The sequence below is a fragment of the Heptranchias perlo genome, chromosome 26 (genome assembly GCF_035084215.1).
Source record: "Heptranchias perlo isolate sHepPer1 chromosome 26, sHepPer1.hap1, whole genome shotgun sequence".
In the NCBI taxonomy this organism is placed as follows: domain Eukaryota; kingdom Metazoa; phylum Chordata; class Chondrichthyes; order Hexanchiformes; family Hexanchidae; genus Heptranchias; species Heptranchias perlo.
In genome coordinates, this window is record NC_090350.1 from 25,718,295 (window position 1) to 25,972,327 (window position 254,033).

General features: G+C 40.9%; 1 protein-coding gene and 1 long non-coding RNA gene across 3 annotated transcripts; one reads left to right on the forward strand and one right to left on the reverse strand.

The window, feature by feature from the left end:
• Positions 1–40,863: 40,863 nt before the first annotated feature.
• LOC137342828 (uncharacterized) lies at positions 40,864–199,632 on the reverse strand. 2 transcript variants are annotated; one of them, XR_010967357.1, is made up of 4 exons: positions 199,516–199,632; positions 81,823–81,880; positions 47,477–47,533; positions 40,864–41,025 (listed from the first exon to the last, which is right to left on the reverse strand). It is a non-coding gene; the product is annotated as an uncharacterized lncRNA (long non-coding RNA). The 2 variants fall into 2 exon arrangements; XR_010967356.1 differs by lacking the exon at positions 47,477–47,533.
• Positions 199,633–224,509: 24,877 nt separating this feature from the next.
• On the forward strand, positions 224,510–245,637 carry syf2 (SYF2 pre-mRNA-splicing factor). Its single transcript, XM_068006577.1, has 7 exons — positions 224,510–224,591; positions 227,401–227,511; positions 228,680–228,805; positions 233,707–233,824; positions 238,622–238,712; positions 241,784–241,882; positions 243,067–245,637. Exons 1-7 carry the CDS (start codon positions 224,514–224,516, stop codon positions 243,230–243,232), a joined length of 789 nt encoding a protein of 262 aa, XP_067862678.1. The 5' UTR covers positions 224,510–224,513; the 3' UTR covers positions 243,233–245,637.
• Positions 245,638–254,033: the final 8,396 nt, after the last annotated feature.

Below are 254,033 nucleotides of genomic sequence, written 5' to 3' on the forward strand. Positions count from 1 at the left end.
TCCTCATCTTTAATCCTTTCATGGCCTCAAGCCTCCCTACCTTCTACAGCCAGCATCTCCAACTCCTGCCTCCAGTGGTATCCCCTCTTTTCACCCCACTGTTGGTAGCAAAGCTTTCAGTTGCCTCAGTCCTAGTCCCTGGCACTCCCTCCCTAAACTGCTCCGCATCACTACTTCTCTGCCCTCCTCCTCCTCCTTTAAAAAACTCCTCAAAACCCATTTTTTGACCTTGCTTTCAGCCACCTTGCCTAACCTCTTTCCCGGCATCCATTCCTCTTATTATTCCTTTGCAAAGCACCATGAGATGTTTTGTACATCCAAAGCATTATATAAATGCCAGTTTGTTGATGTCGCCAGCATCAGGAGGCTATTCAACTCGAGGGGCATCACAGCTAACCTCAATCCTATCTTCACCCAACATCCCTGCAGGAGTACATTCTAACAGTGATTACTGAATAGTGGCCTGGAGCAGGAACTCTGGCTGATTTTTTAACTTCCCTAGATCAGGGGCACTGAGGCAAAATGTAGCACCTCTATCACTGCCCAACTGAGATCAGCCAGCTTAGGAAAGAGCAGTGACAGGGGACATTCCTGGCTTATTGCCTCAGTACCACACAATACATTCACTATGTGAGCCACTGAGGTGAACCATATTCTTATTGATTTCTAACCTGGCATCAAATAGGTCGCCTGTACTCTATAGTAACTAAAAGAGAAAATTCTAAGAAAAACTAGAAGACATTTCAACATTCAATGAGCTTCGCCTGTCTAATATTGGACAATTCAGCTCTTGCAATACATCAGACAGAAATACTACAGCATAACTGAACTCTGCAGACGATCCCTGGAGCTACCTCATAATCTATACTGTCCAAAGGGCCTATTCAAATTGACAGCTGTCATATGGGAACTCTTAATGCTCAGTTATAGGAACGTTCAGTCCACTCACTTATAGGAAATAACATTTACCTATGTGTCAGTAATGATAGCCTGTCTCAGAAAGAAGAACCAGTCAATCAATCATGTAAAGTCTATTAAAACACAACGAACGGCACAATCTCTGCGCAAGTCTGATATATACAGAATATACAATAAATAAGATTCTGTGCAGTAAGTATGCAATAAACAGGACTTTATGCAATAACAAGGATGTGATAAATTTTCTCCTGCATTAAGGAAATATTCATTAGTGAACCCAGATCTCCCATATGCAGTTCCATTTTCACACATTTTTTGCCCGCAATATCCTAGATTTTTCACTCTTGTACCACACCCATACACATTCTTTGATATCCACTAACTGATTGTGCAGTTTAGACCTTTTCTGGGTCCGCTGGGTGTCTGACACACGATTAAGCAACGTGATTAAGGCTCGCCATATCAAGGTACAAAGAAATCCAGACAAATACAGTTGCTGTTTGTCTGATATGGAGTGCACACTCTCTCTGCATATGGACACTTCACACTTACCCAAGTCCAGAAATCTTAATTGCATGTTGGTAAGAGCCAAGGCTCAGGGACCTTCAAATGTGTGCAGAGGTATTGCTGGAACTTAACCAGTTAAAACCACGCAGCCTACCAGCACAGAATATTTCTGAGCTTCCCACTGCTTACTAGACTGGGCCCATCATATATACGTAATGGCTTGCAGGGTTATTTGGAGGTGTGTAGGAAGAATCCCAGCTCTTAGTGACTGGTCTGCTTCTCCATATCCCATTAATAATTATGGCTAGGAGGTCGATCATCCAGCATATCCTGGAATATACAAACTGTTTCAAGCGGGCGCCTTGCACACTTAGAAGTCGCACTTCCGGAGGAGATTAGCTTGGGCGATATGTCCCTCCAAACTTAATTTTTCTCCCAAAAAGTGGGCAAAATTAGGTTGAATTTCTCCCCCTATATATCCTGTTGGTTTGATATTATATACCCTATTGGTTTATATTGTATACCCATTGGTTTGATCTGGTATGTCCTACTGGTTTGATATAGTATACTCTACTGGTTTGATATTGTATACCCTACTGGTTTGATAATGTATACCCTACTGGTTTGATATTGTATCCCTGCCCTTTCTCACTGATTCCCCAACCCAGTATACACAAAATATCCACCAGTAGATAAGGAAGTGTAAACAGTTCAATGATCATTTAACTATTTTGTTGTCTAATTGAAAAGACACATAAGCTTTCAGGTAAATTCACTGATCATACACTCCAGAGGGGACCTGCTTTCAAAGGTAGCATGGGTTGGAGAATTGGTGCTCCGGTGTTGTAGACCTATCTTCAATTCACACTTCCATCAAGCACAACTTCCCACTTATGGACCTGGTTGAATTTTTTCTTTGAAAAATTCTTGATAAATTGCATCTGTTCCACTTTTCATTCACAGAACACCAAGCAGGTATGAAATGTTGTTGATTAGACAAAAGTAAAAACATCAGTGAAATCTAGGTTAATTTGCTTGAGCGAGTTGTTCATTCAAATTAAAAATTCATATGAACCTGAAATTTGAACCCATCTGGATTTTAGAGGTGGGTTAGCTGAAACCAATCTAAACCTTTACTTAAACCATTTACACCTTTAAAACATTGTCTATTTCACTTAAGTGTATAAGTTCAGACCTTTGCTTAAGTGGAACTACATTTCTGAAAAAATCTAAAGAGCCAATTCCGCAATCTTGGCATCACCACATGGGTGCAATGTCTTGAACATGTGGAATAGAGAACTGACCTCACCAGATTTGGCGGGGCCAGCTCATTTTAATAATAAGGGTGTGCTGCATCTGCGTTTTTCACCAGTGCATGAAGGGCAATGAATGAAAGGGGGCACAGAATCAGGTGAATTGAGATTTGGGTAGTATGGCGACCAGGGTCCAAATTGTAAAAAACCTTGAATTTTGGCTGGCACATTTCTACCAGTGAAAGTGTTAGGAACCAAGATCTTTGATGCTGATATTTTGGATTGGATGTACTCTCTTGTATTGCATTGCATTGGTTTATGGAGTCCAGGGGAGTGATTTTAAACCCCAAGAACAGGCGGGTTGGGAGCGGGTGGGAGTTGAAAATAGTTGTTTTTTTGGGTCGCAACCGCAAAATTTCCAGACTTTGCATTCCTAGTGGGAAGCCTGTAATTTTCCATGCTGACGTTAAACCCTGAAATAAAGCTGGGTTGCAGTCGCGACTCAAAAACAACTATTTTCAACTCCCACCTTCCCCCAACCCACCCGTTCTTGGGGTTTAAAATCACCTCCCATTTATCTCTAACACATGGAACAGAATCAATCTGATAGTTTTAAAACATCCCTAAATCATAATTGTAATATAGCTCAAATTATAAAGTAAATTAAACTTAAAGAACCACACAACAAGTTAAAAGAAGTGTGTATTCCTAGAATGTTCACTACATAAATATAAGAAAGGGTCATTAATATCTGCTCCTCAAATGCTTTCAATACATTCTACAATCATTAAAGAATTGATTTTATTTTCTTACCAATATTTGAGGACTACTAATGAACTGCCATGGTTTTGATGTTGGTATTACATTCACAAAATGGTAACACTTCACATATATTTTCTTTACCAATGATGTATATCAAGCTTTCTGTCTTAATGGGTGTGTATTACAAGCCTCAAGGGCTCACATATAAAGTACAAATCCATGTTCCAATTATCTGAAGGAGCTGATACTATCAGATCTTGGTGTTCTGATTTACGATTTAATCACCAATGAGGCAACAATACTATGCTCAGCCGTTTCCAAACCTCCCTATAAAATTCAAACAGGACAGACCAACAAATACGAACATCAAGCGCAAACAGGACTAAATTGATTGCCTGGGTTTCAACGGCCAGATTGCCAGTGCTTGGAGGCCACAGATTGGGCATTCTTGATGTACATCATTAAAATAATCTTGGTTTCAGTGTTTTGAGCATCGCAAAAACATCAAAATATCAACACTCACTGCAAATATAGACTTAAGGGGGGTGATTTTAAACCCCAAGAACGGGTGGGTTGGGGAGGTGGGAGTTGAAAATAGTTCATTTTTGGGTCGCGACCGCAACCTGGCTTTATTTCTGGGTTTAACGTTGGTGCGGAAAAGTGCAGGCTTCCCACTGGGAATGCAAAGTCTGAAAATTTTGTGGTCGCAACCCAAAAAAACTATTATTTTCAACTCCCACTCACCCCCACCCCACCCGTTCTTGGGGTTTAAAATCACCTCCCAGAGCTATTATAGGCATAATACAGACTTTGATACCAGATAGTTATTTGTTATTAATTATATCTCTCATTTTTCATTTATTTGCTTTTTTAGCCCATTGTTCCAAGTATTGTTCCTCCCTTTGTAGGTCCTAAATCATGGTCTGACCTCTGGCAAATAGAGTGGAAACCACCTTGGTCCTAAGTCCCAACAGTGGCACTTTTAACTTTCAACCTCCATAGAGAAAATGCTTTGCCTCTACTCAGGCAGGTCTGGCTCAGAATGAATAGGTGGCAGATGGGAAATCTCAAGATCAACCCAAAGTCCAACTCCTTTGTGGTTTCATGCACAGAATATTTGTGCACCGACTCACTACACTTACCCTCGTTGAGGTGCAGTTTTGCAGTTTATGTTTCACAGTGATGGAAAAGTGACAGTCTAATTCTGAAGTCAATCTGACTGCAGAATGCAACAGTGGCAATCCTACAGTGAGACGATCTCACACCATTTGGTGCAGGGCATGGTGTATAACTTCATTGTGGTGTCAAGCAGGATTATAAAAGCTCTCAGGGAGTTCGTTGCACCTCTTGGGATCTTTACAAAATTAAGCAGAGCGGTTTGTAAAAGTATTTTAAGATAGTGAATGCTCCCACTTCACTCTCAAAACATTAAAAATCTATCAAGCAAGAATGGAGCTACTCACATAGTTACAAGTAGAGCTTTCTCCTAGTGCCCAAAGTATGATTCACTCAACTCGCAGTATAACATGGGTGTAACCTGCTGAAAGGTGTACTCTGCAGCTACAGTCTCAGTATAAGTGTTGCCTTAATGTAAGTTAGCCAAGTTTTGAATGATTGAATAATTGAGAATGGGAGGAGATGATTGCAAATTTATTTTTAAGTTTCATAAGACGAATGCAATAAAACTAAGTGTCCTTTGTATATATGTTATACTATTCATGACTGAAACGTCACTAAAGTATAAGCACCTGTTCGTGCACATCATGTTCCTTGGTGACAAAACACGATCTTAGAACAAAGAGATCTTAGGATACTCCTAGATGTGTAGCAGAAACATCTCCAACGAAGACCCACTCCACAGACAATCTCGGCACTGGCTTCTAATCATTAAAGAGCAACTGCAAAAAGCAGTGGAATCCTTAACCTCGCTAAACCACACTCCCAGCTGTGCAAAGACAAGAAGCTAGGAAAAGCCAAAGAGAAAATGCACAGAATATGAAAATGAGCAATAGTAAAATTGGCGTTATGTTCTAAATAAAGTGGTTGGATGCTTTCTCTGGAATACTGAGATGTGCTAATTTGAATTAGTAATGAAAACTCCCACAGAACAAGATAAATTACAATGGGTGTCACAAAATGTATTTACAAACTTATTCCAGATCATGCATTTTCACTAGTTTTTAATGTTTAATGAATTATGGTGGAAGAAATGTTCTGTCTCTTAAGATGTGGAATCAGTTAGTGTCACACAGCTTCGAGTATAAAAGAAATGCACATTGTTCCATCGTGGAGCAGCAACTGACAGATTCACTCCACAAGAACATTGTAAGATGTAGGCTATAGTACAATCATTTTTCTGCTACTACCCCATAAGCTTTACAAATCTCTGTTTTCATGAAATGCTGAAGATTAGCCATTCAGCACAATGGTCACTACACTGTTAAGTACTCTCCCTATGGCTATAACATTCTGAACACAAATCAACTCCATCCTATCTCGCGTTTTCTAAATTGTATGTTTAATAGATATTCAGGTAAATGTATCTAATGACTTATTATTGTCTGGCAATCTCTAATCGACTGTTTTTATCTATTATTCATTTCTTTGTTGGCAGCGATAGATGCAATCTACAGGCCGTCTTTCATAACTTGCTATAAAAGCACTTTCCGTGTTACTAAATTGTTGGAATATAAAGTTGTGTCTCTCACTTCTCATAATACATTAATGACCCATTATAGACTCCCAGTGTGATGTGTCTCTCTCTGCCATATATGTTTGTCTTTAGAGACCCTGCAGTTTTATATCAATTGTTAACCAAGTGCTGTTGACTCCAAATAAATTCATATCTCCTGATCCAAGCATAAAGCTAGCACTGTATATACAATACTGGGCAGAGATTTAAAAAATTCCCTCCAACTGTTGCCACTCATATTAGCAATAGCAGTGCAAAAAACAAATGCAACCAACGACAGAAAGACATGTACCTGATTAAGCATAATTTACATGTATAGACATATATATACTTTTAATGTATCAATTTACTTCCTATTATCACACATTATACATCTTTTCTTGCTTTCACACAACTTCTAATCACCAGTGCATTAAATATTGTCAATCAATCATCTAATTTTACCTAAAGTATCTCTAATATTTCTAATTAGCATCTCATAAAATATCTTTTAAGTTTCCTGATGCTGGCAAAGCTGCACTGGAAAGATTCACAGTAACTCAACATAATAAAATAAACACTTAAATGTCAGGCAAAATGTTCACCCTCTTTCAGCAATCACAGTGTTTTCCTGTATTGTTTTTGTGCAACATAAAAATTATTTTTTTAATGGCAGCCACGGACAATAACAAAATGTACATTATCTTGCTATCATTAATGAAAGTCTTTATAAAATTTGCAAAGATGACATTAGAAGATTATACAATATCAAGCATTTTAAAGTATCCGTGCATATTACTGCATCGAGCATGTAACAGAAACAAGCATGTTATAGCACCTTGCCAAAACTTATGGTGACTATTTTTATCGTGCATTACTTTGGAACATTATTGTTACTGTGGAAATCTGGTGTTTTTGTTTAGAAGCAGTTATTTTGTCAATGGTTTACACAGATTAAAAATGAACTTGCATTTATATAGCGCCTTTCACGACTTCAGGACGTCCCAAACTGCTTTACAGCCAATGAAGTACTTTTTGAAGTGTAGTCACTGTTGTAATGTAGGAAATGTGGCAGACAATTTGCGCACAGCGAGGTCCCACAAACAGCAATGATATAAAGACCAGATAATGTAGTAGATCCTTGCACCTGTGGAACCCTCAAAACCAAGAAAGAGTTTACAGAATGGTTAAGGGTGTATTTACATTGCAATCTGGGTTCCAACCAGGCAAGACACTGTTTACACTGGTTGGTTCCTGCCTGCCTGGAACTTTAAATGTCTTGTTTAAGAGAAGATTTTGCAAGCTTACAAAATACCAGGATACATGCATGTGCAGAGCTGTCTCTCAAAAGTTAGAAACTTAAATATTTAGAGAATGGGAAGGGGGAATCTTCATTCTCTACACATTTAAATTAAGATCAGGAAGAATTACAAATTGTCCAAGGGGTCTGTACTTTGCAGACCAGGTTTAATACTGCAGTAGGTCTACACTCAATGTGATGTCAAACTGAAGAGGTGTGAGACCCCTTCAGCTTCACTCTGGAGTTGGGTTGGGCCCCCATACCAGTGTAGTGTTGGTAAGGAGCTGAAATTGTATACCTCATACATATGTCTCATTATTTACTTCCAGTTATAGCCAATAACACAAGGCTCCAGGTTTCAGGTGCATTTTCAACTAAGACTAATTTAGTGCCAGAAACATTCAACTTTCAGATATTCTTGAAACACCTATTAGAAGAACTTTGTATTAGTGGTGCACTAAGAGACTTTGGCCCCGATTTTAAATGGCGGGCATGTACGGTGCATGTGAACCCCAAAGCGGGCGATGACCTTGGGCAGTTCGAGGACCTGGAAACCTGGTCGATATCAACAACTTAGCCTCATTGCAAAAAATTTTCCAGAGTCCCGCCTGAACCCCGGCCAGATCACTACCAGGTCCGCAGGCGGGAGCAGGAATTTGGTGGAGGCCGCAGGCAGGGAACTGTGGGAACGGACCTCTGCAGTCAGTTAAGAGCAGGGGGCTCCGTAGGCTATTGAGGATAAGGGAGCGGAAAGGACGGGGGCGGAAAGCGAGGGGGGGGGAGGGAAGTTTGGGGGGGCGAGCCCGAGGCAAGGGAAACCCATGGCTTCCTTGTGAGGTACTCCTGCTCCTCCTGGTCCACAAGAAAATATTAAATTAAAATCTTGAACATATCTTCCTAGGTCTCCTCTGGCCCACAATCCTCCTCCTGGCAGGTCTGGCCTAATGGGGAAGCAGTCACTGCTCCACCCACTCAGGCCTCCAACTAATATTGCAGTCAGATCCCAATGACATCATCGGGACCCGGTCTGCATATTTAAAGAAGGACCCCACTTCTTTCCTGAGGGTGTCCCACTCCTCTAGTCAAAAGAGCAGGTTATGGGGACACGGCGGGAAGGCAGCAGGAGTAAGTGATGGCCTTCCTTTTAACTGCCCCTACCCCCCACCCCTGGCCTGGCAGAAACCAGTTAAAATCAGGGCCTTTGATTTTGTACTATGGCATTGCTGCTATTACTAAGCCCTCCTTCAAAGCCAATATACTTACACTGATTTTGAACGAGTGGATTCTGCTGTACTCTAGAGGGCTAATTTTCTGGCTTTGAAATGCCAGTGGGGAGCCTCACCTGCCCACAGCACATATCGGAGATTTGGGCACATGCTGAGCCAGATATTCCCACAAGTTACATTAATGGAAAATGATCCCTTGAAGTGTCATTTTTTGGCATCAGGTGGTAGCACTCTCACTTCTAAATGGGTTCATGCCCCATTCCAAGAATTAAGCGCATAACTGGGCAAATATTATAGGCTGGGTTCCATGGCTAAATAAGTTTACCTGAGGAGGATGTGGAAAAGCCACTACAGGAGATAACTGTTCAAAAGGAAATCATATTAAAAATGTTAATGGGACTAAAAATCGGCAGTTACCAGATCCAGGTGGTATATATTCCAAAATACAGAAGGAAACTGGAGAAGAGATAACAGAGGCACCAACCATAAATTTCAAAAAAATCTTTGGAAATGAGAATTGTGCCCAAGGGCATCAATTGTTAAAGCCCTGTTCAAAAATGAGGGAAGTGATAAGCCAGGAAATTATAGGCCAACTTTTTACGATAATTGTTTTCGCTATGTGGGCAATGTTTTCTTTGAAATTATGTTTAAGTTTCTGTAAAGTTATTTTTAAAGTATTTAAATCTTCTTTAAGTTTCATTAAATATTTATAATTTTTAAATTATTTTGAAGTATTTTTAAAGACCTTTTTGAATTTTTAATAAAGTTTTATGGTTGTAGATTGGGTCTTGGAACCAATGGGGTCTCCCTTAGGCCTTTCCCCATTAATCTGTTTTGAGAAGGAAGCAGAGGAGGATCAGAAGGACAACCAGAGGAATGCCAGGCTGAACAGGCACCCTAGGCAGTTTCCAACCCCCTCCCACTGGTACCCATGCCTTCCCATCTGGAGATTCAATGTGGGCTACTTTACTGTGATCTTCAGAAATGTTTTACAAGGCTGAGCTTCCCTCACAAAACAATAACTGTTGTTATTGGGCAAACCCAACTGACTTGCGTGCTGACATTGAGATCTATCTACCCCAACAATTTCCAAAGGTCCCATTTGGAAATTATTCTGCTACTGCTTCATGCAGGCATTTCCCCGCATTGCCCCAAATCATTCTGCACATATCCCTCCACCTCCTTCCACAGGCCTGGATCATCCTTTTCGTGGGCCTCCTTTCCTCGGACAATGGATTCGTCTATTGAAATTGAAGACTATTAATGTAGGAGAAATGCTGTACGAATTGGCCTAAATGTGTCCTCAAAATGGAGTTAGACTGAATGCTGGAAAATGAAAGGCCTGATGCTAATTAAATCCTGAAGGCTTATACAAACAAAAGATTCCTTATCAGAGACAGAAAACAAGCCATCAGGACCCACACACAGCTCATTGAAGGGGACATAAAGATGTCTTGTCTTATCTGGACCGGTATGCAACCCCTTTATTAGCAAGGGAGTAAACAAGCAACCTTGCATACCTAGGTGCCAGTTCTTAATTGATTTGGAGGTCACCAAGGGTACCAATAAGACTGTATGAAGTGATTGTATCAAAAAGGTCTGAGCTATTCTAACATATGTGTCACTCACATTGGTCAATAGAATTGAGGAGGTTTCTTTGGAAATTAAGAATTTACCCAGGAGCTTAATGATCCAGGCAAAATGGATAGCACTTCTACAGACTTAGGTTAATCACTGATATCTCAGAAGGCTAACTCCATCCTCCCAGAGGAAGGCAAGGCAACCAGTTCATTCACATCAGCTCGCAACGATGAGCTAGTGTTTTTGACACTAAAGTTCAGTCCTCAGTTCTCAGTGTTCAGTTCTTCAGTAGTTCTTAGTTTATTTCTAATTCTTTTAGTAGTTCTTGTGGTTGTCTTTGTAGTGGAGGATGTAGGAGTTTGTTGTCTAATATAAGTAGAAGAGGGCCTTTGTAAAATCAGAAAGTACATCTACAATATAGTAGTGTGCTTAAACTGTTGGTCCAATTCAAGTAACTGGGACCCCAATATCTTATAGAATAGAATCATAGAATTTTTACAGCACAGAAAAAATTAACCCATCGTGCCTGTGCTGGCTTTCAGAAAGAGTTAACAGCTTAGTCCCATTCTCCCACCCTTTCTCCATACCATTTTATATTTCTCTTTTTAAAATATTTATCCACTTCCCTTTTCAAAGTTATTATGGATTCTGTTTCCATCACAGATTATGGTAGGGCATTCTACGTTCTAACATCACCTCGGTCTAAAAAAGCTCTCCGAACCTCTCCCTTTGTTCTTTTGGCGATAATCTTAACTTTATGCCCCCTAGTTATCAACTCACCAACCAAATAGTTTTCCCACATAACTTTGAAGACTCCTATCAGATTTCCTGAAACCTTCTTTGTTCTAATGAAAAGAACCTCGGTTACTTGAACGTTTTTTCATGCCTTCTATTCCTGGTAGCATCTAAATGAATCTCTTCTGCACCCTTTCCATGGCCTAGACATCCTTCCTAAAGAGTCCTAATTAGACACCATGGGTGTAAGTTTGACTTTGGACGATAGTGTAAAATAGAAATGGAAATCGGGAGAGATATATAACGGGCTGCTGATCCGATATCACCTGTTTTACACATCTTATGGGATCCTTTATATAATGTTTTTCTTTAGCAGCCCTGATCCAAACCTGAAATATTTTGGTGAACTAGTTTTGCATTGATCAGGATTACTTTTCACCACCATATTCCTTCAGTTCAATACGTGAATAGATTTTAATAAAGTGAGGACAGAGCATTGCAGGTGTTCTTCCACTCAAGCGAAAAGCTGTTGTAATTCATTTGTGTGTGTAGTACTTGTGAAGGGACTTTCACACCAGGAAAGAATGCTAACAAGTGAATGTTGCTACTCATGAGATATGGTGTTTATTCTGGGAGAGTTAATGATCCCTTGTATCTCAGTGTAGCCTTTAAATTAATTCTAAATTGCTGCTTATGGTTTGCCAGCCGTTGAGCGATAATTCAAACGCGTGTTACCAGTTTAGTTTTCACTCGTGTGATTTATCACTTCACTGGACAGCAAAAATATTACTTACTCTCGTAAAATAAACACATATCTACATTTAAAATGAATAATTATTCTTGTTAACAATCCATTGTGACTGATAGTTAACAGGAAGCCTACTTAACCTTTAACCCTTAACACCTGCAAAATGGTTTTCAGTAAATTTTCTAAAATAGGATCACAGAATATCAAAGAAACAAAGACTTTTTCTTAATGTATTCTCAGATTAAAGAATGTAAGGAATCTTACAACACCAGGTTATAGTCCAACAATTTTATTTTAAAATCACAAGCTTTCGGAGATTATCCCCTTCGTCGGGTCACCTGACGAAGGGGATAATCTCCGAAAGCTTGTGATTTTAAAATAAAATTGTTGGACTATAACCTGGTGTTGTAAAATTCCTTACATTTGTCCACCCTAGTCCATCACCGGCATCTCCACATCAGATTAAAGAAAACCATTCATATTGTGTTAACATATTTTATTTAGTGTCGAATTTTCCCTCAGTACACAAAGCAACAAGAGGCAACATTGCTCCTATTTTAAATATGGACTAGCTCAAAGGTCAAGTCCCATTATATTGAGCCATAGCAAAGCTGCTGCTTATATAAGACACAGTCAACCCATAGACTTTATGTCACTAAGCTAACGCTATGCTGTATTGCTCCTATGCTCATAAAGCTTATTAAAACTAAAGGTAAATTGCGTACAGAAGCATTTATATTTTAAATCCATGAATCCTGTCCTGCTGATCATGTTAACAAAATAGCTTCTGTGTTTAAACAGACAGCTCTCACAACCAAAAGGTTTATAATTTAATTAAATGAGACCCAAACTTGGATTAAGCAGCCACCTACTGACATTACCACAGCCATGAGAACATAAATTACAGGTTAGACATTCAAGTACAGTCAAATCCACGTCTGCACAAATTCCTGGCAGCATCTTGATGTATGCAAGCTGGTTTGAAGGGCAGCTCATGCTCTTTATGTGGTTGGTAATGATGTAGTAAGTCATAGACAGGCTTGGCTGTAAACAATTTTTTTTCATCGCAACCAATTGTTTCTTACCGGATCCCATTGTAAATGAATTTTCCCGTCAGCAGTCATGGGGGGGGCGGGGGTGCTGTAATATCACTTGCAGTAATCATAAAGGGTATTTTCAGCCCACTGGCATGGTAAGGGTAGGACACTGGCAGATTTCTGACATTCCCCTATCTCTAAGTACCCGCTGTAGGGCACCATTGCCAGGGCTCGAGTTACTGAGGTGATTGGGAGTGGTGGGGTTGATACGACAACCAGGCTGCTACCCAATTGTCCATTTTTTGGAATTTGAGTCCTTCCTAGCACAGGTGACACCAAATAGAAGCTGGAATATCTCTGCCATCACCCAAAGCCTCTGCTCTCAGCAGTACTCAACAATTATTATCTGGACTTCCATCATTAGCAAGATATAGTTGTGCATTCTTTTGATCAATTTTTTCTCCTCCTCTCCTGAAGTCAAGCCAGGATATCGTTCCATGGGTGCTAGAAGCCCTCTATTATCTTGTCACGTAGACATTCGTAATTCATGAGCTTTAACTGAGACAGTCAGCAGGTTACTTGATTACAAGGTGGCAGAGCAGTCAGTCATTCAGCAGGAAATGCTAGATAACGATTCAGAGTGGGAATACCAGCAAACCTGCTCTCTTTCTAGTTCAAAGATACTAAAGCCAATTAAGGTTCCCTTGCACCGCCCCAGCTGACATCAGCTAGCTCAGCAGACCAGAGATTAAACCTGGGACCTTCCTGATCCATAGGCTTCAGAATCATCCCAGGCAATGTATTTACACACCGGTCTTTTTAAGCAATTCTCTTACCTGACGGATGAAAATTTATGTGCAGCTCTCTTGCATTCTCCCTAGTACATCAATCCTGACTCACACCAAGTCCCATTCACCCGTCACCCCTGTGCTCGCTGACCTACATTGGCTCCTGGTCCAACAATGCCTTGATTTTAAAATTCTCATCCTTGTGTTCAAATTGCTCCACGGCCTCGCCCCTCTTTATCTTTGTAACCTCATCCAGCCCTACAACCCTCCTGGATCTCTGCGTTCCTCCAACTCTGGCCTCTTGTGCATCCTCAATTTCCTTCACCCCTCCATTGGCAGCTGTGCCTTCAGATGTCTAGGCCCTATGCTTTGGAATTCCCTCCCTAAACCTCTCTGCCTCACTACTTCTTTCTCCTCCTTTAAGATTCTCCTTAAAACATACCTCACCTGTTCTAACATCTTATGCGGCTCGGTGTCAAATTTTGTCGGATGACACTCCTGTGAAGTGCCTTGGGACATTTTACTACGTTAAAGGCGCTATATAAATGCAAGCTGTTGTTGTAGTAGGAGACTCAGAAAACATTTATTGACATCAGAAATATCAGATGTATTGATTGTTATTGCTGAATTTGACACATACTACTAAATGGAAAATCAGATATTGCTTTTGACAAAATCCGGAAGAACGGTGCTGCTATACACATAGGGAACAATCACAGGCAAAGATGTAACAGAGAGATAAGCGGCCTTCAACCTTTACAGAAATAAAGGTAGTTTCTGTTTTTGCAGAAGTTTTATTATATTTACAAATATAATTCTAAAGGATACTCAATGGCAAGCTATCAGATATGGAATTTATCCTACAAGTAAGGGACCAAATAAGTCATGAGCATAACAGGATAAATTCCACTTCCAGTGATTTACCAATGAGGCTTCTGCTTATATCACAAATATGATATAAATATAGTAATACTCTACATATTGGTTTAATTTTATTACCACATAAATTGCATTTCACAGACCATTATAACTATAATGTTTAATGTCTCCAACATCTTTATGTGAATCAGTTTTTGCTTCTCTTTAATTGACTGTCCGCCATTTTGAAAATCAAGAAATTAGAAATTAGGGGTAGATACAGTCATAAGTATATGTTTCATTACTGTCATGGAGCAATTTTAAAGTTCTTGTTCCCTTATTTTGGTTATGGTATAATACCATGTTCATGCAGTTAAATTTCATTTGCTATGAGTGTCAATTGCATTTCATACTGTTTCAGGCCTTTCTGGGTAAGGTTCAAAAAGTTAGGGCAATGCTTACAATGGGCTCATCCTTAGCTGAGTACTGCTTATACTTCAACAAGCAGAGAAACATGCTCTTGCTACTGTAACCTGAACACAAATAGAACTGGAGGTAAATGGGAAATCATTTTGACACAATTCCCTTCCCTTGTGGAATAAACTTCAATTTAAGGAGCGAAACACAGATTACTCACTATTTATCTTTTAGAACACCACTCACTTCATTCATTGGCACTTATAGCTTACAAATTCACTCAGAAAATTACATTAAGCTTTTATATCACTCAGCAGTTTGGACATTTCAAGCAAAGCTCCATTCATCAGTATGTAATGTATTTGTCAGAAGCTGAACAGTTCTGGGATTTCATTTTGTGTGAAAGAATTAACTCTTTACAGAAGGACATCTCGACACATTACTTCTCATGCAGTACATTGGGGGCTGAATGTGTTGTATGATGAAGTGGTAGAATTCAGATTCTCACTTGTGATTCACGACATAAATGATTTGTGGTGTACCATTGATGGAGGATGTGAAGTGGAAACAGATAATGCCCCAGAGATGTTGGAGGGAGGGGGAAATCAGAGCATCTTTCCCTGAGTTACTCTGATGCTCTTCCGAGTAGCCAGTTAATATAGCAGCATTAGCAGAGACCTGTGGCTGGTGTGCCTATCCACCGCCCACTCTCAACCTGGTATGGGTGTGCTGCACGGCATGGAGAGACCTAAAAAGAAAGGGCAGGGAGAAAATATAAAGTATTTTTTAAGAAAAATTAACCTATTGAAAGCTTGCCATCATTTCAATAGAAACATTTTTTTTGATGCCAGTTGGAAAGTGTTACTCTGAACTTTATTTTAGCAACCACATGATGTTGCAGGAAAATGAAGCATTTTTTTAAAAGTGCAATTACGATTTCACTGAACTTAGGGACTCTATGCTGTTGCTGCCCAAAGTGATCAGAGGCAATCTTACCACTGATGGTGTCGAGTCAGAAATATTCCCAGAAATGCATAACCGGTTTGTCATGAAATTAAGTGTGTGGAAAATATTTTTCACAAGCTGCTTATGAAAATAACTGAAATTGTAATATTTGTATTTCAAACATGCTGTAATTTAATTTAAATTAAAACATTCTATTGTGCAACTGTGTTTTTTATGTCAGTAGCTTATGAAAGCGGATATGGATACTAGACAGAGAATATTCAGCGTGTTAAACAATTACAATTAATAAATGGTGGGCAAATTTTCTAGCTTGGGTTAGGAATCCTATCATAAAAGTAAATGGTTTGGTACGTCAGGCTTCTACACATAGTAGACAAGAAGAAATGTGTTCCATTGGGAATCCACATAAGGGAATGAATAGAAAATGGCATCTTACATAATTCACCAAAGCATTTTTCACTACAACACCAAAAAGGTGCTATATTGCTAGCTGAAGGAAAGCAAACTCCGTCAGGAAGGACAGTATCTGAGGTACAACAATCTTAAACAGTGTCTAAAGGTGTCAGGTGCTCTCACTGATTTCATGGGAAAATACTGCCAAAAATAGAAGTGAGTAACATAGTGAAATATGGCACGGCACTTGTAAATCCAAAGCAATCTGCATCCAGCTAGCTGGGAGAAAGAGAAAACGCAGAAAGGCAGAAGAACACAACATGTGCCAGGGCAGTCAGCTTACATAGGCAATTGCTGGGCATTGGCTGGGGTCAAGACTGTCATTTGTGAATTTGCTTTACCTGCCATTTTATGCCCATGAAAGATGCAAAGCAGAATAATTGTGAAAGATGATATGGTCACCATCAAAATAATATGATTACCATTATCCTGTTATTATTTTGTCATATTATATAATGGCACTATGTGTTTTAAATATATTTGTGTCAGCTCTCTGTTTATACCAAGTCAACTAAATGACTTCATGCATCCTCATTTGGATTTATACCACAGAAGTAACTTTGGACACCTTTTTAACATGTCCTTTCAAGCCTCTCTTGACAGCCAAGTTGGGTGGGGAATATTGTTGACACATGGTTCCTTTTATGATCTTTATGACAAAAACACACTTCAATACAAAATACCTTTCGGGTTAAGATGAAAGAGAGCTGAGTTTAATTATATTGAGACAGCTGAATGATTGTCTAGCTAATCGGTCCCATTCAGCAAATTGATTAAAGACCTGCATCATATTAAAACAATGGAATTAAGGAAGAATTCTTGATGAAAATGATGCAACCTAATATGGAATGTGATTACTGCAAAAATTTTCTAACTGCTTTGCCCTCATTCGGAAATATTAGTTTACTTACTTGGCTTTGAATTTCTCTAAAACATTCTTTATGGTACAAACAGGGGTGGATTTATATTTCTGCAGCAATTATCTTTCACATCAGTGAGCAGACACCTTTGATATAGCAACACTGTTCCAAGCTCTTATCATAATCATGGCATTTTCCCAACCTAACAGGAAGTGGCACAGCCATTAAAGATGCAAGCCAGAAATTCCTGGATATAAATAAATAACCTTCTTGGTAGTATCTTCAGTCTTTTCAGCAATGTTGTTTATGAAGAATTTTAGCCACCTGAATTTTATATATGTAAGTAATACAGATCTTCCATTTAAATATGTTCTTAGAAAAGGAAAAGTTCTAATTTGGTGTTATTTTTCAATTTGGTGCAATCAGGGTGGCCAAGATACCTTAGTTCCCAAGATGGTTAAAATCAAAATGGGCTTCAGGCTCTCCATGTTCTAACATTTACCACTGCTGGGACCTTTGCATTGCTTGAAAAGTAGTACACAGTAAATTACAGTCTGACGCCCTCTTTGATACACTTAACAATATATCTATGTGGCAATAACAGCTTAGCGTGTTCATACTTGTTACTATAAAATGGCTCCTGGATGGTATACAAATATACTTTAGCTGGCTACTTTCATTTATTTTGATGCAGACTAAAATATTTTTCTTTGCGGCTTGCGTCTTGCCCTACCTTTCTCTCCCACTCCCTTTAGCCTGAGGTAAGTGGTGCTCAAGATGCTTATCAGTAATATTATACTATAATCAACCAACAAAAGACATGTGTACAGGAAAGCAAATTACCTTGATTTCCCATGTCTTCCCCTCTCAACTCACATGCAGTCTGACAAAACACTACAAGGGGTGAAAATTACTCTTTTTATTTGAAAAAATACAAAACTTTTTGCAGTAGCGTTTTAACCACATGTTCAGGAACACATGTTTTTTTAACGACAGAACGTTTTGCAAGATATGATGGTGTAATGGAGGCACAATGAATAAGACAATAAAAACACACCTGCAGTAATACTACTGAGTCACTTATAAATGAGCTAATATGGCTGAACATACATTTCCTTTAATCCAGCTGTGGCCAGGCAATACTGTGCAGAATTGAGTGGAGAAGACAGCATTGGAAGTTCTCCAAGGAAGCCCCCAGGCTTTGGTAGGAGATATATACCAAGTCATACTACCCACACACAGAAGGAAAGCAAGCCTGGGAGGAGATAGTAGAGAGTGTCAACAGTGTGTCCTGCATTTCCTGCAGTTGCAATCCAGTTTGAAAGAAGGTGTCTGATCTGAAGTTAGGGTAAGAAAGGATTATCACTTATTTTTTGCTACTATCTCCTATGTGAACAGAACAGAAAGCAGTATCTGACATTGATCTCTGCATAGATATCAGTACCATGGCAATACTTCACAGCAACTTACCAACTGATGTATTCCTTGTAAAAATGCAAGGGAAACAAAAGACATTAATGATAATTTTTCTCCTCTTGTCTCTCTCTTTCAGTCACTACATAGAGACCATAGGAACATGGCCTGCAAGATGCAAGATTTCAGATGTGTGCCAATAGCTGTCAGCATGAGAAGAGCTGACTAAAAGAAATTGGACATGTATGTGATATTAGTTCAGTTAGCAAGTTAATGAAAAAGGTATGGCAGCATCTATCATGGACAGACTATGTGACTACACTTGCCTGCTCATATTGTCACTGGACAATGTAATCACAGTTAATGCTTACTTTTGTCATCCCTGCAGGAGACGCAGGTCTTTGACAACCAGGAGAGGATTTGGACTGGAGATGGTGCTCAGCGACTCAGCAACCTAGCATGAGAAGATAATGCTGCACATCATTGGTAGAAAGTCACAGAGGCCATGGGGAAGGAGAAGCTACAGATCAGTGCTGAATTGCTGGTTAGTACAGTTATGTTAGCACAGCATGTCACTGTGAGCAATGCTTTCCATCATTTGGGGAGACTAGGGGGGCGACACAACATATATGTGTACTACAGCTTATTTTGCCTGCACTGCAGCTTTAAACTTTCCCCACTGGCAATACTAATAATGTGTCATCTGTTTGCTTCTCAGAAAAAATTGAAAACATGAAAGGCTGCATCTTTCATGAAGAGACAGCTCCCTCAGCAACAGGATATCTGCTCCCTCACAGTCACAAGATGAAAACAGAACAAACCGTCACAAGAAGATGCAGCTGCAGAGCATTTTCTGTCTTCCCTTCACCTTAAGCAAACACCAGCCCCAAAATGTGCACCCCTGGAAGATAATCGTGATTGTAAGAAGAGGGTCACAGTGTGAGTATTGGAGCATGGATGAATAAGAGTTGTTGGACAGGGATGGATGAGCTAATACCAATTGGAGGCCCAGCATGGCCACAGATCTGTAGCATTGCTTTCAAAAGGAAGATGCTGAATGAGCATCAAAATCTGTGCAACATGTTGCAAGGTGGTAAGGCTGCACTCAGGGACTCCATTTCAGCAGCCATCATCAATACAGTTGGTGACATGATTGAGCAGGTGTCTACATCACCCTCTACCACTGGCTGCTCGGCAACCTCACTGGCACAGAGCAAAGGAGCACTGTATACCAATAACCTAATGACAGTAACCAATATGGTTCTGGAAGAGGAAGGTCATACTTGACAAACTTGAGTGCATTAACATAACTTCCGTGTGTGGTAGCTGTAAATCAATGAGTAATTTAAACCCCAAAACTATTTCACATTGGTCGAATACCAAACAAAAGTAAATTGTAAATGTATCTTTACAAGAGCTGGAATGAGGCTAATTAGTGACCTCTAACCTTTGGTTGCTGGTTATATAAACTGATATCAGCTTAATTCCTATTTTCTGAGTTGTCATTTTTTTTCAATTCATATTTGTTTGCAGTTCAGTCTTTTTTTTAAATTTGATTTTCTAAACTTTCTCATTCTTGGTTATTCTACTCTCTAGTGTTCGTATATATTTGTATCTGTTTCAAATGTTTTCTATTATTGTTTTCCTTTTATACTTTGTAGCCAATTATGCACAGATGAGTAGCTCATCCCAACCCAAATCTCAAAAGTTATATTCCAGTGTTTTACATTAATGGGAATCCTGCTTATCAGAAGTAGATTGATTGTGTTATTATACATATTTATTAAGCTGGTGCTGTGTTAAGAACTTGCATGTTTTTAGCATGTTGGATCAATTGCAGATTTGGTTATATGAGTTTAAAACATACAAAATCCATGCTGCAGAAGTATTTATCTCTTTCCCTTGAGCTAAAAGCTGTATGTCTTGATATCTTAAGGTAATCATTGACATCAATGATGCGCAGCACAGTAACCCAAGTAATTATGAAAGGAACCATGCTACTCTTTGTAGCTGCTTTCTAGGATTCAAGTGTGAATTGACTAGAAGTTAGAGATACTGCTAAACCTTCGAATTCAATCTGCACCTGAGCAGTGAGTGAAAGTAAAGTTGCATGTAGACACATATATGAAAGCCCAATGATTACTGAAGTATATTGCGCGGATGGCAAATTACCAGTTTTCATACTCTCACTGACCTAATTAAAGTTGTTGATGACTGGGATGGATAGAGGTTTTCTTAAAGCATTGAACTGCAATGGTGTAGAAGCTGAAGATTTCAGCATCATCAATGCTGTAAATTAGGTTTGAATTTAAAATTAAGATAAAATTATTAAACAGGACTGGAGACTTTAATTCCTTATTTTATTGCACATCAACACTAAGCCACCTATAAAGATGTAAGAATAACTACTCTGGCTGAGATAGCTCTGTAAATGAGCTGAGGATTAGTGACTGAAACCAAAGAACTGCCCACAGGACAAAAGATTTGGGGAGTCAGGATTAGTTGTTGTGCCACAAATAAACACCCTTCACAATTGATTTTTTTATAAACTATTTAGACTCAGGCCACAGATTCAAAATAAATATGATTAAACAGCTATTTTGGACCAGCCAAGACTGTAAACCAACAGGAGTTAATCAGTAGTCCAAGAACAATGCACCAGCTGTGTGGTGTCTGATTCTGGAATAAATTCAGAATGGCCCTTCAAAAATGCTGAATATTAATAGATTTTGTCTTTCTGGAATTAATTTACAGATGACAAACATACAGTTTTTTGGGAACTTTGGTTAAGTAAAGGTTATCAGTTTATTGTTATTCTCTTTTTGCTGGTGCAAAAAATGTTATGTATAGGAATGCATAGACAACCTATAGGAATGTAGAATTCTTACAAAGATTAGCCACCATACCTGAAATAGTAAGACATTATCAGAATGGAGGAAGAGAGATCTAGTGGTGCAGAAACGTATATTTTTACAGGTGCGAATCTAGGTAAAAAAGGCTACAAAATGGGATTCTGGGTTTTATGCAGAGGGACACCAAATATAAAAGTAAGGAAGAGATGTTGAGCCTGAAATTCTGAGACTTATTTGGTTCAAAAATGGTGTAGTTCTGGCACAGGGGACTGGAATTTGGCATGCAAGTCAGATACACCATGGTTATACCCATTCTAAAATGCATGCTAAAATCTGGTCGAATTAGCTGCTGGCAGAAGATGTGCACATATGTAAATGACAGGAAAATAAGAGCCACAGCTGCAGTCCCTGAAATTTCAGCATTTACATTAGAATTGCACCTGCCTTTAGAAAAAAGGATGGGAATGTTACCTGCATTACTTCAAAACAGGAAGTAGGCTTTGAACATCTACAAATTTTCTCTGAAATATTGGCTTTGATTTTAGTGCTTGGAATTTTTTTTTCAGCTGTGCAACTAAGAATTGATTCTACAAATCAGACTCAACCTTTTGTTGTGGAGCCCTTACCATGGAGTTCACTATAAAAATTCCCATATATGTCCTTATGATGGAGGCAGAACAGGAGGAATAAGAAATAAGAGTCACAAGGATAAGACTACACAAAAGCAGAAGACCAAATAGAACCCACTTTCATCTGTGTAGGCAGCTTACCTTGGCTGCTCTGGTGAGATCATTAAACTTCTTAGCTGTGGGTTTCAAGGAGGTGATAATCACAGCCATCTCCCGCTACAAAGTCCACATCATATTCTTGGTGGGTCTCAGGCCTCCCGACCCCAACAGAGCATTCCTCCTACTCTGTAACTCTGTTAGGAGGATATGCAGGTCAGGGTCCTTTAAGTTTGCTGCTCGTTTCTTTGATCGGCTGCCACCTTTGTTGCCAGGTTGGCTGCTTCCTCCAGTGCCAGTATTGCCCCTTTAAGCAGCAGCAGATTTTACATCCTGCTGATGTACCAGCTCTCTGCCTCTCCTCCAGTTATTTTCCAGCCCTCATCCCCCCTCCCACCTACCCCACCCGGCAGAGACTATTATATAATTTAAAAGAGAATTGGATAATTATTTGAAAGGCAGAATATAAAAGGATATGGAGAAAGAGCAGGGTTGACAGCTCCCATTGAAGAACTAGCACTGGTGTGATGATCCTATGAACATCACGTTTTTTGCATCAGCAAAAAGAGAATAACAATAAACTGATAACCTTTACTTAACCAAAGTTCCCATCTGTAATGGGATTAAGGTACAAGAGTAATGCAGAGTAATGATGCAGAGTAATGATGTTTTATTCTGTATCTGTTCCACGATATACCTGATCTATAAAATGCTTGATTGATGACACTACGTACACAAAATTTGGAACAAGTACCATTCCCAAATATTGACCTGATTTAGCTTGACGAGTGCACAATAAGGGGAAAACTAACCCTTAAGTACCCATGTGAAATAGGCAAATGTCTTCCAAAGAGTTGGTCCATGTCATGTTTCTAGAATTTTGGACTTTTTTGTCACAGCAAGGATTCTCAAACTGCCATGGTGGAATTTGAATTCACGTTCTCTGGGTTAGTCCAGGTCTCTGGATTACTCATCCAGTAACATAACCACTACACTATATCGTACCATCCTAAGGATTATAACTGTTGCTCTGTATATTCACTTGCTGAACTGCTTAATGATTCATATTTGGCCTCATCTTACGAATTATTTTCTCAGTCCATGCTCAAAGATATTGAAGAAACAGACATACGAAAGACACGAATATCCAGTTCAGATCAGATTGTTATACCTCTGGGTTATGATATTATACGGTTAGATATCAGGCAGAACGGGCACACTCCTAAACGCAGGACGCTCAGATTACTTATGGGAGTGACTGGCATTGTTGTACCGGAGGGAATATCTAAAACAATGCCCTAAACTTGTAACAGCCCACAAAGGTGGAATTGGTGTCTTCTTGCTGCATTATGGGCAACCACTAGGTTTATACAATGCCAAAAGTGACCAGTACATACAGGTTTTTTTTTTCTGAACAATCAATACTGCGGGATCTTGGGTGTGTTGATCAGTGCGAGTTTACAGGAAATGAGTAACCAATTGCTCTGTGATCCAAAGTGAACAGTCAAAGACTTTGACCCCCATAATGGATGCAGTCAGTTCCAGTTAGGGAATGCTTGATCAATGCAAATATTTATAGTAAGTGGATAGAAGTAAGATGTATGTCAGGGAGCTATGGTTTACAAAATATATCCCATAGAGTAATGTAGGACCTCCTAAACAGTAAGGATCATAACTGGAATATAATTTTGCTGTTCATTAATTTATCAAAATTTCCCCAAAATATTCTTCATCAAGGTACAACTTTACAACTACTTATTTGGGAGCTTTTAGCTTTTATCATCATTCATGTCCTCATTAATATTATCTGAATGGATTTGTTTTTCTTTATGAGAGAAATCAATGCTAATGAATGGAATATTTTTCCCTTCTTTGCACCCAGTATTAGCATCAAGGCCTCTCAGGTTGGGTGTAGCATGGATCAGATGCAGCACAATGTTTCCTCCACTCTGCATCTTCCACATGCTTACCCTTAACCTCAGAAAAACACCTTCACATCTGTGTGACGTTTAACATTTCCCATATCAATCACCTTAATGCTCGCAATGATTGAAATTCTAATGTAATAGTAATTGTTGTTGAATTGTGGCCAGTTTTATCTGTGGACTCATGCCCATTAGGAACTCAGTTGTGACGGCCAAACTAATTTCACTTAGGCCTCTTACATCTGTCAAAGGAAACAGATTTTCATCCCATCTGCCTGAGCTGAATTCAAACCGAGATTCCAGAACTGAAAGAACAATTTTCCAACCAGCTCAAGCCCCCATGAATGGGTTTCTTGTGCATTAATTAGTTTTCCATCCAACATGGCGGGTGCAAATTTGCTGAGTTTAATTATATTTGGCAGCTTTGAGAAGGTCATGTTGAAATGGAAATAAATTGATACTTAGAAAATTCCCTTGGAGAAGGTTGGCAAAATGATTTTGGAAATCTCCACATTAATAAGGATCATTCAGAATGTAACAGGTTCCTCTCTCCTATTAATCTTTGTTGAAGTTCTTCTGGGAAAATCAAATATGAGACACTTGTGGATGGCATTTGAGAGAATATACAGTTCTATATTTTCAAAATCTAAATCTGGAATCCAGTGAAACAAATCCAATTCAAATGGCTAAATAAGTTTATTATATCCTGGAAATTATGAATAAAAGTCTCTAATCAAAATGAAATGCAAGTGTAACTGTATGTTTAGTCTGGTGATATCCATATATTGTTCATGAACAACAAAGCCGTTTAATAGGGGAATCAAGGGATATGGGGGTCGGGCAGGAAAGTGGAGTTGAGGTCGAAAATCAGCCATGATCTTATTGAATGGCAGAACAGGTTCGAGGGGCCTAATGGCCTCCTTCTGCCCCTTTTCTTATGTTCTTATGAAACTTTGGTCAATGAATTTTGACTTAATGGTGCTTTCCCAATTATATGTCTGTGTGTTTACAACTGGATTTCAATAAAACCAGAGAGAAAACTTTTACAAGGTCACTGATCCTGTGTTTATTCTTTCGGCAGCCATATTCTTTCCCATTTATCCTCCACATCTCAGCCAGGAATTTATCCAAGGGAATGGCAGCCACGATTAGGCTCCCTCTATTGGATTCTTATGTAACTACATAAGATAGTCTTAAACACAATTCCAATGGTCCTCTCGTAGGTTATCACACACTTTAGTGAACTGATTATAGCTGACAAGAAATATCTGGTGACCGATTGGTAATGTGTAGACAACGTGATTCAGTAGATTAAGAACATAGTTGAAGGCATAAAGCAGTGAATAAATCACTGGATTGATTGAAGGTTTAGGGCCCCTTTCCATGATAATCGTGAGAAAAAAAGAGATGAGAAAAAAATAAAAAGAAAAATTGTGAATTGCTGGAAATCTGGAATGAAGAAAATGATAAACACAAATAGGTCAGTCAGCATGTGAATGAGCAAAGATCAGTTAACATTTTGGGTAGGACCCTTTTTCAGAACTGGGACAAGATAATTGGTCTCCTTTAATTTATTGGTGGCTCAGATAGTCCCTTTCAGCAACTGTGAGTGTCTAGGGGCAAATAATTAACTTTTGGAGCAATTTAACCTACATATTAACTGTTACTTTTCTAATAACTGACTGATGAATTAGCTACTACATTCTCTGTATTAATGTCTGCCTGCAAAGCATATATTGTTTGATACTGAAGGATATTACTGGCAATTTAGTCCAGATTAATATTTGTCACCATTTACTTCCATGTATTCCTTATCTACATTATTTCAACATGCAGTGTACATTCTGTAAGAATGATTGAATTACTTTTTTAAAAAAAGCAACAAAAATGAATTAGTGCTAGAAACTAGATACTGCAGGAGTGTTCTGCGTATTGAATAAGTTGTGTTGGAGTCTTGCTTTACCTTTAAGTGTATTTCTGATAAGTTAATAAAATTTTATTGTGAACAGGTTAGCCACTTAACAGTACATTTCAGTGTGAATTATTGTTGAGTTCATATTCTCTGATAAGTAAATATTATTTCTGTAGCAAACTGGATGTAATCCCCTGAATGTAAGAGAATACGTGAGTTTGTTTCTGAGTGCTCTGTGTCAGCGATTCCAGCAGATATATGGTAGTCCTGCAGTTAGGGTAATGTTGCGAACAGGTAGTAAAAGCATGAGTGTCTGATCATTAGCAGTTATTTGAGCTGTCATTGAGAAATCTATTCCTCTCTCCTCTGGAAACCTTGCTACACTCCAGGCAGTTAGTTCACTCACTTGCACTTTAATGATCTCAAATGCTAATGAAGAGGTGATTCAATTGGTTTATAATTTTGAAATCCGATAGTGCTGAAACCTGTTTAGCCCAGCAGCAAAGATTACTCTGTCAACAGGTATATTTATTAGTCTGTAAGAGTAGACTAAAGACATTAACATTTTAACCCATTCACTTCCAATTTCAATTCCAGTAATTCACTAGAAGTAAAATTTAGACCAATGATTTGCTTCCTCTCTCTCACTCTCAGCTAAAATTATTCTAATGTGTTTGGGGCTAACCCCAACTTTTCTCATCTCAATTTTAATTTTTAAGCACAGCAAATTTATATTGAGTTTTTCTGGCAACCCAAGACACCTATAAAATGTATTGACGTTATTCTCATATGCCCTCAGTCAAATCTCCTTTTCACATTGCAAATTGTCCCTAATGTCTCTTAGGCCTGGGAATAAAACAGCAGTTTGACCCCAGAATGTTGTTAGTAAAATAAATGTAATGCAAATGAGCCTTAAGACTCTGGTTGATAAATTGAATAATAATGCTACAGTATTTACAGATTGTCTGTGGTAGGTGTTCCTGAAGTTTAACATCTGATTTGAAATGCTTTTAACATCAAACCCTATCCCCTCCAGGGAGTTAATTCTGCTGCAGTTTCAGTGTTAATGCAATTTGGCCATTGAAGAAGAAAAGGTTATGAGGAATGTTATTTTTTGCAAATCCTAATCTATTTATTTATGTCCAATCATAGATGCCCCGATGCAAAGATACAAAAAGAATCCGTATTATCATACGTCTAAAGCAAATATTCCAGATGTGTGAGGTTTTTAAACTGTGACCCAACTTTTGACCTTGGGCTTCAGCGAACATTAAATTAAATCCTTTGGATGCTGGCGCTAGTGTATGGTTTTCAAGTGACCTGCAGTTAGTGTGGTGGACCTTCAATTCACTCATGAAATGACTGCCCTTGCCAATAAAAGCCACTAATTGGGCCTCTCTCTTTCTTTCTCTCTCTGTAATAGGACATGCAAACCTAGAAATTACTTTTGGCGATAATAGCAGATGAACACTTAACGCGTTTGAAAGATGTTCCTGTCTGCAATTTTGACAAAGATGTTAACCCATCTATTTTAAATGGGTTAATGCCTCAATTAAAACAGCAGACAATGGAACAACAACTTGCATTTATATAGAGCCTTTAATGTAGGAAAACATCCCAGGACGCTTCACAGAAGCATAATCGGACAAAAATTGATATCGAGCCAAAGGAGGAGATATTAGGAGGGGCGACTAAAAACTTGATCAAAGAGTTAGGTTTTAAGGATTGTCTTAAAGGAGAGAGAGATGGAAAGGTTTTTTTCAAAAAAAGGAGGAATTCCAGAACTTAGGGCCGAGACAGCTGATGCCATAGCTGCCAATTGTGGGAAGGAGGGTGTGGGGTATGCACGAGGCCAGAGTTGGAGGAATACAGAGATCTTGGAGGATTGTAGAGCTGGAGTAGGTTACAGAGATAGGGAGGGGTGAGGCCATGAAGAGGTTTGAACATGAGGATGAGAATTTTAAATTGGAGGTGAATACAGGGGTAATGGGCAAGCAGGACGGTGCAGGTCAGGATACGTGCAGCAAAGCTATGGATGAGCTGAAATTTATGGAAGGTGGAGGATAGGAAGCCAGCCAGGAGAATATTGGATTAGTTGAGTCTGAAGGTGACAAAGGCATGGATGTGGGTTTCATCATCATATAGGCTGAGGCAGAAGTGTAGGCAGTCTTTGTGATGGGGAGGATATGGGATCAGAAGCTCAGCTCAGGGCTTCAACCTGAGACAGTGGCCAGGGAGGGGGATGGAATCGGTGGCAAGGGCTGGAGATGATGGCTTCGGTGGGTTAAGGGGGAAGCTTGGGGGAAGTTTGGCTTGGTGGACAAGCGAAGGTGGGTGGGGGGGATGCAACAAAGGCTGCTGAACGGATGGTCTCAATCTTAGTGACAAAGAAGTCCAAAAGCTCCTCACATTTGTTGGGGGTAAGGATGGAAGGGGGCAAGGGGGAGGGGTTTAAGGAAATGGTTGGTATTGGAGAAAAGAAGCTATGATATAAATCCGTTAAGTGTTAATCCATTATTATTGCCAACAGTAATTTCTGGCTTGTAGTTTCCTGGATCGCTTCTATTTATAAAATGTGCTTCAGGTGGTTTGTAATACTGATAACTTACAAAATATAAGCAGTGCTTAGTGTTTGTGCAATTCAGCAAGACTTGTGGATCTATGACTAGTTGGAATATTGGATCTTCTGCATTGTGTAGTCCAGAAACAGAACTGGCAGTGATTACACATGCCCACAGTTAAGTTTTCTAATACTTATTTTTCTTCCAAACAATCTTTTAATTTATCTTTTCCTCATTATTCCTTTACACTTTCTTCTTCACCTTTAAGCTTTGCTTTCACTTTTTCTTTCTTACCATTTTTTCTCTTTTCTTATTCCTCTTGCTTCTGTATTTCCATTGCTCCATAAATCCTTTTGTCTATTGGGCTATAATTGTCCAACTCAACCATTTCTTTCTCATTTTTTCCTGCTCCTCTTTCATTCCGACTTCTCTAATCAGCACAAGAAACATGCTGAAGGTAAATGGAGACGGAGCACTCAGTAAATCTCATTAATAGCCACAGCCGTCAACTGCAGTGATATCCTACATTATAGTTGCTAGTTAAAAAGTGTAATTACATAATCTTAGCCCTGGAATTAGCCAGGCTTATACAATGAGTTACAAACAGTGTAGGAATTTTACTTTGGATTTATGCAATTTAAGAGAGAGGAAAGTAAATGTAAATGGTTATCAATTCTGAAATTCAAATGTGATTATATTCCTTTTCTTTTTTAAAATTCTGGAACTTCTAAAATACTGATGCAGCAGCCAATCCATTTTCTTTCATGTAGATCTTCAATTTTTGTCTAGGTCCATAATATGGAATAATGTTACATCCTGGGCAATTTTGGGCTCTATTTTTTCTTTGTTTGATAAAAATGGTTAATAACTTTTCTGTAGTTATTTACAACCCACTAACTTTTTGTGAAATGGCTGAGTGGCAAGATTGGAAAGCCCATTTCCCAGATTGGCACTGACTGTACTAGTAGACTTGTTAATGGATAACAACAGATCGTTTCGGGTGTGTGAGAACGGCATCCCAACATGGATGCAGGATGGATGAAAATACTTAGAAAAGTCCAGCATTCTGTGTACCCAATAGAACATCTGGAAGACATGACAGAACTTGAAACAGAACACAAAACGCTAAGATAAGAATATTGCTGTAAAATAACAATGAACATATATGTGATGCGAAATATATAGCTGTTAGATATATGCAAACAGCTCTGCACTGTGCTGACACAGGAAATGTTAACAAAGGTAGCAATGAAGGTAATACTAATGAGAATAGCAGATTTATGTAAATTACATTACACCTGCCATGATGACAAAGAGAAGGTACTGCAGGAAGGAATTTCCATAGGCCGAAATCATCCTGTCTTAATCTGCACTGCTCGTGTTTAAAGATCAAACTCACACATAACATGAGAGCACAAAGTGGACCCGACCATCAGAAATTTAAGAGAAATATGAAGACAGAATTGTTGACCTACACAATGGGGGGGGGGGGGTTCTCAAAGACAGCTGGGGGTGTGCAAAACATACCAGGATGTACCATATTCATCATATATTCTATGATTTACACAATAGATGGCATCATACATAATAATGTAAGTAATGACAATACACTACACTGGATAAGTGTACTTATGTACTCATAATATTCCTTTTGCTCTCTTCAAAGGGAAAGGAGAACACAAGTGGTCTTAAAGATATACTTAAACAGGAATGTACTTGAACAGCAACAGTCACCACAGGTACCACCCACACTTATATTAAGAACCAGGACAGACATAGACACTTCAAGAGAATTACATGGCAATATGGCTAAGTGCTGAAGAGGATGAGGGGCCAGCAGGTACAGGGCAGAGGTCTGACATGCTAACTGCTCTTCCTAATTTGTCTGAGGATACAAACATTAATGGACCTGTTTTCCAACGGAGTGCCTTAGGGTACATGGTCAATGTTGGGCAGTCACTCGCCTCCATACACATGGCAATTGAAAGTGGTTGTGTTGGTTGGATGAATGGTTGCCTTCACTGCAGTCTGCTATTCAGATGACACCACCAGTGGTAATGATAGTAGGAATATCTCTCATGAATATTTCCACTGCAGTATGGATGCTTTGGGATCCAAACTCCCAAGAAGTAGTCATAGTCAGCTTCTACTAAAATTAGAGTTAGTTACATCTACGGTTAGTGGGTTATGCAACCATCCATTACTGCTGTTCACTCAACTAGAACATCATTTAGGAATAGCGTACATAAACAAGACATAAGCTGAAATTGCAATTATCAGAAAAACACATACATCACATGCCCTCAAACACTGAATAAAAGTGATTTCACTTTTAATATATTTAACAGCATTTCAAATTTTTATTGTGCAGAAAACAAAGTGGCAGCTGTCCAAAAGTAAAGCTAACAAAACATATGCAGTTCCGAAAGCAGGAAAAATAAGTAAATGTAACAAAGTTGTTGCCTTTCAACAAACTCAAGCAGAGAGTTATTAAAAATAGTTTCTGTAGAAAAAAAGTCAAATGTCATCATCTGTCTATTTTGGAATTATTTTGCTTTCTGCCATTACAGGAGGATGTTAAAGAAAGAACAAACAAACTTGCATTTGTATAGCACCTTCTCACATCTTCAGGATATCCCAAAGTGCTTTACAGCCAATTAATTACTTTTGAAGTGTAGCCACTGTTGTTAGGTAGGAACGTGTATAGTTATAAGATGGACTATTAGAGATTTCAGACACTATAATGGAAAAGGTAAAAGAATAAAATGGTTTCAGATTCTGTTTGATGTTTTCAGTGGAGGGTAATATTGGAGGTAGTATTTATGCCAACAGAGTCGTGAAGGTACATAACTGCAAGTCTCATCTCCAAAGCTTCAGTCAAAAGATTCTGTCATGAGCTACAGTGAGTTTCGACATTTTCTGTAACTTTAGTTAAATCAATACTCTAGTACAAAAACAATGGAGCACTTGCTTTCTAACCACGTTATGAGATGTGGGCTCCGGGCTCAAGTTCCTGAGCTCGTTCCACTCATTCTCACTCACTTTATGCAGTGTCTCTCACACTATAACCAGTAGTGCTCCTTTTGACCAATCATGAACTTTGATTATCTAAAGTCCCCAATATGGAAATTCTGTTCTGCTAGCTGAAAGGAGCTATAAGAAACAGGAGGTCTTGTGGTGGGAAGGAGAATAAAATCTTTGTTCATGGCCTTTTAGCAGCTGAGAGCAATGGGAAGGCTGTTTTTTTTTGGTAATTTAGTACCTGCATGGTATTCTGTACATCTGTATTCTGATGTGCTGTATATCCAATTTGTCCAGGTCCTGTGATGACTCAATAGTTATGCATCAGAAAAGATTCCTTCTCTAGAGTCCAGGGAGGCTATTTCTTCTCATTCTCCCTTAAGTACCACTAGTGATGTTTTTCAGAGATTGGATTAAGGCAATCTATACTTAGACTTCAAAACAGACTGAAACACTTAACTTACCAGCAAGGAAACCTTTTCTTATTTTCAAAATAACATTCATCTTTGACACTATTGAGTTTTCGTTTGTTGTATATTTACTCCCATTTCTGTTGTAGTTCTTAGCAACTTCATCATCAATGATGGCTCCACTTCTCTTCTATTGATTCGGCTGTACTGAATATCTTTTAACAATCTGTCAGTCAGTCTACATGTTTCCTTGATTTATCACAGTAATTCAGCTAATCTACTACAACTTTTCCTCAGCACCAGTTCTAGCTCTTACAGTATATCTGTTTCCTCATCATTGTGCTCTTTTGATCACTGTCACTCTTACAGAATACCCTACATTTTTTTTTTATTCGTTCACGGGATGTGGGCGTCGCTGGCAAGGCCGGCATTTGTTGCCCATCCCTAATTGCCCTCGAGAAGGTGGTGGTGAGCCGCCTTCTTGAACCGCTGCAGTCCGTGTGGTGACGGTTCTCCCACTGTGCTGTTAGGAAGGGAGTTCCAGGATTTTGACCCAGCGACAATGAAGGAACGGCGATATATTTCCAAGTCGGAAATATATTACAAGAGTGACTACACTTCAGAAGTACTTCATTGGTTGTAAAGCACTTTGGGACATCTTGAAGTTGTGAAAGGTGCTATATAAATGCAGATCTTTCTTTTCTTTTACCCTGCAACAAATCACACTCTGTAAATTAACCTTGTTTTGTTAGCCACTATAAGTCAGCCAACTAGGCTAGTCTACAAGAATTGTTTCCCTACCTTTTGTTAGTCCATCTGCTGCTTTCATTCTTCTGCAACTTCTATCTGTGTCAATGCAGTAGTTGGTTGTTGTTTCCGCTGACGTAGAAGCCTTCAAAGCTCATTCTTTCCTTCCATCAGATCTAGTACTATATCTTTAGTCAGTCTGTTTTTCAACTGTGAATCACAACTGACATCTTGATTAGTCTGAAACATCCCAAACCAATTTTATTCCTGCACATAACTTCTGTATGTCCATTATCAGATCTGCTAAATGCAACTTTATTCAAAAGAAGTGCCAACTGCTGTTTTCCTACCCCTCCATTAGCTGCTCCTTCTTATCCACAGCCAAAGCTGTTTCTTGTAACTATCACCTCTCTTCTGTCCTGATGGCACAGTTGGTTCCTCTCAAAAATAATGCTGATCTGTTTGGCTCACTTTTCTTCTCCAACTCTAAACTCAATAATCTTGCTTTGGAACCTCCCTCCGTTGTGTCCAACCATTATGACCAACAAGTTTTATCCTGACCAGTTTTGTTGGATCCTCTACTTTCTACATTCCAATAAGATGTGTGCTCCCGATGGTATCTATCCCATTGTCCTCAAGATCTGTGGATCAGATCTGAGGAAAAGACCCCTGTCCAATACCTCCACATACATCTTTGAAACTCTGCTCTTCAACACATGGACATTAAAGCTTTCCTTCCAAGTTCCAAAGGCTCCTTCTCCTCCTTAGACCCCATTGTGTTAAAATTAAGGTTTATCACACAATGTTCGTCCTACTCTAACTCATTCCTTCCCAGGACCTTAAAATAGAAAGATTCCTTACTTAGCTCAGTCCGTCTGTCCTTCCTACAATTCCCAGGCTTTTAACATCCAAAATTGACATCATCTAGTGACTACTTCTTGGTTTACCTCATACTCTCTTTTACCCTTTCCAACCTCAGTGGTGTCCTGCACTGTGAGACTTGGCCCTTCACTTTGCTTTGTCAATTAAAAAAGTTAGAATTATTCTACTAATTTTCTGAAGACTAGTGCAATATTTCATCATTAAAACAAGAGTCAGCTAGTAGTCGAGTTGCACTCACAATGTATTTGTATTCAAGCACCAGTAAAGAAACATGATTGGTACAGACTGGATAACTCCTTCAGGCAACAGCTCCAATGCTATTTTCTTATGCATGATTTATAATTTCAGGTGTATCCTCTCTAAGATCAGAAACTACCTTAAGCTATCACTTTCTTGCGTCTTAAAATATACATACATCATGCATCATTGCAAATTAGCTATGAGAGTAAAAGTACTTTTTGTAACATTTCCTATTAGTCTGTTCAGATCTTAACATTCTAACAGGGACTCACACAATAATAACGCTGTTATACAAGATTTAAAAATAGAATAAAGTTAAAATGTTTTGCTTTCTTCTAAGATTTTACATTTCAAATGATTTGTAGTTCTGTATATTTTTGAATTCTGCAGATGTTTTAAAGAAAAGAGAAGTTCATGTTTGAAAACGGAAGATTTTTTTAGTGCACAAATGGTTAAATATCTTTACTGGTGAGAGTAAAAGGCGTCTAGTGCCTCTGGAGACAGTGCGACCACATGCTAGTCAACCTTCTACCTCTAACAGGCTTTGACTCTTCTCCAGAAATATTTAAAAGACATTTTAATGATCTGAAGTGCCAGTGTTCTAAAAGCACTTAGAAGTCTGTGTGTGGAATTACCTCCTTCTTAATTTTACTTCCTTTGCAATTGTTTATGATTGTTGCTGATTCTGAGTTAAGTAGTTGTTTCAATCTGAAGACATCGGAGGCTACATGTTCACTGTGCACAGGAGAAAATGTTTTCATTGTAACTCCAGCAAGAAACAATGAGGAGTAAAATGCAGTATTGAAGATATCCATTAAAAAGCTACTCATCACAAGATAATTAATTTTTTTTTTCAATTTGCCTAAATGAACTTTTCATATTCCCCAAACTGCTTGGTAAATAGATGCATTGCCTGAAGTTATACTGAGCCATTCAGACAAGGCAGGCCCAGATCTAATCCCTCCCCCATGTTCACATAGCTAATCTTACCTGGAATGCTGGTAGGTGTGCTAGGAGAAGTGGGAAAAAATATCACCTCCTGATTACTATCCGCTTACCCCTACTGGAAAATGTCTTTGTGTGAATGTTGAGTGTGAAAACAGAATCGGACTTAGCTTCAATGTCCTTCAGTGTCAAATAGCCTGCCAACATTCACTGATAGGCATATTTGGGTAAAGTATACTGGCACCCATGGGCCTGGTATCTTAGCATGAGCCAGCTCTTTCAGATTAAGCTTTGCAATTACCGAAGACCTTTACTCAGCCTTTAACCCAAGGAAGTTAATCCTTAAAAGCAATAAAATCTTTGGCAGAAATAGATAGACAATGGATTAGAAAAGTGCTGCAAGAGGCTACAAAGGATCAAATACAAGAGAGAAACAATTGAGGATTGGAGACTGAATATCGAGCATTAACACAGGCTAATGTATGAAAGCTAGTGAAATGCTTTGTTTTTCAGCTCGTCAAAGTTGGAAAGTAATTCATCCCTAACAATTTAGTGAATGAAATTTTCAATTCCTGAATGAAAACCAGACATAGAGGTGCCTATTTTATTTTGTTGTTCATTGTTAAGTTTTCTGTATAGCACAGAATTTTCAGGAACTTTATTTAGTCTGTTTTTTTCTGATTGATTCAATAGAGGATCTTCACTGCAGAGCAACTACAGCGACAATTAAAAGCAACTAAAAATGACGGTGAAGTGATACTAGCAAATATATAGGGCTCTAATCTTTTAAGTAAGTATAACTGTGACATACCTAAAGAAAACAGCATGGCTTCCCAAGATGTCTGAACTGGGTATTATACGACCATCTTGTCCAATTGCAGTTTTCATAGAATGATACAGCACTTCACAGTGTAAAATTTCACCTGCCATGTGTCTGCCCATTTCACCAATTGGTCTATGTCCTCCTGAAGTCTATTACTATCCTCCTCATTGTTTACTACATTTGAGTTTTGTACCATCTGTAAACTTCGAAATTATGCCCTATAGAACCAAGTACAGGTCATTAATATCAAAAAGACCAGTGGTCCCAATACCGACCCCTGGGGAACACCACTTTACACCTCCCTCCAGTCTGCAAAAGAACCGTTCACCACTACTCTCTGCTTTCTCTCCCTTAGCCAATTTCATATCCACGCTACCACTCTCCCTTTAATCCCATGGGCTTCAATTTTGCCAACACGTCTATTATGTGATACTTTATCAAATGCCTTTTGAGTCCATATTAATAGAAACATAGAAACATAGTAAATAGGAGCAAGAGTAGGCCATTCAGCCCTTCGGGCCCGCTCTGCCATTCAAAACGATCATGGCTGATCGTCTAACTCAGTACCCTGTTCCCGCTTTTTTCCCATATCCCTTGATCCCTTTAGCATTAAGTAATATATCTACCTCCTTCTTGAATACATCTAATGACTTGGCCTCCACTGCCTTCTGTGGTAGAGAATTCCACAGGTTCACCACCCTCTGAGTGAAGAAATTTCTCCTCATCTCGGTTCTAAATGGCATAACCCGTATCCAGCCATCGGGAACATCCTCCCTGCATCTAGTCTGTCTAGTCCTGTTAGAATTTTATATGTTTCGATGAGATCACCTCTCATTCTTCTAAACTCTAGTGAATATAGGCCTAGTTGACCCAATCTCTCCTCATACGTCAGTCCTGACATCCCAGGAATCAGTCTGGTAAACCTTCATTGCACTCCCTCCATGGCAAGGACATCCTTCCTCAGATAAGGAGACCAAAACTGCACACAATACTCCAGATGTGGTCTCACCAAGGCCCTGTACAACTGCAGTAAGACATCCCTGCTTCTGTACTCAAATCCTCTTGCAATGAACGCCAACATACCATTCGCCTTCCTAACTGCTTGCTGCACCTGAATGCTCGCTTTCAGTGACTGGTGTACAAGGACACCCAGGTCTCGTTGCACCTCCCCTTTTCCCAATCTATCACCATTCAGATAATAATGTCTTTCTGTTTTTACAACCAAAGTGGATAACCTCACATTTATCCACGTTATACTGCATCTGCCATGTTCTTGCTCACTCACCCAATTTGCCTAAATCACATTGGAGCCTCTTTGCATCCTCCTCACAGCTCACATTCTACCCCAGCTTTGTGTCGTCTGCAAACTTGGAAATGTTACATTTAGTTCCCTCATCCAAATCATTGATATATATTGTGAATAGCTGGGGCCCAAGCACTGATCCCTACGGTACCCCACTAGTCACTGCCTGCTACCCAGAAAAAGACTCGTTTATTCCTATTCTCTGTTTCCTGTCTGTCGACCAATTCTCAATCCATTCCAGTATATTCCCCCCAATCCCATGTGCTTTAATTTTGCACACTAACCTCTTGTGTGGGACCTTATCAAAAGCCTTCTGAAAATCCAAATACACCACATCCACTGGTTCTCCCCTATCTATTCTACTAGTTACCTCCTCAAAAAACCCCAGTAGATTTCTTAAGCATGATTTCCCTTTCGTAAACCTATGCTGACTTTGTCCAATCCCGTTAATGCCTTCCAAGTGTTCTGTTATCACATCCTTTATAACAGACTCTAGCATTTTCCCCACTACTGATGTTAGGCTAACTGGTCTGTAATTCCCTGCTTTTTCTCTCCCTCCTTTTTTAAATAGTGGGGTTACATTTGCCACCCTCCAATCTGTAGGAACTGTTCCAAAGTCTATAGAATTTTGGAAGATGATCACCAATACATCCACTATTTCCAGGGCCACTTCCTTTTGTACTCTGGGATGTAAATTATCGGGCCCTGGGGATTTGTCAGCCTTTAGCCCCATTAATTTCCCTAGCACTATTTTTTTTTTACTAATACTGATTTCCTTCAGTTCCTCCCTCTCACTAGACCCTTGGTTCCCTAACATTTCTGGGAGGTTATTTGTGTCCTCCTTTGTGAAGACAGAACCAAGGTATGTGTTTAATTGTTCTGCCATTTCTTTGTTCCCCGTTATAATTTCCTCCATTTCTGACTCTAGGGGACCTACATTTGTCTTCACTAATCTTTTTCTCTTGACATATTTATAGAAGCTTTTACAGTCAGTTTTTATGTTCCCTGCTAGTTTACCCTCATACTCTATTTTCCCCCTCTTGATCAATCTCTTTGTTCTCCTTTGCTGAATTCTAAACTGTTCCCAATCCTCAGGCTTGCTGCTTTTTCTGGCAATTTTATATGTCTCTTCTTTGGATCTAATACTAACCCTAATTTCTTTTGTAAGCCACGGTTGAGCCACCTTTCCTGTTTTATTTTTTCTCCAGACAGGAATGAATAATTGTTGTAATTCCTGCACACTTTCTTTAAATATTAGCCATTGCCTATCCACCGTCATCCCTTTTAGTAAAGTTCCTCAATCTATCATAGCCAACTCGTACCTCATACTTTCGTAATTTCCTTAATTTAGATTCAGGACCCTAGTTTCGGATTCGACTACTTCACTCTCCATCTTAATGAGGAATTCTATCATGTTATGGTCGCTCTTCCCAAAGGGATCCCACACAAGATTGTTAATTAATCCTTTCTCATTGCACAGTGCCCAGTCTAGGATCACCTGTTTTCTAGTTGGTTCCTCAACGTATTGGTCTAGAAAACCATCACGTACACACTCCAGGAATTCCTCCCCCATGGTATTATTGCTAATTTGGTTTGACCAATCTATATGTAAATTAAAGTCACCCATGATTATAGTTGTACCCTTCTTGCATGCGTTTCTAATTTCCTGTTTAATGCCCTCCCCTACATCTCCACTACTATTTGGGGGCCTATAGACAACCCCCACCAATGTTTTCTGCCCCTTGGTGTTTCTTAGCTCCACCCATACAGATTCCACATCGTGATTTTCCGAGCCAATATCCTTCCTCGCTATTGCATTGATTTCCTCCTTTACTAGCAATGCTACCCCACCTCCTTTCCCTTTTTGCCTGTCCTTCCTAAATATTGAATACTCCTGGATGTTCAGTTGCCATCCTTGGTCACCCTGTAGCCATGTCTCCGTAATCGCAACTATATCATACCTGTTAATATCTATCTGCGCTGTTAATTCATCTACCTTGTTGCGAATGCTCCGCGCATTAAGACACAATGCCTTTAGACTTGTCTTTTTAAGATTGCTAGTCATCTTAGTAGTATTTTGCACTATGGCCCTATTTGTTTTTTGCCTTTGTTTTCTCTGCCTTCCACTATTGCTTCTTCCCTTTCTGTCTTTTGTTTCTATCCTTGTTTCCCCGCTCAGGTTCCCATCCCCCTGCCATTCTAGTTTAAACCTTCCCCAACAGCACTAGCAAACACCCCCGCGAGGACATTGGTCTCAGTCCTGCTCAGGTGTAACCCGTCCTGCTTGTACAGGTCCCACCTTCCCCAGAACCTGTCCCAATGTCCCAGAAATCTAAATCCCTCCCTCCTACACCATCCCTGCAGCCACGCATTCATCTGGTCTATTCTCCTGTTCCTATACTCACTAGCACGTGGCACTGGTAGTAATCCTGAGATCACTTCCTTTGAGGTCCTGCTTTTTAATTTATCTCCTAACTCCCTAAATTTACCTTGCAGGACCTCATCCCTTTTTTTAAACCTATGTCGTTGGTATCGATATGGACCACGACTACTGGCTGTTAACCCTCCCCCTCCAGAATGCCCTGCAGCTGCTCCGTGACATCCTTGACCCTTGCAACATCACAACATCACTGCACTATCCTCATCAACCACCTCCGTTATTTCATAAAAGAACAGTTTGAAACAGCAAGAGTCAAAATGACTTCCGTCACCCAATTTCAAAAAGGTCATTACTGAGTTGTCTATGGACTAGGGCAGGTTGATTGATGGATCTAGAAATTAGTCAGGATACAGTGGCTTTGTTCTAGGTTCTGATTGTATTGCACATAGTGAAGGCTTTTAACAGGCCCTTGGAACCTAGACAATATGTAAGCACCTTATCATAACATAAGAAATAGGAGCAGTTGGCCATATGGCCCCTCGAGCTTGTTCCGCCATTCAATAAGATCATGCCTGATCTTCTACCTCAAATCCACTTTCCTGCCCTATCCCCATATCCCTTGATTACAATTTTGTGCAGTAATTTTACTATTGTAGCTTTAATCATGGTTAATGACAGCTCTGACTTCAGAGACTTTTGAACTGGATTAGTACTGTGGAATTTTCCCATAGTCTTTAGTTCTGGCAGGAATTTTGAAATCCGTGGAAGAATTTGACGTTTGAATGGCAGACCACAAAATCAAATCTGGAAGATCTACCAGGACGTAAACCTAAGAGTTTCAACTCAAAAGTCTCCTCACTCAGCAGACTTTGTAAGAAATATTTTAACCCCTTGGGCTGATTGTAATTTCATGGTTTTTAAGTATTGTGCTGATTCAATATCTTATTGTATAATTTGGCTGCTGCATAGGCATTAACATAAATAAATCTGATAGTTTTATCCTGTAAGCTATGGTCTGATGGTGTGGTATTCTCTATCTTTTGGGGGAAATTGGAGAACATAGTTGGCATCCCACATTATCTCCAGTAAACTATAACACAATTAGGGGCTAATTGTTAAACGTAGACAAGGCTGCCCATAAACAGGATGCAAGTCTTGATTCTCAGGAACTCTATCTGCATTAACAAAACTGTCTTCAAACTATGAAGATAAAATGAAAGTTGGAGACAAGGCCAAACTCTAACGTTATAAATCATTGGTCATTGTCCTGCATCTAAAATATGTGGAATATCTAATGTGTGTACGCTAAACTCAATAAAACGTTAATCTCAAGGAAACTAAAACTTAGATATGACTTAAGGCCCAATTCTTCCTCCATTAAAAGTTTTAAATTATATGGAATAAAATGTCACCCAGGACAGTGAATGCAGAATCTGTTAAATCGCTTAGGAAGGAAATAGGCAAGTTCCTGATAAGGGAGCAAGTGGGAGGATATTGCAACAGAATCTGGAATACAGATCTAGAATATAGATCTTGCAATCAGGATAAAGAGAAATGATTCTGCGGGTCTCCATTCTCCTGTTCTCAAAAGATTCATGCATCCCATCTTGAATTATTTAAAAGAAAGACACAGAAGCCATAATGCATGATTAAGGCTTGAGCTGATCCTTTATTAGTTGCAAAAGGACAATAATATACATGACTTTTCTCTGGTACACTCTGTATAAAGCATTGATACAGTTGACGTTTAACTGTTGTAATTCAGTTTAACCTTGATTTGTAATTTGCAGTTACTGTTTTCTCCTTCTGAAAAACACAATGAGAGTATATAATTATTTTAAAAATCCTTAATATTAAATAAAAGTTACTTTAGCTGGTACAAAAGGTTAGTCAAAGTCTAGTAAACAAAGTCACGTCTGTTAATACTGCAAAAGGGGAAGGGAAAAAAGTGTGCTTAGGAGGAAGCTACGACGCAGCCTGTAAAAAAAATGTTGATATCGGTCAGCACTTGCTCTCACAATTAAGTACTCAATTAACTAAACTTTTTTCTTTTTCTGTCTATCTGTGCCTCGGTTATTTCTCTGTATTAGGAATCTTTCCCTAGGACCAATAGCTAGTGTTAGGACAAGTCTCTTGTGTGCTGGTTCACAAAACATGCTCTCATTAGCTTATTCCACATATAATTTGCCTAATTCTGATCAATCTACACTTTTTTTTCGTAGTAGTGCTTCATTTTTAAAAATTTCAACAGGAATATCACTCATGATCATTTGTGATACAAATTGTGAAATCATGCAAAGACGGGAAAAAATGATGAACAATAGAAAAAAAACATTAAAGAGATTGTGGGGTGAACAGGAAATGGGAGCGCCATCACATTAAATGAAGAAAATGGGTAGATTTACTACCGTTTGACTTTTGATAGTCTGGAACTACACACTATTAAAAAGAATCCATTGACAAGTACGGCAGGGCATCTAACGGTGTCGGCCATTAGTTAGACTTGCCCATTTAGATTTTTTAATTTTTTGTATGGTAAGTTGTTATCAGCTCGCACTTTCAGCATCGCAGTGAGGGAAACAGGGCATCTGGGACCTGAGTGAACAGGGCAAGCAACTGAACCAGATTGAAGGATTGTGAAATTAACAGTGCAAGGACTGAGGAGGAAGTGTAAATTAGAGTGGGTGAATTCAATGTCAGATCAGGTACAGATAGAGAAATAAGAGAGAGAAAGAAAGATTGGATTGAGAGAGAGAGAGAAAAGACAAAAAAGTAAAAAAAACAAATTTTTTTAATGACATTTTTAAAATCTCCAACAACAATTAAAACCTGAAAGAATGAGACTCCACTCTTGTAATAGTTAATTTCCAGTACCAGAGGGGTTGACATGGAGTAAGTAACACTTGTGTCATTAAAAGGGTACTTAAACTGAAATGGACAAGACTTAACTTTCTGTGGAGAGTTTAGTTTGTATCTACTGTGCAAATTCAGGAACTTCACGCCATTCAAGGCAATCAGCGAGATGCCAATTTCCGAAGCTAATGTTAGAGTGGCACATCTCGGTCAACAACCTTTGGATATCCGCGATTAACCGTGCATCTGCCCCTCGCCTGAAGTTGCTGTACCATTTGCGCATTGTGGTGAAAAAGATATTAAAACATTAAAGTTAGAAAGGATGGGGGGGGGGGGGGGGGGCGGGGAAAAGATAATCAAACTTAGGGAGGATAAGACTCCTGGTGGATTGCATCTGTGAATATTAAAAGAAGCTAGGGAGGAGATAGCAGAGGCACTATTACGTACATATAAAAATTCACTAGAAAAAAGGAAATAGTGCTAGAGGACTGGCAGATGGCTAATGTTATTCCTCTATTTAAAAAGGGAGCTAGAACGAGTCCAGGGAACTATGGACCAGTTAGCTTAACGTCAGTGGTAGGAAAGATAATGGAATCTTTACTCAAAGATGTAATAGAAAGACAGCTGGAGAACGAAAATATAATAAAGAATAATCAGCACGGATCTCAGAAGGGCAAGTCATGCTTGACCAACTTTATTGAATTCTTTGAAGAAGTAACAGAAAGAGGAGACGGGGTAATATTGTAGATGTAATATATTTGGATTTTCAAAAGGCCTTTGATAAGGTACCGCATTGTAGACTCATGACTAAGGTCAGAGCATGTGGAGTCAGGGGACAGGTAGTAGAATGAATAGCAAGTTGGCTACAAAATAGAAAACAGAGAGTAGGGGTTAAGAGTAACTACTCAGACTGGCAAAATGTGGGAAGTGGTATTCCACAGGGATCGGTGCTGGGACCTCTGTTGTTCACAATTTAGATTAACAATTTGGATTCGGGAATCGAAGTACAATTTCAAAATTTGCAGACGTCAGCAAATTGCGGGGGCTGGGTTAATACAAAAGGAAGAATGCGGCAAAATGCAAGGAGGACATTAATAAACATTCAGAATGGCCATGTAATTGGCAAATCAATTTCAATATAGATAAGTGTGAGGAGGTGCATTTTGATAGGAAGAATAAGGAAGGCCACATACTTCTTGAAAAGCAAAGAAGTTATGTTAAACTTGTATAGGACCTTGGTTAAACCGTACCTGGAATATTGTGCACAGTTCTGGTCTCCAGATTATAGAAAGGATATACAGGCATTGGAGAGGGTGCAAAAAAGATTTGCAAGGATGATACCAGAACTGAGAGGATAGCCTCATCAGGAAAAGCTGAACAGGCTGGGGCTCTTTTCTCTAGAAAAAAGGCTGAGGGGCGACCTGATAAGGTAGACGTAGAGAAAATGTTTCCATTTGTGGGGGAGTCCAAACTAGAGGACATAAATATAAAATAGTCGCTAATAAATTCAATAGGGAATTCAAGAGAAACTTCTTTACCCAAAAAGAGTGGTAAGAATGTGAAACGTGCTACCACAAGGAGTAGTTGAGGTAAATAGCACAGATTCGTTTAAAGGAAAGCTAGATAAGCACATGCGGGAGAAAGGAATAGAAGGGTATCCTGATAGGGTTCAATGAAGTAGGGAGGGAGGAGGCTCGTGTGGAGCATAAACGCCTGAATAGACCAGTTGGGCCGAATGGCCTGTTTCTGTGCTGTAATTTCGATGTAACACGATGTAAAATAATGGCGACGCCATTAGCCTCACCGTTATTTTGACAGCAAATTCTGGCTCATTATTTTTGCAATTCTGCTTGGACATTCAGGATTAGATAGGAACAGAAAATTGGGTTATAAATGCTGCCTAACAGAGCATGATCAGTTTGAATTCAACAAATGAAATCCATGTTGAAAGAGTTAAGTTCAGCAAAATAATTTTTAAACAAGAGAATAGAGAGCAGATATCCCAGACATGGTAGGTGATCAATCTGCTATGTGAGGCCACTGTGCAAAATACTGAGGCTGTCTGAAAATGTATTTTGAACTGTTATGCACAGTAATGCATCGACCAACAGCACACTGAGTCTGCTGTCATGTCAGTTTAACTGGCATATGTTCAGCTTCCCATGAAACCTGGTTTTCAAAACAATTGCACCAAAGCAAAAAGTACTTTATGCACATTTTTGGGCAAACTTCTTGTAAATGCTTTGTTTGTGCTAGCTGGATAGTTTCAAAACTCCAGCTTCTGTCAGTGATGTGTTTATACTTGTATTAAATGGGGCAAAAATGAAAATAGTATAAACAAAACTGATATTTATTCAATTTTTATATTTGAATTATTTGACAGTTGATTGGAAACTTGAGGAATAAATCCAGAAATCTGTTTCTAATTCCTTTCTCTCCTCCCCTCCCTCCAATACTTTTATGCTTTACTCTTTGGGTGCAATTGCAAACTCACAAATGGACACATTTGTCCTGAAATAGTGAATGGAAGAGGTTGCATGTGATTCAATGAAGAGTGACAATGCCAAAAATAATGGTTTGCCAGAATAGAAACCCACTGCTCAAAGCACTGATGCTCAAACTGTGCTGTATTTTATAGATTGAAAAAAATGCTGCTATGACATTTATTTCAATTGACCTGTAGTGCAGTGGTTAATCCCACACTTTAGCTCCAGGCATGACAATCTCAAGTGGGAGGCTTCGTTGGAGTCCCGGCAGATTTTAGCTGCCACACCTCATTTGAATGTTACCGGTCAGCTACTCGTCCATTTGGAGATTTGGACTGTGGACTTGTGTCCATCAAGAACCAAATTGAGATATGCTTCCATTTAATTTGGCTCTTACCAGCCAGCAGGGAGGGGAGAGCCTTGTAATTTTTTTTTCTAGGTTCGATTTTAAACCGGGTAGAAGTGACTGGAGGGTGTACTAACACAACTCCATGCCCTCAATTCCAAAGACCAGACTTTCCTCCAAATGTCGCCCAAGATGAAAGATATTGTGCAGACTGGTTTCCACTAGCTCAATTGTAACATGATATGGAAGTTGACTATGCATCAGAAGCTCCAACCTCAGAGGAAACAATAGCACGCGAAATCTGATATCAGTAATATATGCCATTGGGGATTTTAAAAAAGCAACTGGAAAAACAATGTATACAGCACACGAAAGTTATGACAGTTGGAAGGTCTGATTCACAGTCAAAATATTGTATAATGTATTTGTAAAGTCCAAGCAGATCTTCTTACCAGGGGATTGTATTACAAAGATTCTTAACAGACTTTCCTCAACTTTACTCATCAACCACAATCTCCTAGAAAATATACTGTTCCACCTCAGTTGTCATTGTTGCACTAATGCTGGAACTTAATCCAGCAAATGCTGATGACTATTAATTCCTGTGCATGCTAAAACTGTAAAGTTCTGCAGTTTGCCGTAACATGGCTAACAGTCATTATAGATGGGATTTGCTGGTTATTAGGAGTGAGGATTGATTATAATTAACTTTGTCTTAGAAGAGATTGAATTCCAAAAGCTCCAATGGATGTCAGAACGGACCAGGAAGAATACCAGTTATATTCCGAACAGTTTATAAGCTGAATATATATGTTTTCTTACAATAAAATTGTCCCTTATTTTCAGATGATGATTTTAAGCATTCTCTTTTCTTGTGAAACTCCTCTGTTCCTGTTACATGATGGCAAAACACAGGTTGAAATGTATCAGCTATAACAACAGACATTTACACAGGCAAACTCATCGGTAGGAGAAGCTACTAGCTTGAATGGTTAAGGATATGCAGAAAACCCCCCCAGAAAATATGAGCACAAATGGCAAAATTAGCCTAACCCCAGTAACTAGCATCCATTGCAGAAGGTACGGATAGTTCAAATGTCAAAAGCTGGCAGTGATAGATAAGTATCCATGCTGTATTACTGGGCAGCATTAGTCAAATATACCAATTCAAAAACGCTTAAGCCAAAAGAGGCAGAAGTCTGTACACAAGGATAAATTGTGTGAAGCACTATGCTGCCAGCAGGACCTTGCATGCAGCCTGCACTTGTTGGATAATTGATGGAAAATCATGAGCAGCACACCCAGCAATTATCTAATATGTACTGGCTGTATGCAAAGGAGGGGAAGAGAATAAGGCCTTGTAAAGTTTACCCTGCAGTCTAAAGCTGATTAAATGGCATTAGATGATAACACAAATTTTATATGAGCAATTTTAAAAGTTGTTTTATTCCCCGGTGCTCCTGCTACAGCAGACAGATAAAAGCAATACGGCAGAAATAATAATTTAAAAATTGTGAATGACAGAAATTTGAAACAAAAATGAAAATTCTGGAAATGTGCAGCAGGTTGGTCGATATCTAAAAGATAGGTAGGTTAACATTTAACATGGGACCTTTCATCAAAAATTCTTGGTGAAAAGTCATACCCAAAATGTTATTGTCTTCTCCCTTTCATATGCTTACATGGCTGAACGATGCTGATTCAGATGTATTTCCAGCATTTTCTAATTTCAAAATAACATACGATCAGTCATTTTAAATGATGGTTCCTTCGTCTCTCATCAACGAGCTTTCTCTGCCAATTTTCTCCCCTTCTCTCTTTGATACAGTAACTTATTCTGGGTTGTGGATCCACAGGTGGCAGCAGCCCTCCCGTACCTTGTACAAGTGACCATTTCCTATGGTGAACCTAGAGTACTAATAGAGGCTCTTGTCCATAGCAAGCCATCGCAGCCAAACCTAGCCGTGTCCTCACCTGACATGCATACAGGTATGCTTTCCAGCAACAGTTACTGAATAATATTCCCCCCTCCCAAACCTGGAGATATAAAGGCCATTTGTAGCACCACTGCCCCAGCGGAGGCCAATTACCTCAGTACAGACCAGGGATCAAACTAGCGGCACTGCAGATGATCTGCGTGGCTCAGGGCCACACACCTTGTGAGGTACATATCCTCTCAGCCATCAGAGGAGCCCTAACAATGCAATTATTGCTGGTTTTTACTATAAAAATGAAAGGAGTTTGGGAGTAAATTGTGTTATCGCAGGCTTCTGTTGGCTGCATTAAATGGTTGAGCTTCATGTTTGCGGCCTACAACATCACCAGATCCCTCCTTGCAACACTTTTACTTTTCTGTAAAGTGAGAAGTTTATACTAACTTTATTAGAATCAATTCAGTTATCAATAATATTTACAAACATTATTTTCTGTACATTTTATTACTTAATATGTTGAATTAGAGCCACAATACAATTCCAAATGCAAAGTACTGTTTGAAGGCATCTGAAGTTTGATTTTTCACAGAAAAATTTGCATAGATCAGTGGTACTCATAACACCTTTAACCAACCTACCTCCCGTATGTGGTCCCTAGAAAACCTAATCGTCTGTGTCTTGGCTCTGAGATTTTGCTAGAGACATGATTCACGGTTGGTGATGGAAGAATCACAAGAGACAGAATGGGGTGGGGGGGGGGGGGGGGAAGAGAAGAAAGAGGAAAGAAAATATGTTAAGGTTGCTTTATGTTAGTCTGTGAGGGGGCTCTCAAGCAAATCATTTCTTCGGATTCTGGCCCTTGACAAAACGATTGTGAGCACCCCTGGCTATAGACCATGAAGAGTTAAGGGGATCTGACTGTGCACTGACCTACATCTGATAATCACTCTCTTGCAAAGCCCCTTTCTCAATGCCCACCTCGATGCAGAAAGATTCCCTTTGTTTTTTTTACTGCATCATGTAACTGTAAAAACTTTGCAAAAGGTCGTGGTGACACGGGAAGGGCTTGATTGTAATTTCTTTTTTCTCTTAACTGCATTATTAAATGTCCAGAATTAGGTTACTCTGACCAGATTGTCCCGGCTTTAATCTTTGACTGGCATCAAAAAAGCAGTCGCGCTCAGGAAATCACAACGTTCAGTTAACCAGTTCTTCAGTGTCAGCGGTTTCTACAACATCCTGTTTCACAGATTTATTTTTCTATTAGAGAAAACAACAAGCTCTCTGTTTATTTATTAACACTTTTAACCCTTCCAGCGCCAGCTCCCCTGGGGGTAACATTCCCGCGTTAACCTAAATGTAATGAATTGTGCCATTAGTAAATGGATTTATAAAAGTTACTCATTCGTAAGGATTTCTAACACTTCACTCCCAATGCCTTCAAGTATTTATTGTGGTTATTGCAGTTTTCAGAACACTATAGGAACTAAAGTAGAACAGAATCAGTTGCACTTGTTAGGCCAAGGCACACACAAATGGTTGCTTAAAGTCAGTACTGTGTGGCCAGCTGAATCAGCCTCAAACAAAGCTGAACTGAGTAAAGACTTGTTGCAACATACTGGTCTTTTAGTTATATCAGATCTCCACACATACGCATATGAAGTTGACTTTAAAAGATATCACAACTCAAACTTTGCTATAATATGACTGTGCCTCCATTCCTTGCACTGGCTGAACTCCAGTGGTTAGTGAATAATGAGGTGCTAAATTGACTTGTTTAGTTGAACAATGAATGGATCAGCATTTGCAAAAGGTGAGAATAAGGTTATTAATCTTTTGATAAAATGTACATTGTGTGTATGGACTGCAGAACTATAAATTTAAACAGAAATTACCCATGAACAAGCTTTTATGCAATGCAATAAACATCTCAGCTTTTAGAACACATTGTATTGGTAAGCGATGATGAGCATACTATGGAAAGTAAAATGCAAAAAAACAGCAGATTCTGGAAACCTGAAATAAAAACAGAAAATGCTGGAAGCACTCAAGACAAAAGGTCACCGACCTGAAACGTTAACCCGACCTTCCTCACTCCAAAGATGCTGCCTGACCTGCTGATTGTCTCCAGAATGTTCCTGGTTTTATTGCGCTACAGAGGTTGTGTACTGGTGTTTTATCAGCAACCTTAAAAACTGCTTAGTTTACAACATAGAAAAAAAAAATCAACCTTCTCCCAACGTACAGCTGCAAGCAAATCTCGAATTACTTTTCTATAACCCGTAAAGTAATAGTCACTACCATTGTTCCCTAATTGGCACTAAATTTAATGAGCACACAAGACATCCTTCCTGTAGCCCAGCTTCAAGGAAAGGTATCTATGATGGTGCTGGCAGTCAGTTGCCAATTTTGTCATTTTACCATCTACCAATTAAAATTTATAATTGAAAAAGGTTTTTAGTGTATTAATGTCACGGCAGGAGATGGGACTCATACTTTCCACTATGAAGTGAGTCAGTTCCACACAGACATTCTGTGTTGTGTTCATCACCCTTTTTTATTTATTTATTTTTAAGTACACCAGCACCTCTTGCTCTCTCTCGCCTGAACTTTCCAACCCCCTCTTGTTGGTTTGTCGATGGATCTAAAGGGAGGAGGGCTGAAAATCACTTGGAGAAATGTAGTAGTTTTAAACGGGCCTAGATGTACAGATGAAGCCAAAGGAGACTGTGTTTTATTTGGCAATGGTATTGTGCATGTATACAGATGACTACCGTTCTTTGAATGTTTCAGGCACTTGACTAAATGTGTCCTCAGTTTGCTGCAAGACTCTTGCCGAGTGACCAATTTCTTATGGAAAAAAGTCTTCTGTGCCCTGGTAAGGCTATCTTCTGCCTCTGATTGCTACTGCCTGCCTTCTCCTGTCCACTTCATGGCAAGGCCCCTTTGCAGGGAAAAGTTTCTTTCATTTTGTTCTGGGGGTTTTGGCGACATTGGCAAAGCTGGTGGTTGGCCTTCTACTTGACCCGCTGCAGTCCTTAAAGTTGTAAATTATAAAGTTGCGTAAGACACAGCAGGCAACACTAATTTTGGACACCGTGGCTGGTGTAAGATGTAAACACACCGCTCTGACAGTCCCCCTTCTCTTCTAAAACCTGCAAATAGAGGGATATAGGCAGCGCACAATGGAATATATAAACTATAGTTCAGTCCTCATTAGTATTTAGACGTATCTGTCATTCGGATGAAACATTAAACTGAGGCACCGTCTGCGCCCCCAGGTGGACGCGAGAGGCCCCACAGCACTATTTCGAAGAAGAGCAGGTGAGTTCTCTCTGGTGTCCTGGTCAATATTTCTCCCTCAGCCAACACCACTAAAAAAATGAACAGATTATCTGGTCATTATGACATTGCAGTTTGTGGGAGCTTGCTGTGTGCAAATTGGCTGTCGCATTTCCTAATTTACGACAGTGAAAACATTTCAAAAGTACTTCATTGGCTGTAAAGTGCTTTGGGATGCCCTGAGGTCATGATAGGCGCTCTATAAATGTGAGTTCTTTCTTCACACTGAGCACAAATAACGTGCTTAGAAGACATATTAATAACTGTAGCCGTGACAACAGCTGCAATTGGCTTTATTTCACTGACAACACACTGAACTACTGTGAAAGAAGATATGATTCAGTTGGACAGTGGCCTTTGGTAGAGGAGGACAAAGAGAAATAGCAAAAAGCAGTCCATAAGATAAGACACCATAAAAGACATATGTCTAAGTTCTACTGGTATTTCATGCACCAGGTGTACTGGCACAGGCAGAGTAATCTAGGAACACTCACAAAGAACCAATGGCTCAGAAAGCTACGCAGAGACCATGTCAAATTTGTGTCATTTGCTGCAAGACCTTCAAATACACTCGTATTCATACAACACTATTAATTGACATGAAAATCACCACAATTTCTATGTAAAAGGTCACTCCAGTCAACCATTGGTGTGATATATACCATAGAACCATAGACATTTACAGCACAGAAGGAGGCATCCATCCCATCATATCTGTGCCAGTTATATGCTAAAGCAATCCAAAACAAATCCCATTGCTTCTTCCTCTCCTCATGGATCAAATATTTATCCAATTTTCCCTTAAAAAAAAGGTACAATGGTCTCTGCCTCAACCATTCCCTGTGGCAAAACATTCCATGCTCCACCAACACTATGTGTCAAGAAATTTCTCCTAACCTCTTTCCTTTCTCAGAGACAATTTTCAATTGGTCAGACACCCCAACCAGAGGAAACGGTTTTTCCCTATTCAATTTTTATTGCATTACTGCCTTCTCAAGAGTGCAGGGAATCATGTTGCTATTCATGCCCCTTGTACAATGCCATACCGTTCATGAATAGAAAAGAACTTTACTCAATGTCTAGTTGGAATGCAACCTCCAGCATTGAAGAATACAGGCCATTGCCTCATTTACTGAGAGCTTACACAATGCCTTTATTAGAATATAATCTACAGTGGCTTCATTGCTCAAAGGGGAAAGAAGATTAGAAGGTTAAATGTTCAGAGAATTTGGATACACATTGCAACCTTAGCTAATGACACCCTTACACAACCCAAGTAAAGCAGAAGTATAACAAGGGGCATGTGAGCCCAAAGTTTCACATTGAGCACATGATTGGGATCCTGAAGTAGCATTTTCTGGACCAATTGGGAGGGGCACAACCTATATTATGCAGATGACAAGCATTACCTGTGGGGTCATTCCATCAGGGAGAAAGAATCTCCGCAACAGTCGCAGTGTTGCTTTAATCTATGGCCATTATTGAATTGAATCAGAAAACCAGTCAGCGCTTTTGAATCCTACTTTGATTGACAGTTTTGGCTTATTATGAACCATACCTTTGATGTTCATGTGTCATATCCTGTACTTCAAAAGGTTCAAGAAGCATTTAGTCCAGGCTAGTAGTTTGGATTTTTTTTTTAAATTGTGTTTCTACTTCACCAGACTGCTAATGAGTTGGAGCTATTAGAGTATTCCATGACCATCATGTAAAAACTCTCAATCACGGGCGCCTGGCTCAAACCTCCAAAATACACCACAGCTTTCAGGTGATTTTTTTTTAAAAAAACAGCCACTGTACAGAGTATTTCCTCTGTTACACCAATGCTCCAGCATAATTCGGTCAGTCATTTGGACAATTGAGCAATGATCCATTTGCCTATTTACTGGCTTGTATCAATCTTTTGGCATCCCTTCAATCTGGTTTCTAAAGAGCCTGCACAAATAAGGGGCCAGCATAGATAAGATGGTAATGATGAAATGATGTTATGTCATATTTTTGTCATTACCACCATAGCAGTGCTGGAGGCAAGGGCTGTCATCATACAACAGGCACCAGAATTGCGTGGGCCAGCAGTTTGCACTCTCCTATGGGTGCTTCTAGTGAAATTTGTTAGAGACCAGACACCTTTACCTCCTCTGGAGGACGATGGCTACTTTAAGTTGCTGCAAGTGCCAGAGTATTGCAACAGCAGGAATTTTCCCCTCTCCTCTCCGCACCCCACCCTACCCTTACGGTCTTCCCAGGACAGGCAGAAACCCTCCCATATAAAAAAATTGAAATTAGTTTGATCCTGGCCCAGAAAATTCTGAGGTCAGCAGCACAACCATTATTAAGTGGGCAGAAATGCAGCCCTCACCCCACATACTGCAGCGTAGTTAAGTAAAGTATTACAATCTAATGAAATCTCCTACTTTCCATGCTTCTGTTTAACTTTACTGCTTCATAGTTGTAATCCAAGCTATATGGATCCGTCAGAATGTATTTGTCAGTCAGAGTTGAAGAGTGTGCAATAATAACCTCTACCAGTCCCAGTGTGCATCTCATTAAAGGGTTCATAGTTCATCCTGCAGCCCGCTATCCCAAGGTCACGTTTTAGTTCATAGGGGGTGTCAGGTTGCAGGTGGGAGTAGATTTTTGTACTGCGCATAAGAAAGTATTGGGAGAATGCCCAAATCATAATGCAAGCCCCATAGGGTCTCCAGAATGGTGGTTGTCTGCTGCATGTTACACAACCTCACTTTCAAAAAGAGCTTTTGTCACGAAAGATGTTGAAGAGCATTTAGAAACCCTGAGACGCCAGCAGACCTGAGTAAGATGATAAATTGGTATAGACAGTCCTTACTACTGATATTTTCCATTAATTCCCACAGATGGTTTTAACAAAGCCATGATTGCAGAAGTGCTTATTTCCTTATGACATCGTAACGTTATTTTCATTGCTCTGCCATGTTCCTTCTCCCATAGCTAGTGGTCCAGTCTGGATTTGATGAGCAAAACAAAATAATTACTCGTTCCAATGAATAATTGAAGTATAATGGTTTTGTGCAATAATGCATCATCGCTGTTTATGGAAGGCTGTGTCATTCACTTAAATTTGTGGATTTCATCAGGTCCAACATCTTGCACAAATTCTCGCACACCCGATGGGTTTGCAACACAGTGTTCACTCTCTCAGCTATTTCCATTCATACCCAACTTATGAGGGGTTTAATGTGAGACAAGGCGGGGGTGAGGGTCCCCTCTGCTCCACAAATTGTGTCTCAACATTTCTTCAATTGCTCCACCAGAGCCTCAAAGCTCTAGCCATCAAAATTTGGCATTGTCTTTGTTTCCTGTACTCAATTGCTACTCTGAGTGCTCTCAAAACAATTTTGATTCTGGTGACATGGAAAGTTTAAAAGGTTTATGTGGTAAGCTTGTGCACTAAACAATTGTTGGCCAGGAGGTGCAATCTCATTGGCTATCCTATTGTGTAATTGTTAGACTGCACAAAATTCTATGTTCATGAGAGAATTTTATTACCCAAAGAACAAGTTATGTTGATTTAGTAGTTTGTTATCCACAATTTTAAGCTGTGGAATTTTAGATTACATTCCTTATGAAAGAATAAGTAGTTAATTGTTAAATTTGTCAATAGTCCTGATTTCCCCTTTGAGGGAATCCACACTAAAAAAGGACAATTTTCAATTAGTGTAGTAAAAATTCTGATTTTTACCAGTCCTTTTTTTGGCTGTACACAAAAGTCATAATGAACAAGTGAGGCTTATGGAAATTTTGAAATAAAGGATAGTACTAATGCAGCAGATGGGGGGGGGGGGGGTGAGCCTTAGAGGCTAATGCCATGTACTAGCCCATATAGTCAACGCTTTGCCCAAATTCTAATGCCATGTAGGACGCAATTGTCGTAATCGAAGCAATCCATTAACACATGGATCAGCAAGCAATTTATTTTAAAAATCACATTACAACCTAACTATTGATGCACAGTCTCAGGCTCAGAGCTTCTTTATATTCGGTTCATATCACGTGTGTGTTGGCTTTCCATAGATTCAGAGATTGATCACAAGCTTATGTCCATTTTAATTCTCTGTCCCACCCAAACCTTTCAACAGCCACAGGCCAAACCTCCTCTTTGAAATCTGAAAATCAACGTCACCCAAGTAAATTAATTTCACTTTTACATGTTACTACCTACCCCTATTCTTTTAGTTTATGGCTGTTTAGCATAGCCACATGAAAAACACCTCTGCGGTACTTCCTAGGTCAATGGAAAACAACATTCATTTTCTACCACATATTAAGTGATATTTACAACGTAACAGTAACTGAGCAGGAGACTTGCAGAAACATCACAAATTCAGCCATAACGTTACAAGTTAACATTTGATTTTCAGAAACACGACGGAATGGATTTTCAACTTGCCACTCGGGCATGGAACTGAAATTAATGGAAAATGAAATCAGGTGGCATCTACAATGGGCAGCTGATTGGCAATGCCTGAGCAGCAAGTTAAAAATCTTCATTTCCTGCAAGGAAAGCTCTCAGTAGGTGTAGGTTCTACTGGGGCCATCAGGGGCGAGCTGGGCAGAATTCCCACGGGTAGCCCAGGATGCCTCCAGATGGAAATCTGGTAGATTCAGGTTCTGGCCCACACTAGGGCCTGGTCACTGGGATGCCACCAAATTCATACCCCCTTCCCACTCCTACTGACCAGCATTTCTTCCCTCTTCTTATTTCTGTCAGGGCTTCCACTACCCAAATAAAAAGAAAGTGCAAAAACTAGAAATCTGAAACAAAAAAAAAGAGAATGCTGAAACTACACGGCAGGCCCATCAGCAGGTTAATGTTTTGGATACAACCTCATTGGAACTGAAAACAGAAAGCAATTTAGTGGGGTTGCAAAAAAAAAAGAGGGAAAGGAAAAAGCAGATATTCCAATCACAAAGAGGAAGTTAATTGGTTGAATTAATAGATTGCTTAACAGAAAAAGGAAACTATTAAATGGCAAATTATATTAATGCGACCATGAAAAGACATTAAAAAAAGGCAAATAGTTAGGGTGATGAAAAGGGATGGGAAGAGCCCAGAAAAGAATATGGAAATGAAGAAAATTGAAGGGAAAAAAAGAGTCTGCAAGATAGTCCAGTATTTTAGATCTGGCCACAGTTGCACCAAGAGATCACAGTTAACCATTGTTGCCCGATGTACTCCACTGTTTAAATGGGACAGATTCCGCAGCAAGGGAACCAGCACAAGCTACGGACTTGTGCCCAGTGGACACAGCTCTGTATATAAACAGGGTATCAGGTATTGCTACTCTTGGGTTGTCACATCAACAGCTGCTGCTCTCACAACAACAGTGCTGTATTACAATGAAAAAAGTAAAAAAAATTTCTATGTACTATTGAGTGAGAATGGTCAAATTAAATGCCACACTTTTGTTTAATACGTCAATTAAGAATATTAAGGTAATAATGGATGGGCAATGTTAGCTTAGTCGTGAGGCTTTCTCACTGAAAATGACAATAATTAATACCTGTGAGTAGTTTCTCTATTGTACACCCAAATTTCAGACAACTCAGTTTATTGTTGGAAAATTGAATTTTAGAGGAGACAATCCTGGAGTTGATCTTCCCTGTCTTGAATAAAATGTAATGCTACGTTTATCACGCAACACTACATCCTCAACTTCAGCTGCAACACTGTAAAGTCAAAGAGATAGCTCTCCTTGTCTGGGAAGGCTGTGAGACCCACTTAAAAAGATCGTTTTTGTCGGCACCGCCGGAGGCAGCAGCACTGGCTGCAAATATAAAGTTTACGGTCAGAGAAGCAGCCAGCAATCTATTTGGGCTGCTGGCAAACAAGTGACTCACTGAAGTGCTTTTGCATTTGCTGGACTGTGTTTACCGTCCTAGCCATCAGATAAGAAATGGCAGCCAGAAGGAAAATCGCTGCATCCGCACAGTTTCTTGCATTTTCTTTCAGTGCTGTTGCAGTGTATTAGAAATGGGGCATATTCTGCAGCACTGGGATCCTAGGACACTTCTGCCATATGAATTGAACCTCTTTCATGTCCTTCTCAACTGCGGTTTCATATTTTCCAGTCTTGTCTCAGCCATAGTTTACGGTGTTGTGGCTCACTGCTGTGGATCATTATTAATCCAATTAACTCAACCAGCCCTCTTACTTGTGACAACACAGAAAACCAGCATAGAATGACAGCAAGAGAAACCCAGGTTACCACAACTCTAAATGAAGCCTCTGAGCTTTCTGTTGCTAAGTTATTGTAGAGCTTTGGCAACACTAAATAATTCTTGTTTTATTTCTTACGCACCTAATAGAACTGTCACAATCAAGATGCTTTTTTACAGTGTTAGAAACACGAGATAATGCTCTGATGAAGACTCAGGTCAAACCAAATGAATCAACTGTCTCCTGTCTGTCAGTTGTTTACAGTAAAGAAGAATGCACACAAAGTCAGAAATAACTTCTGCACATCAATGTTCTGAAATAAGCATGGGGATAGAATACTCTGACTCACTGCGCGATCAAGATACGATGCTCTTAATGGATATAAAATGGAAAGAGGTTTCATTCCCCAGCTCTGTCACTTTGGACATTAGTGGACGCAAGATTAAAACTTTTTGCATACAAGAGTTCTATTTTTTTTTAAAATAAAATATCTATACCGTTGTATCATTTTGAGCTCTTGGGTGTTATTTTTTGAGGTCATAATCTATGGTTTAAATGCTATATTAATTACAGACAATAATGCATTGAAGAATGAGTGCTAAAACAATCTTTGATGTGTGGAAAACCTAGATAGATGCACCTTTCAATTCCTTGTCATCATATTATGGGATATATGAAAACTGAATAAGATCATAACATTTCTGAATTTATTTTTGATGGATGTTGGTGATTTTCAACTTCATAGCGGGGGGGCAGGGGCGGAGGTGGTGAGGAAAGAGATGAAAAGCACGGTCAAACAGAAGGGTTTTCATAGGCTTGTGATGCAGGGATCAAATCTATACTGTGTTTTTAAGGAGAATGTCAGTGGCCAGGAGCATAGTGACACTGTATGATTAGTGTCCAGAGGTGGACTGGAGGAATAGGAGGGAGCTGTGAACCAGCAACATAAACAACTTACATTTTTATAGAGACATCTGTGAATAACGCTAGAGTGTTTTACAAGGTGATGGACAATGACTGGACACACAGCAGAAGGGAGAAAGAGAAGTGAGGCTTGGCAAAACAGTAATTCAGACCCAAAGGAGGTGTAGAGAACAAAATATTGCTGGAGAAGATCGCTCAAATAGGGTGGAACAAGGTCATGAATGGATTTGAAAATGAAGATAAAGATTTTGCAATTGAGTCGCTGGAGCATAGAGAGCAAGTGAAATGTGGCATGATTGGAGGTGATAGTTCCCACACTAGGTGGGAGAGTATATGTGCCACAGAGGTTTGAATTAGCATGGGTTTGTGAGGAATGGTGGTCGATAACGAGAGTATTGGAGAAGTCAATCCTCAAGGTGAAGTCATGAATTAGGCTGTCAGCAGTGGGGAAAAGTAGAGTAGTACAGAGTCAATGCTTCAGAGGTGGAAGAATATGGCCTTGGCAAAGGTCCAGATTGGGATGGAAAGCTCAACTAATGGGCAAATAAAATGCCATGGTTACACACAACTGGATTTAGCCTTGTCAGTTGATGGATTTGGGGCCAAGTTCTTGTAGGTGCTGGCAGGAGCCAAAAAGGATGGCTTCAATTTTGCTAAAATTAAACTGAAGGAAATTTCAACCAGCTGAGCTTTTAAAATGGCATCTTTAAATATAGAATTTTGACAGACTTTGGGAAGCTTTCAGTTTCTGCTGATTTTTTAAAAATATTTTTCTGTTGAGTACCCAGTACTGATTATATCACTGAGGAAACTTGCTAGGAGTTACAGAACATGTGCGAGGGCACTGTATCAACATCAGTGGGTAGCCATTAAAAGAATACTCCAGGTGTGTATTGAACCAAACAAGTCCTACAAATTTTCACTCTTTATTTCTCTCCACTGGCTGTAAAATTTGTTTTAGCAGTGGCTCTGTGTAGAACACCTGTACACAATTATTGCTGTTAGATCTACTGCACCCAGGTTCCCAGACTCAAGATGGCAGTCAGACAATATCCCAGCACTGTGCACTGTTTTTCTCTGACATTCTCGAACATTTGTTTCAGCAACTCTAGGAGGAAAATAAACAGGTTTGTTTTATTTAATGCCAAGTCTTATTTTTAATTTTTTTTATATATAAACACAGTCTGAAGTATTCCATTAAATCAAGAATGCTTCAGCAATCCGGTCATTTCCACAGTGTATGTTAATTTCCCACACATTGTTGGTCTCAGTTACCATCTGTACTGAGGTAAATACATGAGAAGGAGAGAGCTACACTAAAGTATTTAACTCCAAACGTTCCTGACTATTGTTGATATGTTTTTGGGCTTGATGTTACTGCAACTCACAACTAGCCATATAAAGGAGTTTAGATGCTGCCTGCATGTTAAACTCATGTTAGCTGTGGTTTACCAAGTTACTTCAATATAGAAAAAAGTGGGCCAATTTTCCTGACATTTTCCCCTCAGAGCACACATTCTTCAGGTGCAAAGGTTAGGGGAAAAAAGGGTGGTGAGCAATTATGCTGGATCTCTGTTCTCTTTATGACAGACTGGAATTTTCAGGGCTTCCCCAGGAAGGTCAGGTGGGGGAGGTAGGGGGGGGGGGGGGAGGAAAGGAGGAGGGGCAGAACTCAGCACCACACCTTCAATAAGCAAAGACCTATCACTTTCATGGCAATGAGGCAGAAGGAGGCATTCCAGGCCTTCCACCTTTCTCTAATAGTTGAAGTTCTGAAGGGCCTAGACACAGGGGTGCCTCATGTTGATAGCAGTAGGCTTGCACGTGGTGGTGGGGGTTGAGGACACCTGGTAGAAAGCTGAAGAGGACCCCAAAGTTAAGCTGCAAGGCTTTTAAAACTTACCCAGAAGATCTTCTGGCTGCTGCTGGAGAGATTTTGAGGCCCAATCTGTAGCTGCAGGCCTCTGAGACCTGCAACTGCATTCAACTTTCCTCCTTTTTGTCAGCACAAAATTTCAGGTTTATCAGTAGAGAAGTCCAATACTTCGGAAATGTCAAAGTGTTTCAATTGTAGAAAAAGTAATAATTCAAAAGAAAGAAGGAGGAATAAGCAAAAAAAACAAACTTGATCTAAAAAAGAACAACAATTTGTCTCATTCCAGACATTTTACACAACATAGCAGGTCTTATTAAAGTCCAGACTGAGGATTGTTTCTGTGTCCAAGCGAAACACAAATTGATTTACTATTTATTCGACTGACAGCATTGAGCAAAAAAAAGTCGTAGTTGCCTGTGCCACAGGAGATTGGGTTCCTATATCACTGTCAGCTACATTAACTGACTTCCTGGATTTCAATTCAATTAGAGCAGCATTCTCCAGCATTAATAAATCAATATTGATGCTATTTCGATATATTTTGAACGTATTTCATTAGATGTTTCAGTTTGAAGATTGATGGTGGATTAGAACTTGACAAGACATGACAGCGTCTACTACATTATTTAGTGCTACTCTGATGACAATAATCTAAGTGTAATTGCATTATACTACACAATAATGCTTTTTTAAAAAGACATGATGGAATGTTTATAGTTTTCACTGTACTATAACTTTTAACACCCCCTCACCACCTTTGAGAATGCTTCCTAAAGCTTCTTCAATCATATTTTCTCCCCCCTTATATGTCTCTTCTACATTAACATTTTACAAAGCAATTTCAAATCTGTTAGAAGGGGGTATCTTTGTCATTTTTATGAAGTTGTCAGATGGACTTAGTTCCTTAATGAGCTGCTCTGAAAACTCTGGTTTGGAGCCATTGTATTCCACTGGGGAGGTTTACACTTCATCAGATGCAACATCGACTCCAGCACAAACTTTTGCCATGCGGCTTTTGGAAAGCAGCGTTGCTTTTCAAAAATATTTGTGTCATGGGATGACAACATATTGCACATATGCAAAGACCACTGAAAATGTGCACAGTAAGTTTTCAGTAGTGACATTGCTTTTTTTAAAGTCACTAATTGATGTCTCCATTCAAGGCTCATTAGTCAATTAATGCATATGAAATGAATGAGCTGTTCAGGCCACATGTGTGGTCTCAACACTGAGGTAACACCCAATGATTATTATCTCGCCCACAATGGTTTCAATCCTGTTGGAGCGAGCTCCCAAGAGGTATGTAACACAGATTATGGTCCCTGAATGTGCATGCACAGTATAGTTGAGATGTGAAATAAACACCAATATAGTTGAGGTATGGTTGGAAGGATACCAGTATAAAGTCTAAGTACCATTAACACAAATGCAATAGTGATTTCAAAGGAGTTTCGAGCCACATATTGAGGGATACATCACTTCTCACATTTCAAATCTCATTGAATGAGTTATATACATGGACTTGATACTACTGTCACAGAACAACTGTTTTTTTTGCCATGCATTATTCATAATTGTTGGTTAGCCAGTGACGTTTCACGATGCACAATTCTAATACAAAAAGAGATTCATTCGAAATTTTACACACTATTTTGGTTTTCTTCAAAAATATACTACATCACACAAACAAATATGAAAAGGGTTCCAGCATAGGTTTAATTACAGTACCTTTTTAAGGTCAGATTTTAAACAGCACTAACATCAGAATTCTGTGGCATTATATCCGAACCTGCATCTTTTTAATGGACCGAATTTTTACAATAACAGTGCAAATACCTTCATTTAGGTGTGCCCATTTCTTGTGTACTCTTAATCACAGCACATTTTATTCATCTTAAAATCAAGAGAATTAGCAAATATATAAAAGGAGATGTCAAAAGAACAAAGAAAATATGAATGAGAACATCTCATTCAGCCCATTCCCTCCACAGATTACGTCAGTTTTTCTCAGTGGCTGTACTCTTGCCACTAAAATAGTGGGTTTAAGCCACACTTAGTTTGACCGAAGATTAAAATGTATACTGTAGAAATTTCATGTATTGGATAACAATGGATCAAATATAGATAATGGAGGCATCTTTTTGTAACTACACTTTTGTTTTGATAGTTAATATTCTCTTATCCATAAACTAAACTCTGATTCTACTGGGTCTCACACCCAGGACTTTCCACACCAAGGAAAACCTGATATCCACTACAGAATGGAACCATTTAATTCAATATTGAAGCCAGGATAAGTTACCAGCAGTACATCAATCCCTGTATAATGCCACACTGTGAACTAGCAGTGAAAGAAAGCCTGCAAGGAGCACTTGTGAACTGATGCCATAAACATCCCCATCTATTATAGAGAACGAATGACAAGCTCAAAATTTGGTATTCAACCTGTATCTAATTGTGCACATCTTGATCACTGTTAATCTTTTCAGTAGATAGACAGTTGAAACATGAACAATTGCAAAATCTACTTCCTATGCATGGCCTTTATACTCAAAGGCCCATCTGATTAGTAAAAGATCCTCTAGGTTAGCTAATGGTTATTCACATATGTATAGAAGATATGATCTGTAATAAAGACAAGGGAGACGCAAAACAAAAATGGAGAAATCGCAGTGAGCAGGACTTGGCAGCAAAAAGACATCAGCTGGGATACAACAGCTGAATTTGAAAAGAACAGAGAAGTGTGGTGTGGTTTTGTACAGGAGTCTCACAAACAGACAGGAGACCTAGAAACAGATAGCAGTGGCTTGGAGTAGGAGTCAAGAGATTTTTTTTTTTAGGTATTTTAATTCTGCCATATTATAAATAATTAGTTTTCTTTGCACAAGTAATTTTTTTTTACAGGTAGTTATCCAGGTGGTTAACTAAGTTATGCACTTATAAGCTTGCAGTAATAGCATTACCATAATTAATCTTTCAGTGGAAACTCTGGCATGTACCAATAGCAACAGTCAGTGCTAATGGGCACTGTTAGAATAGAAAGAGCCAAAACTACAAAAAAATTTAGAAAAATTACCGATATTCTGGAGTGATTTCAAGGCTGTAATTCAATCTTGGGGTTCAAATAATGGGCCAGAAAGTCACTTGAACTTCACTCTTATGGTTTATGATATCAACCAAGTCCCTCATTAAAATGCAGTTGTTAATCATTCTCAGGTGCCCATTGCTGTCTGTAGCACTTACCTTTGTTCTTTTCTTTGTGAGGGTGCAAAATTTATTGATTACTGTAACATTTCAAAAATATTTCAGTCGGCCAGTCTTTTTAATAAGACACAGACTCATACGTATACTTTATACAGGGACAGCACACACTTAAGTCTTTTCAACTTTCTAACTGGGCATTTTATTCAGCAGCTCAATGTTAATACCTTCCTCAGATTAAGTAAACCTATCTCTACATCATCTACCCATTAATTGATCTATCCAAAATAGACAACTCTTACCATAATCCATCTTAATCTATTTAAATGTTACCATTGATTTAGATGAACAAATTTCACATTTAACCTTTAGATAACCACATTGCACCCACTACTGATAAATCCCCAAAACACATTGCACCCATTACCTTGATTCTAGATTAAGCATGTGACACTTGTTGCCCTTAAATCCAATGTGTCCATTAGTTTCAATTAGTGTTCAGCACCACCATAAGGTGCTTCTTGCTAATCAGTCCCTCAAAGGCTGCATGGTATGCTTCCCTGTTCTTTGAAACAGTCTGATACAGCCATAACTGTTGTCATGGTAATACTGTCTTCATGATACCATCATTGTAGTTCTACAGAAGCTTAAAGGAATATTCACAGCTAGCAGCTGAATACATTGGTATTATAGATAATGGGCGGTGCGTGCTTTCCTGATCACTTTCTCTCCTTGTGGCTGGGAACATCATTGTTGATTTCTCATCTCTTGTAGACCACTGAAGTCTATAAATGATTGCTTTTACCTCAGGAATTAGTGGTTTGGGGAACATTTGGCTCAAACTCGCTACAGCACACTTTAGTTAATACCACTTACAGCAACTCATTTTTACCTTAAATACCATGATCTAATTGGCACTTAGTGACGACACCTTCTCATTGGACTGGTTGCCAGTTGCACCCTGTTGCTTGCAAGAAAATAGTCAACAAGATTGCCTTACAGGTAAATTAATTCTCTCAATCAGTTCATTTATAAATCTTTAAATTGCCACCTTTGTTGTTAACTCAATTTGGCTGTTTAATTCAAACATACTTCTTATTTATATGACAGGAGCCTTCAAATATACTAGAAGGTTAAAAGCTGGTTTCAATTTCCATTATTTTCATTGCAGTTATGTGCATTTCTTATAAAGAAATTTGAATTTTACTTCAAACAAATTCCCATAAAATATAAATTTCCATTTCAAGTGTTAATATTAACAAATTTTGAAATGAAAATACTGAACTCAGGAATCTTTAACAGCTGCAAAAGTCAAGTAGCTGAAAATGAGTCAGATTCCAAGCTCAAAGTTTAAGCAAACCAACTCCCTTGGGTTGATCTACAAACTTAAAAGGTTTATTACTAGGCTTACTCTATTCTAATTTTTAACTGGACTTCTTACTATGTTTGTTGCCCTGCTTGCATGATCGCCAATGTTTTTGCTGAATTTACTAAACATGATTCTCTACGCCACTCATTGAGCAGTAACAGAGCTCCATAGATTGCAGTACCTGATGCCAGATTGGTTCCTACACTGCAGTTAGTGGTTTGATGAGAGCAACTTCTTCCGCTTACACTACAAGCACATCAGAGTTGCTCTGAACTGTTCCAAGAGACCACTAAAGAGGACAACAGGAGAGCAGAAGGTTTCTGTGATGTAACAAATGTAGCTAGGATTTGAAGTGTTCACACCAGTGACAATGAGATCAAAGCTTTTACAATTTGTCTTGTTCTCAGGTGCACAGATCAGCGGTGCAGAGACCATCCGGGTTATAGCAAGTCACACACCAATGCCAATGCATAGTGAATGAATTAAGTACAAAATAACAATGCAGCTCTTTCACAAGGTCTGCAACTGACCTCAATGATCCTGAAAGAACTGATTGTTGGTTGGCAGAAGCTTTCATTTTGTGCTGGAGTTACATAGCATGTGGGTGTGGAAAGAGCTCAAAATCAATGTGGCTTTGCTATCAGTGTCATAACATACATTTCACCAAATTACTTTTATTTACAACCAGATTTTTAATCTTTAAAATCTCAATGCTTAATAAACCCCAAAACCAGCCATTATAAAGGTGAAACCACACTTAATAAAGCTGCAGGAGAATCTCTTGGTCTTACACCACTTACCCAAATCACAAACCACATTCACTAAACTTTTTAAACCACATTTACTTAACACAAATTTAATATCTAAATACAAGTTCGTACACCTGAAGTGTCAGAAACTGAGCAAGCACAATGGATTGTGGCTGGCACCTGAGTTAGGGTTAGGCTCTTTTCCAGCAGCACCTTTCAGTAGCCAACAGCAAGGATAAGAGACCCATCATCACAATCCAAAAATTCCCAGCATCTATTCTACTAGCTGCTTAGCAGGAGAGGCTAAAGATGTCTGGGGTTAAGGGATGCACAATGCTGTATCATAAAGTGGATAAAAATCTTAGACTTTGAACATCAGGTTATTAGAATATTGTGACTTTGGAGGCAAAGGGCCTCAGTGTTCTCTGGTCCACAGTTAGTAACTATAGTGTATATCGACCTGGCTCAAAACGAGTTTTGCTTACCCACATCCAATAGTGCTTGTCCAGTATCAGCAACACAGTGTTGATAATAACAAATGGAGGATAGATGCAGGTCAAAACATTGACCTATTTTACCACTATAAATTAGCCAAGTTGTGCCTCCTGAATTCAAACATAATAGGGACATATTTCTTGCTGGTGCTAATCTGAACACATTTAATATGAGGCAATTTTATATCCTAGGCATAACTCATGGGCATGTCATTCTATACAACTCTAATTTCATATGGGCATTTCTTTTTTAATATTAGAAGACCTGAGAACAAATCCTAGTTGAATCTGGTATTCACACAAAAACTTTCCTCGAGAGGAATTTACCAGTTTCAACCAGGTCATCTGCGAGGTGGAAATAAAGCTGTACATGGAGGGATTCCTTCGATCTTGGATTAAATGTATCCCTAGCAGGTGACTCACTAGTAATTATTAATTTTCTTGATCTGACAATCCATGGAGATGTTTGAGAACTTTACCTTCCAACTCAGGACGGTGATGTGGATGTGGAGAACTATCTTGCAAGGAGGACATATTAGAGGAAGTAGAGAGTAACACACAAAGGAAAAAAGAGAGCAGTCCTCTCAAGGTTCAATCCGAGTACAATATTTTCTTTTTTCAAGGTGCTTTGATTCTGGGGAGAATCCAGAGCGGAGGCTTTCAGTCATTCCAAACTCCCTATTGTTGTCCTCAGAGGATGACTGAAAGTAAAGACTTCTTGGTTTGATTCCAGAATTATTCTGGGACAGGTGCCTTGGAAATATATCAATGAACCAGAGCAAGTTTAGAGTCTGCTTGTTGGAATCAGATTAACTGGGTATTCACTATACAGTGAAAGCCTCTTGTTCTGAAGGTACTTTGATTCCAGAGTGAGTCCAAATCACCTTGGAGTGCACTGCTGAAGTACACCATCAGCACCAGCTGATAAGAGGTAGGGACATAGAAATAATCTATCTAAGCAAAGATACCTCTCTGTTAAGTCTGCGACTTAGAGTGAGGATATGTGCTCCTTTTGCAAGCCCATTCGAACAGAACTGCCACCCTGTAGAAGCAAAGAGATGTAGAATGGCTCCATTTCACTTGTATGAACACGCCTTTGTCTGCATTTTGTTCAGTGAAGCATTGATCTGAATGAGCCTGATTGCTGATTAAGTAGTTGTATTTATTGATTTTGAAATTCAGCTTCAGCTTCTTGTTTTATATTCAGGATACTTTATAGCATTAGAGAACTCATTCATCAATTCAGCTTTGCCAATGATAAAAACACCACCTTGCTCTGTTTCACATTCAGCTCTTAAAGATCTTAAAAGCATTTCTCTAGACTATCATGCAGAGTGAGAACAGGTCTAAGGGGACTCATTCTTGTCTTGATGGGAATGGCTACAGCTCTGAAAAATATTAATCTATCAGTATTTCTGCAGTTGTATTGCTTTATTAATACTTTCAAGACTGAAAGACTTTTTAGTGGAGCTGAGCGAATAGCCTCTCATCAAATCTGAGCTGAATCCAAACCACTAAAATCGCTATTCCCTCCTGCAGCTCAGTGCCAAAGTGAAAATCTGGCACAACTCAAAGTTTCCATTTCACAATTGGGGGGAAAACAGAGCCAACTGATTCTGACCTGAACCCAGCAAAACTGGCTTAGGCTCTCTTCCATCAAACTGCCCCAGTTCACATAAGGTCATGGATTTTTCTAATTTCTATTACTGTTCAGTTTTTCAGAAAGAAGATAATCTTTTTCTGTCAGATGTATAATTTAAACTGTTACCAGTAATGTAAAATATATTGTGCGCAATCCTCATACATTTGTTCTCTGTTTATTTCTATTATAACCTTGTCTTAATATTTTCCATCTTGTATTTATATCTTATTTGTTCACTCATTTTTGTGTTTGTATTTTATTTCTCCTCTCTCCTTAATGTTAATTCTACCATTTGCTAATCACTAATCGTTAAATATGCTGCTGGCAGACATTTGGCTATTTTTGTGAATTAAACATTGTGACAAACAGGCCACTCGGGTAAGTAATGGCACTGGAGATTTACAGTGAGATCAGCAGGCAGAAAACCAGGTCTGCAAACATTTCAGTATCACTGAGTATAAGTATTGCACAATGTTAGGTATGTGCGCATGCTAGTGTCATACTGGTTTAAATATAATAACCATTTAAAAATATTACAGTGGATATTTCACTATACAGAATAATGCCACTGCAGGGATCTCTCTACAATGTCACAATTTTAAATCTAATTTGTTCCATTAACAAATTATGGATAAGATATGACTTTTGTCTAAAATGTGTAACTCATTGGATAACTCAGGAGCACTGGGACCAAGTGTCAGCTTGGTTCAGCGGTAGCAGTCTCACCTCCGAGTCAGAAGGTTGTGATTTCAAATACCATTCCAGAACTGAAGGAATGCTGAATTGCCATCTTTCAGATGAGTGCCTAGAAGTTTGTTGGTGCTGCACGGGTGCCTAAGTATCCAATATGGCATGCAGCGTGTGCACGCTCTTTCCACGCTAGAAGTGTGCCACCCGCCCTATTGGTAAAGGCTCCTATATAGGAATCCAGAACCCACGCCTGAAACAAGCACTAGACTCTTTGCATATTCTAATTAAAGGGACAGCTGGAGGTTGCCATCGGAAAGGAATGTTTTAATTCTTTTACTTACGTTATTTTGGAGCCGTGAGAGGCAGGTGTGCCTCCCCCACCGCCCCCACCTCCCGGCTCCACATTAAATTCGCAAGACGCAACCAGCCACCACTAGTCCTCCCTTTCAATTGCCACAATTTTCTGTGCACCTGCCAGCGGCGTCATTAAGCGCGTGTAACGTGTGCAGACCCGATTTGGGCGCGATCCAATTTGTAGGCCGAGATTTTAAAACTATTCAGGACATAAAAGATCCCATGGCACTTTTCTGAAGGAGAACAGGGAGTTCTCATGGTGTCTGAGCCAACATTCATCTCTCAACCAACAACAGGAAAATATACTAGTCATTCATCTCATTGTTGTTTGTGGGATCTTGCTATATGCAAATTGGCTGCTGTGTTGCCTACAAATACAACAGTTCAAAAAGTAATTCATTGGTTGTGAGTTGCTTTGGGACATCCTGAGAACATGCAAGTTGCTATATAAATGAAAATTCTTTCTATTCTTCTGCCCTCAGAGCACATGAAATCATTTATTTCTCTCTAGTCAAACTTTAAGACATAAAGTTTAGATAGAGTACAGAAATATTGCAGAGGTTATTAGAGACTGAATAATAGGAGCCCAAATGGCATGTTGTCAACATTGGAGGAATACAAGAGGGTGGTGCCATTTTGGTAACACCGTAGAACACTGTAACCATGGTGATGTTACCTGTACAAGTGTGTCCTAAATGGCAAGCTTAGATGGCTCTGTATCACCAAAGGTAACTGCAGAAAATGGAAGTCCATCACCACTTTTTGCAGGTATTTTGGAGAGGTTTCAAATATGCAATAATCATAATTGCACTACAGTCACACTTTTAAATTGCTAAAAAATATATTGTTACTGTAATAAAAAGTACTACATGGAGAACTGTTGCCCACTTTGATTAAACAATCACCTGTTTTTAACAGTCAGTTAACTGTACACTGACTGAACCAATTTAATTTAATAGGACCTCTGATTGCAATAAGCAAATTCAATAAACTCTGCCATGGTAATTCTACCTGATACAATAATAAAGGTCTGGGGCGTGTGTTCCATTGTTATACTAAATAACAAGCGTATTAAGACTGGAGAAAAATGTGTAAAGTGGAAGCAAAACAAAGTTAGTGGGCCAAATACTTTTTCTTGCAGGGAGGATGTTTCCCCTGGCTGGGGGGGTCCAGAACAAGGGGTCACAGTCTCAGGATACAGGGTTGGACATTTAGAACTGAGATGAGGAGAAATTTCTGCACTCAGAGGGTGGTGAACCTGTGGAATTCTCTACCACAGAAGGCTGTGGAGGCCAAGTCACTGAATATATTTAAGAAGGAGCTAGATAGATTTCTAAACACAAAAGGCATCAAGGGGTATGGGGAGAGTGCGGGAATATGGTATTGAGATAGAGGATCAGCCATGATCATATTGAATGGCAGAGCAAGCTCAAAGGGCCGAATGGCCTACTCCTGCTCCTATTTTCTATGTTTCTGTGTTTCTTGAAGATAGAATGCCTTTAAGTACATGTTGGCAAAGCATGCACAGCACACATTTGCCATATTTTTCTCCATTCTGTGCATGTGTAATGCCATGTTCTGCACCTGCATACAACCGTATTGGTGATGAATGCACCCAGTTTATGTGTACACTTGGTGTAGGGTTCTTGTAATAGAATGACAAATGTGCAGCTTTGAAATTAATTTGAAAACAAATTTCTATTCTGTGTCCAAACACCTTGGTCCAGTCAGTATAAATGCTCCCTTTCAGCAGCTGTATTACAGGGTGTGAATGTCTGGTCTCCCCACAATATATAGTGGGGGTTGTTAATTAATTGGAAGTTTGCAGTGGTTGCACTGCTCAAACTTACAGCTGTGTTGTGTTAATCATGAAATTCAACATTGAATTATCTGATTAGCTATTATCTAAATCTGATTACAAAGCTTACATCTTTGTGCACATTAAGTCTGTACAACTCGACCTCTTTTTGTAATGTTTTATCACACTTTGTGTGTCACTTTTTTCCCATTATAAATTCCTATGTCCACATTTATAATGGGTTTTGCCTATGTAAACTGAACACCCTGATCATACAGTCTGGCCAACAAGTTCCCACAATTCGCTTATTCAGCCCCAGTTGTGGCAAACCCCAACCCAGTCTTCCACAGTTCTGCCAAGCCCCAGGTTCTCTCTCCACGGTGATGCCAGAACAACTAACCACCAAATTCCACCAGCCTCACTTACAGTACTGTCAAACTCCAGGACCAATCTCCCACTTCTACCAAACCCCACCACCATTCCCCCAGGACTGCCCCAAAACCTCTCCTGAGTACTGCTACAAACACCAGATATTTACCTCTAATTGGTGTATTCTCAGCATTAAAAATGGTAAGGAATAAATACGTAGATAAAGGAATATGTATATATAAGGATCACTCATTTCCAGTTTTCACAGAATTTACAACATTGTAAAATTCAATCCCCATAGCACCAATAAAAGTCCCAGAATACATGTTAATAAAAATGAAATTTGACTTGTTCAGTCACTGTAAATCAGTGGCCTAGATATTATCTCCTCCGTGGTATAAACAACCCTATTGTTTTAAAGCCCTGAATCTTCTGATTCACCATGAACAACATCATAGGAGATCTAGCAATATATTAAAAATCTTTTATCTGCACACACTTTTTGTCAACTTTTTCCATAAAAAATTACTATGTCTAGATTCATAATGGAAAGTGGCTATGTAAACTTAATTATGCACCCTGGTCCAATTATATCCAACCCTCGAACCCCGTCACCTGAAAACTACACTTGATTCCCCATGTGCAATATCACAGGAGATCGATTAGTGGCATATAAATTGTAAAATAACATTGTCATGTAATAAGGTGAAATAATTTGCAGAACTGAAGCATGTACATGTTATACTGTTATGTTCACCACTGTGCATAATATCATGGTTACCTTTGTCCATGGAAAAATGTAACTAATGCTGAAATTGAATCCCTTGTATATGAACACATAAGCTTGGAAATTCTACATGGGGAAGGGAGGGAGGGAGGGAGGGGGCAGAATTCTGGCAGAGCTATGGCAGGGGGAGGGAGGGTCAGTATTTGGGTCAGAACCCAGATTCACCAGATTTCCCACCCCCTTCAAGGAGAGGAAGAACATTCCAATCTGATGGGCCAGTTGCTCCTTCTGCCTGCCCCACTAACAGCAATTTGATGGCATGTCTGGAGTTATTCCTGAGCTATCCTGGGAATCCCACTAGATGAGCCCCAGTAGGCCCAGTGGTACCTATATCTGCTGCGAGCAGGTGGAGGTGGCTTTCTGGACCGCAAGTAGGCCTGACCACCAAGGAATGAAACCAAGATCAATCCCAGAGTGATAGATTTCCATTCGATTTGGGGCCTGCCAGTATTGGATCATCCTTCAAAACTTATCCCACGGCCTGAAGCCTTCGCCTCAACAAACCTTTGGTGTTCAATGTCTGAGTAGCACAGTGTTGCTCCGATGTTCCAACTGACAGGTGGAATGGGTGCCCCTGTTGTACCACTACAGGTCTGGTGCCCACCCCTATTATTTAATTGATCCTGGCCCCAGGACTGGGTTTCCGCCAGGTGAAAGTGACAAGTGGAAGTTCTGCCCTGCTGCACTTCTGGTGGCTCAGGAGCACTGAGGAATTTCTCCCTCTTGTACTTCTTGATATGATGATTGATTGACATGTTGCTTTATGTGAAAGAGGCACAGGGATTCATTGTTTAATAATGGGTATAGATAGTGCCCAAAAACAATACACTTCTTCATTTTCAGCGAAAGCAGCTATTGTATCAAACCACTTTTAGGAATGCTTAAAATTTACCTGCAAGCAAAATATACCCGTTGTATTTTCCATAAATTGACAACTGAATGGCTTAAGCAATAATTACTGACTCACTCTGCTTTGGTGATCATTCACTAAATTTTTTAATGTCTTACAGCTGTACCTACTTTGGGTATTTTTAAGTAAAGAATTACTATCATAGCAAAGGGGTATTGTTATGTATTTGGTATGTAGTTATGGTTGGCCAGCAAATGGACAACCATACTTGTACCCCAAATGCACAACAATACCTTTGTTACCACAGTAACTCTTTCTCCCTTGTCAGCAAAATTGAAGTCCATGGAATAAAAGGGGCAGTGGCAGCATGGATACGAAATTGGCTAAGTGACAGAAAACAGAGGGTAGTGGTAAACGGTTGTTTTTCGGACTGGACGAAGGTATACAGTGGTGTTCCCCATGGTCAGCACTAGGACCAATGCTTTTTTTGATATATATTAATGACTTGGACTTGATTGTACAGGGCACAATTTCATTATTTGCAGGTGACACAAAACTTGGAAGTGTAGTAAACAGTGAGGAGGATATAAATGGACTTCAAGAGGACGTAGACTGGCTGGTGAAATGAGCGGACACATGGCAGATGAAATTTAACGCAGAGAGGTGCAAAGTGATACATTTTGGCAGGAAGAATGAGGAAAAGCAATATAAACTAAATGATACAATTCTAAAAGGGGTGCAGGAACAGAGAGACCTGAGGGTATATGTGCACAAATCTTTGAAGGTGATAGGACAGGTTGAGAAAGAGGTTAAAAAAGCATACAGGATCCTGAGCTTTATAAATAGAGGCATAAGGTACAAAGGCAAGGAAGTTTTGTTGAACCTTTTATAAAACTCTGGTTCGGCCACAACTGGAGTATTGTGTCCAATTCTGGGCATCGCACTTTAGGAAGGATGTGAAGGCCTTAGAGACGGTGCAGAAAAGATTTACTAGAATGATTCCAGGGATGAGGGACTTCAGTTATGTGGATAGACTGGAGAGGCTAGGGTTGTTCTCCTTAAAGCAGATAAGGTTGAGAGGAGATTTGATAGAAGTGTTCAAAATCATGAAGGGTTTAGATAAAGTAAATGAAAATAAACTGTTCCCATTGGCAGAAGGGCCGATAACCAGAGGACACAGATTTAAAGTGATTGGCAAAAGAACCAAAGGTGACATGAGGAAAAACTGTTTTATGCAGCGAGCAGTGATGATCTGGAATGCGTTGCCTGAAAGGGTGGTGGAAGCAGATTCAATCGTGGCTTTCAAACGGAACTGGATAAATACTTGAAGGGAAAAAATTTGCAGGGCTATGGGGAAAGAACAGGAGAGTGGGACTAACTGGATTGTTCTTACAAAGAGCTGGCATGGGTTTGATGGGCTGAATGGCCTCCTTCTATGCTGTTACCATTCTATGATTGTAGGATGATTTAATGAAAGAACACATGAATGGATACCACTGAAATTAAAGGCCAGGAAAGTAGGTTTGTCCTTTTGTTTCCTAGCTTCAGGCTGTTTCATCCAATCCAGTTCAAATCCAATTACAAGAATGTAAAGGAATATAAAGGAAGTATGGCACCAGCTTGTTTCTTTCAAATTGTATCTTGTATCATTTTCATTGTCATGGACTGTTCTCAATTTAGTTAATCTCCTGAGGGAAGTGAAGATTCACAGAGCAAAATTACCAAATTAAAAGATCTGTGAAATTTCTCCTATGATAGTTGAAAATAATCAAGCAAAGCTTTATGCTATCAATCTGACATTACAATCTACAATCTAATCCTGACTGGCTACATTCACAGGTAGCATAACGTTAATGGTTGTGTTCACAGACGGCATTACACGCTTTCTATCCAATGTTTGATCACTTATATCAATATTTGTCCTTCTAATCTTCAATCCTGATCTGAAACAAATATTTATCTAGCTTTTTTAAAAAAAGAGATTCAACAATGTTTTTAATGGGCATCTATTCAATGTATCTATGACTTTGTGGGGGAAAGCCATTCTCTTAATTTCCAGTCTTGCTTCAAGCTTCTTAACTTTGTACTTGTGTCTTCTTTTTCTCTAATTGCAATTTATGTTAAATAAACTATACACATCTGTGTCCTCCATGCTTTCCTCTATTTTAAAGACCTGGATCATATCTCCTCTCAATTTTCTTTAATCAATAAAAACAAGTTCAACTCTGTGAGCCACACCTGTGAGCTTAGAGTTTTAAATTTTCCTTCACTATGAACAAGTTATCTCATCAGAGTATAGATCAAACTATCGATGCCACAGAAGAGATAAGTTGCTCTGCAATAGCAGGTCTCCATTTGACATTTGAAAATTAGGTCAATGGTTGATTTAATTGTTTCCATGACATTAATCTTCAGTCTTTGGAATCAGTTTAAAAACCAATGGAGACCATTCTATCACTTCTATCATTCATCCACCGACCTTCGGGTAAGCGTACTCCAAGGCGGCCTTCGAGACACACGACAACGCAAAATCGTCGAGCAGAAATTGATAGCCAAGTTCCGCACCCATGAGGACGGCCTCAACCGGGATCTTGGGTTCATGTCACGCTACACGTTACCCCACCAGCGAACAAATGTTATCTGTTTTTAATATAATGGGTCATTTGCTGGCTCTCTCTGCCTTCCGGATGTTTCTGCCTCTCTCTGTGTTTTTTTTCTCTGTTTTTTTTCCCTGTTTGTTTTTTTGTTGAATGTGTATTCGGAGGTTCTGCAGGTAACACCTCTCTGTCTGAACACGGTGATTGCCTTGGCAACGGGCAGTTGCAGGGGCAGTCTGTAAACACCATGTATTATTGTTCAATATGTATAAATGCGTAGGCTTCAAGGAGATCTTGAAACATTTGCCTGAGGAAGGAGAAAATCTCCGAAAGCTTGTGAATTTAAAATAAAATTGCTGGACTATAACTTGGTGTTGTAAAATTGTTTACAATTCTATCACTCAACAGGGGAGGGAAAATAGATGGGGAGGGAAAATAGATGGGGAAAGAAAAGCCTTGGCCAATATCTGTTACCAGCTGACAGTCAGCTGCAGGGGACATTTCTGGCAGTCTGGGATCAGGCATGCACCTGTCTTCTTGGCTTCAGGTTGCTGTTCTTTAGGCCATCTACTTAATTTGTCAAGAATACTTTGAATGCTAGCAAAATCTCCTGCACTGGTCATTAGCAACATTGAGGTCTGAACACAAAAGCAGCAGGCCATCAAAGTAGGCACAGCATATAAAAAGGAATGACAAAAGCCAGAGACATAGGTGCCTGGTTTTACTGACATATCTCAATCGAACAGGAAGCAAGCTACCTTAATTTAGTGAAACCAAAGGTAATCTTTTTGTTTATAATACAAAACTGATGTAAGTGCATTTTCAACAAAAGTCAATTACAGTTCATCTGATCTTGTGTTTCAGAGTCAATTGAATCGTAAGGTAATAACACAAGCTTAGAGAGTTGTTAAGAAATGAAATGCCCTACCAAAGCCAGTAGTGGAAGCAAAATCTATAATAGACAGAAACTATGATGGAAGTAGAATCCATACTAGCTTTTAAAAGGAAGTTGATAAATATTTGGAAAAGAAAAGTTTAAAAGGGATGGAAAGGACAAGAAATGGTACTAAGTAAATAGCTCTTTCAGAGAGCCAGTGCAGGTACGATGGGCCAAATGGCCCTCTGTTCTGTAAAATTCTATGATTCTATGAATGGCCAGGTAATCTGTTTTTGGTTGATAGACACCAGTGGAACGCCCTGCTCTTCTCTGGATATTTGAAGTAAGCAACTTGCCCACCTGTCTTAAGCTCCATTCCGACTATTTTTAATGCTGCAGGTGTTTCATGGGATAGCCATATTATTTAAATATCTTATTTCACTGAAAAATTCCATTGTAGGACAGAATCTGCAAGTTTGGCACATGTCCACTTAAATAATTGGCTAGCAGCAAATTGCAAATTTAATGCAATATAACAAAAGTTGCAACAAATTTGTGAGTGAAATAATGAACTGATGAGAAATTGGGCCTGGTGCTTAAAGCTGAAAACTTTTACTGTAGCATATCTGAAGAAACAGAAAAGGGATCAAGTTACATTTCCAAAACACATCTTCTAAAATTGGATCCAGATTATTGCTAGCAGATTTAAATCTGATCTCCTCAACATGACGCAGAAAGATCAGAGGCTTTCATTGCTGGAAGATGCATGCAAACAATTAAGATTCACAGTAAAATAAAGGCTTGGGAAAATGCAAGATTAAAGAGACAACATCTCATTCTGTTGGCTTACTGAGTCTGCAATTAAAACCATTTAAAACATCAAATCTTCATTTGTCTGCAGCATTTGATATATATTTTACAATTAACACAAGCCAAGAAAAATGTGCCAACTAAAAAGTGCCCTTACCCTTTGATTTGAAGAGACCAGTGGCTTTAAAACTGATTTTTTTTCCACTTTTTAAAAGTTCCAACTTTGTTCTCTTTTCCCTTCTCTATTGTAATTTCTTGTCCTCTCCGGACAAGAGGGGGGCAGGTGAGAGCAGGACATTCTGGCGCACAGAACTCTTGATGGTCACCATTAGCTTTTCTCTCTGGAACTGGCAGGGGTAAATTTCTGCAGCTAAGATTGTTTCTGTCACTTTTTCCCGTGTGGACTCTGAAATGGCTGTGCTCTTGCTGCCAGGTGTTGCCCAGTTAGGGCAGCAAGCTTAAACTGTCATTCCAAACAGGGACTTCAACTTGTCGTTAAGTGATAATGAAAACAGCACTGTAACTTCCACTCTATTTGATCTTTTGACTGTTTGGATTTTTAAAAATATTTACAGCTCCATATTTGGATTCTTGGGTGTTACGATACATTTCACAATGAATGAGTTGTGACGCAGATACCACCAGTGTGCATTTTGCAACAAATCACGTTAGTTTGCCACTGATAATAAATTCATCCATCCAATAGATGTTTATTGAAATTATACAATTTTACCATTTTATCAGAAATGAGTTAACTTCGCCTTTGCAAATAATGTCTAGCTTACAGTACTTGGAAAATAAAGTGGTGGTGACTCCAAACAATCTCACAAAAAGCACACATATATGAACATGAACTATTAAATTCCTGTGAAAGAAGTTTTTAAATGAAAAGGTGGAATTCTTGTTCATAATACCGACAAGTGCAAAATGCTTACAAAAATAAACATTTTAAAACCCTAAAGGGATCACTAGTACTGCTGCAAACAGATGAATGTCATTCTCTCAAAGAAATGGTCCAGGATAACAGCGATCAATGACAAAATTCTGCCACAAGCGCAAATAGCAGCAATGTATCAATAATTAAGAGACTAACCCGGGCAGAGAAAGAAGGCCCACATCTTTTACCTGCTGGGCAAGAAAGACAATGGGTCAGAAGTTTACCTTGAGTGGTACTGCAAAATGAGCGGTTGCGTGTCGTTTGCCTGTTATACACTCCATCGGAAATAAATATTGGGTGGGGCGGCTGATGTGAGACCACCTGTTTTGTGCTACTGTGCAAGATCAATTTCTACCCCAATAGTTCCTCAGCATCTGCTGGTTCCAGTTAGTAATAGGTTTTAATCTCCACTTTTTTTTGACCATTGATAAATGGATTAAAAAAAATCTACTCAGGTAGATTTTCAGTGTTAACATCTAGGCGTTAAGTGTCACTTGGGCGGAGTGCAGAAATTTCCAGGGCTTTCCTGTGGAGGGGTGAAGCCTAGCCTGTGCCTTCTGCATGCCAGACAGAACAATGGAAATGAGGCGGAAGAGAGTGTTCCTGCCTCATTTTCCTGGTGTACTGCTTACTGGACACCCCCCAAACTCTCACCAATCACAGGGCTCACAGAGATTCTGAGGGGAGACTGAAGAATTGCAGGTAGGCCTCATATTAAATCTTAAGGAGATGTTGAGATCAAATCGGGATCTCAAAAGACCTACAGCTGACTTGGATTTTTCTGGTCCTACTACCAGTGCTAGGCCCTATCAGGGGATGAGACTGTGCCAGGGCTACCCCTGGGCCATATAAATGACTTGGGACAGGAAATCCAGGTCATCTTCGGGCTGGATTGGAGCAGCGCAGGAGGTGGGGGGTAAGGGCCAAGAAAATCAGTTCTATTTGTCTGGCTACTTGATTGTCTGGACAAACTGTGTCTACTGTAAGTGGAATCCATTGGACCCACTTCATACATTGGAACATCTGAATTGGCCCAACTTTACACCAAGGTCCCACTCCAGTATTCCACACCCCATGCGAAAACCATTTCTAAATGGATAAGATCTCTATTTGCTGATACTCTAGTAGGTTGACTCCAACAACATCACTTTTAAGAGCTATCAAACACTGAAAATTCTCAATTTCCAATCAATTACAATACAGTTTATTGTAGGGTGTTAATTTCACTGCTGATTCAATTGATAAGTCAATTGAATGAAAATAAAAACAAAAGCCTTGTAATAAAGGTTTCAAATGTCCACATTGTGCATTTGATCAGAACTCTCTAACATTTCAAATTTACATGTTAGCTCCTTTTTTAATAAAAGGTCTAGAGCATAGATTTGGAGCAAACAATTTGTTTTCTTCTAGTGGACCTCCAATGGCATTGCTCATGGTGAGTCAGAGGACCTGTTGTTTTATATAGTAGGTCCACTCAGCCCCAAAAGCAGCCAGCCATCCTTCTCCCAGCAAAGGCAGAGATGATACCCCCACACAAGCGATTTTCTCTCCTTCTCCCTCCGATCCCCAATTCAATAGATATTTCTCTCTCTCTCGCCTTGCCCCAGTAATTACTTTCTCTCCATCCTTCACAACAGTGTATCTCTTCCGTTTTACTACCTACTTTACAATTCCCATTTTCAGCCAGGTCCCAAAGGGCCTTTCTCCCTCAGAAAGGTCTCTCTTCCTTTCACTCCTCAAAAAGGCCCATCACTCCCCCAACCCACTATGTCTGTCTCTCTGTTTCTCTTCACTTCCCTGTTTCCCAAGCCACTGCTCTGCCGAAATCAATGTGGTCAGGTTTTCAGGATAAGGCTAACCCAATGGTCATTAAAAAACAGCCCAAAAGTATTCATATTATTAATTGAAATAGAACATACGACATAAACATATGCCATTTTATGTAACCAAACTTTATCTAATACTGTTCTGGTCCAATCACAGTAAATGATTTCTATAATTTCTCTCTCTCTACTCTCTCTAGTTTTTGTAATGTTTTTCCTCAGATTTCTGTATTCTATCATTGGCTTCTGCATTTTCGCTTCCTCGCTGTTTCTGTAATATATTCCCTTCTTTCTCTGAGGGATTGTTTCTCTGTCTGACTCTCTACAGCTTCTATAATACTTCTTTCACTTTCCCTAAAGGGCCAATTTCAACCCTGCCCGCCCAACTGAAACCAGGCGGGCAGCTAGTTAAAATGGTGATAGGGCGCTGCCCGCTGCGTTCCCGATGCAATTGCGCCCGCCACCATTTTAACTGCCAGGTTTTTGGCAGCGTCGAGGTCACCCGCAGGCAGGCTGGGGCTTCATTAATGTTTCAATGTTGTGGTCCAGTGATGTAATTTGGACCCCGATGCAACCTTAACTGCCAATTACAGCCAGTGCTGTCCAGTGCCGGAGCAGTCAGTGAAAGTTGGTAGCAAACAGGTCCTGGTCAGGTGAGGCCAACAAAAATAATTCATCTTTTATAAATTTAGGTGTCCTTCTGGGCAGGAGAAGCAGGAGTGCTCCTCTGGCCCCAAAAAGAAACTTTGGGTGTCACCTGCCACAGCTTCCCTCCACCTCCCTCTACCCCTGCCGCAAATGCCTCAGGACCCCACCCCATCCCCGACCGCTTACTTATGCCAGGGACCATTCCCTCAGATCTGCCACCTGCCAGCCAGATAGAGATTCCCGCTGGGTTTGGACGGGAGTCCAAGTCCCATCATACAATTGAGGCCTGGGAGTTAGACGGTTTGCCACCCGTCTCCAGTTAAGCCTCTTTTTCCATCACTGTATCTCTGGGTCGATTTTTATTCCTGGGCGGGAACACGGTCTAATGAGCTTCCGGCCTGTCCAGGAGCGGGAGCAGGGAGGCTCGACTGATTTTAATGGTCGGGCCTCATTAGCATGCCACTTGCCAACTTCCTGACCAAGATAACCTGGTAGTCAGCGGGAAGTGTCTGCCCGGCACTTAAAATCAGACGGCTCGAAGGCTGCCACCAGGGACATGTGGGAACAGTCCTGAGCTCACAGTGAGTGGATCGGAGGGCTCATGGATGGGGAATCACAGTCAGTGCGGGGGTGAGGGGAAGCCTGGGGCAGGGAAGGACTGAGGTTTCCTTGTGGAGCCTGAAGGAGCATTCACGTTCCTCCTGGCCCATAAGGAGACTTGTAAAAAATTTATAAAATTACACTTGCCTGGGCCTCTTCTGGCCCAGGATCCAGATCGCAACATATTTGGCCTGGTAGGGAAGCCACCACTGCTCCTCCACTCAGGCCTCAGGTAAAAATGGCAGTCGGGCCCTGATGACAGCATCGGAGCCCAATCTGCATATTTAAAGAAGGATTCTGCAGGCTTCTGGCGGGTGTTCTTGCCGCCTGCAATTTAAATTGTACTCAGCCAGATCAGGGCAGGAATGGTTGAGTAAGTCCCCCACTCCCTGGGTGGGGAAGTTAAAATTGACCCCTCTATCTCTGTCTCTCTCTCTCTCATTCCGTAAGTTCTCCAATATTTTCTCTCCCTAGCTAGTGCTATGCTCCGGGGATCAATGTTAGGTCCATTTTGCAGAAAAGGAAAATGAGAATACAGGCTAGGAAAATGAAGAGTTAAGTGGCAGAGGTGGTATAATATGAATAAATGTACGTTTTGGGAAAAAGATCAAAAAATGGAAATTTACCTTAACTAGCATATTTCTTAATGCATCGCAGGAATAAAGGGATCTTTGTGTACAGATGCAGAAATGCTTAAAAGTGGATGGATAGAATAAGAAAAAACCTTGTAGAAAGGCAAATGGGATTTCGGAGTTTATATTGAAGGGGATTGAATACAAAAGCAAAGAGATCTGCAAGATGATTGTTAAGCCACATCTGGAAAACCATATGTAGTTTTGGGTCCTCACTATGGGAGAGATACAGTAACCCTGGAGATAGTGCAATACAGATTTAGCAGAGTGATATCAGCTATTAGGAGTCTGAATTACAGGGAAAGCCTACAATTACTGGGGCTGTCTTCTCTTCAAGATGGAGGAAGGAGTCGGTAGAAGTGTTCAAAATGATGATAGGAATATGCCAGGTAAATGTAGATCATTTATTTCCACTAATAAATAAATCTCTAGATAAGCACTAGATATATGAAGGCAGGGATCAAAAGAAACTATTTCATGCAGTGTTATCGGAATGTGGATTGTTTTGTCACAAGCGGTGAACGAAGCTAAATCCATTACAGCGTTCAAAATGGTAATGGATAATTACTTAAATAAAAACATAAAAGGGTATAGGGAGAAAGCAAGAAGATGGACTAAGTAAAATAAAGCCCTCACAGTGCAGGCAAGAAGGGCTGAAATGTCTCCTCCTGTGCTAAAAATGTCTTTTTCTAATTCAGCATCTGTGATGGAACTTTCATACACATGAAAGGACAAAAAGATAAGACAGTCAGTTACCTCCTGTACCTTCAGCCTCATTTCTGAAAGAGTACTGAAGTTAAGAAATCGCTGCTAAAATATAACTTTTAAAACCTAAGTAATAATCATCAAACACAAAAAAAACAAACGGGATCATTTGTATTTACTCAGCCAACATGCATTTTGCATCCAATGCATTTTGGGAAGCAATGGATGCAAAATATATCCAACCATATAGACAGCAACTTCCTATTTTGATGCATTCCTGCATATTTTGCTGTGTCAGCTTTGCTTAGCTTTATAGGATATCTCAATGATTGCAAGATGAATTCTGATTATATTCTCGTACAATATACAATGTGGCATCACATTGCACAGATGTTACACTTATGACAGAAATGGTCTCTGTCACCCCTACTAATATCTCCTTTGGTTCTATGGGACGTTTTTCTACGTTAAAGGCGCTGCATGAATGCAAAGTGTTGTTGTAATAATTTTAAATAATTAATTTGATTAATATGCTTCACTTCATTACTAAACAAAAATCCTCAGTGTAGTAAATAAAATGGAGAGAGGCCATGATGGTGAAAATTGTACTTGGCCTGTTGGAAGATTCTGGCTCAATTGACTGAATCTAGTTTTCTCCTTTCATATTTATATTTCAGATTAATAGAAAGACAGTTCTTTACGCCTTAAATGTACCTGCAATTGCTTCTCTTCTCTTTCATTCTGACTCTTAATTCTCTTCTCATCTCATTTCCTAAGGGGATTGGGAAAAAATGAAATTAAAATATATTGTTACTGTCAATTTGTGTTTTCCAAGACAAAAACAGAGTTAACTAAAGGAATTGTCCAGCAGTGGCTGCCATATATAATCTTTAAAATTGCTGCGTTTTAAATATGTTTCCATACCTATCATCATGCTAGATACTGCCTTCTGTTTACAAATATCGGTTTATGTATGGCAAAATAGAAATTAATAATAACAACAGCCCTTTAAAGCTCAGAAACTTGGACAGTTGCACAACAAAACTTGTAATCTTTGAAACGACACAATATATCATAATGAAAAAGAAGCCATTTGAAAGGTGACCTTAACCTGATCCCCCTCAAAATGGCCAAAATCGGCCATCATACAATTCCCCATGGCGGATGTAGATTGTATCCAGCAGTTCAATGGATTTTATTTTCAAATTCCTTAACCAATTATATAGCAATTTCAACTTTAAATCTTTTTGAAATATGACTTTGTTACTGATTATGCAGAATAGTCATTTGGGGAGTTTTTAGTTATTTGATTTATTTGGCAGTGATATAGGACTGCACCAAGCATGTTGCACATTCTGTAAACCAGGGAAACCATTAGTGGAAAATTGCTAGGTGGAAGATATTTAAAAGGTCAGTATTCTATGATTTGTGAATTATTATTTTCATTAAAATAGCTCATTAAATAGAGTACCCTGGTCTTCAATGTGGGATGAATCTAATACCAAAGAATGTGGGGTAGGTTTAATTTTCATAAATTACATAATGCACATTCCTACTGAAACTAAAATTGGTAAGATTTACTTAACCAAGAATCTGGTAGATGGCAAAGCTGGCAAACAAGCATATTATTTTCTTGGGAATATCCATTATCATGAAATCCAGACAATAAGGATTGACACATCAACCATCCTATTATTTTATCTCATACATATGGTCAAACCAGCAGTGGTTTATAGCAGTGTGATCTGAGCCCTGCCAGTTACATACTTCGAATGAACCTAATGTTGGCCACAATGCATGTTGGAATTTAAGAACAAGAAGGGTAAGAATTTCCTCCTGATTTTCGCCCAGATACACTCTGAGGAGGGGAGTGGGGGTATCTCATTACATTGCGCCCAAATTCTCAGGTGCACAGGCACATGTGATCACCTGATTCCAGTGCAAATCAGCTGACCAGCAGTGAATTGAAGCCCCAGGCCTGCCCTGCCGTTGCAGAAATCATCCACCTTGAAATAACCTGAAGGATGGCTCATTTTCTGGCTATTCCACTGCTCTTTTCTAATGCTGGAGGAGGAGGGGGGAGAGGGGAGAGAGTTCCAGAGACTCAAGATCCAAAGTGTTAAGCGCAACGAGAAAAGGCTGCACATTACTCGCAGGTACCCTGCCCACAGAATGTACAGGGCTCAAATGAGTTATGAGGAGGTGTCTGAGGAGCTGACCGTGTGCCGCCAATGATTCACTAAAAGTGCTATCGGCCGACTATGTGAATTGCTGCGAAATGATCTTAAGCCTCGGTACACAAGCTGAACAGTGGAGATGAAGGTCACTACGGCCGTAAGCTTCTATGAGTGTGGATCATTCCAGGCACCCACAGCAGACCGGTGCCAGATCAGTCAAGGGGCAGTGAGGGACAGCATTCGGCAACTGACGCCCTGTCCTGTAGGGCTGGAGCGTTCATACAATTTGAGATGTCGCTGATGGAGCAAAGGTGGAGGGCACTGACCTTCTATTGGATCGCTATCTTCCCCAAGCTGCTTGGAGCAATTGACGGGACGCATGTGGCGAACCAGTCAATCGATGGTTTATTGGCGACAAGGCATAATCCCTGCTGCTATGGCTTATGACACCATTTTGGGTTGCACAGACCGAGGCCAAAGAGAGGTACAGTGAGGCGCATCTGTCCACCAGTCAGGTCATCGAGCAAACAATTGCGGTGCTGAAGAACCGTTTCAGATGCCTGGACAGGTCAGGGGGCGAACGTCAGTATTCCCCAGAGAGGGTGGCTAGGATTGTGGTGGTGTACTGCACTCTGCACAACTTCGCATCGTCAGAAGTTCTGGACCTCGACGTCTCAGGAGAGGAGCTGATACAGACAGAAGATGCAACTCTGCGGGACTCAGAGCAGAGGGACGTGGTACCTGAGTGACGATCCGGATTCTTTCCCCTCAGTCTGGTTCAGTAATAACTGAAGTCGAATACATTTTAAAGTTCAGCACAACTTCAACAGCAGGGTTCTTAGTCTGCAGCATTGATTTGGACTCCTGATAGAGTCCCTCTATGCTGGCAGAGCAAGAACAACAACATACAGAAATCCACTCGTTTTTATACAGATGAATAGGGGTTGGAACATACTTAACGAGGGTCAACACCAATCATAAGCCGGGCATAGGTTGCCATGTGAGGTTACATTATTGCCGGCCAATCATAGATCGTCCATGTGCTGATCATGCTGCTGTTAGACATCAAAGGGGATAACTTCCTCACTTTCCAACTTGGAATGTTCTTCCCTGTTCCTTCTGTTCCTTATCTCCCAACCTGGAATGTCTTTCAACTTTGGCTAAGCTCGTTCCCTATATTGATCTGCCATAAACATGGAGACATTCAGACCAGTCCTTGAATCACATCAAAGACCTATCATTGATAAGACAATGCAGACCTGCTGACTACGCAAACATATGGCCCAGCAGGAGGCCAGGCCATCTGTACCAATCTCAGTTACTAACTAATTAACCCTTTCTAACCATTTTGCATTCTGCTTCTTTGCCACGTAGACATTTTAATATTTTACTGGATTCTCATGAGCAGGAGGCAAGCACTTGACCGGGCAGTGCTGTCAAAGCACGGCTTGTGGCGCAGGCTTTCACACAATGCGCCCTCCCCCTGAAGCCTTTGACACAGTTGACCACACCATCCTCCTCCATTGTCCAGCTGAGTGGGATTGCCCTCGTCTGGTTCCTCTATTGCCTATTGCTTTGTAGCCAGAGAATCACCTGCAATGGCTTCTCTTCCTGCTCCCGCACCGTCACCCTCTGGAGCCCCCCAAGGATCTATCCTTGGCCCCCTCCTATTTCTCATCTACATGCTGCCCCTCGACGACATCATCCGAAGACACGTCAGGTTCCACATGTACACTGATGACACCCAGCTCTACCTCAACACCTCTCAATTCCTCCACTGCCTCTGCGTTGTCAGACTGCTTGCCCGACATCCAGTCCTGGATGAGCCAAAATTTCCTCCAGTCAAACACTGGAAAGACCGAAGCCACAGACTTTGGCCCCCACCACAAACTCTGTTCACTAACCAGTTTCCATTCTCCCCCTTGACCACTGTCTCAGGCTGAACCAGACAGATCGCAAACTCTGCATCAATTTTTGGCTGATTATGCTCCTGTGAAATGCCTTGGGATGTTTTGCTACATTGAAGTCGTTAAATAAATGCAAGTTATTGTTGTCAGATTTCTAAGCTTACGGCCAACTTATATTGTGTATTCATCACAGATGGCACAGATTAAGTTGGAAGAAAATATACAATGTAAACAAACCATTACACTTGGGTTCAGAGGCAACCCAAAGTTGTCAACTTCCGCTCATAGCTCTGAAACCAAATACAACGGTATGTTTAAGTGGTGCGTTGATATTCTGTGTTAGCCACCATCTCTGCCTGCTGTATAAACGCTGCTGATGCTGCAAGTGAAGCAGAGATGGCAAAGAAATACGCACACTGCCAGCTGAACAGCTGAAGTTCTGCCTGCCTGCCTTCAGATAGTCAGCATCATTCCTGGTGTAAAACTTCCACAGCTATTGGGAACATTATAGAGCCAAAGTAAATAGAACTTCTGGCTTTTTCAAAACAATTGCATATGAACAAGCCACTGCTACTTGCACACGCAAAACAGTTTTGAAATCTTTCCTAAAAGCTATATATCTTGGCACCTGTAACTTCCCCAATGACTGGAAAAGCTCTATACATGTGAGTGATACTGAAACCATTTTGTTATCTGTTCAGTAGGGAGTACATCAGCCACTCAATCTAGTTCTGGCCACGTTTTCTTTTTGCTGTCTCTTCCACCTTAACTGCTCTTAATGACTTAAACAGGGTTGTTTTAACAGCAGTGGAGCTGGCAACCAGATCAGCAGAACTACTTCCTGAAGTGCTTTTGCAATATAAGTGAGATATAAAGCAAAACGAACATTTGACAGCCCAGAATTCCCACCAGGAATGAAGTGACATTTAATTTGAAAAAAAACACAATATTCCAAATTTTTCACGATGAAGAATCAAAGGGAAAGTAGACGTCTGAACAGATGCTCTGGCTGAAAAAAGGGGAATTTTCTAAGCACTTTTAATGGGATATGTTCTAATTAGTAACGTGGTCTTTTCTGGAAAGGCACAAATCAATGCTAGAGTCAAACATTTTATTTGCCATAGTCTAAAGGGGCAAATCCATTTTTGCTTATTTAATGCACTCCCAACATCATTTGTGCCATTAAATATTCATTTCTGCGCCATTGATATGTTGCGTTTGATTTGCTAGCAAAATCATATATGTTTCAGTGCACAGATATAATATAGAATATAATTTAGACCATGATGGTATAATAACTTAATACCACTTTACTTTCCTTTTGCTACTCTTTTTGTAAAACTAAAACCGATAAAAATAAACATAAAATAAATACTGTTCTAAAGCATTTAGAATTAGAGGTAGCAGGGTGCCAGAAATAATTGCTGTTGAAACATGTTGCATCATGGAATCATGGTAAGCCTTTTATGGAGAGTTCCTACTCTTTGTGGAAGCAATCCAGTGATGAGGGGCTTTAGTAATGTGGATAGATTGGAGAAGCTGGGGTTGTTCTCCTTGGAACAGAGAAGATTGAGAGGAGATTTGATAGAGGTATTCAAAATCATGAAGGGTCTCGACAGAGTAGATAGAGAGAAACTGTTCCCATTGGCGGAAGGGTCAAGCACCAGAGGACATAGATTTAAAGTGATTGGCAAAAGAACCAAAGGTGACATGAGGAAAAACTTTTTCACACAGCGAGTGGTTAGGATCTGGAATGCACTGTCCGAGGGGGTGGTGGAGGCAGATTCAATCATGGCTTTCAAAAAGGAACTGAATTGAATGGAAAAAAAATTGCAGGGCAATGGGGATAGGGCGGGGGAGCGGGATGAGCTTGATTGCTCTTACATAGAGCCGGCACAGACTCGATCTGCCTTGTGTGCTGTAGCCTTTCTATGATTCTATAATTCTATAATGGGAGAGGAGGCACTGACTCACAGGGATGGGGTAAAATTGTTGAGTTCCATCCTGGGCTGCTCACCCACATGTGTTTGGAGTTTAGCTCCTCTACATATGTAGACTAAGTCCTGGCTACTATTTATCCCCCAACTGACATCACTAAAACAGATTATCTGATCATTTATCTCATTGCTGTTTATGTGGTCTTGCTGTGCACAAATTGGCTGCTGTGATTCCCTGCATTACAGCAGTGACTACACTTCAAAGTACTGAATTTGCTGTAAAGCACTTTGGGGTATCATGAGGATGTGAAAGGTGCTATATAGATGCAAGTTCTTTCTTCCTTACTTAAAAGCAGAAAGTGTTGGGAATGCACAGCATCTGAAAGAGAAAATATTTCAGGTTAATATTTCAAGATGGGGGACCCTTCATCAGAAGTAACCAGAAACATTTAACTATTTTTCTCTTTTTCAGATGCTGACAGACATTTAGAGCTACAAAGAAAAATACAAACAGTGAAAATCTGAAATAAAACAGAAATTGCTGCAAATGAACAGCAAGTTCATCAACACATGAAAAAGAAAACCTTTCAGATGGGGAACCTTCATCAGAACTGACCAAAATGCTTTGTAGTAAAAATTAGTCATAATATTAAGTCAGCCTGAATGTGCATTTATAGTGTAATCCAGCCTGAATCTGGAGTCATGGCCTAACCTGACACTAGAACAAAGCAGAGCTAGAATCCCTGGAGGAAGCACTCATTCCACTTCACTTCAGAGTCAGTTCAGGCCTTCACACTCGATTTACGATCCACAAGGCTGAAAATCCACAGGGAGCACAACCTGGTCTAAGTTACGGGACATGCCCACACCACTGACCCCGCCAAGTTTCACGAAGTCAGGGGGAGGTCCCTTGATTGACACACCCCAACCCGCTCCAGAAGCCTGATGTCGGCTTGCTTTGTGGGGGAATGATGTTGCCAGGTAACATTAATTATGCTGGTCATTGCCCCACTTTGTAAGGGGGCTGAAAAAATCTCCACGATGTAATAGATCTTCAGCAATCCAGGCCAGGTCAGGGGCCTTGACCCCCACATGAGCCCAACATATGCCAATCAGCAGCCTGGTATACTTTCAGGTGTACTAGCACCAATGAAATGCCCATCCCTCATAGACGCTTAACTGGTCCCCACTCCCCAGTCCTGTGCTCTCCTACACTGCTGGACTAGTAAAGGGGCAGACCAATGCTCTGCTTCTTCCAAGGCCCGCAGAATTCCCAACGTAAGGCTAATGGAATGCTGGCAGTTATATCTAGAGGACTAGAGTACAAGGGGCAGAAGTTATGCTGCAGCTATACAAAACCCTGGTTAGACCGCATCTGGAGTACTGTGAGCAGTTCTGGGCACCGCACCTTCGGAAGGACATATTGGCCTTGGAGGGAGTGCAGCGTAGGTTTACTAGAACGATACCCGGACTTCAAGGATTAAGTTACGAGGAGAGATTACACAAATTTGGGTTGTATTCTCTAGAGTTTAGAAGGTTAAGGGGTGACCTGATTGAAGTTTATAAGATATTAAGGGGAACAGATAGGGTGGGTGGGGAGAAACAATTTCCACTGGTTGGGGATTCTAGGAGTAGGGTGCACAGTCTAAAAATTAGAGCCAGACCTTTCAGGAGTGAGATTAGAAAACATTTCTACACACAAAGGGTGGTAAAAGTTTGGAACTCTCTTCCGCAAACGGCAATTGATGCTAGCTCAATTGCTAAATTTAAATCTGAGATAGATAGCTTTTGGCATTCAAAGGTATTAAAGGATATGGGCCAAAGGCAGGTATATGGAGTTAGATCACCGATCAGCCATGATTTTATCAAATGGCGGAGCAGGCACGAGGGGCTGAATGGCCTACTCCTGTTCCTATATTCCTATGTTCCTATGTAAGGCTAGGGCTCAGCGTATCCTGGTCTCAGCCTAATTTTGGCCCTTCCGGTACACTCCTGCCAAAGTTACAGCGGGAGTGCACCAGAAGGGCTGCAAATTTTTGGTCCCCACAATTTCAATGTCGTTACAAAGATGAAACTGTTTGTGTGATGAAAGCAGAACGGGATTGGACCAGTCAATCAAATAGAAGCAGAAAAACAGTGAAAAATGGGAAATGCAGCAGGCATGAATCAGTGAAGTTTACTGGTGATATATTCTAGGAAACTCTTCTACTTGAATAAACCCTTATGGATCACACCCAAAGGTAACATATTATATATCACTTTTAGCCTGTAGTCGAATTTTACTAAACTGACCACATTGTCACCATTATCCCGCTAGGCCGATTGTATAACCAACTTCTTGTGTCAACTGAATAACTAATAGAGGATTTATATGCAACTGCAGGCTACGTTCCCTAAGAACCACTTACATAATTCTGATTTTTGTTTTTAAATTATGTTCTTGCTACTCCAATTGTTCCAATTTGATTTCAAATAGACTCTATTATGTATAAAGTTACAAATCAATTTGTAATTTACTAAATAAATCTAGGACCTGTGTGTTTACATAATGTCCATGTATAATAGGTGCCCTGGGGTAGTGACAAGGCTATAACACAAAAAGTAGTGCCCATAAAAGCATAATTCCTGAGCGTAATCTTAATCCTTTCATAACATTTTGTGACTGATACAGATTTTTTTGTGTGGACTCAGAGCCAAAGATAACAACTGCAGATGTCTCACAAAATTGACACAAAAACAGACAATGTTGGAAACACTCAACAGGTCAGTCAGCGTCTGTGGAAAAAACAGACGAGTTAACCATTCAGGTGTGGAGCCTTTATTAAAACTCAGTTCTCTGGTGTCTGTAATGGAATCCTCTGTGGCACAGGTCATAGACAGAGCAGAAGCATCACTCGTGAATGTTCGCACTGCTGTTATAGAGGTCCAGGTTCTAATATGAAAAGATGGATTCTTAGTTGGCTTCAACATATTTGAAGATTGATTTCAGATACTTTAGTCTGAGATTCACAGACTTTGTAGCTGCTCTCAGACAGGGAATGCCAGCACTAGTAGCGTGCCCGTAGCAGTCTTGGACGAGATAGCTGTCTCTCAAAAGCTGACAGCACATCCGGACCATCAGGCATGACCATAGAAGTAGCAGCAAGCAATAAAGACCAGTCAACCACAGCAGCACCAGATATGGCTGACTGAGATGCAGAACCACCACAACGCATACGACATGGAAATCGAGGGCCACCAGAATCTCAGCAGGCTGCCAGTGAGATCCTACAGCCACCCAGCATACTTACTCCTCCCAAAAAGGAATCACTTAACAGAAGTACTGGATTAGGTGTCACAAGGCTCACACAATACATAAATCCAAAGAGAAAGCACCATCAATAATCACACTAGCAGCATTCACATTGAATTGAGTAAATGTACCACATTTGATTTCAACATTGTGCTTAGCAAAGCAGGAACCCAGCAAAAAACAGGAATCGCTGATATTTGAGGAACTGCATAGGAAAGTGTAAGAAAACGTGATTTGGATTAATTCTTAGTCATTTTCACCGTCCTATTCTACCATGGCTTTGGCATCCTGTTTTTCATCCTCCACAGTCTGGTCTCTTTGCAGGGTCAAGTTATGGAACATGCAGTAGATGACTGTTATTCTTGATCCTGGGAGGGGGGCTGTACTGCAATACACTCACTGAGCAGTGAAGACATTTGAAGTGCAGCTGATTTTTTTGATAGTCATTCTGATTGTACCATAATCCTCACTGTACCTGTGCTCTACTTCTGTCTGGTTGATGCAGTTGTACCATGATTGCACAACCTACATCTTCCATATTCTTCAAATAAGGGTGGCACAGATGATTGCCTTAAAATAAAGTAATTGTGAGAGCTTCTAGGGAAGCACTTGTTCTTTATTATTCTGTGCTGTTGGTTTCATACCACCTGGACCATGACAGAATAAAACTCCTTATGATTAATACAGCACTGTGCATAGGGGATCGCATGACAGCGTGATTGCAATCAATGACTCCAGGAGTCTTCAAAAGCCAACAGACCTGTAGAAATAAAATGTTGCTAGTCCTGGTCATGGAAGTCCCAATACATCAAAATCAAAGGCCATGGTGATATTTAGCTGTGCCATTGGAACATTTGAACTTGTCTATAGGTCTTCACCAAGAAGATGACAGCGCTCTGTCACAGCCTTCCTACTTAGTCTCAGTCTCCTAAATCACTGCTCTTCATGCACAGGTAGCTGTGCCTGGTACAGCAGGTCTGATATGTTGTGTACTGGTGGGACTTCCAAGTATACTTTTTGTGCCAAATTACACCTTAGGTAGCCTTTCCTGCTCTTGTTGGTTCTCCTCAGCCAACTACAATACTAGTGGAGTGCTGAATCCAATGCTTATTTTATTCAAGGTTGTGGCCTCCGCTATGTAGCAGCTCACTTGTCAGTACAGGTAAACAGTCTGCAGCCTCCGCCTCAATGCCAATTTCATATGCGAGTTAGGAGCACACCTCACATACAAAGTGTGAGCCTTCAAAGAAAGGATTTGGAACATAGGAACAGGGGTAGGCCATTCAACCCCTCGAGTCTGTTCGCCATTCAATTAGATCCTGGCTGATCTGTATCTTAACTCCATCTACCTGCTTTGGTTCTGTAACCCTTAGTACCCTTGCCTAACAAAAATCTATCAATCTCAATTTGGTTTTAAATACTTATTAAACTGTCAATACATACCGAAACAAGCCTAATGTGCATCTTCATGTTGTAGCATTCCAACAAACCATTTCCTCCAAACATCTATTTGGCACAATGTGAAGGAGGAAGGAGATACTGAGAGACCAAGCACCATAGAGTTCAGTGTGGCCATGGTTCCAAAGATAGGCAACCCCATCTCATCATAATAAACAGAAGCAGCGTGAAGAGATGGCTTCACAACAAACTGAACTTTGTGCCATTCAGAGTACTTTCAGTTCGAGACTGACTGATGAAAGGGTTAAGTGATTGGTGAATGTCATTGAGCCCCATGTTTGTACTACAGCCTTGAACATCCTCCGACATAGAAAGTATATACAAAGCTTGTTTTATAGTTGATAATTCTTTGAAAGAAATGAAAAAATGGCATAACTTAGACAGTATGGCAGCTGGCAAAGCTTTTTATTGTCTGGCTGTGAGTAATACTGCAGGGGCTGATGTAGCATTGCAGAAATGAACAATGACTTCAATTTTATTCTTTGTCTGTACGCCGACATAATCTCACCGTCGGTCATGATGACATTGCACACACTCCCGGATTTATATCATTGCTCAGAACCATAACTGCACAATATGTGCATTTTATTAAAAAGAGGCTTCTGTTGCCCATATTGCCATGGCTGCCTTTGTTTGTTGTGCCTGGTGGGTTCTGGAGTAAGGTGAGAGATTATCGGCACTGGGGAATCAAATGCTTCCATCTTGAGCAGCCAGTTTCAGCATCAAGCACTACCAGGGATAGCATGAGCTAGATGCAAAGTATAAATCACACTGCCTCGACAGCATGTCTTAACCCCAACATCAGAAGTGAAACCTCTGCCTCTTCACTGTGAAAGTTACATTTCCCATGCCAGCTAACCTTATGGGCTTTCAAAACAAGGTTAACATTAAATATGTACTGTGCACAATTCATTCTGTGGACACATAAACACTGGGAATAGAGCCCATACTACCCAAAAAACATATTAGATAGCACTTTACAGGAAGAGCAGATTTTCATCCCATCAGCCTGGACTGGATTCAAACCGAGGTCCTAGAAGCAAAAAAGCCACGTGTTAGTCCTTTGTGTCATCCAGTCCTCCCTCAGTTGGCCAATTTATTTAAAAATAATAATGTCTTACTCCTGTCTATATATGGGACTCCACTCCTCAAATATGTCATAAATCCAAAATTACATTTGTACTTTCTCCAGATTTGTAAAAATCATAGAATTTTACTGCACAGAAGGAGACCATTCGGCCCATCATGCCTGTGCCAGCTCTTTGAAAGAGCAATCCAATTAGTCCCACTCCGCTGCTCTTTCCCCACAGCACTGCATTTTTTTCCTTTTCAAGTATTTATCCAATTCCCTTTTGAAAGTTACCATTGAATCTGCTTCCACCACCCATTCAGGCAGTGCATTCCAAATCAGAACAACTCACTGCATAAAAAAAATTCTCCTCATATTTTTGAGCACAGAACGTGATTGAAATTTTTTTTTTGAGATTTTGAAAAAATAATTGCCAAATCTGAATCAAAATTTAAAAAAAAACAAACCTTGGAATAGCTCAGATTCGTTCCCCTTCCCCACCTCAGTCAATGGGGGGAAAATTCACCTGTGCTTGGATTTCCCAACTCATTATACTATATCCAATGGGTCAGAACAGGTAAAAACATCGCTCCGAACCAGAACTTGAGGATTAAATCATGAGCAAACTAGTAGTTTGATCATCCCTGCTGCTTTGAGAAATCCACTACAATTACACACAACCTGATGCTTGTTTATCCTGCAATCTTCACATTCCACCCATATTTTTCCTTAGCAAGTACGGTTAGAAAATAAAGCCTTCGCTGTATTCTGCATGGGACAAATGGAAATGTTTCATTGCAAGCAGGCTCAGTCTATGTCTCAGTGGGCGTGAGGCTAACAGCACAAACCTGCCCTCTAGTGCACTGCACAAACTCCACCCATCCGAAAACTGGAATGAACTTTTACTTTCTCAAGCTGACAGAGCTGGAGCTTGGAGAATAGGGGCTTCATTTTAACTCTCAGTGGGTTTCGGGCGGAAGGGGAGAAACGAGGGGAGTGCAAAATGCATATTTTAGCTCCCGGGCCTCATTAACATTTGATTAGCAGGTTTCCTACCCAATCGCGTCAGTAATGGGAAGCCAGCCTACTTTCTTGTTGCAATTTCCAGCAGGCCAACAGTGGCCCACTTAAAGTGGAAATGGATCTTTTAAAGGGAGGTAACATTCTCTTCTGGAAGATTGCTGCAAGGAGATTTATTAATACAGAGATGAGTCAAAAGTAAGTCCCAGGTTCTCTGAGGTCGAAGAGCTGAGGGCAAGGAGGGAAGTTCTCTTTCCAACAAATGGGAGGAAGGTTCTGCAGGCCTGGAGAGAGATGTCTGGGATCGTGAGCTCCAGGAACATCACCCTCAGGACCTGGATCCAGTGCAGGAAATGCTCACAAGAGTAGCAAGGGTGAGAACAGCTCTTCATTTCTTCATCTCTCTCAATGACGTCTGACAACAGTCCTTCCCAACCTTTCCCCCAGCACACTGAACAAATCCCTTCCCTGCATCACATCCTTCATCACCCACATAAGGGCATGCTTAACCACCTCTCATTCTCATTTTAAATACATATTCACCTCTTCCTTGTTCCTATCACAGGCAGCCGCTAGCAGCATTCTCTTCTCACATATTAGCCTTTGCAGAATCAGGAACTTCTCTCACGACTCCTTCCTCACTTCTCACTAAATCCACTTACTTTCCATTCAATACCTCCCTGTCCTGCTTGCATCTTGCTTCATCTCACTCTCAGTGTATACACTACCAACAGAAGCCCCACACATGTGCACTCTCCTTTTTCAGTAGACACTTACTAACCATCGCCCTCTTTCTGCAGGGGAAGATGGTACACAACACCAGGAAGAGGATCAAGACCAGTGGAGGAACAGCCAACTTGATGATCTTCTCTGAACTGAAGCAGCAAGCTCTGGAGATCAGTGGTCCCTCCAGAGCTGTGCGAATTGGAGATTTCAAGGCTAGGGGCTTATCTGAACAGTGTCACTATTACTTGTAGCCCTTCATGTACTTCAGAAAAATGCATTCAGCCAGCTAGGCAACATCAACCTGCATTGTGAGGTCTGTCATCTGCTACTGCCCAGCCTGCCATTGCCAACCTAACTCTTGTCCCTTTTCTCTTTCCTCCAGGTCCTTCTCAGCAGCAAGAGTCTGAAGACGACACCTCGGAGGAGGAACAATCCTCCTGAGGATACACCATCACGTGCTGAGCCCTCCCAAGCACCAGCTCAGAGATTGGTACCTTGGGTGCAATAGAGAGTGAGGGGGTCTGCGCATGGTGATGCATCCAGCATGAGTGAGCAGGAGCAGGTCGTGGTGGCAGGGATAACCCAGGAGACGCCTCGCCAGAAGGGAAGGTCATCTCCCAGCTCTGCCGAGGAGAACGTAGATATGGACTTCAGGGGGTCAAACTGCTTGCTTCATATAAGTAGTTATACAAGATATTGGAAGCCCTGCCAAGGAGTTTCATCACCACGGCTAAAAGTATGGAGGAGTCTGCTTCCAGCTTGTGTGGTGTCATCTCACGTGGCATCGCCATTCTGCAGTCTACCTTGGAGACTGGGGTCATCCCAAGGAACACTGCAGCCGGACCCTCACAACAGGAGTCGATGTTACCAGTCTTTGCAGCTTTGGTGGAAGGTCAAACATCTGCCATCTAGACCCTGGGCTCCACCTTGGTGAGACTGGTGGACCCAGTAGATAGGGGCTTTCATGGTGTCACTCATCTCCTGCAGTCTGTTCTCTGATCAGTGGGACGGGAGCAATGGGAGCGCTACATGTTGCCTCTCTCAGGATGTCAGCACGTCTGCTCCTTTGACATCCCCTCAATAAAATACCCACCATGTTGCCAGAAAGCCTGCTGGGCCAAGCTGCCCAGGCAGTAGCCAATGCAGCAGTCTGTGACCAAGCCGCACAGGCTCGAGTACCCAGAGGTCACCAGCCACGAGCATCTCAAGGGTCTCAACATGAGCAACAACAGCCTTCCACCAGTCTTGCTGAAGCCATTGGGGGAGCACCTTGTAGGAGTAGTAGAGTTAGTAATTCTTCTTTTAAGGCAGGCACTATGGATTGACACTTGGGTGAGTGATTAATTCAAGGCAATTATTACGTCTAGCATTAAATTAATCATCTTTATCACACTTGGCACTTCGGTCTGCAGTGTCTTTTCATAGCAGCTTCTGAATCTGCATTGTCAGTAGATCATTGATATATAAGTTGGCTCAATGGTTTCAATGTTCTTTGATGTAGGATTAAGGGAGAGGTGAATGGGGTAACAAGGATTATTAAAACAGAGGGGTTCTGTGTAACTTTTCAGGGGAAGGGAATGAGATCACCGGAAGTGCTGTTCTATTAACTGATTACTGGTCTCTGGCTGCAATACATTGTGCTGGTCCTCCTTCTTCTGCTGCACCCTGACCTTCACCCAATTCTTCCTCGTCATATGATGACTCTTCCTGTTGCTCTGCCTCCTCCAACTGCAATTCTCTCTGCATTGCTGTGACGTGCAACATGCAGCACACTACAATGATGCGACAGACTTTATGTAGGACAAATTATAGGGAGCCCCCAAACCTATTCAGTCACCTGAAACTTTGCTACAATCGCCCAATAGTGTGCTCAACGATGTTGATGAAGGTACCACGGCTGTGATTGAACCTGAGCTGTTCAGGCATGGTGGGCGAGTGGTGTCATCAACCATGTGTGGAGGAGGAGCTCTTGTCCCGAAGCAGCCATCCTGTTACTGGAAGGGTGGAATAGTGGGGTGATGGATGAGTGTCGCAGAATGAAGACGTTGCGACAGGTACCTGCAAAATGCAAACGTGCGTGATCCCTCTGCGGTGATCACAGACCAGCTGGGCATTAATGGAGTGAAAGCTCTTCCTGTTGACGAAAGCTGCTAGCTCGTCTTCTAGTGCCTTGATGGCTACATGAATGCAGTCTATAAAACCTGGGACACGAGGAAAGCTGGCCACTGCTGCAAATCCCAGAACTCCCTCACTTTGAATGTTGGCATCCGCAGGCAAGGTGATGTATTGGTTGGCCTAGCAAATAAGAACGTAAGGACATAAGAAATAGGAGCAGAAGTAGGCCATCCGGCCCCTCGAGCCTGCTCCACCATTCAACAAGGTCATGGCTGATCTTCTTCCTCAACGCCATTTTCCTGCATCATCCCCATATTCCTTGATGCCTGTGATATCTAGAAATCTATCAATCTCTGTTTTGAATGTACTCAATGATTGAGCCTCCACAGCCCTGTGGGGTGGAAAATTCCAAAGATTCACTACCCCCCTCTGAGCGAAGAAATTTCTCATCTCAGTCCTAAATGGCCTACCCTTTATTCTGAGACTGTGACCCCTGGTTCTAGATTCCACAGCCAGGGGAAACATCCTCCTTGAACCTATCCTGTCAAGCCCTGTAAGAATTTTGTATGTTTCAATGAGATCACCTCGCATTCCTCTAAGCTCTAGAGAATATAGGCCTAGCCTACTCAATCTCTCCTCATACGACAATCCCGCCATCCCAGGAATCAGTCTGGTGAACCTTCGTTGCACTCCCTCTATGGCAAGTATATCCTTTCTTAGGTAAGGAGACCAAAATTGTACACAATGCTCCAGGTGCGGTCTCACCAAGGCCCTATATTTAAATCATTGCATTGGTGTCTTGCTCGATGCAGCTGTGCGCTGCAGAGTGGGAGATGTGGGTGATGTCCCCTATAACAGCCCAAAAGGAGCCTGAGGCAAAGAAGTTGAGGGCAGCGGTGACTTTGACTGGCAAGGTATGGCCACCTGGGCCAGCAGGCAGCAGGTCCTGTTACTGGAGGATGCATGAATCAGCGACAGCCTGCCTGGTGAAACACAGCCTCCTGTTGCAGTACTCCTCAGTCATATCCAGGAAAATGGGCCTTGGCCTATAGACCCTGTTGGCTGGGTGAGGTTTTCGTCATGAACCCCCCATCACCTACTATCTTCTAAAAGGCCGACCTGCTCCTTGTCCTGGCTGTTGAGGCTGCTGCTGTTCCTCTTCCTCCAACTTTTCCTCCATCCAAAGCAATGAAGCAAAAATGGCATCCACAATAAGTTGTGAGTGCTTAATCAGAGTGAGTAAGTTTTAAAAAAACAGAAGCAACAAGCAATATCCATGCTGCAAAATACCTTGAGCATCTATTAAGCAAAATAGCAAACAGATCTCTATGATCTGAGTCCTCCTTTTAGTGCTTGCAATCAGTAAAGCCAATCCCGCAATTTTTACTGAGCGGTTTGGACGTTGGATGGGAATTCCATCCAGTTATAATCATAATGATATCATAGGCCCCTGATATGCATGCATTCATGAGGCATCCGCCTGCTTCTGGTGGGCATGTCAACCACCTAAACGAACTTCAGAGTTAAAATAGCAGTCAGTGGGATTACAGCAGGAATGGGGCGGTAAATCGAGTTGATAACTATTAATGGCCTCCCTCGCTCATTCCCACCAGGTAGGTGGGTTAAAATCAACCCCTAGATTTTGCTTTCTTTTTTATTAAAGTCAGAGGACTAGACCAGTAATTAAATGAATTGAACAAAAAGTATAATAACTTCCATTGTTTTCCCAGACTTGGTGTGCTGCAATATTACATGTGCTCCTTTCCCATTACACCTGTCAGTGGCACTAGACCAACCCTAATGCTGATGGTTACGGTCGACTTTATTCCCACAACCAAGCCTCTATGATTCTCTCATTGAACCTTGTCCTTATTCTTGCATTGAACCACCTGTACTACATTCCTCCAAGTTAATTTTTTGTTCAGTTTAAAGGAAATGGTGGATTACTTGCAGAAGGTTTTGAAGAATTACGATACTTGCTGCCTCTCTAGCACATCTTGGATAGAAGTCATAGTAAAATATGGCACCAAATCATGGGGTTTAAACAGTTTTGCTTTTGAGCAAATATAGCATCTGAACTGCTAAAATATTCAGCCTTTTTATAATCTCACCCTCCTCCCCTAAATTGAGGCAATAACCTCCAATGTTACTTGGATAATAAAGCAACAAAACAAGAAATAAATGAAAACCCAGCAGTACAGAGGTAAAATAGCATTTGCTCTGTAATGCAGAAGCCACAGATTTGAAACCCAAAGTTGCCCACTACCCTACTCAACCAGATTTACAAAGAGTTTTGTCAATCCTGACCACTACCTGAAGCAAAATGGATATCGGCCAATTCATTGTTTTGAATATGCATATCTTTCCCTGATGGGGCTTTAAATCCTTACTAGCTTTAGTGTGTGCAAGGTTTCCCTGGCAGAATTGGGGAGGGAAATGTAATCCTGTTGATGCACAGCATTTGTCTATTATCTCTGGAAACACTGGTGGGTCAAATGAATTGGGGGAAGGAACATCTACATTCAATCCATAAACACAGACATTTCAGACAGAATTGAGAGGCAATACACCAGCCGCTCCCAGAATTCCTATTCGTATATTGCCTCTGTGAGGAGCAATGATAGATCCTATACATCCTATATATGCCAGCATGCATGCACCACTGTTGACCTGAACTTTCCGATGGATATTGGAAAAATATGACAACGTTGGCACCATCTTGCACATTTTATGGTCATGTCCATGGATCCAAAAATAATGGCCATGATTTTGAACGAGCTTATGGTGATTAGAGGCCTTACATGCAGTTGAGCCTGGCCCACTTCACTGTGTTCATGGGCTCCTGATAGAATTCCCATTGGATTCCAACATGGAGCACTTAATTGGCCTCCTTATTGCTGTGCATCAACATAGTTAGTCCAATTAGAGGGGATTGTGTATTGTTCTCCATTTCAGCTTTGTAAAGTCCATTCAGAGGTGGTACCCTTTTCTTGGTTATGCCATGGAGATCATTCTAGTTCACTGTAGATATGAATCCTTCGGGTGCCCTTTGGCAGAAGTGTGGGTTTCCCATTTTTTGTTACCTCTCCTCTGCAGCCTTTCAATTCCTTGTGTTCTCAAATTGCTGTATAGGCCTACCCTGCCTCTCTCACTCCTCCTCCCTTTATTCTCCTAAAGTGCTCCAGAGATATCCTAGGGGTATCTTGGTAATTGATACTAAAATGTTTGTACTCTGGCTGCTAATTGGTAAATGTTTGACAGTTTCCTGTTTTGGGTTTGCAATTTATTTATTTGTAATGACAGGCCTTTTACCATCTGCATTTGTTAGTGTTTTACACCTGAAAACCTCTTGGAATTTTTTTTAGAGTGTGAATTCATTAGTGGATAGACAAAGTCTACTTCTTCTTCAACACTTATGTTAACACCACAGAAGAGTATATAGACCACATACTAGCATATCCTACCAGAGTAAAGGACCTGACACTTTGCTACGATACTGAAGTGTACATCGTTGAACTTAGTGGGGTAGATCGTGACTTTGTGCGATAGTGTAAAACAGGTGATAGTGAGTCGGCAGCCTGTATTACATCTCCTGATTGTTATTTTCATTGGTTATACAATTTTTAGGCTATATGTACACTGTAACTGCAGCTTCAGTGTGAAGTGGTTTGGCATTAAGTTGTAATGTAAATTGGGAATTATCATTGTGTAATTACTGGGATATACACTACAACTACACTACAGTTATAATGTGAATGCAGCCTTAAAATTGATTGAGTTTCTGTATAAATAGTCTCACTTCCAATAAACGTATTAGAAAAATGACTCCAAGATACATATTCAAACAAAGCTTCCCTTGCAATATATTGGGTGCAAATATGGATAAAAGTCTGATTTACAGAAACAATTTTGCACAAATGTTGTTACAACATTCTATAACCTTTCTCTTCTGTTACTAAGACATATTTGAAAACACCATTATGAGAGCTCAGGTGTCCAATTAATTGGCAAGCAAAACTGGAGCAAAGTAAGATGTTACACAACTGAAAGGGAATCAGACGGTAATAGTTGTATTCTCACCAACTCCACCTTAGCAAAGTATTTATTTGCAACTTGTGTATCTCGTTAATTACAGTATGATAACCACATTAATCACTAAAGAATTTCATAATTCAGAAGCACATCATCTTAAAAAAATTAAGATTACTGCAAAAAAATATGTACTTGCTGCATGCAGTGCTCATGCAAACATATTATTAAAGTGAGCTCTCCTAAGTATGTAGACAAGAGTTCATATTTTCCAGGCACAAAGTCTACCTGATGATTATGTTGCTCATGCTGCATGTGATTCATTATGGGATTAAACCAGAGGTAATCATGATGTAAACTGATGGAGGTTGAAACACCACTCAAAAGTACTAGGAAGCAGAGGCAAACTGGCCTAAGTTTGGTACTTGTGATAAGAAAGAAGACGACTTGCATTTATATAATGCCTTTCATGACCTCAGGTCATCCTAAAGCACTTTTTACAGCCAATGGAGTACTTTTTGAAATGTAGTCACTATTGTAATGTAGGAAACGCAGCAGCCAATTTGGACGCAGCAAGGTCTCACAAACAGCAATGTGATAATGAAAAGATAATCTATTTTTGGTGATGTTGGTTGAGGGATCAATATTGACCAAGAAATCAGGGAGAATTCCCCTGCTTTTCTTCAAAATAGTACCATAGGATCTTTTACGTCCCCGAGAGGGCAGATGAGGCCTCAGTTTACATATCATCCAAGAGACATTCACCTCCGACAGTGCAGCACTCTCGCAGTGCTGCACTGGAGTGTTAGCCAAGATTTTTGTGCTCAAGTCTTTGGAGTGGGACTTGAGCCCTCAACCTTCTGACTCAGAGGCGAGAGTACTACCTTCCCAGGACAAATTGGGATTCAATGGGTCAGAAGACTTAAGTACACATTTTCATAAATACAACAAAATCCTCATATCAATTCTACAATGCCCATAACGCTGGAATGGTTACTTTTACCTGGGCTTGTAAGGATCTTCCTGTGAATATTAAACTACATGGACAACTGAGGTTGAATTCAAATTGATTTTTTATTATTATTGGGGACCTACAGGTTCTCTTAACTCACATGCTTCCTACCACGTGCTTAGACCTCAGACAGATATTGGAATTTATCATAACTTATTATCTCCCAGGTTCTAAACATTCCCTAGGTATGTGACATATAATAATTACAGATCAAGTAAAACATTGCAGCCTCCTTAAGCAACAATTAGTAAATTGTTTCTAATGAATAAAACATCAAGCATTCACTTGGATATCATTGTAACAATAGGTAGTGTTGTCCACAGGGGTTGATGCAGAGTCTGGCCAAATGATTCTGGTATAAGGAGATTGTTGACGATATTAGAACTCAGATCAGTGACGATTCTGCATCTGGACTATCTTTTTGATGGACTGCAGCTCAACTTCTCAGTAAACTTGACTGGTTGAGTGAATTTTCCATCAGGCGGGAATCACGTGGGGAGATGAGGATCCTTTATGCGGGATCACTGCCCAATTCACACAGTGTACAATCTTCCAGCTGGCCTAAAAGTATGTTTTCCAGAACATTTAGAGTTGAATCATACTGTGTGCTCTGGAGTGGGTGTAAAGGAAACAGCGCGTGTGATGGAGCTCTTAAAAAGGCAGACACTTCTTGAATAATCTTTTTTTATTTTCATTTTTTAAGCACCTTTTCAGTACCCTTTTATGTTTTTTTTTAGTTCCTGTCCCACCTCTGCCACCCCAATTTTCTTTTTCTCAATGGTGCACTGTGACTCCTTAAGCTCACTAACTGCTTCCTCCAGGAATAAATGTACCTGTGCTACTTCTTGCAAACACTAGAGGAGAAACATAGGGTGCTGCGTTGTTCAGGGCCACTGGCAGTGCTGGCAGAATGACACATTAAAAGTAAATGTTAGAAGAGTAGCTTCAGGATATATGTTCAAATAGAACTTGCCTTGCAATATTTTGTGTGTGAAGTTTCTGTAGTTGTGTGAAATTTTGTGAGTGAGTGAATGAGTGAAGGACTGATGGAAGAGCTGAATGCTACTTGAGTTTGAAGGAGGCCTGTGGTTTCACTTTCCCCTAGTCTCTCCATGTTTTTACATGCAAGAATGCCCGAGAGAGTCAAGGGCTTGTAATTTCTCAGCCTTCCTCCAGTTCTGGTCTGTTCCCTTGTATTATTTGACGTTTTATCTTGCAAGCTCAGAAGTAGCGTTGACATGTTGATGGAGCATGTACATTATTAAACATGTGCAGCCCATCCTCTGTAGCAGCAAGTAACCATGCATCATACAGCTATGATTTAATATGTGAAGCCCTTTGAAGATGTCTGTGTGCCAAGGTTTTGCATTGTAAATTGTAGCTGGAATGTGTGCCTTGCTAGAGTGTTGATATGCATGGTAAACAATGCAAGAGCTGCTGGGCTGCATGAAAGCACAGCATGGGCAAGCAGCATATGCGGAACAGGTTGACAGGCAACACTTTTTGGCATGTACATTTGGCTATCTATCTTCTAAAAGGTGGTGTTGAGCTTGTATAAGATGTATCAGCTTCTTCCGCATCTGTTCCTTGGTACACTATACAGCACTGACCCACGCTGCCACCTCCTGTCAGACATGCGGCACTGCTGCCCTCTGGGGGGAGTGCCCTGGAGTGCCAAACAAGGTAACCCTCCTTACACCCATCGCATACAGCAGCACCTCCTCATTGCCAACATCAAGCAGGCATTTGGGCATTGCACTGCTCTAATACCATCCTGTAGACTCCATTTCCTGCCTCCTAAATTGTTTTGCCATCCATTGTTTTTTTACCAGCCACTTTTTTCTTGCTCAATAAAGCCTTTGGGAAGGCTAAAAGTCACTGAAGCCTTTATTAAGGCTGAAAAAGAATTTTGCCCCCCACTTGCTGCAATTTACCTTCAAGTGGGCACACCCCTTTAATTCTGGCATGCAGACATTTAATGGCTGATGACATACAAGATTTCTCTGTCCCCTCCTTTAGTGAGCTTCCACCTATAGGCCCAATCCAATTAATGAGGGCTGATTCCAAAAAATCTAGCAGGGTTAGCCCTTCCAGGTCCAAACGAGCAAAGAGCTCACAGCACTCCAGTCCTACTGTGCCAGTACCAGCATCGGAAATTAGACCCCATAGCCCCTAATTCTGTACTAACTTTCACTGACTCTCCTTCACTTTGTAATTCTCAATTTCCCTTTGATTTTCCTGCGCACTTCTCTCCACAGTGTGGAAATTGTTGTTGGTGCGCTATTCTGAGGTAAAGTGTGGTCTACTAAAATTTTCTAGGAGAAGTTATTCCTGCAGGTTTATTCCTGATTTAGCTGTGAGTTATATCTTCCTTACAGTAGACCACCCAATTAAAAAAAGAGAAGCACTAATCCCCTTAATCAGTTTTAAACTGCAATTAGGAGGCAGTCAAGCACCTCAAATAGCACTGAAAAAGAAAAGCCAGCTCTTTGTTTGATAAAATTGTTGAAGAATTGGGTGTTAGAGGGCAGGAAGCTAGTTTTACACCCAGACAGCACAACCCCTACTGCAAGTATTCAGGGAGAAAGGGCAACAACCTTATGGAACCGATGCCACCTCTGCTTGGTGGACCAGCCATGAGAGAACATGATTGAACATAGACAGCGTCAGTCAGCCACCACAGTCCCCGATTTTGCTGATTCATATGTAGCAGCTCGCAATGCACAGCCCACGGATGTTCAGAGCCACTAAAGTCTCATCAGGCAATCGATGAAACCCTGTAGCGATCTGACACATGTACTCCTTCCACAAGGGAATTAGTTAAGAGTAGTAAGTTTGGTGTCACACCCTTGAAACAAACCAAAAGCATCAAGGGGCAGCACTCTGCCAACTCAGGCTGCCAACATTCACACACTACCAGAAGAAATTAATACACTGCATTTGATTTGAACACTGCGCTGAGTATTTATTTGTTAATTGATTACAATATAGCGGAATCCCAGCATGAAATGGTAATGGATGGTATTTGAAGAACAAGACATGGAAAGTGAAGGACAAGGTGGTTTGGACACGATTACTTGGCAGATGTGGTTGGCCCTGCATGCTTTGGCTTCTTTTCAGGATGAAGTTCTGGAGGATACAGCAGATGACAATTATTCAGGAAACTCTGGAGAGGAAGTATTGTAAGGCTGCCCCTGATTAGTCCAGACATGTGAAGTACTGCTTCAAGATAGCAATGGTATTTTGATAATTCTGTTTTTGCACCTGTGTTCTGTTTTAGTCTGTGTTTGGTTCATATAGGGCACAGTGTAATACAGTGTAATAATGACAACATGGGTCCAATCAATGATCCCCTAGGCTCTGGCTAAACCAGCAGTTTTGTAGAATGTTATTGCCCCTCCACATTACAGCTCAGTCAGTAGCAAAAATGATGAAGCAATTGGTATTTCTGGCTTCTTTCATACATCTGTGGGCTGAAACTGCAAATGTCCCCAATGCTAGCCTGGAATAAGCCCAATATTTTAAAAATTGAGGACTATGCTGAGTTTAACAGTCACTGGCAGTGCCGTGTGGATGTTACCTTATTGTCGAGAGTTCTTCCTGAAGGAGATGGTGTAGGTCTATCAATGCCTTCTTGCTAAACCTCTGCCTCCTTAGGCACATCTCTACTGTTACTGCCAGATGCCTGGCACAGGAGACCTACTGTGTAGCACAGCAGCAGGACATGACAGTACACCATGCATGCCACCTGAGGTCACGGTCAGGCATTTCTGCTCTTGCTGTTCATCCTCTGGCAAGTCCAGTGTAAGTGTAGCACTAAATACAGTTCCTTTAGTGGCCAAAAACCTTGATCTTCAAATGAAGACTCCAGCGGCCTCCATGCACTCTGTCCATTAAAGTCTGTTCCATTTGGGCAAGATTAATATGTCGCATCAGTGATGTGCAACTGCGGCAATATGAGGCATGTCCCCCTTAAATACCCAATCTGCCATGTCCTTTGCTGTTCCGCAAAATTTGAGAGCATCAGCACTCACACTTCATTTTCTCTCTAAAGCAAATTCCTCCGTGTTGGGAAATGGGCTTTATACCATACTTTCAACATTGCTGATCCCATTGCACAATTGCTGCTGGTGCAAAACCTTTCGCCAACAGCAATTTCTAAACTCTAGTCCATTAGTTGCCTCTCTTTCCTTCTGTTCTTGCTTTCTGCTTTAATTATTGTTGCTTTCCCCTTCCTGCAATCAACTCCTCTCTGTCTGTCTCTCCCTCTTTCTGTCTACCCCCAAATTTTGTTTTTTGTTTTTATACACCAAGTTTCAGTCCCTTCTCTTTCCTCTTGTCATACCCATTTTGAATTCATATGTGCTTACGGTTTTTGTTCCTAGTGTGGAATGTGCTATCCTACTCATTTCCAGCTTGTAGGGGTCTGCTACAGCCATGGCTGCCATTTTCTGAACTCCACATGTTACCTAAAGAAGCTTCCATTACCCTGACACTTTGGTGAGTACACTCTGCTGATTATTATTTTTCTTTTGGCAGGTGAGGCATTCTCACACATGATACACGGCGTAATTATATCTTGGTTTATTTGCACACCTCAGCAAGTCTAACCCAGCTGTGTGTTAGTGTGACTCTGTGCAATGTTACATATACATGAGACAATAGAAAACAATGTGACAAAATATGCATAAATATCAATTATATTTTCCAATTTTATGGTTACCGTCTACTGAACTTAAGTGCCTGTTAAATGTACAGATTGTTTTAGAGCCAAACTACTCTCCATCAATTTCTATGAAAGGCTGTTCTGTTAAGTGTGCCATTTTGTAGCCTGTATGCACAATGCACCTTTATTCTGCAGATTAATGATTAATTCTCACCTTTTCAAATGCTAATCCTTTCATTGATCCTCTAAATCCATCAACTTAACACTTCACAGTTCATTAAACATAAGAGTCTAGTCAGAGTAGTGTACATATCAAGCTTTGTACCATTTCCTTATGCTGCCCCGAAGTGTCTCATTGTAAATAAAATGGCTTATCTCTAATTGATTTAACTAGTATTGATTAAATAAATAAGGAATCATATTGTGATTAAATTGTGTGACAGAGCTGTAAAATATATCTCTTTAAAATGAGTTTGCAGCAAAAATTGTTAAGAAATCATCTAATGAGGAAGAGGAGAAGGGATGGAGCCATCACTATAATCACATCTCAGAGAGTCAAGCCCATACATCACATTTTTATGGAAATATCATGCATATGTTAATGCAAAATATCAAACTACTGTGCAGGTTATATTTGCAAGTAGAATATAGTGATGATTGCAGAAGTACTCAAAACTGAATTGAATTACCTTCTGCAATTTACAACCACCATATTTGATCAGAAGCCGGGGGTTGGTGCTGGTGGTTTGTGTAGACACATCTTGCCAAACCCAAAAGTGAACAAGGACGGGTTACAAGTGAAAGCAAAGTTTGAGATCTGAATCTAGAAATTTGTGTTTCTGAACACAGTTTTTATGTTATTCCTGTCTCGGCATTCATATGACAATGTGGCAAACAGTAACTTCTAGGCACTGATGCTTTCCACAATAAAGCAAATTCATTGAAAAAATTCAGTTTATCTTATTAACTAATGACTTGGCATCATAAATCACACATGCCGGAAATCCAAAGAAAACTAATATTGAATCGGGGATGGGGACTCAATAAAATTAACATAAGTAAAACAACAGTAATGAAGAAAATAATAGCACTAAAGAGTGACAAATCCCCAGGAACAGATGGTTTCCATCCCAGGGTTTTAAAGGAAATAGGTGAGCATATTGCAGATGCCCTAACTATAATCTTTCAAAGTTCTCTAGATACAGGAACTGTCCCTCTAGATTGGAAAATTGCTCATGTCACTCCGCTTTTTAAGAAAGGAGAGAGAGGGAAACCAGGGAATTATAGACCAGTTAGCCTAGCATCTGTTGTGGGGAAAATGCTGGATTCCATAATTAAGGCTAGGGTGACTGAACACCTCGAGAATTTTCAGTTAATCAGAGAGAGCCAGCATAGATTTGTGAAAGATCGTGCCTGACAAACCTGATTGAATTTTTTGAAGAGGTGACTTAAGTAGTGGACAGAGGAATGTCAATGGATGTTATTTATATGGACTTCCAGAAGGCATTTGATAAGGTCCCACATAAGAGACTGTTAGCTAAGATAGAAGCCCATGGAATCGAGGGAAAAGTACAAACTTGGTTAGGAAGTTGGCTGAGCAAAAGGCGACAGAGAGTAGGGATAATGGGTAGGTACTCACATTGGCAGGATGTGACTAGTGGATTCCCACAGGGATGTGTCTTGGGGCTTCAATTATTCACAATATTTATTAACGACTTAGATGAAGGCATAGAAAGTCTCATATCTAAGTTTGCTGATGACACAAAGATTGGTGGCATTGTAAGCAGTGTAGATGAAAACATAAAATTACAAAGTGATATTGATAGATTAGGTGAATGGGCAAAACTGTGGCAAATGGAATTCAATGTAGGCAAGTGTGAGGTCATCCAATTTGGATCAAAAAAAGATAGAACAGGGTACTTTCTAAATGGTAAAAAGTTAAAAACAATGGATGTCCATAGGGACTTAGGGGTTCAGGTACATCGATCATTGAAGTGTCATGAACAGGTGCAGAACATAATCAATAAGGCTAATGGAATGCTGGCCTTTATATCTAGAGGACTGGAGTACAAGGGGGCAGAAGTTATGCTGCAGCTATACAAAACCCTGGTTAGACCACACCTGGAGTACTGTGAGCAGTTCTGGGCACCGCACCTTCGGAAGGACATATTGGCCTTGGAGGGAGTGCAGCGTAGGTTTACTAGAATGATACCCGGACTTCAAGGGTTAAGTTATGAGGAGAGATTACACAAATTGAGGTTGTATTCTCTAGAGTTTCGAAGGTTAAGGGGTGATCTGATCGAAGTTTATAAGATATTAAGGGGAACGGATAGGGTGGATAGAGAGAAACTATTTCCGCTGGTTGGGGATTCTAGGAGTCGGGGGCACAATCTAAAAATTAGAGCCAGACTTTTCAGGGGTGAGATTAGAAAACATTTCTACATAAAAAGGTGGTAGAAGTTTGGCACTCTCTTCCGCAAACAGCAATTGATATTAGCTCAATTGCTAAATTTAAATCTGAGATAGATAGCTTTTTGGCAACCAAAGGTATTAAGAGATATGGGCCAAAGGCAGGTATATGGAGTTAGATCATCGATCAGCCATGATCTTATCAAATGGCGGAGCAGGCACGAGGGGCTGAATGGCCTACTCCTGTTCCTATGTAAGTGGGAAAAATCGATTTACTATTTTAAAACCACACTTTAGAACGTTAGATCTTCCACTCAGCCGTAGTCAAAAGAAATGTGTTTCATGCGGCAAGGTTCTGCCCCTGTCCTCAGCCGATTTTCCGCGGCCAGGGTTATTGAATCATCGAATGATAGAGCACAGAAGGAGGCCATTTGGCCCACCATGCCTGTGCCGCCTCTTTGAAAGAGCTATCCAATTAGGCCCACTCCCCTGTTCTTTCCCCATAGCCCTGAACATTTTTCCACTTCAAGTATTTATCCAATCATGAGGGACTTTAATCTTCATATAGACTGGACAAACCAAATTGGCAAAAGTAGTTTGGAGGATGAGTTCATGGAATGCATCAGAGAAAGTTTTCTAGAACAATATGTCGAGGAACCAACTGGGGAACAGGTTATTTTAAATCTAGTATTGTATAAAGAGACATAATTAATTAGTAATCTTATAATAAAGGATCCTCTGGGGAAGAGTGATCATAATCTGATAGAATTTCATTTTGAGTTTGCGAGTAATGTAGTTAAGTCTGAAACTAGGGTCTTAAATTTAAACAAGGCCTATTATGTAGGTATGAGGGACGAGTTGGCTAAGGTAGATTGGGAAATTAGATTAAAAGATATGATGGTAGATCAGCAATGGTGAACATTTAAAGAAATAATTCATAATTCCCAATGAATATAAATACCCTTGAGGAATAAAAACTCCACAGGAAAAGTGATCCAACCATGGCTAACTAGAGGAGTTAAGGATAGTGGTGAATTAAAAGAAGAGACTTACAATGTTGCCAAAAAGAGTAGTAGGCCTGAGCATAGGGAGGGTTTTAGAAATCAGCAAAGGATAACCAAGAAATTGATAAAGAGGGAGAAAATTGAATATGAGAGTAAACTGGCAAGAAATATAAAAACAGATTGTAAGAGCTTCTACAAGTATGTAAAAAGGAAGACATTGGCAAAAGTAAATGTGGGTCCCTTAGAGGCAGAGAAAGGAGAAATTATAATGGGGAATAAGGAAATGGCAGAGACATTAAACAAATATTTTACATCTGTCTTCACAGTAGAAGACACAAAAAACATAACGGAAATAGTGGGAAACCAAGGGTCTAATGAGAGGGAGGAACTTAAAATAATTAAGATTAGTAAAGAAAAAGTTTTAGAAAAATTAGTGGGACTAAAAGCCGACAAATCCCTGGACCTGATGGCCTACATCCTAAGGTTTTAACAGAGATGGCTGCAGAGAAAGTGGATGCATTGGTTTTGATCTTCCAGAATTCCCTGGATTCTAGAACAGTCCCCGTGGATTGGAAGGTAGCAAATGTAACCCTGCTATTCAAGAAAGGAGGGACAGAGAAAACAGGGAACTATAAGCCAGTTAGCCTGACATCAATATTAGGGAAAATGTGAGAATCTATTATTAAGGACGTAGCAACAGGGCACTTAGAAAATCATAATATGATTAGGCAGATTCAACATAGTTTTATGAAGGGGAAATCATGTTTGACAAATCTAGTAGAGTTTTTTGAGGGTGTAACTAGCAGGGTAGATAAGGGGGAACCAGTGGATGTAGTATATTTGGATTTTGAAAAGGCATTCGATAAGGTGCCACATAAGAGGTTGTTACAAAAGATTAGGGCTCATGGGAATGGGGGTAATATATTAGCATGGATTGAGGATTGGTTAACGGACAGAAAACTGAGAGTAGGAATAAACGGGTCATTTTTGGGCTGGCAGGTTGTAACTAGTGGGGTGCAGCAGGGATCGGTGCTTGGGCCTCAGCTATTTACAATCTATATTAATGGCTTGGATGGAGGAACCAAGTGTAATTTATCCAGGTTTGCTGATGATACAAAGCTAGGTGGGAAAGTAAGCTGTGAGGAGGACGCAAAGAGATATCAACAGGTTAAGTGAGTGGGCAAGGTGGCAGATGGGCTACAATATGGGGAAATGTGGGGTTATTCACTTTGGTAGGAAAAATAGAAAAATGGAACATTTTTTAAATGGCGAGAAACTATTAAATGTTGGTGTTCAGAGAGATTTGAGTGTCCTTGTACATGAAACACAGAAAGCTAACATGCAGGTGCAGCAAGCAATTAGGAAGGCAAATGACATGTTGGCCTTTATTGCAAGGGGGTTGGAGCACAAGAGCAAGGAAGTCTTGCTGCAATTGTACAGGGCTTTGGTGAGACCACACCTGGAGTACTCTGTACAGTTTTGGTCTCCTTACCTAAGGAAGGATATACTTGCCTTAGAGGCAGTGCAACAAAGGCTCACTAGATTGATTCCTGTGATGAAAGGGTTGTCCGATGAGAAAAGATTGAGGAGAATGGGCCTATACTGTTTGGAGTTTAGAAGAATGAGAGGTGATCTCATTGAAACATATGAAATTTTGAGAGTGCTTGACAGGATAGATGCTGTGAGGCTGTTTCCCCTGGCTGGAGAGTCTAGAACTAGGGGCATAGTCTCAGGATAAGGGGTTGGACATTTAGAACTGAGATGAGGAGGAATTTCTTCACTCAGAGGGTCTTGAATATTTTGAATTCTTTACCCCAGAGATCTGTGAATGCTCAGTCATTGAATATACTCAAGACTGAGATCGATAGATTTTTGGATTGTAAGGGAATCAAGGGATATGGGGATCAGGCGAGAAAGTGAAGTTGAAGTCAAAGATCAGCCATGATCTTATTGAATGGCGGAGCAGGCTCAAGGGGCCGTATGGCCTATTCCTATTTCTAAAACAATTCAGCCAATTACCGCCCCATCAGTATACTCTCAATCATCAGCAAAGTGATGGAAGGTGTCGTCGACAGTGCTATCAAGCGGCACTTACTCAACAATAACCTGCTCACCGATGCTCAGCTTGGGTTCCGCCAGGACCACTCAGCTCCAGCCTTGGTCCAAACACCAGACCTCATTACAGCCTTGGTCCAAACATGGAAAAAAAGAGCTGAATTCCAGAGGTGAGAGTGACTGCCCTTGACATCAAGGCAGCATTTGACCGAGTGTGGCATCAAGGATCCCTAGTAAAATTGAAGTCAATGGGAATCAGGGGGAAAACTCTCCAGTGGCTGGAGTCATACCTAGCACAAAGGAAGATGGTAGTGGTTGTTGGAGGCCAATCTTCTCAGCTGCAGGATATTGCTGCAGGAGTTCCTCAGGGCAGTGTCCTAGGCCCAACCATCTTCAGCTGTTTCATCAATGACCTTCCCTCCATCATAAGGTCAGAAATTAGGATGTTCGCTGATGATTGCAACCCCTCAGATAATGAAGCAGTCCGTGCCCGCGTGCAGCAAGACCTGGACAACATCCAGGCTTGGGCTGATAAGTGGCAAGTAACATTCGCACCAGACAAGTGCCAGGCAATGACCATCTCCAACAAGAGAGAGTCTAACCACCTCCCCTTGACATTCAACGGCATTACCATCACCGAATCCCCCACCATCAACATCTTCGGGGTCCACCATTGACCAGAAACTTAACTGGACCAGCCATATAAATACTGTGGCTACAAGAGCAGGTCAGAGGCTGGGTATTCTGTGGTGAGTGACTCACCTCCTGACTCCACAAAGCCTTTCCACCATCTACAAGACACAAGTCAGGAGTGTGATGGAATACTCTCCACTTGCCTGGATCAGTGCAGATCCAACAACACTCAAGAAGCTTGACACCATCCAGGACAAAGCAGCCCGCTTGATTGGCACCCCATCCACCACCCTAAACATTCACTCCCTTCACCACCAGCGCACCGTGGCTGCAGTGTGTACCATCCACAGGATGCACTGCAGCAACTCGCCAAGGCTTCTTCGAAAACACCTCCCAAACCCACGACCTCTACCACCTCGAAGGACAAGAGCAGCAGGCACATGGGAACACCACCACCTGCACATTCCCCTCCAAGTCACACACCATTCCGACTTGGAAATATATCGCCGTTGCTTCATCGTCGCTGGGTCAAACTCCTGGAACTCCCTTCCTAACAGCACTGTGGAAGAACCTTCACCACACAGACTGCAGCGGTTCAAGAAGGCGGCTCACCACCACCTTCTCAAGGGCAATTAGGGATGGGCAATAAATGCTGGTCTCGCCAGCGACGCCCACATCCCATGACCGAATAAAAAAAACTTGTCCTGCCACCTTCAAAGACTTGTGTACATATACCCCCAGGTCTCTCATTTCCTGCACCACCTTTAAAATTGTACCATTTAATTTATCTTGCCTCTCCTCGTTCTTCCTACCAAAACGAATCACTTCACACATCTCTGCATTAAATGTCATCAGCCATGCATCTGCCCATTTCTGCAGTCTGTCGATGTCCTCCTGAAGTCTGTTACTATCCTCCTCACTGTTTACTATATTTTCAAGTTTCGTGTCATCTGCAAACTTTGAAATTATATTGTGTATACCCAAGTCCGGGTCATTAATATACATCAAAAAGAGGAATGATCCCAACACCCACCCCTGGGGGACAAAACTGCACACTTACCGCCAGTCTGAAAAACAACCATTCATCACGGCTCTCTGCTTTCTGTCCCTTAGCCAATATCGTATGCACGCAGCAACTGCCCCTTTAATCCCATGGGATTCAATTTTGCTAACAAGTCTATTATGTGGTACTTTATCAAACGTCTTTTGAAAATCCATATACATAACATCAGCCGCACTACCCTTATCAACCTTCTCCATTACTTCATCAAAGAACTCAATTGAGTTAGTCAAACACGATTTGCCTTTAACAAATCTGTGCCGGCTTTCATTTATTAACCCATATCTTTCCAAGTGTCAATTAATTTTGTCCCAGATTAATGTCTCTAAAAGTTTCCCCACCACTGACGTTAGGCTGACTGGCCTGTAATTGCCCGGTTTATCTCTCTCCCCTTTTTTGAACAGGGGTATAACATTTGCAATCCTCCAGTCCTCTGGCACCAGCCCCATATCTAAGGAGCATTGGAAGGTTGTGGCCAGGTTATTTAGGTTATCTTGGCAGGCTTTCTGGCAGCCACCCAGGGGCCCACTGGAGAGCAGCAGGCCTCAAAGGCTGGTGACCTTAGTGCTCTAGGCTGAATAACAAAACATTTGCAAATTTTCAAAAAATAGTACCCTAAACCTTTTAGCCACTTAAGTTTTAAAAGATCCCTTCACTGTCCATAGCAACCCTGGGCATCAGAGACAAACAAGGCATCCTTGCACTTGGCATTGCTAAGGCGTAAATGAGATCCAATGTCACTTTTGGTGGAAGGCGTCAGAAGTGGTAGGGGGCAAGCTGAGAAATTCCCAGGAACTGGTGACACCTGAGCAGAAAGTCTAGACCTACATTTTTTAAATTTACCACCTGTTTGGAAGGGTGGCTGTGCTACAAAACTGTGCTTAATTAATGTCTAATTCAGGAAAATCTCTACCTCTGTCATCACCCTATCTCAGATATAGATATACTGTACTACCATAGTAACTGCAAGAGAGAACTGATATTAGACATCTTTACATATAATCTGTGCCAGCACTACAAAACAAAAAAGTACAGTTAGTTTGAAGTTACCATTGGCAACACTCCTAACAGAAGCACCCGTGAGTGCCCACAAACAATTAATACCGTCCCTCACCTGGCGGGAATTACCAATTAGGTTGTCTGTGCTGATGAGAAATGTCTGAAATGTAAGTGTGAATGAGCCAAGTGTAGCCTGTGGTGCTAATAAAAAGCTTCTACATGTCTCGTCTATCTACAACAGCGTTGCAAAGACATCCTTTAAAGTGCAGACAGACCTGCTATAATAGACTTTAGCTACACACACATGAAAGGTTGAAAACAAAATGTATTTTGTTTTTACTTAAAGCTATATTGTCATTATTTAGTATTTTTAATTGTTTCTTTTTTTTTCTAAGTGGTTTTCTTTGAGTTTAATGAGTTATTTGCAAAATGTTGGGGCCAGAAAGTTCCAAGGAACGTGTCTTTTGATTGTCCAAGTGGATGAGATGCACAGAAATAAAAACAATTACAATTCTGTACCATGGTGGAAATGTTATAAAACTGTTTTCTTGAACCGCTGCAGTCCATGTGGTTTAAAGAAGGCGGCTCACCACCACCTTCTCAAGGGCAATTAGGGATGGGCAATAAATGCTGGCCTCGCCAGCGACGCCCACATCCCATGAACGAATATTTTTTTAAAAATAGCGTTGCCTTACTTTCCTTAAAAGTCTCCATAGGGGCTCATCAGAGGTGACAGTGGCCATTGCGTAAATAATACAATTAGTTAAATAGTACTGGAGTTTGACTACTAGTACAAATTACAAAGAAATTCTCTGAAATCCAGTTGTGTTTGAAACAGGATTTTGGCAAGTACCATATTTTACCAACAATGATCTTTAAGAATATAGTATTTAGTAGTGGGGCGCTGTGACTTTAAATAAGCTAACCTTGTGACAAAATTATAGCTTTACACAAAGTGCCATTGCCATTGAAACACACAATTATAGGCTTAACATGAGTACATGTCCAAAGCTGCTAGCCCACAATGTTAGAATGGGGCTGAATGTAGAAAATTCATAAATTATATTAATTTTGCAAAACAAAATCACATCAGATTAAATGTAACCAATATGCCGCTAAACATTCATCAGTGGGCAGCTTGTATTGCACAGAAGTTAATTTTGAATTCGGAAACCTTTTGAAATTTAGAATAATACACATGCTCAGAGGAATATAATTTGTAACTTTGTCTGTAGCTTTTCACCGATTTTTCTTCAATGTTGAGACTGTATTATTTAATCTTAACCTTCATTTTGAATAATTCCAAAAAATGGGAAATATTTTTGATAAGCTGTCACTATCAGACTGGTTAGGCATTGCTCAATGCCAAACCTGATGACCAGACTATGCCAGGCTTCTGTCACATGGCAAGCTATCAGGGTGTGAATGTTAGTTAATGCTGGGGCTGAATCCCTAGTCTCCTCCTTGAGCAACCAACATGCTGTATCATCAAAAGTTATGTTTCCCTTGAAAATCATATTAGCTCATACAGGTCACTCCCATCCTTGATACTGGTTGCACTTTTGATAAGTTACCATGGTTGAATTTTGGTAAGCAGGTACTTTTATTCACCTTTACTTCATTTTTCAATGTACTTTTTCGACCCCTCTTCAACTTGCCTGGCACATACCATAAGGGCAGACACAGAGATGCCAACTTGTCACATTTAACAAGGGAACTCCATTTGTCAGTCATTTCTAGCTGTCGAAATTGCTGCTGTCTCTCACAGTTTTCAAAACTCGGCAATTGGGAGGTATGTAAGAGGCGGCTGTATGTGACGTCCCTGCTGATTTTCCTTCTGCCTGAAGGCAGAGGAGAACTCGGAGTCTGCAACAATGCCCCACCAAACAGAAACTGGCAGGTCAGAAGTACTGAACGTAACCACTCCTTCGATGAGGTAGATACTACATTTTAATTCCAGTACATGGACGAGACCTTAAACCAAAGTCCTGCTTGCCTGTTCAGGTGGAGATTGAAAACTGTAATGGGGAAACAGGATACTGGGAGAACAGATCAAATAAGCTGAATAGCCTTCTTCATCCAAATCTATGTTGAATGATATTATAAGTACATTCAGTGCAATGTACAGAATCTGCTGAGATTTCGGAAACTAAGATCTGTCTTATTCCAGATATGTTTCCTTTTAGTGCCACTTACCACTTGAGTGTTAAGCCTGCACGTTGGTGACGGATAATCATCGAGGTAGTGTTTGTAGATCTGCATCATTTGGCAATTGACTGCTCAAAATGTGTCACTTGGTGTATTCTATGTATTTAGTCAGATTGATTTTGTTTACTAAAAAGCTGTAAATATGGCACCAAGATTACGGTACCATGAGGTTATTTAAACAATTAATTTGTTCATAGATCAAAGCTTAAATAAACTAATTAATTTGTTTCATATATTTCCTCTTCTGTCTGTGATTTTGCACGAAATGTTATGATTCCAGTTGACATTTTTCTCATTTTCACCAGCATTCTTCCATGTTACTCCAAATAAACTGACCTGACATTAAACACACTCTGGATAGAAACTGCTTTTTCTTCCCTTCCACTACCTGCAACATTGAGAGGTGGCTTCGGCATGGAGTTACCACTTATAGTAACTGGACTTTTCTTTAGATGATGCACATTTCCCCTAAATCTAGCATGTTAATGTCATTTAGGATACATGGCTTACTCTTTCCACTTGCTTTGAAACCGATAGTTAGGCCTAGAATTTATGTCAGATTTAATGAATGACTTGCTGGCTCTGGCATTAAGTTGGAGTAGGGGGAACATTTAAGTGTATTCTCTCCAAGTAGTATAGTCGTTCCATTATTGGCTCTGGCTCAAATTAAACAGATAGGCGAGTGTTGTTCCCTGTAGCTAATTAGTAGCATAACTCTTGCACAGTACAAGGGAACACATTATTCACTCTAGGTAATGTAGTCAAGTGAATTGTTCCCTTCCCTTTTCATAATTTTCTCCAACTAACCTCAAGAGGCTGAAGGAAAATGAATTATCTCCAGTGTACCTTTAATTAGTGGCCCCATCTCAGATTAAGCAAAGTAGAAAGGGACAATTACTCCTTCCAGATAAAGTTCACATGAAGGTCCAAAATATTACCAAGATCCCTGTCATTTATAGGGCAAATCCAGCTGCATTCAAAAGGATCACGAGCCAGTGTCAGGACTACAACACTGTAATGCCAGTTCATAGTAGTATGGTACAGCACAGAAGGAGGCCATTTGGCCCATCATGCCTCTATGACCTGCATTCCTTTCTGTTCCTTGCTCGGTTTGTACTATCTCTGAATTCACCCTTATATTAATGGCTGAGTCAATCATGACGTTTAAGATGAACACTTGAAAAAGATAAATATTAAAGGGACAGAGAAAGAGCAAAGAAATGCAATCAGGGCAGATAGCTCAAATGTAGAGCTAGCATTAGCACAGACATGATGGGCTGAATGGTCTGTGCTGAAATTTCTACACTAGCACAGGTACCATCATATCCCATGGATTATTTGATCACCAGAATCCTTTGTTATCCCTATGACCCATAGTTCCATTCCCAAACAGATATATATTCAGCTCTTTTTTGAATGAGTGAATCAAAGTAGAGTCAACTGCTTTAGCGAAGAATCTGTTCCACATATTAATTTCTCTGTGGGGATAATTCTAATTTCTAGTTTTATTGGCGATCTCTTAATTTGGAACCCGCGTCCTCCAGCTCCGAGTTCATAATCCAAGTCAAATGACCTGCTTATATTTATATCATTGGTGCTTCTCAGGACTTTAAAGGCCCAGTTCATGACCCCACTAAATCTTCAGCAACCCTTACTAGGAAGTCTGAAAAGGGTAACTTATTTGTAGATTATGAATATTAATTATTACAATACAGAATTAGAAATTCTAAGAAGCTATGCTACATTTCTTAACGAACCGAATCTTTGAATAAATGAAGTTGTTCTGTGTTACAGATTACCAAAGTAAATACAGTTCCATTTTCAAATAACTATATTTGCCTCAAGAATGAACTTCACAAAAGACAATGCATTGCATAGTACCTGGATGATTACCTGCATTTGCAAAAGTAGCCTAATATACAATGAACCCTGATAAATGTATGGCTAAATTGCTATGAAATATGGGTCAGAATCATCCTATGTACAATAATATTATTGTGCGCTTACTGCACATGGCGATGTGATACGACTGGCAGGAACCCCACACTTAGAGTAATTACTCCAAGGCCATGTTTCTCAGATGCAATTAAATCCAGCTGCAGTGGATTATCACAGTCTAACTAAAACACAAATTAAGCCAATTAATAGAGGACAGTGGTGTCTAAAATAAGCCAAACTGCTATTTCCCATACTTCCCATGTTCCACGTTAGAGTTGAAGTAGATGTTAATACTGCTCCAAGGACTCAATATTCTGACCACATTAATGAGTACAACCATGTCTGTTGTGAGTGGACTGTTCACTTTGGATGTCTTCCAGCTGCAGGGACAGAACTGGAGGGGAATCTGGAAGAGAAGAGATTATTCATTCCAGAGGATTTGCAGGCCAGTACCAACTACTTGGCCTTCGCAGAACAGGAGTGGCTGTATCAGCTCCGTCTCACCAGAGATGTTATTACAGGCATAACTGAGTTAACAGCAACTGTATTATCTTTGGCTATAAAGGTAGCTGCAGGTATGAATATTTATGCTGTAGGGTTGTTCCAGGGACCAGCAAGCCATTCTTCTGACATCTCACAGACAACAAAGTCTAATTACACCCAAGGTATCATTGATGCTCTCTTCTTCTGGGCTTCCTGCAAAACCTGAGCTGCAGTTAGCCACACGGCAAGTTCTACTAAACCATGGGGCATGATTTTAGCCTGGAAAAAAGGGTGGGTTGAGGACGTGGTGGGGGGGGTGGGGGGGGGCAGTAACAATTGCAAAAATCTAAACCCTGCCCCAAACCCGCCCATTTCCAGTTTTCACGGGGGCAGGACGAGGGGCGGGCAACCAACCCGCTCTCACAAAGTGGGTCGGGCATTAAAAACTCTTAAGGAAGCTGCGGGCCTCCATTTTCAAAGCTTTTTTGATTTTAGCCTCTGGGGGCCGGAATTCCCGGGCCTTCTCCTTCACGCCAGGTGAGAGGAGGCAAGAAGGTCCGAAACTGCAGGTAATTTCCTTTATAGCACGGCTTGTGGGCCTAGAGGAGCAGGAGTCCTTCCCCCAGGCCAAACAAGCCTACCTGCAGTGACCTCCCATCCCCATGATCTCCGACACCCCCCACGATCTCTGACCCCCCCGATGACTGACAGCCCCCCAGCTCCGGCCCCCCACACCATGACTGACCCCCCCCACCCCACCGATGGTCCCGACCCTCCCGTGACCCCTGACCCCTCTGCCTCCCCCCGCCGCCAATGTAACACTGACCTGAACATGTCCTCTTCCTGGTACTTCTCCCATCCGACTGAGAGCCAGCCTGTCAATCAGGCTGGCCTGTCAGGCGGGAACCGGCAAAAAACAAAAAAACAACGCCCTTACATCAAAATCATAAGGACGTCCAGGAAACCCGTACTTCCAGGTTTCCCATCAAGAATTCCAACCCCCCCCCCCCCCCCCACAACTATAGAGATAGATCCTTAACCATAGTACCATGGTAGGCATTGATACAAGAGCCATCCTTTCACTGTAAAATACAAAACCAAGAAAACCACCTGAAATTATTTAAAGCTGAACCAAGAAATTGACCAAGCCCATCGTAAGATGTTATAAGACAACAAGAAATGTAATACTTCAAAAGGTCACGGTTTACAAATTGTTTGAAGTTAATTTGCTGGGAAAAGAGAATTAATTTCTTTCTGAAGGAATGGCATAAATAGTAGAAGTGGAAAGACGGAAGAAAAAAGATTTGCTGCCAACAGTGGCTGGTGGGAAGTCTAGTGGCTCCAACCTGTCTTGGCAATTCCCAGATGGAATTTCTGGAATGCTAACAATAGGGATAGTAACTTCTGATAATGATTTTTCCAGGAACTTATTTGCATGTTATGGTATGAGAGAGCTGGGGCTCCTTTCTCTAGAAAAGAGAAGACTGAGGGGTAACCTGATAGAGGTCTTTAGGATTATGAAAGCTTTTGATAGAGTAGACGTAGAGAAGATATTTCCACTTGCAGAGGAGATCATAAATATAAGATAGTCACTAACAAATCCAATAGAGAATTCAGGAGAAACTTCTTTACCCAGAGAGTGGGTAGAATATGGAACTCGCTACCACAAGGAGTAGTTGAGGCGAATAGCATAGATCTGTCATAAACACATGAGGGAGAAAGGAATAGAAGGATATGCTGATAGGGTTAGATGAAGTAGGGAGGGAGGAGGCTTGTGTGGTGCATAAACACCGGCATGGACCTGTTGGGCCAAATGGCCTGTTTCTGTGCTATACATTCTATGTAAGAGAAATTTCCCTGCCTTCTGTGTAATGTGTCAGGTTTATCCATGATTAAACACCTAAGAAGACTCTGCTTAGATTATATCTACATGTTATGGCCAGTTTGTCAAGTTTTGTGATACCTTATGTCATCTGTAACCAAACAAGAATTGTTTCTCTCCAACTTGGGCCAAAATTGAAAACATGCATAAATATGTAAACATGTGCAAAAAGACCAATGACGTGCTTATAATTATGGGTTTCTTTTGAAGAGCAATGAATTGCTAAACATGTGTTTCTTCAATCTCTTCATTTTCCACAAATGTGGCCTGTTTATGTTGCTGCACGGTAAGTTATATGGATGAAGAACCTCATTTTTCATTAAATCAACTATTGAAAACATGTTTCCCTTTGGTTGTTTAGCTTGCCATTGGTGGTAAACTGCAGGGGAGCTTACAGAAAACATCATTCTCATAGTACAGTGGTAAATGTGCACAATTTGCACTTACTTCCTGTGATAAGAGCTTCCATACCCATGAAGAAGATGATTCTGCTCATTATGTTCGTTTCAGAACTTTATTCGGATCAGAATTTTACAAGATAGGATTGAATTGGGATGGTATGTTTAGTACTCCATTCTACAGCTCCTATGATGTTTTCTTATCAGAGATATGCTGCAGAAATTTTTTCATCCTACTCAAGGCTAACAATTCTTTGCAACAGGGATTTATAATCTATGTGCAGGCATTTTTTTCTGTAAATAGGAATTAGTAGTAATGAAGGCTAAAATGCTTTGTATTTTCACTTCATATATTTAAGTACTTCTGTGCAATTTCCCCAGCAAAGGGACTGGTTAATTATTAAACTCATTGCATGGTTAATTATTGATGTTATTATATATTTAATAACAATGCTGTTAGATGAGTGGCCTGATCAAAGTTAAGAGCTTTTGTTACATTAAAACTCTGGGCAGTTAGAAATCTCTTTCCATTTCTTTGATGGGTCATACTTCTTACCAATTACGTAAATCACATTAAAAACTATTTGATCCTATGCTTGAAGTTTCTTAAAAATTTGAAGAGTTTAATGCAAAGCAGGGTACTGCAGCAATCTGTTGGCTACAAACAGGAACAAAGGTGGTTCTCGGGTCAGTCTGATAAAGGACACACACAAGGCAACATTTTAGAAGTTGGGCTTCCCTCAGGGAGGAGTTGTAGGAAAAGTTTCTCCTCAAGCTCAACGAAATGGAGTGGTGAATGAAGGCAATGATATCTTAAACATTGCAGGTAATGAGCAAACTTTTATTTACACTACAACAACTTGCATTTATGAAGCACCTTTAATGTAGTAAACCTCCAAAGACACTTTTATATGGGGAAGTTAGGGGGATGACCGAAGGCATGGTGAGGAAACAGATAGCAAGGCAGAGGGGTTTAGGGAAAGAGTTCCAGAGGTTATGGTTGAGACAGCTGAAGACTCTACCAGAAAAGATGGAACAGAGGGAGGGGGGATACCCTGGAAGCCAAAGTTGGAAGATCAGATGGCACGAGTTGACACGTGTTGAGATGGGCATTTTTTGCCCATCCCTAATTGCTCACCTTCTCAAGGGCAATTAGGGATGGGCAATAAATGCTGGCCTCGCCAACGACGCCCACATCCCATGAACAAATAAAAAAAAGGACTGAAGGAGGGTGGAGAGGTTGGATGGAGTGAGGCAATGGATTTGTAAACAAAGACAAGGATTTTGAATTCAATGTGTTGGAGGATAGGGAGCAAGTGGAGGTCAGCAAGGTCTTGGATGGTGGACAAGCAGATAGAATGTGGACAGCATCAGCATCACTGAATAGTTCTAACCATGTGATGTGCAGCACTTGAACATATAAAACATCACTTTAAAATCATCAGGATTTTAATGCTATGCTGCTGGACAGCAGACTTCCTGGGATGCAGCATAGCCACCAGAACCAATAAAACTTCAACATTTGGGGCACTGCCAGTAACAGCTCATTGGGAAAGAGTTTCAAACATTATTTTCTTTTTTCAGATGTTTTATCACTTCATCCAATGAAGGGAGAAATGGCTGCTTTTCATTCCAGATCTATCATAGCAGGAACATTTGGTGGTGGTGTTGAGAGTGTGGGAAGGCACTTTAGAAGTACCTTTAAATGATGATTTAAATATTTATCTTGCTGACACAAAATACCACATTTCATTGCCGAATAAATTTTTAGCATCTCACAAATATAGTCATACTGAAAAGGGATAAACAACATCTCTAATGATTCTGTGGATTATATTTGCAGTACACTTTTTGATCCTCTAATCATTATGTCCACGACAACCACCAAGAGTGTCTCTTCATCTGCATAAAAGTCATGCATAACAGGTCAGAAAACATGTTGATAGCAGATGCATGCACAGCCACAACCAATGAACATGTGTGATTGCAACGTGTACCCTCGCCCCTCACCCAACATCTGTTAAGTCATAATTATCACCCCGGTATGTACTAATTGCAGTTTGATGTGTTAAAGGATTAGTGTAGGTGCTCATCTTTTCCACGGGCCCAAACAAATGTTGGAATGCATTAGTCACCATTTTGTTTTTCCAACTCCATAATCATTACCTAATTAATTGTAATGCCTGTATAATTCCCTTGGTCTAGGACACGTTTAGCCCAGTATCATTCCAAACTGTTAGAAATTCTCAATCCATCCCGTCACGATTCAACTTTACAAAATAGGTGTTAACTAAATCTAAATATATGTATAATCAGTTAAATGATATTTTTTGGCCCAGACTAAATGGAAATATTGTAAGAGTAACAATATATGCATGTATTCAACATTTACTGTGATCTGCATTTAATAATTCTTTAGTAATTTTAACATTTAAAGAACGCCAAGGACGTGATTTTAGTCCAGGGGCAGGGGGGGTGGAATTCCTGTTGGGAAACCTGGAAGTACGGGCTTTCTGGACCTCCTTACGATTTTGACGTAAGGATGTCATTTTTTTCTTTTTTGCCGGTTTCCTGCCAACAGGCCCAGATTTTTTTTTAGGGGGTGGCGGGGGTGGGGGGGGGAGGTCAGGGGTCAGGGATCACAGGGGGTCGGCGGTCACCGGGGGGGCTGTCAGTCATCCGGGATGGGGTGGGAGAGGTCAGTGTCGGGGTCAGAGATCGTAGGGAGTGTGGAGATCGTAGGGAGGGTCGGAGATCATGGGGGCTGGTTGGAGATCGTGGAGGCGGGTCGTTGCATTTAGGCTTGTTGGGCCTGGAGGAAGCGCTCCTGCTCCTCCGGGCCCACAAGCAGCGCTATAAAGGCATTTACCTGCATTTTTGGGCCTTCTTGCCTCCTCTCACGTGGCGTGAGGAGCAGGCCCGGGAATCCCAGCCCCAAGGGGCTAAAATCAAAAAAACTTTGAAAATGGAGGCCCGCAGCCACCTTAAAAACTTTTAGTGACTGACCCGCCTCCTAAGAGTTGACCGACCGCCCCCCGTCCTGCCCCTGTGAAAACCAGAAATGGGCGGGTTGGAGGCAGGTTTTAGATTTTTGCGATTGTTACTGCCCCTCCCCCACCCACCTCCGTCCCAACCCACCTGTTTTTCCCTGCTAAAATCAAGCACCAAATGTTAGTATAAGGCTGAACCCTTTCCTGAAAAAAAATCCTAGATTTCAATTTAAGCAAATAACTTCCGATATGGAAAGACTTCATATATTCTGAGTGCTAAGAATATAATTATAGTCCTGATCACAACATCTAACAATCTATATAATATATTAAAAATCTAAGATGGCTGGAAGTCCTTGGGATGCAATCCCCGGGGGAGATGCTGAAATTACACCCATCAGTGCCCTCCAGCACTGACCATACAAATGGCATAAGGTGAGTAAGAGAAAGTGCTTTTAGAGAACATAAGAGATCTTTCTAGGCACCACCCAGGTCATCCACCTTTAGTATAGGCCTACTATCATTTCTCTCTGCCATGTTTCGCAGAATGCAACAGGTAACAGACCATGTTTCCATGATTGCATTCTGACCTGTCTCTTTTCAAAATGCCAAAAGAATACTTTATAGTGAACCATGTAGTGACATGTGTCCCAATGCAGAAAGAATAGTATGCAAACCAGCACTGTCCCATCCGAATGCCAGATCTGGGGCGCTAGGCGTGAGATTGGCATAGATTGTGATCCTCTTATAAACTAAAGGGCACAATTCTAAAAGGGGTAAAGGAGAGATCTGGGGGTATATGTACACAAATCGTTGAAGGTGGCAGGGCAGGTTGAGAAAGTGGTTAAAAAAGCATACGGGATCTTGGGCTTTATAGATAGAGGCATAGAGTACAAAAGTAAGGCAGTCATGATGAACCTTTATAAAACACTGGTTCGGCCACAACTGGAGTATTGTGTCCAGTTCTGGGCGCTGCACTTTAGGAAAGGTGTGAAGGCTTTAGAGAGGGTGCAGAAAAGATTTACTAGAATGATTTCAGGGATGAGGGACTTTAGTTACATGGATAGATGGGAGAAGCTGCGGATGTTTTCCTTGGAACAGAAACGGTTGTGAGGAGATTTGATAGAGATATTCAAAGTCATGAAGGGTCTAGACAGAGTAGATAGAGATAAACTGTTCCCTCTGGCAGAAGGATCAAGAACCAGAGGGCATAGATTTAAGGTGATTGGCAAAAGAACCAAAGGTGACATGAGGAAAAACTTTTTTACACAGCGGATGGTTATGATCTGGAATGCACTGCCCGAGGGGCTGGTGGAGGCAGATTCAATCATGGCCTTCAAAAGGGAACTGGATAAGTACTTGAAAGGAAAGAATTTGCAGGGCTACGGGGATAGGACGGGGGAGTGGGACTAGCTAGATTGTTCTTGCATAGAGCTAGCGTGGACTCGATGGGCCGAATGGCCTCCTTCCATGCTGTAACCTTTCTATCATTCTTTTCTGCCCTTTTGCAAATCAGAGGGTACTTTCTCATCCACTCTTCTTAAGCCGCCCAAATTATGAACTCCTGCCATATTTGTCACAATCTTGTATGGGTAAAGCTATCTGTAATCTTTGGTTGCAGCAGCTTCAATTTTGACTGACTGCTTCCCCCCCCCCCCCCCCCGTGGACTTATGGATCCTATAATTTACAGATGCTTCAGGAGGAAATCCTTAGACTGAGATTGATCTTTCTTGAACGTTGCATGGTTCTCTGATATGATAATGTGGATAGTGAAACAGCTAGTAACTTCTCACATCAGATTAGCCATTAATATTCTACAGCTAGCAGAATCTAAAAACTATCTTTCTATATTAAAAAATCTTACAGCAAGTGTGCACTAGATGCAGGTGTCACACTTTCAATAATCATACTTCACACATCACTTTATCCTCTAATTCACCATAAGCAACACCATGGGAGATCCAATAAGGTATAATTAAAAGTTTTGCATCTAGCACACGCCAATAACATCACACCTCTTAAAGACATCATACCTGAAAAGTATTACATATCCATGGGGTAAAAAACCATAATTGGCTCAAATAATTACTATTTATCATGCTAATCGTCAGATACCCCATTGACTAAATCAAAACAATCTAAAGCAGTTTTACTCACTAAGCTGGTAGGAAAGTTCCCAAGCAGCAATGAGCATGTACCACAAAACCGTCTAATGACATTACTCAATTTTTTTCCTGCATTGTCGATGGGACCACCTTTCGGCTGAGATATTAAGCTGACGCCCCATCTGCCTGTTCCAATGAATGTAAAAGATCCGATGGCACTATTCCAAGGAGGGTAGAAAGCTCTCCTGGTGTCTTGGCCAACATTTCTGGTCATTCATCTCATTGCTGTTTATGGGACCTTGCTGTGTACAAATTGGCTGCCACTTTTGCCTACATAACAACAGTGACTGGGACATTCTGAGGATGTGAAAGGTGCAATATAAATGCAAGTTCTTTCTTTTATAAAGGAACAAAAAGATCCTCGATCATGGATATTGGCAAATATTAGACTTTCAGTGTGACTTAGAGTCATCAATGGGCCTGAGTTAATCTGAACCTAACAGCAAAACTTAAAATAAAAATATCAATGGTATAGTCCATCAATCTTTACGAGAACAAATTGTGAGAGTCCCTCCGTGAACCATGATAAAAGTCTGTGACTTCAACTGGGTTTACTCTTTCCCCAATAATTAGCAACAGAACACTTAATCACCCTCAGAGTGTGTACTTTATCCCAGCACATTTGAAAGTCTAATAGCATAACATTGTTCAAGAGGTCCAGCTTTGTGCTCCAAAAAGGTTATGAACAAGAAAAATCATTATAGATGCAGAACCTAAATTATTTTTTGTCTTCCCTGCCACTTGCACCATCTGTCGCTATGCTTCAGAAGACAATTAATAAATAAACTTATGCGCATAGGTTATTTACTTAACACAATAGTATAACTCACACAGAAGTATATACGTTTTTGCCTATGGGAGTATTTGAAACAACTTAAGATTTATGTTTATTCACAACAGTAAATGAATTGAATTTCTGCATTGAAAGAGAGTAATTGACAGCACATCAGCATGGATTTAAAAAAGTGTTTTACAACAGTTAAGGAAGGAATAATCAATAATGTAAAAGGTACTTCATGGACCTTTAGTGATCAGTTAAGATTGCTTACTGCTGTCATAAACTTGAGTGAAACTGGACAAGGCATTTTATCGTTACATTGTATCTGTTGATCACAAGACGTTTCTTCACAGGATGAGGGAATTGTTCGAATACGATTTTCACCTTTAAATTAATTAATGAGGAAAACTTTATGACATTTTTTATCCAGTTTCTTCAAGCATTTTTAGAGGTCATGTGTGTTATCCCATTTGCTGTACTGATGAATGGAGTTGAACAGCTCAGTTTATAGTGAAACGAACTACATCTCAATGCTTCTATCCAAATAACAATGCTCAGCAGCATGCTGGATGGGGCAGCCAAACTGTGAGTGGTATGCTCACCTGTAAGAAGAGCCCCAAGTGTGAACATTAGTTGAACCGAAGAGTTGTAATCAGTTCTTGTAATCAAAATAATTTAGTTTGAAACTGCTGACCTGCCCATTCTCTCACGATATTGCCAATGGTTCAGTCATAAGAACAAAAATCTTAATTTAAGTATTCACCGCTTGATATTAAAGCTATAGCTCTGTGTAGTTTCACCTGTTTACTTTCCTCCCCATGATCCTAAGATGAGATACTTCTCCACAATGTACCATTACTCAAAGCCGAATGTTATGTCATTGTGGGGATGGGGAATGCTGTATCCATTTCATTTCATTGACTGCAGATTGTTAAGGGGTTATTGGGGCAGGTATATGTGGTGCCTAAAAGGGTTTAATCAGGGACAATGTATTCACCATATAGGAAGATGGGTAAGGTTGATTTTAGCCTGTCATTAGTATGTCCGATTCGGTGCTTAAATCCCAGATACATCTCAAAATGAAAGAGAAAACAAGGTTGCAGATAATCCAAATACTGTTATTGTTTGAAAAGCTGACACACCTTTCCGCATACTACAAGGTATTTTTTATAATACTGTTAGGAAACTGAAAATGGTGTCTGATCACCAAACATTAGGACTGCAATATGAATATAAGCTGAGCAGTCTTAATGTTTGGTGATCAGACACCATTTTCAGTTTCCTAACAGTATTATAATTCTTATCTTGGATATATACTGGGTCTGGAGGTATCATTCTTACTATAGCGATGATCTCATCCACCAGACTTTGGATATTCACAACACACACAAGGCTGTCTTTATAGCAGACCTAGACGCTGATAACATATCCCTTTTCCCATGAAAGCAACAAGTTTGCAATTTTCTAAAAGCTTCGTTTGCAGTTTTAAGTTATAAACACACCCATGAGCCTTTGCTGCCCTCAGTTAGCCTATTTCCCAAAGCATGCTGGATAACGCTACAAGATTCCTTTCTCACACCTACAGATCCAAAATGTTTGGGATTGATTATAAAAATAGCAGAGAAGCATATGAGTTGAAGATTTCTTCTGTTCTGTGGGAGATTGTCCATAAATGTAGCACAGCTGACAATGATTTAAGGGTAGGAACACAAAACAGTAAGATTGAGGGCAGACTAAAAAATAGCTACTATCCCTCCTGAAACTCTTGGTGTGGACATTTGCTGAATAACGGCCCATTGCGTAAGGTACTGGAGGACAATTAACAAGGAGTCACTGTCTTCAGGAGAGAAGGGGAAAAAATTAGTGAGGAAAGAAGGAAAAAAGGTTTCAAATGGTATTTGTTTTACAAATCCAGAAGCAGGATTATTGCTTTACCAATCAAACCATTGTGTATTCCTCTTGTGTACAGAATTTGTCAGATTCTGTGCAGGATACTTTACACAGCGATAATGCACTGGTGAGGTTGTTAAAAGGTACAACCATAAATCAGCGAGATAAGTAACCAGCAGTTTTTGCCTCATTAATAGAAGTCTGCATAATGTATTCCCTTGTGTTTCTCTAAAAGGAATAAAATACAGACAGCCCCATCGTTTTGTTTTATTTTATGTTCATAGAATCATAGAAAGTTACGGCACAGAAGGAGGCCATTCGGCCCATTGTGTCCGTGCCAGCCGATAAAGAGCTATCCAGCTTAATCCCACTTTCCAGCACTTGGTCCGTAGCCCCGTAGGTTACACCACTTCAAGTGTACATCCAAGTACTTTTTAAATGAGTTGAGGGTTTCTGCCTCTACCACACCCTATCAGGCAGTGAGTTCCAGACTTTCACCACCCTCTGGGTGAAAAAATTTCTCTTCAGCTCCCCTCTAATCCTTCTACCAATTACTTTGAATCTATGCCTCCTGGTCATTGACCCCTTTGCTAAGGGAAATAGGTCCACCCTATCCACTCTATCTAGTCCCATCATAATTTTATATACCTCAATTAAATCTCCCCTCAGCCTCTTTTGTTCCAAAGAAAACAACCCCTGCCTATCCAATCTTTTCTCAAAATTCTCCAGCCCTGGCAACATCCCCGTAAATCTCCTCTGTACCCTCTCTAGTGTAATCACATCTTTCCTGTAATGTGATGACCGGAACTGTACACTGTACTCAAGCTGTGGCCTAACCAATGTTTTATACTGTTCTAGCATAATCTCCCTGCTCTTATATTCTATGCCTCGGCTAATAAAGGAAAATATCCCGTATGCCTTTTTAACCACCTTATCTACCTGTCCTGCTACCTTCAGGGATCTGTGGACATGCACTTCAAGGTCCCTTTGTTCCTCTACACCTCTCAGTATCCTCCCATTTATTGTGTACTCCCTTGCCTTGTTTGCCCTCCCCAAATACATTACCTCACACTTCTCTGGATTGAATTCCATTTGTCACTTTTCTGCCCACCTGACCAGTCCATTGATATCTTCCTGCAGTCTACAGCTTTCTTCCTCACTATCAACCACACAGCCAATTTTTGTATCATCTGAAAACTTCTTGATCAAGCCTCCCACATTCAAGTCCAAATCATTAATATATACCCCCAAAAGCAAGGAACCTAGTACTGAGCCTTGCGGGACCCCACTGGAAACAGCCTTCCAGACACAAAAACACCCGTCAACCATTACCCTTTGCTTCTTGCCACTGAGCTTATTTTGGATCCAACTAGCCACTCTCCCTTGGATTCCATGGGCTTTTACTTTTTTTGACCAGTCTGCCATGTGGGACCTTGTCAAAAGCCGTGCTAAAATCCATGTACACTGCATCAAACATGTTACCCTCATCGACCCTCCTTGTTACCTGTTCTTGTCTGATCGGCTCAAACTACTTTAGTCGTGGCCAAATTCACTTGTTTTCTTTCTTTCCTGACTCTCGATTTTTTTTTTGTGGCACTCAGAGTTTACCGACAATGTTTTGAGTAGAAGCAGCCAGCATTTCTTGCTATGTTGCTGGAGTGAATGATACTGGCACACATCCATTCCCCTGGGCCCATATTATTCTCCCCTGGAGAGCTGATTAGATGGATATTACTTCCTCTCACAGAGCTTTTCAAAAACTGCATGGTGTATCAGGTGATCAATAGAGGTGTTGTTTAGGTCAAAGAAGCAAATAAATGCTTTGCTTTTTCACCCTCGCAAGTGCCTAACTCCACAAATACATTCAGTGTTCCCTTCCATGCAAATTAGCATAGTTCAGGTTTACATTTTTGCAGTGAGATTTTTGTATTTTCAAAGCACTAAGTTATATAGGCCGGTCTAAAAGGCCTGTCAGAAGATTAGTCTCAGCACTAAAAGTGGCATGGATCCAGCTAGGTGGACTTGTGCCAGATTTCTCAGTCCCTCAGCACCTGTTACATTCCTGCACCACTGGACTTAGTAACCAGAAAATCTTCCTTGTTCAGTTTTATTTCTTGTAGGGCCTAGAGCTCACTGCCGTAATGCTTCTACCTTTGCACGTGACCTATTGCACTGATATTTTCCCTTCGCGAGACTTTGTGATGTGCCGAGATCAATGGAAACGAAAAAGGGTCATTTAAATTCAGAGAATGCATCATTTTCTTGTCTCCCTAGCTTTTTAAAAAAAAATCTTTCCCCTTCCTAAGATAGCCCCCTCCCCAAAACTGTTTGGTCAAGAAGGTGAGATGGTTGAGTCCTGAATACTTCTCCCACCACAGTTAATGACATTGATCAACACAACAAAGAGGTTCACGTGAGCAGTGTTTCAGTGTCCCTCTCCTCATCTCCCATAACATACATTAAATTGATTGAAAACTTTGAATGACTACAATTTATACTTTGCCTATAAACCTGTATATGTTGCAAATTAGGAAGTAACTTTTATGCATATTTCATTTCCAAGTAGAATCTCCTATCGTTTAAACTTGGAGGTGACTGGGGCTGAGAGACAGGGGACTCACATCAAACTGGTATAAATATCTGATGCGCAATTCGTAGTGATTTGAGTTGTAAATCAAAACTCAGCACATGCATGAGGAAAGTAATTTAATGCAATACCTATCAATCCATGAACTGACTCAGGGCAGCCCACAGGATAGACCCAGGGGGTTTGAATTCAATTCAGGTCATCCTGACCCGAACTCGGTACGGGGCCATAGGTACAAATACGGTTGGGGTACAATTCCTTTTGATATTGCAGGTGCAAAGGCCACAAGCTCATAAAGGGGTCTATGGTATGACTGGTATTTCAATTAGTCTATTTCTGCAATTGAAAAATTAACTGCTTTTAGGAAAACCAAAAATGAAAATGTTGAAAAATATACTAAAAGCTGTTGAACCTCAGATTTTAAAAAAAGATCAAAGGACTTGCCCTGTAAAGTACAGATTGGTAACCAAGGTCACCAGATTTTTATTTGTCTATCAACAGATTTCAGTCATTTTCTGTATTTGTTGATTCACTTGCGTGCTCTCTCTCTTCCTCCCTCCCTACCCCCACCCCCCCAACATTTTCTGCAATGAAATCAGTGTTTGCCTTTGGGTAGCTGACACTGTTTTTTGCAAATTAGGACAGGGGGTAACCTGGGAGTGGGTCAATATTTACTGGGGCTCCCCGAAACAGAAAATTTGAAAACCACTGCCTTAAAAGGACAGTCGCATTCACCCATTTCTCTCATAGTTAAAATTATTTTTGTATTTTTATTATAATTGTGAGCACTTTGTATCCTTTATGAATTTGTTCTGCTTTGTGAAATTAAGTTCAAAATTGATGCAAGTTTATGGTTTTTATAAGAAAAGTTATTTTTTTAACATGCTGTCCAAATTAGGAAATGTTATGCCAGGTGAAGCCAGGACTGAGTGAATTCATTTACACAGAGACACAGAGCAGCCAGTTTTATTAGTTAGGAAAGACTGTGTACAGCACATGTGCTGATGGTTTATTTTCTTTTCCCAAATTTAAACAGTAAATACCTCTTGGAGAGCTGGATGTGCTGTGTCAGATAAGCTCAGCCACTGAACGGCCCTTTTGTTCCTATTGCCTCGTTCCCAATAGCTTTGCCCCTCCTTATTAGGGCCAGGAAGGAAATTTTTGTTGTCTTATGCCTGCGCTGCTTCCCCTTGCACATCCGCAAGCTGTAAACCTTCCAAGAAATCAGCCCAGTGTTTGTGGTTTCATGCTCTATAATTACGCTGTCCTCTCGCTTACTGTTTCATCCAGACTGTCAACCTTAAAAGATCACCCGAAACTGTTTAGACAAAGAAACTGCCGAATCTGTCACAGCTGCTGGCTTTCAGAGCTACCCCAGGTAAAACATGAGAATAAATGAATATGGCCCTTTATCAAAGCATAGTGCAATCTTACCAGTCAGTGCTTGCGGATTATATTGCAATTAGGTTCATTTGCAAGATTTTGTTACAGACACAATTATTTAACTAATAGCCTGTGAAACTGTAGTAGAAAGGGCACGGATTATGTCCACTTATGTTTGTGCGTCCCTTGTGCAGGAATGTGCGTCTGCAAATATGTGTACGTGTGTGTCTGGAGGGGGGAGACAACTGCAAGAGTCTTGCCAGTTCAGCTCTGCCACAGAGCCCACCTGCCTATGAGCCTTGCTCTAGCACCGTCCTGATGTATTTATTGTAATGACTGGTCTATAGAAACCATCAGTTTGTAATCAGTCCCTTGGGTTGTCGCAGCAGAAAGGTTTTACTGTATTTTTTTTTAAATTGTGGAATTCGTGTAGGAAGACTTAACAGTTTTAAAGGGGCCCTTGAAAGGATTTTGTTTTTAAACACTTGGACAAGCCTATGCTAGCAAAACTGATGCTCGCTTCTTTAAAACAAACACAATTCACACATTTGAAAGTTGGTTTATTCTACAGTTGTTGATTGAAGGTCATTAATCAAATTTGTTTTGTGTTAGTCCAAGTTATGGGATTTTGTGGGGGTTTTTTGGTTCGACAAACAGAGCAGCATCTGCATCCTTCCATCGGCAGATCTTTTGACGCAAGGATTGGTAGAATTCCATTAAAAGGAGCTCCACAGTTGAATTCTTTCCATAAAATTTCGACTCACTTCCTTTCCTCTAGACAGTTTTTTTTTTCCTCAAATCATTTTACATTTTTTTTAAGAACGGTTTGCCCTCCATTTTTCTCATCCCAGCTGCCTTCATGATCAGACTCAGTTATAGTGGCAGACACAATAGTTAGGTTATTTTATGGGGGAGGGAGAGGATCTGTCCCTTTACCACAGCCTGTCATACATACAGGGTCAGGCAGCAGGGAGTAGGAAGGCTTAACACAACAACCGGATCCAGAAAAACACGTCTGCCAAGAGTGCCATTGAAAAAGCCAGTACTCCTCATCTCGGATTAGCTATTTTTAAGATGCATTTTTCTCAAATAAAAATACAATTTATTTTTACAGGCTGTTAGTGTCTATACCACTGACAGTTCAATCTTGGCAGCATAAATCCTCAAACTATTATTTTGCTTTTTAAAGCACGATTGTTGCCTGGTAAAGTATTTTGGAAGGTACTTCTCTATAATCAGAGTACGTTATAATGTGACTGATGATGTGTTAATGTTATATTACCAATCATATCTCTCAGAAGTACAAAATTTAAAACTTTACGAGAAATGAGACAAAAAGAACTAGGGGAAAAGAAACACTGGAAAGTTTGTGTTGCAGCAGAGGTGGGGCCTTCCACGGTATAAGCCCACCTTAGCAACCAACATGGTGGTATTGGCACTGAATGTTCACAGCAGGACCTTCCTGGCTATTGTACTTCCAGGAACTTAACATGCTCAAAACTTTCTAGCGTTTTTCTTTAATTTTGTTTTTGGTGGAAGGAAGGAGGATAAAGTTTTCAAATAGTTCAAACAGCAATTTGTTCATTGCCTTGATATGAAAACTAGAAATCCCCAAAATACATGTTTACATGTCAGCTCTTTTTAAATGTTATTTACCAAAGCACATCATAAAACGTTAAGGAAATTAAAGGAACTAATGTATCCCTTGATTTCATACTTTTGTTAGTCAGTTGTCTCTGGAAAACATAATTGTTTTGGGGGTAAGGTTGATATAGAAATATCCTGTTTCAGAGAGTGGATTCATACAGAGTCTCCCACACAGGAAAAACACACAACTTCAGCCAATCAATTAATTCTACTCTGCTCCTCCATCAGCAGACTTCTCGTCACCCCTCTATCTCTCAGCTCCACTACTGACGGCCATTAATTCAATCCTTACGCATCCACCCCTGGAATTCTCAAACCAGTTTCCTCCTACCTTTCCACTTCCCTTCTTTTTTCAAAATCCTCCATTTCAACGATATCTTTAGTTCCCTGTCCCAGCCTCTCCATTCCCCACCCCTCTCCCCATGCTAAATGTCCACCCTTATCCCTTGTTGTGAAGTGCTCTGAAACAGCTTTCTACACATGAGCAGCACTACGTGAATGCAAATTGTTGTTGGTAAAGGTAAAGGTGAGATGCTTTACAATAGCCTTATGCACCACATAACAGATGGGTATAGAGCGACATCAGCAGGAGCCCTGGAGAACATCGAAGAGTCACTTTTTGGGGACTAGGGAATGAAACAGGAGGACCTAAAGAGCGGAAGAATATTTTTAAAGTGGGTGTAAAAGAATGAATTCAGTAAAAAAAAACAGCGGGCGCGTTGGTGTCAATGCGATTTGCCCGCTATACGCTGTGGATGCTGTAACCAAGAAAGCCACGGATGTCATGGAGGTTTTCCAGATTATGCTACCAATATGTTCCATTTATCAACCTCATTATTCTTCAACACTAAATGTTCACCTCAAATGTGGGGGGAAAAACAAGAACTCAGATAATCTGAAGCACTCATAACATTTTTGAGAAGGACAAGAAAAAGAAAGTACAATGAAAAGGAGTTCTAGTTTAAATAATTGGAAGAAAAACCATCCAAAATACCTGATGCCTGAATAGCATCATATTACGAGTAATTTGCTTCACTATGTTTTGCAGCTTTCAGTAATCAACATCTACAAAGTAACTCCTGTGAAGTTGTGCAATTGAGCTGCAAATAAATGCCGAAACAGCACATTTGGAAACCCACCAGTGATTTTGTGGTTCTAGGGCAGATGTTTCCAAACATTTGTGCCTGGGGACTCCCCTACCAATACTGCTACCTTCTCAGAGACCACCCACCCCCCCACCCCGCCCGCCTCCCAGCCAGCTTCTAAAAGCCAGTGTCGCCTACGGAATCAGAAATTTACGGAATCAGTAATAATTTGCAAGTATGTACCAAATACAGAAATCTGATGACAGATGAACAGAAATCTGGTGATCTAATGGGTTTCCTGGGATCCCTTGTCAGACAATTTGAAAACCTATGCAACAGGGGGTGATCTTTTTAGTGATGTTCAAGTTCCCTGCCATTCTAGTGGGCCAATGCATCAGTGGTCATTGGCCACCTAAGGAGGTTCTCCCCAACTGTGCACCACTGTTTACTAATGGATTTCGGATTCAGATAATATCAAACGAAAAACAACTGGCAGAGAGCTGAATTCAAAATGTAACTTTTATCCAAACATTCAATTCTAAACTAATTGTTCTGTACTAATAATGGGTTGAAGATTTTCTATATTTTGTACAGTTCCAACTCCAATTTTCAGATATCCTTTTGGTCACATCATTGGGGTGACTTTGTGATCTCGTGCCTCCGAGCAGGAAAACAGCACTCTCGGAGTGCAGCTCCCCGCTGGGGGTGAGGGATCACAGAATCACCCCTTACATGCAAAGATATGCTCCCCCACCATCTTTCCCCTTTAAGGGATATCAAACTGACCAGGTACTGCCTGGTTGCTTCTATGAGACTTCAAACTGCTTCCTCCCATTGGATTTTCCAATTGCCCCCGCTTTAAACAGGACTGAATCAATTTTGGTCTCTCTACTGACCCATTTTGTGGCTGGGAATGGAGACAATAGCGAGACCAAAATCAATGTGAAGCGCCTACCGCTCTGATGTTCAGCCAGCCATGAGCCCCACCCACTGGGACTGTACTTACAGTGGCTAAACCTATCGTCCTAAAAGGAACCACTGGAGGCCACCCCTAAAACTACTACAGTTGAGTGTTGAATGCTATTCCTGAGACTTCTCAAAAATCTTCCCACCCGCTGCCAGACCTTTGGCGCTACATTGCACCCTCTGCCCCCCCAACCCCCACACACCCCCACCATCGCCTGGCCCTCTTCTTTAAATCACAACTCCTGGCTCAGCTCCACAGAGGATCTGCCGGATTTCCCGATTGGCAAGCTGCCCATCAGCGCTCGCTTAGCGGTGGCAGTTCGCCAATTTTATTTTAATGAGGCCCGACCTTGAAAATGGTTTTTCCCTCTGGGGAACTTAATCGGGTGGACAGTGGTCTGGCTCTGCCCAAAGCCAACCTGATGAAAGAGGTCCCATGAAAATCGACCCCAACAGTCTGTTTTGAGTTATTGGGCCTTCTATGATTTTGAATATCTGACCTCTCAAATTGAAAAACGAACTATCCGTCAAATACAAAATAAACCAATCACAACACAACATTATTTAAGTTTGAATTATTTTTCTCCAGCCTATAACGAATGAAATGTTCAATATGGAATGAGTTGGATATTAACGTCTGAACAGCAGTCATTTTGTTTTAAACTTGCTAATCTGGTGTGAGTGGATTTAAAGGGACAGCTACCAACCAAAATGAAACAAAAGTTCCTTAGGGGTGAATTCCCACGGGGCCTCTCCCACTCATCTTCCATTTACGCTATTTTTCCAGGGTTTCCGCAGCTCTTCTGCCGAAGTTATGGTGGACAAGCTGGAGAATCCCCATGAAAATTCAACCCCCTTATCTTTATCACAGAGAGCTTAGATTACATAGGCCGACAGCAGAGAGCAAGGCATGACAAGGAGAAGTCGTAGAGTAGAGGCTAAAACGAGAAAGGTAACCAGCCCAATATCTGAAGACCAGTCATTAGACAGGACAGAAAAGGAGGAAATTTAGCTTATTTTTTTTCTATTTTGACCAAATCAACAGCATTAAGGACTCTTAAACAGAGCAGAGTTATTTTTTGTTAGATTTAAAAATAACTCAAATTTAGGCTGTATTCTATTCTGCTTTATCTTACTTATGAATAACGGAATTTTTAAAAGTTAAACTCATAAAAATCAGAAAGTTGCCCGTTGAAATATTGGTGCAGAGTGCAACAAAATATCAAGTGACATAGGTATACAGCTTTCAGCAATCTATCCTGAAGTTTATTCTGGTGATGACTTGACATAAAAAGGATGAGGGCCGAGTATTTCTGTTTCTTCTTGTATGGCTGTCAATTAATGAGCAAGAACTGGATGTCCAAAGATTTTATTTCTTGCACCATGATGCAATAAGACCCGCAGAAAATAAACATTTTAGTACTGTAAGTTTTTCCTCTTGGACTGTACTATTTTCTCCTTAAACATAAAAATGGGATAGGTTTATTCCTCACCTCCACCCTGGCACCAATCTCTCTCACATTGCTGGTGTACAATGCGGGTGCATAGTGTTAACCTGAGAGACCCAGATTTAAACTGTGAGTATCTGAATTTTCTAAAGAGATAGAGTTGTTGACAATTGTGGCATTGTTCTGTAATCATTGTTATAGGAGCTCCTAAACACTTACCTTACTAATGGTTTCCTGGGAGCTGCTCTTTAACCTCGCATGCATTCACTACTGGAATTACTCTGTATTGTACCACTGCTGCACTTCACTGAAGAGAAAAAGATAGCAACATTACTTAGGTAATGTGTCCTTAACAGAGGATTTAAGCTCTCATGGAAATCTTGCATCCATTGTGTGAGTGAAAAGTGAGTTGGTGCAATGTTTTGTCATGATTAAAATTTTAAAAGTCCATCTTGATTATCTGTCTCTTGGTCACAGAAGATGCCACTCCTAATCCACCTTGGCTGAATGAAGACAGACTTCTGGAGCCAGCTGTTCTTCATTACAGTCCTAAAATAAATAGCAATTTCAAGGCTCAGCATAGGAAATAATTTTTAGCCTAAGCAGATTTTGTGTGTTTTGACATTGAAGGGTTTTCTAGTGCTGGATCATCAACACGTCAGCAGTTCCTTAGGTAACAAGACACATCTGCCATAAAGTATGAAGAAAAGAAGGAAGAACTTGCAGTTATTTTGTGATGTATCACATCCTTTAGGATGTCTCCAAGCATTTCATGTCCAAATAATTACTTTTGATGTGCAGTCAATCTTGTTATGTAGGCAAACTTGGCTGAATGACCAATTAAATGTTTTTTGGTGGTGTTGGTTGAGGGATGAATGTTGACCAGGACACAAGGAGAACTCTTGCTCTTCTTTGAATAGTGTCATGGGATCATTTACACCCGTCTGAACTGGCAGACAGGGCTTCAGTTTAACATCTCATCCAAAAGACAGCGAGGGTGAATTTCAACTACGGGTGCGCAAAATAGGCAGTACTGGATCGGCTGCGGGTTATATATCCTGCCTGGAAAATCGGCCGATCCATTACCTCCTGTTTTGCGCCTCCCCCAATGTTGAATTTCACCCCCAGCACCTCCAGTGGTGCAGCACGTCCTCAGTACTGCTCTGAAGTGACAGCCTAGACTCTGTGCTCAAGTCCAAGAGTGAGGCTTTGACTTACAAGCTTCTGAGTCAGAGGTGAGATTGCTACCAACTGAGCCAAGCTGACACAGAACAACTGATCCTAATCAGACCAGGGCTGTATTATGTTCTAAAAGAAGAAGATAATGTTTCAGGCCTTCTTTTTTCTTTTCAGATGCTGATGGCCCTGATGTGTAATTTCAGCACAAGTTCAGCTGTATTGTCCAAACTTGAATCCTTTTGCCTGTTTGTCCACTGACGTTGACTACATTACACATCAGTGCCTAGAAATTTTAGGTGTGCCCATTTTTGGGCGTAGGGTAAATACCATGCTGCAGAATGGTGAGATTCAAGATGCCTCTGATATTGGTGCTCGGACATCATTATAATGGAGCCAGCGAAAGCTAGAGAGAAGTGGTAAGAAATCGGGCCACTACTAGTCTCGCAGCGGCCCTCAGGTAAGCGGGTCTTCATCCGGGTCGGGGGGCCTGTAGTTGCAGGGGCAGAGTTGGGAACAGGTTGGGGGGCCTGTAGTCTTGGGGATCAGGAATGGGTTGGGGGAGTCTCTAGTCCTCTAGTCATAGGGACAGGTCGGGGGTGGGGGGGGGTTCTGTAGTCACGGGGGAGGATCGAGTTGGAGGCCTGTAGCCGCATGAACGGGGTCGGGATTGGGTTGGGAGGCCTGTTGTTGCAGGGTCCGGGATCATGACTGGGATGGGGGGGGTGGTGGTGCCACGATCGAGGTCGGGAGTGGAGGCAGGATTGGGGGTTGGAAGCGCCAGTGGTCGGGAGGGTGGCCAAATGTGGGGTCAGCTCGTCTTGTTTGTCCTTACACAGTATGGCGGGCGGCACACTTCCTACCTGCCATTTTGGAGCCTTGGTTGTCTGCAGAGAGCCCGTTGCATAATGCAATGTCTAGGCCCAGATGTTAATATATAAACAACCATGTATTGGACTTTTTTTAGCACAGTAGTTTTGGTTGGAGGCAAAGTTTCATCCTATACAAAGCTTTGGTGTGGTAAAAGTGATGATTAACACAGCTTTTGGTCTGGTTACTTGTGCTCAATTACATTTTTCACTTTCTTTTATACTGATAATATGACCTGATGAGATGTACTTAACTTTAATCCGAATGTGCCTTATGCTCTTTTGGAAGAAAGCAAACCCAAGAACGGAGACAAGCTCGCCTGAACTAAAACCTAGATAAACAGACGCCTGCGAGGTCATTATTGTCATTTGATTATGGGTTTTGTATGTCTATTGTGCTATTTCCATGTTGGTTTTTCTTTTTTTTTCTCTGTGGTCTGAGGCACAAGTAAAAGGTTCTGAGGTGTAACCAAACTGTAATTTAGAATACATTACACTGCACTATTCAATAACTGGAGCAACATGCCCTTGTTGTCAGTTAAACTATATTAAGGAGGTCAGAGGTCGAAAACAGGGATATTGTGTCAGGAGACTTTTCCTCTGCATAATTGCATCATCAAATTTAAGAGGAAAATGTGGAATGCTACAAATCATGCATAAAATAAAAAGGCTTATGAATAAAATTCTCATAGAACACTATTTATTATGTCACGAGATCTTATTTATTACACTCTGTGTCGCACCAGTAAGTTAAATCCTGATTACAGCAATATCCAGTATCTAGATATAGGAATGTACAGAAATTAGTGGGCTAGAAAGTGCAATGCACATTTTTTGCGTGTAAAACAAGTGCAAAGCATTCTACTTTAGCAGTGGGACAGTCTGCACCCAAGCTGCTTAGGCGTTGGTCCCATTGCTAAATTCATGGTGCCCTTTTTTTTAAGGCATCCTGGGTGTTAGGTCCCTATATTAGGGGCCCAATGCCAGTTGAAGGACCCCATGGCAGAAATAAGTCAACGATGAGCAGGGCAGGTGTTAGGTCTGCCCAGCTCAGGATTCTTCAGCGGCCCATGCAGCTGCCAATGAACAGTAAGTTCAGGATCTTTTCTTTAATAACCCGTTACAATCCCCCTCTCCCAGGACTTACCTGAGGGCCACTGCCAGTGAGGCAGGTGGCTCGACATTGATCTCTTCACTCGGGTGAGCTGCCTGTGAAGGCGGAACCAGCACCGACCAGCTGCTTGCGCCAAGTTCACCGATGAGGCCCGAGGACCAATTGCCATCGATCCTTGGGCCACTCGGTGCAGCTTAAAAGATATGTTTAGAATGACCGTAGAGCTGGAAATATCTTCAACATGTTGGGCATTTTTCTTCAATATATATTTATTGGATTATATAATCTGTGCAGCTGTGAAGAGTCAATAAACATATTGGGCCGGAAATTGCTCGTAAAATAACGCCGAGCCTAACAGCACTCATCGTTATTAATGGACAAATCGAAGACCAAGTTCCGGCCACCGCACATGCGCAGTCAAACCTGGAACTTGCTCTTTCTGATTCTCTGCTGATCTGACAGCTTCGCATCAGAGATATCGCAGACTGGAATCAATGGACCAGTGCGAACTTGCTCTCCTGCCCAGGTGAAAACTTCTTTGCCAAAATAAAGGTAGGTTGAGTTATATCAGATCTAAACTAACTTTTAATGGCGTGGCAAGTCTGAATGAGTGCCAAACAAATTCTCTGGCACTGAAAATTAACTTTTAAAAATGTGGTGCCCAGAAGCCCACGAAAAGTTTGTGAGTAAGTTAATTACTTACGAGCAGTGGGCGACGTCTGTTCACCGCTCATGGCAATTTCCCGCCTGATATTTTAAAAAAAGTAATAATCAATAAAAGTTGAAGTTCTGAGTTGAAGCAATTTTGTAAATGGATTTAAAGAGGATTCATTGCTAAGGTGCCCTGTCTATCTTTATGTGTGATGTGGAGATGCCGGTGATGGACTGGGGTTGACAAATGTAAAGAATCTTACAACACCAGGTTATAGTCCAACAATTTTATTTGAAAATCACAAGCTTTCGGAGATTATCTCCTTCGTCAGGTGAGCGTGGGACGCCTTGAACGTTTCACATTTATGGTCAGAGAACAATACCTAATGATTACAGATAATCTTTCCAACTGCCCGTTATCTTTATCTTTATGTGTATCATTGCATCCATGGATGGTGGGGGAGGGTCTTCTCAAATGTCCTCCCTCCCATTGAGGGCTTTGGTACACTGTAGCTACCTATCTCAGATCAGCAGCCGCCTTGTTTTTGTTGTCTGGCTGCAAATCCAAATCTCAGGTCTAAGAGAGAGCAGGTAAACTTCAAAATGTCTTGAGAGCTGGGCAGGAGCAACCACATTCTCATATCATTTCGGTAAGATCCGCTTCAGTTTATAAAGTATCTGGGATGGCCGCCAGAATTCTTGAGCATTTTTTAAACTAGACTTGACGTTCTAGGTGATGTCAAGCCGAAATAGTGCGAGACAGCCTCCTCCAGGATGATGAGGAAACTTAGATTCAGGACAACAGCTTGGAGGCTGTGTGTGAGAACATGCGCTCATAAATCGAGAATCAGTGCCTAACACAATTAAGCCACAGAGAAGCAAATGGATGTTGCTCCATACCTCCAACTGGTACCATCATCATTTGATGGATTATCATATCTGTCAAAGCTGTGATCAGGAGTATGGTGACAATGCGCTCACACATCTAATGTTTTGGGTTCACCTTGCTACTATGGGTATGGTAACATAGTGGTTATGTTACTGGACTAGTAATCTAGAGGCCTGGACTAATAATCTGGAGTCATAAGTTCAAATCCTGCCACGGCAGCTGGGGAATTTAAATTCAATTAATTAAATAAATAAATAAAAACCTGGCATTAAAAAAACTAACATTAGTAATGGTGGCCATGAAACTACCGGATTATCGTAAAAACCCACCTGGTTCACTAATGCCCTTTAGGGAAGGAAACCTTCCATCCTTACCCAGTCTGGCCTATATGTGACTCCAGACCCATAGCAAGGTGGTTGATTCTTAATGGCATAGCAAGCCACTCAGTTGTAAAATCTTGCTTAAAAAAAGTCATAAAAATAAAATCGGACGGATCACTAGGCACCAGATATGACAAAGGCAAACCAAGCCCAGTCAACCCAGCAAAGTCCTCCTCACAAACATCTGGGGACTTATGCCAAAATTGGGAGAGCTGTCCCACAGACCAGTCAAGCAAGAGCCTAACATAACCATACTCACAGAATCATAGCTTTCAGCCAACATCCCAGACTCTTCCATCACCATCCCTGGGCATGTCCTGTCACACCGGCAGGACAGACCCACCAGAGGTGGCGGTACAGTGATATACAGTCAGGAGGGAGTGGCCCTGGGAGTCCTCAACATTGACTCCGGAGCCCATGAAATCTCATGGCATCAGGTCAAACATGGGCAAGGAAACCTCCTGCTGATTACCACCGACTGCCCTCCCTCAGCTGGTGAATCAATCCTCCTCCATGTTGAGAAGCACTGAGGGTTGCAAGGGCACAGAATGTACTCTGGGAGGGGGACTTCAATGTCCATCACCAAGAGTGGCTCGGTAGCACCACTACTGACCGAGTTGGTCGGGTCCTGAAGGACATTGCTGCCAGACTGGGCCTGCGGCAGGTGGTGAGCGAACCAACACGAGGGAAAAACCTACTTGGCCTCATCCTCGCCAATCTACCTGTCGCAGATGCATCTGTCCATGACAGTATTGGTAGGAGTGACCACCGCACAGTCCTCGTGGAGACAGAGTCCCATCTTCGTCAACGATTATAGGTGGCACTATCACCGTGCTAAATGGGATAGATTCAGAACTGATCTAGTAGCTCAAAACTGGGCATCCATGAGGCGCTGTGGGCCATCATCATCAGCAGCAGAACTGTATTACAGCACAATCGTTTAACCCCATGGCCCAGCATATTCCTCACTCTACCATTACCAACAAGCCAGGGGATCAACCCTGGTTCAATGAGGAGCGTAGAAGAACATGCCAGGAGCAGCACCAGGCATACCCAAAAATGAGGTGCCAGCCTGGTGAAGCTAAAACTCAGGACTACATGCATGTTAAACAGCAGAAGCAACATGCTATGGACAGAGCTAAGCAATTCCACAACCAACGGATCAGATCAAAGCTCTGCAGTCCTGCCACATCCAGTCGTGAATGGTGGTGGACAATTAAACAACTAACGGGAGGAGGAGGCTCTGTAAACATCCCCATCCTCAATGATGGCGGTGTCCGGCACGTGAGTGCAAAAGACAAGGCTGAAGCGTTTGCAGCCAGAAGTGCCGAGTGGAAGATCCATCTCGGCCTCCTCCCGATATCCCCACCATCACAGAAGACAGTCTTCAGCCAATTCGATTCACTCCACGTGATATCAAGAAATAGCTGAATGCACTGGATACAGCAAAGGCTATGGGCCCCGACAACATCCCAGCTGTAGTGCTGAAGACTTGTGCTCCAAAACTAGCTGCACCTCTAGCCAAGCTGTTCCAGTACAGCTACAACACTGGAATCTACCCGACAATGTGGAAAATTGCCCAGGTATGTCCTGTCCACAAAAAGCAGGACAAATCCAATCCGGCCAATTACCGCCCCATCAGTCTACTCTCAATCATCAGCAAAGTGATGGAAGGTGTCATCGATAGTGCTATCAAGCGGCACTTACTCACCAATAACCTGCTCACCGATGCTCAGTTTGGGTTCCGCCAGGACCACTCGGCTCCAGACCTCATTACAGCCTTGGTCCAAACATGGACAAAAGAGCCGAATTCCAGAGGTGACGTGAGAGTGACTGCCCTTGATGTCAAGGCAGCATTTAACCGAGTGTGGCACCAAGGAGCCCTAGTAAAATTAAAGTCAATGGGAATCAGGGGGGAAACTCTCCAGTGGCTGGAGTCATACCTAGCACAAAGGAAGATGGTGGTGGTTGTTGGAGGCCAATCATCTCAGCCCCAGGACATTGCTGCAGGAGTTCCTCAGAGCAGTGTCCTAGGCCCCACCATCTTCAGCTGCTTCATCAATGACCTTCCCTCCATCATAAGGTCAGAAATGGGGATGTTCGCTGATGATTGCACAGTGTTCGGTTCCATTCGCAACCCCTCAAATAATGAGGCAGTCCGTGCCCGCGTGCAGCAAGACCTGAACAACATCCAGGTTTGGGCTGAAAAGTGGCAAGTAACATTCGCACCAGACAAGTGCCAGGCAATGACCATCTCCAACAAGAGATTCTAATCACCTCCCGTTGACATTCAACGGCATTACCATCGTCGAATCCCCCACCATCAACATCCTGGGCGTCACCATTGACCAGAAACTTAACTGGACCAGCCATCTAAAAATGTGGCTACAAAAGCAGGTCAGAGGCTGGGTATTCTGCGATGAGTGACTCACCTCCTGACTCCCCAAAGCCTTTCCAAGGCACAAGTCAGGAGTGTGATGGAAACTCTACACTTGCCTGGATGAGTGCAGCTTCAACAACACTCAAGAAGCTCGACACCATCCAGGACAAAGCAGCCCCTTTGATTGGTACCCCATCCACCACCCTAAACATTCACCCCCTCCACCACCAGCGCACCGTGGCTGCAGTGTGTACCCTCTACAGAATGCACTGCAGCAACTCACCAAGGCTTCTTTGACAGCACCTCCCAAACCCGCGACCTCTACCACCTAGAAGGACAAGGGCAGCAAGCACATGGGAACAACACCATCTGCACGTTCCCCTCCAAGTCACACACCATCCTGACTTGGAAATATATCGTCGTTCCTTCATCGTCGCTGGGTCAAAATCCTGGAACCTCCCTTCCTAACAGCACTGTGGGAGAACCTTCACCACACGGACTGCAGCGGTTCAGGAAGGCGGCTCACCACCACCTTCTCAAGGGCAATTAGGGATGGGCAATAAATGCTGGCCTCGCCAGCGACGCCCACATCCCATGAATGAATAAAAAACAAATACCTGCTACCCAGTAAGCAAAACTCCTTCAGGGAGAGAGGTAAGTGGGTCTTTTTGGGGTCAAGGTGGCTCCAGGAACAAGTCAACACTTTGTGGCAGAGCTGGTTATCTGATACTTAGGCCAGGCAGTTCTGCAGTACGACAGGACATTGCTGACAATTGACAGCCAATCTGGCTTACTAATGGAACCTGGAGGGATGGACCTGCCATTGGGACTGGGATTCTTTCCACTCAGACCCAGATAACACTACATGTTAATGCCCAAATAGGTAAAGTGGTCTTAGCTGGACAAGCAGCAAGAAGCTTGCCATTGATCCAAGCTGATAGGTTACATGGTTTTAACTAGTTAACTCCAGCAAGTACCTTTGTGCACACTTAGAGATCCCTCAACTTTGCCAACCTGAAGGAGTTGCCTTATGGAGCAAATGTGCACTCCAAGTTTAGGAAATATAAACTCTCCCAATGTGGTTTCCTCAGTATCTTAGTTTGTAGACTTCTAAACATGGTGAAGGGTTTGTGTGTGTGTCAGCCATTCAGCTGATCAAACAAAAGGTGGATATTATTTGCGTGCTGTGGCATTTTATATGAAACAAAACATCCCTTGAAATTTTCAATAAAGAAGCAGAATCCTATCCATGATCAGGGCAGGAGTCCAGCAAGTCAGTGATACAATCTTGGAAAAACAGCACCCAGATTAGGATGTTGCACAAAACAGTAATAAAGTGAGCCCTAAAGGTTTACTTGAATGAACCATGTGGAAATCACTGATTAGAATAAGGTTCATGGGGCCTCACAGCCCATTCTCTCGGAGTCTACCCTGATTTCCCCTCCCACCTCCAATTTTTACAATCAAGTTTGGAAGGAGTGCTGGATACAGTTGGGAAGAACAAAACCAGTTTATTTTGACATAGAAAGTAGTTTATCAATCAATATCGCAAGCAACATGCCATGCTGGAATCATAATACAGAAAATCTGGCCTGGCCTCTACTCTGCATTCAGCAGAACAAAGCAATTTAGAATCAATTAAATACTTCTGTTATTAGTAGTAGGTATAAATATCAATGAAAATGTAAAATTCTTGAGCCAATTTAATAGTAAGTGCGATGTGTAATTTTTGTCTTGTGATTTGGAACAGTGTTAATGCTTTTAAATACATTTAGTTTCCATCACGGTCTCACCATTCGCTGTCTGAGCAACTTACTCGAAATTAATGTCTCAGCATTCCTCCATCACTGAACTATTGCTTCATTCTTGCTTTCTCTTTCTGCACCCTCAGTAACTACTCCTCTGCTCTTTGGAACTCTCTCCCAAAACCATTTTGCCTCACTTGCTCTCTCACCTACTTCAAAAGCCTCTTAGAAACTTATTTCTTCAACCGTCCTTTCAGTCCCAACTTTTCCCATTGCTTGCTTGGCTTCCTCCTCATCCTATTGTAAAATGCTCTGTCTCATTCTCCTAGATGAAGATTGCTATTAAAATAAAAATTATTGTTGCTTCTCAATGAAGGGACTAATGTTTGCACAAAACTGAAGCATGTTAGTGCTTTTGCAATGTTAAGGGCTGTTTGTCATACAATGACACTAACATTCACCGCCCAAAGCAAAGTTTAGGAATCTGAATGAATGTTCACAATTACATTTTGTTTTGGCGATGATATTGTACAATTGCTAAAGATCCAAGAAAAATTGGGTGTGCACAGTAGAAGAAGCTAAGTATCCATTTGCTCCCAACATGTGATGTGCCTCCCTCCAAATAAATAAACTTACAGTACAAAGGCAGTCTGGATGTCAAGGCAACAGCACAAAAGCACACAGTTTCAGAATCCTACAGCAAGTTTAGACAGATGACAGGCACTTCTATACACAGATGATTAACATTTGGCATGCATTGTTTGAGGCCTGGACTTTACCTATTTAAGAAACAGCTACAGGCTATAGCAGGAAGATGGCAAAGTTAATCTAGGATTAAAAACAGAAAATGCTAGAAATACTCAGCAAGTCAGACAGCATCCATGGAGAAAGAAAGAGAGTTAACATTTCAGATCGATGAACTTTCATCAGAACTGCTGACTTGTTGAGTATTTCCAGCATTTTCTATTTTTATTTCAGATTTCCAGCATCCACGGTATTTTGATTTTAATAATCTAGGAGGCTAGAATCAAATAGGCTGAAGAGCCTTCTCCACCTGAACCAATGGTACGGTCTTGTTAGTGTCAGCGTCAGCTTTGTTGGAGTTAGAGGCTGAGCCCACATACTTTTTACAATACCAGCTGATCCACCATGGTGTTTTTCACAGTGAGTCAAAGGTTACACTGTTGCAAGAGGGATGTGCTGTAGAGTGAAAGCATTCCTCCACTGAAATAAGTTTGTAAGAGATCTCCCCGGAGGCCGCAAAGTAAATGTTTTTGTTTAGTTCTTAGAAAATAAATAGTATTCCCCTTGCACACTGCAGGAAAATAAATTAGTTCCTTCATGTAGCAGACTTAATAAATAAATACATTTCTGCATTCAATATGGAAGACCAGCTCTTTACTTTCATTGTCCATCTGTTTAGGATGTTGCTTTTCATAGTAATGGACAAAAAAAAGTATAAAACTTTAAAAATTAATTTGCATCTTCTTTACCTAATATCTCTGCAATGGTATTTTGCATCACCAAAATAAACTGAAGCAAATGTTTAAAATTGAGGACTTTTACTCAGAACCTCCCTCCAATCTTAAATAATATACAATCCTTCTAGAACTTTATCAGAACTTAAGAACTTAAAAACAACTGTTATTCATATAAACATAAATAAAAGAAAATGCAACTGCTGTAAATATTTAGAATATATTACAAAATATACTGATCCACTCCAAGTAGTTCCCACCTGAGTCCTGTCCCACTCAGTTTTCTCTTCAGCTGTAACTGTGTTAGGCTCTCTTACCATGCCTGCTGACTGTAGTCACAGGACATTATATAGTATACACAATTCAAATTTTCCTCAGAAAAAGTTGAAGGTTTGCATTGTTCTGATGTTTTATACAAAAAAGTCCAATTATTCCTAAACATGGTTTCTCTGCAGAGTCTTGCTGTCACTCGCAAAGTTTGTCATAAGTTGTGGGCACAAGGGTATGCTCACAATTGTAGCTTGATGTCCTGTTTACCCTCTGAACCTGCATGGGCTCAAGGCTGAGACTTCTCACATAGGTCCCCAATGGAAAATATTGTTACAGTCATTTAAAACATAGAAAATGTTGCTGCATAGGTGTGTTTAATCAATTTCTTCCAAGTTGTGTTAATTTTAATGCCTTTATTATGTTATAAACCATATTTTCACTGGCAAGTGCCCCTAATTAATGAAGAATCCAAAATGGCAGCCAAAAAGATTTTTTAAAAATCATTTGGAACAATGAGTTGTTTGGTTTGCCTTTTTTTATTATTATTGTTGCAGAGTGCTCATTTTTGATTTGTAGCTTTTTTGAACTTCATAACTGATGTTTTCATTCCTGCTTGGTACTTCTCAACCTGTTCAGTTGTGATTTGATGCTGTTTTATCAATATAACATTTGTGCCAAGTCTGATTCTAAATCTGCATACAGCCAGATGTGGTACCCAAATGTGAAAGACAAAACATGCACATGTTATTAAATGTATTAATTAGTGCATATTCCGTAACATTACTGATCACGAGGTAGATTTTCAACTTGTCACCTGGGTGCTAAACTGGCATGTGAAACTTTACCCCAAAAAAAATCGTTTTAACAACTCACTAAAACATACCCTTTATGTGTTAGAAATCCCTGCACCAACTTTACCTCATATATGCCTGTCCCTCTCTCTGCTGCACGAAGTTTGAGTTCTGCTCTGTTTCTAGGGCTAGCAATTCTCGTCTCCATCTTCTAGCCAGTATTTCCCAGGCTCTGTGCATGTGTGAATTCATCGAGTTACATTGAGTCTACAGCACAGAAACAGGCCATTCGACCCAACTGGTCTGTGCTGGCATTTATGCTACACACGAGCCTCCGCCCTCCCAACTTCATCTAACCCTATCAGCAGCCTGTTCCTGATAAGTATATCTTCTCAATTTTGATATCATAGAAATAGAATCATAGAAAGGTTACAGCATGGAAGGAGGCCATTCGAGTCCACGCCGGCTCTTTGCAAGAGCAATCCAGCTAGTCCCACTCCCCCTCCCTATCCCCATAGCCCTGCAAATTTTTTCCTTTCAAGTATTTATCCAGTTCCCTTTTGAAGGCCATGATTGAATCTGCCTCCACCACCCCCTTGGGCAGTGCATTCCAGATCATAACCACTCACTGTGTAAAAAAAAGTTTATCCTCATCTCGCCTTTGGTTCTTTTGCCAATCACCTTAAATCTATGTCCTCTGATTCTTGACCCTTCTACCAATGGGAATAGTTTCTCTCTATCTACTCTGTCTGGACCCTTCATGATTTCAAATCTCCTCGCAACCGTCTCTGTTCCAAGGAGAACAACTCCAGCTTCTCCAGTCTATCTATGTAACTAAAGTCCCTCATCCCTGGAATCATTCTAGTAAATCTCTTCTGCACCCTCTCTAAAGCCTTCACATCTTTCCTAAAGTGCAGTGCCCAGAAATAGACAATACTCCAGTTGTGGCCGAACCAGTGTTTTATAAAGGTTCATCATGACTTCCTTACTTTTGTACTCTATGCCTCTATTTATAAAGCCCAGGATCCTGTATGCTTTTTTAACTGCTTTCTCAACGTATCCTGCCACCTTCAACGATTTTTGCACATATACCCCCAGATCTCTCTGTTCCTGTACCCCCTTTAGAATTGTGCCCTCTGGTTTATATTGCCAATCCTATCATCCTTGTGAATCTTTTTTGCACCTTTTCCAATGCCTCTATTTCCTTTTTATAATATGGAGACTGGAACTGTGCACAGTACTCCAAGTGTGGTCTAACCAAGGTTCTATCCAAGTTTAACATAACTTCTCTGCTTTTCAATTCTATCCCTTTAGAAATTAACTCCAGTGCTTGGTTTGACTTTTTTATGGCCTTACTGACCTACGTCGCTACTTTTAGTGATCTGTGTATCTGTACCCCTAGATCCATTTGCTCCTCTACCCCATTTAGACTCTTATTATCCAAACAGTGTGTGGCCTCCTTATTCTTCCTACCAAAATGCACCACCTCACACTTATCTATATTGAAATTCATTTGCCAATTACAGGCCCATTCTGCAAGTTTATTAATGTCTTCTCGGATTTTGACGCATTATTCCTTTGTTTTAACTACACCCCCAATTTTGTGTCATCCACAAATTTTGAAATTGTACTTCCGATTCCCGAGTCCAAATCGTTAACGTGAATTGTGAACAACAGTGATCCCTGCACCGATCCCTGTGGAACACCACTTCCCACTTTTTGCCAGTCTGAGTAGCTACCCTTAACCCCTACTCTCTGTTTTCTATTTTGTAGCCAGCTTGCTATCCATTCTGCTACTCGCCCTCTGATTCCACTTGCTCTGACCTTAGTCATGAGTCTACAATTCTTTGCCCTTCAAAGCCTCTTTTGGGGCCTCTGCAAGTGTGTGGGCCATCAGTAACCCTCACTGTATGTGTAATTCTCATCCTGGGCATTTCTACTCCTTTAAGGCCTGCCTTTTGTTATGTTTTATTTCCCCTCTCGCCCTCCTGCTCTGTAGTCAGCCTGCCCATTCTTTGCAAGCCTCCCAACCTCTCTCCTAGTCAACCTTAGACTTGCCTCTTGCCAGAGGTAGCCCCCTGCTCCTCAGTCTTCCTAAACAGAAGCAGCCTCTTCAATCCACATCCCCACACCCGATTCCAGCTTCACTACACCTGCACGCACTGGGTTTCCCACATTCAGGGCCTCAACATCAGGTCTCCCACTCTCCCTGCTCACTCTCTACTGGGGGAGTGATTTTACATCTAGAAGTGATTCAGACCAATGCATAACAGCCCCTTTCCTCAGCCTGTACTCCACATTCTTGTGGCATTGCTCACGTGCAATGTTTTATAAGAAATATGCAGGGTAGCGTAGCTCGATTGCTATACTGTCTCAAATGTGTCACTATTGGCACTATCCAACCAAGTCCTAAGCAATGATGATTCTTTTATCAACTGGAAGTGATGAAGGTATGCATGATACAGTCAGCGGCAGACTGGTTGAGCTGGGGTGAATGAAGGCAGCGTTGTGGAGCTGCACAGGATGTGGGGCTTAAAGCTCAGCTCATGGTCGAACAGGATGCCAGGGCTATGAACCATCTGGTTCACCTTTAGAGAGTGGCTGGGGAAGGGAATGGAATCAGTAGTAAGGGGACAGACTTTGTGGCAGGGCCCGAAGGTGATAGCTTCAGTGTTGTTGATGTTGGGCCGGGAGAAGTTGTGACTTATCCGAGGCCGGATGTCAGAGAAGCAGCCTGACACCAGAGAGGTAGTCAAGGGGTTGAGCAAAGCAGTAGAGTTGGGTATCATTAACATACATGTGTAAGCTGACTAATATCTGTGGATGATTTTGCCAAGGGATAGCATGTAAAGAAGGCAAAGGAGGGGGTAGAGGCTTGCTCCCTGGGGACCTCTACTAATGGGAAGCTGAAAATACGGGACTTTTTTGCATTCGACTAAATAGCCTTAAAATCACATACAAAGGAGCCAATTTTGGTCTAAACGCCCCATTTTTTTGGTGGGAACAGGCTGATAATGAGACCAAAGTTATTGTGCAGTACTCATTACCCCATCCTTGCCAACGTCCAGCTCGCCGCGATTTTGGAACCGTTCAGGAAATAGTCACTGATATCTTATTGAAGAATAAGTGTTTGTCATTCCTATTGTTTCTCTCCAAAACAAAGTTTTCACTTAAATTCTGGGCATTAATAAGATCATTGGAGAAGTGGCTGCGCAGATGTTAGAATGAGATGGAATGAATACCTTCAGATATAGTCATTAAGCCAGGCTTTTTTTTAGGCATCTTCCCATTTTAACTGCTAATTCAGCTTCTTCCGACTGTTAGAATCTCATCTGAGCCAATTCTCTCAAATATGTCATCAAGCTTCCCATTTGCAGGATTTCCACAAAGTACCACTATGGAGGGGGAGGAGAGGGAGAGGGGACAAGGATGGGGACAGGTGATTTCTCATTAATGGGCACAAGTAGCAGCAATGAGATTCCTTTTTAACTGTTTAACTGGAGAGCATATGACTAAATTCCATCCAAGATTTGCCCACAGTCCAGTGTGCAATCATAACATCTTAGAAATGGTTGTTGGCTTCAGAAAAACATAACATTTAATATTAAGCTTCTTTTTAAGTAATTCAACATTCTTCCAGGTTTCATCGATACGTGAAATTACAGCGGTAGTTGATTTTAATTATAGGGCAAAAGGTTATCAAAAAAAAAGCATGAGGTACTGAGGCCTCACTCTGTAGATAAGTGGGCAGTTACGTACATAGCTGTACGGAATTCAGGTACAGAGTATAACACGAGTGGGTGTAGGTGACTGGAAGAGACTTGTGAGTAGTTCAAGAGCAGTGTCAGATGGCAGTGGTCAAAGTAAACAGATCCTGGGCTGCATTTTCCAGGCTATTCAACATAAAACTGGGGCCACGATAATCGTTATATAAGGCTTTGGTGAGACCTCATCTGGAGTATTCTGTACCTTTTTGATCCTCCACTTCAAAAAGGAGATTTTGGCTTCGGAGAAGGTACAGAGAAGGAAAATGGAAACGATTCCTGGCCTAAGTGCATTAAACTCTGGATGTAAACTTCATGCCTTGAGTTTGGATCCGCTGGAGAGGCATGGACTTGGAGGGAATCTAATTGTTTAAAATTATTAAGGGCATCGATAACATACAGTGTGGATAGATTGTTTGAGGTGTTGGGGCTGGGTCAAACTAGGGGTCATCCATTTTAAATTAGGAAGCAGGTAGTTTTATTTTTCTCAGAGGGTGATTGACTGTGGAACGGCATTCTGAAAGTGATAGTGAGGAATGAGGCATCTTTAAAGGTGGCATTAGACACATTTTTGGAAAACCATGAGATCACATGGAGAAAAGTTATGAAGTTATGCAGTGGGTTAGGGCCTCGTGATTCCTTTTGTGGAGTCAGTGGCCAAGGTATCCTGACTTAGCTGTGAGTCTCTATGTTTTTTTTGCCTCTCCCAGGCGGTGGTGGGGGAGGAAGGGGGGTGTGGAAAGGAAGGGTGGGGCACAGGGATGAGCCAAGTAAGGGATGAGCCAAGTAAGGGATGAGCCTCACCCTCTATTCTTTTCCTGAGTACATAACATAATATAAAAAAAGTGTACACAAAAGTAGATTTGAAATATTCTTAATTACCAAAACAAACTACCATTATAGGAATCTTTTTTGTAAACATGATGAGTGAGTAACGGGTACATTTTCCATGGTACAGAAATTTTCCAAACACTGTACAAGAAGAGTGTTGTGTGCTCGAAGCACACTTTTACTTAAAATAGTGTAGGTGATGACGGTCTGGCTGTCATAACATGTTTGCATACAAAAATAAGAAACACTCAACCCATTATATTGAGACTGTCTGTCTGGTATGGTAATTTTCTCTGTTTTATTTTTGATTGAGCCACAGTCCTCGAGTCATGTCGACCCAGTGCCTCGGCTAGGCCATCAATGCCACCTATTGTTTCCAGTTTGTTAAAAAAAAAACTTCATTTTCTCAGTACAGTGTCTCTTGGAGCTACACATTAGCCCCTGTGCAAATATTATGAAACAGAAATCCACCCAGTGCTTTCACCAACATGAACAAATACATTAACTGTGTACAAGAAAGGTCACCCATGCAGCAGGAAGTGGTCTCCTCCCTGGTGACCTCCTCCTCCATCTGCTGCGTACACAAAACATCATTTCTTCATCAGCTTCCAGAAAGGGAGAGCTATTGCTTGAATCCATGCGGCATGACAAGGGCCGATTGCCTGATCCAGGCACTTTTTAATATAGTTTTAGCTCACACAAGACTCTGAGCTGCTGTTATTCCCAGTCACTCCACAAATAGCAATAGGGAATTGTTTATTTACTGCAGGTTTGAATTTTATTGAAATTAAGAACCCTTTGTGTAGATTTTTGATGTCAGCTTGAACTAAAATCTCTTTGCTTCTGGTCCTGGTGTAAAATAGCAATCCTGCATGTATCCCAATTGATTACCAACAGGCAGAAAGGCAAATACTAATAATCACCACTAAAAACTACCAGCCTCACTTAAAAATGAGTTCATAAATTAACAAAAACTCAACAGTAAGTATGAGGGACAGAATACTGTACTGCTCTCTGTCTGGGCCATCATTTTGGAACCACATCAGCTCAATTAGGTAGAGTTCCAGATTGTCATCCATCTGCCCTTTGACCCGTTACTTCTAACTGTACCTGGCCATGGCCAATTGTGGATGCCAGTGAGATTGGTCAAACTGTGGTTGTACTGTGCTATTTAAAATACTTTTTTTTTAAATACCCTCTAGAGTGAAATTTAAAAAATGACTAAAATCTGAAATAAAAACTGGAAATACTAGAAACTTACAGCATGTCAGTCGGCACCTACAAAGAGAAAAGATCGGGTATGATGTTTCAGGAGTGTAAGCCTCATCAGGGAGTCAAATCACTCTTTTCTCTTTACAGATGCTGACTGGCCCTCTAAAGTTATGACTGTTAACAATTTCATATTCAAAGAAAAAATTACTTATGAACTTCTTTAAAATTTGTTTTGAAATCATTTGCATATAATGCAACTAAACAAATTCATTATTTACAGTATACACATTAAATTATAAAGATACACTACATGACCATTTGTATGTACAGTGACTAACTGGTATCATTCATTATCTCTCACAGATTCACTCATCATCACCAGCTCATATACACAGTTATAGCCAAACACAACTACAGTTACACTCAGGTACAGACATGAACACAGATACAGATACAGGAGTCGATTTGAATCTTACTCAACCGGCAGAAACCAGGAGATTGGGCAGCTAAGAACAAACAGGTTACTTAACCGCTCGGTGGCAGGGAGGAGGTTTTGGGAGGATCTTGCAGAAGGGAAATGAAGGAGGTCCGGGATAGGGGAGGCCATGTCTTTCCTTCCGGGTCTCGGAGGTGCACTCCTGTTCCTCCTGGCCCCACTAAAGAAAGTTTCAGACTTATCAGAAGGGCCTGTTCTGTCATCAGACCGGCTACAAACCTACTTCTGCCTGGTAAGAAGCTGCGGCAGTTCACCACTTAGCCCTGGGTTAAAATTCTGTTGGGGTCCTATTGATGCATTAGGACCACGATTTGCATAAAGTTACAAGGCTCCCACTTGCTTTAGGCGCCTGAGACGCCTAAAAAAAGGGCCCACGATCTTAGCAGTGGGACCAACGTCTGCGCAGATTGGGTGCAGACTCTCCTGCTGCTAAATTGGTATGCGTTGTGCCCGTTTTAGGCCCGAAAATCAGGCGCAATGCATACCAATTTCTACCCCGGTGTGTGCAAGAGTTCTTTTGTACCAGCTTTTGTGTGGTAATATAAAATCAATAATAAAAAAGGACGTAGGCCAACCTTCCCTGCGAAATATTTCACCCCAGTCAATTCCTCACTCTAATATCTTTGCATGCCCGTGTCTTATCATTGCATAACACCACACATTCACAAGTAACATGATGAATCTGTGGCCCACTGATTCTAAAATGATTTCTGTTAGGCAGGATGGAGGTGGGTGGAGGGTGAAATCTGGGTCTGCCTCCCTTCAGTCACTTTTAATTTGCTCTTTTTGTGCATTTATCAGCAATCAGAACGATGAATTTTAATTTCCTGGACCTAACAAGTCATTATCCAATCAACTTCACGGTGTTCCTTCTTGGTGCTTCTGGATGAGGTTTGACAAGTGTTGCAGAAGTGACATTTCCTATGGATTTTTTGTGCAAAACATAGGCTTTCATAATCCACATTTTAAATTGTTCCTGCATAATAATTGTAAAGCTTACAGTCTGAATCATCTCCATTCTCAGGGAGGCTTACCCATTAATTGTAGGGAAAAGGTCACTCACATTAACCTCTCACCAGAGTCCTCTTCATATTTGGCTAATCCAGTCTTTAACTACAGTTTGTACCTCAGTGACGATCCCCCTCATTTGAGTGTATCTGGCTCGTAACTGATTACTGTGATTGGAATGGCTGCCAGTCGCCAGTGCAGGCGCAACCTTTCAGTCAAGCTAACCATTTAGGTTATCGCTTCATCCTCTTTGCTTATGGCACAGGAGGGACTTATCCCTCCCACAGGCTGAGACAGTCCATCACACTATTCCGCAAGGAGGCTGCAAAGATATTTCTAAAGGGGAACAGGGCACCATTATGTTCTGCATCTCCATCATCTTTATAGTTCTGCTCATCGATAAGAACACATTAACATCTCCTAAAGGTTTCACCTAACTGGTGATTCACTTTTGCTATTTAAGTGTTTCAATTAACACTATACGTTGATAAACCAAACTAAATTTCACAATAAAGAATAAATGTAATTATTTAAATGCCCCAATGTTTCACAATGACTGTTCCCAACATTAATGAAGAATTAGGTAGAAATAAATGTAATAAATTCAGAGTGGAACAGTCTGGGATCTTGATTGGTTGGTAATAGGTTTTATTGTGCTTTTTTTTTGTTTTCATTTTTGATTTCCTTTAGGTTCCACCCTTGCCCCACTCCAATTCCAAACTTTATTCTCCAGCCAGGGAGTCAGTCCATACATGCAGCAAGTCATTGGGTTTCATTTTTTAAAGAATGATAGAAAAGGATTAGACAATGTAAAATGACAGTTTCTCCATCTGATTGGAGCTGGATATATAGGAACATAGGAACAGGAGTAGGCCATTCAGCCCCTTGTGCCTGCTCTGCCATTTGATAAGATCATGGCTGATCTGTGATCTAACTCCATATACCTGCCTTTAGCCCATATCCCTTAATACCTTTGGTTGCCAAAAAGCTATCTATCTCAGATTTAAATTTAGCAATTGAGCTAGTATCAATTGCCATTTGCGGAAGAGAGTTCCAAACTTCTACAACCCTTTGTGTGTAGAAATGTTTTCTAATCTCGCTCCTGAAAGGTCTGGCTCTAATTTTTAGACTGTGCCCCCTACTCCTAAAATCCCCACAACAAAATGATGGTGACCAGCTTGTGCCGCGCAAGCTCCGCCTAGTTGTATCAGTTCTTGAGCGGCCTAACCAGTGTTGCTTAAAAAACGGTCACTAAACTTTTTCAAAGTTATATTTCCGTGGAGCCAGAAGGAGCACTCGTTCTTTTTTTTCACAATTAGAATTTTAAAAATTGTATTCTATTAAAAATGTATTTGTAATCCAATTTATTGTGTGGATTCATTTGATTATCTTTCATTTGATGTGGGTTTCTATGCAGTTTATTGCACTGTATTTTATATTAACATTCTCTAAGCCATACTGTGATATATATTGGATAGTTCTGAGCAGCAGTATTTAAAAATAATAAAAATGCCCAGTTATTAACAAATTCTTTCCATTGTTCAATGGAATCTTGCCTTGTGATGCTTCACTGAGAACAAGGAGTAAGATTCTACTTCCTATGTGATGCTGAATGAAATTATTCAATGTTAAAATGATGTATCCTATTTTTCCTTTCTTTCCCCCTTCACCATTAGCGGTGGCATGATATTTATAGCAGGCCATTGTGGGAGAAGGATGTGTATTAATGCCGCATCTGATGCCTGGTCACCATCATTTTGTTGCAATTTAAGGAGGTACCTGTCCTTCCACCTTATAATCACACACAAAGTAATTACATCATCTCAGAGCTACCTATTAGGTGGTGTATTACCAAAATTTAGAGGCAAAATATTAAATCTTGGCCACTCACAGACCTTGATCATGAAAGAGTTAGTAAAATTTCTAATTGTAGCCTATCAGTGATCAGGGGAGGAAATAATCTCTTTAGCTTTCTTGAAGTCGTAGAAGACACAATTTTCACTCGCAGTCAGATGGAGATTGTACTAGAAACTTAATTTAAATAAGACAACGAGTGATGCAAGATGATGTTTCATGCCACAAAGGTGCACAATACGCCAACACCGTACCGAAACCAAAAATAGAGCTCAGTCTGGACTATGTATTCCTTTGCTTAATTTTGCTTCCTTGCCCTCAGCAATGATCTGATTTTTCAAATGAAAGTCTAATTATGCTCATGGGTATAGAGCAGCACATTACAGTATTTTTATACATTTTATTTCAATTGTTCAAAAGGGTGATAAACCTTCACACAAAGCAATAAAAAATCTGGCAAATGAATCAAAATGCTTCTCAGTAGAAAAATAGCTCAACATTAGAAATTCAACAAAAGATCAAAGTATTCACATCAGACAAAAGGGTAAATTAGAATTGAGATCTCTCCTGGTCATTCTCTGATTTATTTAAAATCGGCTGAGATTCTTGGAGTTGAAAGGGTTCAATGCTAATTAGTTAAACTATGCCACTCTTGCTATTTTTCAAGACTTGTTTGCTTGTTAAATGTTAAACCAGACTCATTAAGGTCAGGATGTTTAGGACATGTGTAGGTGGAAAGGAATGCAAGCCGATGGCTTCTTAAATTAATAAAAACTATCAACGCATTTAAGCTTTCTCAACCATTTTATATCCTTTGTAAAAGATAAAGCACTTGTCTACAACCTCATCTAACATATAATTATGAGCCGGTTTTAAAGTGACAGTGTCCCTCTTGAAATAAATATAGGCTGCAAATAGAACACTTTCAGGTTTCACTAGCATTTCATACTCTAATAGGATATATAACAAGATTCAAACATTTCAATATCAGTTTTTTTAAATCATCTTTGTCTTCCAAATACCATCTCTTCCCCCCACATCATTTCTTTATTTCTTGACTTACAAGCCTCTTCCCAGAACTCTGATTACTAGGAGCATGCAATAGAGCCCTGGGGTGTCTTATTATCCTGTTTCTCCATTCCTGTGCAAAGTTGCCCAGTGTCTACTCAGCATCACTAGGCTAAGCTAGGCTAAGATCAGAACCTGCCAAATGGAGTTCCAGTGGAGGAGAAAACTCTGGAAGCATTTAGATGCTGAAATTCGGGGACTGTAGGATTTTTCTCAATGGATGGATTAAGTTCAGCAAATGATCTTCCTTATCCATAATTATCTTGTGAATTATAGGCTCAATTTTGGGCCCTACAATGGCTGCAGAAAAGGAGCTATATTAAACAGTACACCCTGGATGAATTTCCCCCCACCTCCCGCCTCAAGACCTCTGGGTGAATAATAATTCACCTGAAATCATCAATCTGAATTTCAATAATGCAGCAAGTACCAATGCACTGGGGGAATCCACACTGTTGCTGGAAGATCCTATTTGAAATCCAATGGGCATATTTACCCCATTTTACACTCAACTTCTTTACTCACACTAGAGACTGGAGTATTTCCTGCTCGATTAGACCATGTATCAGAAAGCAGATGCTAGTGTATTACAATTCAATTAAGGTTAAGAACCAGTAGTTTAATGCTTTTCCACATCCCCCACTGTATAATTCACACCCCTGTTTTCCTCTATATTTGTACTCTGAATCTGTACTTGTGAATTTGTTACAATAAGATGAAAATCCAATAAAAAGTTGTTTTAAAAATTAATGCCGAAATATTTCACAAATATGGGATGTGCAAACCAAAATCGGTGTTTGAGGTTTACCCAACGCGTGACTCAAGCTGAAAAGTTCAAGTTTGTAAGTGCACTGTTAGCAATGTTGCTAATATCTTATACAAAGGGAATGTAATTGCCTTGTAACATTTAATGAAATGACAGCGAGCATCACTGCATTTCAAATGGCACGATACGTACCACTTCAGTTCAAATTATATATCAGCCATGGGTTATGGCGTGATCTGAGCCTCTCAAACCGTTACCTGTTGCTTCCATCCTGCATGTGATTCTACACTCTTCCAAATCGCAATTTTATAGAATATGTTTAATAAGTATTTGATTTGACTGAAATGTTACGTGGTGAGCTGTATTGCATGCTGTACCTCCAGAAGGCTAATAGTGAGAAGACTGTAGTTTGTACACATTCTGACTAAATGTTTCCCTTTCAGATGCTGACTGACCTGCTGTGTATTTCCAGCATTTTCTGTATCAGGAGGGAATTTCCCATGCTTTTTCCTGAAACTCGCTACAGGTTCTTTTCTCTTTTATTGCCTCCCCCAGGAATTAGCATTGCTAACAGTTGGAGAGGGTGGAGCACAAGGCTGCGCCATCTAGTGGATAGAGTGAAAACTGATGGGCCCAACAGTCTTTCCTCTCCCTTCTTTTCATATGTATGGACAATCTGTTTTCACCAGTTACATTACTTCAACTCTTCAAAAAAAGTGGCAGCTTACTCAAACTAGCCATTCTTTTGCACCAGATCAGAAAGGATGTGGGGCCATGTTCAGTTCCTTACAACTCAGACTAACTGATTGTCATGTGAATGCCATGTCTAACCTAATAGCTGTAAACAATTTTACAACACCAAGTTATAGTCCAGCAATTTTATTTTAAATTCACAAGCTTTCGGAGGCTTCCTCCTTCGTCAGGTGAACGATGTAGCTCAGTGGTAGAGCGTGCGCTTTGCATGTGTGAGGTCCTGGTTTCAATCCCCGGCATCTCCAACAAGTCAGCTTTTATTTATGTTGTAATGGAGTTTAAACGCGTTTCGCTTGCATTCTTCACAGGTACTTTCCGTCAATGTAGTAATTCACCTGACGAAGGAGGAAGCCTCCGAAAGCTTGTGAATTTAAAATAAAATTGCTGGACTATAACTTGGTGTTGTAAAACCTAATAGCAGAATTTATAAATATAGGAAACTAATAAATTCTTTATTAAAACCAGAATTTTCAAAAGAGATTGTGTCTTGAAGATACATCTTAAGTTTCACACTAATGTTCTATTGTGCCTCAATATTATTTTACTTATGACATCATATAACATGCAGGTTGTTGGAGGGAACATGACTGACACAGTTATAGGCTGAAAGTGACAGCATTTCAAAGAGAAACAATAACAGGCTAGACAGGATAATGGGACTGAAAAAGGCCTCCAGTGCATCAGCTGTAGCTCTTTTGTGGAGGTTTTAATGGATGACTTAATGAGCGTTGCTATTGCTGTGTGAAAAGGTGTGAATCCCCAAAGTAGCATTTCATGTTTCATTTATAAAACTGTACGGAAGAGAAAAGCAAAACTGTATCAGTTTAGTAAAACAAGGATTATGAACCAATGGTCAGTAATAGTTATATTAAACATTACAGGGTAGGTAGTGAGCATGAAACAAAGATATGAGCAGGATTTTTGCACTGCATTCACATTTGCAACTGCTCAAAATCCTAGTATAAAGCAATGATATTCTGCAAGAGGCGATATACATTCTTTACTACTGTGTATCTTTTGAAGACAGAGCCAAGGGAAATGCTTTGAATAGATTGTGCTCCCTGTGGACTTTATTTGCATCCCCCCCCCACATACACTAGGATTTTAAAGTTCTGAAGTAGTTGTTAGCTCTGGCAACTTAGGTTGATGAATCGGGCATAAAAACTTGTTATTCCATTCTCCCAACCCCCCCCCCCCCCCCCCCACCAGAAAATGGTGGTATTCTTGTCTACTGTTATAATGCTGAGAAAGACTGAGGAGAATCATAGAATCATAGAATAATACAGCACAGAAGGAGGCCATTTGGCCAATCGTGCCGGGGCCAGCTCTTTGAAAGAGCTATCCAATTAATCCCATTCCCCTGCCCTTTCTTCATAGCCCTGCAATTTTTTTCCTCATCAAGTATCTATCCAATTCCCTTTTCAAAGTTATTGTTCAATCTGCTTCCACCAACTTTTCAGGCAGTGCATTCCAGATCATAACAACTCGCTGCGGAAAAAAATTTCTCCTCATTTTGCTTCTGGTTCTTTTGCCAATTACCTTAAATCTGTGTCCTTTGGTTACTGACCCTTCTGCCACTGGAAAGAGTTTCTCCTTATTTACTCTATCAAAACCCTTCATGATTTTGAACACCTCTATTAAATTTCCCCATAACCTTCACTGGTCTAAGGAGAAAAACCTTATCTTCTCCAGTCTCTCCACGTAACTAAAGTCCCGCATCCCTGGTACCATTCTTGTAAATCTCCTCTGCACCCTCTCTAAGGCCTTGACATCCTTCCTAATGTATGGCGCCCAGAATTGGACACAATACTCCAACTGTGGCCTCACGAATAATTTTTCTAAAAGGTTTAGCATCTTTGAAAGTAGATAAATCGCCAGGCCCGGATGAAACGTATCCCAGGCTGTTAAGAGAAGCAAGGGAGGAAATAGCAGAGGCTCTGACCATCATTTTCAATTCCTCCCTGGCTACAGGCATGGTGTCTGAGGATTGGAGGACTGCTAACGTTGTACCATTGTTTAAAAAGGGAGGAAGAGATAGACTGAGTAATTATAGGCCAGTCAGTCTAACCTCGGTGGTGGGCAAATTATTGGAATCGATTCTGAAGAACAGCATAAATCGTCATTTAGAAAGGCACAGGTTAATCAAGGACAGTCAGCATGGATTTATTAAGGGAATGTCATGTCTGACTAACTTGATTAAATTTTTTGAGGAGGCAACAAGGAGGGTCGATGAGGTTAGCGCATTTGATGCAGTGTACATGGATTTTAGTAAGGCTTTTGACAAGGTCCCATATGGCAGACTGGTCAAAAAAGTAAAAGCCCATGGAATTCAAGGGAAAGTGGCTAGTTGGATCCAAAATTGGCTCGGTGGCAGGAAGCAAAAGGTAATTGATGATGGATGTTTTTGCAACTAGAGGCTGTTTCCAGTGGGGTCCCGCAAGGCTCAGTACTAGGTTCCTTGCTTTTTGTGGTATATATTAATGATTTGGACTTGAATGTGGGGTGCTTGATCAAGAACTTTGCAGATGAGTCAAAAATTGGCCATGTGGTTGATAGTGAGGAGGAAAGCTGTAGACTGCAGTAAGACATCAATGGATGGTCAGGTGGGCAGAAAAGTGGAAAATGGAATTCAATCCAGAGAAGGGTAAGGTAATATATTTGGGGAGGGCAAACAAGGCAAGGGAGTACACAACAAATGGCAGGATACTGAAAGGTGTAGAGGAACAAAGGGACCTTGGAGAGCATGTCCACAGATCCGTGAAGGTAGCAGGACAGGTTGATAAGGTGGTTAAAAAGGCAGACAGAATACTTTCCTTTATTAGCCGAGGCATAGAATATAAGAGCAGGAAGGTTATGCTAGAACTGTATAAAACATTGGTTAGGCCACAGCTTGAGTACTGCACACAGTTCTGGTCACCACATAACAGGAAAGATGTGATTGCACCAGAAAATGGTACAGAGGAGATTTACATGGATATTGCCAGGGCTAGAGAATTTTAGCTATGAGAAAAGATTGGATAGGCTGGGGTTGTTTTCTTTGGAACAAAGGAGGCTGAGGGGAGATTTAATTGAGGTATATAAAATTATAATGGGATTAGATAGAGTGGATAGGGAGGGCTTATTTCCCTTAGTAGAGGGGTCAGTGACCAGGGGGCATAGATTTAAAGTAATTGGTAGAAGGATTAGAGGGGAGCTGAGGAGTAATTTTTTCACCCAGAGGGTAGTGGGGGTCTGGAACTCACTGCTTGAAAGGGTGGTCGAGGCAGAAACCCTCAACTCATTTAAAAAGTATTTGTACGAGCACTTGAAGTGCCTTAACCTACAGGGCTATGAACCAAGTGCTGGAAAGTGGGATTAAGCTGGATAGCTCTTTTTCAGCCAGCACAGACACAATGGGCCGAATGGCCTCCTTCTGTGCCGTTGCTTTCCATGATTCTATGATAAAACTCTGCAACTATGTAGTTTTGTTAAAAAAAAGTAGCATTTTTATAATATCTTAATGTGATAAAATACGATAGTGTGGGGATGTTGTCACTAATTTTTATTTAAAGTATAAAAGGCTTGAAAAATCTACTCTATTGCAAGAAAGCCGAATTAACCAATCCAAAAATATTATGCAAATAAATGCTCATGAGGTACACCTTCCATTTCCAGTTATAAAGAAATCCAAGGAACAAGGAAAGTATACAAAGTGGACTTCAAAAGAAATTGCAAAATATACTGCTGACAATGAGCAAAGCCGTACCTGGTCATATAATGACCCTAGTTTCTAATGACGTTATTCAGCAGTAGGGTAATCATCACTCTCCTGTTGGTGGTGCACATCCAAGCAAACAGTATCTGTGGGGAGGGCAACCTTATGTCAATTTAGCTTCAACCTCTCCAAGCAATCTCATGTTTTTTAGCTGAATTTATATTGCTGTCTCCAAACAATAAATTCATCACTGCGGACAAGAATTACAATGCTGTTATACTTGGTAGCTGTTTCTGAATTGATCCCCTATTTCCGCTGTAGAGCTGTTGGCTCTAATCGGACCACCAGTCTCATCTGCTGTTCTGCCATTTGCAATTCTGACTTATCATGGGGCACATTATTGTGTGGACTAAGACTCTGTACTTCCACCAGTCACTACATTGTGTTGGCATTTTCTCCTGTTTCTTGGTATTACTGTCATATACACAGACACCAGATCATAGGGGAAGCATGATTGTGTATTCGGGGAGCAGATAGACTCCTTCTGAATAACAAGTGCAGTGTAAATTGTATTACAGTAATATTGCAGGAGAAATTCTTACTATCAATGAAAGTATGATAAATCTGTGATTGCTATCACACACTGGAAAGACTAGAGTAAATAATTTTGTCTGATCTCTGCAAGTTGCCAATTAAATTTGTTTTCATAACATATGGCAGTGAAAAAGCTCCAGATTTGCAAGTGCACACCCTCTCCCCATCCCCAGGAGATCTGAAAATAATGTTTGCACCAATTTACTTGTTACTGCACAACAATTGCATTCATGTCATTGCAGCTGTTTTGAAGCAAGAGAGTCGTGGTTTTGGAACAATAATAGAGGTGAAACAGGGTGTAAACTGCACAGTTCCTCGGCGATGCTGTGCATGTGTTAATTGATATTATCGTAGAAAGATCTTCAAACTCTGCCAGTGTTGTTTATGCCTGTTAGATTGATCGCAATCTAATCAAACCAAATCAGTCAAGTTAGAAGAAGTCAGATTGCCTTTTTTTCGCTGAAAGAAATGGCAATTTGTACAGCCTCTCTGGGTGACCTACAAACAATGTTGTCAATACTCAAGACTGTTCCAGTTTGGGGTTAACCATCAGCATCCCTAAAAACCAAATGCCTTTTACCGGCTAAACCACAACCTCCCGAGAGAGATGGGGTTGTTATTCTCAGAGGTCAACCTATCAAATTTTTTTTTAGGTTTTTGGACAACCTCATATTTAAAGGTTTCCCTCCTGAAGAAGGCATTTTGAACAGAATGCATCCTAAAACTGTGTTCGTGCTAAATTCCAGAACTGTACAATTTCCATCTATCAGAATGATTTTTTTTTACATCAGGTCTAGCCTGCCACCTGTACAGCTATGGAACACAATGATCTGTATGGATTTGGACACTTTCACAGTTCATATTTTAGGAGATAATACAGTTTCTGCTCCTTATAGACAACATTCTTTCTTTGCACCTCATGGAACTTTGTAAATTGGACCCAGTCAGTAGCATTGGTTAAATCACTTTGGCTATGGAAACTAGCTAACGCAGCTCAGATTGATGATAGTAGACTGCCAAAGAAAATATTATTTTAGTGAAGGTTGGTCATCTTAAGGCTTCCAAAGTTTAGATAGCCTGACTGAGAGGCCTGAGCTGCAGCTATTTCACCTCAGGAATTAGTTCCCAATTGTCCAAGATCGACAGCAGTGGAAAAGAACAATCCACTGTTTTGTGTCTAAACGTCCAGGGGCCGAAAACAGAATGTGGTTTAGGGCAGTAGTAAAAGTAGTAGTAGTAGCAGGATTTCAAATAACACAGAGAGCCACCAAGCAGTTCTTCAATTGCAGCATTCCCAAAATAAGCTGGAAAACATAACCTTAGAGTTTTTATTTTGGTAAAAAAATACTGCTTAAGTATTCAACAAGTTACCATCACCCACTAACTCTGTTAAAAATTAAAGAAACTTCTTTACTAATTTTACAGATTACAGCAGTTCATGGTAGAAGCTCTTGTTGTGGTGTCCTTCCTTAGTTCACATTCTGTCTGATTCAATGATTACAGAGATTTGCTACTCACTGTAATACGGATATTGCTTTCAGGTCTAAAGTTCTTCATAAATATTTAATGGCAATAAAAATGTATTTTCAAAGTATAAGGTAACAGTGTGAGCATGAAAATGGTTCGGATATTGCAGGGACTGGGCAGAAATGGCAAACGCTGTGGTATTTAAAATGCTTAATTTTGGATACTTTATCCTTTTTTGCTTTCAGACAAAACCAAAGGTGCATCCTGAGCAACAGTAAATCATGTGACCATTTCCTTGCACATTCCCATTGAAAGAGGAGCTGCCGTATTTCTTGCACTGTGAGGAATCTGAAGGATTAGAGGGGGGGGGTAACCTGAGTATAAGGCAATAAGAATTTGGACCAGGAAGTTTGCCCATAATGCCGAGTACTTGTGACTTCGATGGGCTATTACTGTCACATCTTGTCACACCAAATTGTTTTGATGCTTATCAAGGTGAAGGATGACAGTGGCGGAGAAATGAACATTCTCTTTTGTTTTTCATTCTTCTTCCTAAAGCGTCCTCTTTATTGCTCCCTTAAGGCCTCCTCTTATTTTTCTTCATCCAAGACAACCAACTGGGTGTGGTGGATGAGATCACAGATTTCTCCATAACCACTGTCACCATGTTTATCCCACAGTCTGAAATAGGAAAGATCAGTCTTTTTCTGCTTCAAGGTAAAATGCTTTACTGAATCTACTCTTTAAATGCCCCCAAAATCTAACAAAGCACACTAATTGGAGGCAAACAATGCCCAGCAGCACTGAATCCAAACCCCCCCCCCCGACCATAGGCCCGTGTAGGTTATTATATAACTGGTGCACTAGAAAGCTGTTAGCTTATGAATCTGGAAATTCCCATTGGCAATATTAGTGAATGGATAATTAATGCTATTATTTATTTATTTCAAATGGGTTCATGCTCTATAAAAATATCAAAGGAATATCATACCAATGCACTGAGAGTTGGTCCAAAAATATCACCGCCTGTATTTTAGAGGCTTATATAATCATCCAATATACCTCCTTCTCATTCAGTCCTGTTCTCAGCCCAACAGCAAACTGAAACACAGTGTAGTTTATTTAAAATTAATTTAGAAATGATCTATTTCTGCATTCCTTATGATCCATGCAGGATTGTTTTACCAATAAGGATCTGTTGTACTTTTTGCAGAATGATGCTTTGTTGTAGCCATTATCCTCAGGTTTTCTTATTTCGTACCTTTTACTCTGCTTTGTGTACATCTTTTACCCTATGTTTATCTACCTTTCTATATTTATGTACTTTCGTTCATCCATGTTTTTAATATCTTTCTCTCTTCCTTACTCTTCTTTTTTTTCTATCCACCGCCACCTCCCTGATCTCCACTTTGAAGTTTACAAGTTATATTCCATTTCTGAGGAGGGGGAAAGTGTGTTTGGTTCGCTTTGTGTGAACGACACTACTTGGGAACATCAACCATTTTAGACTACAGTATTGATCCTGGTTTGTTCAGTATTGCTGGCTGTATTTGAACGAGTGTTGATACTGGGAACATAATCAGGATATGCCACAAACTTTTTTTAAAAATTCATTCTCGGGATGTGGGCGTCACTGGCAAAGCCGGCATTTATTGTCCATCCCTAGCTGCCTTTTGAGACTGTCACAACTTGGTCTGCAGCATTGCTTCCTTAACCATCTGACACAGCTGCAACATTAAACTATGATGAAAAAGAATGGCATTGAAAGTCTGTAAAATAATCAGCAATGCCAGTGAGTTGTTAATTTTACAGAAAGAGGGCCACATAACTACATTTTTAAATAATCAATTGTCGTTTTTATGTAATAAAGATGAATCATTCTCATTTAAGAGTGCACTAGCAGGGCTCACAAAATTAGACTCATGTACTATCTTGTTAAAACGATAAAAAGCGTGGATTATTTAAGGTCATTAGCAAAGGCAAACTCAGTCGCACTCCTGAAAGGACATCAAAAACTGAGACATCTTCGATGTGACTAGGATTGTTTCTACTTTGATGCAGGCTGTCAGGCTTTTTAAAAAGCACGTAATGTAATGGTATGATACATTACAAGGGAGAAAGAATGTCAGTGGTAAAGTCATTCCTTTCATTATGCACTCCTGCAACCATTTAATTACCGTTTTTATTCTGTGCTTACTTATTTAGAACCCCGGGTTACCATGACATTTTTCTGACTAAGAACTATGGGTAAGTCATATAACCGATGATGCCTGTTTTTATGTAACACCTACAGCAAGCCCTGCAGCATCCACTTTACTATGGAGATAAAAACAATGTCATAGTGGGTCAACTTTAAACACTGACATCGCTTACCTTAAGAACATAAATTTTTAGGAAACGAAAAAGCTTATTAGGACCAACAAGTCTGTCCCTTTATCACAGATTAATATTGCCTTCCCACCTTCTCACCATGTTCCTCAGTCCCTTCTCTCTCAAGAAATGCATTAGATTGTCTCTTGAGCCTATTTATACTGCCTGCTCCAGTGGCTTTCCCTCGTAACTTATTCCATGATTTTATTGCACCTTGAGTTTAAAGGTTCTAACCTCTCCTCTTGCTCATAGCCTCTTTGATTTTTTAACTTGGAGGGCTGCTACAATTTTCTCTTTACAAAAGAAAACTTACTTAGAATCCTTAGCTAGAAAGCTATGCTCTGGTCAACTAACCAGCCTCAATAAGTGAGTACAGAGTGCTCTGGCCAAAGGAATAAGAAACAGTTAAATAGGAAAATGCAGTGATGAAAGGAAGTGAAGCTTATTTTTTTAATAGAGGCTTTTGTAATTAAGCATCTGGAGCACTAAACAGCTGTCATCGCCCACAGAATTGCCTTGGCTTCAAACTAGAATGAGTGCCCCAATTCTGTTTTCAGAATTTTACCTTTGTATTAGCAAGAATGGGAAAATCAGTTCCATGGTCAAATTAATCGATCTAATTTATTTGTAATGTCCAACATACTGGTAATGTTGCTTTAAATATGTTTAGATCATTGCATCCTATCTCGCTGCTACATAGGTAATCGACAAGCTTTACTTAAATGCATAACCAAAGTGACTAGGTTAAAATCCGTTCTACAGAGAGAGTAAAAAAGCAAAGACTGAAAGATCCACTCTCCACAACTTAAAAAAAAAATCAGATATTTCTTGGTTAATATATCTCCATAAAAGATAGACATACATCATCCTGTTTGGATATGATGTCACACTAACTGTTACAGTTTCTGTCTTAACTATGCCTGCCAACTCTGGTTGGAGACATTCCTGGAGGTCTGATCACGTGACGTCTACAAATGTTATTGCATTTACCTTATAAAGGCTCGGTCCCCTGTAGTCGAGTACCTTTGCTGGTGGTTTTGCACCAGCAGCTGTTGTGCGAGAAATTCCAAGAACCAGGAGGCTATCCGTGAGAAGGCGCAGAAAGGAAACCGAGGGGAGGGAAGAGGGAAGAGGGAAATCTAATGGTGGGGAGTGATTCGCAGAGAGGAAACCAGAGGTGGGAAGAACTTTGATTCCACCAATAGTTAATAGTAACTCACTGAAATTGCACTTATAACTGATAACACTCGGATTTCCTGCATAACCAATAGTAATACACTAACTCACTGATAAGTCTATATCCTACCTGTAATTAGTAGCAATCCTATAACCCGCTGATATTCCCCCTGTAACTACAGCCAGAATCCCTCTGCGTTGCACAAGATGTAGTCAGGCTCCCCAGTTGATGCCACTTTTAATAGGCCCCAACTCTCTCCCCATCTCCTTGGGCTCTGCTTTGAACTCATGTTCTGTGTGAAGTTAACAACTCTGAACTGGGAGCCTCAGTCAGAGATGATCTGCACTTGGACTTCACATGTCAAAACCGGCTGGCATTGACAATATCTTGTGTCCTCAATTAATCATCAGTATGAATGACACATGTTAGAAGAGTTCAGGCCTTCTGATATCAATCACCTCACACAGTCTTGTTGTTCCCCTTGATGACTTCCAAATCAATGAAGCACCAGCACCAAGACATGCCAGGTCACTCATTTACTCCCTAGCCTCTCAGGTCTTTGCTAAAAAAAAGGTCACACACAGGTCCAGATAACTCAGCACATCTGTATAGACCCCTTAACAAGCCATCTGTGGGTTTGTGGTTTGTTTCCCATCCCTGGTAGAGAATGTTTTGTTTATATATGCCATCATGTTTAATTAGCAGTAGCCCTTACCTAGCAATCAGTCTGACTAATGGCTCCATTTTGAGGTGTACATGGTTATCCTACCTTGCCAAAGGGTACCATTGGATTGCTTTATTTTCTAATTTTCCTTAAGGAAGTCTGTCAAATCTGAACCTTTTAGTTCAACTCTAATTGATAAAATACTCTTTAAGCAAGAGTAAGGAGCCCTGCAGTATAACAGACTGTCTAACTTGCTGATCCAATTTACTTCTTCAACTTAATGATGTCCTCCATCAAAGGTACAGCCTTAGCTGGTCATTCTTTGCTATCATTCCTAATCCTGAGCCTTGAGGTACGGCCAGTTATTCAGGAGAGTTGTGTATACAGAGACATTCCTGGCTCCACTTCTTATGTTTTGAAGTTTTAAAAATAAATTTTATGTCTCTTGATTGTAGGGATCACAAATGTGGCTCTTCATGAAAAATAGATGATGACATTTGGTTTCTAACAATTCCTTTCTAAATTCAACACTGAAAAGGTTTTAGAAGGTAACCCATTGTTGTAATATTTGGCATGAAGGCTTTGTTATCAATTTATGGTGTGGGATCTCTGTAGTAACTCTGCCTGCAGTAGTGGCTACACACAAACCAGAAGAGGATCAGCAGATCTATAAAAGGTTAAGACTGAGAAAACCCCAACACGCTAGACTGCTTTCCTATATTTTTAATACTTTAGGCTCTTTGACATTACATAATCTCCAGTAGAATTGATGCTCGAATTTAAGCTTGTGAATGTGGTATAAAAGGCTGATTACTAAATTTGCCAACATAATAACTTATTTATCTCTGCCAAGAAATAAGCAGCTGAAATAGACTACAAATGCAAGATTTCAGACTGGAGGTCCAAAGAATTTCTATTCTGAGCCAGAAGGAGCGAAAAGGTGTAAACATTAAAAAAAATCTTAATATCTCAGAGAAGAGTCCTTTTTTAGTTCTAAATGTAAATATTCTTTGAAGAAGAAAATACTGGAGGAGCTCAGTTTTATATGGATTTAATTCATTCATGTTTTATTTTGAGCTAATGTTAGGAGAAAAAGAAAAAATCAGGATGAGACCTTCTAACTTGTCCCAACATATACCAGCCCATCCACACAAGCCCCAGAGGTGGTTGCCACTAAATAGCAGTCAGAAGGGGAAAATCCCATGCCTGGCATTAGCACCTTCTGTACTTTAATGTAGGTAGAATCCCTCTTTTCCCCTATTTATGCTACCACATCAAGGGAAAAAATGGATCCAGTATAGACAGGTAGCACAGCAACAGTTGAACATGGCTCCACGCAATACGACTGGAGGCAGGCTTTGTATTCTGCAGGTCTTTTGTGCATCTATAGTAATGCAGCCCCTTGTTATTTAACACACATCATTGATTGGTCCCTCTTTTAAAGGAGGGATTGTATATGCTATAATTTAATTTTAAAGTGATATTGCAATTAGAAAGTAGCATAATGTTTTAACCACTAGTTTATTATTTTACTATCTAGCAACATAGAAGTAGTAAAACAATTTGGAGAGCTCACATAAATGCTTGTCACATTTACCATTTTTAATTTGGAGATCAATGGCTGGGGGGGGGGCGGTGTGGTCTGACTTATGAGAATGTATCACCCACCGCTCCTGACAAGCAGCTTGAAGTATCCTAAACAAGGTAAACTACAGAGCCGAAAACGTATTTAATGGAACTGGGCGAACCTGCTATACAGCTAAAAAAATGACTTTCTACAGTTTCCATGCTGCTAAAGAAAACCAGGGTGCAATTTGTCTTTGGTGGTAGCATAAGAACATGAGGCTATAAGAACATAAGAAATAGGAGCAGGAGTAGGCCATTCGGTCCCTTGAGCCTGCTCCGCCATTCAATAAGATCATGGCTGATCTTCGACCTCAACTTCACTTTTCTGCCCGATCCCCATATCCCTTGATTCCCCTAGAGACCAACAATCTATCCATCTCAGCCTTGAACATATTAAACGACTCAGCATCCACAGCCTTCTGGGGTAGAGAATTACAAAGATTCACCACCCTCTGAGTGAAGAAATTCCTCCTCATCTCAGTCTTAAATGGCCAACCCCTTATCCTGAGACGATGCCCTCTCATTCTAGACTCTCCAGCCAGGGGAAACAATGTCTCAACATCTATCCTGTCAAGCCCCCTCAGAATCTTCTATGTTTCAATCAGATCACCTCTCATTCTCCTAAACTCCAGACAACATAGGCCCATTTCTACTCAATCTCTCCCCATAGGACAACCCTCTCATCCCAGGAATCAATCTAGTGAACCTTCATTGCACCGCCTCTAAGGCAAGTATATCCTTAGAGGATATACTCTTTAAGGAGACAAAATTGTACACAGTACTCCAGGTGTGGTCTCACCAAAGGCTTGCATAATTGCAGCAAGACAGCGTAAAACAGGCGATGGCGAATTGACAGCTTACTTTACACTCCGCTCGATTTTCTTTTTCCAATATCGGGTGAAGTGTAAAATGGGCGGCCGATTCGTTATCGCCCGCTTTGCGATACCGCCCACAGCGAATTTCACCCCAAGATTTTCTACTAATCCTAACCTGTGAAAATATTTTCTCCATCTCTGCTCAAGAACATACACTTTCAGGTTATCCTAATACAATTCTCTCAGCAACTTCAGGTCTGCAAGTTCAAATCATGCTAATGTCATGCAAGTCTGGAAGGGTGCCAACTTCAAGGAGCCTACCTACCCAGCATGAAAGGTGCCGTAATGTTGCGGCTTTAAAAGAAAAATAAAAGGACTATGATGATTAAAATTGGAACCTGCTGCTGCAAACACCTACGATTGTCTACTCCGGCTCCCATTACTTTGGCTAAGATACCTTATTAATGCCAAATTTCTTGCATTTAGCTCTTTTAATAGAGAAACCAAACAAAACGCAAGTCCTACGAACAAGGCTATTCCATAGAACATACTTTCTGTGCCGTTTCCAGATATAGTGCTATGCGGAGGGATCTAATACCCCAGGATTTCCAGGTTGAAGATATTCTCCCTTCCCCTTCCCCTTCCCCCACCCCCCCCCCCCCCCCACCGGTGCTTCAGTAAACAGCTGGGAGGAAAGTCCCAGACACGAAAAAGGAATATGAAAGTAGTCAACTTACAATTCGGGGCAATGTCACCGTATCAGAGACACTGGAACATAATAACCATCCTAAAAAAATAATTTAACCAGAAAAAAGCCTTGTTATGTTGACTTTTACAAATGTGCTTTGTTCAAATAAAGATATTTTAAAAGCTTATACACGGTTCTTCATCATCTGAAAAACTGACAGCGGCATATAACAATATTAATCCTATTTTTGTGTTATTTATTTGAGGCACATTTCCCAAGGGGGTGATTTTAGGAAGTAAATGCGGGTGCATTGGGGTGGGGGGGCTCTGAAAATTGCACAAATCCTGTTTGGGTTCGGAAGCCGGCTCCAGTGCGATCCACAAGTCCCACCGACAATTAAAGCTGGTGGGATGACAGTTAAAGAGCCAAATGTACCTCATTGAGGTACTTAAGGCATTTTACCTGTGACAGATGAAGGGATTAGAAAGATTTTTTAAACTTACCTGGGCGGCTTGCCCACCGCTTCTGATTCACACCTGGTCAAACCAGGTGTGAAGGGCTGGATCAGGGAAAAAGAAACTAAATAAATTAAATGAAAAACCATGCAATGAAGTGAAAACTCTAAATGGACCTACCTTTGAAACCTTCTCCGATGTCCGATGTCTTCCGTTCCCGCGCCGGATGACGTCTCGCTCTCTCTCTTTCCCGCCCCTCCCACCCCCCTCACGTTGCAGCTCCTGATGGCAGCCAGCCTGTCAATCAGGCTAGCTGCCGGGCACGAAACCCGGAGAGATCAATCAACGTGCGATCGCGTCGGAAATGGTAAGTTTGGTTCATGCGGGTTTGCCACCCGCCCAATCGCCCCCCCACCCGCCTAATCGCCTCGCCCCCCCCCCCCAGCCATCCCGCCTCCCCGCTAATATCGGGGCCCAAATGTTCCTGCAGGTTATTCATATTACAGATGCAAGGGCCTGTTGTACCTTTAAGGATACAATTATACTATAACTGCAAAAACAGAATGAAGTGGTTTTGCTTCACACTGACACTATTTGTAGTGTGAGTTCGGAGTCAGGGCCCAACCTGGAGGAGGGAACCTCACACCATTTTGCTCTGGAGTTAGGTTGGGCTTCACTCCAGATTTATACTATAACTTCTTAACTTCTATACCAACACCAGTGATACAGTTGGACTGTGAATACAGTCTTGGAGTGTCAAGAGCAATTTTTATGTTCATTTGTAAAGAATATTTTGGCTATCACAATATTAAAGAGAAACATTAATTTTTATTTTTCACACACACATGCAGAGCTTCCTGCTGAGATCGTAGATCAGGAACTCGAGCACACGTCTGATTGACAGGCCTACTATTTTCTGTCCATTAACATTATGCAATCCCAGTGTACGAAACATTGCACCGAGAGTGTTAAAGACAAAACTTGAACCCATAATTTTATAAATCACAATATCAACTTTAAATTGTTATTAGAACCCTTCATCCTCAGTTTTTCAGACTCTATCATCCAGTTCCTTTCATAGAGCTGAGAGGTCAAGAATCACAGTTACTCCCAAACATTCAACAAAATTATTCTTGAGCCAGCTGCAGGAAGCAGGCTTCACCACCCCGGTGATGAGCCGCCTAATAATTTTCTCTCACCCAGGGGTGCTCCTGGCCTCAATTCCTTGTTTCTCCACAAAACACAGCTAAGGTCAAGAGCCCAGTAGTGTCGGGGACTCCAATCTGTATGCCATTATACATCAATCCTCTAACACACTACATTAGCGTATCGTCAATCCTGGTGCAATATTCAGATTAATGGTGGCTCTTGAAAAACTTTTCTTCACGAAGTGTTTTTAAATGTGTTCCCTCAATTTGCATTCCTATTTAAAATGAATGGAATTTTGCCTGTGTTGCCTCACATACTGAGTAACAGGAACATCGCTGTGTTTATTTTAATGTCCTAGAGTTTCCATTGAACAGACTGTTGCCACATGTCTTCTATATATCTTTTAAGTAATAATGGCAGAGCTGTAATTGAGGACAGGCAGGACAAGACCACAAAGTTCTTCAACCAACTTGCAGCTCTGAATTACAACCAACTGCTGTAAGCTCATCACTTGATTATACGCTTTTTGGATGATATATTTAAATAAATGTTTTGTCACCTTTTTTCCCCTTTAAATGTTTCCCAACAACTATGGGCTCCAGTGGGGTCTGAAATAGTTTAGTGGGAGTCCAAGCTAACTCATCAGGAAGTCAGAGACAGCCCAGCAGGAACTCAAGGCAGCTCCGCGAGGAGTTGGAGCCAGCTCAGCAGGCTCCAAAGTGACAGTGTATAACTGGCATTCTTTTAATGCTGCCTATAACTATGTATTTACATTGGCCCAGAAATTGCTCGGAGCGGCAAGCCAACAGTGCTCGCCGCTCCATAGATTTATACTAACCCACTAACTTACCACATTTTTTACTGGGCGCAACTCCTCTAATAGGAAGCAGAGGAGAGTCCAGCGTTAGCTCCAGTGAAGCTAGGACCCATGGGAGAAGCGAGAGGATCGATCTCTCCCCTCAACCAACCAGATTGCAGCACTTTTGACAAGCTGCGAAGATTTTTTGCAAGCTTGGAATGGAAAATCCAAGAAGTGAAAGGCACAACATTAAAATCATTTGTAAAAACAGTTATAGACAGTTCTTGAGCTCACCATTCTTTATTAAGCAATTTCTAGGCCATTATTTTAATGCAACTGGCTGTTGGAATAAAACAAACAGCAATGTCTCTGGTGGCATGTGAAAGCTTACTGTTTCACATTGTTGTCTCAGACTCCGCTCTGTGATAGATTGTCCATTGGAGATCAATGCATCACAAATTTCTTCAGTCAGAAATGGAGGACAATTGTTTGACTAATCAAGGACATGTGCCTCTGTGTAACCAAGCAAATAAAAAAGGACAATCTCCTGTAATGTACCAGGGAACTGATGATAGGCAGGTCGATCTAAAAGTCAAGACCACAGGTCACATTCCTCAGCTAACCAGATGTCTTCAGGTGCTGGTACAAAATTGGCACTCATTCTTAGTGCTTGATCATAGTTTTTCTATAGTTTGAGTCAAATCCTTGGTCTAACATCCTGTAACAAGTGAGAGCATCTGGTGAACATGAGAACGTAAGAAATAGGAGCATGAGTAGGCCATATGGCCCCTCGAGCCTGCTCCGCCATTCAATCAGATCACGGCTGATCTTCGACCTCAACTCCACTTTCTCACCCGATTCCCATATCCCTTGATTCCCCTAGGGTCCAAAAATCTATCCATCTCAGCCTTGAAGGTACCCTCAGTCAGATCTGACTGTCCTCGCTCAAGTTTGAATCCATAGCATTTAGTCAGCTGATCAGAATACTACTTTCAAACACTATGATCAAACTCTCAACATTTTATCACCTCAGAGTTGGAGAGATACTGGCTTGGAAATTCCTGTGGCGTCGTTCTGCCAGCATAGAGTGGAACTTATGAAATGAGAGGAGCTTATCCAGTCAGAAATTCCGGGTCCACTAATTTAAATATTGCAGGCAGGACAAGGGTGGGAAACACCCTTGTCCTGCGCAGAAGAGCCCCATAGAATTTAAGAAGGGAATGGAACGGAACAAGGGCATAACTTCTGCATTTAAAGGGCTGCATGTAGTTCAATGGCTGAGCAAGCTCTTGGAAGAAGGATTGAAATGGCTGGTGCTAAAGAAGGAACAAGGTGAGCTTTTAACTTCTGAGGCTGAGGTGGAAATGCTGCTGGCACAAATTAGAAAAAGGAGGGATGCAATAGTTGGTGTACCAAGAAAGAAGCCATCACGTGCAGCAGCATAGGTCATGTGGAAGGAGGTGGCTGTGGCTGAGTGGGATCTCCATAACCCCAAGGACCTACTTGCAATGTCAGAAAAAGTTTAACAACCTCACGACAACAGTGTTTTCAGATGAATATCAGGGCTGATAACTGCATCACAGAGGAGCGCGTGGGTATTCCCTAGAACAACCTTTAGGGTAGCACATGGCACCAAGTTCCTTGTCCCAGAAGCAAAGTCACATGACAGCATTTATGGCAAGTGTCTCACGTCCTGTGATGCAAGCTAGCACATTAAAGTCTCATCCTAGGAGCTTGTTCCTTTACACCTACCATTACTACCACCCATTCCTCAAATCCTGACTGATTGAGACTGCGACACCGGGGGATAGAAATTCGTCTGGGCGATAGTGCAAAACTGGTGATAGTGAATCGGCAGCCCATTATACACCTCGCCTGACTTCCTTCTCCATTAAAGTCAATGGATGAGAAAATTGGGCGGAGTTTTAAACAGGCTGCCTATTCAATATTGCCCGTTATGCGCTATCTGCCAAGTTGAATTTCTACTCCTTGGAGACTACAGCAACTAATTAACACCATGCATTCCTCCTGCAGGAGACGACAACACACAATGTGAGGGATTGCCAGGCCATTGAGGGAGCATGTGCCCACATCTGGCATATACTAGCACATGAAGAGGAAGTAATGGAAATAACTGGCAGTTGGGGGATGGAGATTTGAGAGTCTATGTGCCCTTAGCGGGTTTGTGAGAATGTCTACCTATTCTTATTTAATGTTTCTATGTATTCTTCAATCTCTTCACCAGCTACCAGTTTTCTAAGAGGTTCACTAAATTCCTGATTAAAGTGAAATGTTGCTTAAGCAAAGCACGGTAAAGTTTTTTGCTCCAGAGGCTGCAAGCCAGGATATGTTACGAGGCATGGGCAAAAAATATTAACATGCAGAATGCTGACTCCAGTATTCTAAACAAACAGCACATGAATGTAGACAGAATATTCAAGACACTGTCTAATCATCCACCTGCATTCTCTGGACCTTGAAAATACTAAACTTAATTTAAAAAGAGGGTCTGGAGACCTGGGAGCGTAAATATAAGAGGAATTTCTTTACTTTAGTTTGCAGTAGGATGGATAACAGGACAATTGAAGATTAAGTCAGTTTCACCCATATCAAAGAACTCAGAATGTTAAGTTGCACGTGAACCAGGCATGATTAGGTCATGCTGGACAAGTCACATTAGGGCATTTTGATAAGAAACTTGCAAGAAATTGTGATATATAAATCAAGCGTATCGTAACAGTACTTTGAATTCGGCCCAGGAAGAATGAACTCAAAAACTGTAACTTGAAAGACATCATTTCCCCAACTATATTTGTTTGGTTGTAAGTACTTAACTTTATTTGAGGTATTAACGCTTTGAATAAATGAACTTTGCTTATGAGCATATTGTCTTACAGTCTTTGATTGAACTTGCATAAGAGCTAGCTAGTTAACTGATCAGCAATCTTCTGCGCTGTAAGAGCATGGCTTTATAGTCCCCTTTACTTTTGGCAACACTGGCCCATCCTGCCATTCACCCTCTTCCTTGCACTCAACATTCCAGAGACACTTACTTGAGGGGGTACAGATCATGTAGATGAAGATTTGGCACATGGTGAAACAGAGCATAAGGAAGCCAGAGGATGCAGTCGTAGATGTAGAAGAGGAGCCTAATTTATTGATTAGAGGCCTAAGACATGTCAGCTCTTGGCTGCAGAGAAAATGGATCATGATCTGAGGGGTTCTGCCACATGGAGAACGATGCTAGCAAAGCACCAAACACATATGGAGTTTCTGTGCGGCCTCATCCACGATGTATGGCAAATGGCTGGGGTAGTGGTGGAGTACACTGTCTTGTTGTACGCTAACATCCAAGAGGAGTTCAACAGGGCAGTCTGGAGAAAGTGGCAGCTGTAGGAGCATCTGCTAACCTTCCCCTTGCTTCATGAGAGATTCAGGCAAGTCAGTTCATTCAATGTAGAGGCACTGAATGAAGAGCTGCATGCCTGGGGTTACTGGCTTTAAAGGGCTTCAGTCTTTATGATACTTACCATACAGCATGAAATCAAGTTGCAACTTACAGACTACAATATCATGTCCAAAATAGTCATTGTGACATACAAGACACGGTTCCTTTCTATTGAGCAACCTACAAGTGGCGTGACCCAAATTCCCCAAGCACATCCTAACCATGGCAGAAAGACTTGAGTGACAGGCAGTCTCCGAGTCACAGCGACTACCACTTTTAGTAAAATACAGCGAGCCGAGATAAACTGAAACAGAATGTCGACAGGATGTGGAAGTTATGAAGTGCTTCATGATGATATCTTGGATGTTTTGCAAGTGGTGCTCATACCTTATGGGATCATACTTTTACACACAGCAGTCATCTTTGCTTTTCAAAAAGAGATAATATAATTAACTAAAAAATTATTTCAGCTGTGTGATGAATAATCTGATTTAACAGGATTAGTATCTGTATTTTTCGGTTTTCCCATTTAGTTGAAATCCAAACCCATCCAAGAACTAATTTTTTGTCCTAACGAGATTGATTTTTGCTATCAGCAGTTTCTCATTTTCTACAGAGCAAGGCGGTAACCAGGTTAATTTTTCTTTAAGTACATTACTCTGCCTTCTTTCCCTTTCCTTTGCAATGATTATGTGTCTAAACTGAAGGATTGTAATTGCTAGTAAATAAGACAATCATATCCAGTGATTTAAGCAGGTACTAAAGACTCCACTTTGCAGGCTTTCACAAATGGAGCAATTGTCAACCATTATTTTTTTTAAAACCCTACCCTTAAGTTTCTTTGAATGCTAACCCTTTCCAGACCAACAATTCACCCAGCATCAGGTATAATCACAGCGTACACTGCTTTTTGATCATGCAGCCCCTTTAAAGTGTGTGTGTGTGTGTGTGTGTCTGTCACATTTCTACTCAGAAATTTGAATTCTGCTGGCAACCATTTGAAGGAACAATGGTGCAAGGTTCTGTTGTAGGTGTTTTAAAAAAGACTTGCATTTATATAGTGCCTTTCATGACCTCAGGATGTCCCAAAGCGCTTTACATCCAATGAAGTCCTTTTGAAGTGTAGTCATTGTTGTAAGGTAGGATTATCAAAACTACAGCCTGAGTTTTGTTGTAACTTAGCATGTGACCAGATAAACCACCATATTTTTCCAATCTCAAGAGTTGACATGGCACTTCTGGTCACCACAGATGCCCTGGACTGGAACAAACCTGGATGATCCAGTGGAGAAATGAAGCCTACCCTTATCAATGGTCCTTTAGAAAGTTCCGCTCAACTCTGTTGAACACTTTTGCATGATGCAAGCACAGTACCAAAGGAGGATCAGGATCTTTAATTGTATTTTAATATGACTGTGAATTGCGATAGTTTCATCTGTATACTCATCATAACAGGAGCAATGGACAAAATATAGGATGGGCTCGCCATGTCTGAACGCTAACTGTGGTCATTCTTTCATTTCTTTAAAAGAGAATTTTCTGTTAAAGCTAACTGATTCCATGCTCATGAGATTTACAAGAATGTGTAAATTCAGGAATGTTGGGTTGGCTGCATTTGTAGCACTTTGTCTACTCACCAGCAATTACTGTACCAACCCAGTGACCATGTCATAGATAGACTCTCGGAAAGGATGTACAGTTTATTATTGCATACACTGACTCTGCTTATCCCACTTTAACCAGGAGATTTAATTACTGGGGAGCACATCCACACAGACAGCTCCAAGCTGCTTTTAATTGTGGGTACACTGAATGCTCACTGACCATCAGCAAGAACTTTTGTTGCCTCCAACTGGTGAAAGTGCTGGTCTCATTATCTGGCGGTCAGCTCGAAGCCACATCAGTCCATTTCAAAGACCAAAATCTAGAAAATAACAATGGCTTTGAAATGATGGCCTGGGATACGAACATCTGAAATTCTTCTCTCCGCTATTTCAACAGACATTAACCCATTCAAGAAATAATTGGGTTAATGCCTTCACTAAAATAGCTGAGAGGAATTTCAGACAAACACTCATAGGGATCATACATTAGTATCCTATGGTGTAATTTCAGGAATAATGTGAATCGCGTGACAAAATAAAGAACCTTCTAGATTAAATGGGATCGTACATGTCACAGATCACATAATGGGCCCATTTTTTCCCTCAATAATAATGTTCACATCTACACAAGAATATACATCAAAAATAAGTAATTCATACATTAAATACTCCGAAAATAAATTCAGTGCCTGTTAACACGGGCATATGCTGTATGATGTTTACTTCAATATAGACCAGTTTAATTTGATCCTTCCGCAATTCTTAAAAGGCTGATTCATTACCTGGTTAGATATTCTTTTGATTTAAAATATGTTTTGAAATGTCAATTTTTAATTAAATGTTGTTTACACAGTTTAACCTTTGGTTGAGAGATACAGGAAGTGGAGTGTCCTCTACATCATAAATACCACAATTTCCAGGCAGACGTCTGTGCTGCCATGGGTGTGCAGAAAGATTTTGAAGCTTCAGACAACTCAAATATGAGAAATTTGAAAAGAGATCAGTTTTATGGATACAGAAGCGACTTTGGCAAACTCTTTCAAATTGAAGTAGTGTTGTCACAAGCAGATTGGAAACGAAAAAGTCCCATCTATGAAGATTTTTAAGTGCCAATCTCATCCATAAAAGATGGAGTTACATTTTTCTTCAGGTGCACTATTGTAATTAACCCAACCCACGGCGCCAACACTCTTTAACAATGTGAAAGGAAGAAAAAAGTTTGCCTTCAGCTGCCTAGGCCATAAGCTCTGGAATTCCCTCCCTAAACCTCCCTTCCTCTCTCTCCTCCTTTAAGACGCTCCTTAAAACCTACCTCTTTGACCAAGCTTTTGCTCACCTGTCCTGATATCTCCTTATGTTTCTTGGTGTCAAATTTTGTTCGATAACGCTCCTGTGAAGTGCCTTTGGGACATTTTACTATGTTAAAGAAAGATGATAGTGATTGTTGGAGGCCAATCATCTCAGCCCCAGGACATTGCTGCGGGAGTTCCTCAGGGCAGTGCCCTAGGCCCCACCATCTTCAGCTGCTTCATCAATGACCTTCCCTCCATCATAAGGTCAGAAATGGGGATGTTCGCTGATGATTGCACAGTGTTCAGTTCCATTTGCAACCCCTCAGATAATGAAGCAGTCCTAGCCTGCATGCAGCAAGACCTGGACAACATCCAGGCTTGGGCTCATAAGTGGCAAGTAACATTCACACCAGACAAGTGCCAGGCAATGACCATCTCCAACAAGAGAGAGTCTAACCACCTCCCCTTGATATTCAACTGCACTACCATCACCGAATCCCCCACCATCTACATCCTGGGGGTCACCATTGACCAGAAACTTAACTGGACCAGCCATATGAATACTGTGGCTGCAAGAGCAGGTCAGAGGCTGGGTATCCTGCTGCAAGTGACTCACCTCCTGACTCCTCAAAGCCTTTCCACCATCTAGAAGGCACAAGTCAGGAGTGTGATGGAATACTCTCCACTTGCCTGGATGAGTGCAGCTTCAACAACACTCAAGAAGCTCGACACCATCCAGGACAAGGCAGCCCGCTTGATTGACACCCCACCCACCACCCTAAACATTTACTCCCTTCATCACCGGTGCACCATGGTTGCAGTGTGTACCATCCACAGGATGCACTGCAGCAACTCGCCAAGGCTTCTTCGACAGCACCTCCCAAACCCGCAACCTCTACCACCTAGAAGGACAAGGACTGCAGGCACATGGGAACAACACCACCTGCATGTTCCCCTCCAAAACACCCCATCCCGACTTGGAAATATATCGCTGTTCCTTCATTGTCACTGAGTCAAAATCCTGGAACTCCCTACCCTTGGGAGAACCTTCACACGACTGCAGCGGTTCAAAAAGATGGCTCACCACCTTCTTCTCAGGGGCAATTAGGGATGGGCAATAAATGCTAGCCTTGCCAGCGACGCCCACATCCCATGAACGAATAATACAAAAAAAATTACAGCCAATTAAGTCTTTTTGAAGTGTCCCCTATGCTTCTTCTCCAGTACAAAGGAACATTGGTAAATAGGATTAGTGAAGAAAGAAATAAAGAAAGAACTTGCATTTATACAGTGCCTTTCATGACCTCAGGACATCCCCCACAAGTCAGGAGTGTGATGGAATATTCTCCACTTGCCTGGATGAGTGCAGCTCCAACAACACTCAAGAAGCTCGACACCATCCAGGACAAAGCACCCTGCTTGATTGGCACCCCACCCACCACCGGTGCACCATGGCTGCAGCGTGTACCATCCACAGGATGCTCTGCAGCAACTCGCCAAGGCTTCTTCAACAGCACCTCCCAAACCCGTGACCTCTACCACCTAGAAGGACAAGGGCAGCAGGCACATGGGAACAACACCACCTGCATGTTCCCCTCCAAGTCACACCCCATCCCGACTTGGAAATATATCGCCGTTCCTTCATTGTCGCTGGGTCAAAATCCTGGAACTCCCTTCCTAAAAGCACTGTGGGAGAACCTTCACCTCACGGACTGCAGCGGTTCAAGAAGGCGGCTCACCACCAACTTCTCAAGGGCAATTAGGGATGGGCAATAAATGCCGGCCTCGCCAGCGATACCCACATCCCATGAGCGAATAATAAAAAAAATGCAATTTGTTGATTAACTGCTTTAAAAAGGAGCTGGATAATTATTTGATGAAGAATGGATTGAAAGTTCTAAGGACAAATACAAGCACAGATAATCAAACGCTCCATGGAACATTGCGGTTCTTTTGTTTCTTTCAGTAGTTGATGTTGGTCTTTGTAATTGTTTTACTGTCAGCTTCACAACTTTATGACTCATCAGGTTAAACCATTACACCTTTCTCTTACATGAGGATATTGCTTCTGGGAAAACAATATTTCTTAATAGTATAAAGGGTGGCAATAAGCACATTGGGGTCGATTTTCGCTGCCTTATCCTGGGTATTAATGAGGTGGTTAAGTCTCAAAATGGGGTCGGCAGTCTTACCACCCTGTTAATACCTGCGATGCGGCCGGCTCCGTTTTAAAAAGGAGCCTACTGCAAGGTGTCCAAAGCGCCTGCCTATTTTAGGTGATAGGGCCCTGATTTCCATATTAAAAGGGGCCTAAGACGTAAATAGGACCCTGATTGCCATTTTTGGTCAGAACTGTCTGTGCCGTGCAGGCTTCAATCAGTTCCACAGGCAATGGAACTGAAGAAGCCCGCCAAAGCTAAGTGTCAAATTATTATTGTGGGTCCCTGAGGAGCAGGTGTGCTCCTCTGGGGCCCACAAAAATATTCTGGGCCATTGCCACCCTGGGTCCTCCACCCTCCACGATCGTGTCCCCGCCCCCCCCGCCCTGCAATTTACCTTGCTGGCGCCTGATCTTGAGGCCTCAATCCGGCAAGCTGCATCGGGACTACATTACAACAGTGACTACACTTCAAAAATAATTCTTAGGCTGTGAAGCACTTTGGGACGTCCTGAGGATGCGAAAGAAGTTATACAAGTGCAAATTATTTTTCTTATCAGATAGTAACAGTGAGAGGTTGAAAAGAGGGGTTGACAATGTCATCCAAACCCTGAACATCTTTGAATGCATTCCAACCTCTATACAGATACAGTTGGAGTTCTTTGGGGAGAAGCATTTTGGTGTTTTCTTTTAGATGGTGGTGAAAATATAGTGGACAGAGACAGGCAGTAGCTAATGGGTAGCAGATGCAGTTTACTTGAAAACGAAGGAATAATTTTTCATGCTGTTGGGAAATTTAAATTTAGAGGACTTGGAAAATGGCAATTTGATCAAATCCAGAACATTTTATGTCAGTTGCTTGGGGACCGATTATTAAAGTGCGTAATCACTTTAAATCTGTCTAAGCACTTCCAAATGATTTTAGATCACTGAGCATGGTAACAATGATCTCAAATGCCCACATCTGGTAACATCAATCTGGGAATATTTTCATGTGTGCATGATATGACGTGCATTCTCACACATGCTAGGTATCACACTTGGGACTCTGAAAATAATATTAGTGTATGTACTTGAAAGGTTGATTTCAGCTTTGACTTCTTCCACTTTTCATTTTTCCCCTCTAAACGAAATATGCAGATGTGTTTTATTGAACTGGAAAATGTAAATGAATATTAGGACAGCATAATGTACTGATGTTTTTACTGATAATATCTATTATTGCAAATAAAGAACAAAGTTAGACTAATAATACTTGAAAGGTTGATTTCATCTGACAAAATACTTTTATTTTCATATAAAACCAGTTTTAACAGAGTTTACAAATGAGTTTTTACAATATAAACTGAAGTATCCCATGTAATCCAGGTTACCGTAATTCATAGGTAAAAGAATAAGGATGAGGGAAGGCCATTCAGCCCATCAACCTGATTCCTATTAATGGGTAAGTGCTACGGTTGGCCTCCATTCACTATTATGTAAAGTTTTGAACATTCTCCATCATATCTTTCAGTATTTTCAGGAGGTGTCATTCTTGATTTATGTAGCATGATTGAAACATAATCAACTTCAATCATTTCAACTTACTGACTCAGGTCTCCCCCAATTAAACCTCTTTCTTTTCAACTTTAAGTCTTTCTATATTTGTGCTATTATCTCTTGCACTGTGATGGATATATATGTACATGTCACAGCAGGTTTTGTTGTCTTTTCTCAGACCAGAAGCTAAATCCTCAATTCTATTATCCTCTGATTTGGAACATTTTGGCTCATAGAGCTTTGAGTTGTAAATAATTATGTTGAGAAAGTGAAAAATATAGGTATTAGGGATTCCAAATGTAATCCTGGATGCAAATGGAAAAGGTACCAGTCATTTACTTTCTCAACATCTAGTACCACAGAGGTATAGGAACAAAGAAGTTTATAGCACAGAAGGAGGCCATTCAGACCATTGTGTCCGTACCAGCTCTTTGTTAAACCAATCCAAAACTATACTTTCCTCCCTGCTATCTCCTCATAGCCTGGATCATCTTCTGCTTCAAATGTTTACCTATTTACTTACAAATAATATTCTTTGGTGCTTTCCACTATCAAAGTATTGAGACTGTCTCACAATGTAGTTAGTTTCTGTTGAATTCTTAGCTGATGTACAATCTGTTGTGTAGGTTAACATGTGTGAAGCAAGATTATATTATTTGTGCATTTACAAAAAAATGATATAATCCTATACCTCCTATTTACTAGAATGGTGCTCAGGGATGAGGGACTTCAGTTATGTGAAGAAGCTGGGGTTGTTCTCCTTAGAACCGGCGCAGACTCGATGGGTCAAATGGCCTCCTTCCATGCTGCAACCTTTCTATGATTTCTAGAAGAGGTTACGGGGAGATTTGATAGAGATGTTCAAAATCATGAACTGTTTTGACGGAGTAAACAAGGAGAAACTGTTTCCAGTAGCAGAAGGGTCGGTTACCAGAGGACACAGATTTAAAGTGATCAGCAAAAGAGCCAGAGGCGACATGAGGAAACATTTTTTTTTACGCAGCAAGTTGTAATGATCTGGAATGCACTGCCTGAACGGGTGGTGGAAGCTGATTCAATAGTAACTTTCAAAAGGGAATTGGAAAAATACTTGAAGGGAAAAAATTTACAGGGCTATGGGGAAAGAGCAGGGAAATGGGACTAATTGGATAGCTCTTTCAAAGAGCCGGCACAGGCACGATGGACCAAATGGCCTCCTCCTGTGCTGTACCTATTATGATTGGTTTGATGTTTACTTAGTTAATATATATCCTTTTTTACTTTTATTTCATTATGGTTTGAAGTGTTGCTTATTATCCATTTATAACCTGCTTAAATGTGAAGCAAAAAAAAAGCCAACCTCTGTTTGGGTAGCAGCTTAATCCCCAAGTTAACTTAATTCTCGGTTTCCTAATTTTAAAATCATTCCCTCTAATCTTTAAACCTGGATTCAGTTCGAAGAATCTGATGTTAATTATGTTTCATTAACCTGTATTAAAACAAATGCCAATTGTTTAAAAGAGCTGGGAAAGAACAGTTGATCCTAGTCAGGCCAGGTAGTAGAATCTCTCACTTTATCCCTTCATTTCCCCCACTGAGCAACAGCTTTTGTTCCCTCTTATGTTGACCTCCATTATCAGGAACAAGGTTTCCTCCACAACAGATCTTTAGTGGTAGGTGTGCCTCACCAAATACAATTCATATATGCACGTATATAGATATACAAATCATCTTTTCCTCCACCATCTTACTTTATCATGTTTCTTTAATGTATTTGTCTTTCAATTTTTCCACCTGATTTTGTCTTCCACCCCTTTTAGATATCTAACTTTCATTCCATTATTTCTTTGTTCATCCTTAATACTCAGGTAGATGTAAAAGATCTCACGGCATGTTTCGAAGAAGAGCAATGGAGTTCTCCCTCGTGCCCCGGCCAATATTTATCCCTCAACCAACATCAATAAAAAAAAAATCTGGTTATTGTCTCATTGCTGTTTATGGGACCTTGTTGAACACAAATTGGATGCCACATTTTCCTACATTACCATAATGATTACACTTCAAAAAGACTTCATTGGTTGTAATTTTTTTTATTATTCGTTCATGGGATGTGGGCGTCGCTGGCAAGGCCAGCATTTATTGCCCATCCCTAATTGCCGTGGTGAGCCGCCTTCTTGAACCACTGCAGTCGTGTGATGAAGGTTCTCCCACAGGTAGGGAGTTCCAGGATTTTGACCCAGCGACAATGAAGGAACGGCGATATATTTCCAAGTCGGGATGGTGTGAGACTTGGAGGGGAACATGCAGGTGGTGTTGTTTCCATGTACCTGCTGCCCTTGTCCTTCTAGGTGGTAGAGGTCGCGGGTTTGGGAGGTGCTGTCGAAGAAGCCTTGGCGAGTTGCTGCAGTGCATCCTCTGGATGGTACACACTGTAGCCACGGTGCACCGGTGATGAAGGGAGTGAATGTTTAGGGTGGTGGGTGGGATGCCAATCAAGCAGGCTGCTTTATCTTGGATGGTGTCGAGCTTCTTGACTGTTGTTGGAGCTGCACTCATCCAGGCAAATGGAGAGTATTCCATCACACTCCTGACTTGTGTGGGATGTCCTGAGGTCATGAAAGGCACTATATAAATGCAAGTTCTTCCTTTCTTCACTGATCCTATTTACCAATGTTCCTTTGTACTGGAGAAGAAGCATAGGGAGCACTATGTTGCTTGTTCATATACACCCAATACTACCTATGATCCCCAACAACAGGGGCACAATGCAAGTGGTAGCAACCCCCACTATCAATATTAAAGACATCCAAAATCAGCAGCTGCTCCGTTGAAGTAGCTGATGATTTTTCAGCATACAAATAGTGAACCTCCATTAGCCAGTTATATATCTCAATCAAAATTTTACTATTAAATCCTTGTCACGGATATTTCAGTTCCCCTTCTTCTGAACTCTAATCTTCCATACCACATGTGCTAGCATCGGAAAATAATTAGTATCTTAATGGCATCTGTGTGTTACAAGAAAATCTAGTAAGACAATCTGAATAGTTGTTTCCCAGACAACCTTGGTTGTGTCATAATTCCTTACTAAAGCAAATACATAAAATGCCATAAAGGTGAAAGAGCAAGAAAAAAGGAATTCCCACAAAAATAGTAAGAAAAATATAAAATATTAAAATAACCACATGGTGCAGTATTATGCATGTATTGTGTACAATTTAGTTCAGATCGTGAAACCTGATAATCTGAGTTATGTTGGATCTTGTTTATTCCCATAGAGTGTGGCAGAAATTGGCAGAAGAAGAAACAGTCTGGGAATCTGAAGCAACGCTGAATCTTGCTCACCCACTGGCCCTCTGCCAGCAACTTCAAATATACCCACTTGATCGTCAGAAATGAAATCCCAACTTTCATCAACATCTGGGCTGGGGCTTTAACAATACCGTCTAATATTTCACAGAGACAGATTTCCTTTCATTTCACTTGTTTTGCACATCTGTTCATCCAGGTGCAGAAGGATGACAGAACCGAGGAACAGAATGTTTCTGTCGTACATAGTGACAGTTTGGCAAAACAATACATATCCATTGTTGCTTAGTTGCGTAACTGATGTTTACCTGCATGTTATTATCCATGAAAGGTAATTTTATGAAGCTCTGCTGCCAGCACAGAGCCTCACTAGCAATGAGCATAGGTCGGAGAACCGGGGCTACCATGTTATTGCTCTATCTCCGACCCAAGCTCACGTCCAACATGTAGTGTACAGAGGAAATCTTTCCCCCTCCATCCTATAAATTATTCTCCAAGTCCATCTTCCAAATAGATTATACAATATGGATGGACTTTTCAAACACATTTGTTAAGTAAACTCAACCTACCTGCATTTAAGAAGGTGAAAAATTAGTATCTACCAATTTCTTGGCTGATGAAAAAATTACCAAACACTGTATATCTCTTTGATCTTTCCAAAATTCATATCAAGAAAAGCCTTAATTTAAATCATAATTCATTGAGAGAATGAATCTCCTTTGGTGTTTTGTTTTTAAAATTGTTGAGATAGAGAAATCTGAGTGAAGGGAAATCTACGTGAAGGGTTAAGGCTCAAAATGGAGGACACAACCAAGCTTGAAAAGAATCAATGAGAAGACAAAGTAATTAGATAGTACAAGTAGTAATTAGATGACACCAAGCTTGGATTTTAAAAGTTTCTGTTACAAATGAGACAAAGCAGGTAGAGAGGGAGTAAAAATTGCTCTGTTCACTATCTCAGGACTTGTCGGTATCCATGGAAAACAATCCAAGAAAGATTTGCCATCCATTGTAAAAGATCAAAGCTTTACCTCAAGTGGGGTTTTCTCTTTGTGCTTCAGGAGCTCTGGTACATGTCCCATCTTATCAGAGGAGCCAACCATGTGATCTACAAATAGGTCAGTCAACTAATAATACAGCAAAAACTTTCCTTCACCTTCTCCAGGGCAGCTTAAGTAGTTCTCCAATCCATGGCTGTCCTAACAAAGTATTCATGAATATATAACAGTGTGAGTGACATACAGGTCAGTAGAACACATTAGTTTGATACAGATACCCTACTGATCTGTTTGCTAATGACACCACCCTGTACTTATTGCTTGGATAGAAAAACAGCTTCAAAAAGGAAAAAGTGAGGAAATGGAAAAAAACTCTTAGCTCAAAAAAAGAAGATAAAAGTAATATTTGTTTGGACTCAAGAATGGTTGGATGAAGTTTCCTATAGCAGCTCTGATTTAGAATTTTAGACTTAGGGGGAGTTTTAACCCCCCAGGACAGGTGGGACGGTGGCCGGGGGTGGGGGGCGGTGGAGGGATAAATTGTACAAAATGGGAAGCCCAGCCCCGACCTGCCACGAACACTCCTATTTCTGGTTTAACCGGGGCAGGTTGGGGGTTGGGCGAGTAACCTGCTCTCAAGAACCGGGTCGGTAATTATGAAGTTAAATCAGTCTACGTGCCTCAGATTTTGTCAGCCATTTGGATTTAACGGCTGTGGGCTAAGTTTCCCAGGGCTCGGGAAACCCGACAGCTAAAGGGAGGCGAAGTCCAGCAGGTAAGTGCTTTTCTAGCACTGCTTGTGAGCCAGGAGGAGCGGGAGTGCTTCCTCCTCCTAAGCTAAATTGCCGTGATCGGCCTCCCTGCTCATGATCGGCCGACCCCCCAAATTCAATCTCCACCCGGCCCCCCCACCACACGATCTGATCTCCTCCCCCCGCGATCTCTCCCTAATTCTAAATGTCCTGCCATTAAATTTGGCAGGGCCTCCGCCTTTCTGGGTTTCCCAGCCTCTGACAATCATCCCTGCTCCCTCCCCGCGTATATCGGGGCCTTACTCTCTATACTTTCATCGAAGTACTCTCAACCTACAAAAACAGTGTGGATGGAGTTTGCTTCCAGAATCTGAGCCTAGGAACCAAAATCAAACTGCTGAATTACATTTCACTCAGGGCCGTTACAACCAGAAGAGATTATTTGCATTTTTCTAGTTTAGCTGGATTTGAGCTTTTAGAGGTGAAAAGGGAATGCTTTAACTCAGTGGAGTCACTGGATGGGGATCAGGAGCGGGATCCCTGCTCAGTTTACTTCCTTTCTATCCAGGGAATGATGTCCCTCCAACTGAAATCAGTGAATTGAGTATAGACTGGGGAATCCAACCTTGGATCTTCCTAGTCTGTATTCCCTGTTTATTTTAAGATCAAATGGGAATTAAGAGATAGCTAGTTACCTTTCATTGTACCTCCTGTAGTCATAGTTCACTGGCTCAAAGTCGATCTACTTGTATCTAATTTCTATGGTACTTTACCATTGGACCTTTGTCCATAGCCATGACCAACAGGAAAATTGCACTTTCAAGCTTAAAAAAAAGTGCTTGAATTTGGACTTCCTACAAAATATTATTTTCACATTAATCACAATCTTACTTTTCTGGATTTCAATTTTATTTTACTGTAAAGCTAAAGAATTGAGATAGATGATTTTTGGTTTGCTATGTGTATTGAAATCATGAACACATTCTTAAAACTCACATTTACAATTTTGCAACAAAAACAGAGGAAATCTTTCCACTTTGTCTCTTATTTAAAAATGTTGATTTTTTTTTTATATAAATTGTTAGCAGATGAGTTGGAGTAGAAAATCTCCAGATTACAAGTACTGAGCCCAGAGCAGAAGGCTTGGATTCAAAGAAACATAAAGCTGTTCATTTAAACTGTACATGCACGTGTTTGAATAAGTGAGTCAGCCCAGAATTTCCTCAATACTTGTGCCGAAACAATGGTGTGAGTACGGTGCAATTCCAATTTTCAGTGCAAATGATCAAGGAAATTTGCGTGTAAGTGACTTACACCGGTTTTTGCGCTATGCCTGAGTTTCCTCGATCTTTTGCACCAATTCAGTGAAACCCGAGCTGGATCCTTCTGCAGTTCATTACCATAGCTCCGCCTCCCCATGCAAAAGATCAGAGAATGCGAGTTTCCTGCATATATGCCAGCTCAGAATAGGCTACACGCAGCAGGACCCAAAGTCATACTTCTGGTGTTTCATGCCGATTATTAAAAGTTTATTTTTTATTATTTCTCCTCACTGAGACCTACACTGTATTTTCTGTATCTCAAATGCATTTTTATAGCATCAGAATTCTTTAGACTAAAAATTGAAAAGCTTCCACAATTGTATTTTCTTAAACATGCTGTGCCTGATGTACATAAATTATGGTTTGATGGCTTCAAACTTTAATTTTCATACATAAAGACGGGCTTAAAGAAGGAAAACAGCACAAGTTCCACACTTTTCTCGGGCTGATTGTTTCCGTTCGTTTATGCTGGTTTTTATGTTCTGGAGTACGCTAACAAGGTTGGCAGCGAATTTTGGTGAAAGTACCAGTTGGCAAAATTGGCATAGAAACCAAATACATTTTGGTGTCATTTGCCTGTTATGCCATTGCAGGAAATTCCAGTCCTTTGTGTAAAGTCCCAGATATCTCATTGCAGTGAAGATCTCAGAAGCATTGCATTCAATTTTTAAAACAGTTATGTTTTCCATAAATCATTATTCTGTATTTGTTAACAATCCTGTCATGAGGGCAAAACGCCTTCATAGGTTCCAGGTCAAGGGAGCAAGCACAGGGAAAATGATTCCCTCAGCCCATCAAATCACAGGTTTCCTTAAAACCTATTTTTGGTGCTGTAGCAAATGCCTATGGTTTTCTTAACTTCAAAAATATTCCACTTGCCTTCTTTTTTTGCTCCTAACCATTTTTTAAATTTTAAAAAGTAGAAAGTGGTACCTCTGACTACCGGATAATTACCTCGATCCCCAGTGCTACTGGAAATTAAATAAAGGTTTGGACCTGCAATTGTTCTACAGGAATGCTAAAGATTGAAGCTTTTCATCAGTAGGCTGATAATATCTCACTTAGTGTTCCGCAGCAAGTAGGGCTATGGGGAAAGAGCGGGGGAGTGGGACCAATTGGATAGTGTTAGGCACATTGAGCACAATAGAATGGTGTGATATAGGCGATAGGGTACTAAAGATGATACAAGAACAGAAGAGATGTGACATCACTAGATTAGCACAAAGTTAAGTGCTAAGGCAGTAGCAGAGTACTAAGAATCAAAGTAGACACTGAAGGGTCAATTTTATAAAACTGCACTCCCAGCACAGAAATCCTGGGCGTGCTTGCAATTTCCACTGTATGCACTTCCAGTACAACAGGAGCACGCATTCAAATAATTGTTCCTTACATCTACACATGTAATGAAAGTCTTGGATCTGGCTCTGAAAGCATCACGCACCTGATTCCTTCAATTAACATTTGCACAAAACAGCAACAAATCATAACTAAACAAAATATTGCGCTGGCGCAAAGCCAGCGAGCAGGAGCGGGATGCCCGCTTGGTGCCCACAATAAGGCACCGCCCTCAAAATGGACTGGGCCACCTGCCAGCACTATAACAAACACATAGTTAAAATCCACCCCAGTATCTCCAAACTAATTTGAGGGAAATTAAGGGTTGAATTAATACTTATTCTATCAAACACTTTTGGGAAGAAACTGTTTGCACAGCATATAATTAACACATTTATTATATACTTTGCCTATGTGTAATTTTAATGATATAAATTACAGCACAGCAAAAGCCCAGTCATTGTATTTATGCAGTGCTAACTCTTTAATTGGAGCTAATCCCATTCCGGTGTTCTTTTCTCCTATATAATTCTTTTCAAATATTTATGCAATTCCATTTTAAATGATGTTCTAGTGTCTGCCTCAAAGCTGCTTGTGGTAAAATATTTCATGTTCTAAAAACTGTGAAAAAATATGATAAATAAGCCAATTTGTTTGATGTAACCCTGCTGAGTCAAACTTGCTTTGTTAACATTTACGTAGTGCCTGATTTGTGGGATGTTCAGTACTTGACTGGTTAATGGGGATGGGTCCCAATGATCAAACCCATATTTGAAGGATATAGTTCTTTCAGTTCAAAGTTGTCCAATCAGACAACAGCTGTGCAGGTGTTGTACAGATAAGACCTGCAGAGTTAGCCTGGCATTGATCTGCACCCAGGGCATTTTGTTCAACATCATTACACTCTGGGCAGATCAGACATTATTGGTTTTAAAAATATTCCATGTTAAATAAAATGAATCAAAACCAATGTGTTGGAGCAATAGCAGGAGACAAAAAAAGACAGCGATGGAAAACAAGAGAAAAAGATTATTTGAAGTGATCAGACTCACATATATTTCCTTGTGTTTCCAGTCAAATTGAATTTGAATGTAAATTTAAATATACAGGCCTAGAAATTCGGGAGCACTCCTCCCATGCAGGGTACTTACACTGCGCACAAGTGGAGAGGTCCAACGAGCCGCAGATATTGGGCTTCAGATCTCATTCGAATAGGAATGGCACTGCGGGAGCAGTCCAAGATCGGGCAGGCCACTGCTAACTAAACTGACAGATTCAGTCATGAATCCTAATGTTTCCTGGATTTATTAAACATCAGGGAAGTGAAAATGAGTTGATATTTCCAGATCTGTCAACAAATATATTAATGATAAAAAAAATTTAAAACAATGGACTAAAATATTGATTCAATCTGGTCAACAAAAAAATTCAACATCAGTTTCATGTCAATAGAGCGAATGTGATCATATCTTAATAAACCAACAGCACTAATTTCCAACCGTGACAGCTCCAAGACAATAATACACAACCATATCCTTTATATTTGGGGACTGGTGCAACTTTGGGTCTAGCCATCATTGAGAGTCATGAGCAGTCTGCACCTGCTGAAATGTTAAATACCAGTTGTGCCAATAAAACCTTGCTTCTTTTGTGGTTTCTCTGCTGAAGCTAGAACCAGAAAGAGCATTATGTCAAAGGTCATGCTTCAGCAGTATTAGGGTGATGGGGTTTGCTGATGTTTCTGCACTAGCGTAAGGCTCATGTTTCGTTTGTTTCTCGATGACTCAAAATGCCATTAACAACACCTGCTCTGTCAGAGTATTTAACATGAAGGGTGTGTTAAAGGTATTGATTTATAGTTTGTCCATTATTAAGGGCATCAGTGCATGTTGTTTTGAGGATGCGGTCGTTCAGAAACCATTGTACTAAGGAACCAGTAGCTTTTCTGAAGTTTCCATTTAATCCCATGCATGCAAATTTCCTTCTCGGGAAGAAATTAAACGTTGTACAAAAACACTAAGTGGTGCTATCTGTTATTTTCATCATTAAATTTACAGGAAATAAGCAGTGGAAGAACAAAACTATCAGTAACTAAATTTGAAAGGAGTTTGGTCTTCCTAAGTGTCTGTTTACCCCCAAGACCTTTGAAGTCACCAGAGGCAGTTGTCGGAAATACCCCCAGGTGTTTTCCCATTTAGGCATGTACTTTTTTTTAAAAAAAGAACCAAATTTCCCCCATTCATTTCAACTGAAGCTTGTTTGGCTCTCAAGGTGATCTTTAATGTAATATCTTCAATCAAGTGTACAGTTTCATAGTCCAGTCACACAATCCACATTAAAATTAGATTAATCAGCTCAACCTCCTTTTGCAAAGGTTAATTTAGGAACACGAGTAGGGTATTCAGCCCCTCGAGCCGGTCCCACCATTGAATTAGATCATGGCTGATCTGTACCTCAACTCCATTTACCCTGATTTCACTCCTGAATGTCCCTGGCTCTAATTTTAAGATTGTTGTCCTTCTCTGTATCTACCCTAGCGAATCCTTTTATCATTTTAAACACATCAATTAAATCACCCCTCAGATATATTCATTTGATCAGTTCAACACCAGAATTTTGATAAATATAACTAGTCTGCCAAAACCGGCTTCAAACTTATATTTAAACTTTAAAACATAAATTTTGATGGGTAACTGGGTAGCACAGTTGATTGGAACATTGTCCTTTCGCTTCAGGACCACAGTTTGAATTTTGTCAATAGCGATTGGAATGAGGATCTCTCTGCTGACTGCCAGGGTCCCAAATGAAGTGTCCCAGCTTTTTCAAACCAGTTCCTATTAGGATTGAAGCAACTTCAAGTTGTGCAAAGCTCTATGAACAACTTGTATGGTGCCATTAACTTAAGGTGCTTCACAGATGAGTGTAGGAAATGGAAACAGGTGACAAGCCAGGAAGAGACAGGTTGGAAAACTTGGTTGAACAGATCAGTGTTGAGAAGGTTTTTTTAAAGATGCTGGCAGAGGTGAAGATGTCTAGGAAGGGAGTTCCAGAGAGTAGGACCATGGAGGCTGAAAGCTGTGCCACTAGTGGTGGGGTGAAGGGAAGGGGGAATGATTACAAGGCTGGAATCTGAGGAACTGAGTGTTCAGTGGAGGTTATAGGGCTGGAGGAGTTTGCAGCGGTCGGGTGGGGAGGGGTCACGGAGGGATTTATAGATAAGGCTGAGGATTTTAAATTTAATGTACTGGAAGCCAACTAAAGGAGCAGAGTTGGAATAGCAGCAGCAAAGCAATGAGGGACAGCGAAGAGCATCTGAGGCTGTGACAGCTGTTCATGCCACAGGGACCCACAGAATAGATGACAGTCAATTCACGGTCATCCAGCAATTGCTATGGAAGACAGCCAGATAGCTGAAAAAAGAAATCTCACTGAGCCAATCTTTGGCAGGTGGGCATTTGGATTTGAATTTGGCTGGTGGAGGTCTAGGACCAGGGCCTGACTACAAAAGAGGTCCATGGGCTTGGTTGGAGATCCACATCCAGACCTAGCTGACTTGAGGCAGAGTGCACAAGTGAAACTACTCTAGTTTCTTTAAAAAAATAACTTCCACTTCCGTTTAACCCCTTTAAACAGAACCTTTCTCCCACTGTCTTTCTCTCTCACTGTATGCAGACAGTGACTTGGTGTTGAGTGAGGGGAGCACACAGTCAAGAAAACAGCTGGAGTGAAAATATTCACTTTGGGGGGGGGGGGGGGAAGAATGGGGCCAGGCCATTAATAGGCCCAGAGATTCAGCTGCAGGAGAAAAAAATATCTAACTTCAACCCCCAACACAACCTGATGGAGAATGAGATTCTTCCAAATCCCAAAACTCTCCAAATTTCTGTGTGGGAGAGTAAGCAGACCACCGATTAACTAGCAACAGACAACAGTCATGGGGCAGTGAAGATGGCAGCAACAGAGGTGAAATGGGAAACCCCTTTCCATCACGATTTTCAACAGCAGAGCAGTGATACAGTGAAATTGAAAGACCAACGGCAACAGTACCAAAGCCTCAGTGGTCCACCGACTTAAACAGCACAAGCAGCAAGGCGGTAAGGATTCAAATCTACAATGAGACCCTCCCAAGAGAGGATGCTAATGAGAGGCCATCTTTGTCCACCTTCCCAAATGACATGGAGTGGTACTCCAGTACATGATTTTAGTACCAGTGAATGAGTACATAGAGTGAGCAAAAAAAGTGTACAAGTTTAGTACAAACCGTCAAATGGGACCAGACTTCTCCATCCCCTGCTCCTTCAAGGATCTCCTGGGCTGACTCCTCAAAGCAGGTAAGAGGATGGAGGGCCCTCCTCCTGTGTGGGTTATCTCCTTCTTGTTTTCTCTGCAAGCAGATCAGAAAAGGGATATTGAAATTACCAGGAAGAAATATAGAGATAATCATGTGCCAGGGTGCAGTCCATAGTGGGTGTGATTACATGACCGTGCATCATGCAGAGACAGTAGAGGGAAAATTTGTCATGGGGAAAAGCATTAATGATGCCAGGGAAGGAGCAATTACTGTTGCTGCATAATGAACGTTCATGGGAAGTAAAGTACTGTTGGACTATGTGAGGGACAGGTAATTCTAGTTGCCATACAACCTTAGCACATAGAGTTAGTATAAGGTTATGGTTGTATCTCCTACATCGGTGCACTAGGTGAGGTTTGTAAAACTTCTTCAGGCACTAGACAGGCCTGCTGAATTGTGCAGTGGGCATTCACATTTGTAACAGCCACGCACTCTGAGCAGAACTACTGACCAGCTGTCCAAAAAAGGACATCCTCCTTCTGTACATTTGATTCAGATAAGATCTCTACTATTCCTTCAGAAAATCAGAGCTTCCTGTTGTTGGAACAACTGGTTGAAGACATCCCTGTAATTTCCTATACTTCAATGATTCTCTATCGCCATCAGAAGAATCTTTACCTGTAGCAGCACCGTTCCCTTTGCCCCTACCCCCTACTAATGAGTGAGCTCCCAAGACGAGCATTGCTGATGCAGGAACTTGCCGACAGAATGTAAATGAAGGTCCCCTAGAAATAGAGGTAGGTCAGCATACTAAAGGTCAGGCATGTTCTAATGATACACTGAACGAACTTATGCACTAGCAAAGGCCCCAGTTCAAAATCGGGGCTCGTATCTCATTGGCTGTTAAAGCGTAGCATACTGTTCCCAAAAGTAGATTCATTTAAATAGAGGTCCTTTTAGCTTACAGCAAAGAATCAAAAGATGTTGTATCAATCATCTCAAACAAATTCCACTCACATTTAATCAGTTACATTGGGATACATGTTCCCAAGCAAAAAGGCACCAAAATATTAGTCTGAAAGAAAATGTTTCAGTTTTTTTTCTCCAATAAATGCTATTTTGCAACCATCCAATAGCTTTATAAAACTATTTTATTGCACACTGGGGTAAATTCACCAGCCCATTCTCAAAGACAGCATAGGTTACAGACTCAGTGCTACAGTGTTGTAGCCCTGTTCCAGCCCGCAGTCCTGACACAGCTCCCTGCTCAGAAAACTATTATCAGTGAACTTACCCTATTGTTCCTGACAGTGTAGTGAGTAAATTCCACAGCACTGGAACTAGGGGCCATACTTTCAGTCAGATCTTTTAAGGTACAGTCATATTGCAATGTAGTGATATCTGAATATTGATTCATTTAACGTGGCATATTGCTTGGTCATGAGGTTTACAAATAGTATAAAAGATTAGCTTATAATTCATATACCTCAATCCATTAAATGATCCATTCCACAACTGAATATAAATTAAAACAAAAATGGTTCAACATCATAAACATATAAAACATTTTTCACAAAGAAAGGAACATTAAAAACATTAACATTTGAAATAAATTTATCACCTGATATTTTATTCTGGGATCTGTATTGTACATGATGTGTTATATCTAGTTCAGAAATTCCATATATTGAGTGATCTTGAGTTGGATTAGAATGATGTATGAACGTTTCACTGCAAAGGATTGTACTTAAAACCTGAGATGATGATGCCCTCTGCTGGATAAAAATGAAACCTACAGCTATGCAGACAAAACAAAATCTAAACAGGAAATAGTTACAATGAGACCTATTAAAAGCACCTGGGCCATTTGTCTTAAAAATGATTTTTACAACTTGTTTTTATTCTCTTATCAAAATGAGGGAAGTTAGTGCTGGGGAATTGAGAACTTTCCATTTCAGGTACCCAGTGTTAGTCTCCCTCTACATGGTGCACCTCAGACAAGTACCTCTCTGCACCATGGTGCCACTTTTTTCCATTCCTCACAGTAACTATCCTTTGGCCTGCCAATTAATACCAGTTTTATACTTTAGGTCCAAGTCCACAAGGAACTGGATTGAAACAGCCAAAACACACAGGACCCTCAGAGGAGAATTTAATCACATCCATCTGGTTTGGAATTGAACCCAGGTGCCTAATCCACTACACCACCCAGTTCTCCTGTAACTTGTTTTTAACTAATGTTATCATTTGAGGATATCACAGTTAAACAGCACCAATTAAAATAATGGGGTAAACAGTGTAAATTGGGATTCATTTTTGCTAAGTGAAGGACATTATATACCTAACAAGTGCTCTTTGTATACGATCTATTTTCTTCCTTGATGTGTTGCACAATGCAATGTGATACCACAACTTATCACTTACATTAACTTGTTTGCTTTGGTCCACCCTTCACCCCATGCACCACTCCATGTATCCGACTTCCAGGTTTCTACTAATGGCACTCTGGAGCCAGTGGTTAAGTATTCAAGTATAGCCTCAAGCCTGTTGATTTCACCTCTCATTCTGTGTGCAAGTGAATTCTCCATGGTAAATGACCTCGCCCTTCTTTGTAACTGTGATCAACAGCTGGCCGTGTGATGTTGTAACTTTTTTTTGTTTGTTCGCATCCACACTCTAACATATTAAATGTATGTGTCTTAAATGACAGAGAAACCCATGAGAGAATGAAGTGTGTAATGGAAATGGATAAAAATCAGAAAGAAATATCTTCAGTTAGTCGATTTTAAAAATGAGTTCACCTTAAACTTTGAAATTTATTTAAGTTATATTTAAATTTAAGAATCTCTTCAAATAAGAGTCCAAAGTAACATGCTATGCTATTTTTCACTTTTAAAATAGTTTTGCTACAACTTCAGCATACTACTGAATCATGATAAAATGCAACTACTTTGCCCTAAAATTCAGACTGATCAGGATTTCCATGGGCTGATTTTCTGAAAAAGAAACTAATGGGACAACATGAACGAACAGCACATTGAAGCTTCAATAGCTTCACCACTGCAGGTCTGTGCTAGGAATCCCTTACACATAAAGTTGACAGTATTGTCCATGCCAACATAATGAAGGTACCGAGTAGGAGGGCACATTCCTCTAGGAGGGACAAGTTGCCTCACCCCCATGTCATACATCTCCTACTGGCATTAGTGGAGCCCTGGAAGCAGATCAGCAGAAAGTGAATTCCTCTTTTAGAAGATCAGATACCTACATCCCAAAAACTAAAAAAAAAATGATTTGGCCTATCCTAACGTATCCATCCAGAAGCACCATGCATTCTCCCCACCATAACATCCAACTAGTTCTTATATGATTCCAGGATTTTCACTCCATTACCCTACCTGGAAGTCCATTCAATGTGTTGATCACTCTTTGAGTAAAGAACTTCCTGGCATCAGTCCAAATTTTGCCTTTTATAGTTTGAATTGGTGATCCCTTTTCCTATAGTCACAGCTTGGTTTGAAGTAGTGTCCCAGATTTTCTTTTTCTACACCACTTAACATCTTGTCTGCCTCTATAAGGTCATCTTTCAGTTACCTCCTGCCAAGGCTGAATAGCCCAAAATTCTCCAGTCTTTCATCTGATGATAGAGATCTGCCTTATGGTTCATCTCTGAATCCCTTGGGCTTGAATATGTCTCAATTACCTGAACTGGACACAGTATTCAAATGTGCAGTCTGATTCGAGCACTATGCAGTTTCAGCATGTCTCCCTCTGAATTGTACTCTACTTTTTCAGCTTTATAATTCAGTATCCTATTTGATCTGTTGATGCTACACCACAGTGATTGGCCATGTTGAGCCTACTTAGGCTCCTAGATCGCTTTTAACTTCACCCTACACTATTTATTTTCCTTTCTATTGCTTAATCATATTAAATTGCATTTGTTCCACCAACTTGCCTATTTTGTAGTTGTAGCACCAATCAGCCTCCTCAGATTTAACTACCTCCTAGTTTAGTATGCTGACCAGTTTACATTGAGCTTTAAATCCAAGTTGTCAATTTAAATTAGAATCGGTAGTGGTCCCAACACCAATCTGAGGGACACTGGTGGGCACCGGAGGAATTAGAGTGCATCCTGGATTCTTACAATAAAATTATTATTTGACACTTATTTTGTTTTTTTTTATTTGTTTTAAATAAAACACACCCTAACCCCCTCCCCCACTTCTTATAAAAGGGGGGCCTAAAACACACACAAAAGAAAATCTGAGGGTACACCACTCCATCCACTTTAACATCACTCCCTTAACAACTGCCCACTCTTTCCTACCCTTCCACTAACTTCTTATCATTCCCAGGTTTTATCCTTAATCTCCGTAGCTTTCAGCTTAAATCGGAGGCATTCATGCAGAACTTTGTCAAATGCTTTTCGGAAGTCACAATACACTATTATATTAGGGCTTTCCTTAATCCATTCAGGAGATCACTTCTTCAAAGAGGTTGGTCAGGCAGGATCTTCCCTTTCTGAATTCATGTTGTATTTTTATAGTGCCTTTCATGTTCTCAGGACACCCCAAAGCTTTTTACAGTCAATAAATTACTTTTGAAGTGTAGTCACTGTTGTTTTCTAAGCAAACATGTTGATAATTTGCACTCAGCAATGAGATAAATGACCAGTTAAACTGTTTTTGATGATTTTGGTTGAGGGATAAATATTGGCCAAGACAACAGGAAAACTCCCCTGCCCTTCTTCAAATAGTGCCATGAGATCTTTTATGTCCACCTGATATCTCATCTGAAAGACAGCACATCCAACAATGCAGCACTCTCTCAGTACTGCACAGTCAGCCTAGATTATATGCTCAAATCCTGGAGTGGGGCTTGAACCCATGATCAAGAGGGAAGAGTGGTACCACTGAATCAAGGCTGACATGTATTAAGCAATAAAAAGCATGGATAACTGGTGTACATGCTTTGATAAGGAATTTTATAGCAAAATTGAAGAGGAAATTTGGCAATTTAGAAAATGTGCAGACATAAGATTCATTTTTTTAATAAATATATATATAAATATAAATATAGAAAATGCTGGAAATCTGCAGCAGGTCCATCAGCATCTGAAAAGAGAAAAGTCACATTATGGTTTGGCTCAGTCCAATTCATCAGAACTGCTGGTGAAGGATCCTGACCCAACAACATTGTCCTTCCTGTCAGATACAGACATGCCTATTGTGCACTCTCAGCAATTTATGTTTTCAATTCAGTTTTTCTTTTCACCTCAACTCAATTTAATCATTCGTTAAATGTTGGCCTACTCGAGAAAATAGGAGCAAAAACTAATTTCTGCATAAGGTGTTAGACATTCAATTTCTAGGGTTCCAGTGCCCAAGTAAAAATAAGCAATGAACTGCTAGCACCCAGTGTTGTGACCATTACAAATCTCTTGTGACTGATTAGTGGGTGTGAACGGGAAGTGATTTACTGCGTTGCAATTCTATCCAATGATGAGTTATGCATTCTGGCTTTATTTGTATTAACCATTGAGGCACTAGGTGAAGCACTGTTATGCTAACCACAAAGACCCTGTTTACTGACCAGGCTAATGGTTAAGTACCAATAATGCTCAGCTAACTATTAGTGGACAGAAAATTTATACAAATGCTCCACATATGTAGACTTTTTTTTTGCCTTGACGGGAGAGGGAAAGAGATAAGATTGTGAATTCAGCTCTGGTGGCTTTAACCTGATATATTATGGGGAGGAAGAGGTCATGATTCGTTATAATTCATAATGTTGCCTACATATCAATCAGTTGCACGTCAGAAAAATAGTAATTTTGTGAAGTTCAGACAGTTTTATGTAAAAGGCACTATATAAATATTTATGTACGATTTTAGTGGCTCCCACAAAGTTTATACCTATGATGTCCCATAATAACATCATTCAGCTGTATTATCCTGTCGTGACAGAAATGCATATACAGAGTTGAGAACAACATTACTGTCACTCTTTACAGCAAATAGTTTAGAACCTTTCCATTACCACAAGTCTATATAAGGGTTTGCACTTTATACCACTGATGTGGCCCATAACACATGGAATGAGTTCCTATAGTTCTGAGGGTGTAATATTATCAGCGACAACTTATACAGCTCCTTTCACATAACAAAATGTCCCAAGGATCTTTTGAGGAGGAGCAACGGACACCAAGTAAGCAGTAAGAAAGACAAAACTTGGATTTATATAGCGTCTCATCACGTCCTAAAATACTTTACAGCCAATTAATTACATTTGAAGTGCAGTCACCGTTATGTAGACAATGTAACATCCACAAATAGGAACATAGGAACAGGAGTAGGCCATCCAGCCCCTCGTGCCTGCTCCGCCATTTGATAAGATCATGGCTGATCTGTGATCTAACTCCATATACCTGCCTTTGGCCCATATCCCTTAATACCTTTGGTTGCCAAAAAGCTATCTATCTCAGATTTAAATTTAGCAATTGAGCTAGTATCAATTGCCATTTGCGGAAGAGAGTTCCAAACTTCTACCACCCTTTGTGTGTAGAAGTATTTTCTAATCTCACTCCTGAAAGGTCTGGCTCTAATTTTTAGACTGTGTCCCCTACTCCTAGAATCCCCAACCAGCGGAAATAGTTTCTCTCTATCCACCCTATCTGTTCCCCTTAATATCTTATAAACTTCGATCAGATCACCCCTTAACCTTCTAAACTCTAGAGAATACAACCCCAATTTGTGTAATCTCTCCTCGTAACTTAACCCTTGAAGTCTGGTATCATTCTGGTAAACCTACGCTGCACTCCCTCCAAGGCCAATATGTCCTTCCGAAGGTGCGGTGCCCAGAACTGCTCACAGTACTCCAGGTGCGGTCTAACCAGGGTTTTGCATAGCTGCAGCATAACTTCTGCCCCCTTATACTCTAGTCATCTCGATATAAAGGCCAGCATTCCATTAGCCTTATTGATTATTTTCTGCACCTGTTCATGACACTTCAATGATCTATGTACCTGAACCCCTAAGTCCCTTTGGACATCCACTGTTTTTAACTTTTTACCATTTAGAAAGTACCCTGTTCTATCCTTTTTTGATCCAAAGTGGATGACCTCACATTTGTCTACATTGAATTCCATTTGCCACAGTTTTGCCCATTCACCTAATCTATCAATATCACTTTGTAATTTTATGTTTTCATCTACACTGCTTACAATGCCACCAATCTTTGTGTCATCGGCAAACTTAGATATGAGACTTTCTATGCCTTCATCTAAGTCGTTAATGAATGAATGACCAGATGATCTGGCTTTGTTGGTGGTGTTGGTTGAGGGAGGAATGTTGGCCAAACTCCCTGCTCGTCTTCAAATAGTGCCACGGGATCTTTTACATCCACCAGAATATGCAGACATCATGATTTAACATCTTGCCCAAAGGCAGAGAAGTAGAGGAATGCTAGTTAAAGGACAGCCAAAGTGGTAGGTTTTGAGGAGGCTTTTGAAGATGAGGAGAGAGGTAACAAGTCAGTTGGACAATTATTTAAATCCCTCTTAAATTACCTCTGGAGAATGGCGAGAGGCACCTCATGTGACTTAAAGAATATTGACAGAGTTACCAACCTCTCCAATAGTTCCCATTTCAATTGAAAAATCAAATGAAAACATTTTAAATAACAATTAGCCAATCTTAATGGCATTGCCCACATATAGCCTGTGTCTAGGGCACTGTTGTGATGTTTAGCAACTAACCTGCCCTATCTCTTTGAAGCCATTGCTCAGGTACGCCCTGTGAGAAAATGGCTTAAATAAGCACGCCTGAAGTCAATTAGAGGCTTTCTGTTGGAAACACAGTGGCAGCTGCTTAGCTCTACTTCTTGGACAGGGTCAGGTTAACTCAGTCCCTATTTCCCAGCAGGAAATGACCAGATTTATTTTTCTTTTCATATTATGATACAGCACAGAAGAAGGCCATCGTGCCTGTGCCAGCTCTTTGGAAGAGCTATCCAATTAGTCCCACTCCTCTGCTCTTTCCCCATAGCCCTGTAATTTTTTTCCCTTCAAGTATTTATCCAATTCTCTTTTCAAAGTTATTATTGAATCTGCTTCCACCACCCTTTCAGGCTGTGCGTTCCAGATCATTACAACTCACTGCGTTAAAAAAATATACTTTTCCTCATATCGCCTCTGATTCTTTTGACAATCACCTTAAATCTGTATCCTTTGGTTACTGACCTTTCTGCCACTGGAAACATTTTCTCCTTATTTACTCTATCAAAACCGTTCATGATTTTGAACACCTCTATCAAATCTCCTCTTAACCTTCTCTGCTCTAAGGAGAACAACCCCAGCTTCTCCACTTAACTGATGTCCCTCATCCCTGGAACCATTCTATTAAATCTCTTCTGCACCCTCTCCAAGGCCTTGCATTCCTTCCTAAAGTGTGGTGTCCAGAATTGAACACAATACAGCAGCTGAGGCCTAACCAGTGTTTTATAAAGGTTTAGCATAACTTCCTTGCCTTTGTACTCCATGCCTCTATTAATAAAGCCCAGGATAACTATATGCTTTTTTAACAGCCATCTCAACTTGTTCTGCCACCTACAAATATTTGTGTACATACACCCGCAGGTCTCTCTGTTCCTGCATCTCCTTTAAAATTGTACCATTTAGTTTATATTGCCTCTCCTCATTCTTCCTACAAAAATGTATCACTTCACACTTCTCTGCATTAAATTTCTTCTGCCGCGTGTCTGCCCGTTTCACCAGTCTGTCTATGTCCTCCTGAAGTCTGTTACTATCCTCCATGTTGTTTACTCTATTTCCGAGTTTCATGTCATCTGCAAACGTTGAAATTATACCCTTTATATCCAAGTCCAGATCATTAATATATATCAAAAAGAGCAGTAGTCCTACTATCGACCCCTGGGGAACACCACACTAGCCCTCCAGTTGGAAAATCAACCATTCATCACTATTGTCTGCTTTCTATCCCTTAGCCAATTTTGTATCCACTCTGCCTCTGTCCCTTTAATCCCATAGGCTTCAATTTTGTTAACAAGTCTATTCTGTGGTACTTTATCAAATACCTTTTGAAAGTCCATATACACAATATCAACAGCACTACCCTCATCAATCCTCTCCGTTACTTCATCAACAAACTCAATCAAGTTGGTCAAATGCAATTTTCCTTTAACAAATCCGTGCTGACTTCCATTTTTAAATACTTTTTTTTAAAAGATTGTTCCATTGTAACTTGTGGGTGATTTATACAAAGTGTGACATTTGAAGGGTAATGTCTCAAGTTTGATGGATGCAATAGATACAAAACCTTTTTTGTGCATCGTTAGGTAGATAAACTTGTGGGATAAGCAGAAGCCAGTGTAAGAGTGCAATATGAAAAATACTTCAACTCACAATACTCTAACTCATCTGAGACTTTATTTCTCATGAATATGGAAATTGCCACAATTATGGAAATAGTTTTCATGTTGCTCCCTCCCCCAACAGAGTGTTATATTTTTAAAAATACCTTGGGTTGCCTTACACCTCCACCAGGTTGTGTAAAATTTAAGTATATCGACTTAAATTAAGTTTGTTGCACTAAGATTAAATGTAAACATTTTTAAAACTGAAACTTGCACCACCCCTTTAATTATTTTATATATACAAGGCTTTTCTCCCCTTCCCTTTTGTTTGGCTTCCCCAGATCACATATCATCTCCTGGCCTCTGCTCACTGCCTCTTCACACATTACACGATACTGGTAACTCACAGTAGGGGGGACTATAGACACAAAACCACATCCTACCACTCTCCACAACTCCAGCACCATACACAGCTACACTGTTCCTATGTAAACCAATTCTAATTAGAGTACCGTGAAAAAGGGAAACCTTCCTTTAAGTGTACTGTCTTAGAATTGCAGTCTATGTTCCCACCTTTGCAAGTGCTTATCTGTTAAAACAATTGGAGGTGAAATTGGATAGCGCCAGCTTACTGGCGCGAAATGGGTGCAGGGAACAATCCCTGTGCCGGAATGGGTAGACCCGAGGCCCAGTTAAAATTGAGCCTCGAGCCTCATTTAAATTAGACCAACGAGCTGCGGACACCTGCTGTACGTCCACAGGCAGCTCGCCGGTGAAGTGGATGTAAATATCAGGCCTCTGCGTCACTGGCAGCAGCTCTCAGAGAGAAGCCGGTAATGGACTTTGTGAATGCAGTGGAGCTGGGAGGAACACTCCTGCCCCTCCCAGATCCTGGGTAAGCATTTTTGTTTTAAACTTACCATTTTGGTGGCAGCCTCCAGGGTCCCATTAAGGTCCGCTGGTTAGACCACATTGGGACATGGTTATTCTGAACACGGCTGGCCCGGCGCCGGCTGCATTCAGGGTAGCCCAATTTCGGGAAGGGGTCCTTAAACAGGCCACCTATTATATGCAACTTGTTTCAGGCGTGGGCCCTAGAAACCTATACTGCAACCTTTACCAACATGGCGGGCGGCGCACCTCTGGCACGGATTGTGCATGCTGCCTGCCATATTGGACTCCTACGTACCTGTTTCATGCCTGTAAAACGGGCAAGGTATCAACAAATTTCTAGGCCATTGTCTAGTATCATGCTTAAAACTCCTTGAACTGGCCTTTATAACAACTATAAAAAGATACTTTCCCAAATTAGTTCTTATACAGGGTATTCTACAAATACTTCTCATAATAGTATAAAAATTAATGGTAAAGTTGTTTCCACATGAGGAGCTTATTGTACAATCCTTTTTGTAAATTCAACTAAAATATTATCAAAATGTAATCTCTTTTTTAAAAAAACTTTAACTGAATAGCTCCAGCACACCTCAAAAATACATTCAGACTAATTGCATTTAGTATTGTAAACTGAGGCAATCTTTTTAAATCAACATAAAGTGCCTCTAAGATTTAACAAAATCGTTTTTTTCTAAGTTCTACCAATACAATTCTTTGGGACAGAAAGATATTACACTGTTTTGTTCAATGAAATAACAAACAAGGCAGAATGTGGTTACTGTGGATTTTCACACACTAGTGGGCATGTTGGCATAATCCTAACCAGGAATTTAGAAACACTACAATGTGGTCAAAGCCTAAAGCAAACACCGTGTCCTTAGTTTCTAAAACACTTGGGTACCAGGTGAAATCCAGCTGAAATAACATAGAGTATGCTTTGATTTGCAGGTACTCCCAATTCCAGAGCAGTCAGCTAGGAACTACGTGGACTAAACAATCAAAACTAGGCAACCCCAACTACATTCGTTATCTAACAGTTTCTGTTTTGTAAACCTGGTCTTTGCTTTGCAGTGATCTGTTCTTTAATTTTGTTTTATACTTGAGCTAATTTTATATTTAATAGAGAAGATATTCATAGAAAGCAGAAATACAGAATCTGGAATTTTTGTTTACTGTTAGTTTGCTGTTAGTACAATGAGAGGGTGTTATATTATGGCACTTTTTTTAAAATCAGCATATTTTTACCGTGCCAATTTTCTCCCTTCCCCTCGTCTCTTGAAGGCATCAACTTCTTTTTGGACACTACTCAAATGTGATTCTCAATACTGAGTGTTGGCGGGATTTTTGAATGCAGGAGGGGAAGGGGAATCACAGCCGAGCCTGGTTCTGTCCTCACCTGATGTCCACACATATGAACTTCCTGCAAGGGGTTTTTAGATAATGATCAGGAAAAAGTGCTGGGCTGATTTCCTGCTGGGGCACCGTCTCCTTAGAGAGCACCTGACCACCATCCTGGCTAAGGTCAGCTAACTCAGCACAGACTAGGAATCAAACCTTCCTGGTCTCTCTCCTCAGTTATCCCATAAACTTGCTAACTCAACATGAGAGCTTCTTTCATCTTTTGGACTCCTCGACATGGCAAGCATATCTCCTTATCTCTTTTTGACAACTATTAAAAAATCCTAATTAGTGACAAAGTAGTACTGATACAGGAATAACACTAGTGGTACTATGCCTGTATTAGCAACAAAAGGGTGATAGCCAATTAAAAACCACTAGCGTTTTAACCTTAGCTCTCACACTGTTTTCGAACTGCTTTAAGTTAATTTTTCTGGACAGTTTACTCCAAGCATGTATAAACTTCATGAAAGTGTACCTAGTTGGTACTGGTTTGGAAGTCTTGTTCTTAAAGGTTGGAAGAACAAAGAGTGTGGAAAGGTCACACTGGCACAGGAGTGTTGTTCTTCTATTGTTGAGCATTTAAGTACCAAGGGGTGAGGTTTTATTCCATCTGACCAATTCTGTACTTGAGCTAGCACCAATGTTATTAGTGCTGTATGTGCATTAATAACAACTCTTACTACCTCTTTAGCAAAATTAGAGGAGAAAATAGTGTAGCAAATATGACCTAGGATACTGATACGTTTTCAATTAATCAATTTCTCTTTGTGTGTTTTAATCGCTCAAGGACAAGGAGAAATAAATGGGCATTAAAATTAATTCTGAATGTGCCAAAACATTCCACTGAAAGGCCCACACAGATGGACTTTGCTATTTTAAAAAACAGGTCTGCATGTTTCAAATGACATTTGGAATTTCTGCAGCTCAAAAACAGGTAGAGGAGAGAGGCGAGTTTGTTCCTAAAGACTCTTAGCTTTTACCAAAGTGTGTTTATTTTGGAACCCCATGAATAACTCTGCACTCGGAGTGGAAATTACAGGAATAGTAATTAAGAGCACAGAACGGATTTATAAACCTCACTGTTTAGATGACAGCTCCAGATGTGAAGCAGCTGTACTGCAGCTAATGTTATTTTATTCCATATTCAGAAGAATGGCCATACCATGATCAACTCATTCACTTTTTTTCATTCTTTGCCTCAAGTGTTTTTATGCCCCTTCAATGTTTCGAGCTCCAAACAGCCTGCTTAGGCTCAAAAAGCTAGTGTGTGGAGCACAATCTCTACCAGAAAACTACCTAGGGGCTGAGAAAGGCAGAGGAAAGATTGAATTTTGATTTCCCCCATATCAGTGCCTTCAATTGAGATGTTAAGGAAGTCACATTCGCCAGCCAAGCGACATCATTTCACAAGGACATGCAAATCATGATTTTGGAACAGTCTGCTTCAGCTGGATGAAAAGATACATAAATGTTCTTCAAGCCTCCAAGTAAAAAGAGGACAGTAACACTGATCCCTGAATAGCCTGCTTTATGTAAATGAACCATCGTCCTACACAGCTTCTTTCAATTGGAATGGGGAGAAATCTTCAGCTTTCTCCACACAGAATCTTTCAGCTGGAAGGGAGAATGGATAAACTGTGGTCCCTTCACTATGTCCTTCAGTCAAGACAAAAGTTGAGAAAAACACGCTTTGCGCAGCCTTCTGCAACATGACATATGCTCTATTGACTAAGTAAGTTCTTAAAAACTGTACAAAAGTCCAATGAATAAGGTGCCATTTTAAAAGAGCTGCTAAGTATCAGCTTGCCTCAGTGATAGCATTCTCCCCTTGGAGTCAAATGGTTGTGGGTTCAAGCCCCAGTTCAGGACTTAAGCATATAACCTAGGCTGACAGTTCATTGTAGTACTGTGTTGTCAGAGGTGCTGTCTTTTGGATGAGCAGTTAAACTGAGGCCTCTTCTGCCTGTTGAGGTGGATGCAAAAAATCCCATGGCACTATTGAAAGTGTAAGGAGTTATCCCAATAGTCCTCCTTCAAGCAACACCATCAAAAATAGATCAACTGAATATTTATCTATGTTGGTGAGACCTTGCTGTACACAAATTGACAGTCTAGTTTGCCTAAATAACAACAGTGTCTGCATTTCAAAAGTAATTAATTGGCTGTGAAGTGCTTTGAGATGATAATTACTTGACATGTCAGCAATTCCAAATCTACCAAAAAAAGGTTAGCCCATATGTTGACGTGAATTCATGAACAAAGGTACAATATGAATGACCAACAGCTGGATCCCGAGATCCTGCTGATATTTGCTGCAATTTATTGTTTTACGGGCTGATTGGCCTCCCTCAACTGCAGTTATCTTTTGTCTCTGCACCGAATGAAAGTGGAGTGGATATTTTCCTGTTTGTAATTACCAACAGCATTAAGCATTCCTCAATCAAGGAAAACATACCACCAGCGAACAAATGTTATCTGTTTTTAATATAACGGGTCAGTTGCTGTCTTTTCTATGTTTCTACCTCTCTATCTCTTTTTTTTTTGTTTGTTGTTTTTTTTGGTGATTTGTATATTCTGAGACCTGGCAGGTAACACCTGTCTGTCTGCACACTGATTGCCTTGGCAACGGGCAGTTGAAAAAACTGTCTGTAATCACCAAGCATTGTTCTGTGAATTATAAATGCGATTTCATTTCGAGGATTTCATTTTCACATCGTTCACCTGACTAAGGAGGAAGCCTCCGAAAGCTTGTGAATTTAAAATAAAATTGCTGGACTATAACTTGGTGTTGTAAAATTGTTTACAATTGTCAACCCCAGTCCATCACCGGCATCTCCACATCAAGGAAAACATAGCACGGTTACAATGCAAGCTTTTTCCTTCCATCCTAACTTCAGGACAAATGTAAGGAATCTTACAACACCAGGTTATAGTCCAACAGTTTTATTTGAAAATCACAAGCTTTCGGAGATTATCTCCTTCGTCAGGTGAGTGAGTGAAAGGTTCTCAAATCGTATATCTTATATTAGGCTGGGACACGATCACACCAATCAAAGGTGTCATTGGTGTTCAGACAGGTTAGCCACGGAAAACAGTACATCCCAGTATACTGAATACACAATGGGTCAGATTACTCAGACAGATAGAGAGAGACACCCGAAAGGCAGAGGATGGCTAAAGGATCTTTGCAACTTATCAATTTCCCACACTCTCTCTCCTTGTAGTCTCTCCAAATAGTTACCAAATATACAACAATTAATGCCAACTTTGTGCCCTATTCAATGCTTTCTCCTTTTACCAGATTGTTCTCTATCCTGTAATTCTTCAGGTTGCATAGTTTTAATTTTCAGTCAATCTCTGAGCCAGTTTTCTTTCTTATTTTTTAACCCATCGTTTCAATATTTTCTCTTCTTTTTGACCTCCTACAATATGATCCATCTGGGAAAAAGCAGCGTATCCACTCCCAGGGCTCTGTCAACACCACTCTGCAACTCCAAGGAGGTTTACAAAAATGGCTCAAAGTGACTAACAGCTTTCCCTTTCGGTATCCATAAGTGGTGCCTCCTGATGTGCTCTTAACTCGTTATGTAGCAGAGTGCAGGTACAACCCTGTGTCCCCTCACTCCATGGTCCAACTTAGGTTTTAGATAGTTGTGTGAATGAAAGAAAAGCAATACCTGGCACAACCCAGCGGTGTGGCCCAATATATGATGATGCTGGGATCCTGTACTGAACCCTGAATCACACTGGACACAGGGCCAAATGTCGGCACCAACAAAAATTATGATTTGGGCTTAGAAATTATATTGTATGATATTATCTTGCATACATTTAATGTGTTTGTATCAAATTCCTTTGTTTACTATTTTAAAGGAGTTTTAACTCGTTAAAAATAAACGAGTTAAAAATAAACAGATTAACATCTCCATTAAAATAGAGGGCAAAAAAAATTGATACAAAAGCATTAACTAATATTGCCCAGTGCTGCCTTCAGGCTATATAATTTCATATAGCTTTTATTGACAATCAGCAAAAAGATAGGTGCTGGCTTAGCTTTCTGTGTAAGCTGGAGAGGTTACACAAAGAACCCATGCTACAAATGTATCAAGAGGACCTAGCTGGATACTAACGGTACAACATTTTTAACTGAGTTCCGATAGTTTTTTCTAAACCCATTTTACAGCCCACACAACAAGCCATTCAATATTTGAAAACAAGTGCGTAAAGGTTCATATTAAGATGTATATCTAGGAGTCAAGTTTCCCACTAAACTTTCTGTTTGACAAAAATCAGCAATGTTATAAAAATATTGAAGAGTGGGTGGATTTGTAAACAGAGCCCTCTGGAGGATACCTGAGCTTCCAAAGAGGTCATTAGCCTGAATAATCTTTAAAGTAAATGAGTGTTTGCAGGCTGCAGTGCTTATCAGGTTCCGAAATGGGGGATCTCACTGATGCAAGTTAATGGTTCTCAGTTCCCACTGGCTGCTATCACTACCTATAGAAAAATACTGGAAAACACATGATTTTTTTGTAATTGATATTTTCAGCCTGTTGCTTTTCAAGAAATTATTGACAACAATATTAACTATTTCAACGCTATTATTTTCAACAATATTTATCATTCACTCAACACATTTTGTTCATTCCAAGCCTTCCATTAATCCCAGTTACATGCAGACTTGGCAGTTTCCTTGCTTGCTAAGTTAAAATTAAAATCGATGCTACAGCATATTCACATGTAGTCAATATTTTGTCTATTGGTTTTGTGCCATCGAAAGATTAATTGTCAAATCTTACAATATCAGCTAATCTTGAAATTTCCCAGTCTCTGGTACATGAAGCCCCAAACCCTGATAAAAAAAAGCCCACCAGGCCACAAATGATCTGCTGATTAGTTTAGTGATTACTGTTGATTCCATGAAGTCACAGAAGCAATTTTTTTGCCAAACTGTTAATGACTAGTTTTCAGTATGTCAAGAAATTTTCAATCTTGAAGAATGAACAGCCAATAAATTACCCTATTCTGTTGCATAATTCAATTAATTAGTTGATAAGAGATCAAAACTACTCAAATAAAGAGCGAAGTACTGCAAATATTGTTAACCCTAACAAAAATAGATAAAGTTGGAAACACACAAGGTGTCAATCAGTATCTGTGGCGGTAACAGACATTTCGGGTTCATACTTGTCATCAGAACTAAAGTCCTTTAAGGCCCAGATTTTCCCTTGGATGGGAGAATGAAAGTGAAAATGTGACTAAAGGGCCACTCTGTCAAAAAGGCACCTGAATGGTCCTTTGAGAGTCCTAGCAATATTATCTCCCCTTCCATTTCACATGTCAAGACCAAAACTTTTTAAGCACAGATAAAACTAACAAATAGATGTGCAAATAGAATATAAAAGAAAAAATAAACTGGGACAAGAACACTTTCAAGAAATAGGCTCAAGGCTCTATGGGGACAATTGACCCAAAACAGGTACATTTTATATTTAGATATCAAAAATGATCTGAACAAAATATCAGGACCAATTAATCCAACTCAATCTCAAACTAACATAAGCCAGGAAATGAAAAGTGTCCCTAAAAGTTTTATAACTTATTCCACTGATTTCATTAAGGTACCACAAGTATAACAGACAAGTTCAAAACTAAGAACAATATCATTATTAGCTTAGCAACAGGTCTCACTACAAACTAACATAGTTATCTGTCTTTTTTTTAAACCTGTTTATGTGCATGTGTGATCATTGTGAAGAATTATGTCAGTGCTAAGAGACAGAGCATTTTGTGACAACCCATGTAACAACTTGTTAGCATTCCATGAGAAAAGTTAGCTTTATTTACTATGATCATAGTATTAACCAACCAAATCAGTTGTGAAGCAGGACAGGAGGATGACAGAATCAAATTGGTTGGAAGCTGAGACTGGAGTCCCTCAGAACTATATAATATTTTCTGGTTGCATATGAACTTGAGGCAGAAAAGTTTTAAGATGACCTGATGGCTTCTGAGAGTTTCAGTTAGAGCATGTTTATTTAGTGTTTGTCCCCAAAGATGTTATGTACAATAAATAAACTACTGTTTTTTAAAATTTTCCTCGAAGGAGTTTTCTGGGGCTTAACTGGCTGATGTATTATGTGAAGGTTTATTTTCTTCAGCTATTTTTTCAGGTAAAGAGGATGTTCCCTGGTGTAAATGCCTAAACTGGCTTTAGTTGAACATTTGTGTCATCGTTTGTAGAATTTCCAGGCTTGGGAAATAAAATTGGAGTGAGATTGGAGAGGGGATGAGTTTCAATAAATTTAAAATATTACACTGAGAGTCCCATATTTAGGATTTTACAACAGTGTATCATCACAGTGGTTGTGATGTAGACCATTGGCCTGTTTGTGTGTGAGCCCGGCATCTGGTTATGACCTGTAATTTTGAAAGACATTTTCAATGTCTTTCCCCACTCGGGGTGGAGGTCCCTTTTTTACCCTTCAGTGCCCAGGGTAGGGGATTACCCAAAGTAATTCATAATGTGCCCAGGCTCCACCAGAAAATAAATCCCATGCTTTCAGTACACATACTCCTTTCAATAATTTCTAGACTCATCACTGCTTCAAACTATGCTCTTATGTGCTTTAAGTGCCCCCATCTCCTTTCAATAAAAGTGGTGGAATATTTGGTTTAACTGCACCATAAAATATGACAAGCCTGTGGCCCACCGTACTTTCAGGGCTGTTTTGAGTTGTCTGCTGCTTGAGGCTGTGCCAGCTTTTTGGTCAACTTTTTGCTATTTTTCTAGGTTGGCAGGCGTGCTGCTCAATGATGATTGACATATTGTCAATGTTTGCCCAGTTCTCTAGTGGACAATCCTTGAATTCAGTAACAATGTATTATAGTACATCTCTGTTATGCAGAGAAGATATTTAATTCTAGTGTTTTTATGTGATAAATAAAATAAAAACATTAAGTGCAATGTTAATCTTGCCTATGATTTCTAACTGACCAGGCATGATATTCAGGGTAATGACAAGCAAGGTCACTGCCAAGGAAACTGTGGCTAGGCAGTAACAAAATGAAGAGGTAGCATATTCACATTGAAAACTACCATAAAAATAGGCTATCAGATCAGCTAAAATAATGGTTAGAATATGCACAGAACATAAAAGAACTAGATTTCCTGGTTTACAGCTCATCCTCAATTTCCTTCGGGCACTCCTCACAGTACTAGTATGATATCTTATTTCCTTCAGCTCTACATCTAGAGCTTCTTGTAGTTAAGACTATTCAACAAAGTGCTATGTCAAAAGAAAATGTTATCAAAAATTGAAATTTTTAAATAACAAAACTAGTCATTTTCCAGATTATTTTGATCATTTGACTCCATCAGTATTATTTCCTCTATCCATTTGTCCAGAACTAATTCCAGATCATAAGGGAATAGCTAAGACCATAACAAATTCAGGAAAAGAAAAGCCCTTTGGCCCGTCCAGATCATTCCTCTATAATCCAGATCTCTGGATGAAAATGTTCTAGCCAATCACTTCCAATCTCATATTTTGGGACTTTGCATGCCTGCTCTTTATGCCCTAACTCCTTTAAAGTTACACTTTTATACTTTTGGTATTAACTGACATAAACATGCAATTTGCCAATAATTTTCCCATGCACTTGGCCTCTCTAAATCCTTCTCAATAACTTCCATCTTCATTACACAATGAGCCACCGACATGATTTTAGATCAGTACACTTAAAGACCAATTCCCAACTCCACTAGTCACTGCTCCATAATGTGAGAAGTGTTATTTTATAACCACCTTTTTCTATCAATTGGCTAGTATTTGTGTATCCTATTTCATATTCCCCTTGAATTCCACAAGGTATAACCCATTCTAAAAGCAGTTTATATCAGATCTTATGTAATGCTTTTTGAAAATCCAAATAATCATATAAATTGTATTGCTCTTATCCACTAATAAACATTGACTGGATTTGTAAGACACAATCCATTGTTAAAACAAAGTCTCCACACACCATTTCAGTTTCTCCTACCTTTCAACTATGCTTTATATGTTCTATGAATGACTGAAAACTTCAGGGTTCCACAGGAAATGGAGAGGACTGTAAGAGTATTACAGAGCCCGCACATATGGCTGATTGTATAGACACACAAGTTATGCACTTGAACCCTGGATTTTAAACAAAGAGAGATGGAAGTGTTAAATGTGGAAGCCAGTTGTGGCAATACACTGGCATGCCATTCAACGTAATGCCGGGAAATCATTTATCAATATTTGTCAACCTGATCCCTTGAATGGGTTTTAAGGATGTGAGTGATAGCTTTTAAAGCTGTCAGAGAATCCATCAGCAGCTCCTACCCATGGCACTACTTTATCAGGGCCTTACTGTCTGTGAGATGTACGTGAATGCAGCCAAAGCTGCCACTAGGGAATTCTGCAGAAGATTGGTTTAATGGGATTAATTTTGTTCCCTCAGTGGGATTTGCTTCCACTTAGACAATGAGAATTAGAGCTGGTTTCTGGGAAACAACATGGTCTTTCAGATTCAAAAACACACAGTCGAATATCAGGAAGGTGAGTATGAACAGAGTCTAATGGCTAACAAAGATTTCTTCAATTACTCTTTAGGTAATTAAGCACCATCTACCAGTAATAATTCTAATATGCGACAGGAAAGGAGGTTGAGACATGGGAGCAGACAAAATCATGGGGCAGATAATCCCCCATTCTTCACATTTTGTAATCTGATAATTTTCATATTTTTTAAATTATGTTGTTTCTCCAAATAAAGAGCAAGATGGAAGAGGTCACTCTACCCAATTTCACTTCCCATTATTAAGAATCACATGGTAGAGCTAAGATCAAAGATAGATCGCCATTTCTAGAGGATGATTTTGTAAAACTGCAGACTCTCCAACCACCCGCCACTCCCCCTGCAATCCGATTTCTCCTCCACCCTGCCCCTGTGATCCGATCTTTCCGCCCCGCCCCCCAGCAATCTGATCTCTCCTCCCCTGCACCCCCACCCCCCCCCCCCCCCACCATGGTCCAATCTCCAATCTCTCCACACCTTCCCCCCCCCCACCCCAACAGTCCGATCTCTACCCCCACAATCCGATCTTTCTGCTTCACCCCTCAGCAATCTGATCTCTCCTCCCCAGCGTCCCCCACCACCAGTGTCCGATCTCTCTGCCCGACCAAACCCCAATCACGATCTGATCTCTCTTGCCCCCCCCCCACCCCATCATGGTCCAATCTCTCTCTCCCCCCGCCCCCCGCAGTCCGATCTCTCTCTCTCCCCCACCCCACCCCCTGCGGTCCGATCTCTCTCTCTCCCCCACCCCACCCCCTGCGGTCCGATCTCTCTCTCCCTCCCCGCCCCACCAAGTCCAATATCTCTCCCCCCACCCCACCGCGGTCCAATCTCTCTCTACCCCTGCCCCCTGCGGTATGATCACTTCCCCCCCCACCAATCCACGATGCAATCTCTCTCCCCCACCCCCACCCAACCACGGTTCCCCCCCCAACCATGGTCCAATCTCTCTCTCTCCCTGCCGCCCACCCCCCCCCCCACCACCCACCTGCGGTGCAATCACTCTCTCTCTCCACCCCTCACGTTCCGATCTTTTCCCCCTCCCCCGCGATCCAATCCATCGCTCCTCTCCAATCAACAGCTGCTGTCTTCTACAGCAGGCTTTCCTGTCCAGCAGTGGCCCGTTAATTTCAGCAGGATCTCCGCCTTCCTGGTATTTCCGGGTTTCCCGGCCGCTGACAGGCCGCCTCCCCGTAAATATCGGGGCCATTGTGACTGGCCATTCCCTTCTTTGAATCTTGACATTATCTTCTGGGTGAATGAGGATCAGTTTGTGAGGGTGGATTGGGAACCCGGATCAGTATAGCAGACTGCGAAGAAGGTTCCAGATCAGTGTAGACGCGAGTGGGTGGAATTCTTGGGATCAGGATCAGACTGTGGGTGCAAGGCTTGGAATCTGTGGCTGGGGTTCCTTATTTTATTTACAAATTACAAAAGAGCGATTGACCATGCCATTGATCTGATCAAACAGATTCGAATGACTTACTGCATAAAAAATGAAAAGATGTTTGCTTTGTCACATTTATCACCGTATTGTAGTGAAGGTGTAAGAATAGACACAGAGGTCATTCCATTCTGCAGTTACATCTTGAAGTCAAATCTTGAAATTTTTGATGTCTCGAGAGGAACAGATGAAGATCCATCTCAAATCTACACTTGAACACACATCCTTTTCAGATTGGGATCTGAGAGCATGACCAGTGAAACAAACTACATATCCTCAGAAGCAATGAAAAACCTCCAGATGTATCAATTACAAAAACTGGAAATGTGAATCATCTTTGAATGGGAGGATAAAGTGATCAATCATCACTACAATGAACCTTAATTCTACTTAATCATTTTAAATGCTTAACCTTAAAGTGAGTTGCTCCAATGGCGAGGAGATACAACGGCAGAGCCATACAGGCCAGGAAGATTTCTGGGTCCGTGCTGATCTTAGAAAGGGCGCTTTTATTGGACCTCAGTGCCTCTGGGTTAGAGAGAATAAAATCAGCTAATGTTGCCTCTCCTAATCATTATCTGGCAATCCCTGTTGAAAGTGTGCATGTAGACACCAGGTGGGGGTGGGTTCATACTTGCCTATGATGCTCCCACATCCGAATGGCCTGCCAGCACTTAGTACCACAGTTCACATGTGAATTGGTAACCTGTGCCTGTGAGACCGTACCCAAGCAAAGAGTCAGCATCTTCAGGAGAGGGTGGAATGAATAAAACTGGTAAAAAGAGGTTGTTTGTTTGTCTTCCTCCAACCTAGTATTCTGTATCCAGCATTGACACTGGGGAAACCAAATCCATGCACTTCTGTAATGAGATATTTGATCACCAACCTCTCTGTCAAAGGAAACCAGCCAATCAATGAGCCTCAACCCTTCTCAAAGATCTCAGACTCAACTGCCAATCAAACTCACAATGGCAGGCAGAAGCCCGATTTCTTGTTCTGTGTCAAGGACCACATCTGTAACTATACTGGAACTAAAGGCAGTCGACAACTGCATCTCTCATAATTACATTAGCTCAAATAGCCATTCATTAACATTGATTTAGTAGCCAACCTTTAACAATGGCAAAGACAGTTTGTGATTGCATGTAATGGGCCATCCTGTCTGACTTGAGCTGATGGCTTTTCAGTTGGAGAATATTATGTGTGACCTCAGGTGTTAATCTCCTGCAGGCTGTTTCCAGTTTTACAAAATAGAAGTTAAAAACTCAACATAAACAAAAAAGGATTTTTTTTGGTCACAGACCCCAAGGCCAGAAAGCTGTCAGTGATCAGCGGTGTATCTTTTTAGTGGGCAGAAGTCCTGTGATCCCAAAGATGAACTCCAATTCTGCCCAAGTGGACAATCTAAGCTACACTGTCAACAGCCTCAAGTTTGGCTTTGTCTATTGCTATCTTTATTATTAAGTAAATTCAGGTAATTTCACAGTTCCTTACCTGCCTGAAAATTGTACTTGCAGGAATGATAAAAGTTTCCTTTTCCTGTCAATTTCTCATATAGCTGTTGATCTAAGAAAAGACACTACTGGCCTGTGATACTGGAATATTTTATTAAGACAATATCTAAGGAAGAAAAATACAACATACAAGGCAGCCATCCGTCTTTCGCGTAGTCAAATTTTCAGGCCCATTGTCCACCTTTCCAGGTAGAAATCTGTGCAACTTCCTGCATTGCTCATTAGTCACCCCATAAGCCATGTCCTTATGCACACGTGCTACTGCCATGGATGATTCCCACACCTTCTGGGTCAGATTTCGTTCAGTGTTGTAATTCTAGCTGGCTCAGTGGGGCAGCAGGAGTTGCCCCTCTGAAAGCTATACAGTCCGAGAAATGGCAGTGCCTTTTTTTTTAAAAAAAGGGAAAAAAAGTCAGATTCCTTATTTCCACTGAAGCACTGGTAAAGGGAACTATCAGTATATTTAAAACTTTGGCCAGAAACATTTGAAATGCCATCCATATTTTGAAATAAAATGATGTGGAGATGCCGGTGATGGACTGGGGTGGACAAATGTAAGGAGTCGTACAACACCAGGTTATAGTCCAACAGCTTTATTTGAAATCACAAGCTTTCGGAGCTTTCCTCCTTCGTCAGGTGAGGAAAGCTTCGAAAGCTTGTGATTTCAAATAAAGCTGTTGGACTATAACCTGGTGTTGTACGACTCCTTACATTTGATATAAAATGGGGAAGTCCATTTAAAATAACTGTCGCAGAGATGTGGGGGCTCTCAATTATCTGCCAATTTTGATAATCCAGAGGTGAACAGCCTCCATTTTGCCAGTTAATCAAAGTTTCACTGTACCTGTGTTCCATATATTAAACAAAGACGATAGAATATTGCACATATCTTTGATTACCTTAATGGGGGAGCATTTTGAGTTACATTAGCAGGGCAAGTCTGTACAACTATTATTTTCATATTTAAGATTTCTATACCCCTTCAAGGATAATATTTGGTTTGAACGTCAAAATTACAGCAGACTCCAAAATCCTCAGAAGGCAAACGCCCCCAGCGCTCATATCTCCCTGTGATGTTTCTCAAACCACCACTGCTGCAAATCGAGCTTTTGTGTACTTGAGATTTTCTTTTCCTGCAATAGAAGTTTGGTTCCACCTGTAGTTTAAGTTACGTGATGCCTGGTGTCCCAATGCATGCTCAGTCTAACTACATATTTTCACTTCATGGGCCTCTATACAGGGCAGCTTTCGCACGATCAGCTTTATTGGGGCCATGACTTTAAAGCTACGGGTCAGTTTTTGGTAGTTTTTAGGGTTCATACATGTTATTCAGAATGAAGTGGTGTCCACGACTCACGACTGGTATGAGGCTCGGAGGCTTCGACACGGCGACAAGTAATTCAATCGATCGATGCGGAGATCTGCAGACTGTTAACGGTTACATGTCCCGCCTCTCGGCAGCAGGACCTGCCACCTTGGGTCGGAGGGTAATTGAGCACTTTAAATTACTTTGAGCTTCCCCCTCACAGCCGGTGATTTCGGCCGGGCGGCTCCGCCTCCCCGGAGCTCGGACTCGCGATGGGTCTGTGTCCCGCGCCGTTCCCCACCGGTAATCTCGGTCACTGAGCCCAAAGGTCTGCCCGCTTCCATCATAAGTAGGCCGGGCCGGGCCGGGCCGGGCCTGAGGTAACCGTGACTTCAGTAACACCGATCTGTCGCACCAATGACGTCAGCAGATGCTGTTGGCGACGCCTGATTATCCCGTCATTTCCGCGTGGTTTGAGGAGGCAGCGAAGATGGCGGCGGTTTGTGAGGTGAGGATGGTGGAGTGGGAATTCTGAGTGGAGTGAAGGGGATCGAGTGCACAGCTATCGGGGCTTAAGAATGAAACCTTGAATGTGTTGAGAGCGAACGGTGGTGTGGACAAACTCACACAACACATTGAGGGAGTGATCGGTCACCGGTTCAGGCCCAATAAGATCGTCTATTTGTACAAAAACAAGATTATCATGACGAGGAAACACTGTTGTATGTGATAGAAAAAGCTCTAATTGTAGTGTCCAGTAAAGTAACCGAGCTGATATTGGATATAAAATAAAATCTGTTTGAATTTCCCTGTAAATTAGATATTTCTCAGTTTACAATAGAATAGGTAGAAAATCTGCTTCCTTCAAGCCACAAATGTTCCAATAATAATGGAATAAAATTCACTGATTATAATGGTCCTTCTCGACCCCATCACCTCTGGATGCTGCACAACAACAACTTGTACTTATTGTCGTAAAACGTCCCAAGGTCCCAACATCATTTGGATTTTCAAAGGGGATTTGATAAAGTGCCACACAAAAGGTTGTTACACAAGATAAGGGCTCATGGGGTTGGGGGTAATATATTAGCATAGATAGAGGAATGGTTAACGGAGAGAAAATAGGAATAAACAGGCCATTTTCAGATTAGCAAGCTGTAACTAGTGGGGTGCCGCAAGGATCAGTGCTTGGGCCTCAGCTATGTACAATCTGTATTAATGACTTAGACAAAGGGACCGAGTGTAATGTATCCAAGTTTGCTGACGATACAAAGACAGGTTGGATGGTAAGCTATGAAGAGCATACAAGGGGAGTGATTTTAAACCCCAAGAACGGGTGGGTTGGGGGCAGGTGGGAGTTGAAAATAATTGTTTTTTTGGGCCACAAAATTTTTGGACTTAGCATTCCCTGTGGGAAGCCTGTACTTTTCCACACGATGTTAAACCTGGAAATAAAGCCGGGTTGCGGTCGCGACCCAATAAACAACTATTTTCAACTTCCACCCGCCCCCAACTCACCCATTCTTGGAGTTTAACATCACCCCCAAAGAGTCTGCAAAGGGATATAGACAGGTTAAGTGAGTGGGCAAGAAGGTGCCAGGTGGAGTATAATGTGGGGAAATGTAAGGTTATTCACTCTGGTAGGAAGAATAGAAAAACAGAATTTTTTTAAATGGTGAGAAACTATTAAATGTTGGTGTTCAGAGGGATTGGGTTTCTTTGTGCATGAAACCCAGAAAGTTAACATGCAGGTGCAGCAAGCGATTAGGAAGGCAAATGGTATGTTGGCCTTTATTGCAAGGGGGTTGGAGAATAAGAGTAAGGAAGTCTTGCTGCAATTGTACAGGGCTTTGGTTAGACCGCACCTGGAGTACTGTGTACAGTTTTGGTCTCCTTATCTAGGGAAGGATATACTTGCCTTAAAGGCAGTGCAACGAAGGTTCACTAGATTGATTCCTGGGACGAGCGGGTTGTCCTTTGAGGAGAGATTGAGGAGAATGGGCCTATACTGTCTGGAGTTTAGAAGAATGAGAGGTGATCTCATTGAAACACATAAGATTCTGAGGGGGCCTGACAGGGTAAATGCTGTGAGGCTGTTTCCTCCGGCTGGAAAGTCTAGAACTAGGGGCCATAGTCTCAGGATAAGGGGTCAGACATTTGGGACTGAGCTGAGGAGGAAGTTCTTCACTCAGAGGGTGATGAATCTTTGGAATTCTCAACCCCAGAGGGCTCTGAATGCTCAGTCATTGAGTATATTCAAGACTGAGATCGATAGATTTTTGGACTCCAAGGGAAATGGTGATCAGCGGGAAAGTGGAATTGAGGTCGAAGATCAGCCATGATCTTATTGCATGACGGAGCAGGCTCAAGGGACCGTATGGCCTACTCCTGCTCCTATTTCTTATGTTCTTATCTGTGGACATGGGGTCAGCTTCCATGTGTATGCTGAGGATGCACCGCTGTACCTCTCCACCATTTCCCCTAATTTGTGTTATCAAAGTACCTATCCAGCATCAAGTCTTCGATGAGTCACATCTTTTTTGAGAAGACCAAAGCCATCTATTTTGGTACTCACCATAAACTGTGCTCCTTTGCCGCTGATTCCATACACCTCCCTAGCCACTCACTTCGGTTGAACAAAACCATGTGTGTAACATTGGGTCATGTTTGATCATGAGCTGAACTTCAAACACCATGTAGTCTTTATCACTAAGACCGCTTATTTCCACCTCTCTGCCACTTAAACCCTTATCCTTGTTTTTATCACCTCCAGGCTTGATTACTCCAATCTGGTCCTTGTTAGCCTTCCGTGAATCACTTTCTGTAAACTCCAACTTGTCCAAATTGCAGCTACCCATATTCTGTCCTACATTAACTCCGACTTACCCACCACCCCTAAACCTAACTAACCCTCAGCACATCCAATTAAAATCTTCATCAAATTCATCCACCGCCTTATTCCTCCCTACCTCTAAACCCTTATACAGACATAGATGCACATCAACAACCTTCAGTCCTCCAACTCCAGTGTTCCATGGATCCCCCACCCCCAATTAGTGACAGAGCCTTCAGCCACCCGAACCCTCTTTTTCAAACTCTTTCTGTAAACCTCTCTTCACATTGACCTGGCCTGTAGTCATATCTCCTGACCTCCCTACCATAGCTCAGCACCTAGGTTCTGTAGCCACCTTCCTTCAGTGAACACATAGAGGTGACTATCTGATCCAGGTTTTCCTCTGCATTAAACCACATTTGGAAACCATCTCATTTTAGAAATTTAATTGTGTAAGAATTTAGTTTTCATTTAATATTTACAGGTACAGGAGGTTCCTTGCAGCAGTGGGGAGTCTGAGACCTCAGCAGCAGATTTAGCAACACAGAAACGGGAGGAACGACTGAAGAAATTCCGAGATCTCCACCTTAAACGGGTGAGAAATTAATGGCTATTTTATTTAAAATGCCCTGTTTGTATCACTCAGACTAGGTGGTGCTATCTTGATGGGAAACGTGACCAACAGTTCGCAAGCTTTTCAAACCAATGCAAACAGCTAATAAGAGAAACTTCCAGCTGAATGAGATGAATGAAGTCAATTTTATTCCAAAATTTCTGTTTTTTTCTGAACCAAGTAATATTGGGACAATTTTAACCATTTCCTTTAACTTGTTAAAATTCTATGGTACTTCATTTCAGTTGACCATTCTAATACTGTCCGTGGGCAGTTGTTGATTTGTGCTTGGCACAGGGTATTGTCGATCCCATGGTTGTAGGCAGGAGATTTTCCTCAATAATCTGGACTGAGGTGGATTTTTGCTGGAATTGGGAGGGATACGGGGTTGTTGCCAGTAACTCAAATGTCGTAGGGTTTTTTTGGTAATGTGACCACAGTTCTAAAGCCTTGGTGCAGTCAGCAAGGGACTTGAAAAAACTGAACAGTTTACTGTTGCCAAGCCGTTGGTGGGTTAATGCAGTCTGCGTAGGCTTGAAATTTCCATAAGTTGTTTGGACTCTTCTTTATACTGGTTATTTCTGTGCTTCAGGGCAACAGGCAGCAGCGTTTGTGAGAGTTCAAATGCTGCTGGATTAATCATACTCTGGGCTTTTTAAATCAAGACCTCCCATGAGAGAAATGGAGATCATACAACAGTGGCTCCAAAAAAACATTGTTACCCAACTGTATAACCCACAGTGGTAATTGGATTGTGTATGTCGGGTCACGAGTCCAATTTATTTTATTTATTGACCTACTCTTGTATTTTAATGTGTACAATGAGAGTCAAGAGGACCAAGATTTAGTGCTTAATAGTTTTATTAATTTTAAATAATACATGTCCATCGTACCTTTTGATGTTGGATGGTGCAGATGGTGTCAATCTGTTGCCATGAATGGCCCAGGCTTCAAGTTGTCCTGAGTCTCGTCATATTGTGACTAATGAAGCCTTTTAAATATTGTAAGTATGGACATGTGAAGTAGTTATCCTGTTACAGATTCTAACGGTGAAAAAGTTCCACAAAAAAGTTCCATATATGCGCCAGGTTCCCTGAGAATTCTTGGATTTGTGACCCAGGCAGTAAAAGGTGGTGTTCCTTATTCACAGAGTGAATCTCGGAAATTGAATCACCTGGCAGTGGCAGAGGAGGACAGGATGTTGAAACTACCGGCCAACTGGGAGTCCAAAAGAACACGATTGGAGTGGGAGATAAAAGTGGAAGAGAAAAAAAAGGTATTTGCAATATTTTTTAAATTTAACTTGCTGAAAATCAGAAAAACTTGTTGAATACTTTGGAGCAATTCATAAGTAGGAGGCTATGGATCCAGATTTTTTTTAAAATCCAAATCAACAGTTCCCTTTGATCTTATGATACAAAACACCTCACCATCTCCAGCTTCACACAATTCCCTCTGTTACACAGTAATGTATACACAATGTATATCCAGTGTACTGGGACGTGCTGTTCTCCGTGACTGGCCTGTTTGAATAACAACGACCCCTTTTGATTGGTGTGATGCTGTCCCAGCCTAGTATAAGATATGCGATTTGAGAACCTTTTCACTCATTCATCTGACGAAGGGGATAATCTCCGAAAGCTTGTGATTTTAAAATAAATTTGTTGGACTATAACCTGGTGTTGTAAGATTCCTTCCCTCTGATATTTAACATTGAATGATGACATTTATCAGATTTTCAGTTTTACCAGTCACTGTAACAGCTCTTACCAAACATTTTATTTTAATCTTAAACATACCTTGAAAGTTTACGGTTAAAAAAAGACATTCAGAGCAAGTCACCATTGTTTACAACTTGAATAGAATCATAGAAGTTACAACATGGAAACAGGCCCTTCGGCCCAACATGTCCATGTCGCCCAGTTTATACCACTAAGCTAGTCCCAATTGCCTGCACTTGGCTCATATCCCTCTATACCCATCTTACCCATGTAACTGTCCAAATGCTTTTTAAAAGACAAAATTGTACCCGCCTCTACTACTGCCTCTGGCAGCTCGTTCCAGACACTCACCACCCTTTGGGTGAAAAAATTGCCCCTCTGGACCCTTTTGTATCTCTCCCCTCTCACCTTAAATCTATGTCCCCTCGTTATAGACTCCCCTACCTTTGGGAAAAGATTTTGACTATCTACCTTATCTATGCCCCTCATTATTTTATAGACTTCTATAAGATCACCCCTTAACCTCCTACTCTCCAGGGAAAAAAGTCCCAGTCTATCTAACCTCTCCCTATAAGTCAAACCATCAAGTCCCGGTAGCATCCTAGAAAATCTTTTCTGCACTCTTTCTAGTTTAATAATATCCTTTCTATAATAGGGTGACCAGAACTGTACACAGTATTCCAAGTGTGGCCTTACTAATGTCTTGTACAACTTCAACAAGACATCCCAACTCCTGTATTCAATGTTCTGACCAATGAAACCAAGCATGCCGAATGCCTTCTTCACCACCCTATCCACCTGTGACTCCACCTTCAAGGAGCTATGAACCTGTACTCCTAGATCTCTTTGTTCTATAACTCTCCCCAACGCCCTACCATTAACGGAGTAGGTCCTGGCCCGATTCGATCTACCAAAATGCATCACCTCACATTTATCTAAATTAAACTCCATCTGCCATTCATCGGCCCACTGGCCCAATTTATCAAGATCCCGTTGCAATCCTAGATAACCTTCTTCACTGTCCACAATGCCACCAATCTTGGTGTCATCTGCAAACTTACTAACCATGCCTCCTAAATTCTCATCCAAATCATTAATATAAATAACAAATAACAGCGGACCCAGCACCGATCCCTGAGGCACACCGCTGGACACAGGCCTCCAGTTTGAAAAACAACCCTCTACAACCACCCTCTGTCTTCTGTCGTCAAACCAATTTTGTATCCAATTGGCTACCTCACCTTGGATCCCGTGAGATTTAACCTTATGTAACAACCTACCATGCGGTACCTTGTCAAAGGCTTTGCTGAAGTCCATGTAGACCACGTCTACTGCACAGCCCTCATCTATCTTCTTGGTTACCCATTCAAAAAACTCAATCAAATTCGTGAGACATGATTTTCCTCTCTCAAAACCATGCTGACTGTTCCTAATCAGACCCTGCCTCTCCAAATGCCTGTAGATCCTATCCCTCAGAATACCCTCTAACAACTTACCCACGACAGATGTCAGGCTCACCGGTCTGTAGTTCCCAGGCTTTTCCCTGCCGCCCTTCTTAAACAAAGGCACAACATTTGCTACCCTCCAATCTTCAGGCACCTCACCTGTAGCTGTCGATGATTCAAATATCTCTGCTAGGGGATCCGCAATTTCCTCCCTCACCTCCCATAACGTCCTGGGATACATTTCATCAGGTCCCGGAGATTTATCTACCTTGATGCGCGTTAAGACTTCCAGCACCTCCCTCTCTGTAATATGTACACTCCTCAAGACATCACTATTTATTTCCCCAAGTTCCCTAACATCCATGCCTTTCTCAACCGTAAATACCGATGTGAAATATTCATTCAGGATCTCACCCATCTCTTGTGGTTCCGCACATAGATGACCTTGTTGATCCTTAAGAGGCCCTACTCTCTCCCTAGTTACTCTTTTGCCCTTTATGTATTTGTAGAAGCTCTTTGGATTCTCCTTTGCCTTATCTGCCAAAGCAATCTCATGTCCCCTTTTTGCCCTCCTGATTTCTCTCTTAACTCTACTCCAGCAATCTCTATACTCTTCAAGGGATCCACTTGATCCCAGCTGCCTATGCATGTCATCTGCCTCCTTCTTCTTTTTGACTAGGGCCTCAATCTCCCGAGTCATCCAAGGTTCCCTACTTCTACCAGCCTTGCCCTTCACTTTATAAGGAATGTGCTTACCCTGAACCCTGGTTAACACACTTTTGAAAGCCTCCCACTTATCAGATGTCCCTTTGCCTGCCAACAGACTCTCCCAATCAACTTCTGAAAGTTCCTGTCTAATACCATCAAAATTGGCCTTTCCCCAATTTAGAATTTTAACTTTTGGGCCAGACCTATCATTCTCCATAGCTATCTTAAAACTAATGGAATTATGATCACTGGTCCCAAAGTGATCCCTCACTACCACTTCTGTCACCTGCCCTTCCTTATTTTCCAAGAGGAGGTCAAGTTTTGCCCCCTCTCTAGTCAGGCCATCCACATACTGAATGAGAAATTCCTCCTGAATACACTCAACAAATTTCTCTCCATCCAAGCCCCTAATGCTATGGCTGTCCCAGTCAATGTTGGGAAAGTTAAAGTCCCCTACTATTACCACCCTATTTTTCTTGCAGCTGTCTGTAATCTCCTTACATATTTGCTCCTCAATTTCCCGTTGACTATTTGGGGGTCTGTAGTACAATCCTATCAAAGTGATCTCTCCCTTCTTATTTTTCAGTTCTACCCATATAGACTCCGTGGGCGAACCCTCGGATATATCCCCTCTCACTACTGCCGTGATGTTCTCCCTAATCAAGAACGCAACTCCCCCTCCTCTCTTACCTCCTGCTCTATCTTTCCTATAGCATCTGTACCCTGGAACATTGAGCTGCCAGTCCTGCCCCTCCCTTAGCCATGTTTCAGTAATAGCTATAACATCCCAGTCCCATGTACCCATCCATGCCCTGAGTTCATCTGCCTTGCCCATCAGACTTCTTGCATTGAAATAAATGCAGTTTAATCTAGACTGCCCTTGGTCTTTGCCCTGCTTTCTCAGACCATCTGTCCGGTCATGTTTTGTACACTCTCCCTTACTGCCTTTTGTTTCTGTCACCACTTTACTTCCCACTGACTTCCTGCATCGGTTCCCATCCCCCTGCCACATTAGTTTAAACCCTCCCCAACAGCACTAGCAAACACTCCCCCTAGGACATTGGTTCCAGTCCTGCCCAGATGCAGACCGTCCAATTTGTACTGGTCCCACCTCCCCCAGAATCGGTTCCAATGGCCCAGGAATTTGAATCCCTCCCTCTTGCACCATCTCTCAAGCCACGTATTCATTCTAGCTATCCTGTCATTCCTACTGTGACTAGCCCGTGGCACTGGTAGCAATCCTGAGATTACTACCTTTGAGGTCCTACTCTTTAGTTTAACTCCTAAATGCTAAAAAGTTAGTGACAATGCTCAGGATAAACACAGGGCAATGTGTTCGCTTGGCTCAGTTGATAGATTCTTTCCTCTGAGTAAGAGGGTTGCGGATTCAAGTTCCTCTCCAGGATCTGAGCTCATAATCTAGGTTGAAGCTCCAGTGCATTAGTGAGGGAGTGCTGTTCTGTCAGAGGTGCCAACATTAGAATGTGACATTAAGCCAATGTTGCATCTGCCTGTTCAGATGGGCGTAAAGATTCCATGGCACTATTTTTGAAGAGTAGAGTTTTGTGGTGTACTGGCGAACATTTTTCCTTTGCCACTTCGCCAAAAACTACAGAATAACTGGTCAATCACAAAATGGCGGCCACATTTGCCTACACTTCAAAGAAATTCATTGAATGTGAAACTCTTTGGGCCATTTCTGAGAGACATGATGCGGGGCTCTATAAATGCAAGTCTTTTTTTTATCTAATGTGGCTTAGGAGGACTCTCCACTAGTGGAAATTACAACTTGTTTGGTTGTTGGACAGGAATTGGATTGGTAATGTCCAGTTTCCTTACCAGCTCACCAAATATTGTGCCTTTTCATTGTCCTAGCATGTTTTGTTCTGAAATAGGAAACTTTGAAATGATCAAAGTATTATGTGCAGTTGAATGCTTTAATCTGTGCAAGATCCCTTATTACAACATAAGGGATGTTGCAGGATGTTTGTAATAGATATGAGTACAAAGGTGGTATGTAACTACTGAGATACAACAGTTGAGCTTGTTCTAAGAATGTAGCCTTGTACCAGGCATTGATACCATCTCTTTCAATATAATGAAATTAATCTTATTTTCATAACAATGTGTTGTGTATCCATTATTAAACTCGTCTTTAAACTCAATGTTTTTGTCCTTGTGGGTTTGTTGGAACGTATTTGTTTGGACCTTGATATATTGAGGAAATGCCTGAGCCTGAAGCTATTGTGTATTATGGTTCTGGAGCAGTGATTCTTATCTGTATTTCCTGCTTAACCTTGTAGGAGTGTCTGGAGAAGGGAGAAGATTATCAACGAGTTAAGCTATTAGAAGTCAGCGCTGATGATGCAGAGCGATGGGAACGAAAGAAAAAAAAGAAAAATTCAGATCCTGGATTTTCAGGTACTTGATCACTTTAATGCACATTCACTGCTAGAAATTTAAGGTGTTTATATTGTGGAGCCATCTGTCTGTTATTAATATCACCTTAAGAATACTTCAATTTTATCCAAACTTGTATCCTATGACTCTTAAGGGATTGTAAATGTAGGCGAAATGATGGAATTGAGGCTGCACATTCTTGGCCACCTGTTCTAGGCAGCATGTTCCAAAGGATCTGATGTGATCAGAAGGATCAGATTTGAAACCGTTGCTGTGCACCCAGGAGCAGTATTGTGGTTCCTGCAGCTGTTCTTACTTTATTGTTTATAAATTGATTAAATACACTTGGAAGGGATGAGGGTATTTTTCATTTTGTCACTAATTGTCTCCTCCTGAAGACTTTGGCACTTTGCTGGCACATGGTTTTACGGGCGCCCTCTGGTAGTCTCCCATGTAGCCATTATTCATGTGTGAACCTTCACAATGAGTGTTTTCAGACCCTGATGCTGTCCCCGCCCAACATTCACACACATGTTCGTTGAACAGGGGCTGCTGGATACCAATCAGAAATAGAAACCCTGCTTGGCTTTTTTCTCACCACCAACCCCAACCCCACCCCCAACCCAGCCGAGCTGCTGACGTTAATTGTAGCACACCCCATACCCCTACTGCTACATTGGCTGTGCTCCCCTAACTCAGCACAGACTGGGAATAGAACCCGGGACATTTCTGGTCTGTATGGCTACGACAAACTCATTGAGCACCCTGGTTAACTTTTAAAATTAATTTTTCTGCTGAAATCCATGTAAGAATGGAAAGCTTGTTTTTTAAAGGCATGATTTGCCATCTATATTCGATTCCTTCTGCCACTCAACTCCCCAAGCATCATTTCCTAGCTAAGAGTGCAGGCAGCAAATCTTATCAGCATAGTGGTTATGTTACTGGACTGGTAATCCAGAGGCCTGGACTAATAATCCAAAGTCATGAGTTCATATCCTGCCACGGCAACTGGGGGAGTTTAAATTCAATTAATTAAATAAAATCTGGAATAAAAAAACTAGTATCAGTAATCAGTACCGGATTGTCATAAAAACCCATCTGGTTCACTAATTTCCTTTAGGGAAGGAAACCTGCCGTCCTTACCCGGTCTGGCCTCATATGTGACTCCAGACCCACAGCAATGTGGTTGATTCTTAATCGCCCTCTGAAATGGCCTAGCAAACCACTCAGTTGTACAATCTCGCGACAGAAAGTCACAATAAGAATAAAACCAGACGGACCACCCGGCGTCGGACCACTCAGGACACGACAAAGGCAAACCAAGCCCAGTCAACCCTGCAAAGTCCTCCTCACTAAAATCTGGGGACTTGTGCCAAAATTGGGAGAGCTGTCCCACAGACAAGTCAAGCAACAGCCTGACACAGCCATACTCACGTACTTTCAGCCAACGTCACCGACTCTTCCATCACCATCCCTGGGTATGTCCTTTCCCACCGGCAGGACAGACCTACCAGAGGTGGCGGTACAGTGATATACAGTCAGGAGGGAGTGGCCCTGGGAATCCTCAACATTGCCTCCGGACCTCATGAAATCTCATGGCATCAGGTCAAACGTGGGCAAAGAAACCTCCTGCTGATTACTACCTACCGCCCTCCCTCAGCTGATGAATCAGTCCTCCTCCATGTTGAGCACCACTTGGAGGAAGAACTGAGGGTAGCAAGGGCACAGAATGTACTCTGGGTGGGGAACTTCAATGTCCATCACCAAGAGTGGCTCGGTAGCACCACTACTGACCGAATTGGCCGAGACCTGAAGGACATAGCTGCCAGACTGGGCCTGCGGCAGGTGGTGAGCGAAACAACACGAGGGAAAAACCTACTCGACCTCGTCCTCGCCATTCTACCTGTCGCAGATGCATCTATCCATGACAGTATTGGTAGGAGTGACGACCGCACTGTCCTCGTGGAGACGAAGTCCCATCTTCGCTTTGAGGATACCATCCAACGTGTTGTGTGGCAATATCACCGTGCTAAATGGGATAGATTAAGAACAGATCTAGCGGCTCAAAACTGGGCATCCATGAGGCGCTGTGGGCCATCAGCAGCAGCAGAATTGTATTCCAGCACAATCTGTAACCTCGTGGCCCTGCATATTCCTCACTCTACCATTACCAAAAAGCCAGGGGATCAACCCTGGTTCAATGAGGAGTGTAGAAGAGCATGCCAGGAGCAGCACCAGGCATACCTAACAATGCGGTGCCAACCTGGTGAAGCTACAACACAGGACTACATGCATGCTAAACAGCGGAAGCAACGTGCTATAGACAGAGTTAAGTGATTCCACAACCAACGGATCAGATCAAAGCTCTGCAGTCCTGCCATATCCAGTCGTGAATGATGGTGGACAGTTAAACAACTAACGGGAGGAGGAGGCTCTGTAAACATCCCCATCCACAATGATGGCGGAGTCCAGCATTTGAGTGCAAAAGACAAGGCTGAAGTGTTTGCAACGATCTTCAGCCAGAAGTGCCGAGTGGATGATCCATCTCTGTCTCCTCCCGATATCCCCACCATCACAGAAACCAGTCTTAAGCCAATTCGATTCACTCCACGTGATATCAAGAAACAGCTGAGTGCACTGGATACAGCAAAGGCTATGGGCCCCGGCAAAAACTTGTGCTCCAGAACTAGCCACACCTCTAGCCAAACTGTTCCAGTACAGCTACAACACTGGCATCTACCCAACAATGTGGAAAATTTCCCAGGTATGTCCTGTCCACAAAAAGCAGGACAAATTCAATCCGGCCAATTACTGCCCCATCAGTCTACTCTCAGTCATCAGCAAAGTGATGGAAGGTGTCGTCAACAGTGCTATCAAGCGGCACTTGCTCACCAATAACCTGCTCACCGATGCTCAGTTTGGGTTCCGCCAGGACCACTCGGCTCCAGACCTCATTACAGCCTTGGTCCAAACATGGACAAAAGAACTGAATTCCAGAGGTGAGAGTGACTGCCCTTGATATCAAGGCAGCATTTGACCGAGTGTGGCACCAAGGAGCCCTAGTAAAATTGAAGACAATGGGAATCGGGGAAAACTCTCCAGTGGCTGGAGTCATACCTAGCACAAAGGAAGATGGTGGTGGTTGTTGGAGGCCAATCATCTCAGCCCCAGGACATTGCTGCAGAAGTTCCTCAGGGCAGTGTCCAAGGCCCAACCATCTTCAGCTGCTTCATCAATGACCTTCCCTCCATCATAAGGTCAGAAATGGGGATGTTCGCTGATGATTGCACAGTGTTCAGTTCCATTCGCAACCCCTCAGATAATGAAGCAGTCCGTGCCCGCACGCAGCAAGACCTGGACAACATCCAGGTTTGGGCTGATAAGTGGCATGTAACATTCGCGCCAGACAAGTGCCAGGTAATGACCATCTCCAACAAGAGAAAGTCTAACCACCTCCCCTTGACATTCAACGGCATTACCATCGCCGAATCCCCCACCATCAACATCCTGGGGGTCACCATTGACCAGAAACTTAACTGGACCAGCCACATAAATACTGTGGCTGCAAGAGCAGGTCAGAGGCTGGATATTCTGCGGCGAGTGACTCACCTCCTGACTCCCCAAAGCCTTTCCACCATCTACAAGGTCAGGAGTGTGATGGTATACTCTCCATTTGCCTGGATGAGTGCAGCTCCAACAACACTCAAGAAGCTCGACACCATCCAGGACAAAGCAGCCCACTTGATTGGCACCCCATCCACCACCCTAAACATTCACTCACTTCACTGGCACACCGTGGCTGCAGTGTGTACCATCCACAGGATGCACTGCAGCAACTCGCCAAGGTTTCTTCGACAGCACCTCCCAAACCCGCGACCTCTACCACCTACAAGGACAAGGGCAGCAGGCACATGGGAACAACACCACCTGCACGTTCCCCTCCAAGTCACACACCATCCCGACTTGGAAATATATCACCGTTCCTTCATCGTCGCTGGGTCTAAATCTTGGAACTCCCTAACTAACAGCGCTGTGGGAGAACCTTCACCACACGGACTGCAGCGGTTCAAGAAAGTGGCTCACCACCACCTTCTCAAGGGCAATTAGGAATGGGCAATAAATGCTGGCCTTGCCATCGATGCCCACATCCCATGAACGAATAAAAAAAAATGTTTCTACTCCTCTGCCGATACTGCTTCATAAACAGCTGGTATGATCTGTGTGAGGGTCTCCAGGGTGACTTCTTCCCAGATTTTTCTCTGGGAATATTCCTAGCCTCTGCTAAGCACCATTCTCTGGTGTCTCAGCTGAAATCAAGAATTTACTATGTTAAAAATTGTAGGTATATCCTACTTCCCCATGACTAGTATATTGATATACCAGCATTGTGGTGCCACCTGAAATGGTCCAAGAGACAATGGTTGAAAGTGAGCAAGCAGTGATTTTCAAGACCATCTCAGCACATCTGACTTTCAATCACATGGGCAAATGTGGTTCACGGTCTTCCGAGCGGAGACGGCCTTAAACATCACGTAGGTCTTCAAACTCATAAAATACAATCTGTCAAATCCATCTTAATTGTACCATGCATTTTTGTGTTCTGTTTATTGTAAAATAGATTAGCAGAGAAATGATTTTAAGGCCACAAGAGCTTCTTTCCAGGACAAAACATTTTCATGGGAAAACAAAGGAACTTATGAGATTCTGTAATATTTTGTTTAATTACAGTATCATAGACATGGTTCAATTCTGAACTGGGTTTGTTAAGACGTTAATGTTAAGATGCTTATTAAATGAATATTTAAATTTTTATTTCAGATTTTGCAGCTGCTCAATTCCGCCAGTATCAGAGATTAGTAAAGCAGATTAAACCAGATATGGAAGAATATGCGAAGCAGAAGGATGATGTGTGAGTTGCTTTTTTAAAATGTACCTGTTGATCTTCATCCTAGTCTCTGAATGGGGCAGAAATGGCAGGTGAGGGTGGCCCAGAACCAATAGCCATAAAGAGTTTAGAAGAATGAGAGGTGATCTCATCAAAACATATAAAATTCTAACAGGACTAGACAGACTAGATGCAGGGAGGATGTTCCCGATGGCTGGGGAGTCCAGAACCAGAGGTCACAGTCTCAGGATACGGGCTATGCCATTTAGAACCGAGATGAGGGGAAATTTCTTCACTCAGAGGGTGGTGAACCTGTGGAATTCTCTACCACAGAAGGCAGTGGAGGCCAAGTCATTAGATGTATTCAAGAAGGAGATAGATATGTTTCTCAATGCTAAAGGGATCAAGGGATATGGGGAAAAACCAGTAACGGTACTGAGTTAGACGATCAGCCATGATCATTTTGAATGGCGGAGCAGGGCCGAATGGCCTACTCTTGCTCCTATTTTCTGTGTTTCTATGTTTAAAGAATAATACCACTGTAAGGCCACAGAAGTATTTCATGGAGATTTTCATAGCTGATGGCACTCGGGTCCATCCACTTCACTTTCTAATATAACAACAACTAGCCTTTATGTAGTGCCTTTAACATAGTAAAACTTCCCACAGCGCTTCTTAGGAACTTTATCAGACAAATTTGGACACCGAACCACATAAAGAGATATTAGGACAGGTGACCAAGAGCTTGGTCAAAGAGGTAGGTTTTAAGGAGCATATTAAAGGCGGAGAGGTTTAGGGAGGGAATTCCAGTGTTTAGGGCCTAGGCAACTGAAGGCACAGCGGTCAATGGTGGAGCGATGGAAATCGGGGATCAACAAGAGGCCAGACTTGGAGGGGTGCAGAGATCTCAGAGGGTTGTAGGAGGTTACAGAGGTAGGGTAGGGCGACGCCATGGAGGGATTTCAGTACAAGGATGAGAATTTTAAATTCGAGGCGTCGCCGGACCAGAAGCCAATATAGGTTAGCGAGCAACGAGGTGCTGGGTGAATGGGACTTGTTGTGAGTTAGGATACGGGCAGTTGAGTTTTAGATCAGCTGAAGTTTATGGAAGGTGGGAGACCAGCCAGGAGAGCATCGGAATAGTGGAGTCTGGAGGTAACAAAAGCATGGATGAGGGTTTCAGCAGCAGATGGGTTGAGGCAGGGGCGGTGAGGGGCGATGTTACAGAAGTGGAAGTAGGCCGTCTTGGTGATGCAATAAATAATTACCTTTTAGGTTCCTACTGAGAACCTTTAAATATCATGAGTAATTTTAAAAGCACTAATTCACCCAAAAAAACAACAAAACTATATGAAATGTATCTAGGGTCCAGACATGAAGATTCAAAATACCAAGAGTTACTTTTTCTTCAAATTAAATTTTAAATTAGTTCTCTTAAAGTCACAAAGTTGTTGTTGTCCAGACGCTATATACAGTGTTTAATAAAATTATACTTGAAGCAATATACAAATTAAATACTAAAAAAAATAAGAGCATAATGGTAATTAACAGCAGACAAATCTGCAGCTACACTGGGATTTATCGACCCTTCAAAAGTAGCCCACTGTAATGAATGGAATACTCCTCAGAAGACCCACAAAAATATTATTCATTAGTCTTACCCCTGGCTCTGCCTGTTCTTTAGGTTAAGTATAACTTACATCCATTGTAATAGTTTTAAATTCAATATCAGCTGTTCATGTGTGACTATCATTGTAAGTGTTAGACACTTACAATGTTCATTTTCAGAGTACTGTAGTACTTGAAAGTTTGTAAAAATTGTGTGAACCTTTCTGATTGTGTCCAGGCTAGAAGGATAGTGAAAGGAACTGATGAAGGGGGTGTGGGCAGAGACAATAGACTATGTGCAACAATAACAGGCAGAATATCTGTTCAATATATATATACATTTTGATTCTTGTGATTAGACATTCATTCCCTCTCCCTAAATATCCTCTCAACAACAACTTGCATTTATATAGCAGAAAGATATATATATATATATATATATATAGTATTTAGCATAGAGAATCTTCCCAACACTCTTCACAGAGGCCATAATCAGACAAAAACGGATGCCGGACAAAAGATATTAAGAGGGATGACGAAAACCTTGGTCAAAGTGGTGGATTTTAAGGAAGAGAGGGAGGTCGTGGGATTTAGGAGGGAATTTCAAAGTGTTGTGTCTAGGTGGCTGAAGGTACAGCTACCAATAGTGGGGCAAAGGGGGTAGAATGGGTGCACAAAAGGCCAGAGTCAAAGGAATGGATAGTTCGGGTAGAGTTGTAGGGCTGGAGGAGGTTGCAGAGATAGGGAGGGATGAGGCCTTGAAAGGATTAAAATACAAGGATGAGAATTTTTAATTTGAAGTGTTCGGGGACAGGGGTGATAGGTGAGTGAGACTTGGTGCAGGATAGGACATGGCCAGCAAATTCTTGGATGACCTGAAGTTTATGTAGGGTGAACAATGGAAGGCCAGCCAGGACAACATTGGAATAGTCAAATCTGGTGGTAACAAAGGCATGGATGAGGGTTTCAGCAGCAGATGGACAGAGGCAGGCAATGTTACAGAAGTGGACGTAGTCGGTCTTTGTAATGGAGAGGATATGATGTCAGAAACTCCGCTCAGGCTCGACTAGAACACTGAGATTGCAGTCTTGAAGGTATTGACTCTTGTTTGGAGTACTGTCCATAGATGCTAGCTGCCTCTGTACTCTTCCTAATCTTAACGTGCACCTAGATTGCGAATGTAGTAGCCTATTTGACTGTGACGGCATTACAGCTAAGCCTGATTCTTAGTGCCACAGACATGAATGTCAGAAAACCTTGTACTGAACAAATCTGGTAATCATTTAAGATTTTCTATTTAGAGTGTACTTTTCCTTTCTCATGAACAGTTCTTCACATTGCATTTGGATTGTTTGGTTTCCAAAACACCTGCATTGATATCACAGTGGAATTCCTGAGAGCATTATTTGATTTTCCATTATTATTGGGGTTAAAAACATCTTTCTACCTGTGCTGAGGGGGCTTGTTTTTGTATTTCTTACCAACAGCGGAGAGGAGTTCTACGCAAATGCTAACAGTCTGATTCATGGCACCCATGTTCCTTCCAAAGCAGGAGTGGACAGGCTGGTGGCAGATGTTGAGAAACAGTAAGTGTGTTTTTAATGCTATATTATTGATATGTGTTTGTAAAATATATACAATAGAGCAGGAGCTCATCTTGCAGAACTGGAAGGACAGGAAATCCCCCTCCTCTTAGCATACACTACTGATAGACACTAATGGTTATTGTGTGTAGTTGTAGTAATGCTATGCTGGAAGTTGACGGAGTGCTGATTAAAGCATTTGGCTATCACCTCATGCTTTAATCTGCTTGCGGTGTCTTACTGTAACATTAAGCAGGTATGACTGTACACTAGAACAATTATTAGATAATTCCATGTGTGTACTGTAATAGTTTGCAATTTTAAATTGTTTTCTGAGATTCTGCCAGGGATTAGTGTCTGCTGTATTTATAATTAGTTAGCATACCTGTTGTGTCTCTGTTTTGCTGGAAGACTCCCAATTTCCAAGTAGTTCTGATCTGTGGACGAGTTGAGGAATGTGCATCAAATTTCTGGACAGGCCCTATGGGGCTGCTGGCTGGTTCTGAATGTTAGGGTTGTTTTCAAGTGCCAGTATTGGCATCCAGAACTCTAGAAGGAGCTAATTCCCCATCTCACCTCAATGACAGCTGTCAGGAACGAATCCATTGAATACATTACCCAAGCAAATCTTTTCCGGCCAGCAAACTCAACACAGTGGGTCTCCATGAGGCTATTACTGAACTGGAACAAATAAGGTTGTTCTTTTACAGTCTTTTTGAGAAGAGTACTTCACTGAAAGTACTCCTCACCCTACCCACTCCCCCAATGTATTTTCCCCTGTAAAGTTCGAATTACAGCTATTGAATGAAAACGCTTCAGGGGCTAAACATGCTGCCAGAATACAAGGCAATCAGACTTGCTACACAATTCCAGTATTTCTTGAAGTATCGGTACCTTTATTTGTAATGTTTCCTTCGGGAGCCATTGGAAAACTACATTTCAGTGAGGTGCTTAGACCTCCAGTTCCTAATTATATGTCATGTATTTGGTGAAATTAGTAATTAATGAAGTAGTGTGGTCTGTAAATACACATCTTTCAACCAAGACACACTCTTTGCCATGATAGCATCAATGATGTGTTTCACATTAGCATAGATAACAGAAATTTCTCCTGGATAATTTTTAGTGTATCATTTTGCTTTGTTTTGCTATTCGCAGTAGCACAAAGTTTCATTTCTTTTTTTCAGAATTGAGAAGCGTGCCAAATACAGCAGACGTCGCCGTTACAATGACGATGCTGATATTGACTACATTAATGAGAGAAATGCCAACTTCAATAAGAAGGCAGAACGATTCTATGGAAAATATACTGCGGAGATCAAGCAGAATTTGGAGAGAGGAACAGCTGTCTAACGTTTTCCTAAAACATTCAAATGATCCTATCCTCCTATGATATTTAGAGGTTGTGATAAGTTTGGTATCCTGTACTCATGTAAATCTAACCTTTAACAATGTTACAAAATCTTTCACGCAATGGGCATCGTTTATGGATCCCTCTCTAACAGAAACCATACTTAGTGGAATACGCTTTTCGGGTGACTACTAAGGTTTATAAAGAGTCTTGACTGGATCATGACGTCTTCGTGCCGAGCTTTGTTTGATTTTTGGGTAGGAATATATAGCAATTTGTATTTGTTGGCTCCTATATTTTATATCTTTATTATTCAAAAGGAACTTTTTGTGTAAAGTCTATAAAATTTTTTTGGTTATTGTCTTGTTTTTGTTTCTCATCAAGATTTAAGATTCACTGTAGAAGAAAAGCTTGCTTTTATCAGTTATGAAAATATTTTTAACTCTAAACTTTTACAAAACATACATGAATACAAATGCAAGATGCTGATTTCTTGTTGATATTACAGGTTGATTACCCGATGTATAGTTTCTGTGAAGAACTTGGTCAGCTAGAAAACAGTCATTATTTGGACTGCAATCTCTGATGCTGTTGCAGAATTATTTTTCTGTAAGATTTATTCTCTGTAAATACCTTGTGTATGTGTACTATAATTTGTATAGATAAAATAAGCTTCACATTAAAATGTTTTCTATTTTTAAGCTATTTACACATTTTGCCATACAAGTGATCAAACTGAACTTCCCATCTACAGTTCTTTGGAGAAAAAAATGTTTCTTCCAATTGTAGCTAAATTATGTGCAGATTGATACTAATAACTTTACTCACTCGGACATTGACTAAAATTCAGTTCACTAGTGCAGGATTTCAATGTATCCGCAATGATGGTCTAGTTTGTTCCACCTAGGAATTCAGTCAGACTACCACTACATTGAAAAAGGATACATGACAACTTTTTGTTCAAAATAACTCAAATATATTTTGCACGTTAGTCATTGCACCATCTTCATCAGCCACGTGCTCCTAGCTCAATCATGGGCTGGCTGAATTTATCACAAAATGTGCAATGTATTTGTAAATAACCCTCTAATGTTTTAAGAGTCAAAGTAGGGTAACCTCTGCAATAAAGCTTTCAGTTTTTTAGCCGGCATTGTAAATATGTTGCATTCTAATATTTACTACACCACTAATGACTGCTCCAGTCAAAAAGTTGGTGCACCATCATTTTTACCCAGTTGTAAACTGAACAATCTGTTATAGTGTAAGGATTCAACTCTTTTCACCAGCATCTAATTGCTGTTTTACCTCCCATAGTATGCTTGAATATGTGGTTAATATAAAAAGTAAGTTAACTTGCCATTCAATAAGCTTTTTTCTTTAAGGGTAATGAACAATGGAAGTTCCTTTAATATACTTTTCTGCTAATGATTCACATACCCTTATTAAAAATAAGCCCCAGCGAGCTGAAATTCCTAAGAAGTAAGATATATTCTGCTCATGTCAGTTAGGAAGATCCTCATTAACTGCCACGGAGAAAGAAAGAACCTGCATTTATATAGCACCTTTCACGTCCCAAAGTGCTTTACAGCCAATGAAGTACTTTTTTGAATGCAGTCACTATTGTAATGTAGGAAACATGACAGCCAATTTACACACAGCAAGGTTGGACAAAGAGGAATGAAATAAATGAACACATGAAGCAGTAGTGCAGGGAAACAACAAAATTTAGTTGAATTTCTCTGTATTTCCCTACAAAATCTCAATAAATTAAATTAATAATGGAAACTCAAATGTTTAAATATAAAGCAAACTTACAACTAAACAACAATTGGAAATCTTCACCAGAGCACGAATTCTCACATAGCATTCACCTGAGGAAAGGCTGCAGGCAATTAATTGAACTGCAGTCAGAGACTTTTACGATATCCAAAATGTGCCACAAGTACAACAACACTGCCTAAAGGTGTCATGGGGAAAAGGGCTACATTCAAATGTTACAGGGTAGGTGTGGACACATTTAACATGGCAAAAGGCCATAGAAACTGTTTACATGTGAGTTTTCAATGAGTTATTGCAATAAACATAATCATTTCAGTGACGTTTATAAAATATTCTGCCTGGACTCACGTGAAGAATGGCCACTTCAGGAAGGTGGTGGAGGAGAGAGAGACGAGGAGATAATGGGAAATATGTGAGGTACCACTTGCAAAGTGAACATCCTTGCTGATAGTTTTGCTGGAATTTCCTATCACCAAAAAACATCGTATTATTCAAAATTGGGTGTGTTAAAATGCCAGCAGTACTTTGATTTCCTTGCAAGTGTAATATCTTTATACTTCAGTCAATCAAGTTTCATGTATGACTTTTGAAAGAAAACATGATCTAATAAAGATAGTTGTCAACAGCACTTTGAACTTCTTCTGTTCACGCTTTTAAAATTTAAATCATGCAGGAGTGGGATAGTGCTACTGAGCATTAGTGGAACTGAACAGACTTAGTCTTTGATCTCAGCTACGTTGGGGGTCGTTTTAACCGAACTTGCCGGGCGGGAAACCCACAGGATCGGGTGGAATGCTGGTTTTACACCTCGCCCAATGTTGACTTCAATGGAGAGTAAAATCGGGCAGGGTGTAAACCCAGCATTGCACCTGATCCTGTCAGTTTATGGGCAGGTTAGGTTAAAATTGTCCCCATTGGGGGGGGTACTAAGCAAAAGTTGTGGTGTCTAACTGTAGGGGGGACACAGGGAGGGGAGGGAGAGAAAATAATAGGGGAGTATCCCACCTGCCAGATGGATGAAGGATGAGTTGGTGGTGGACTGGGAGCAGGTTATGCGCCCACACTTTCAGCTGCAGAGATGTCAGGTTAGGCGAGCAAGAGGAAACGCTAACCGTAAATAACGGGTAACACCTAAAAAAAAACAAATAACATTTATATATGCAAAGAAATTCATGTCTTGACTAGCCTCTTTTCAAAAATTGTATTTTGATACCAACTATTTTGCCAAGTTTCATATGATAGTTATTGTCATCTCATTTGAAAAATCAACTTCTCAACTGGTATTATTTACAAAGTGCCCCAGAACCAAAGCTTCTGTGAAATTATCATTGTCCCCAAATGAGGAACATATTATAAGCCGTCCTTCTGGAGCATTGTATTCAGTTCTGTGCACCACACCTCAGGAAGGATATATTGGCCAGAATGATACCGGGGCTGAAAGGGTTAAATTATGAGGACAGGTTGCATAGACCAGGCTTGTATTCCTTGAATACAGCAGTTTAAGGGGTGATCTAATTGTGGTGTTATAAGATGATTAAAGGATTTGATAGGATAGATAGAGATAAACGATTTCCCTTGGTGGGAGAGTCCAGAACAGGGGGGCATAACCTTAAAATTATAAAGCTAGGCCTTTCAGGGGTGATGTCAGGAAGCACTTCTTCACACAAAGGGTAGTGGAAATCTGGAACTTTCTCCCCCAAAAAGCTATTGCGGCTAGGCCAATTGAAAATTTAAAAACTGAGATTGATAGATTTTTGTTAGGCAAGGGTATTAAGAGTTACAGAACCAAGGCAGGTAGATGGCATTAAGATACAGATCAGCCATGATCTAATTGAATGGCGGAACAGGTTCGAGGGGCAGAATGGCCTGCTCCTGTTCCTATGACCACTGAGGCTTTGGTTAATTCCAGCTCAAATACATTCCATGATGGTTTTCTCTTTGTAAAGAGGAACTGTGTGGTGTGTGTTCTGCTGTGGTAGATGTGCTTTTCAGAAGCTTGAGAATTAGAGTATAGCAATAGGAGTTTATCATTGATGCGATACATGGCTCATTGGATAAAAAGTGGACATTCTGCAGCTTTCTCAACTTAACGCAATGAACAGGGCTACATTTGATATAGAAAGAACTTGCATTTACATAGTGCGTTTCAGATTCTCAGAATGTCCCAAAGTATTTCACAGCCAATGAGATATTATCTGAAGTGTAGTCATTGTTGTAATGTAGGAAAATATGTCGCCAATTTTCCCACAGTGAGGTCCTACAAACAACATTGAGATAAATAACCAGATAATCTGTTTTAGTGATGTTGGTTGAGAGATAAATACTGAAACAACATGGAGACAGCTCCCTGGCTCTTTGAATAGTGTCATGAGATCTTTTATGTCCACTTGAGAGGGCAGACAGGACCTTGTTTCAACATCTCATCCAAACGACAGCACCCCCAACAGTGCAGCACTCCCTCTGTACTGCATTGATGTGTTGGCCTAGATTATATGCTCATGTCTCTAGAGTGGCACTTTAAACCACGACTTTCTAACTCAGAGCCTTGTACTACCACTGAGCCAAGACTCCCACCTGTCAAACCACAAGCAGGAGAAACCAATATAAATAACTAAATTCTGTTTGAAATATTTTTCAAATTCATGATATTCTGTGGGTTACGATTATTTCTGGATTCCCCAAACTCTAATCTGCACCTTCACTTTATTTCAGTTGGGGAGTCATCTTATTTGTAATTCCCCCATCATCACAAAATATCAGTAACAAGGATTACTTGGTCAGTTGTAATACGAGTTAGATGCAATTCAGATTTCTCTCACTCTATCTAATTCCCTGGCAACATTCATTAAACCGGAACCTCATTAAAACACTCTACTCTTCTTCAAAAGTGATTGCCTGATTACTGGCAAATTATGGTTCCTCTTTTTTGGGTGGTGTCTTTTGTACATTGAGAGCTGATTTAAAACTGCACAAAATGATTATGCTTAGCATCCTAATTCATAATTTCTAATAAATGTCTGATGTCAGGCATTCATGCAAAACAAATAAAGAAATAATATCTCTCATTTTGAGGACTATAATACAAAAGGACTGGCGATCAGGGTTAACCTTTAAATTTTGAAAGAGGGTATAATAGTTGACATTACCCCTTTGAGGACTGCATCATTTCAACTCTTCTAAGTACTTCAGGAGTTTCCATTACTTTCTATAGTTGTTGGCTTGATTTGTAGGGAAATGGTTAAACCTCTGAAAAATTAATGTGAATTCCATTATTGTTCTTTTCTTTCATAATCATGCCTTTCTCAGCCAAAGCTCTTTATGAAGAGAACGATGTTAATAAGAGTCCAATTGTAAAATTATTTTTCAATGCTAAGTTGCAACTTGGCCTCACATTTAAGCAAAAGATTCAATCCAAAGGCATGAAATATATATTTGTAATTAAGTAGATTTTAGTTTTTTTTCCATAGAAGGCACATGAGATTAGCACTTGCATAGAAAAAAATGATTTTGGCTGTTCCACAGCACACCTGTTCACCAAGGGATCAGGAATGGACTTGTTCAAAGGACCAAACTGCTATTGATGAAGAAACATAAAATCCACCCTCATGACAGATTCCTGTGCAGGAGCCAAAACCAACATCAAACCATCACATTAATTGGTAAAAGAGCAGCAGATCTTTGTCCAACTCTGATCAGGTTCAATTCAATTCAGAATGATTCTCTTTAATGTTTGGATTTAAATCAAGATCATATAAGTGCACTTAGACACCAACACAGCACTTCAGTCAATTCTGTTTAAGCAAATACCTGATAATATTAGCATCAGAGTTAAAACTTATTTTAAAGAAACGTCCTTACAGAATTGAATTCTGGAGTCATTTTTGTTCAATATGACTGATCTCTTATATTTCCTTTTCAAAAATTTGCTGAATGTTCAATTAAAGAAAGACTTGTATTTATATAGTGCCTTTCAAGACTACAGCATCTCCCAAAGCACTTTACAGCCAATGAAGTACTTTTGAAATGTAGTCACTGTTGTAATGTCAATAATGCGGCAGCCAATTTGGACACAGCAAGCTCCCACAAACAGCAACGAGATAATGACCAGATAATCTGTTTTTTAGTAATGTTGGTTGAGTGTTAAATACTGACCCTGGACTCTGGGGAGAACTCCCCGGCTCTTCTTCAAATAGTGCCATGGGATCTATTACGTCCACCTGAGAGGGCGGACAGGGCCTCGGTTTAATGTCTCATCTGAAAGACGGCACCTTTGACAGTTCAGCACTCCCTCAGTACTGCACTGAAGTATCAAACTAGATTATGGGCTTAAGTCTCTTACAACGGGATTTATTTTTTCATTTTTATAGCCTAGGCATTAAGCATCACCTGGGCAAATGCAGAAAGAAAAATCCAGCAGGAGGATTGCTCATCCCTAACAGAATGTGCCCAATTTCCCTCCCATTCAAATTAATGGAAGGAAAATTGGGCGGGTTCTGTGTCATCCTCCCCGCCCAATTTTCCTCTGCACACCACCTGCTTAACACCCAGGCAGTAAAGGTGAAAATCTACCCTAATATTTTACAAAGATGGGAAACATTATTGATTGACAGGATAAGGCAAATAGAAGTGTAATCATAAAACAGGAAATTTGACACTTTGTTCAAAATAAAATATGCATTTTACACAGGAAAAGGCAGCACCAAAGTCACGATTGAGAAACCCATAGTCATTCTTTCACTCAATACACTCAATTCTGGGTAGTTTTACTGCACTTTTGAAAAAACAATTAGAAAATTAAATTTGGCATTTACTGAGTCCTATATAACGGTCCATACATGTAATGAAGGAACAAGAAATTATTTGAATCTTGTGCTTTCAATGAGTTGGTTGTACAGTCCTACCTTCATTTTCAAATTGTGATTTTCAAGTAAAAAGTTAAATTTTGTAACCAAAATTATTGAGTCTTAAGTGAATGTAGATGAAACGCCTTAACAATATAATGTTGTGTTGCTGCCATCTAGTGATAATGTTGCATAACATTATCAGTAAAATATAGACCAATTTGATATCCAGTTGGAAAACTTCATACCACTGGCTGATTATCTTCTTAGTTTAGAGGGCAGTTTTAGGTGTCTTGTACAAGACGATAACCTCATGACAAATGGTGACTGCCAGGTCAGAGTGGCTGATGGTCACTGTGCTACGAATGATTAGGCCACGATGATCAACCACAAGGAAGCTATTGCTTGCTGACCATGATACCTGGAACTGGATCTTTGTGATTGCCGATAGGACAAACTCAACGGCAGATGATTTTCTTGGCTTTACAACTGAAGTCATAACCAAACTGAAGTTAGAGTCTTCTAGTCTACTAAGCAGTGCCCTGTTTAGGGAACTGTAAAGGGAAGGCAAGTTGTCAGGCGAAAGCAATGGGCCATGAAAGCAGTGCTTGAAACCTTGTCAGAAAAATAAAGATTTGCTGCAAAGATAGATTAGAATGAAGCTAGAAGAATCATTAAGTGATGTACTATTTGTGGGCTGCGATCATTTACAAAGGCACACAATTACTCAGAAATACTCCTAAATTGTTTTTCCATGAGCTAAATTCTATGGCCAAATCATGGTCAAAAGGTTTTTCTGGGCTTGTATCAATAACTGACATATTCACAGAATCTAGAGAGCACTATGGTAAGTTGGCATTTCACCTAAAAGGTTGCAGGAAGAACCATCTGCATGGAGGTTGGTAAAGCTAGTGGAGTATACAGCATAGTGAAGAGGCCTTAACAAATCACTGCAACAGCAGGAAATGGATTCTGCACTGCATTGCCTATATAATGATAGGGCAGCACACATGGACAATATTTTTGCCAAACTACTGAAAGCTGCCCTGGGTAAGGAGATGGGAGCAGCAACGGCTGAATAGTGCCAGAAATCTCAGACATACCCTGGAGTTGTCCTCTTAAGGCTGAATAGGATTCTTTATGAAGGCAGTGATATTAGAGTGCAGTTGTACTTTCTACCTACAAAGTGGGGAGGGTCCTGAAAACTACTGGGAAATGTTACTGACTACAAGTTGCTGGAGCATACATACAGATGCTTTGGAGGCTCAAGGGGTATCAGAAAGAATCAGGCTGGATGTCGCTCATTATGAATGTGCATACAGGTTGTATATTAGATTCCAAAGTGTCCTAAGTCACAAGGGAAATTCATTTACATTGCTTTCATCAATGTTCGGAGTGCATTTGACTCTGGTGTCTTATTAGAAGTTGTGGGAATAGGTGGCCAAAGCTTAAGATTTTCCTGGTACCTGTACTCGAGCTACAAGATATGTTAGAGTAAATGAGAGACTCACACATGTATTTCTCAGAAGAGTAGCAAGGCAAGCTCATCTGCTGTCACCCAGCCTGTTCAAAATCTTCATTAATGATGAGCTTGAAGGAATTGTAAGGGACAAACTAGGGAGTAGTATTGTGAGGCTCCTTTTGCAGATGATTGTGTTATTGGTGGACGCAGCTGGATCCAAGTCCCACTTTTGCAAGATCGTCAAAATCTGGGCTACACTTCCATGTACCCTGGGTCCTCACTGAATATTGTAAAGCGAGGCCCTTCCCTTCATTTGAATAGACTGCATTCACAAAACACATGTGCACAGGGATCCTGGCCAGAAATGCTATTAGTTGGGAGTCTCAAAATCCAGCCAGCAACAGGTCTTATTGGCTGCTGTTGCCATCAAACAGGAAACCAGTTTTTGTTATACTTTGCCAGGTCCTTACAGTCTTCAGTTCCTTCCCTCCAAGCACCTTTAGTATCTACTTGGTGTCTAACTCATTGTAAAGCACTGAAACATTTTTTTTAACGCAAGTCGCTTATACTGAGATATGTGAATTATCTTCACCTGCAATTGCAGCTTTTATTCTGCAAGGTGGTTCAATGCAAGCTACTTTATAATATTAAAAAATGTCTTTAACTGGGTAGGGAGGGGAGGAAGGGGATGTACTACATTCTGGCTTGACGTTTGCAATGCCCAATTCTGTTGAGTGGTGAATTTTACTATGGCACGGTAGGCAGGTGAAGTTTTCTTCCGTGAGGGATGAAGGAAACTCTCATCCGGTAAATGCTCTCACATACCTCCTTGCCAGCTCAACAAGCACAACTTCAGTCGCTGCAGACCACAGAGAATTTTTTTTTTATTCATTCATGGGATGTGGTCGTCGCTGGCAAGGCCAGCATTTATTGCCCATCCCTAATTGCCCTTGAGAAGGTGGTGGTGAGCCACCTTCTTGAACCTCTGCAGTCCATGTGGTGAAGGTTCTCCCACAGTGCTGTTAGGTAGAGAGTTCCAGGATTTTGACCCAGCGACAATGAAGGAACGGCGATATATTTCCAAGTCGGGATGGTGTGTGACTTGGAGGGGAATGTGCAGGTGGTGCCGTTCCCATGTGCCTGCTGCCCTTGTCCTTCCAGATGGTAGAGGTCGCGGGTTTGGAAGGTGCAGTTGAAGAAGCCTTGGCGAGTTATTGCAGTGCATCCTGTGGATGGTGCACATTGCAGCCATAGTGCGCTGGTGGTGAAGGGAGTGAATGTTCAGGTTGGTGGATAGGGTGCCAATCAAGCGGGCTGCTTTGTCCTGGATGGTGTCGAGCTTCGTATTGTTGGAGCTGCACTCATCCAGGCAAGTAGAGAATATTCCATCACACTCCTGACTTGGGCCTTGTAAATGGTGGAAAGGCTTTGGGGAGTCAGGAGGTGAGTCACTCGCCACAGAATACCCAGCCTCTGACCTGCTCTTGTAGCCACAGTATTTATGTGGCTGGTCCAGTTAAGTTTCTGGCCAATCATGACCCCCAGGATGTTGATGGTGGGGGATTCGGCGATGGTAATGCCGTTGAATGTCAAGGGGAGGTGATTAGACACTCTCTTGTTGGAAATAGTCATTGCCTGGCACTTGTCTGGCGTGAAAGTTACTTGCCACTTATCAGCCCAAGCCTGGATGTTGTCCAGGTCTTGCTGCATGCGGGCACGGACTGCTTCATTATCTGAGGGGTTGCGAATGGAACTGAACACCGCAATCATCAGCGAACAACCCCATTTCTGACCTTATGACGGAGGGAAGGTCATTGATGAAGCAGCTGAAGATGGTTGGGCCTAGGACACTGCCCTGAGGAACTCCTGCAGCAATGTCCTGGGGCTGAGATGATTGGCCTCCAACAACCACTACCATCTTCCTTTGTGCTAGGTATGACTCCAGGCACTGGAGAGTTTTCCCTGATTCCCATTGACTTCAATTTTACTAAGGCTCCTTGGTGCCACACTCGGTCAAATGCTGCCTTGATGTCAAGGGCAGTCACTCTCACCTCACCTCTGGAATTCAGCTCTTTTGTCCATGTTTTGACCAAGGCTGTAATGAGGTCTGGGGCCGAGTGGTCCTGGTGGAACCCAAAGTGAGCATCGGTGAGCAGGTTATTGTTGAATAAGTGCCGCTTGATAGCACTGTCGACGACACCTTCCATCACTTTGCTGATGATTGAGAGTAGACTGATGGGGCGGTAATTGGCCGGATTGGATTTGTCCTGCTTTTCATGGACAGGAGATACCTGAGCAATTTTCCACATTGTCGGGTAGATGCCAGCGTTTAGCCAAACGGTTCCAGAACAGCTACGAGGCGCAGCTAGTTCTGGAGCACAAGTCTTCAGCACTACAGCTGGGATGTTGTCGGGGCCCATGGCCTTTGCTGTATCCAGTGCACTCAGCCGTTTCTTGATATCACGTGGAGTAAATCGAATTGGCTGAAGACTGGCTTCTGTGATCGTGGGGATATCGGAAGGAGGCAGAGATGGATCATCCACTCGGCACTTCTGGCTGAAGATGGTTGCAAATTCTTCAGCTTTGTCTTTTGCACTCGCGTGCTGGACTCCGCCATCATTGAGGATTGGGATGTTTACAGAGCGTCCTCCTCCCGTTACTTGTTTAATTGTCCACCACCATTCACGATTGGATGTGGCAGGACTGCAGAGCTTTGATCTG

Bases quoted from the DNA above. Each gene is read 5' to 3' on its own strand.
- syf2 (XM_068006577.1), top strand. From the start codon at position 224,514: ATGCTGTTGGCGACGCCTGATTATCCCGTCATTTCCGCGTGGTTTGAG. The intron at 228,806-233,706 runs GTATTTGCAATA...TTAACCTTGTAG, and splicing joins AAGTGGAAGAGAAAAAAAAG to GAGTGTCTGGAGAAGGGAGA. The intron at 241,883-243,066 runs GTAAGTGTGTTT...TCTTTTTTTCAG, and splicing joins GTGGCAGATGTTGAGAAACA to AATTGAGAAGCGTGCCAAAT.